This window comes from Erinaceus europaeus, chromosome 14, assembly GCF_950295315.1.
Source record: "Erinaceus europaeus chromosome 14, mEriEur2.1, whole genome shotgun sequence".
NCBI lineage: Eukaryota > Metazoa > Chordata > Mammalia > Eulipotyphla > Erinaceidae > Erinaceus > Erinaceus europaeus.
The window spans coordinates 41,867,903-42,137,857 of NC_080175.1; the positions used below are offsets into that span (position 1 = coordinate 41,867,903).

General features: G+C 46.3%; 6 protein-coding genes, 3 long non-coding RNA genes, 1 other non-coding gene and 1 pseudogene across 30 annotated transcripts; 8 read left to right on the top strand and 3 right to left on the bottom strand.

Annotated features, from left to right (window-relative positions):
- The first annotated feature begins 16,022 nt into the window (after positions 1-16,022).
- LOC103114740 (interferon regulatory factor 2-binding protein 1-like) lies at positions 16,023-17,274 on the top strand (annotated as a pseudogene).
- A 16,476-nt stretch (positions 17,275-33,750) lies between these two features.
- Positions 33,751-36,183, top strand: LOC107522593 (whey acidic protein-like). Its single transcript, XM_016188770.2, has 4 exons — positions 33,751-33,851; positions 34,753-34,905; positions 35,638-35,796; positions 36,167-36,183. Exons 1-4 carry the CDS (start codon positions 33,770-33,772, stop codon positions 36,181-36,183), a joined length of 411 nt encoding a protein of 136 aa, XP_016044256.2. The 5' UTR covers positions 33,751-33,769.
- A 12,150-nt stretch (positions 36,184-48,333) lies between these two features.
- On the top strand, positions 48,334-61,227 carry TBRG4 (transforming growth factor beta regulator 4). 7 transcript variants are annotated; one of them, XM_007524387.3, is made up of 12 exons: positions 48,334-48,431; positions 49,458-49,513; positions 51,686-52,150; positions 56,193-56,516; positions 56,960-57,131; positions 57,307-57,464; positions 57,928-58,038; positions 58,286-58,430; positions 58,626-58,871; positions 59,061-59,172; positions 59,258-59,372; positions 60,990-61,227. In XM_007524387.3, exons 3-12 carry the CDS (start codon positions 51,737-51,739, stop codon positions 61,089-61,091), a joined length of 1,899 nt encoding a protein of 632 aa, XP_007524449.1. In that variant the 5' UTR covers positions 48,334-48,431; positions 49,458-49,513; positions 51,686-51,736; the 3' UTR covers positions 61,092-61,227. The 7 variants fall into 7 exon arrangements, with proteins under 7 accessions (XP_007524449.1, XP_060027570.1, XP_060027571.1 ...); XM_060171587.1 differs by having other exon boundaries at positions 48,350-48,431; positions 49,458-49,575; XM_060171588.1 differs by having other exon boundaries at positions 48,393-48,456.
- A 133-nt stretch (positions 61,228-61,360) lies between these two features.
- LOC132532783 (uncharacterized) lies at positions 61,361-153,625 on the bottom strand. Its single transcript, XR_009544707.1, has 3 exons — positions 153,605-153,625; positions 62,266-62,773; positions 61,361-61,899 (listed from the first exon to the last, which is right to left on the bottom strand). It is a non-coding gene; the product is annotated as an uncharacterized LOC132532783 (long non-coding RNA).
- Positions 63,443-70,850, top strand: NACAD (NAC alpha domain containing). Of its 4 annotated transcripts, none has more exons than XM_060171576.1 (8): positions 63,443-64,184; positions 65,368-69,354; positions 69,433-69,545; positions 69,627-69,707; positions 69,810-69,956; positions 70,034-70,180; positions 70,261-70,383; positions 70,466-70,850. In XM_060171576.1, exons 1-8 carry the CDS (start codon positions 64,118-64,120, stop codon positions 70,478-70,480), a joined length of 4,680 nt encoding a protein of 1,559 aa, XP_060027559.1. In that variant the 5' UTR covers positions 63,443-64,117; the 3' UTR covers positions 70,481-70,850. The 4 variants fall into 4 exon arrangements, with proteins under 4 accessions (XP_060027559.1, XP_060027557.1, XP_060027558.1 ...); XM_060171574.1 differs by having other exon boundaries at positions 65,368-68,495; positions 68,535-69,354; positions 69,627-69,956; XM_060171575.1 differs by having other exon boundaries at positions 65,368-67,640; positions 67,719-69,354; positions 69,627-69,956.
- CCM2 (CCM2 scaffold protein) lies at positions 72,024-142,159 on the bottom strand. Of its 10 annotated transcripts, none has more exons than XM_060171578.1 (11): positions 141,983-142,159; positions 140,442-140,504; positions 102,092-102,265; positions 86,340-86,423; positions 85,787-85,970; positions 81,264-81,400; positions 80,395-80,530; positions 74,510-74,642; positions 74,198-74,327; positions 73,749-73,887; positions 72,024-72,516 (listed from the first exon to the last, which is right to left on the bottom strand). In XM_060171578.1, exons 1-11 carry the CDS (start codon positions 142,010-142,012, stop codon positions 72,230-72,232), a joined length of 1,497 nt encoding a protein of 498 aa, XP_060027561.1. In that variant the 5' UTR covers positions 142,013-142,159; the 3' UTR covers positions 72,024-72,229. The 10 variants fall into 10 exon arrangements, with proteins under 10 accessions (XP_060027561.1, XP_060027564.1, XP_060027565.1 ...); XM_060171581.1 differs by lacking the exon at positions 140,442-140,504 and adding an exon at positions 110,548-110,701 and having other exon boundaries at positions 141,983-142,135; XM_060171582.1 differs by lacking the exon at positions 141,983-142,159 and adding an exon at positions 110,548-110,701 and having other exon boundaries at positions 140,442-140,489.
- Positions 147,675-148,457, bottom strand: LOC132532784 (uncharacterized). The gene is made up of 2 exons (XR_009544708.1): positions 148,335-148,457; positions 147,675-147,980 (listed from the first exon to the last, which is right to left on the bottom strand). It is a non-coding gene; the product is annotated as an uncharacterized LOC132532784 (long non-coding RNA).
- LOC107522594 (uncharacterized) lies at positions 148,580-153,504 on the top strand. Its single transcript, XR_009544706.1, has 6 exons — positions 148,580-148,707; positions 148,953-149,000; positions 151,801-151,862; positions 151,955-152,062; positions 152,160-152,275; positions 152,900-153,504. It is a non-coding gene; the product is annotated as an uncharacterized LOC107522594 (long non-coding RNA).
- On the top strand, positions 150,393-150,524 carry LOC132532918 (small nucleolar RNA SNORA9). The gene has a single exon (XR_009544831.1). It is a non-coding gene; the product is annotated as a small nucleolar RNA SNORA9 (small nucleolar RNA).
- Positions 153,626-157,339: 3,714 nt separating the features above from the next.
- On the top strand, positions 157,340-203,527 carry MYO1G (myosin IG). Of its 3 annotated transcripts, none has more exons than XM_060171594.1 (22): positions 157,340-158,982; positions 160,195-160,403; positions 160,533-160,626; positions 167,250-167,415; positions 167,561-167,614; positions 168,402-168,497; positions 169,176-169,295; positions 170,081-170,305; positions 170,413-170,558; positions 173,217-173,331; positions 173,425-173,595; positions 173,724-173,794; positions 180,775-180,849; positions 180,999-181,131; positions 183,070-183,236; positions 183,533-183,740; positions 191,029-191,252; positions 191,362-191,506; positions 194,750-194,854; positions 195,021-195,134; positions 201,228-201,382; positions 202,154-203,527. In XM_060171594.1, the coding sequence occupies exons 1-22, from the start codon at positions 158,888-158,890 to the stop codon at positions 202,308-202,310; spliced, it is 3,045 nt and encodes a 1,014-aa protein (XP_060027577.1). In that variant the 5' UTR covers positions 157,340-158,887; the 3' UTR covers positions 202,311-203,527. The 3 variants fall into 3 exon arrangements, with proteins under 3 accessions (XP_060027577.1, XP_060027579.1, XP_060027578.1); XM_060171596.1 differs by having other exon boundaries at positions 160,283-160,403; XM_060171595.1 differs by lacking the exon at positions 194,750-194,854.
- Positions 203,528-237,051: 33,524 nt separating this feature from the next.
- On the top strand, positions 237,052-245,552 carry PURB (purine rich element binding protein B). Its single transcript, XM_060171593.1, has one exon. It carries the CDS (start codon positions 237,353-237,355, stop codon positions 238,265-238,267), a length of 915 nt encoding a protein of 304 aa, XP_060027576.1. The 5' UTR covers positions 237,052-237,352; the 3' UTR covers positions 238,268-245,552.
- Positions 245,553-269,955: the final 24,403 nt, after the last annotated feature.

Genomic DNA, 269,955 nt, shown 5'->3' on the forward strand with positions numbered 1-269,955 from the left:
CTCGATAGATATCTTGCCATTCTCTTCTGGCCTGTAGTGTTTGTATGGAGAAGTCAGCTGCTAATCTTATGGGTTTTCCTTTGTAGGTGACTCTTTATTTTTCTCTCGCAGCCTTCAGGATCCTTTTTTATCCTTATTCCTTTCCATTCTAAGTATGATATGTCTTGGTGTCTTTAGGTCTGGGTTAATTCTGTTTGGGACCCTCAGAAATTACAGGTTTCTTAACGGTCAGCATGCCCCTAAGGTAGGGGGCTGGTATGACAGGAATTTATGAGATACAAGACAGTTATTCTCCATGACACAAACAACTTAATTATCCAAAGGTATTTGAGAGAAGCATAAGGGTTAAACCTGTAGGGTGAGACAGAAAGAAGATGGATATCAAAAAGCCATAGAGTTTGGAATTTCTCTTGTCTGGGGTCTGAGGTGTGTGATGAAGTGTGTGATAAGGTGTGTTCTTCTGTGATCAGAAGGTGACTTTGAATAAGTGAATCTGTGGCCATGTGGCCTGCAGTTAATGGAGGGAAGTACTGGGGTTTCTGTGGGCCTGAGAGTCAAGAAGGAAAGAACCAAGTCTGAGTTTCCCCTCTTATGCTCACCTCAGTTGAGAGAGACTTACCAAGATGTTATCTTCTCAGACCTCCATCCAAAGATGGGGGTGGTTCTCCCTAAGCTCTATTAGGCTTACACATGGTCCCAACAGTGGGAAAGATGTGAAACTTTAGTCCTATCACTATTTAGTCCTACCAATAGTAATATGACATGTGCGGGGTGGGGGGTGGTGGTGGTGGTGGTGAATAGATTTAATATCTCAGTTTCCCAACTTACTAGACTGTAGCCCTAAGCACAATTTCTAGCTCTTGCTAATATTTATCTTAGATTTGCAAAATGATCAAACTATGATAAGGGGATCAATTGTTTATGGATCTCTAAAACTGTGTCTGAAAATATAGCTCTGCAAACATCTGAATCAACTATAGCTTTAGGCCAGACAGGTCAAGACCTTTTGACCATGTAAGTATTTAAAATACAAAGAGGTTCAGATACCACTAAAAGTGTTCAAATCATAGTGAAGTATACTAATATAGATACTAACCCCCCCATCCAACCTGGCTATAATAATTAATTATTGCTATTTTAACTCTAAGACTACAACAAACCCCTTGAATCCTCTTTAAGACCTGCATTTCTCTTAGTCCTGGTACCTCTAGGATATACTAGAGTTATATAGTTTCATGCTTCTTGAAATTCCTTCTCTATGATTCCTTACCGCCATATCAACTTTGTCAGCTTCAACCACATTGCCACCCTGCATTATGCTGCTATTGAAATCCTACTGTCAGGGGTGGGGGTATAACATAATGGTTATGCAAAAAGACTTTCATGACTGGGGCTCTCAAGAAGTCCCCTGCATCAACATAAGCCAGAGCTGAGCAGTGCTCTGGTAAAAAAAAAAAAAAAAGAAAGAAAGAAAGAAAGAAAGAAAGAAAGAAAGAAAGAAAGAAAGAAAGAAATCCTACTGGGGAATGCAACCAGAGATACCAGCTTGAGAAGTCAATCTCACAGTTCTTCAAATCTTGTGAGACTTTTCCTAATACATGGGACTACCGACATCCAAGTTAGATGGCACATCATTTAACTAAGTAACAGATACCAGATTAGGCTAGGGTTTAGGGTACTGGATACAGATATACACATATCCATAAACAAGGGGCAATCATATAACGCAAAGTCAAAGTGCTCAATAATGGTTGAAGTGCCTAAAGAAGGCATCATAAATTCTGTAATTGATTGGATTTAGACCAAATTAACAGGACAGCTGAACAGAAAGGCCCAAAGAAGACAGATCCCCAAAACCTAACTCTGGTTGGGCTCAACAAATGATCCTCAATGCCTAAACAATGAAGAGGAAATCTAAGATAATCAGCTAAAGGACTACAAAAGTTGGATAAGGGCAGAGACTGGCCCACTTGTAATGGCCTGTTCGGTCAATTCCACACCATCTGACCATCTAGAATCCTAGTTAGGGAATCTTTGGATTCCCATACACATAAGATGGGCCTTGACCTCTAAAGCATCCCTTTCTCCACTACCACTGGTTGCCTCCATAAAGAACAGCATCTTGTGGGCCCTCTCAGGACCTTGGCTCTACCATAAAGCAACTGACAATAGGGATAACCCCAGTTTCTGAAGGGAGGCTGGGGGTATCCCACCTTGCCCCTTGAAAAGATCTGGTCCTGAAATGAGTACAGCCTGCAATACTCCTCAGATGTGACCATGAGTTGTAAGCTCAGACCAACAGGGACTTAGAGGTTACACAGGCACTGACACTAAATATAAATATACATTTACATATGGGCCCTGGAGCAAGTGGATGGAGGTAAGTAGTTAATTTTAGCCACACTTTGTTTTTACAAGAATGGGAGTTACTCCCTTCCCTAATCCAACTTTCTGGCCCTTTTCTTCACTCTGACACCATTCTCTCAGACAATATTCCCATCCAACCGCAGGCTAGCTACCAAATTCAGGCAAAAGTACTATAGTTGTATGCTCCCAGGAACATGCCTAAAATGGTTCTCCTAGCTTTCTTTTACCCTAAAATCCCTAATCTCATCTGTTCTGATCCTCATTTCTGGTTCCTGTTCATTAACCATCTTGTCTTAACTTAGATTATGCCATTTTCCAGACACCAGGCTACAGATGCTATCATGACTCTACCCTGAATTTTCTGGGCAGATGACTTCACCAGTATGTCCTGGACCCTCGCATCTCCGGAGCTCTGGTCCACCAGGGAAAGATAAAAACAGGCCGGGGGTATGGATCGACCTGTCAACGCCCATGCTCAGCAGAGAAGCAGCTGCAGAAGCTAGAACTCCTACCTTCTGCCTCCCTTAAACAACCTTGATGCATGCTTCCAGCGGGGGAGAAGTGATAGGATGAAGGTAAGAGGACTCTGCACTCCAGCTCCATCAGCACCCAGAGAGAGAGAAGGAAAAGGGGAGGGACATATGGAGGTAGTTATAATGTCATGAGTGGTTTAGAGGGAAAGAGAGGATTGAATCAGGAAAAGAAGGGGCAACTTTGTATAAATGTGGACAGATAGTTGTAGAGATGATGGCTGGCCCGTGCCTACAACTCTAGGGGAACTGTGGTGGATTGCAGTGGGGAGAGTGAGGATTCAGAACTCTGGAGGTGGAAATGGTTTGGATTCAAACACCTGTCAACATATAATTCTGTAGTATAAAAACTAAAAACTAAAAATTATTCTGTGTTCATGAGTAGGAACATTCCAAGCTGCCCCAATATCGAACCATCTTCCTCAGGTGTAGCATAGAGCATGTTGTCCATCCTCCCTTCAGAGGATGGAACATTCTCTACCGTTGTTGATCCAAGATGAGGGCAAAGTCCTATAGGGGCCCACAGAGAGGTCTATTGTGTTGTTCCTGATAGAGATGACCAGTAACAATGGAGAGAGGGATTTATTTGAGGTCTAGGATTCCCATCATGTCTGTTTGGGAATCTCAGGACTCCCCGACTAGGGCCCTGACTGATGGGGTGGCCTGATATGACTAAAGAGTCATCGTTAAAGCATGCCAGTTTGTTGCCCTTATTCAGCTTTTGCAGTACTTGCTTTGATATGGTTAGCTTTGGAGTGAGTGAGAGAACTGTAATAGGAAATAGGTGAGGAGGGTATCTAAGTATAAATAGACACTATTTCATTATGAACTTTATACTGACTCACTGCGGACTATTGTTTACTTTTGCTTTCAGGTATATATTTTGCCCTCATTTATGGATACATGTGAACATATGCTCTATCTCAGGGGACCTGGTCTATATCTAGGTTTGGGACTTTGTTAGGAAGTGAACCACCTGGAATGGAATTAGAGAATCCTATGAAAGGAAAGGTCTCACCTGAGTAATGAGGCTGAAGGGTTGACAACCCATGCCTGAAGTCTCTGGACACAGTCTGAAGTGAAGCATGCTGAGGTGGTACTCCTTGCGTTGATTAGGTTGGGACTGGCAGATGCAATATCATTTGGTATGAATTGAGAGAACCATGCAGGAAAATGAGCCCCACCCTAGAGGTTCCAGGAATGGGGGAAATATAGAGAAAGTGGGAGGTTCCTGCTGTCTTAGGGTTTAAGGAGACAATAGATAGTTATTTCTATAATCAGATTATTTGGCAATTGGGTTAACTTTGAAACACCCCTTTGTTAGGATTTGCTATATCATACACAACATCTCCATAATTTATGTCCTTTGACATTATTTGTATATAGCTGTGCCACTGGTTGCTTCTGTTCTCCCTGGTCTAAGCTTTGAGCTCAGATGTACAGGGATGCAGAGGTCACATAGGCTTGTAAGCTGAATATGGGCCCCAGATCACAGCATCGATGGGGTTTATAGTCAACAATATTTATACCCCTTTCCCATATTAGGGCACAACTTTCTTCCCTGATCCAGTTTCTGGTCTTTTTTCCAGCCATGACATCATCTTGCCAGACAATAACTTGGATCCACCTGCATATCAGATTTCAGGCTCAGGGAAAAAAAACAACTAGTATAGCCACAGGCCCTTTGGAATATAACTAAAATATGCCTACTAGCTATCTACAAAATGGAGAACCCCCCTAATTCTTCACCTGCACTATTCCAGCCTTAAGGTTTATGATTGGTTAACAATTTGTTTGGTTTTGTATGTTTCAGCCACCAGATGCTTGCATGATGCCGACCAGAATTCTCTGGACAGACAACCCCACCAATGTGTCCTGTAGCTCTGCTTCCCCAGAGCCCCACCCACTAGGGAGAGAGAGAACAGGCTGGGAGTATGGATTGACCTGCCAATGCCCATGTTCAGTGGGGAAACAATTACAGAATCCAGACCTTCCACCTTTTACATCCCTCAATGACCTTGGGTCCATACTCACAGAGGATGAAAGAATAGGAAAGCTATCAGGGGAGGGGATGGGATACAGAGTTCTGATGGTGGCAACTGTGTGGAGTTGTACCGCTTTTATCCTATGTTTTGTCAATGTTTCCTTTTTTTTAATTTTTTTTATATTTATTTTATTTATTTATTCCCCTTTGTTGCCCTTGTTTTATTGTTGTAGTTATTATTGTTGTTGTTGTTGTTGTTGGATAGGACAGAGAGAAATGTAGAGAGGAGGGGAAGACAGAGAGGAGGAGAGAAAGATAGACACCTGCAGACCTGCTTCACTGCCTGTGAAGCAACTCCCCTGCAGGTGGGGAGCCGGGGTTCGAACCAGGATCCTTATGCCGGTCCTTGTGCTTTGCGCCACCTGCGCTTAACCTGCTGCGCTACAGCCCGACTCCCCAATGTTTCCTTTTTATAAACAAAAAAACTAAGAGTTAAAAAAAAGTTCTAACCACTAGGGTTTCAAGACTGCACACTGGATTCTCCTTTATATTTTAGAGTCAGGGGAGGGGGAAGGGCAGAGATAAAGAGGAAAGACGTCATAGCTCTGCTCCACCACTCATGAACCCTCCCTGTGTTCTGTCCATGGTCCTCACTTGGGATGCGGGGGGCTCAGACTGTTCCTGGTGCGGGGGCAAGTGTGCACTCTACCGGGTGAGCCACCCCAATAGGCTACTGTCACCCCATTCCCATTTCCTCCACCGTCTCCTGCTGCTGTCCTCTCACTGCCCCTGGTCCTTGGCCACCTGTCCCCTGAGAGCATCCAGAGTGAGGACAAGGACCTATGCTTCACATAAGTATTTGCCAGTGGGAAGGGACCATCCTGACTTTAGGAGGTTCAGGAAAGCCTGTCCCTCCCTCTCTCCCTCCCTCTTTTCCTCCCTCCCTCCCTCCATCTGTTCGTCTCTCCCTTCCCTTCCTTCCTTCCTTCCCTCCTCCCTTCCTTCCACCAATATGTCCTCAGGTTTCTGCTGGGATTGCTGCTGGCTCTGTAATCTGGGCTCATCCTCCACCCCCCTTACAAGCAGGCAGAGTTGCTGAGACAGGCCTCAGTGGAGATAGCAGGGACACTGTCTCCAGGCTGCCAATGTCCCCAGGGGCTCACTGTGCTTTCTGCATCACTCTGAACATCAAACTGGAAGTGATTTGGGCACTCAGGGTGACCTCAGTCTCCATCGAGATGCCTAAACCCCCTCCCCTAGCACCTGGAAGGAGGCAGCTGTTCTAGGGGTCTTTGCAGGTTGGGGAATCTTTTGGGGGTCTCCTGAGAGCCAGAGTGGATTGTGCATCAGGAGACCAATTGTATTGATCTTTATGTATCAACTCTTGTTATACCAACCCCCTACCATAGGGGGCATGCTGACCTTTAAGAAACCTGTAAATTCTGACTTATGTGAAAACTGTTCTTTGTCTAGCCTTCTACATTAACCGAAACCCGGCCCCTAATAAACGAGTATATTCGTACCAGAATCCTCCCCAAGTTTCTTTCTTTTCACGTAGTCTCTTGAACTAGTGATGAAACTCGGTACAGTTTACCTTCCTAGCTGAGAGTCAACCCACGTGAGCTCCAGCACTTTTCAAAATTGTTTTGCCAATTCTAGGTCTTTTCTGGTTCCAGATAGACATTTGTAGCATTGTTCTATTCTAAAAAATGTGGTTGGGATCTTGATGGGGATAGCATTAAATTTGTAGATGGCCCTGGGTAGTATATTCATTTTGATGAGGTTAATTCTTCCAACCCATGAACATGGAATATCTTTCCACTTCTTTGTGTCTTTTTCAATTTCCTTGAGTTCAATTTCCTCATAGTTTTCAGTATAAAAGTCTTTCACTTCTCTGGTTAGATTTATTCCTAGATATTTTATTGTTTTAGTTGCTATAGTAAAAGGAATTGATTTCTGGATTTCAACTTCTTCTAACTTAGTGTTTGCATAAAGGAATGTTACTGACATTTGCGTGTTAATTTTGTAGCCTGACACCTTCCTGTATTGCCTGATGATTTCCAAAAGCTTCTTGCTGGATTCCTTAGGTTTTTCTATGTATACTATGATATCATCTGCAAATAGGGAGAGTTTGACTTCTTCTCTTCCAATCTGTATGGCTTTAATTCCTTGCTCCTGCTTGATTGCTATGGCAAGAACTTCCAACACTATGTTGAATAGTAACGGTCATAGTGGTTAGCCCTGTCTAATACCTGATCTGAGGGGAAATGCTTCCAGGTTTTCACCATTGAGTATAATGTTGGCTGTAGGTTTGCCATATAGAGACTCCACTATCTTCAGGAATTTTCCATCTTGTTGTTAAAATTCGGAGGCTCGAGCTGGCCGGGCTAGCTTCACGGGCGGGTAACAGAGACGACCAGAGACATACGGCTGGGCAGAGAAGCTGTATTTCTTTATTCAAGAACAATGATTCATAAACTAAACCAAACTAATCACCAAACAGAACTCTGTTGCCTCTTTCCCCCGCAGCGGCGCCAAGCACTCTCGAACTCTGGAACTCTGGTACTCTCTCGGGGTTCCGCGGGGCAGGGACAAGCGGGCCCGCGAAAACTATCAGGACTGAACCAATTTTCTTGGCAAGGGGAGAGCTAGAACAACCCAATGTAAAGCATACAACAATTCCCCCTTTTCTTTTTAACTAAATGACCACAGTATCAGGGGTGTGGGGTGAACAGAAACCTCTATCATACAGGTATTTTTTAAAAAGAAACTGGCACAAACATGGAGAAACATGTAAGCAAGTAACAAGAACCAGTGTGCTGCCAAGGGAAGGCCTGAGGAGGCCATTTTTTTGTCTCTGTGGGCAAAACTTTATCAGCTTAAAAAAAAAACATTTCTTGCCCCTGGGGGACGTACTTGTCTCGACAGACATTTGCATGGGGGCGGGAAACAGCCTAGAGTCCCAAAGGCAGCTGGCTGCAATTTACTTATTATGAAACAAAACTTGTTATTAGCATAACCACAGCACAATTTAAAATTTCTAATAGAGAAGGAATTTGAGACTTTTACATATCAACAACATCTTTTTAACCTTTTGTTACACCCATTTAAGATGGAGACACACCCTAGGTGTGCGCAGGAAAGGAAACCTCAGGCATGAGAATAATTAGCATAGCCACTGTGTAATCTACCATTTCTAATAGAGAAGGTAATGGAGAGTGTTACATATCAACAAGTCTATTTAACCTTTTGTTTTACCCACTTAAGATGGAGACACACCTTAGGTGTACGTAGGTTTTGTTTAGACCAACTTAGTTAAAATATATTGATTGTTAACTAATTTTTATCTCAGACTTTAAATGTAAGTTAATTTTATCTTTATGAGAATTACGTTGAAAACCTTTTTCATTTAACTTTGTCTAGTAAGAATTTAGCCTTAAAGTTACTGTTTACCAAACTTTAAACACACACATAAACATGGTCATTAATACACAAGGAGAGAAACCTTTGTTACGAAGACATGTCATTTTAAACACAAATTTAGATGTGTACTGTCTTAGTTGTTGGGGGGATCACCATCTGGAGGTGGCTTCCTGCGCAGCTCCACTTCAAGGAATTGCAGGTTGCGATCTCTGGATGAATCTCTGCGTATTTTAGCTTGTCTGCCTTCAGACCCAAGCTGGAGATCTCAGCCAGGATGTCCAGTTTCGGCAGGGAGCCCGGGAGGTTCGGGATCTGTCCAGAATTCATAGTACGAGGGCGGGCGGGCCAGCCTTGTAGAAGGCGTGGGCCGAGGTGCCCAGGGGTGGCGGCCATGATAGGCCGCCACGGCCCTGCCCCATGGCCCTGTCATATCTGCTGCCCTGCTCGCAGTGGCTGAGCAGCGAGGAGGGATCACGCGTCCAGTGCCCTGCGCCACGTGGTGGAGAGCCGGCTCCTGTGGGCTGGCCTGTGTGTTGGCATTGGGCTCCTGCGTGGTGGCATCGGGCTCCTGCGTGTTGGCATCGGGCTCCTGTGTGCTGGCATCTGGCTCCTGTGTGCTGGCGTCGGCCTCCTGCAGGCTGCAGGGCTGCGGGTGCGGTGCGCGGGGTTGTCTGGGCGCAGCCAGCTGGCTGGCTGTTTAACCAGGTGGAAACAGCAGCTCCGCGCCTCACCTCCCACCCGCTGGCCCCTCCTGACTCCGCTGGCTGTTCTGAGTGTGCCCGAGCGAGTGGAAACCACAGAGTGGTCCAGAGATAAATGTTCCAGAAACAGCGAAACAGTCTCGTGAAGAAAGGGCAGAGGCCTTTGGAGATCTCTTCACAAGCAGAAGAGAAGGCCATAGTACATAGGTAGCCAAATTGTCTTCACTTATCTGAGAGATGCGCAGGTCAGGTCCACGTGGACGCCGTTTGTTGTTAAAATTCGGAGGCTCCAGCTGGCCGGGCTAGCTTCACGGGTGGGTAACAGAGACGACCAGAGACATACGGCTGGGCAGAGAAGCTGTATTTCTTTATTCAGGAACAACGATTCATAAACTAACCCAAACTAATCACCAAACAGAACTCTGTTGCCTCTTTCCCCCGCGGCAGCGCCAAGCACTCTCAAACTCTGGAACTCTGGAACTCTGGAACTCTCTCGGGGTTCCTCGGGGCGGGGACAAGCGGGCCCGCAAAAACTAGCAGGACTGAACCAATTTTCTTGGCAGGGGGAAAGCTAGAACAACCCAATGTAAAGCATACAACACCATCTATTCCCATTTTGTGTAGTGTTTTGATCATAAAGGGATGTTGGATTTTGTCAAAGGCTTTCTCTGCATCTATTACTATGACCATGTGGGTTTTTGGTCTTGCTTTTATTGATGTGGTGGATCACATTGATTGATTTACGTATATTAAACCAACCTTGCAACCTTGCATGACCACTTGGTCATAATGAGCAATCTTTTTAATATACTGCTGTATCCAGTTGGCTAGAATTTTGTTCAATATTTTAGCATCTATGTTCATCAGAGATATTGGTTTGTAGTAGTTTTCTTTTTTGGTTGTGTCCCTGTCTGCTTTTGGTATCACAATGATATTGGCTTCACAGAAGCTGGCAGGGAGTATTCCAATCTTCTGGAAGACTTTTAAAAGTAGAGGTATTAGTTCTTCTTTGAAGGTTTTTTAGAATTCATTTGTAAAACCATCTGGTCCAGGACTTTTATTTTTGGGAAGGTTTTTGATAACTGTCTTAATTTCATTGGCTGTGATGGGCCTGTTCATATTATCTAGTTCGTTTTGTTTAATGTTGGAAGTTTGTAGGTATCTAGGAAATCGTCCATTTCTCCCAGGTTCTCTAGTTTAGTGGCATATAGTTGTTCATAGAAGCCTTGCACGATATGTTGAATTTCTGCAGTGTCTGTTGTGATATCTCCTCTTTCATTTACAATCCGATTTATTTAGGTGTTTACCCTTTTTTGTTTTGTGAGTCTCGCTAAAGGTTTGTCGATTTTGTTTACTCTTTCAAAGAACCAACATTTACTTTCATTGATCTTTTGGATGGTTTTCTTATTTTCAGTGTTATTGATTTCTACCCTACCTGATTTCTGTCCTTCTGGTTGCTTTAGGGTTCCTTTGTTCTTCTTCTAGGTCTTTAAGATGTGCAATCAGGCTGTTTATTTGTGCTTTTTCTTGTTTCCTAATGTATGCTCGTATGACTATGAACTTACCTCTCAGTACTGCCTTAGCTGTGTCCCAAATATTTTGATAGCTTGTGTCTTCATTTTCACTGAAGTCTCAAAATATTTTGATTTCTTCCTGTATTCCCTCTTTGACCCAATAGTTGTTAAGTAGTGTACTGTTGAGCTTCCATATAACTAATCTTTTGCTGATTGTTAAGTGTTAGTTTAATTCCACTGTGGTCTGAGAAGATGCTTGGGATGATTTCAATGCTCTTGAATTTGCTGATGCTGTCTTTGTAGCCTAACATATGGTCTATCCTTGAGAATGACCCATGTGGATTTGAGTAAAATGTGTATCCCAGTTTCTTGGGGTGTATGACTCTGAAAATGTCCAATAGTTCTAGTTTAACTATCTCCTCATTTAGCTCCCTCATGTCTTTATTGATTTTCTGCCTGGATGATCTGTCAAGTTGAGAGAGTGGGGTGTTGAAGTCCCCTAAGATTACTGTGTTGTTGTTGATATATTTCTGTAGCTCTTTCAGTAGAGGTTTGATGTATTTAGATGGCTTCTCATTGGGTGCATAGACGTCAACAATTGTTAAGTCCTCTTGATTGACTGATCCTCTGAGCATTAAGTAATGTCCATCCTTACCTTTTTTAATTTTATTTATTTTAAAGTCTATTGTGTCAGATATGAGAGTAGCTATTCCTGCGCTTTTTTGTGGACCATTGGTTAATATGGTAGTTCCATCCTTTCACTTTGAGTCTGTGTTTGTCTCGTTAAGTTAGGTGGGTCTCCTGTAGACAGCATATTGTTGGGTTGTGTTTTCTGATCCATCTGCCTACTCTATGCCTTTTAATAGGTGAATTCAGGCATTGACATTTATTGATATCAAAGATTGAAGATATTTTAACGCCATTCTTGTAGAGTTTTAGAGTGTTCTGATATATGGCATTGTTGGGAAATTGTGCAGATGTGGTCACATCCACCATGTTGTCCCCTCAGAGTATTGTCAATTTCTGTGAGAGTTGAAACCCTATTCCCAGAGTGCCTTGTTTCCTATCCAATCCTGTCCCGACTTGTCACTTCTGGAATTTCTCCCATAAAAGCCCTTCTGCCCCCTCTCTTTTTACCCCTTTTCACCTTGGTGATTGGACGCAGAAAAAGGTTGCTGTGCATAGCGGGAGGCGGCCATTTTGCTAGCTCCTCATGGCCTGAACCGCTGTGCTCTCACCCTACTCTGAGGTGTCCGCATGAATAAAGATTTGTGTTCCCTCTCCACTCCGGTCCCTTCTCTCTCCCCTACGACACAGCCCAACATGGCATATTTATGGTGGTCTGAATATTTATAGGAGACCTTTCAGAACTTCTTTCAAGGCAGACTTGGTGATAGTTGATGCTTTCAACTGTTGCTTATCTGAGAAGGTTTTTATGCCTCCATCTAGTCTGAATGACAGTCTAGCAGGATACAGTAGTCTTAGTTGAAAGCCTTTCTCATTGAGCACTCGATATATATCTTCCCATTCTCTTCTGGCCTGTAGTGTTTGTGTGGAAAAGGATGCTGCTAATGTTATGGGTTTTCCTCTGTAGGTGACTCTTTGTTTTTCTCTTGCAGCCTTTGGGATCCTTTCCCTATTTCCCTATCCTTATTTCTTTCCATTCTAAATATTATGTGTCTGGGTGTCTTTAGGTCTGGGTTAATTCTGTTTGGGACCCTCTAGACTTCTTGAACCTTTATGTCTTTTATGTTGTCTAGACTAGAGAAGTTCTCAATTATGTCCTGAAGAATGCTTTCATCCTCTCCCTCTCTTTCTTCCTCTGGGAAGCTAATAATGCGTATAGTGTTTCTTTTGAAGTCATCCCATATGTCTCTGTTGTTTTCAGTATCTCTTCATCTCTTTTTGAGATCTCTTACTTCTTTTTTAGTTGTCTCTAATTCGTCCTCAATCTTGCTAATTCTGTCTTCAGCATCATTCATTCTTTTCTCTCTCCCCGTACTGTTTTCTGTAGTTCATCTATTTTGTCACCCTGTTCTGATATTGTTTTAGCTTGTTCAGCTAGTTGTGTTCTTAGGTCAGCTATTTTAGCTTTAAGCTCTCTAATAACCTTGAGACAATTAGTGTTTTCTTCCAGAGTCTCATTTGTTGTTTCTGCATTTCTGATAACAATTCTTTCAAACTCTTTACTCACTTCTGTGATTATTTCCTTAACTAGTGTTTGGATGTTGACCTCATTATTTTGTGCTTCAGCCTTTGGGGGGCTTTTAGCTGGACTCTTGTCCTGGTTAGTTTCTCCAATATTTCTTCTTGTTGGTTTAACCATTGTATAGAGGATGTTATTGGGTCCCTCTCTCAGTACTTTTCAAATTACTGATCACTCTTGCCTAGATTGACTTGTGTCTAAGTAAGGTAATTAAAGGGTTCATAGTTGTGGAAATTGATAGTTGTTTCAATATTATTTTAATCCCTCAGCTGGAGCACAGTGGCTTAAAAGCCTCTTTTGTTCTTTTTTCTTTCCTGTAGGCTATGGGAGCCTAAGGGCTTTTAAACTGTAAGTAGGCTTCTTAGCTTAATCACTCACTGCTGACCAAGTGATAAAGCAGGGTGGGGCAGAGATAATGTAGTGGTTATGCAAAGAGACTCTCACAGCCCCACCACTAGGCCATGGAGGTATAGATCTTCTCCTGAGTTTCCTTGTTAGTTCTCTGTCCCCTGGTGTCAGCACAGGGCCTCCCCCCATGCCTGCCCCCACTGCTCCAGATTCTGAGGGCAGTAGCAATGGAGACTCACAATTGCATTTGGTGAGTCTTCTCCTCCCTTCAGCCATCTTTTTGTTGGTGAAACAGACTGGAGGTGGTGTCTTAACTGGTAAACTGTGAGACTGTTACCAGCACTTAACCTCTCCCTAGGCTCCTCTCTGTCTACGAGCCACATGTGTTTGCCCTTACTGGTGATTTGGTGGGTTCCTGAAGTTATTCTAGTCCTGCCTTGTTGCAGTCCCAGGTTGTCTCCTTTGGTATTCCTAGTTGATCAAGGAGAGGAGAGGAGAGGAGAGGAGAGGAGAGGAGAGGAGAGGAGAGGAGAGGAGAGGAGAGAAACACAGCTGTTGCTACTCCATAGCCCTGCCTCTGGAAGTCTTATAAAATATTTCTTATCTTCTCATGCTGGTGAATGATAAGAGCAATGCCAGGATGGCGGCACACCTGGTCAAGCACTCTCAATCAAATGGCCTGGGCCTTCATCTGCCTTACTCTGCTTTCTATCTTAACTTTTTTTCAGCCACCAGGTTCCAGATGCTACCATGATGCCAGTTGTACTTCCCAGGGCAGTCAACCCCACCATGTGTCCTGGAGCCCCACCTACCCAGAGCCCTGCCCTACTAGGGAGAGAGAGAGAGAGAGAGAGAGAGACAGGCTGGAAGTATGGATTGACCTGCCAACTCCCATGTTCAGTGATAAAGCAATTACAGAAGCCAGACTTTCCACCTTCTGCACCCCATAATGACCCTGGGTCCATACTCCCAGAGAGTTAAAGAATAGGAATGCTACCAGGGGAGAGGAGGGGATACAGAGTTCTGGTGGTGGGAATTGTATGGAGTTGTACCCCTCTTATACTATCGTCTTGTCAGTGTTTCCATTTTATAAACGTTTTTAAAAGGGGGTGCGGGCAGTAGCGCAGTGGGTTAAGCGCACATGGCACAAAGCACAAGGACTGTTGTAAGGATCCCGGTTCAAGCCACGGGCTCCCCACCTGCAGGTAGGTCACTTCACAAGCAGTGAAGCAAGTCTGCTGGTGTTTTTCTCTCCCTCTCTCTTGTCCCTTTCTCTCTCAATTTCTCTCTGTCCTATCCAACAACAATAATAACAACAACAACAACTATAAACAACAAGGGCAACAAAAGGGAAAAATAGCCTCCAGGAACAGTGGATTCATATTGCAGGCACCGAGGCCAGCAATAAACCTGGAGGCAACAAATACAAAAATTAAAAAATAGAAAGAAAAAAAGAAAGAAAGAAAGAAAGAAAGAGAGTCAGGCGGTAGCTAAGCACATGTGCTGTGAAGCACAAGGACCAGCTAAGGATCCCAGTTCGAGCCCCTGGCTCCCCACCTGCAGGGGAGTAGCTTCACAAGTGGTGAAGCAGGTCTGCAGGTGACTATCTTTCTCTTCTCCTCTCTGCCTTCCCCTCCTCTCTTCATTTCTCTCTGTCCTATCCAACAAAAACAACAATAATAACTCCAACAGTAAAAAAAAAAAAAAAAAAAAACAAGGGCAACAAAAGGGAATAAATAAACAAATAAAAATTTTAAAAAAGAAAAAAAATTTTTTAAAAGAAAGAAAGAAAGAAACTAGGACTGGGGACCAGGTGGTAGTGCAGTGGATAGAGAGCACATGTTACAGTGCTCTCAAGCCCCATCACTACCTTCAAGGGGGAAGTTTCAAGGTCAGTAAAGCAGTGTTTCAGATGTCTGACTTTCTCTTTCTCTCTCTCTCTCTCTCTATCTTGCCCTTCCCCCTTGATTTCTCTGTCTTTGATATATATATATATATGAAGGAATGAAACTAGGCTAGACAAAGAAATAAAAGGACAAAGAAAGAAAAGACATAGAAAACTCTAACTGCCCATCAGTGGTGTGTTTCCAAACCAAAATGTCCAATGGCAAATGAATGATTAAGGAAGGTATAGTCTATATACACAGTGGAATACCCCCCAGCTGTAAAAAGTGGTCAGATATTCTCTTTTACTACATCTTAAATAAAACTTGAAGAGATCATGTTAAGTGAGATAAGCCAAAAGCCATAAGGACATGAATGAGTACCAGATAACTTCATTCATAGGTGGACCTTAAGAAACAAAGGAAGGACTGGGAGGTGGCACACCTGATAGAGTGCACATGTTACAGTGCACAAGGACCCAGGTTCAAGGTCCCAGCTCCCACAGGCAGCAGGGAGGTTTCACATGGTGAAGCAGTGCTGTAGGTGTCTCTCTTTCTCTCTTCTTCTCTGCCTTCCCCTTTCCTCTCAATTTCTCTCTGTCTCTAGCCAAAATAAATAAATAATATATTTTTAAAGAAACATAACGTATAGGGGCCGGGTGGTGAACCAGGTTGATTGCATAAGTTATAGTGCGCAAGGACCTAGGTTCAAGCCCCAGTCCCCACCAGGGGGAAAGCTCCATAAATGGTGAAGCTGGGCTGCAGGTGTTTGTCTCTCTCCCTCTATATCACCCCGCTCCATCTTGATTTCTGGTTATCTCTATCCAATAAATAAATAAAGATAATAATGAAAAGCATTTTTTAAAAAAAGAAACAAACAAACATAAAACATAGGGTAAAGTTTGGCCAAGCTGCAGCTTATTGCAGCAGAGCCGAAGATTCTGAATGGGGATATAGGAGGGTTGCAGAGTGTGTTAGGGACCCCATGCGTGATGGTGGAGGATTTGAGTTGGGAGTGTGAGTGGTGTGCAGACACCTGTCACAAGCAGATAAGAAACTACTCTTCATGCTGGGCTCCCGCCTGGTCAACGGGTTGGGCCGCGACGACATGGTGGCCGACGGGGCGCGCAGGGCGCTGCTGGGCTCCATGTCCGGCCTGGTCCCCACCACCACCACCCCCCCCCCGGGCTGCTGGCGGTGTCGGGGCTGGGCGGCCGGGGCCTGACGCTGGCCCCGGGTCTGAACCCGGCCCGGCTGGTGTTCGGCTCGGATTTCGAGAAGGAGTTCGAGAAGGAGAAGCAGCAGAGGAATGCGGAGCCGGGTGGAGGAGTGGCGCCCCAAAGCGATGCGCTTCAAGAAGGATGACGGGCTGGTGGGGCGCGTCTTCGCCTTCGACGCCGCTGCCCGGTCCCCAGGCTACAGAGTTCGAGCTCAAGCTCTTCACGGAATACCTCTGCGGCTCCGGCAACGTGTACGCCAGCGTCCTGGCCATGGCCCGCCAGATGTTTCACGACGCCCTGCCGGAGCCCGGCAAGACCCTGGCCTCCGCGGGGTTCAAGTACCTCGAATACGAAGGCGGCACGGCTCCGGGAGTGGCGCCAACTGGGGGAGCTGCGTCCGCAGCTTCCAGGAGTCCGCCCCCGAGGCGCTGTGCGGACCGGCTCCCCCAGCTCCCTCCAGCAACCTGGCGCCCACATCCCCGCCGCCGCAATGCGTCCCCGGAGCCCGAAGCGACAGGGAAGATGACCAGCAAGGAGCAGCAGCAGCGCCACCAGGTGGCCCCCGACGGCCCCTACTCGGCCGAGACCCCCGGTGTGCCCTTGCCCATGGCAGCCCTGAAGAACGTGGCTCAGGCCCTGGACCACTCTCCCAAGGACCCAGGCGCCGCTGGGCGATCCGGGGGAACTAGCCCCGCCGCCTCCTCCACCGCTCAGCCCCCTGGCCCAGCATTGCCTGGTGGCCCGCAACGAGGAGGCCGAAGTCAGCCCCACCGCGGGGGCAGAAGCTGTCAGCGGCGCCACCCCGGGAGACACCCCCGCCCCCAGTGCTGTACCCTCTGCCGGGAGCGGCTGGAAAACACCCACTTTGTCCAGTGCCCCTCGGTGCCCGGACACAAGTTCTGCTTCCCCTGTTCTCGCAAGTTCATCAAGGCGCAGGGCCTGGCTGGGGAGGTGTACTGCCCCAGTGGGGACAAATGCCCGCTGGTGGGCTCCTCTGTCCCCTGGGCCTTCATGCAGGGAGAGATCGCCACCATCCTTGCGGGAGACATCAAGGTTAAGAAAGAACGGGACCCCTAAACCACCACTGCCACCAGACTACTGCCCCCTTGCCACCCACCGCTGCTGTGGATAAATTATTCCCTGCCCAGCCCAGTGCCCCCTGCCCACCTGTGTACATACCCCCTTCCTCATCCAAGATGGGTCCCCTGAGGTAGAAGCATTGAGGGTGGTGGAGGGAAAAAGCTTGTGGTTTCTGTCTGAGGGGGTATTTGGGGATCCCTTAGCCCCTCCCGTTTCCCTCACCCCTCCCTCCCTGGCTTGGCTTGGCTGCTGCTTGTAGTTGGGGGAGAAGCGCCCCCCACTCTTCCTCAAGCAGGGGTCTTCTGGAATCGCTCTTTATAAATGAAGCAAAAGCATTTTATTGTTCCGCCCCTCCCCTTGTCCTTCAATAAACGGAAAGATGGGTTCAAAAAAAAAAAAGAAATAAACTCATTATTTTAAATAATGAGTTTATTTTAAATAAATTCATTATTTTCCCCTAAGAAAGTGGCTTGAGGATTTTTTTTTTTTAATGTATTTTCCCCAAAGAGTATGGGCTAGAAATTCTAAAGCTGTCTGAGAGGCTATGGAATGGATAGACTAAAAATATTCTAGAACATATCAGCTGGGCTTCTTGCTGTTGGGGAAAAGGCACAAACAAGGAAGGGGGAAATGAGCCCTGTGGGGATGGACAGGAATTGGAGGCACCTGTATAGGCACGTGATTCTATGTACATTCAGACTAACCATGAATGGGAAGGGGTGAGGAGGACAGACATATCTGTAGTTCCCAGAAGTGAGGCTGAGGGGGCAGGCTCAGCAGGGAGATGTAAGCGAGCCCTTGCATGTTCACCCTGCATCTGCATGCTGCTCTCTGAGAGAGAACAAGAGTGAGCAAGCAAGACAGCTCATTGGGTAGTGCACTTACTTTGTCCTGCACACGACTGGAGTTCAATCCCAGCCCACCACTCCGGGGGAAACTTCAATGCTGTGGGTCTGTCTGTCTCTCTATCTCTATCTCTCTATCTGAAAAAGTCATCTTGGAGAAGGGAAGCCCCAGTGATAAACAATAAGAAGTAGGAGAAGGGGAAGGGGAAGGAGTAGAAGTAGAAAGAATAAGGATTTCTTAGAGAAATGACTCAGCCCAGGGAGATGCAAAGATAATACTAAATGAACCCAAAGCAACTTGTGTCCGAATATAAGGATAAGCTACAAAGGGGGGTAGGGGTATGTGCTTGTCAAAAGAGCACAGGAATCTATGGCCTGAGCTGGAGCAACTTGGTTGTTAATCTGGTGACAGGAAGAGACAGCTGTCCCTTACAGAAGCATTCAGATGACAAGGAAATGAAAACACACCTCAGGTGAACACAGCAGTGACAAATGGTGTAGATGAGATCCACCAGCACATCTAAAATTAAATAAATTAAAACTCATGGGCAACTGACCTGGGAGGTAGCACATTGGAGAGAGCATCAGAATTGCATGAAATAAGATTCAATCCTTGGTACCTCATGTGCCAGAGAGATACTCTGGTTGGCCCTTGTTCTGACAGAAGATAGATAGATAGATACATAGATATAAATAGATACTCTTTGAAAATTAGTGAGCAAAATAAAAATCTATTTTAAAAGGGGAGACTAGGAACACACCACAGTGGCTCTGCAAAAAGACTTTCATGCCTGAGGCTCTGAGGTCAATCCCCAGCACCACTATCAGCCAGAGCAAAGGAGAGTTCTGGCTTCTCTCTCTCTCTCTCTCTCCTTTCTCTCTCTCACTAAAATAAAATAAATAATCAAATATTTTTGGTATTATCTTTATTTATTTATTGGATAGAGACAGCCAGAAATCAAGAGGGAAGGTGATGATAGAAAGGGAGAGAGACACTTGCTACACTGCTTCACCATTCACAAAGCTTTCTCCCTGCAGGAAATGACCAAGGCTTGGACCTAGGTCCTTGCACTTTATAACATGTATGCTTAACCAGGTGCACCACCACCTGGCCCCAATAAACAAAAAAATTTTAATAATGAGAATAGCTACAGGTATTAGCTACAGCCTAGGGACTAGGATACTTAGGTACATGTGTACATGTATCCACAAGCAAAGGGCAATTATATACCTCAAAGTAAAAGTGCTTAATAGTCCTCCAAGATCATATAGACTTAGACCTAATAAGCCTGCCATTTGAGTAGAATGGCCTAAATAAATTTAGTAGAAGGCATCATAAAATCTCTAACCATATATTCACTACTTAGGCCTAAACAGTCTCCTTTCCTGCCCCCTACTTCACTTCCCTCAATCACTCTATCTACTCAATTAACTATACAAAAGGAAGGAAGAAATATTCTTCAATCTTTTTCAATCTCTTCTGACAGAATATCAGCATTATTGATAAGCTTCAGAAGAAACACTATACAACTGAGTTATACTGGCTAAAGCGATGTATTTAGTAAAGGACAATTATTATCCCTATGACAGTCTTTATTAGAATCATCAAAACAAGTAAATGCAGAAAAACTTGAGGCTAAGACCCCACTAAAATCCTAGGTCTGTTTCTTCCCTAACTGGAGGCCAGATCCCATAAATCTAATACTGGTTTGGATACAACAAAGGACATTCACCACATAACAACTGGGAGAAAATCTACAAAGTGACTACAAAGGCTGGATATGGGCAAGAGACCAGCTCACTTAATGATGGCCTCTTTGGCCACTATACCCAGGGTCCTAGACAGGGAATCCTTGGATTCCCCCATAGATAAGTTGGGCATATACCTCTGATAGATCTGTGACTCTGAATTGCTGATCACACCAAGTGGGTATGTCATTGTAAGCCTTCTGTAGACTTCTTCAGGACCTTACCCTCATTATGAAATAGCAATGGTAGGGACTATCCTACTCTGCCACTCAAGGAAGAATAGCTCTAAAATAAGCACAACCGAGACTGTTCCCAGCTGTGACTATGGACTGTATGTGAGTTGTCTGACAGGGACTCAGAGGTTATGCATGCACCTGTGCTAAATATGGATGGGTCTGGGCCAGGGGTTAGATCATTGTGATAGACAGTTAATTGCATTTATATATCTTCTTCAAGTTTGCAAGCAACTCTCTGACTTAATCCTTACTAGTTCTACCCTCACCTCTGACACCATCTTTCCAGACAATATTTCTGGGGCACCCTAATCTATTAAGATCAAGCAAAGACTATTAAGACATAGGTTTCTAGGAACATTCCTAAAATAAACTTCCTTCTACCCTAAGGTCCCTACTTTTATCTGTTCTATTCCTACTTTGTGGCTCCTGTTTATTAAACATTTTATCCTGGTTTCCATCTTACTTCATTTCAGCCACCAAGTTGCAGATGCTACTATGATTTCATCCTGATTTCCCTGGGCAGATGACCTCACCAATGTGACCTGGAACCTCATCTCTCCAGAGTCCTACCCCACTAAGGAAAAATAGAAACAGGCTGGGGGTATGGATTGACCTGCCAATACCCATATCCAGTGGAGAAGCAATTACAGAAGCCAGACCTTCCATCTTTTGCACCCCAAAAAGAATTTTGGTCCATACTCCCAGAGGAATAAACAATAGAGAAGCTTCCAATGGAGGAGATGGGACATCGAACTCTCATGGTGGGAACTGTATGGAATCACACAATTACAATTATACTCCCTACAGTCATGTAAATCAATATTAAATCACTAATAAAAAATAGTGAACAAAAGTTTGAGAATAAGGATACTTGTATCATCTTGCATCCCAAAACCAAGAGGTATATTAAGCAGAAAGGAGCAAAATTATTTCACAATGCCAAGGCCTTCCAAGTGAAGCCCACCAGTACACACACACAGCTAGGATCTGAACTTGACAGGGAACCCTGGGATCTTAGTGAGAGCAACAAGGCCTATATGACCTCAGTCTGGAATGGGTGGTGGGGGGAGGCATGAAAACAGGACTTGTTCTGTGTTGGGGCCATCAGGAAGTAGGGGTGATTCTGTGGCTGAATTTTTTTTTTTTTTAGAAATAGAGAAGTAGAAAGGCAGGAAAAAATGAAAACCAGGCCTGGACAGTGGCTTACCTGGTTGAACACATATGTCACAAAGTGCAAGGACCCTGATTCAAGCCCCTGGTCCCCACCTGCAGTTGTGTGTGTGTGTGTGTGTGTGTGTGTGTCCCTCTATATCTCTGCCTTCCCTCTCAATTTCTATCTGTCTCTATCCAAAATAAATAAATAATGGAAGGAGAGGTAGGGAGGATATGAAAGGGACCACAGCACCAAAGCTTCCTGCAACACAATCAAGTCATACTCAAACTTGGATCCCTCACATGGCAAAGCAGGACACTATCCAAGTAAGCTAGTTCACCAGCCCAGTGCCTAGGAATCTTAATAAAACCTAGGTTGAAAGAGAGCAGACCAGAGAGAGGCCATTTCATTCTCTCACAGCATCAATCACTCACATAACCTATGAGATGGGGAGTGAGGAGATAGCTCAGTGCATTAGAGTGAAGGATTAGCAAGCCTGAGGTCACAGAGGTCCTAAATTCAATCCCTGTCCTCACCATAAGCCAGAGCTTACTAGTGCCCTGGCTTAAAATAATAATCATAGTGATTTTAAAAGAAAAGTTATTTTCACTATTAAAATGAGTTTATTTGAAAACAGCAACAAGAATTTATAAGTGCAGTTTCACAGACATTCATGCACTTCTATCAGAATAAAAGCTAGTCCCCACTTACAGCTTTTAGGAGACCCTGTACTGGGCAGGAACTCCCTCTTCTTTCTTCACTATTGCCTCCTGCTGAAACTGAGACCTATGGAGCCCTGTGTTACCTGACACAGTACATGGAACTCTGTCCTGGCCTCGCCTCATCAAACCCAGCTTTTGTGTGCTCACTGGCACCTTCCAAATTGTCTAGCCAACATCACAAGCCATGAAAGGTCTGCTTTCTATTTTCAAAATAAGCTCACTGAGTTTGAACACAGAAGCAAATAATGGCTGGGCCAGAAATAAAAATCCAGCTGCAGGCGGGGAGACAGCAAAATGGTTCTGCAAAAGGCTTTCATGCCTGAGGCTCTGAGATCCAAGGTTCAATCCGTAGCACTGTCAGAAGCCAGAGTTGGGCAGGGCTCTGGTGTCTTTCTGTGTATCTCTCACTCTATACTTCTCTTATTAAATAAATAAATAAATAAATAAATAAATAAATAACAGAGCATACCAGCCATTCTACCCTCTCTGAGTTTTCTTTGGCTCAGCCCAGGGGCCTCCCAGATCTCTCCCTCTAAAGACCCTATGACTCTGTGCTGGGCAGCACACAGGGTCACCCTACCTTTCTCAGACCAGACCCTGGGGAGGACAGCTGGAGCTCAGGGCCTCCCAAGGACAGACCGCCTTAGACACCATATAGCAAGTGAAGGTACCTTCCTCATCTCCAGTAGCTCTATAGTTCCCCTTCACCCTAGTATCCAACAACCCAAGGGGACATCCAGGAGGGGTCAGGGCACCCTGCTAGTGCAGGAGAAGAAGTGAGGGGTCCATGAATCCCCACTCCTTGGACCTTGACCAGCAGGTACTAGCAGAGCATTGGGAGGTGTTGGGAGGAAAGAACATTATAGAGAGGAACAGAATACAGGAGCTGTGGCCACTGTGCAGCTAGATGCCCAGGAGCTGAGGACAGGGATGGAGCCCAGGACTGAACCCCCGCCCTAGAGGGGGGTGCTGCCCAAAGGCTGTGATATACCCTACAGAGCTGGCTGAGCACATGAACAGTTTGGCCTCTCTCATCTGCTTTTGGGGAACCCCAGCCTGTCCACCGCCCCCAGAAGCAGGGAGGTTCTGTGCACTTAGGCAACCACGTCCTGATGGGCCTCAGTTTCCCCACTGATCCTAGCTGGGCAGCCACCCAGAGTATAAAGGCCTGCAGGGCCTGTCAGAAGAGTGACTAGAGCCAGGTGAGGCAGGTTGGGGGTGGGGGACAGCCACACCTGGCCAGGAACTCCACGTCCTACCTGGAGCTCACTGGCAACTCCAAGGAAACATCTCTTTTCCTGGAAGCTTCTGGGTTCTTTGTTCAGCTGGAAAAGCTGTGACACCAGCAACCTACTGCCTCCCCCAGGAGCATAAGTCCCTTCCAGGCCCCAGGCAGTGAGGGCCAGCCTCCACCCCCTGGGAGTGATGATGGACAATGGCTGTAGTGTCAAGGCTCCCCCAGACACAGAACATTGCAGGGAGAGGTCATACCACGAGCACTGAGCATGATGCTGCCTGAGGACATGGTGGGGAGGGTGGTCAGAGCACAGGACTAGGCATCCATGGGGCAGGGCAGTGACACAAATGCAGGGAAGAACTGATAAGTAGATAGGTAATAGATAGATAGAAAATTTAAATATATACTGAATAGATATGGGAGTGTGGTATATATAGATGGTAGATTATATAGATGTGAGAGTATGATAGAGATGACAGATAGATAATAGGTAATATATCCACATAAATATGAAGATGGGGGGTTGGGTGGTAGCACAGCAGGTTAAGCGCATGTGGTACAAAGCACAGGGACCTAAGTAAGGATCCCGGTTGGAGCCCAGGCTCCCCACCTGCAGAGGAGTCGCTTCACAGGCAGTGGAGCAGGTCTGCAGGTGTCTATCTTTCTCTCCCCCTCTCTGTCTTCCCCTCCTCTCTCCATTTCTCTCTGTCCTATCCAACAATGAATGACATCAACAACAATAATAACCACAACAAGGCTAAAACAGCAAGGGCAACAAAGGGGGTGGCCTCCAAGAAGCAGTGGATTCATGGTGTAGGCGCTGAGAACCAGCAATAACCCTGGAGGCATAAATAAATAAATAAATAAATAAATAAATATGAAAGTGGTCTCAATGAGGATAGGTAAATAACATTCATAAGGAAAAGCTGGGTGAAGGTGAACAAAGATATGTGTGGCCCAACATGCCAGACTCACAAGCATAAGGTCCCCAGTTCAATCCCTGGCACTATGTACACCAAAGTGATGCTCTGGTTCTGACATCATATTTCTCTCTCATTAATAAATAAATACCCCATAGACATATGAAAAAATTATTCCACATCACATCATTAGAAATGTGAATTAAGGGTGACAGCATAATGGTCCTGTAAAAAGACTCTCATGCCTGAGGCTTCCGGGTCCCAAGTTCAATCCCCTGCACTATCAGAAGCCAGACCTATGCAGTATTTTGATTTAAAAGAAAAGAAAGAAAGTTAAAAAACATATTGAAATTTCACCTCATACCTGTAAGAACAGTCTTCAATAAAACAAGAAATGACAAGTGTTTACAAGGACGTGGAGATTTAAAAAAAAAAAAAAAAAAAAAGGACTCTGTTAGATTTTGGGAGAAATGCAACCTGTTGCAGCCCTTTGAAAAACTCTATGGAAAGTCTTTAAGTAAACATGGGGCAGGGGAGATAGCATAATGGTTATGTCAAAAGACTTTCATACCTGGTGCTCCAAAGTCCCAGGTTCAGTCCCCAGCACAACCATAAGCCAGAGCTGAACAGTGTTCTGGTCTCTCTATCCCTCTCATTCATAAAAAATATTCTTGAGGCAGTGGGGGCGGGGAAAAAAATATTCTTGAAAAATTAATTAAAAAGTAAACAGGAAAATCCCTATGGTCTAGCAATACTATTCTTAGGCAGTTACCCAAAAGACAGGAAAACATTCATTTGAAAGGATATATACACATGTATATAACCCTTCGTTTTTGCTATTTGTTTATTCACGGCCTGCATATAAGAGAGAAAGAGAGGGATGGAGAGAGAGAACAGCATTGCTTCACTACTCATTAAGCTCTCCTCACCCCCACAGGCACTCCTGTGTAGTGACCCTGGGCTCAAACCAGGGCCCTTGTGCATAATAACATATACTCTAATGACTGAGTCACTGTCAGGACACCCAAAGTCCATATGTTCACAACTGCACAAGTCACAATACCCAAGGAGTAGAAGCATTCAAATGTTCATTGATAAATGACTAAATCAAGTAATGGGATACTGAGCAGTGGAGACAGAATTATGGTTCTGCAAAAGAGTGCCTGAAGCTCTGAGGTCTCAGAGTAAATCCTGAGCACCACCATATGCCAGAGCTGAGCAGTGCTCTGGTCTCTCTCTCTCGCTTTCTTTCATTAAAATAAAGCAAATATTTTTTAAATAAAGTAATGGGATACATACATACACATATTCTGCAATGAAAAAGATGGGACTGCATCAATTGGGATAAAATTAATACAACTGGAGGTGACTGCATTAAGTAAAATAAGTAATAATAATAATGATAACCACCAGATGGTTTCATTCATATGTGAAGTACAGATGAGTAAAGTAAATAAACTTGCTAAAAATATAAAACAAAATAAAGGTAACCCAATTATCTCTCAAGTTTTGTGAGAACTAAGATGTTTATCAGAGGATGGGGTCACAGGACTCTGGTGGAGGATGCAGAAACTTATAAATTCCATATGTGGGTCTGAAATTATAGCCCTGAGATCTTAGTATTTTCTTAAAAAAAAAAAAAAAAAAAAAAAAAGACTGCTCAATCACTGATTAAAAAGTGAATAATAAATGTTTTCTAGGGGCCTGGGAGATGGCTCACCTGGTTGAGTGCACATGTTACAATTTGCAAGGACCAGGGTTCAAGCCCCCAGTCCCCACTTGCAGGGGGAAAGCTGCATGAGTGGTGAAGCAGGGCTGCAGGTGTCTGTCTCTCTCCCTCTCTACCACCCCCTTCCCTCTCAATTTCTGGCTGTCTCTATCCAATAAATAAATAGATAATACCAGACAAATAAAAAAATTTTTAAAAGAACTTTAAAAAAATAAATAAATGTTGGGAGTCGGGCGGTAGCACAGCGGGTTAAGCGCAGGTGGCGCAAAGCACCAGGACCTGCGTAAGGATCCCGGTTTGAGCTCCCGCTCCCCACCTGCAGGGGAGTCACTTCACAAACAGTGAAGCAGGTCTGCAGGTGTCTATCTTTCTCTCCCACTTTCTGTCTTCCCTCCTCACTATTGCTCTCTGTCCTATCCAACAACGACGATATCGATATCAATAACAACAACAATAATAACTACAACAATGCAACAACAAGGGCAACAAAAGGAAATAAATAAATATTAAAAAAAGAAATAAAAATAAATAAATAAATAAATGTTTTCTAGAAAGACATCACCAAGGTATTGGTTTTTAAAAAGTGATTTGGGGGCAGGCAAAATAGATCACTAGGATGGTGAGCAGCTTCACCATATGTGCAAACCAGGCTTGAGCATAGGCCCCACCTCATTAGAGGAAACTCCAGTGCTGTAGTGTTTTCCTCTCCTCCTCTCCTCTTCTCTTTTTTTTTTATATTTATTTTATTTATTTATTCCCTTTTGTTGCCCTTGTTGTTTTTTTTTTTATTGTTGTAGTTATTATTGTTGTTGTCGTTGTTGGATAGGACAGAGAGAAATGGAGAGAGGAGGGGAAGACAGAGAGGAGGAGAGAAAGATAGACACCTGCAGACCTGCTTCACCGCCTGTGAAGCGACTCCCCTGCAGGTGGAGAGCCGGGGTTCAAACCAGGATCCTTATGCCGGTCCTTGTGCTTTGCGCCACCTGCGCTTAACCCACTGAGCTACAGCCCGACTCCCTCCTCTTCTCTTTATATCTATCTATCTATCTATCTATCTATCTATCTATCTATCTATCTCTCTTTCTATCTCTGAAACATCAACCCAGAGCAGTGAAACCCCAGCAGCAACAACAACAAAATGTAATGTTGATTTCCTTCCTTATTTTCTGAAATGTTCTGCTATGTAGTATTGTTATTTTTCTCATTGGAAAAGTATAAAAAGTCTTTCCTAAATGTTCTCCCAGAGCAGTGGGAGAGGATAAAGGGGCGAGGTTGAGGGCACTGGGGCTACACACAGAAGGAAAGAGGACAGAGGTGAGGCTGAGGGACACACTCAAAGGAAGCACTTGCTTCAACAATGGTGCCCACATGAGACCAGGAGAGAGAAGAGTGTCCACCCTGCCTGCATGCCCACCCAGGTGCACAAGGCATTCCCAACAGCCCCAGAGGCCCTGTACACAGAGAGAAGTCTGCTCAGTTCTAAGAAACTCAAGGGCCCATGGATGCCAGCCTGGCCCTTTCTCAATAGCCTTCCTCCCCGTAAGAGACAGCTGGCTCCCAAGAAAAAGACAATATACAAGGGCTGTGTGCAGGTGTCAAGAGGGTAAACAGCAAATAGTTATGGTGAGGTAATTCACACAAGCCCAGTGTCCAAAGGCAGGTGATCAGGGAGCAGGATGTACAAGGCCACAGCAGTTGGCCACAGAGAGGAAGGGGACTATGACCAGACTCAGAGTGCATGAACTTGAAGACAGCTAGCTCACTGGAAGAAGCCAGTAATGAAAGGCTGTGGCATGAAGGATGCAAAATCTGTAACACAGGCAGATCTAGAGACACAGAAAGTCACTTGATAATTGCTGGGAAGGAAAGGAAGAGAAGCAGCACTGCTGGTGGGGGTGGGCTTTCTTTGCAGAATGCAACAATGTTCCAGAACTAAATTGTTGCACAATTCTTTGAATATACTAAAAACAGTAACAACACTGAACTCTATGGTGGGGTGGTACAGGGGACTGAGCCTGGGACCTTAGAACCTCAGGCATAAGAGTCTTTTTGCATAATCACCACGTTGTCTCCTCAGCCCTTGAATTCTACACTTTAAGAAGGTGAATTGGGGGTGGGGGGGCAGGCGGTAGCGCACCAAGTAAAGCATACACAGTACAGAGCAAGGACCCGGGTTCAAGCCCCCAGTCCCCACCTGCAAGGGAAAGCTTCACGAGTGGTGAAGCAGGGCTGCAGCTGCCTGTCTTTCCCGCTCTGTCTCCTTCTCTTTTCTGAATTTCTCTGTCTCTAACAAATAATAATAAAAAAATAAGGTGAATTTGATTGCATATAAACTGCGTCTCATAAAAAAATTAAAGTAGGGTCGGGCGGTAGCTCAGCAGGTTAAGCGCATGTGGCGCAAAGCACGAGGATCCCGGTTCGAGCCCCAACTCCCCACCTGCAGGGGAGTCGCTTCACAAGTGAAGCAGGTCTACAGGTCTCTATCTTTCTCTCCCCCTCTCTGTCTTCCTTTCCTCTCTCCATTTCTCTCTGTCCTATCCAACAACGAACGACATCAACAACAACAATAATAACCAAAGCAGGGCTACAACAACAAGGGCAACAAAGGGGGGGGGGGATGGCCTCCAGGAGCAGTGGATTCATGGTGCAGGCACTGAGCCCCAGCAATAACCCTGGGGGCAAAAAAAATAAAATAAAATAAATGTTTTTTTTAAAGAATGCAGTGATCCAGAAGGTTGGCACAGTTAGACTGCAAGCATGAGGTTCTGAGTGTTACTTGCAGCTTCACGTGTGCCAGAATGATGTTCTGCCCTTCTCTCTTCTCCTTTCTTTCACAAATAAATAAATGAATCTTAAGAAAAAAAATAATACCCACAATGACCCTGGGTCCATGCTCCCAGAGGGATAGAGAATGGGAAAGCTATCAGGGGAGGGGATGGGATATGGAGATTGGGTGGTGGGAACTGTGTGGAGTTGTACCCCTCCTACCCTATGGATTTGTTAATTTATCCTTTCTTAAATAAAAAATAAATTTTAAAAAAAAGTAAAAAAAAAAAAAAGACACTGGGAACAGGCGAGTTTGGGACAGGGGTATTGATGCCTTTACATTGTGCAATGCCTGTTTTCTACTTTCATTATTTTAATAAAGCATTTTACCTAAAACAAAAAAAAGAAAGAAAAAAATAATTCAATTGCCTATCCTTATTTCTTAAGATTTATTTACTTTTTTTTGTAAGAAAAAGAGAACCAGGACATCACTCTGGCACATCAAACACTGTAGATCAAACACAGGACCTCATACTTGAGAATCCAATGCTTTATCTACTGTGTCACCTCCCAGACAGTTATCTTTACTTTATTAAGATTTATTTACTTGTTTGTTTATGAGAAAGCAAGAGCGAGAGCAAGAGAGAGAGAGAGAGACAAAGAGGGAATATACCTAGGTATTACTCTAGCACATGCAATGATGGAGATTAAAGTCAAGACTTCAGGCTTGAGAAGCCAATATTTTATCCACTATGCCACCCCCTGCCCCACCACCACCCGTCCTTATGGATCAACAGTTATGTCTGATCAGGAATGGCTAAATAGCCTCAGCAGCAAACCTGCCCCCCAGGCAGTGCCAGGCATGCTGGGATCTACTGTGGGTTGTGGTAGTTTTGCTTAAGAGGCTGGAGAGAGCAGTCTGACAAAATCAGCCAATTGGTTCATCAGGTCAGGAGTAAAACAAAAACACTTATGTGGAGTCTGATTCCTCACATGAGATGAATCTAAAACCAAAAGAAAAAAAGAGTAGAGAGAGCCACCAGGAACGTGGCTTTGGGGAAGAAGGGACTGGGTTTGACCCTCAACATCACATGTGACAGAGTGGTACTCTGATCTCGCTCATAAAATGCATAAATAATTTTTAATAAAAGATGGGGGCAGTGGGGCTGGGTGGTGGTGCACCCAGTTGAACACATATGTTACCATGCACAAGGATCCAGGTTTGAACCCCTACTCCTCACCCACATGGGAATGCTTTACAAACAGTGAAGCAAGTCTGCATGTGTCTATCTTTCTCTCTCCCGCTCTATCTCCTTCTCCCCTTTCAATTTCTCTCTGTCTTATTAAATAAAATAGAAAGAAATTTAAAAAAAAAAAAGGAAAAGGAAAATGGCTGCTGGGAGTGGTGGATTCATAGTGCTGGCGTCGATTCCCCAGAGCTAACCCTGGTGGCAATAAATGGGAGGGGCAGGGACATAATTCACCCATGAGAACACACACTTCGCCATGCAAAAGGATCTGGATCTGAGCCCCTGGCACCACAGGGGAGCACCAAATGGGAGCACCATTAATAGCATAAGAGGAAGCTTTGTGAATTGCAGGGCAGAGCTGTCGTGTCTCTCTTTCTCTACATATATATTAATATATTATTTCAATCAATCTATCTCTATCTAAAATGAAAAGGAGGAAAATAGTCCTCCATGAGCAATGGAGCTGAATATATACAGACCAGCAGACCCCACTACCCCAAACCCTGCAGTGACCACCTAGAATGGCCCAGGTCCCAGAATTCTGGCAAGGAGGTGCAGGGAAATATGGGGGACCCCCAGGAAGTAGAAGAGTCTCCTAGGATGAAACATCCAGAAATATACACAGTGCAGGCTGGGGTCCCTGGGGTCCCCTGTGCAAAGCCACAGGCTACAGAGTGACAGAGAAAGACATTGGCAAGAAGATAGAAGGGACCTCTCTGCTCAGTCCCCTAGGGCAGAAGGATCAAGGAAATTGCCTCAGTGACAAAGGGACACACTGCCTGAGCACCCCCACCCCCGACCTGGCCCTTCTGGGAAAAGGTTTTCTTAGAGGCCCCCTGTGTAGAAATGGCCCTGACTCAAAACCCCCTTTTCAGATGCCCTGAATTCTTCACAAGGAGAGAGCAGTTCACAAACACAGGATAGCTCCTTATAGAAAATGCCAGAAAAGACAAGAGACAAGAAACACCCTCCAAGGTCAACACACACACACACACACACACACACACACACACACACCTTACTCCCCACCCCAGGCACCAAGCAACTTCTTCCTCTTCCCTGAGTACAGAATTGGCACTATCATTCCCTGTCTATGAGAGTCCCAGTTCCAGGGCCATGGAGAACCAGCATTGTGCTATTCCTGTGAATCCTATGTCTTCTTTCCTCTTTTTTTATTTATTTTTTATTTGTGATTAATAGTAGGTTAGAAGACTGTGAGATTACAGTGTAGAGTTCCGTACCACACCCACCTTATTTATTTATTTATTTATTTTTATTTATAGAAAGGAAACATTGACAAAAACCATAGGATAAGAGGGGTACAACTCCACACAGTTCCCACCACCAGAACTCCATATCCCATACCCTCCCAATAGCTTTCGTATTCTTTATCCCTCTGAGAGTATGGACCCAGGGTCATTATGGGGTGCAGAAGGTGGAAGGTCTGACTTCTGTCATTACTTCCCCGCTAAACATGGGCATTTACAGGTTGATCCATACTCCCAGCCTGTCTCTCTTTTTCCCTAGTGGGGCAGGGCTCTGGGTAAGTGGGGATCTTGGGAAGCGGGGCTCCAGGACACATTGGTGGCGTCATCTGCCCAGGGAAGTCCGGCTGGCATCATATTAGCATCTGGAACCTGGTGGCTAAAAAAAGAGTTAACATGTAAACCCAAACAAATTGTTGACTAATCATGAACCTAAAGGCTAAAATAGTTCAGATGAAGAGTTGGGGGATCTCCGTTTTGTAGATAGTTAGTAGGCCTATTTTAGTTATATTCCAAAGGGCCCATGACTATACTAGTTTTTTTATTTTTATTTATAAAAAGGAAACACTGACAAAAACCATAGGATAAGGGGGATACAACTCCACATAATTCCCACCACCAGAACTCTACATCCCATTCTACCCATCCCCTGACAGCTTTCCTAGTCTTTTTTTAAATTTTTATATTTATTTATTTTTCCCTTTTGTTGCCCTTGTCTTTATTTTGTAATTATTATTGTTGTTGTTACTGATGTCATTGTTGCTGGACAGGACAGAGAGAAATGGAGAGAAGAGGGGAAGACAGAGAGGGAGAAAGACACCTGCAGACCTGCTTCACGGCTTGTGAAGCAACTTCCCTGCAGGTGGGGAGCCGGGGACTCAAACTGGGATACTTATGCCAGTCCTTGTGCTTTGAGCCACATGCACTTAACCCACTGCACTACTGCCCGACTCCCACTTTCCTATTCTTTATCCCTCTGGAGTATGGACCTAGGGTCACTATGAGGTGCACAAGGTGGAAGGTCTGGCTCTGTAATTACTTCCCCATTGAACATGGGTGTTGACAGGTGGATCCATACTCCCAGCCTGTTTCTCTCTTTCCCTAGTGGGGCAGGGCTCTGGGGAACTGGGGCTCCAGGACATATTGGTGGGGTCATCTGCCCAGGAAAGTTCTGTTGGCATCATGTTAGCATCTGGAACCTGGTGGCTGAAAAAGTGTTAAGATCTAGAGCCAAACAATATTTATTTATTTTTAACCAGAGAACTGCTCAGCTATGGCTTCTGTGGTGCCAGGGATTGAATGTGGGATTTTAGAGACTCGGGCATGAATCTTTTGCATGACCACTATACTATCTTTAATTTTCATAACTCTCATGATGAATATGCTTTTTTTTTCAAGATGGGGGTGTGAATGGCTTGCTTTGTTACATTTTAAAGTTGAAAAGCATGACTCCAGGCTGGGGAGACAGCAAAGTGGTTCTGCAAAAGACTTGTATCTGAGGCTCTTGAGCTCCCAGGTTCAATCCCCAGTACAACCATAAACCAGAGTTGAGTAGTGCTCTGGATTTAAAAAGAGAGAAAGAAAGAGGGCTGCAGGGGGGTCGGGCGGTGGCGCAGTGGGTTAAGCGCATGTGGCGCAAAGCGCAGGGACCAGCGTAAGGATCCCGGTTCGAGCCCCCGGCTCCCCACCTGCAGGGGAGTCACTTCACAGGTGGTGAAGCAGGTCTGCAGGTGTCCATCTTTCTCTCCCCTTCTCTGTCTTCCCCTCCTCTCTCCATTTCTCTCTGTCCTATCCAACAACGAATTGCGTCAACAAGGGCAATAATAATAGCCACAACGAAGCTACAACAAGGGCAACAAAAGGGGGGAAAAAATGGCCTCCAGGAGCGGTGGATTCATGGTGCAGGCACCGAGCCCAGCAATAACCCTGGAGGAGGAAAAAAAAAAAAAAAAAGAGAGGGCTGCAGAGAGAGCATAATGGTTATGCTTTCATGCCTGAGGCTCCACAGTCCCAGGTTTAGTCCCTCAAACTACCAAAAGCCAGAGTTGAGCAGTGCTCTTCTCCTCCTTCTCCTTCTCCTTCTCCTCCTTCTCCTTCTCCTTCTCTTCTCCTCCTTCTCCTCCTCCTCCTTCTCCTTCTTCTCTCTCTCTCTCTCTCTCTCTCATTAAAATATATGTTTGGAAAGAAAGGGAGTGAGGAAGGAAGGATGGAAGAAAGGAAGGAAGGAAGGAAGGAAGGAAGGAAGGAAGGAAGGAAGGAAAGAAGGAAGGGGCCAGGTGGTGGCACACCTGGTTGAAAGCACATGCTACCATGCACAAGGACCTGGGTTCAAGCCCCCAGCCCTCACCTGCAGGAAAGCTTCACAAGCACTGAAGCAGTGATGCAGGTGTCTTTCTTTTTCACCCTTTCTCAGTTTCTCTGTCTCCATCCAATCAATAAATAAATTTTTAAAAGAAAGAAGAAAAACATGACTCCAGCACAGCAGCTGCCCAGCCTGGGCACAGCCCCAGACAGAAGGAGCTCTGCCCAGCTGGGGTGTTGCCAGCTGGCTCCCATCCTCCAGTGTTCTTCCTCCCACTGCCTCCTTTAAAAGCTCCCCACAACCAGAGGCCACCACCTGTCACCAGCTGCCACCGCCACCATGCGCTGTCTCACCAGCCTTGCTCTCACCCTGCTCGCCCTGAAGGCCACCTTTGCTCTGGCCCCTGCCAGCAATCTGCCAGGTATGCTGGGCTGCCCGTGGAGCCCAGGAAGGTCCTTCATGCCTCCCTCCACTGGATGCACCCAAAATATTAGCCGCACTGGAAGTCTGAATAAAAGGTCCCCCTGTAGGGACAGGGGGTAGAGGTGGGCAGAGCTCAGAGATTCCCACAGATAGGAGGCTCAGCTGCAGAACCAAGCTGGTCCTGCCCTGCTATCATCCACAGCCAGGGCAGAAGTAACCAGGCTTGTGTACCTTAGGGTTGGGGAGCACACCCAAGCCTATGACACTGCACCCTGATTCCCCCCCCCTCTCTTCTCCCTCTCCCTCTCTCTCTCTCTGTCTGTCTCTCCAGAGCACTACTCAGTTCTGGTGGTGCTGGGGACTGAGCTGGGACATTGGAGCCTCAAGCATGAGAGTTTATTTACATACCACTATGCTATCTACCCCCGCCCCACCCAGATTTTCTTTAAAGATGTATTTATTTACCTGAGGCTCCGAAGTCCTAGGTTCAATCCCCTGAACCACCATAAGCCAGAGCTGATGGGTAAGTGCTTTGATTAAAAAGTATAATAAAATATATAATTATTAGAGTGAGAAAAAGAATATATATATATTTGATACCAAGGGTCCAACTCAAGACCTCATGCCTGAAGATCTAAGCCTCCATCCATGATACCCTCTCCTAGACAGTGCTCCCAGTTTTCATAGCTGCCCCATATTTTGACAGCCAAGTCCTATTTCTGGTGGTTCTTTACAAACAACATACTGAGGTATGGGTGTCAAACTCCCAGCAACTCCCAGGCTTGCCTCTTCTTGCTCTTTCCCTGATGTCGCTCAGGTGGAGTGGTAAGGGGGGAGGGGGTGGTTCTGACCCAGCCTCCACATCCACCCTCATACCTGCCCACCTCTCCCGTGTGCAGGGCAGGTGGCTGTGTGCCCGGCCTTCAGCAGCGAGCTCAGCTCTTCTGAGGAGAAGCCCTGTGCCAAGCCTTGCCAGAGTGATGAGAACTGTACACAAGGAGCCAAGTGCTGTGCCCGTGCCTGCGGCCTGACCTGTGTCGCCCCTCTGATAGGTAACGGGGTCCTCCCTGTGCCCCCACACCACACCCTGGGGGGGGAGGAGCCAGTCTGCCTCAAGGTGTACCCCAAAGAGCCCAGCAGTGACACACCCAGTTGAGGGCACACCTTACCATGCTCAAGGACCCAGATTCAAGCTCCCCCCCACCTGTCGGGAGGAAGCTTCACAAGCAGGTCTACAGGCAGGTGTCTATCTATCTATCTATCTGTCTCCTCCCCTCTCAATTTCTCTGCCCTATCAAATAAAAATAGAAAGAAAAAAATGGGAAAATGGCCTCGAGGAGCAGTAGACTGGAGCCCTAACAATAACCATAGTAGTCTAGTATTAGAAAGAAAAGATGTCATGCAGTGGTGCACCTGATTAAGCACACCTTAACATGTGCAAGGACCCAAGTTCAAGTCCTCACTCCCCACTTGCAGGGGGAAAATCTTCACAAGCAGTGAAGCAGGTCTGTAGGTGTCTGTCTTTCTCCTTCTCTATCTCCCCCTCCCCTCCCAATTTCTCTCTGTCTTATCAAATAAAAAAGGAATTAAACATTTTTTCAAGCTTAAAGGCTGCACCCTAAGTCAGCACAGCCTGCTGCTCTCAGGGAGACCCCCCAGCACCCAGGTGAACCTGCCCCTCCCCCACCTGTTCACTGTGGGGGAGAGGGTCGCCCTGCCAGGAGACCTTGCAGCAGGGTGGCCAGGCTAGGCCAGTAGGTGAAACTGAGCTGGGTCTCCCCTAGTTCCAGCACCCAAGGCCGGCCACTGCCCAGCAGTGCAGGCTGCCCAACCCACCCAGCCCTGCCTGGAGAGCACTGAGTGCACCCGGGATGAGCACTGTAAGAACCACAAGAAGTGCTGCTTCAGCCACTGTGCCATGAGGTGTCTGGATCCCACAGCAGGTATGGCCAAGGCCCCTCTCCCCCAGGAAGCACCTTGAAGATGGGAGTGTTCTCCTCGGCCTGCCCTGACTATGGCCACCCCCTCATAGCCTAAGGGGTAGCGAAATGCAAGAGGAGGGAGGGGCCTCGGGATGGCTCTGTGGGGCCTCTCTGGGCACCTGGTGGTGGCTTCTGGGGTTCATCGGGTGTCAGGTGACTGAGGGTCGAGATTTACTGGGCCAGGCACAAGGCCTGTGTGGGAGTCACTTCCCCTTTGAAAGCAGCTGGGCTCCCAGGTCTGTGAAAAGGGAGTCTGGTCATGGGTGATGCTGAGTGCCGGAAAGATGGGTGTGAGGGCTCACCAACTCTGACCCCTCCATGTTCCCTTCAGAGGAGCCCCTTCAGTGAATGGTCTTCCCAGGGAACCCCAGCTGTCTGGAGAGGCCCTCAAGTCTCCAATTTCAAGAGCAGAAGATGCCTCCTACCTGCTACTAATAAAGAAAAAAAAATCATTTTACATCTGTCTGTCCATCTGTATGTCCTGGGACTGTGCAGGGAAGGACAAACCCAGATGTCCTGGGCAAACTATGAAAATGGGTTCTGGGGCCAGGTGGTGGCACACCTGGTTGCACACACACATTACAGTATGCAAGACTAGGGTTCAAACCCTAGCTCCCTACCTGCAGGGGGGAAGATTCATCAGTGGTGAAGCAGAGCTGCTGGTGCGTCTCTTTCTCCCTCTCCTTCTACCTCTTTACTTCCCCTCCCCTCTCAAATACTCTCTGTCACTATCCAAAATAATTTTTTAAATATTTGAAAAAATAGGAGGGCAAACAGGCAGTGGAGCAACTGGTTAAGCGTACATAGTAGTTAGCATAAGGACTTGTGTAAGGATCTAGGTTTGAACTCCAGCTCCCCATTTGCAAGGGGATGCTTCACAAGTGAAGGAGGTCTGCAGAGGTCTTTCTCTCTCCCTCTCTATCTCCCCCTCCACTCTCAATTTCTCTCTGTCTAGTCTAATAAAATGGGGGGGGGGGGGGTGGCCACTAGGAGCAGTGGATTCATAGTGCCAGCACAGAGGCCCAGCAATAATCCTGGAGGAGAAAAAAAGAAAGAAAGGGAAAAAACAGGAGATTTCATCTTGTGACAAGTGCTTGGTTAGGAAGGCAGGCTCAAGGAGTAGGAGAGCCAACAATATAGCTCATCTCAATAATGTGTCTTCTTTTCCCTATGTTGGACCCAGGTTCAAGTCAGGTTCCCACTGCACTGAAAAAAAAAAATTCCCACCATCATCTCTGTCTCTCATTTTCTGTTTTTAAATGTTTATTTATTTATTTATTTTATAGGACAAAGAGAAACTGAGAGAGGTGTAGGGGATAGAAAGAGAGATATACACCTGCAGCCCTGCTTTATCACTCATGAAGCTTCCTCCCACGGAAGGGAATCGGGGTCTGAAACCAGGTCCTTGAACATGGTAACATGTGCACTCAACTGCATGCACCACCATCTGCTCCCCTCCCACCCCACCCCCCTTTCTGTCAGAAAAAGTCAGCCTAGAATGGTGAAGCCCCAGTAACAACAACAAAACAAAATAAAATAAAACAGAACTAGAGGTCATAGTCATGTCTCTGGCCTGGACAGAGCTCATAGAGCCCTGTGCCCAGAACGAGGACAAAGTCTTGTGCCACAGCATGTGGCTCAGTTTCCATCACCCACAGTTTATGTGGCCTCATTCTGTCACAGACTTTGCATAGTTAAGTCATTGAGCACTTCAGACCCTCAGCACAGGCCAATGTGCCACCTCAGGTGCCTGGAAGGGTAGCCAAATGTGGGGGGTCCCCAAAGTGTGTTTGCCTCCCCGGTGGGGGCAGCATCACCCAAGGGCAAATTCTCCTGCCAATAGACCTGCAGTTAAAAAGGTAGAGTGGGAGTTGGAGAGATAGCATAATGGTTATGCAAAAAGACTCTCATGCCTGAAGCACCAAAGGTCTCAGGTTCAATCCTCAAAACCACCATAATAAGTCTGTACTTAGCAGTGCTCTGTACTTTGCTCACCAACCCTCCAGCAGCAAGTCCTGAGCCAGGAGCCATGGTACAGAGTCCCCAGATCTCTGGTGTTGTAAATGTCCAGGGAAGTTTGTCAAAGTGAATGCAGACTCCAGAAGTTTTCTAGCAGATCCTAAGTAAGGGTTAGAGGCACTGGGCCTGGTGAAGTGTCAGACACTGAAGCTAGGTAGGATCATGCCCTGGCAAGGTACCCAAGGCCCACCTACAGCAGAGCTGGGGACTGGCTATGCCCACCAGAGATGCAGGCCAGGAGTCATGGCACCGGGGTAGGACTGGGCTGCTCTCAGAAGCACCTGGCTACAGATGGCTGGGTCTGCAAGGTGGCTGGTGCCTCACACCCAGGTCCCAGTACCAGTAACCTGTCCACTGCAGCACAGGGCCAGTGTCTGTTCCCAGAAGCCTCTGAGGTATGTGCCCTCTGCCACTTGTCCTCATCCTGATCTCTGTGACACTCAGTAAAAAGTGCCTTGGAAACAGGCCAATGTGGAGGGTGACACCTCTCACTAAGATGCCCTAGGAGACCAGCCTAGGGACTGCGAAGGCACTGCAGGTGGTGGGGAGAAATATCCCTGAAAATTAGCAAATAAAGAAAGCAGATGGGTTTCACCTGCTAGCATAGATGCCCAAAGTCCACCCCCAACATACCCAGGCAGTGTGAACAGAACAGATGCCCCTCCTGCAGCCCCTCCTTGAGCTGAGCAGGCACAAGTCCTGCCTCTGTGTGCCCAGCCAGCCTGCGTTTGTGTGCAGAGAAATGGGACACAGGCCTTTGGTGACAACCCCTCTGTCTCCCAGTGCTTGACTCATTCATGGGCCATGGAGAGCAGGTGGGCCCATGGCCCTGGGGCTGCAAAGACTATAAATGATATAAATGATATAACTAGGACTTTCCAGGAACAGTATGATCTCAAATATCCAACCTATTATCTCTGTAAACCTGTCATTATTAATGCTGGTATATATATATTTATGGTACCAGGAATGGAACCTGGGAACCCACCTATACCAGGCATGTACTTTAATGCTAAGGTGTTTTTAAAAGGAGGGCGATCAAAAAGGAGCTTGTCGTAATTGAAATAATAGAGTCATGGGGGGGGGCGATGGTGGCACACCTGATTGAGCACACATGCTACAATGCACAAGGACCCAGGTTCAAGCCCCCGGTCCCCACCTGCAAGGGGAAAGCTTCACAAGTAGTGAAGCAGGGCTGCAGGTGTCTTTCTCCCACTCTACCTCTCTCTCCCTTTTCTCGATTTCTCTCTCTATCCAATAAATGAAACATTTTAATAATAAAAATAGTCAAAGAGGGAACTTCCGGAGGTGGGGCTACGAGCAGCAGCAGATCTGTCTCTCTCCTCTCCTCTCCTTTCCCGGATCAACTAGGAATACCAAAGGACACCACCTGGGACCACAACAAGACAGGACTAAAACGACTACAGGAAACCACCAAATCACTGGTGAGTGCAACACACATTGCTGGTGACAGAGAGGAGCCTAGGGAGAGACTTCTTCTTCTTCTAGCGTTTGCCCTTCTTCCGTAGCCAGTCAACAGCATCAGGTTGAGCCTGATGTAAAGTTTCGAGACCTCCTTTGAATCTGGAGAGGTGGCAGTCGTTGACTATGTGGGTCATAGTCTGTCTGTAGCCGCAGGGGCAGTTCGGGTCGTCTCTGGCTCCCCAGCGATGGAACATAGCGGCGCACTGGCCATGGCCTGTTCGATAGCGATTGAGGAGGGCCCAATCATAACGTGCTAGGTCAAAGCCGGGTTGACGCTTGCAGGGGTCTGTGATGAGGTGTTTGTTCTTTACCTCAGCTGACTGTCAGGTCTGTTTCCAAGAGACTGGAACAGAGAAGTTCAGTGTAGGCGTAGGGGACCAGATTGGGTGACAAGACGTCAAGCGTTGAACAGGGTGGGCGAAGATATCCGCATATACTGGCAGGTCCAGTCGAGCGTAGATGTGGGAAATGAACTTAGATGATGCCACATCCCGACGAATATCTGGCGGGGCGATGTTGCTAAGAACTGGCAGCCATGGAACCGGGGTGGAACGGATGGTTATCCTCATGGAGGAATATAATTTGGAATCGACCAAGTGGACATGGGGGCTACGGAACCATACTGGGGCACAGTATTCTGCAGTGGAATAGCATAATGCCAGAGATGATGATCGTAGTGTGGAAGCGCTCGCACCCCATGAGGAGCTGGCCAGTCTCGCAATGATGTTATTCCTCGCGCCCACCTTTGCTGCAGTTTTTATGAGATGTTTGTGAAATGACAGAGTGCGATCGAGAGTAACGCCAAGATAGACTGGCTGGGCTTCATGCCGGATTCTCGTATCGCCAAGCTGCACATTAAGCTCACATGAGGCCGAGGCATGGTGTAGATGGAAAACAGATGATACCGTTTTTTCAGTGCTAGGGATTAGTCGCCATTTTTTTACAGTAATCAGATATCAGAGACATGTCTTTCGTGAGTGTTTCCTCAAGGATGTCGAACTTTGATGCCTGAGTTGCACAGCAGATGTCATCAGCATAGATGAACTTCCTTGAAGAAGTTTCTGGGAGGTCATTGATGTAAATATTAAATAGCGTAGGAGCCAGAACAGAGCCCTGGGGTAGGCCACTTGAGACAAGTCTCCATCTGCTAGACTTGTCACCCAGATGTACCCAGAAACTTCTGTTTTGGAGAAGAAACGATATAGTGTTGGCCACCCATGAAGGCAGGCATCTTGAGATCTTGACTAGGAGACCACGGTGCCAGACCGTGTCATAGGCTGCTGTGAGATCAACAAAGACAGCACCCGTCTTTAAATTCCAGAAGGGAGAGACTAAGTGGCTGGTAACAGTCCGGCGGTTTATCAGTTGAGACACCACCTCCAGTCTGTTCCACCAACAAGGGGACAGCTGAAGGGAGAAGAGGACTCCCCAGAGACTCACCAAGTGCAACTCTGAGTCTCCACTGCTGCTGCCCTCAGAATCTGGAGCAGCAGCAGGGAGGGACACCGGGGGACAGAGATCTAACCAGGAAACTCAGGAGAAGACCTATACCTCAGTGGCATAGCTGTGGGGCTGTGAAAGTCTCTTTGCATAACCACTGGACTATCTCTGCCACACCCTGCCTTATCTCTTGGTCAGGAGTCAGTGATTAAGCTAAGAAGCCTACTTATAGTATAGAAAGCCCTCAGGCTACCATAGCCTACAGAGAAGAAAAAAAAAAAAAAGAGGCTTTTAAATCACTGAGCTCCAACTCAGGGATTAAAATACTATTGAAACAACTGTTAACTTCCACCACTGTGAACCCTTTAATTACCTTACTTAGACACAAGTCAATCCAGGAAATACTGATCAGTAATTTGAAAAGTACTAAGAGAGGGAACTCATGACATAATATATAAAATGGGTAAACCAACAAGAAGAAATATTGGAGAAACTAACCAGGACAACAGTCCAGCTAAAAGCCCCCCAAAGGGTGAAGCACAAAATAACGAGTTCAACATCCAAACATTAGCTAAGGAAATAATCACAGGAGTGAGTAAAGAGTTTAAAAGAATTGTCATCAGAAATACAGGAACAACAAATGAGACCCTGGAAGAAAAAACTATCTCAAGGTTATTAGAGAGCTGAAAGCTGAAATAGCTGACCTAAGAACACAAAGAGCTGAACAAGCTAAAACAGTATCAGAACAGGGAAACAAAATAGGTGAACTCCAGAAAACAGTAGAGGGCAGAGAATAGAATCAATGAGGCTGAAAACAGAATTAGCAAGATCGAGGACGAATTAGAGACAACTAAAAAAGAAGTAAGAGATCTCAAAAAGAGATTAAGAGATGCTGAAAACAACAACAGAGACTTATGTGGTGACTTCAAAAGAAACAATATACACATTACTGGCTTACTGGAGGAAGAAAGAGAGGGAGAGGAAGAAAGCATTCTTCAGGCCATAATAGCTGAAAACTTCTCTAGTCTAGACAACATCAAAGACATAAAGATTCAAGAAGCCCAGAGGGTCCCAAACAGAATTAACCCAGACTTAAAGACACCAAGACACATCATATTTAGAATGGAAAGGAATAAGGATAAAGAAAGGATCCTGAAGGCTGCAAGAGAAAAACAAAGAGTCGCCTACAAAGGAAAACCCATAAGATTAGCAGCTGACTTCTCCACACAAACACTACAGGCCAGAAGAGAATGGCAAGATATCTATAGAGTGCTCAATGAGAAAGGCTTTCAGCCAAGAATACTATATCCTGCTAGACTGTCATTCAGACTAGATGGAGTCATCAAAACCTTCTCAGACAAGCAACAGTTGAAGGAAGCAACTATCACCAAGCCTGCCCTGAAAGAAGTTCTGAAAGGTCTCCTATAAACAATCAGGCCACCATAAATAGGACATATATCAGAACACTCTAAAACTCTACAAGAATGGCGTTAAAATATCTTCAATCTTTGATATCAATAAATGTCAATGGCCTGAATTCACCTATTAAAAGACACACAGTAGGAAGATGGATTAGAAAATACAACCCAACAATATGCTGTCTACAGGAAACCCACCTAACTCAACAAGATAAGCACAGACTTAAAGTGAAAGGATGGAAAACTGTCATACAAGCCAATGGCCCACAAAAAAGGGCAGGAACAGCTATTCTCATATCTGACATGATAGACTTTAAAATAGATAAGATTAAAAAAGATAGGAATGGACACGACTTAATGCTCAGAGGATCAGTCAATCAAGAGGACTAAACATCCTGGAGCTCAGCTTCCCCAGAGACCCACCCTACTAGGGAAAGAGAGAGGCAGACTGGGAGTATGGAACAACCAGTCAACGCCCATGTTCAGCGAGGAAGCAATTACAGAAGCCAGACCTTCTACCTTCTGCAACCCTCAATGACCCTGGGTCCATGCTCCCAGAGGGATAGAGAATGGGAAAGCTACTGGGGAGGGGGTGGGATATGGAGATTGGGTGGTGGGAATTGTGTGGAATTGTACCCCTCCTACCCTATGGTTTTGTTAATCCTTTCTTAAATAAAAAAAATAAATAAAAAACAAGAAAATAAAAAAAATTAAAAAAGAGGACTAAACAATTATTAACATCTATGCATCAATGAAAAGCCATCTAAATACATCAAAATTTTACTGAAAGAGCTACAGCAATATATTAACAGCAACACAATCATAGTGGGGGGCTTCAACACCCCACTCTCTCAACTTGACAGATCATCCAGGAAGAAAATCAATAAAGACATGAGGGAGCTAAATGAAGAGCTAGATAAACTAGAACTATTGGACATTTTCAGAGTCATCCATCCCAGAAACTGGAATACACATTTTACTCAAATCGACATGGGTCATTCTCAAGGATAGACCATATGTTAGGCCACAAAGACAGCATCAGCCAAATCAAGAGCACTGAAATCATCCCAAGCATCTTCTCAGACCACAGTGGAATTAAACTAGCACTTAACAATCAACAAAAGATTAGTAATAGTCCCAAAGTGTGGAAGCTCAACAGTGCACTTCTTTACAAACTCTGGGTCAAAGAGGAAATAAAGGAAGAAATCAAAATGTTTTGATAATTCAATGAAAATGAAGACACAAGCTATCAAAATATTTGGGACACAGCTAAGGCAGTACTGAGAGGGAAGTTCATAGCTATACAAGCACACATTCGGAAACAAGAAAAGGCACAAATAAACAGCCTGATTGCACATCTTAAAGACCTAGAAGAAGAACAACAAAGGAACCCTAAAGCAACCAGAAGGACAGAAATCACTAAAGTTAGGGCAGAAATAAATAACACTGAGAATAAGAAAACCATACAAAACATCACTGAAAGTAAATGTTGATTCTTCAAAAGAGTGAACAAAGTCGACAAACCTTTAGCCAGACTCACAAAACAAAAAAGGGAGAAGACCCAAATAAATCGGATAGTGAATGAAAGAGGAGATATCACAACAGACACCGCAGAAATTCAACATATCATGTGAGGCTTCTATGAACAACTATATGCCACCAAGCTAGAGAACCTGGAAGAAATGGATGATTTCCTAGATACCTACCAACTTCCAAAACTAAGTAAAGAGGAAGTAGATAACATGAACAGGCCCATCACAGCTAATGAAATTGAAACAGTTATCAAAAACCTGCCCAAAAATAAAAGTCCTGGACCAGACGGTTTTACAAATGAATTCTACAAAACCTTCAAAGAAGAACTAATACCTCTACTTTTAAAAGTCTTCCAGAAGATTGAAGACACTGGAATACTCCCTGCCAGCTTCTGTGAAGCCAACATCACTCTGATACCAAAAGCAGACAGGGACACAACCAAAAAAGAAAATTACAGACCAATATCTCTGATGAACATAGATGCGAAAATACTGAACAAAATACTAGCCAACCGGATACAGCATTATATTAAAAATATTGTTCATCATGACCAAGTGGGGTTTATCCCAAACATGCAAGGTTGGTTTAATATACGTAAATCAATCCATGTGATCCACCACATCAACAAAAGCAAGACCAAAACCCACATGGTCATAGCAATAGATGCAGAGAAAGACTTTGACAAAATACAACATCCCTTTATGATCAAAACACTACACAAAATCGGAATAGATGGAAAATTCCTGAAGATAGTGGAGTCTATATATAGCAAACCTACAGCCAACATCATACTCAGTGGTGAAAAACTGGAAGCATTTCCCCTCAGATCAGGTACTAGACAGGGCTGCCCACTATCACCATTACTATTCAACATAGTGTTGGAAGTTCTTGCCATAGCAATCAGGCAGGAGCAAGGAATTAAAGGGATACAGATTGGAAGAGAAGAAGTCAAATTCTCCCTATTTGCAGATGACATGATAGTATACACAGAAAAACCTAAGGAATCCAGCAAGAAGTTTTTGGAAATCATCAGGCAATACAGTAAGGTGTCAGGCTATAAAATTAACATGCAAAAGTCAGTGGCATTCCTCTATGCAAACACTAAGATAGAAGAAGTTGAAATCCAGAAATCAATTCCTTTTACTATAGCAACAAAAACAATAAAATATCTAGGAGTAAACCTAACCAAAGAAGTGAAAGACTTGTAGACTGAAAATTATGAGTCATTACTCAAGGAAATTGAAAAAGACACAAAGAAGTGGAAAGATATTCCATGTTCATGGGTTGGAAGAATTAACATCATCAAAATGAATATACTACCCAGAGCCATCTACAAATTTAATGCTATCCCCATCAAGATCCCAACCACATTTTTTAGGAGAATAGAACAAATGCTACAAATGTTTATCTGGAACCAGAAAAGACCTAGAATTGCCAAAACAATCTTGAGAAAAAAGAACAGAACTGGAGGCATCACACTCCCAGATCTCAAATTGTATTCTAGGGCCATTGTCATCAAAATTGCTTGGTACTGGAACATGAATAGACACACTGACCAGTGGGATAGAATTGAGAGCCCAGAAGTGAGCCCCCACACGTATGGACATCTTGTAATCTTTGACAAAGGGGCTCAACTATTTTTTTTTTAAATATTTTATTTATTTATTTATTTATTCCCTTTTGTTGCCCTTGTTGTTTTATTGTTGTAGTTATTATTGTTGTTGTCGTTGTTGGATAGGACAGAGAGAAATGGAGAGAGGAGGGGAAGACAGAGAGGAGGAGAGAAAGACAGACACCTGCAGACCTGCTTCACCGCCTGTGAAGCGACTCTCCTGCAGGTGGGGAGCCGGGGTTCGAACCGGGATCCTTATGCCGGTCCTTGCACTTTGCGCCACCTGCGCTTAACCTGCTGCGCTACAGCCCGACTCCCGGGGCTCAACTATTAAATGGGGAAAGCAGAGTCTCTTCAACAAATGGTGTTGGAAACAATGGGTTGAAACATGCAGAAGAATGAAACTGAACCACTGTATTTCACCAAATACAAAAGTATATTCCAAGTGGATCAAGGATTTGGATGTTAGACCACAAACTATCAGATACTTAGAAGAAAATATTGGCAGAACTCTTTTCTGCATAAACTTCAAAGACATCTTCAATGAAACGAATCCAATTACAAAGAAGACCAAGGCAAGCATAAGCCTATGGGACTACATCAAATTAAAAAGCTTCTGCACAGCAAAAGAAACCACTACCCAAACCAAGAAACCCCTCACAGAATGGGAGAAGATCTTTACATTCCCTACATCAGACAAGAGTTTAATAACCAACACATACAAAGAGCTTGCCAAACTCAACATCAGAACAACAAATAACCCCATCCAAAAATGGTGGGAGGACATGGACAGAATATTCACCTCAGAAGAGATGCAAAAGGCTGAGAAACACATGAAAAAATGCTCCAACTTCGGCCTGAGAGTGAGATCAAGATTAGAAAAGAAAACACAAGTCGAACCTGAAATGGAATTGGAGTATTACACCAAAGTAAAAGACTCTGGGGTGGGTGCGTGGGTGGGTGGGGAGAATACAGGTCCATGAAAAATGATGAATGAAATAGTGGGTATGTATTGTTAAATGGGAATCTGGGGAATGTTATGCATGTAAAAAAAACAAAAAAAAAAAGAAGTAGAAACGCAAAGCAGAAATTGACTAAGTTTGGAGTATGGCACCAAAGTAAGAAAGCAGAAGTACACTAGAGTTTGCAGTGAGAGTACCTCCCTAATACTTCCTCTCCACTTTTCCAAGCTTTGGGTCCATGATTGCTCAACAATTTGTTTGGCTTTGTATGTTAACTCTCTTTTCAGTCACCAGGTTCCAGGTGTCATCAGGATGCCGGCCAGACTTCCCTGGATTGAAGACCCCACCAATATGTCCTGGAGCTCAGCTTCCCCAGAGACCCACCCTACTAGGGAAAGAGAGAGGCAGACTGGGAGTATGGACCGACCAGTCAACGCCCATGTTCAGCGGGGAAGCAATTACAGAAGCCAGACCTTCTACCTTCTGCAACCCACAATGACCCTGGGTCCATGTTCCCAGAGGGATAGAGAATGGGAAAGCTATCGGGGGAGGGGGTGGGATATGGAGACTGGGCGGTGGGAATTGTGTGGAGTTGTACCCCTCCTACCCTATGGTTTTGTTAATTAATCCTTTCTTAAATAAAAAATAAAAAATAAAATAAAAAAAAAGAAAAAAGAAAAAATGCTCCAAATCTCTGATTGTCAGAGAAATGCAAATAAAGACAACAACGAGATACCACTTCACTCCTGTGAGAATGTCATACATCAGAAAAGGTAACAGCAGCAAATGCTGGAGAGGCTGTGGGGTCAAAGGAACCCTCCTACACTGCTGGTGGGAATGCCAATTGGTCCAGCCTCTGTGGAGAACAGTCTGGAGAACTCTCAGAAGGCTAGAAATGGACCTACCCTTTCATCCTGCAATTCCTCTCCTGGGGATATATCCTAAGGAACCCAACATATCCATCCAAAAAGATCTGTGTACACATATGTTCTTGGCAGCACAATTTGTAATAGCCAAAACCTGGAAGCAACCCAACAACAGATGAGTGGCTGAGCAAGTTGTCGTGTATATATACCCAATGGAATACTACTCAGCTGTTAAAAATGGTGACTTCACCGTTTTCCGCTGATCTTGGATGGACCTTGAAAAAATCATGTTGAGTGAAATAAGTCAGAAACAGAAGGATGAATATGGGGTGATCTCACTCTCAGGCAGAAGTTGAAAAACAAGATCAGTAAAGAAAACAGAAGTAGAACCTGAAATGGAATTGGCATATCTCACCAAAGTAAAAGACTCTGGGGTGGGTGTGGGCGGGGAGAATACAGATCCAAGAAGGATTCAGAGGACCTAGTGGGGGTTGTATTGTTATATGGGAATCTGGGGAATGTTATGCATGTACAAACTATTGTACTTACTGTTGAATGTAAAACATTAAGTCCCCAATTTAAAAAAAAATAGTACTAAAAAAATAGTCAAAGAGGAAGGAAAATTAATCAAAGCCATAAATGAGCCTCCGATAGGTTGCACACATATTTTTCAGATTTCGTTTTCTTCTTATAATTGGAAGATCTAGGAAAATTAAGCCTGCATTTTAGATATTTTTGCAGGCTCTCCAATCTACACCCTAAGGAGTGGCACAGCCTACTGGCCGATTATGCCCCAAAGTCTAAACCCAGAGCTGTCTACACTGGAGATTCTCTAGAGAATATGAGGCTGGCAACATTAGGGGGCAGCGCCAGGGGAAAATAAAGGGTCTCCTGTATTCTCCGAATAAGGAACTGACTACTAGTTGGCGGGCGCCCAGTCAATCAAGCCTTCGTTTTCATCATCTTTCCTCTTTTTCCTTCCCATTTTTATCCTTACTCACCGATCCCTTTAATCCCATTTCTATAGCGTAGGCTGCGCCTTCAACAAAGATGGCATCCTATTGGAAAGAAATAGCGGGTGAAGCTTCCGGCCGTGTGCCCTCAGAAAAGATGGCGCCTAACCGGAACGAAACAGCAGAAATAAATTTCCTATCCGACGGTAAACTCCTAGCCTCGCTTCCGGCGGCGCTCAGAGTGACGTAACGAGCGGGGCGCGCGCGGCGGCGCGTTGTGGCTCAGGACGGTGTTGGGACACATGGAGGTCAGCAACAGCAGCACTTGGTCTTGTAGGTGTAGGCAAGGGGGTACTAAGCGGGAATCTTGAGGGCCCGAGAGTGTGGCAGGGAGGAAAGAGCAGGCGGGCGGTGGGAGCCTTAGGTCAGCCCCGGCGGGCCAGGAGGCCGGAGTCAGACCGGACCGGGGAGGCAGCCGAGGGTCAGCCAGGGACCGGCGGGAGCTGCGCACCCGCCACCAGGCCACCTTGATGCTTCCGCGCGGGCGGTTCTTTGCCTGCCTCTTAGGCCCGAGCTTCCGAGTTGGTATCTGTCAAAAGCCATGTGGACTTTGGGCACCTCAGCTTCTCCCCCCGTTTAGAGAGCTGTCTCCAAGCGGAGACGTCCCCGCTTCCCAGTGCCGGCTCGACGACTGGTTTGAGTGATTCCTAAGCCAGTGCCCCTGCTCTCCGAGCCTCGTTAGACTTAGATCTTGACAGCAGGAATAACCTGCTCATGTTTAAAAAAAAATGAAATGTGCTGGCCACATTCCAACTTCCGGTCACTCTCAGACCAAACTCTCCGCTTTGGCAGGAGGGAGACTCCAGTTAACGTTTTAATACGCGCCTGTTGTGCGCTTTGCCTGCGTCCTATAGTCGCCCAGGTGAGCAATTTTTTAAAAGCGTCGTTTATTGGGGTATGTGGCAAATTTTCTGAGAAGGTAACATTCTGTTGGGCCTAGGGGGTGATGAAAAAGCAACCAGGCCTTGGTTCTGTGGAACAGGGAAGATGGTTTGGACCATTTGTGAAGTGACTTATGATTTGTTCATTTTTGGTCATAAGTTTTTTCTTGTAAAAAAAAAAAATTTTTTTTTGGAGCCAGACTTTCCACCTCTGCACCCCATAATGACCCTGGGTCCATGCTCCCAGAGGGTTAAAGAATAGGAAAGCTATCAAGGGAGGGGATGGGATAGAGAGCTCTGGTGGTGGGAATTGTGTGGAGTCGTACTCCTCTTATCTTATGGTTTTGTCAGTGTTTCCGTTTTATAAATAAAAACTTTAAAAATTTTTTTCAGGGGTCGGTGGTAGCGCAGAGGGATAAGCGCACGTGGCACAAAGCACAAGGACTGGGGTAAGGATCCTGGTTCGAGTCCCTAGCTCCTCACCTGCACAGGCGGTGAAGCAGGTCTGCAGGTGTCTGTCTTTCTCTCCCCCTCCTCTCTCCATTTCTCTCTGTCCTATCCAACAGTGAACGGCATCAACAACAACAAAAATAACCACAACAAGGCTACAATAACAAGGGCAACAAAGGCGGGGAAAAAAATGGTCTCCAGGAGCAGTGGATTCCTGGTGCAGTTACTGAGCCCCAGCAATAACCCTGGAGGCAAAAAAAAAAAAAATTAATAGAGATGGATAAATTTGAGAGGGAAGGGGAAGATGAGAGAGACCTGCAGCAATGTTTCACTGCTTGTGAAGCTTCCCCCCTCACCCCCTATAAGTGAGGACCTGGGCACTTGAACCCAGGTCCTTGTACACTGACATCACTATATGCTCTATCTAGTGTGCCTCCTTTCAGCCCCTCTTGTAAATTTTTCATGTGATTTGTGTTGGCTTGGGGGTGCTCATTCTCATGTCTGTATTTAAAATCTCCAGGGTCTGTAGGACATAAATGATATGTGTAGATTTCCCATAAGCAGTGTGATCTCAGATATCCTGACCATAGTCTCTGTAAACCCATCTGTCATTCTTAATCCTGGTTACTTTTTTCAAAACTCAGGGACCCACCTACGCCAGGCATGTGCTTTACAGCTGAGCCACCTCCTGGATTCAGTTTTTTTATATACTTAGACCTAAGCACCACTTCACCATCCATGGAGATGCCTTTGTGGTACTGATTGAACTCAGAGCCTCACCTGTGGTGAGATGTGTACTCTGCCTGCTAAGCTGTGACTTTGTTTTTACTTCGTTCCTTGGTTGATTTATTTTTTTAAAAAAATTAATTTTGGGGACCTTTAATTTGACATGTGAAGTTTTATTTAATTCTTATTTTACTTATGGTGATGTGTGGGGTTGAACCTGGAACTTTGGGGCTTCAGACTGGAGAGTCTCTTTGCATAACCATTATGTTATCTACCCCCACCTTTTTTTTTTTTTTTGTAGTTATTGATGTAGTTGTTGGATAGGACAGAGAGAAATGGAGAGAGGAGGGGAAGACAGAGATGGGGAGAGAAAGATAGACACCTGCAGACCTGCTTCACCACTTGTGAAGTGACTCCCCTGCAGGTGGGGAGCCGGAGGCACGAACCGAGATCCTTCCACCAGTCCTTGAGCTTTGTTCCACGTGTGCTTAACCCACTGTGCTACCGCCTGACCCCCCCTTTTTTTTTTAGAGAGACTAAAGCACACAAAATTGTCTTTGTTGCTCATGGAGTGCTGGAATTGAGCAAGGGTTTTTTTTGGGGGGGGAGGGGTGGGTAGCACACTGAGTTAAATGCACATAATATGAAGAGCAAAGACCTGCACAAGTATGCTAGTTCAAGCCCCCAGCTCCCCACCTGCAGGGGGTCACTTTATAAACAGTGAAACAGATCTCCCAATATCTATCTTTTATCTTCCCCTTCCCTCTCAATTTCTCTCAGTCCTATTCAATAAAATGGAAAAAATGGCCTCCAGAAGCAGTGGATTCATAGTGCTGGCACCAAGCCCCAGCAATAACCCTAGAAGAAAAAAAAAAAGTTTTTTTCCTCTTCCCCTCCCCACCTGCAGAAGGGAAGCTTCACAAGCAGTGAAGCAGGTATGTAGGTGTCTCCCCTTTCAGTTGCTTTCTCTGTCCTATCAAAAAAATAGAAAAAAAAAGAGGGGGTCGGGTGGTAGTGCGGTGGGTTATGCACACCTGGCACAAAGCACAATGACCAGCATGAGGATCCCAGTTCGAGCCCCCGGCTCCCCACCTGCAGAGGAGTTGCTTCACAAGCAGTGAAGCAGGTCTGCAGGTGTCTGTCTTTCTCTCCTTCTCTCTGTTTTCCCCTTCCTCTCTCCATTTCTCACTGTCCTGTCCAACAACAACTACATCAGTGGCAACAATAACGACAACAAGAAGGGTAACAAGATGGGAAAAAAACAAAGAAATAAAACATTTTTTTAAAAAATTAGATTTTTGCATCAGAAAATACTATTTGGGCGGTCAGTCACAAAAGATGTTTGGACTAGTTGATAAAGCTCAAAATGATGATTCATCTCATTTTCATTCATGTTTGTTGAGTCAGGACCTGCCCCTCACACCACCCTCCTCTTTTCTCTTCAGGGCTTCAGAATCACTTGTTAGGAGTCACTTCTCCCTTCCACCCAGATCAGCATGGCAGCTCACCTGGTGAAGCGATGCACATGCCTCCTGAGAGAAGCTGTTCGTCTCTCCCCTGCCTTGTCTCCAGCCGGCCAACTGAGACTTGCTGGGGTAGCCCGTAAAACTCTGACTCTCTCAGCTACCTCACCTAATTCCCAGTCCCCAGGTCCCTTGTCACAGCTTGTGGAGAAGGAACGAGTGTTTACGCCCTACCCCGAGCGCCAGGAGGTGGACCAGCTCATTGAGAATGCCACCCAGCCAGAGGAGGTCCTGGAGCTGCTGGGTGGGGGTCACTGCCTGCACCAGAACCACTCAGCCCTCATGATCATCCAGATCGCACGCCTCCTGTCTAAGAAGCCTGAAGACAAAGCCCTGCTCTTCCAGGATGCCCGTTTCCAGCAGCTTCTGCACCTAGCCAGCAGTCAGGTGGGTCCTGCAGTGGAAACCAGCAACGGCATTAGAGTCCAGAGAAACTATCCGTTTCCAGGTGAAGACAGGAATCCAGCCCTGTGCTTTGGAATCCCTCAACGTCTTGTGTTTTTCTCTCTCTAGTTTTCATAGTACTTCCATTCGCCTTCTCTGTCACTCCTTGCCACAGGTGACTTTCATGCTCATCTTTTGAGAGCAGATAGGATAAGGTAACTGGAGGCCTGAAAGGCAGTGTGTCCCGTTAGACACACAGTCCTAACTGTAGTCTCCCTAGCTCCCCCCAAATCTGGAGGGTGAGTGAAAGGCTTCTGGCAGCACAAGCTGAGTGAGGCATTATCTAGACAGATCTTTAAAGGGACAACCCAAAGAGAGAACATGTATAAGGGGTGAGGGGACTGGGTGGCAGTACTCAGGCTGGTCCATGTGAAGTGCACCCCCTCCCCGTGGGATCTTCCACAGGTGTAGTGAGATGCTGCTCTGCCGCACTGGCCTTCATGCTCTGGTCTGCCCTAGAAGAGCAAGATGATGTTATGTCCACTTGTCAGGGAGGAGGAGGAGATTAACTGTAAGGCAAGGGTTAGTTAGGCTGTAAGTGTGACTCAACTGTGGATATGAAAGCAGCTTAATGGGTATGACCATCTGATGACTTTTGTTTGTATTTCGTTAACTCAGGAGGGACACAGCATCACATTATCTGTGCAGTACCTTGGGTGCCACTTGAGGCTCCATGCATGCAAGTCCTTTATCCAACCACTGCATCACTTCCCTGGTTACCCATCTGGTTTTTAACGAGTTGGAGTAATAGAAAATACTAGGATCCAGGCGCACCTGACTGAATGCACATATTGCTATGTGGGATGGTACTGGTTCTGATGCCAGGGCCCCAGCTGCAGTTGGGGAATTTCATGAATGATGAAGCAGTGCTGCAGTTTTAAATGGAAGAGAGGGAGAGAAAAGAAAAACCACCAGAATTTATGCACAGTAAGGGACATATTGTGGGTTTTGTTGTTGTTTGTTTGTTTTATTTTTTTTTTTTTTTGCCTCCAGGGTTATCACTGGGGCTTGGTGCCTATACTATGAATGTTCTTGGAGCCCATTTTTTCCCATTTTTTGCTTTTGTTGTTGTTATTTTTGTCATTGCTATTGTTGTTGGGTAGGATGGAGAGAGATGGGGAAGATAGAGGGGGAGAGAAAGACACCTGCAGACCTGCTTCGCCGCTTGTGAGGCAACCCCCCTGCAGTTGGGGAGCCGGAGGCTCAAACTGGGATTCTTGTGCTTCACGCCATGTGCGCTTACCCCACTGCTCTACCACCCGGTCCCTGGAAGTATTGTTTTGTGGCACTTTGTGTTTTGGTTATGTGACATGTGTATCACTGGACAGATTTTTCTTCTTTCATAAAAATCACTTTCAGTAGGTCTTTTGTGCTGAGGTGAGAGCTGTATTTGCTATTAATCAAACAGTCTCTGTACAAACTGCAGCCAATTGTTACGTTGTTGCTGGGACCTTACTGCTTTGGGCTGACTTTTGCAGAGAAGGACCAGGAGAAGAAAACACACCACCAAAGCTCCTTCTAGTATGGTGGGACCTACAAAGTGGGTGCCTTCCCAGATGAGCTGTCTAACCAGCCCCTGAAGCAAATTTTATGAAACGAGCCTAATGGTAACGCAATGATGAGCCGGTAACTGGGAGGAAAGTGTTTGCAATGGAATAGTTACCAGGCTTTCTTTCATAAAGTCTTCCAACTGACAGAAAGACCCAGAGCCCAAGCAGACAAGGTGGGGATGGGGGTGGTCTGAGCCAGAGGGCTCTGAGATGATGACCTGACCTAGAAGTAGCCTCTACAGGGGGCAGTGGGGTCACCCCACTTCAGAAACTGGGTGTGGAGTGTAGCAGTATAAAAGCATAACATGGACTTCAGCCTGTCTGGTTCTGCTACTCGTACTGGCACTTTGGGGGTTGGGGTGTGGAGTGAGGTGTTGAGCAGCATCACAGGGCATTGGGCCTGGGAGTATGAGGGGAGGCCAGGCTCAACCCCGAGTTGTTTGTGCATCTTCGCATGCCAGGGGTGACAGGCTGGCTTCACTTTGGGGAGGCTTGGTACTCAGACATGGTTGGCAGGCTGTACCTTCTGCTTTTAATATATTCCTATAAAGCTCCACGACCCCAGAGTCAGTGTGGCATTGTGCTAGAGAAAAGAAAAGGGACTTCAGGGGATGGAACTTCTCAGCTCAGAGTCAACAGAACTCTTCTCCTGAGGGGAAGAAAAGCATATCTTTTCAATTTTATTTATTTATTTATTTATTGGATAGAGACAGAGAAATCGAAAGAGGACAGGTAGATAGAGAGGGAGAGAAGAGGGACACCTTCAGCCCTGTTTCAGCAGTCATGAAGCTTCCCCCTGCAAGTGGGGACTGGGAGCTTGAATGTGGGTCCTTGCACATGGTAATGTGTGCATTCAAACAGGTGTTCCACCACCCAGCTCCCCAAAGCATGTTTTTAATCATTAAACATTGTGATTGCGGGGCCAGCAAAATAGCTCACTTGGGTTGTGGGTGACCCAGGTTCAAGCCTAGCCCCCACGTTGAAGGCAGCTTCAGCACTGTGGTGTCTTTCACAGGCCTCACTATCACTTTGGTGTGTACTCAACAGTGTTCCTCACAGCTGGGGTCTGTGTATGCCCAGTGCCACCACAGAGTGTGGCCAGATCGCCACTGGTCACTAGATCAGCCATGCTAGTCAGATCTATGCTGGGGAAAGTTTCTTACAAAAGTGATAGCTAAGTGGAGCCAACTGTACTGGAGGCTGGAGAAGCAGGCTCACAACACAGGCATAGTCAGACATGACCAAATAATGGGGGGAGGGTGGCTCAGCTGGTAGTGTACAGAGCTTAACGTGCTCGAGACCCCAGGTTTGATCACTGGCATCATGTGTGCCTGAATAGAGTGCTCTTCTGGCTTAACTCTCCTTTCATAAAATAAATCTTTCACTAAAAAAAAAAAAAAAAAAAAAGAATACTCCCAGAGAGGGAGAAATGTTAAGGGAAAATGACTAGAGGGCTCTGAAACCCAATTCTGTCAGGACCCAGAAAGAGGAGGAAGAAAAGGAAAGACATTCAGAAGTAGTATCAGATGTAGGTCTTACTTAGGGAAAGAAGGCAGGACCTTACCTTAGAATAAGAAATAAAACACAGCTAAGAGTCAGGTGATAGCACAGCAGGTTAAACGCAGGTGGCACAAGGCAAGGACCGGCCTAAGGATCCTGGTTCAAGCTCCTGGCTCCCCACCTGCAGGGGAGTCGCTTCACAGGTGGTGAAGCAGGTCTGTAGGTGTCTATCTTTCCTCTCCCCCTCTCTGTTTTCCCCTCCTCTCTCCATTTCTCATTGTCTAACAACGAAGACAACACTAATAACTACAACATAAAACAACAAGATCAACAAAAGGGAATAAATATTTTTTTAAAAAATAATAAATGGGGAAATAGATATAAAAATAATAGTCGAGGGGAGCGGGGATAAAAAAAAAAAAATAAAAAAAAAAATAATAGTCGAACCATATCTGTGACCTGGGGAGACCATCACAGTTTCCAATGGAGGGAATGGGAACACACAACTCTGGTGGTGGGAACCGTGTCAAATTGCACCCCTGTTGTTTTGTAATTTAAAAAAAGAAATTATTATCTTTATTTATTGGATAGAGACTGCCAGAAATCAAGAGGGAGGAGGGTGATAGAGAGACAGAGGCACCTGCAGCTCTGCTTCACCACTCATAAAGCTTTCCCCCTGCAGGTGGGGACCGGGGCCTCAAACTCGGTTCCTTGTGCATTGTACTACATGTGCTTAACCAGGTGCGCCACCACCCGACCCCTGTTTTGTAATTTTTTAAATCACTAATAAAAATTTAAAAATCAAAAAGAAGGAAAGAAAGACAAGGAGCCAATTCTCAGGAGGCAGCACCCAGCTCAGACCCACAGCCCCCTCTCTACTGTGGCACCCCCGGGGTCCCAAGTGTAATCTCAGGCTGTGTCTCTCCCCCACCCAGATCACCACTATCTGGAATGTAAACCTGGTGAAGCTGCTCCAGAGCCTGTACACACTGGGGCTACCCGTGGACTCCAAGGAGTTGCAGTCGGTAGAGCAAGAAGTCCGCTGGCGCACGCGCAGGCTCAAGTACAAGCACCTGGCCTTCCTGGCCGAGTCCTGCGTCTTGCACACACAGGAGGAGAGTCCCCGGGAGCTGCTGGCTGATCTGCTGCTGCAACTGGAGCGACGTTGGGCTGAGATTGAGGACACCCGCACACTGGTCACCATCCTAACAAAGACGGGCCACCTCTCCAAGCCGCTGATGAACCGCCTGGAGGACAAGGTAGCGAGGCTGAGAGCAGGCTCCCCATGCCTGGAGCAAGGGGGCCTCTGGAGAAGGGGTGCAGGGGAGCTGGAGTCCAGGCTTAGCATTCAGCACCACTCTGCTGCTATGGTGATGAGTGATCCTGATTCCTCAGGCATCAAGCAGAGCCTGGGCTTCTCTCCTTTATCCTGCAGAATAGCCCTGTTCCCATCACTGAGAGGCAGCTAGGCCAGTTTCTGGCTATTACTTCCTAGAGACGCCGTACACACCTTACCCCCAACCCCACCCCACTTGGCCCACATCTGCTGTTCCTGGGCCTGGGCTGGATGCAGGCAGGACCTGCACAGACAGCACTCAGGTCGAGGGAGCTCAGGCCTGGTTGCTGTCTCACAGGGGCCACAATACATGAGACCACTGGCCCCTGGGCTGCCAAGCTGACCTCTGCTGGCTGTGGTTGACAGTGCCTGGAGCTGGTGGAGCAGTTTGGCCCTGAAGAGCTGCGGAAGGTGCTGGTAACCCTGGCGACTCAGAACCGACGCTCGGTGCCCCTGCTGCGGGCCATCTCTTACCACCTGGTCCAGAAACCCTTCAGCTTAACCAAAAGTGTACTTCTGGACCTGGCCTTTGCCTACGGTAAGTCCTGGGAACAGGGACAGGGGAGGCTTTCTGGCCCAGAAGGCTATCACAGCCACACTGAGTCGTGCACCTCCAGGAAACATTTGAGACAGGGAGTGGGGGGTCACTGGGGGCCAGCCTGCTGCCCCCCCCCCCCCCCCCCGTAAGCCCCGGGCTCTGCTCTTTCTCGAAGGCAAACTCAACTTCCACCAGACCCAGGTGTTCCAGCGCCTGGCTGCTGACCTACTGCCCCACGTACCCAACATGATGCCCAGCGAGGTCGTCCGCTGTGCCAAGTCATTCTCCCTCCTTAAGTGGCTCAACCTACCCCTGTTCGAGGCCTTTGCCCAGGTGAGCTCAGGTGGGCACCAAACCCCTAGTTCAGGAAGCCAGATCCCGGTGACCTCATTATTGGAGCGAGGAGCCTGCGTGCTCCTCTGGCCTTCGAGGGTAGAAGCTGAAGTTGCCCTCCCAAAAATGAGCTGTGGTTGCTGTGCAGAGCTGAGCTACTGCTTCCCAGAGAGTTTTGTTTGTTTGTTTTTAAGATATTATTTTATTTATTAGAAAGATGAGAGGAGAGAGAAAGAATGAAACAATACTCTGGTACACGTGCTGCCAGGAGTTGAACTGAGGACTTCAGGCTTGAGAGTCCAATGCCTTACCCACTGCACCATCTCCTGGACCACTGAGGGCAGGGTCCTATGGTCCAACTCCTCTGTGAGTGACCACTGTCAGGCAGATGGCATCTGGGTACAGTACCTGGTCCTGGTGGGATGCCTGCCCAAACACTGGACTCTTCTCATCTGCCACCCAGCACATGCTCAACAGAGCCCCGAGCCTAACCCTGCCACACCTGTGCAACATACTCCTGTCTTTTGCCCGTCTCAACTTCCATCCCGAACAAGAGGACCAGTTCTTCAGCCTGGTAATGGCCACCATGTCCCCAGTCCCTGTCCTCTACCCTGTGGACTGTTGTCCTACTTTCTGGGCACCAGCTCAGGACTTGGGTGGGAGAGGGAGGGCAAGGTTTGAGCCCCTAGAGATTGTCTCTGCTGGCTCCCTCAGTGCCCTGCTGGGCTCAGGCCTCAGTGCCTTGGGAGTTGCTCCCCAACTTCAGCTGGGGACACGTGCAGCCACTGATCAGGGTTGCTTCCCCCTCCCACCCCTACCAGGTACACAAGGAGCTGGAGGTGGGGCTGGCAGACCTGAGCCCAGCCCTGCAGGTAGATGTGGTATGGTCCCTGTGCATCCTACAGCAGGTGCGTGAGGCTGAGCTGCAAGCCGTGCTCTGCCCGGAGCTTCATGGCCAGTTTCTAGGTGAGGGGTACAGACTGGCCTTCCCCCCTGCTGCAGCTGGGGCAGGCTTACCCCAACATGTGCTTCTTCTCCGCCCTCCCACAGCGGCTCTCCCGCAGACCCTCTGCTGCTTCCTGACCCAAGGGTGAGGGAGCACACCTCTGCACAGTCTCCAGTGTCCCTGCGTCCTGTTCCCCCCACCCTCTTCTCCCCTAGACAACAAGTCGCCACAGGATCAGAGTACATTCCAGAAGCTGCTCCACATCAACGCCACTGCCTGGCTGGAGCACCCCGAGTACACGGGCCCCCTTTTGCCAACCGTAGCCTTGGCTTCCAGCACTGTGGCGTCTGACAGGAAGGTTACCCCCTTGGAGAGGGAGCTGCAGGACACACTGAAGGAGCTCATGGGTAACACCCGAAATGGTGACTTCACGGTGGCCACGCAGTACGGCTGGGTCCTGGGTGAGTACCCTCACCCACCCGCCCTCCTTCCTCCCTCGGTGGCTGGATACCAGGCTCTCCCATGGGCAGCAGTGTGGCTGTAGCTCTTCACACTCTAGGTCTCTGTCCCCATCCCCAGGGCCTTTCTGCCCACTTGGTCTCTGGGGATTTACCCTAGTATATTTCTACCCCCTCACCCCCACCCCACAGATGCCGAGGTGCTGCTGGACGCAGACGGTCATTTCCTGCCCTTGAGAGACTTTATGGCCCCTCACCTCACCCAGCCATCTGGGAGCCAGCCACTGCCCCCTGGGGCTAAGAGGTAGGAGCACAAAGCTGGCCTCCCTGGATGTCCCTCCCACCCAAGGCCGGTGAACCGTCTGCCCACAGCCCATTTTCCCCTACAGGCTGGCCTTCCTTCGCTGGGAGTTCCCCAACTTCAACAGCCGCAGCAAAAACCTGCTGGGACGCTTCGTGCTAGCCCGGCGCCACTTGCTGGCCGCTGGCTTCCTGGTGGTGGACGTGAGTACCTGCCAGACACTCAAGGCAGGGGCCAGGCCTCTTATGTGACCCTCATATGCTCTGCAGGGGCCTGGCTCCCCACTCCCACTTTGCCGGGGCCTCTGCTATGTCTCTGCGCCCCTCCAGAGGCCACAGCCCATCCCATTCAGGCCCAGAGCTGCAGAGAGGCTCTCTAGACTGCTTAAGAGTGCCTTCACACAGGGCTGGGAAGACAGCACAGTGGTTCTGCAAACAGACTCTCATGCCTGATGCTCCAAGGTTCTAGGTTCAATCCAATCCCTTGCACCACCATAAGCCAGAGCTAAACCATGGTCTGATAAAACAAAACATATAAAACACAACAAGGACAACAAAAGGGAATAAATAAGTAAATAAAAATTTAAAGAAATATATACCTAAAAAACATATAAAACAAACAGAAAGGTTCCATCACACTGTCTTTGGGTGGTGTTCATTTTTTTGTTTTTACAAGACTGTAAGGTTACAGTGTATAGTACCACACCCACCACCAAAGTTTTATGTTTGCACCCTCCCACCTCCCCAAGATAACCACCATAGTTCTCACAAATCTTAGAAACAATTTGCTTGCTTCTGAATTTGTTTTTTATTTTGATGTGTATTTGATTTCTGGATTCCACATGAGTGAAACCATCTAGTAGTAATTGTCTTTGATCTCTTTACTTATTTTGCTAAGCATCATCACCTCCAGTTCTATTTTGTCCCAAAGGACACAGTATCATCTTTTTGATTGCAGAGTAGTATTCCATGGAATATATATCCCATAACTTCTTTAGCCAGTCATCTGTTGATGAGCATTTAGGCTGCTTCCACTCTTTGGCTATTGTGAATAATGCAGCTGTGAACATAGGGGTGCATATGTCCCTTTGAATTAGTGTCTCAGTGTTGTTTGGATAAATGCTTAAGAGTATTATTTCTGAGTCATAACGTAATTCCATTTATTCTTAAGAACTGTCCATACAGTCTTCCAAAGGGGCTGCACCGGTTTGAATTCTGTGTGGTTCTTTCCTTTTTCTTGTCACTCATTACTGTTGCCACCTAGTCTTTACTGTTTTTTCAGCTAGAAAGAAACATGTCAGGCAGTGGCATACCTAGTTCAGCACACATATCGCCATGCAAAAGGACCTGGGTTCAAGCTCTCCCTTCCCCAGCTGCAGGGTAAAAGCTTCACAAGTTTTCCCTATCTCCCCCTTCCCTCTGTTTTTCTCTGCTCTGTCCAAAATAAATATAGGGGGGCAGGGACTGAGAAGGACACCATAGCACTGAAGGCTATGTACACTGAGGGCCAGGCTCAAACCTGTGTTTTTCTTTTGACAACTCTAAATTTCAAAAGCCACAGCAATAGAGAGCTCAGGCTTGCCACATATGCCAGAGTGACGCTCTGGATATCTCTCTCCCCGCATCTCTCCAGCCCCAAGTGGCTGTGAACCCTGGCCCAGTGCCTCAGGCCCATCTCGTACCAATAGAGCCAGTCTCCCTACCTACAGTCCAGCCAGTGCAGAGGCCTCTTCCCTCAGGGCTGGGAGGAGGCAGATGTGTGGTATTTATAGTGGGTAAACAAGCAGTCCACCCCCCTGACCTGTCTCCATTACCTCCCAGGTCCCGTTCTACGAATGGGTGGAACTCAAGTCTGAGTGGCAGAAAGGTGCCTACCTCAAGGACAAGATGCGCAAAACCATGGCACAAGAGCTGGCCAAGTGACCTGCCTGCAGTGTGTGTGCCAGAGGCCCCACAAGCAGTGGTTTGCTCCAGGCCTTAGTGCTGAACCTTGGCCAGATGGGGATGTAGCTCCAGTAGCAGGTGGCCCTCTCAGGGGGAATAAATCTCTCATTTGGTTGTCCTGGCTCCCCTCCTTATAGCGTCCTTCCCATGTGTCAGCCTGGCACAGTCCCTGAGCCATGGGACACAGCTCATGTGTGGCCACTGACCCCCATATCCTCCTGGGAACTGCCCCAGCCTTGGTCTTGGGAAACTGGAGGTATCCCTACAGTCTGTGCTGGCAGGTAGCACAAGAACGGGTCGCTGGGGCAGAAGCCGGTACCACTGGGCTGATATGCTGGAGACCTCTCCCAGACCATCCTGCCCATCCCACAGGAACACTGGTCAGCCTCCAGCCACTCCTGACTTCTGTTGTCCAAACAGCTTCAGGACTTCCTCTACCATGCTGGGGGTGGGGGTGGGGTGGGGGTTCCTCACACATGGAGGAGAAAGGCAGAGACAGCTTCTGAAACAGTCCTGTGAGCCCAGGCAGGATGATGCAGCTAGAGCCCTTGTGCCCTCCTCCCAGGTTCTCAACCACAGCATCATGGCACAATGTTGTGTTAGGACACTGGCACAGTGCTTGGTGTACCATGCAGGTCATTTCTCCACTCGTTCCTTGTTAAATTTGTGGTTAAACTCACAGCTTAGCCCAGTATACAGGTTTTTGTGGGGACCTTTTCATTTCCTCTGGATAAATGTCCAACAGTGAGCACTGAGCAGTGAACGGTAGCTGGATCATAAGAAGTCTCTGCTGGAGTTTCTTTTTTTTTTTTTTTTCCTCCTCCAGGGTTATTGCTGGGCTCGGTGCCTGCACCATGAATCCACCGCTCCAGGAGGCCATTTTTTCCCCCCTTTTGTTGCCCTTGTTGTAGCTTCATTGTGGTTATTATTATTGCCGTTGTTGACGCAATTCGTTGTTGGATAGGACAGAGAGAAATGGAGAGAGGAGGGGAAGACAGAGAAGGGGAGAGAAAGATAGACACCTGCAGACCTGCTTCACCGCCTGTGAAGCGACTCCCCTGTAGGTGGGGAGCCAGGGGCTTGAACCGGGATCCCTACGCTGGTCCCTGCGCTTTGCGCCACATGCGCTTAACCCACTGCGCCACCGCCCAACCCCCTGGAGTTTCTTAAACTGCTGAATGTTTCCAGAGCCCCTTTTTCATCCTCACTCCTCCACTCCCTGCCCAGATCCTGTCCATACCCATCATGACCAGTCTGCTCCCTAATGCCTGCCACCTCCCTAATGGCTAATGGTTCTTAGTGTCAGAGTTTTATGTTTCCATCTCCAATCCACTGAGGGCTCTAATTTCCTCCTCTAATTGCATTGCTTTGCCCTGTGAATGTGAGAGCAAATTTATGTCCACAGAAAAACAAACTGGGATTACTATAATAGGAATTTCATTAAACTTGTAGATTGGTTCAGAGAGAACCAACACCTTTACTACCCAGACATTGAATCTGCAGCGAACAGTATCTAGTTGCTTACATTGTTGATCTCTTTTGCTAACCTCTTGTGGATTTCAAGTAAGTCCTACTTGTTTCTTTGGGACTTTTACCCCCACCACCACAACCACCTCAGTCATGCATGAGGTCCTGAGTTCATTCCCCAGCAGCACATGTACCTGGTTCTTTCCCTTCTATCTTTCTCATTAATAAATTTTTTTTTAATTAATGAAATAAAAAAGACCCAGGTTCAAGTCTCTGGTCCTGCAGGTATATCCCTCTCCCCCTTCCCTCAACTTTTCTGTCACTATCCAAAATAAATAAAATGCTAAAAAAGGAAAGAAATACCTTTTTTCTGTATCGGTCATTCTGTGCCAGCTTTTCCAGACTGGAAGCCCCTTGGGTTCCACTGAGAAACTTAGTTTCTGGAACTGCTTGTGTTGCCCAGGTGGGCATCAGCTGGAAAAGCAGTAGGAGTTGAATTCAGACAAGTTGGCAGGAGCAGGGCCACAGGAGGAAGTACTGAGAAATGGTTGGGAGATGAGGATGGAGGCAGATGTTAAGGGGAAAAGTGTCCCCCACCAAGCTAAGGGAGGCAGAGAATGCAGGGCACGGGTCTGAGTGTGGTGGGTTGGTGCCTGTGTAGAGAGACGCCCAGTAGGCAGGAGCTGAACCCTGAACTAGAGAGGTGGCTTGGATCCAAAAAGTCACCTCCCCCGCCATCCGCCAACAATGGCTACTCTGATGCCCTGTCTGATTCTGGAATGGTGACAATGCTTCTTTGATCTGTATCCTGGTGCCTGGCACAGGGTAATGCAGAAGGGCTAGAGTAGGGGCAAGAGAGAGGTCCCAATCCCGGTGGTGATCGGACACAAAGCTTGCACCCTTCCCCAGTACTGCCCGGCCTCAGGGTTGGGGCAGAGCACCAAGCAGCTAGGATACCTTCCCTGCTGAGCTCAGGCCGCTCCATCCTCAGTTGCCAGGGAGATGGGAGGCGGTTGCCACGGAGACGGGAGTGCACAGATCAGCCAATCAGAGCGGAGCTGCGGCTCCATTGGCCTCTGGGATGGAGGCCTGGGCCCAAAACCGGCTGGGCTGGCCAGGGCGGGGAAGTGTAAAGCCACCCTGGTACCCCCCACCACCAACTCCTGACCCTGCACCTCTAGCTCTGGCAACGCCCCCCGTCTCTCGCTGGCTTGCCTTTAGGGGGCAGCGTGCCAGTGGGTTTGCCGCGGCTTCTTTCTTTAATGGGAGGCCTGCGGCAGGCAAAGTGGGGAGGGCGCCAGCCACGCGGGCTTTGGTGGGGACAAGGTCGCCGCCCTCTTCCCTTAGCTGCGGTGCTGGTGGCGCCTGCGCACGCTCACTGGGGGCGCCTGGCAGGCGGGGCGTGACGTCACCGCTGACCCCACCCCGCCCCCCGCCCCTCCCCCTCCCAGCCCCGGCCGAGGGGCGGTGGCCACGCAGGCTCTAGTGGACAGACGTGCGGACAGGCGGAGAGCGAGGCACAGACGCACGGCTAGGCCATGCCCGGGGAAGCTGCCCGCGCAGAGCTGCTGCTGCCGGAGGCGGGAGGTCCGGGGCCCCGCACAGGTGAGGCCGCCCCCCGCGCCCCTTATGTCCCCTGCACCCCGTTCCGTGAGTTCCCAGGTCCCCGCGGCACTCCGCTCTTCCTGCTCCTGAACCCCGGCCCCACAGCGGAGAAGCCGGGCGGGGCGCTTGCAGGGCCGAGAGGGAGCTTGCGCGGCCTGTGCCGCATCCCCGCGTCCATTGTCTGTGCACGCGCTGCCCCCGCCGGGCGTGCCGGCTCTGCTGCGGCCGATCCGGGCGGGAGCGGGAGGAGGGTGTAAGGGGCGCCTGACCGGCCGCTCTGGGGAGCAGCGGCCGAGTTGGGTCAGCAGGTGCCAGCTGGGGTTTGGGCTCTGCCCTGCCGGGGAGAATTCGCCCAGCTGGCTCCTGCAGGCCCAAGGGCACCTTGCTATGCTGAGGAGTCCTGGGCGGTGACCCGGGATGTGCCCGGAGGTGGCCTTCCTCTGAGGTCCAGTAACAGGGTCTCAGGCCAGTGGGTGACCTTGAGCAAGTCCGGGAGACCTGTGTAACCTTCAGCTGAGCTCCACCCCATCCTCCTCAGTGCCCACCTACTGAGGCCGCTTGCCCCTGTGGACCCAGGAGAACCCCTTTCTTGGAACCTTCTGGCTCCCCTCAGCACCCCAGCCATGTGCCCCAGACTGTTTTGGGCCAATGCAAGTCCTGCCTTGAACCCCACCAGCCCCAGAGGACACTTACCTGCTGCTTCCATAGCACCCAGAGGCACAGGGTGTCCCCTGGGGCAGGACAGCACCACCACATGCTTCCTGGCCGGCTGACCCTGCCTAGCCTAGAGGTGCTCCTCCTGCTTGCAACTCACTGTGGCCGCCAGGTTCCCTCCAGAGAGGGGTGCTGTGCCAGCCTGGGAGGCAGCAAGGGAGATTCTTGGAGGAGAGTGTGAGCTGCAGCCCCAGCCCTCCTGGCCCCTGGAGTCATGCAGGGTGCCTCCTGCCAAGCCCAGCACTCCAAAGACCCCGATGGTGGACCCACGGCAGTCGTGAGCTCCAACTGGACCAACTAGCTGCACCCAGAACCCTTGCCCTGCTGCTCCCAGCTGCCAGCATAGGAACTTCCTCAGACCCATCACTCCCTCCCCAGCCACTCCGGGCACCCCCAACCTTGTGTGCAGTGCCTGAGGCAGAGGGGCAGGGCTGGCCAAGGGTCCACCTCATCCCTTCTCTCTCTGCAGACATGTCCTGCGATGCAGCTGCAGCCACGACCCTAAGAGGAGACCCACTGGAGCACTGCATCCTGGCCCCCAGGCCCAGCCCCCTGGCTCTTGCCTTCCTCCCCAGCAAGCCAGGCACCCGGCCTCCTCCTGAGGGAGCCAGCTGGGACACAGGGCCGGGCAGCACTCCCCTGGCCTGGGCAGGCCCTGCAGAGGCTGTGCCCAGCCCAAGGGCCCCTCAGATCCTGCCTGCTGAGGGTCTTCTGGCGGCCACCCTGGAGCCCCGGATTGTGATGGGCGAGGAGACGCACTGGGTCTCCAGACCAGCCAAGGCAGCCCTGGCCGAGCTCAGGGACCAGGAGGGGGGCCCCTCTAACCTGAGCTTGCCCCCTGAGTTATATTCTCAGGGTGCCTCTCCTGTGCCTTTCCCAGCCCTGGAGCCGGACTCCTATTTTACACCTCCCTCCACGCCCTCTGAGGCCCAGCCCACCCCACTCCCAGGCCCCCATGGGGAGGCCCAGGATTCCCCTCCTACTTCACCCTCCGGCTCCTACTTCACAGCAGATGGGGACAGCTGGACCTCCTCCCCATCCTGCTCGCTGAGCCTGCTGGCCCCAGCTGAAGGGCTGGACATGCCCTCAGGGTGGGGCTTCTCACCCACAGGGTCCGTGGCAGAGGAGTGGGAGCTGTCTGCCGATGGGCCTCGGAGCACTCCCTCCCCTGACTCTAGCCTCTCAGCCGACAGCAGCTCCTCCTGGAGCCAGGAGGGCCACTTCTTTGACCTGGACTTCTTGGCTAATGACCCCATGATCCCCGCTGCCCTCCTGCCCTTCCAGGGCAGCCTTATCTTCCAAGTGGACACTGTAGAGGTGACTCCACGGCACCCAGAGCAGGAGGAAGAAGAGGAGGAGGAGGAAGAAGAGGAGGAGGAGGAAGAAGAGGAGGGGGAGGAAGAAGAGGAGGGGGAGGGTGGGCAGGAGGACAGCCGCCCTGTTGGAGGAGACCTAGCTGGGGAGGGCGAGGACGATAGCACCTTTGCCTCTTCCCTGCAGTCGCTATCAGACCTGTCCATCACTGAGGGCATGGACGAGGCCTTCGCCTTCCGGGATGATGCCTCGGCTGCCTCCTCAGACCCTGACTCTGCCTCTGCCTCCTACACAGGCGCAGATGATGAGAGGCTGTACAGTGGGGAGCCCCACGCCCAGCCAACCAGCCTACTTCCCAACAGCTGCGGGGAGGCCTCAGCCTGGGGCCTGGGCCTGGGTCAGGGGGCACCCAGCTGCACCCCTGAGAGTCCTGAGCCCAGTGCAAAGGTAACCAAGGTGGACCCCACTGCTGCTGAGGCCCCCGAGAGCTCCCAGGAAGCCCCAAGCCTCCCTGAAGTGATCCCTCAGGCCTGGAAGGAAGAGACAGGTCCAGCTGGGGGACCCAAGCCTGAAGCCACAGCTGTACTTCAGACCCTATTAGGCCAGGGGTCTCGGACAAAACTGGAAGAAGTGTGCTTCAAGCCAGACCTGGATTTTCCAGAGGACCCGAAGGCAGAAGCATGCACAGGGCCTGAGCCCCTGCTGGGAAAGATAGACCTCATGGGACTCCAGGCTGCCAGGGCCACACCCCTAGAGGAACCTTCCACTGCAGCCTCACAGAGAGACACAGGCTGCACCTCAGGGTCCCAGCTTGCAGCCCCTCTGGTCGCACAAGAAGAAGCAGGGGCTGAGGATCCCAGAGGAGAACCCATAGAGCGGGCTGAAGTCTGTGCCGGAGGAGGCTTGCAGTCTCTGGCGCTGGACCAGGCTCAACCAGGTGACCCAGAGTTGGCTGCAGAGGCAAACAAACCAGGGGCCTCAGGGGGAGCTGAAGGGCCCCCCGAGCCTGCCTCTGGTGAGCAGGAAGTAGCCTGGGGTCTGCTGGCGCCCAAGCAGGAAGCCTGCCCTACCATCCAGGTACCCGGAGGTGATGGCAATGGAGCTGAGCCCCACTCAAAGCAGGCCCCAGGAGCCGAGAGCCAGGGCTGGGCAATCCTACAGCCCCTGACCCAGAGTGCCAGGGATGAGCCCCAGAGCTGCAGCCCAAAGGCACATCCTACCCCCCACCCTGAGGTCAGCAACCCAGATGTGACCCCTATCCCCCACCCTGAGGTCAGCAGCCTAGAGGAGACCCCTACTCCCCACCCTAAGGTCAGCAGCCTAGAGGAAACCCCTACTCCTCACTCTGATGTCAGCATCCCAGAGGAGACCCCTACCCCTCACCCTGAGGTCAGCAGCCCAGAGGAGACCCCAACCCCCCGCCCTAACGTCAGCAGCCTAGAGAACCCCCCAGCCCCCCACCCTGAGATCAGCAGCCTAGAAGAAACCCCTACCCCTCGCCCTGAGGTCAGCAGCCCAGAGGAGACCCCTACCCCTCACCCTGAGGTCAGTAGCCCAGAGGAAACCCCTACCCCTCTCTCTGATGTCAGCAACCCAGAGGAGACCCCTACCGCCCACCCTGAGGTCAGCAGCCCAGAGACCCCTATCCCCCGCCCTAACGTCAGCAGCCTAGAGAAACCCCCAGCCCCCCACCCTGAGGTCAGCAGCCTAGAAGAAACCCCTACCCCTCACCCTGAGGTCAGCAGCCCAGAGGAGAACCCTACCCCTCACCCTGAGGTCAGCAGCCCAGAGGAAACCCCTACCCCTCACTCTGATGTCAGCAACCCAGAGGAGACCCCTACCCCCCACCCTAACGTCAGCAGCCTAGAGAAACCCCCAGCCCCCCACCCTGAGGTCAGCAGCCTAGAAGAAACCCCTACCCCTCACCCTGAGGTCAGCAGCCCAGAGGAGAACCCTACCCCTCACCCTGAGGTCAGCAGCCCAGAGGAGACCCCTACCCTCTGCCCTAAGGTCAGCAGCCTAGAGAACCCCGCAGCCCCCTATGCTGGGGTCAGCAACCTAGAGGAGACCCCTACCCCCAACCCTGAGGTCAGCAGCCTAGAGAACCCCCCAGCCCCCCACCCTGAGGTCAGCAACCCAGAGGAAACCCCTACCCCTCACTCTGAGGTCTGCAGCCCAGAGGAAACCCCTACCCCTCACCCTGAGGTCAGCAGCCCAGAGGAGACCCCTACCCCCCACCCAGAGATCAGCAGCCTAGAGAACCCCCCAGCCCCCCACCCTGAGGTCAGCAACCCAGAGGAAACCCCTACCCCTCACTCTGAGGTCTGCAGCCCAGAGGAAACCCCTACCCCTCACCCTGAAGTCAGCAGCCCAGAGGAGACCCCTACCCCCCACCCAGAGATCAGCAGCCTAGAAAACCCCCCAGCCCCCCAGCCCGAGGTCAGCAGCCCAAAAGAACCCCCTGACCCTCAACCAGAGGGCCCCCATGCAGTCAGGCAGGCACAGCACCCCAGCCCAGCAAAGGACAAGGCCACCCTGGGGCCCAGGCTTCCTGAAGCAGCCACCTCTGAGACTTGCCCATATCCCTCCCCAGAGCCACTCAGGGCTATTCCCACATTAAGCAAGGGCTGCCCAAGTGAGACTGCCCCCCCATCTCCACTGCCCACCCAGAATCCGGGGCCTTTGCTAGACCCAGGCTGCACAAAGGGGGCCCAGGATGCACCCAAGCGCCTCAGCCTCTCCCCACCACTGCCCCCAGATAGCCCACAGCTCTCTGCTCCTGGGGTCCCCACAGGAGCAGCCCTGCCCCCCAAAATGCCCCCTGCACCCCCAGTTTGCCAGAGCCCCCAGGAAGACTTGGAGGGTGAGGAGCCCCAGGGCTCACTTGGGGCAGGGGCCCAGCAGACTAAAGCCGCCTCCTCAGGAACCTCGAGGTCCCCCAGGGCCAGGCCACAGGGCAACATCCCCCCTACCCCCCCGCTCCTCAGCCTCAAGACGGCCTCCCTGGGGGACCCCCATGCCAAAGACTCAGCCCCTCGCATCTCAGCCCGTCAAGTGCCTCCTGGCTCTGGGCCCCAGAGCCCAGCCAGCCCTTGCAGGCCCTCTGCCACGCAGCAACTGGATGAGGACAGCCTGGAGGAAGGTGAGGGCTTGTGGGGACATGGGTGGGGGGGTTAGGGGGACAGGGAGGGCATGCTCCCACTCATACCCCCATGCCCAGACTCCCCACAGGCCCCAGCCTCAGGCCAGCACTCAGACAGCCATGGGGACTCATCAGCAGAGCTGGAGGAGCAGGATCTATCGGGCTCACAGACGGCACGGTGCCCATCCCAGGTGCCCAGTCCAGAGGGTAGGTGTGGTTCTGGGGCCCTCACTCCACCCACCCTGGGGTGCTAAGTCACCACCCTTCCCCAGGCCCCAGCAGGCAGCAGTGGCATCAGCGAGGAGACCATGGCCAAAGCAAAGCAGAGCCGCAGTGAGAAGAAGGCCCGCAAGGTAGGCAGGAGGGCTGGGTGGCAGCTGAGGGCTCCTGTGGCACCCGAAACAAGTGGGCAGGTGGAGGGTTCCCATGGGCCTACTGACGCTCCATGCCCCCAGGCCATGTCCAAGCTGGGCCTGCGGCAGATCCAAGGCGTAACCAGAATCACCATCCAGAAGTCCAAGAACATCCTGTTTGTCATCAGCAAGCCTGATGTCTTCAAGAGCCCAGCCTCAGACACCTATGTAGTGTTTGGGGAGGCCAAGGTACAGCCAGGTGGGTAGGTAGGGCTGGGGGACTGGGGCCGCAGAGGCCCTGCTGACCGCTGCGCTTGGGGCTGCAGATCGAGGACCTGTCCCAGCAAGCACACCGAGCTGCAGCTGAGAAATTCAAGGTGCCTGCAGAGCCCTCAAGCCTGGTCCCTGAGTCCACGCCAGGGCCCTGGGTAGGGCATGAGTGTGAGGAGGAGGAAGATGAGGAGGAGGAGAAGGTAAGGCCTGGCAGGGTAGTGGGTGGCGGGGCCCCAGGCAGGGGGGATGGCTGGATGCCCCCTCTGAGCTCTGTCTGCAGGTGGATGAGGCCGGGCTGGAGCTGCGTGACATTGAGCTAGTGATGGCACAGGCCAGTGTGTCTCGGGCCAAGGCCGTGCGGGCCCTGAGAGATAACCAGAGTGACATCGTCAATGCCATCATGGTGAGTGGGTGCCCGCCCCCCAGGTCTGGCTGACCCCCATTCCTGGTCCCACCCCCTGACCTGCAGGTCTGTGTCCCCACAGGAGCTGACCATGTAGCCTCAGGTGGGCGCTGCCCCTCACCCTGGCCCTGCTGCTCAGTGAAAGGTGTCAGCCAGCTGCCTGCCTGCCTGCCCTGCTGTTTCTGCAGGCTATCCACAAGACAAGACAGGATGTGGAAGCGACCCAAGCCCCCAGGGATAGGGTGGGCCCTCCCTATGTCCCTGAGGGCAGCCATCTTTGAGCCCCGTCGAGCTGTGGTATCTGAATCCAGGACAAGGGATCCATCCTGTGGATGCAGTTGCTTGGCCACTTGTGGGCCCAGGAGTGGGCTCAGGATAACTAGGGCTGGAGAAGCCACCTGCTTAGGAGGACATGCAGACAGTACCCCAAACTACTTATTATAATAATAACTATTATTGTTATCATGGCTATGTGGGTTGTCACTGGGACTTGGTGCCTGCACAAGTCCTTCCTCCCTCCCTCCTTTTTTCCTTTTCACTAAGAGGGTAAAAGAGAGGGAGGAGGGAGGAGAGACGCCTGCAGCACTGTTCCACTACTACGATGCAGGTGGGGACTAGGACTTGAAGCCCTGTCCTCTTGCCTAATGTGCCACGCACAACCCCCTCACAGCACCTAGCTCTGCTGTGACCAACCCCACCCTCCATCTCTCTTCTCCAAAGTTCAGGGACCAGCAGAGCAGGACCAGTCCCAGGACGAAGTCTGGGCATGTGAGGTGGGGGGACACATGGGTAAGGCCCTGGAGCAGTTCTGACAGCCCACAGGACACCCAGCCTCACTTGGACAGGCAGTGGCCCCATGGCAACTCAGGATAGGTAGCTCCAAGTCCATGGCTGACCGGGCCCTTCCAGGTGTCCCCTAGAGAACACCAGGGTGGGCTCCCTCAGACACCTTCATCTCAGATTGCAGCTACCAGGTGGTTCCCAAGGCTGGGACCCTCCACCTCATGGGACCAAGTGCGGGGGGAGTGTGGGGCACAGAAGGCCCTGCTTGGCCCAGCACTCTCCCCACTTGCCCCACTCCAGCCAGTGGCTTCTTACAGGTAGTACCAAGGATCTCCTAGAAGGACAGAGACCACATTAGGATAATGGGGGTCCTGAAGCTAAGCTGTCTTGCTGCAAAGCAGCAGTCTCCAGACCACCAAGCTGCCAGCCTCACCCTGGGGACCAAGGACCAAAGGGCAGGGGTGGGTGGGGTACGGAAGGATCCTGATGTCCCCACCAGCCTCCCCAAGACCAGAACCCCAAGTTTGATAGCACCATAGTGCAGGGGGCTGGGGCCCAGGGTCAGCTCTGACACCACCCAAGTTGGGATAGGACCTGGGAACGGGGCCTGGGGTAGAGGGCAGCCCACACACTTCAAGGCCAGGGGTGGCCAAGCCCCCACACCTGAGACACTGCTACTGTCACAACCTCCACCCCTACCCCCCAGGGCCCTACAAGCTAAGTAAGCAAAAGCCCAGAGCAGGCTGTCACTATGGCCACTACTAAAGCCACCCAGCCCGTCACCCCCACCCCAGCATTCTGGCTGCTCCCACACACACTCACTGCGTCGGAAACACATGTGGCAGCCAGAGAGTAAATGAATTCACATTGCAGCAAACTTCTTGGAAAGTCTGAGTCTGAGTCAGAACGTGTGCAAAACCGACCTCAGGCCGGAGCCCCTGGCAGAGAGGGGCATATGTGGGCGAGGTGTGCCCCCCCCCCAAGCTCCTTCACAGTGGGTGTCCCTGCATCCGCAGCTCCTGACCAGTAGGCCAAAAGGGGGTGGGGGGAGGGCAAGTCCCCGTCAGGCTGAGTCCTGGTCCATGCTGCAGCCCAGTGCCTCAATGTCATTGCTGATGTCTGAGATCATGCGGTCCCACTCGTCCCCCTCCGAGGGTGCTGACTGGTCGTCGGAGCTGCTCGCCGCCCGGTTCCCATTGGAGGTGGAGGTGGAGGTGGAGGTGGAGCTCATGGCCCGCCGGTACCTGCCGAAGCTGTCAGTGATGATGCCTCGGCCATCCTTCACCCCGATGGTCTCCAGGAAGTTCTCGAAGTGCTGGCTGTCCTTTTCAGGGATGAAGGGCCGCAGGCCTGTGGACACAGCATGCCTGAACTGCTTGCCCAGAGCTCAGGGACCCCACCCAGCTGTGCCCAGCACTGCCGCAGTAACCAACCCCCACACCACTGCACAGGTGGGACACTCAGTAGCCCTCACACCTGGGTCTCCAGCCAACGCCCCCAGCTCCTGGATAGGGTCTATTCCATGGGCCGTCCCCACCCCCACCAACACACACCAGACTCAGCCATGGTCACTTCCCTCAGGGGTCCGGGACACTGAGGACACCCCACTGCAGTTTCCAAGTGGGAGGACAGGCTGGGCTCCCAATGATGAGCCCCCAGGACTTAGTTGTCTTCCCATCCCTTGGGGGGGGGGGGGTTCATTATGTGGAAAGAGAAGCCCCTCTGTCTGAGAGCAACACAAAAGGAATGTCTGAGTGGAGGGTCTGGGTTTTTGGACTTAAGACTGGGGGGGAAGGGGTATCAGCATGTCTGGCTCCCCCTGTGAGTGGGAGGAGGGTGGCAGTTGAGGCTAGGCACCCTCCTCGAGCTGTGAACAGCAGATGTGAGGCCCAGCATCTCCCACAAGCTTGCTGTCCTGAGCCCCAGGGCCTCGGCAGCTGTTCCTTCTATTCTACAGTCAGCATACCCCTACTCAGTCAGATCACCCTGGAAAGGCACCCATTCTAAAGAACACCCCTGCACACACCAGTGACCGGTGGCTTCTCGGTCCTGACCCCCATGTGGTGAGTGGGAATAACCAACCAGAATGGGCTGAGCCCTGTGCTGATGGTGCATCTGTCTAGAGCCCCTTTCCTTTTTCTTTTAGAGACAAGCAGAGAAGAAGAGTGTGGGCACAATGTGAGCAAGTTCCCTACATTGCCCTGGCGCTTAGGCTCCAATCTGGGTTTTGCATACAAAAGGCACACTATTCAAATGAGCTGTTTACTGCCTTCCCCCATTCCTTTTATATTTATTTATTTATTTATTTCCCTTATGTTTTTTGCTGCTGGGACTTTGCACCTGCAAGATTCCACTACTTTAGATAGACTTCCTTTAGTTTTTTTCTAGATAGAGGATGAGAGGATAGGAGACAGAGAGCCAGCACAATTTGTGAAGGTTCCCCTGTGCGTGGTACTCCTATGTGGAGCCAGGGTCTCAAATCCGAGTCTGTAGAGCACTGTACAGTGAGCACTCTACCAGGTGAGCTCCCTACCCCCTCAGGCCCTAAGACCAGTCCTGGCCGCACCCGCAGCAGGACTCACCCAGCAGCAGGAACTTGCGGCTGTCCCCGTAGAGCTGCCGCAGATTGATGCAGAACTCATGCACTGACGCCCCATCGCGGTACTCATGCAGCAGCGCTGCGAACTGCTGGATCTCTAGCGACGACAGCTTGGTGCGCAGCTGTGGGAGAGCACATGGGTAGGTCCAGGAGGGAGGGGCATGGCCCAGCAAACCGGGTGCAACCCAGGGACAGAAGAGTGAGGGGCAGCAAACATTGTCACCACCCACCTGTGGCCCAGCCCTGGAGGCCAGAGCATCCCGTGAGACCGTGAGAGGTCAGAGAGCCTCTATACAAGCCCCAGGTGGTCAGAGCACCCCATAAGAGCCCAGGCAGTTAGAGCGCCCCCATAAGATCCCCAGATGGCCAGAGCGCCCCATCAGTGCCCCCATAAGAAAGTGGGCAGCCAGAGCGCCCCGCAAGCACCCGTACCGTCAGCATGTAGTCCTGAAGCAGCTCGGCGGCCGTGGCGCTCAGCTCGCTCTCGCTAGCTGCCTTGGTGTGCGGCAGGCAGAAGGGGAGAGGTGACACGCCACCTGCACGCGCGCACTCAGGGAAGGCGCTGTGGGGACAGGGGCAGTGAACTGGGGCAGAGTTAGGACAAGAGGAGGGGCTGCCATAGAAAGAGCCAGGGCACGGGGCCCAGCAAGGGTCCAGCAGCAGGGTCTAGGCCTATATAGCCTCAGGGAAGCCGCTGGCTGGACTGGACAGGGAGGGGACTGCAGTGCTCCCCAGGATACTCACAAAGGGCCGACCTCCGTCTCATAGGGCTCCTTCACGTCCACCTTGGAGGAAGAGTCATCTGGGGGTGTAGAGAGCAGGGAGAGACCTGAGCTGGGCTGGGGAGGACATCTCAGTGGCCAGGAAACTAAAGTAGCTGGAGGGGGGACAGCCAGGGCTAATCAAGGACATTTTGCCAGTGTCTAAGAGGACCTAGCTATGGCTGGGCTCACCCCCATTCAGAGGTGGTGCTGGGGGACAGCCCGTGCAGCTGACTCCATGTCACATGCTGTGAAACGCAGGCATCATGAGAGGGAACAGGCACCTTTAGCCCCAGCTGGGCACAAAAGGTGGCAGCAAGAGCTTGGGGCAGCAGAGGGTGGCGATAAGTAGTGACTCAGGAGACTCTGAGCAAATGTATAAGCTCCATGTGACACAAACCACAGAGGAACAGAGAGGGGAAGAGGGAAGGATGTCCTGGAGCCAGCAAATGAGACAGAGTAGGCATGGAGAGACAGCAGTTCAGATGGTATTAAGTTTGCAGGGAAGAGTTCCAACTTCTAAACTCCCGAATCTGTGACTACGCAGAAGGGGGGTGGGGGTGGAGGTGGCTCCTAGCTAACCTTAAAATTAAGGGAAACTGGGGGTCGGGCAGTAGCGCAGTGGTTTAAGCACACGAGGCACAAAGCGCAAGGACCAGAGCAAGGATCCCTGTTTGAGCCCCCAGCTCCCCTCCTGCAGGGGAGACGCTTCACAGGCAGTGAAACAGGTCTACAGGTGTCTATCTTTCTCTCCCCCTGTCTTCCCCCTCCTCTCTCCATTTCTCTCTGTCCTATCCAACACAAATGGCATCAACAACAACAATAATAACCACAAGGGCAACAAAAGGGGGAAAAAATGGCCTCCAGGAGCAGTAGATTCATGGTACAGGCCCTGAGCCCCAGCAATAACCCTGGAGGCCAAAAAAAAAAAAAATTAAGGGAAAGTGGGGCCCAGGAGGAAGCTGAGCAACAGTGTGCACACTCACAGCCATGAGTTTGAGTCCAGGCACTACATATGATGACAGCAGTGTGCATGTGTCTCTCTGTGTGTATCAACAAAACAGGGAGCCCAATGACCACAGGTCTTTTAAAGTAAATGGGAGTCAGGGGGCCAAGGGAGCTATGGGGGAGATGCTGGGGGTAGCAGTGGAGGTGGAGGAAGGGTCCCCAGCACCCGGAAGGAAGAGGGAATGGCTGTACCCTAGAGTTCCCAGAAGCACAGGCCTTGCCAGATCTTGGACACAGAACTTGAGGCCCATGTACACACTGACTGAGGGCCCCTGGGAGGTGACAGGTGTGCAACTGACGCTGCAGGGTTCTGGCCACCTGCAGCAGAGCACTGAAAGCTAGTCCTAGGCAGGAAGTTCAGTGTGTGTGCCAGAGTTGTGTGAGCAAGTACGTGCATGCATGTTTGAGTATGTGTGCACAGGCCCCAAGAAAGCCCGAGTGGCAAGGAGTACATGGTGGGGTGGGGGCAGGAAGAACCCTACCCCATAAGGTTTCCATCACATGCAGGGTGTGTTCACTCTTTTAAGACTTGGGGTAGGGTAGATGGCGTAATGCTGATGCAGAGACTTGGGGTAGGGTAGATGGCGTAATGCTGATGCAGAGACTAGGGGTAGGGTAGATGGCGTAATGCTGATGCAGAGACTTGGGGTAGGGTAGATGGCGTAATGCTGATGCAGAGACTTGGGGTAGGGTAGATGGCGTAATGCTGATGCAGAGACTTGGGGTAGGGTAGATGGCGTAATGCTGATGCAGAGACTTGGGGTAGGGTAGATGGCGTAATGCTGATGCAGAGACTAGGGGTAGGGTAGATGGTGTAATGCTGATGCAGAGACTTGGGGTAGGGTAGATGGCGTAATGCTGATGCAGAGACTTGGGGTAGGGTAGATGGCGTAATGCTGATGCAGAGACTTGGGGTAGGGTAGATGGCGTAATGCTGATGCAGAGACTTGGGGTAGGGTAGATGGCGTAATGCTGATGCAGAGACTTGGGGTAGGGTAGATGGCGTAATGCTGATGCAGAGACTTGGGGTAGGGTAGATGGCGTAATGCTGATGCAGAGACTTGGGGTAGGGTAGATGGCGTAATGCTGATGCAGAGACTAGGGGTAGGGTAGATGGCGTAATGCTGATGCAGAGACTAGGGGTAGGGTAGATGGCGTAATGCTGATGCAGAGACTAGGGGTAGGGTAGATGGCGTAATGCTGATGCAGAGACTAGGGGTAGGGTAGATGGCGTAATGCTGATGCAGAGACTTGGGGTAGGGTAGATGGCGTAATGCTGATGCAGAGACTAGGGGTAGGGTAGATGGTGTAATGCTGATGCAGAGACTTGGGGTAGGGTAGATGGTGTAATGCTGATGCAGAGACTTGGGGTAGGGTAGATGGCGTAATGCTGATGCAGAGACTTGGGGTAGGGTAGATGGCGTAATGCTGATGCAGAGACTTGGGGTAGGGTAGATGGCGTAATGCTGATGCAGAGACTCGGATGTCTGAGGTTCTGGGGTCCCAGGCTCAATACCCTGTACCAGCATAAGTCAGAGCTAAGCAGTGAGTGCTCTGGTAAAGAACAATAAAAGTAATAAAAATGAATAAATATTAATTTAAAAGACTCATTCAGGAGGAGCCCTGGCAGTGTGCACTGGTTAAGTACATATATTACTAAGTGCAAGGACCCAGGTTCAAGGCCCTACTCCCCACATGCAGGGGAGAAGCTTTCCAAGTGGTGAAGCAAGTACTGCAGGTCTATCTATCTTTTTTAAAGTATTTATTTATTTATTCCCTTTTGTTGCTCTTGTTGTTTTATTGTTGTAGTTATCATTATTGTTATTGATGTCATCGCTGTTGGATAGGACAGAGAGAAAATGGAGAGAGGAAGGGAAGGCAGAGAGGGAGAGAGAAAGACACCTACAGACCTGCTTCACCGCCTGTGAAGTGACTCCCCTGCAGGTGGGGAGCCAGGGGCTCAAACTGGGATCCTTCCACTGGTCCTTGTGCTTTGCACCATCACCTGCGCTTAACCCGCTGCACTACTGCCTGACTCTCCTATCTATCTATCTTATCTATCTATCTATCTATCTATCTTCCTGCCCCTCTGAATTTTTCTCTGTCCTATCAATGGCTGTTAGGAATGATAGACTCAACTTGCAAGCACCAGGTTCCAGCAATAATCCTGGTGGCAATTAAGAAAAAATATTTTTAATTAAAAAAAAAAACTCAAAGATGCCCTTTGAAATGTGGACATTTGCTAAGAAGACAGCATAATGGTTATGTAAAAGACTTTCATGCTTGAGGCTCTAAGCTCCCAGGTTCAATCCCCAGCACCACCATCAGCCAGAGCTGAGCTAGGCTCTGGTGTTTATCTCTGTCTTTCTCTGTATCTCTCATTAAAATAAAATAGTGAAGAGGAAAAAAAAAACACTACTGAGAATTTTAGTGCAAGGGCCAAAGCACTCACACCACAACGAAGTATTTTGTTTTTGCTTTTTATGTGGTACTAGGAAACCCCTCATGTGTAACATTGCTGAGCTGTCTCCCTACCCTGAATTTTTTTTTTAATTCTGTAGTTCTAGTTCTCTAGTTCTAGGCTGGGAAATAGTGCCCCACCATCCACGGAGCACCCTTCGTGCTGTCCGTGGTGCTGAAATGTGGAGCCAGAGACTGAATGCCTGGGATTTTCACTGAACTGGTCTCCCAGGCCCTAGAGTCCAGTGTTTTTAGGATGTATGTACTTTATCTATCTATCTATCTGTTACCAAAGTGCTGCTCAGCATATGGTGGTGCTGGGGATTGAACCTCAGTCCTTTGGTGCCTCAGGCATGAAAGGCTTTTGGCACAACCATTAGTCTATCTTCCCAGCCTTCCAGTGTTTAATTATAACTGTATCGGGGTGGGCAGGCAGGGGTGAACAGCTTAATGGGCTCTGAGGTCCCAGATTCAAAACATAGCACCACCAGAAGTTAAAGCTGAGCAGTGCTCTGGGTTAAATAAATAAATAAATAAATAACTGGTGAACCACATGCTACCCACTGTAGCACAGTGGGTTTGGCGCACATAGTGCAAAGCACATGGACCGGGGTAAGGATCCCTGTTCAAGCCCTGGCTCCCCACCTACAGGGGGGAGGAGGCGCTTCACAAGCAGTGAAGCAGGTCTGCAGGTGTCTATCTTTCTCTCCCCGTTTTCCCATCCTCTCTCGATTTCTCTATCCTATCCAATAACAATGACAACGATAACAACAACAATAATAACAACAATGATGGGCAACAAAAGGGAAAAAATAGCCTCCAGGAGCAGTGGATTCACAGTGCAGACACCGAGCCCCAGAGATAACCCTGGAGACAAAAATAAAATAAAATAAAATAAAATAAAATAAAATAAAATATAAAAAAAAGTGCCTCTGGCCCCCAGCCCCAGGCCTGGCTCCAAAACCCCAGCACTCACTTCTGCTGACACAGCCAGGAGTGCAGGCCCTGTCTGGCACACACCCCAGCTTCGCCTGTCCCTGGCTGTGGGAGCTCTAGGGAGGGGCCACAGGTTGGGGCCCAGCTCTAGACAAGGAGGGGGGCACTGGCAGCCATGGCCATGCCCGGAATCCTTCTCTGCATCTGACTTGCAGAGGCAAGAATCCTCAATGAAGTAGGGGTTTTTGTTTAAATATTTTATTTACTTTTTGATAGAGACAGATAAATTGAGATCGTATGGGGAAATAAGAGAGGTAGAGAGGAAAAGAGACATCTGCAGCACTGCTTCACTTGTGAAGTTTCCCTCCTACAGGTGTACCACCACCTGGCCTCAGGATTTTTTTTCTTCTTGGTATTTATTTTGGATAGAGACAGACAAACTGAGAGGGAAGGGAGAAAGAGAGATGGAGGGAGACACCTGCAGCTCTGCTTCACCACTAGAAGCGTCCCCCATGCAGATGGGGACTGGGGGCTGGGGGCTTCAAGCAGAGTCCTTGCACATGATGATGTGTGCACTCTACTGGATGTACCACCACTCAGCCCCCTGAACTAGGGATTTTAAAAGGAGTTGCTATGGCCAAGAGGTGGAGCACTTGGTAGAACACACATGTTACCATGAGCAAGGATCTAAGTTCAAGAACCTGGTCCTCACTGGCAGGGGAAAGCTTCACAAACGGTGAGGCAGTTCTACAAGTGTCTCTCTCCCTAGCTCCCCCTCCCCTCTCAGTTTATCTGTCTCTATCCAGAAAGTGAACAAAAACTAATATTTTTTTTAATTAAAAGAGATGCTAGGGCCAAAGAACTAGCTGAGTCTGGTGAGTGCCCAGTTTGAGCCCTGGCACAACGGTGGCAGATGTAGCACCAGAAGCAGCTCTGGAGCTGTGGCATCTCTACCCTCTGTCTCTCCATCTGAATGGACAAGTGCCCAGAGCAGTGAAATCACATGTTTAGGTGATACACACACACACACACACACACCCCAATTCTATGTCTGGAAGAGTCAGTAATTGTGGGCTCTGTGCAGAAGTGGGGTGGAACATGCCAGGGCAGGAGGCAGGGGTGTCAGGCTGTATGGCCAATGAGGTGCCTTTGCTCCCCCCACAGCCAGCTTCTCTACCCTAGAAGGGGCTCTCACACAGAGCAGGAGGCATCTGGGTTCTGAATGGGAGGTCCCCACACCCACTCTCGGCCCCCAGACTCACCAGATGCCCAAGGACCAAACTCCCTGTTCACCTGAGGAGACTTCAGCTCCAAGAGGCGATTTAGTCCACTACTTCCCGCGGCTGCAGGAAGTACTCACAGCCCCCAGCTACGCAGGCCATTAGGCCTCTGTGCTCATGAATGCCTCCTACAGGAGGGAGCCAGCCCCCATGCCCTTACAGCCCACCCTCCAGCTCCACCTACCACTGTGAAGGGACAGCTGGTGGGTGGGTGTGGAGGCCCCGTCGAATATGGCTCTGTCCAGGAAGTCGATGGTGGACTCTGTATAGACGATCTGGAAGACTTGCCCAAGCAGAGAGCACAACTCTTCTGCAGCAACCTGCCCAGAGGACAAAGCTGTGCCTTCCTCAGTAGCACCTGGGGCCTCCCGTGTGAACAAACACCAGGACCAAGTGTCCTCTGCCACCCACTGCCCCTGGGGGGCCATAAGGTGGCCAGCCTTCAGCCAGGAGCCCTTCCAGATATCAGGGAAGCCCAGGTGTGACCTCTACTTTCCATAGGCCTGGCCTGAGTATCCAGAAAAGGGGCAGGAAAGAGACAGCACCTATACAGTCAGCCGACATGGACAGCTCACTAACACCTGCAGGTGACTTTGTACATGCGCTGCATACAGAACAATTCTGGGATACTCTGTCCGCAGGGGCATGGAGCACTGTCTGGTGGGGGCTCCAGCATGGTCAGATGGGGGGGAGGGGGTTGAGCCAACTAAGAGGATGCGCCCTGCTCAGCAGAAGGTACCAAGGGCCTTGCCCAAGGGCTGAATACACCCAAGGTTTGGGTGACTGAGGAGAGCTTAAGCCCTCACTTATGGGCCCCAGGAATCTGCAAGCGTGTCCCCTTTCCTGTGGGACACAGTTGGGGTGCAGCTCACAGCCCTCTTGCCAAGCAGGCAAGCCATGGGAGACCCCAGACTCAGAGGGGGCTCGGTGCTGGGGCAGGCAAGCCTGGGGCAGACTACAGCAGTCGGGTTAAGCTGTGGGCAGGGCTGGGGCCTCAAGGTGGTGTGGGTGGTACTGAGTTGTCTAGGGGTGGACCAACCCCCCACTCCTCACCTTGGTCTCCGTGGCCAGGATCACCAGGCAGCACGCCTCCACAGGCCCCACTCCGCTCTCTGACAGGGAGCCTGAGGTGAGGCCTCTGGAACTTTCTGCACACAGGCTCTGGCTGGGGGAGATACCAGGGTCCTGGGCTGAGGAGTCAGAGGCAGCAGGTTAGGGAAGGTGTGGGAGGTCCTCACCTGGCTAAGGTGGAGAGCAGGTGCACCCCTCCCCCACACTCTCTATGCAACAACACCTGACCTGGCCTACTGGCATCTTTGCCAAAGGTACTGACACACTAAACTTGCCAATATTCAATAACTTCTTCCTTGTTTATTTATTATTTATTTATTATTGGACAGAGATGGAGAGAAATTGAGAGGGGAAGGGAAAAGAGAAAGAAAGAAACAAAGAGATACCTACAGCCCTACTTCACCACTCATGAAGCTTTTCCCCTACAGGTGGGGTCAGGGGCTTAAACCCAGAGCCTTGTGTTCTGTAATCTGTGTGCTAAACTAGGAGCACCACTGCCTGGCCCGCCCCCTTATTTTCTTTTTTTTCTTTTTCTCCTAGACTTACTTTTTTTAAAAAAAAATTTATTTATTCCCTTTTGTTGCCCTTATTGTTTTTATTGTTGTAGTTATTGTTGTTATTGATGTCGTCGTTGTTGGATAGGACAGAGAGAAATGGAGAGAGGAGGGGAAGACAGAGAGGGAGAAAGATAAGACACCTGCAGACCTGCTTCACCACCTGTGAAGCGACCCTCTGCAGGTGGGGAGCTGGGGGCCACCTTTGAACCGGGATCCTTACGCAGGTCCTTGGGCTTTGCACCACGGGCACTTAACCCGCTGTGCTACCACCCAACTCCCGACTTACTTATTTTTAACCAGAGCACTGCTCAGCTCTAATTTATGGTGATGCTAGCAACTGAACCTGGGACCTTGAAGCCCTGGGCATGAGAGTCTTGCAGAAACACTGTGCTGACCCTTCAGTAACTCCTGACCCAACACAAAAACACTGTTCATACGCAATGGACTGTGAATACAATGCTGAAAGGAGACAGGGAAACTGAAACAGAGGGTTCTAGACTATGAGAGGCCCTGGCCCTCTACCCACCAGCTTCTTGGACACAACAAGACTCATGGGGACCCAGGGGAGGAAGCATGGCCCCACCTCAGGGCAGTTTCTGAAGGAGCAGGGACCCAGCACAAAGCACTGGGTGGGTGGTCCCAGCATGGGGACTGAGCACCAAGAAGCCACAGTGAGCCCATGGGGCTGCACTGTCCCAGTGTGACCCAGGCATGGATGGGCCAGAGTGGTGCGCATTCTCTCTCTCCCTCTCTCTCCCTCTCCTCTCTCTCTCTCTCTCTCTCTCATAAATAAATCTTTAGTGGTCCAGTAGGTGGCGCAGTGACATGGCTTTGGACTTTCAAGTATGGGGTCCTGAGTTCGATCTCCGGCAGCACATGTGCCAGAGTGATGTCCGGTTCTTTCTCTTTCCTCCTCTCTTTCTCACTAATAAATAACTAATAAATAAATAAAGCCTTTAAAATATATATATTTAAATAAATAAATAAATCTTTTTGAAAAATGATGAAGGCAAGGATTCACTTTAGTCCTTTAAATCAAATTCTAGGCTTCCCCCACCACCAGCATCCTTTTTTTTTTTCCAGAGCTTATGCTAATGCTGGGGATTGAACCTGGGACCTCAGATGACTACTATGCTATCTCCCCAACCTGGCTCCTGGTTTTCATCTGATTTTGCAAAGATTCTCCTATGGGGCTCATTCTTTAACATTTTTTTTTCTTTTTCTTTTTCTTTTTCTTTTTTTTTTTTTGCCACCAAGGCTATCATTGGGGCTCAGTGCCTGCTTAACTCTACCACTCCCAGGAGTCTTTTTTTTTTTTCCTTTCCTCTTTCTATTTTGATAGAGGGTGAAAAACAGAGAGACACAGAAAGCAAACAGAGCTAGAGAACAGAGACACCTGAAGCACTGCTCCACTGCTCATGAAGCTCCCCCCTGGAAGTTGGGGACCAGGGAGTTTGAACCCAGATCCTTGTGCATGATACTGTGTATGCTCTACTGGCTAAAACACCACATAGGTCCCATTATCTCACAGTTTGAAAAAAATAAATGTTACCTCAGATGGTATCCAAGAATTCTTAATAATGTCCCTGCTTTTCAGAAATATGTGCTGAAATATTGAAGATGTCATGATGTCTCTTTCAAAATAATCCATCAAAAAAATTTATAAAGCAAAGATATACATTTTGAAACAAGACATCTGTTGCATATTTTTATTCTAACACTGAGAAAAATCCTGCATCACAAGAAAGTAAGGGGTCCACCCCCTTCCTCAGCTTAAAAGACCTGCACTACCCAGTAAAAACTCATTCTTGGGAGTCGGACGGTAGCACAGCGAGTTAAGTGCAGGTTGTGGAAAGCCAAGGACCAGCATAAGGATCCTGGTTCGAGCCCTCAGTTCCCCACCTGCAGTGGGTTCGTTTCACAGGCGGTGAAGCAGGTCTGCAGGTGTCTCTCTTCCTCTTCCCCTCTCTGTCTCTCCCTCCTCTCTCCATTTCTCTCTGTCATACCCAACAACAGCGACAGCAATTATAACTACGACAATAAAACAACAAGGGCAACAAAAGGGAATATATAAATAAATATTTTTTAAAAACTCATTCTCCTCCATACTATTTTGCCCCTAAAGATGCCCAGCACTTCAGGCTTCTTTTGGGAAGTTCCCCACCACTTAGCAGGGGCAAAGGTGTCACCAATGTTCTAGGCAGCAGTGGAGGGAAGTGGCAATGAAGCTAAGTCCCAAAGTATGACAGTCATGCCACCTACCAGCTGGGGACTTTCAGGGCCACTTAACCTCTCTGCTCCCAGCTAATCCATCTATAGAAGGAGAAAACAGCCCTCTTGCTCCATTTACTGAAAGTAACATGAATAAAGTCATAAAGGGGTAAGATGGTGCAGACTTGGTAGAATACACACATTACCATGCACAAGGCCAACGGTTCAAGCCCCCATCCCCACCTGCGGGGGAAAGCATCATGAGTGGTGGTGCAGTATTTCAAGTGTTTCTTCTTCTCTCTGTCTTTCCCTATCTGTCTCTCTCACCCTCTATCCAAAATAAAAAAAGCCACCAGAAGCAATGGAGTTATGTAGTCACTGAGCCCCAGCAATAGCCCTGGTGGAAGGATGGGGGAAGAGGGAGAAGCCCCCAGATCAAGGGCCAGGTGGTGGTGCACCTAAGTGAGTGCACATTTATAATGTGCAAAGCCCTGGGTTCAAGCCAGCAATCCCCACCTGCAGGGGGAAAAGCTTTGCAGTGAAGCAGGTCTACAGGGATCCAGGGATGTCCCTCCCCCCTCCCTCTCTTTCTCTCTCTTCCCCTTTTCTCTCAATTTCTGTCTCCATCCAATAAATAAATAAAGCAAGCCCCCAGATCGGCCGTGAACTGCCAGCTTCTTGCAGAAAAACCTCTCTCCCTCCTCCCAGCACTACCTGGTCCAGGAGGCTCTCTCTGCCTGCTTACACCCAACCACTGGCCCTGGATGATGGGCTCAGGGGGCAACCGAGTTCTACCGCTGTGGAGCGCAAGGGAGCCAGAGTCAGCCAGCACAGCAGCTCTCCCCCACGGGAGGTGGGAGGTTGTTTGGGCCTAGAGGTGCCTGTCTGGGTGGTCCGGCACTGTCACCACCAGGTGAGAGCAGTGGGTAGGGGGACAGCTGATGACAGGTTTCCCCCGAGTCCTGATCAGTTCTGGCTTCTAATTGTGACAGGGATTGAACCTGGGACTGCAGAGCCTCAGTAACAAGAATCTCTTGTTCTCTCCCCCACCCTGTTTTGTCGTTTTGTTTTTTTAATTGCCACCAGCGTCACTGCTGGGGCTCGGTACCCGAACAAGAAATTCACTACTCCCAGTGGCCAATTATTCCTTTTCTTTTTTCCCCTGACAAGAGACAGAAATTGAGAGGGGGGGAGAGAGAGAGAGAGAGAGAGAGAGAAGGGAAAGAGAGAGAGACACAGAGAGAGAGAGAGAGAGACCTGCAGTACTGCTTCGCCATTTGTGAAGCTTCCCCCCCCCCCCCACACCCCATTGGAGAAGAATGAGAGCTTGAACCCTCTCAGCACCCCGCCCATCTGGTCTCCAGTGTGTGTGGGCAAGACCAGGCAGCCAACGGCAGAGCTGAACCACTGACACACCCTCCCTATCCACAGCATCTGTCCTCAGCTACCTGCTGGACCACTGCCCCCTCTGGCCAAGACCAGTGACCTCAGAGCACCAGGGGCAGCTCAGCAGGCCCATGGATGCCTATACCATCCACACACTGTCGAGAATTCCACACCTCAAGACAGAGGCACAGTGTGCCCAGAGCTGGTATCTCTGGACCCTCAAGCATAAGGGCCCAAGTTCAACTCCTGGCATTAAGTGTGCCAGAGTATTGCTCTGGTATGCTCTCTCCCCCTCTCATTAATAAAATCCCTAAAGAGAAGCAGAAAAAGACCAAGTTGTGGCCCACTCACCTGTCTTCAGGACCACCAGGTGGGAGCCGTCGTCACGCACATAGGACACGGCAGCGATGTCGTGGATGGGGACCCTGAGGATGGTGTCCTCCCCATCCCTCCAGGCCAGCTTGATGTTGTAGGCAGACAGGCTGATGACAGCGTCATGCTCCTGGGTCAAGTGTGCAGGGAGCTGGTGGGCTCTCTGCAAGGAGCCAGGATGTCAGAGGCACAGGACCGTAGCTGGGGGAACCCTGGGGACCTGGGAGCATCCCCCTGCTGTGAGGGCCAACCCCAGTCACTCTATGGACAAAACTGTGTCCACATCACGTGGCAGGCAGGGTGTCTCCTCAAACCACTTAGGGACTCAGACCTCCAGCAGGTGGTCTGGAATAGCTCTGAAAGTGTGACTTTCGGAAACAACCCCAAATGACAAGGTGCAAATCCAGAGACTGAGGTCAGTTTTAGAGAGAGCTGAGCATGTCCTTCACTAAAGAGAGCTGGACAGCCCAGGGGCAGAACCCACAGGTCAGAGGTGGGGCTGGGGAGGTGCGGGGCAGGGCAGGAGGGTTACCTTGGCATTGTCTATGAAGTGCAGGATTTCTGTCCTACTGGAGGGATTCAGGTATCCGGGGATGGACGTTAACTGACCTAAGTACTGAAAGAGAGGGAGGAGGAGCTGTGAGGAAGAGGAGGCCTGCAGCCACTACTGGGACCTGTACAGAGCAAAGTCTAGCACAGTCCCATCACCAGGCCCGACGGCCTCACTCTGGCCACAGCACAGCCTCCTCCAAGTGAATTCAGGGTTGGCAGAGCAATCTCTGTGTGCTGGGGGCCCCTACACGCTCTGCTGTATGACAGTAACCTCAAAACAGGAGATGGAGGGTCGGGCAGTAATGCAGCGGGTTGGGCGCAAGTGGCGCAAAGTGCAAGAACCGGCGTTAAGAATTCCGGTTCGAGCCCCTGGCTCCCCACCTGCAGGGGAGTCACTTCACAGGCGGTGAAGCAGGTCTGCAGGTGTCTCTCTTTCTCTCCCCCTCTGTCTTCCCCTCCTCTCTCTATTTCTCTCTGTCCTGTCCAACAACATCAACAACAACAACAATAACCACAACAAGGCTATAACAACAAGGGCAACAAAAGGGGAAAAAAATGGCCTCCAGGAGCAGTGGATTCATGGTGCAGGCACTGAGACCCAGCAATAACACTAGAGGCAAAAAAAAAAAAAAAAAACAGATGACAGGGGTTGGCAAGTATGTGGAGAAAAATGGGCTCTGCTGCATGGCTAGTTGGAATGCAAACTGGTGCAACCTCTTTGGAGGACTGTATGCACAGCCCTTAAATAAAAAGGAGAAGGGCATGGTCCGGGAGGTGATGCAGTGGCCAAGGCACTAGACTCTCAAGCATGAGGTCTTGAGTTCAATCCCTGGCAGCACATGTACCAGAGTGATGTCTGGTTCTTTCTCTCTCTCTCTCTCTTATCTTTCTCATTAATAAGTAAATAAAAATCTTTTAAAAAAAAAAAAAGAGGAGGGGGTAGATAACATAATGGGTATGCAAAGAGACTCATGCCTGAGGCTCCAAAGTCCCAAGTTCAATCCCCAACACCACCATTAAGCCAGAGCTGAGCAGTGCTCTGGTAAAATAACTAAATAAATAAAAAATAAAAATGAAATTACCTTATGATCCAGTGATACCACTCTTAGTTCTTTATCCAAAGGCCACCCAAACACGAATTCAAAGAGACATATGCAACCCTGTGTTCATAGCTGCATTTTTCACAATAGCCACAGTAGAAGCAGCCTAGATGCTCATTGACAGATGACTGGATAAAGAAGTTATGGGATATATACTCCATGGAATATTATTCTACCCTCAAAAAGGTGATCTTTGTCCTTTGGGACAAAAATGGATGGAACTGGAACTGATATATGCCTAGCAAAATAAGTAAATAGATTAAAGAGAACTCCCAGATAGCTTTGCTAATTTGTGGAGGCTAGAGACTTGAAGCAGATGAATGTAGACCTGAAGAAAAAGAAGGGAAAAGCCACTGATAAGAACCATGGAGACTATGTGGGGGAGGGGAGCAGAACTTTGATGGTGAGTGCTGTACTATGCCCTTGTGGGCATAGTAATCTTGTAAACCCTTCTTACATCACTAATAAGAGGTAGGAACCACCTTAAAAAACAAACAAAAACACCAGTCCAGTAAAGTTTAGGTAGAATCTGAGCCCAACAAGAACAGACAAGAACCCAGTGAGGAGACTGTGAACTTGGAAGTAGTACCATTACTTGTGAGTGACGGCACCTCAACCAACACATACAGCTTAGAGACAGGAAAAGAGAAAGACACACTCCATTCAGCTCCTGAGCTAAGGAGGCCAGAGCTACACTGTAGCACATGTGATGCCAGGGATCACAGTCAAGACCTTGTGCTTGAAAGTCCAGTGCCTTAGTCACTGTGCCACCTCTCAGTCATGAGAACATTTAAAACTATCCGTAACAAAGGCTGGTGAGCTAGTGCAACTGGGAAGTTGCCTGCTTTGCCATGCATGAACCCCAAGTTCGAACCCCCAGTACAATGCATGGGAATGAATACCACTGCGCTGGAGGAAAGCTTCTCATTTGTGGTGTCTCTCTACATATGTAAATGAAAAAGTGGTCTGGGGCCACATACATGCACAAGCCCCACCACTACCAAAAAAATTGGAAGGAAGGGAAGGAGGGAGGGAGGAGCCGGTGAAATAGCTCACTTGAACAGTGCACGCTGCTTTGTCCTGTGCACAACCCAGGTTTGAGCCCAGTCCCCACCACATCGAAGGAAGCTCTGGTGCTGTGGTCTGTCACTAACTCTCTGCTTCTTTCTTTCTTTCTTCTCTATTTTTAATGAAAGATGCACAGAGAGAAACCAGAGGATTGCTCAGCTCTGGCTTCTGATAGTGCTGGGGACTGAACCTGGGACCTCGGAGCCTCCAGTATAAAAGACTTTTGCAGAACCATTATGCTGTCTCCCCAGCCCTCTATGCCTCTTTCTATCTGCCCTCCTTCTCTTTTTCTGAAAAAGGCTATCTTAGAGCAGTGAAGTCTTGGTGAAGAGACAGAGAGAGGAAGAAAGAAAGAAAGAAAGAAAGAAAGAAAGAAAGAAAGAAAGAAAGAAAGAAAGAAAGGAAGAAAGGGAGGGAGGGAGGGAGGGAGGGAGGGAGGGAGGGAGGAAGGAAGGGAGGAAGGAAAGGATGGAGGGAGAAAAAGAGAGAGAGAGAAAGGAAATAAAGGAGGGTGAGGAAGGGAAAGGAAGAATAAGGGGAGGGGAGGGGAGGGAAAGGGAGTCCAGTCATCCTTAACAACAAAATAGTTTTGCCAGAGCCTGGCCCACCCTGAGGAAGGGAACTACTCATTCTGAGCTCCTAGGCTCTGTCACTCTTGAATGGGAAAGACAAAGTCAAGCACAGTCTCACCAGAGAACACAAACCCGCCAATCTCTGGACCAGAAAGCACCCCTCCCCATGCCCTGCCCCCACCTGTATGACAGGAGCCACCAAGCCTCAAACCCTACGCGGTCCGTGGCACCACAGCTGCAGCCGTCCCCTGGCCAGACCCCTCGTGTGGGGACTGCCAGCCAAAGTTCCTTACCCCTTGCATGGCACGTCCAGCTGTCAACAGATATTAGCAGGAGTGCTGAGATGCAGAGCACAGGTGGACGGGCGGCAGGGGCAGGCTTCAGAACCAGGGGCGTGGGGGGCAATCAGATCAGAAATGTAAAGCGACTGCAATGCACCTGCCAGGACTCTAGAAGAGCAAGCAGGTAAGCACAGCTGGGCAGTGTCCACAGGGAAATGGACATTCTATGCACCAGGAAGTGAAGAGAATCAAGGACACCATGAAAGAAATGAAGGCACCTCTGACAGGCCCACCACCAGCACAAGGGAAAAGTAGGGTTGGGGGAGGGGGGACATGTCAACAAACTTCCAAAGCTGAAAAGGGAATGGGACAAAATATCTAAAAACTGGGAGTCGGGCGGTAGCGCAGCAGGTTAAACACACATGGCTCAAAGCGCAAGGACCAGCATAAGGATTCCAGTTCAAGCCCCCAGCTCCCCACCTGCAGGGGAGTCGCTTCACAGGCAGGCGGTGAAGCAGTTCCTCAGGTGTCTATCTTTCTCTCCCCCTCTCTGTCTTCCCTTCCTCTCTCCATTTCTCTCTGTCCTATCCAACAACAACAACAATAATAATAACTACAACAATAAAAAAACAACAAGGGCAACAAAAGGGAATAAACAAAACAAAAAAGAAGTGAGGAAACTTGGGCGTGGGGGGGGTGATAGCGTAATGGTTATGCAAAGAGAGTCTTACACCTGGGCTTCAAAGTCCCAGGTTCAACCTCCCTCCCCCATACCACCAGAAACCAGAGTGGAACAGTGCCCTAGTTCCTGAGGAAGAGAGGCTGGGTGGTGAAGTACCCAATGAGCATGCACATTAATATACGTAAGGACCTGGGTTCAAGCCCCACCCCCACCTGGAAAGGGGAAGCTTCATGAGTGGTAAAGCAGTGTTGTAGATCCCTCTCTCCTCCTCTCTCCCCCCTCTCCATTTCTCTCTGTCCTATCAAATAAAAGGGGAAAAAAATCAATTAATAAAAAAAAAAGAAAAAGAAAACTAGGGCAGGGTGGACAGCACAATGGTTATGCAAAGAGACCTCATGCCTGAGGCTCCGAAGTCCCAGGTTCTGTCAACCTTTATCTCAGTCTTTCAATCTGAAAAAGTTGGCTTGAAGTGGTGATGTTCCATAGATGGCAGAAAAAAACCAAAAGCACTTGGGTAGACATTTCTTTAAAGAATATGCACGAATGGACACATGAAAAGACCACAACTTGGGCCGGGATAGGTAGCATAATGAAAAGAGACCTCATGCCTGAGGCTCCAAAGTCCCACATTCAATCCCCTGCATCACCATAATCCAGAGTTTAGCAGTACTCTAGTTAAAAACAAATAAACAAACAAACAAAAAAAAAACAACCTCAACTTCACTAGTGAGTGACTAGGGAATGCAGACCAGAACTGCAGTGACTGACCACCTCACACACATCAGGATGGCTACCACTGGCCTATCGGAACGGTCATGATATGTTTTTCTGGTTTTTTTTTTAATGCAAAAATGTGTCGTGACATTTCTGGCAACCCACTAGACACATAGATGATAGATAGGTAGATACATACAGACAGAAAGAACCACAAAATGTTGGCAAGGATATAGAGAAACCAGAATGCACTACTGGTAAGAATATCAAATGGGGGGGGGGGGGGAGTCAGGCGGTAGCGCAGTGGGTTAAGCACACATGGCGCAAAGTGCAAGGACCAACATAAGGATCCTGGTTCAAACCCCCGGCTCCCCACCTGCAGGGGATTCACTTCACAGGTGGTGAAGCAGGTCTGCAGGTGTCTGTCTTTCTCTCCCCCCTCTGTCTTCCCCTCTTCTCTGTCCTATCCAATGACGACGACATCAATTACAACAATAAAACAACAAGGGCAACAAAAAGGGGTAAATAAATAAACATTTTTAAAAAAGAATATAAAACGGCACAACCACGGAAGAAAAATGATACAAAATTTTTTTTCTCTAAAAATTAAAAATTGAATTTCCATATGACCTGCTAAAACCACTTCTGGACATATACCCCAAGAAATGAATGCAGGGTCCCAGACCAAACAGCCCCAGTGTCCACTGACCACTGAATTCAATCCCAGGTACAAGTGTCATCACTTGTCCACTGGCCCTGAGTTCAACTCCAGGTTTAAGTGTCAGGGTAACATTTTGGTCCTCCCAACCCTACTCCTTAAGTAATAAATACATTTTGAAAAACTCTTAAATCATAATCACTATTATACTGCATCTTAACTGTCACTCCACACTTTGCATCTTTTAAACTAGTTTTGCAACCTGGGAAGTATCCCAGTGGCTAGAACCTCTGGCACAAGGTCCCAAGTTTAATCCCCTTCATCACATGTGCCAGAGTGATGTTCTGTTAGCTCTCTCTCATTCATATTTTTAGTATTTATTTATTTACTTACTGGATAGAGACAGGGAAATTGTAAGTTAAGGGCTGGAGATAGCACTGCCTCACCACTAGTGAGGCTCTCCCCTGCCAGTGGGACCTGGGGCTCGAACCCATGTCCTTACACATTATAGCATCTATGCTACCACCTAGCTCCAATAATAAATTTTCAAAGTAGAATAAAATGACTGCTTTTTTGTTTGCTTCTTTTCATTCAAATGGTAATGTGGGGTCAGTGAGATAAAAAATACCAACTGGATAGGAACTGTCCTCCCTATGTGGCCTAGGGAACATAATATCAACACTGCTTTTTTTTTTTTTGCTTTTATTTTATATATATTATGGGAGAGGACTGCATAACCATTGTGCTATTTCTCCCACCCCACCCCACCCACACCTTTTTCTTTTTTTTTTTTTTACCAGAGCACTACTTGGCTCCCATTTACAGGTGCACTGAGGATTGAACCTGGGGATTTTGAGCCCCAGGCATGAAGCCCTTTTTGCAATAACTACTACGCTATCCCCCCACCCTATCCTGTCTTTCTTTCAGGTCCCTACAAAACCTGGTCACTACCAAGCTTCCAAAGCAGGCTCAGGCTCACAAATCTCCAATGACTCACAGAGGTGCCTCAGCTAAGTGAAGTTTTGATTTTATTGTAAAACATTTATTATTAAAACAACGTATTGTGGTCCAGGAAGTGGCACAGTGGATAAAGTATTGGACTCTCAAGCATGAGGTCCTGAGTTCAATCCCCAGCAGCACATGTACCAGAGTGGTATCTGATTCTTTCACTCTTTTCTCCTATCTTTCTCATGAATAAATAAATAAAAACTGAAAAAAAGAAAAACAATGTATCTACACAATGGACTCTCATGCCTCAGCTTGCTCAGCCCCACTATCAGTAGGTGAGGCAGCCAGGCTCAGGCACCCAATGGGCACAGCAGTTGGTGATTCAAGACTTTGGCTGCGAGGCACAGAAAGTGTTTCCAAGACTACATGACAAGCTTGGCCTGTCACCCCCAACTATCAGCAAGTCTCTCAGCAGAACCCCCACCTGTCTGGACAAGGAAGGCCCCAACACAGGGAGAGAGACAGCTCCTGAGATGCAGAGACACTCGACCGCAGATTCTTCTGAACACTTGGGAGGAGTGTACACACACACACACACACACACACACACACACACACACACACACACACACACACACACACCCTCCAGCAGCATGGGGCCGTTCACAAGGCCTGCTCCCCTCCAACTCTCCCCCACTCCTGGCTCTGATACCTGTGCCTTTGGCTGAGTATCAACAACACACTGGGGAATACTTGTATTATGACAGGAGGTAGGGACTGAGCCCAGCAGAGCAGTAGGACTGATCTGCTAAGTGCTGGGTGCTGGGTGGAAGGGTGGGTCACTGGCTAGAAAAGCACCTCTCCCAGCACAACTGTGAGCTTCGGCTTGCCCTTCAGGGCTTCAAGTGCAGCTTCTGTAGTGCAGACACTGAGCAAAATGTTGCCTCACATTAATCAAGGACTATGCAAAGCCAGGCATGAAGGTCCCCAATGGCCATTCGCCTGCGCAAGGCACTCCCAGCAGGCTCCACGGCTTCCCACAAGCTCCTGGAGACACTGGGAAGCCCACCCCCACCCCACCCCCCACACACAGACGGGCTGCAACAGGCTGAGAGACACTGGCATCACGAGAACTATTCTCTGAAGGTGCAGCTAACAGGAGATGCTTACAGAATTGAGGCCCATTGAGGGCTGGATTAGCTCACTCCAATGCACTGTACTATGCATGAGGATGCAGGTTCAAGCCCCTGGCCACTGTATCAGAGCACCATGTACTTGGGAAGCTTTACAAGCGGTGGAGCAGTGCTCTCTATCTGGAAAAAAGGTGAAGAGGAAGGGAGAACAAAGACAAGTCCACTAGAAAGTAGTGGAATCATGCAGGCATGAAGCCCCAGCACCCAACCACAAACACACAGTCCAGTAGTGGACAGTGACTGAGCAGCCAGGTATGCCCACTTTGTGACTGCCTCTGCCAAGGTGGAGCTCCTCGGGTATAAGTATATAGACACAGAGAGCCCCAAAGGGCAGTTTGTTCTGTATACAAACCAGCAGAAGAAAACCAAGCAAGCTCCACCCAGGAACAGGCTCCTCACCCAGTGGGAGGGGTCCGACACCAGGAGCATGCACTGCACTCATGCTGCAGCTGGGACATGTCAGACGTCTGGGAATGGAAGGACCTCCGCCAGGCCAACACTGGGGGCCCTCACTTCGGGTGGCAGACGTGGGGTGGGGTGATGAATGGAATCCAGATGGGCACAGCTGAGCGAGTGCTACGGGACAGTTCTGACTAGGGGTCACTCACCTACTTCGTGAAGGTACACTAGGGACAGGCCCTGCATAATAAATGAATGAATGGTGGGAGTCGGGTGGTAGCACAGTGGTTTAAGTGCACGTGGTGCAAAGCGCAAGGACCAGCATAAGGATCCAGCATAAGTTCAAGCCCCCAGCTCCCCACCTGTAGGGGAGTCACTTCACAAACAGTGAAGCAAGTCTGCAGATGTCTATCTTTCTCTCCCCCTCTGTCTTCCCCATCTCTCTCCATTTCTCTCTGTCCTATCCAACAATGACATCAATAACAATAATAATAACTACAACAATAAAACAAGGGCAACAAAAGGGAATAAAGAAGGAAAGAAAGATAGAAATGAAGGAGAAATGAATGAACGAATGAATGAATGAATGAGAAAAATAGCTGTCAGGAGTGGTGGATTTGAAGTGCAGGCACCAAGCCCTAGCTACAATCCTGGTGGCGATAAACAAACAAACAAAAAAAATCTTGGGGCCGAATGGTGGCGCACCTGGTTGAGCACACATGTTACAATGCACAAGGACCCGAGTTCAAGCCCCTGGTCCCCAGCTGCAGGGAGAAAGCTTTGCAAGTGGTGAAGCAGGGCTGATATCTCTCTGTCTCTCACCTTCTCTATCACCCCCTTCCCTCTCAATTTCTGGCTGTCTCTATCCAATAAATAAATACAGATAATTTTTAAAAGTTAAAAACAAAAATCTTAGGGGCCAGAGTGGCACACCTGGCAAAGTGCTGACAATACACATTTCAGTGAGCAAGGACCCAGGTTCAAGCCCTGGTTCCCAATTGCAGGAGGAAAGCTTCACAGGTGGTGAAGCAGTGCTGCAGGTATCTCTCAGTCTCTCTCCCTCTCTATCTACTGCCTATGGTTGATAGCACTTCAATAGCACTATTTAAATAGCACTTCTGCCTATGGTGAGCATTCAAATATCAGAATCTATGGCGAAACTTCTATTTTATTAATGTTCATTATAAAGCCAAACTCGCAACCTGGGAAGTAGCACAGTGGATAAAGTATTGGACTCTCAAGCATGAGGTCTCGAGTTCTGTCCCAGGCATCACATGTGCCAGAGTGATGCTCTAGTTCTCTCTCTCGCCGCTTATCTCATTAATTAAAAAAATAAATAAATAATAGGTGTTGGTAGATAGCATAATGGTTTCACAAAGAGACTTCCATGCTTGATACTCTGAGGTTCCTGGTTCAATCCCCGCCCCACCATAAGCCAGAGCTGAACAGTATACTGCTTTAAACAAAAATTTTTTTTTAATCTTTTTAAAATATTTTGGGGGAGGTAGAGAAAAGAAAAACTGGGGCTAGGTGGTGGCGTACCTGGTTAAGGGTGCACATTACAGTGCACAAAGACCCTAGTTCAAGCCCCTGGTACCCACCTGCAGGGAGTAAAACTTCACGAGCGGTGAAGCAGGGTTGCAGGTGTGTCTCTCCATCTCTATCTTCCCTCAATCTCAATTTCTCTGCCTCTATCCAAGAATAAGTAAATATACTCAGAAGAAGGAAAAAAGGGAGAAATTAAAGGGAAGAAATAGGGAGAGGGAAGATACCTGCAGCATTATTTCACCACTCATGAAGCTTCCCCCTACATATAGAAACGGGGGGGGGGGGGGGGGGCTTGAACCTGACTCCTAGAGTACCATAATGTGTGCCAAACAGGTGTGCCACCACTCAGATCCATTTTTTTTTCTTAAGAAAGATAAAGACAAAGGAATTTTCACTGAAACCACACTCATGTCTGGGAAGCAAATATTTCCCCATCACTAATGGATTTTGTTATCGCTGTTTATATTCTGTCCTAGTAACGTGTATTCGGCGCGTGTATGCGGTGTAGAAAAAGCAAACAGTTCCCTGAAGCATATAACAAAAAAACAAAAAAGCTTCTAACCCAAACCTTTAGGGAGAAGCCTGTAACCCACTTCCCAGACGTGTCACGATGGGCCAAGAGTTTCTTCTGGCATCTGAGCCAGCTTTCTTTTTTTGTTTTTTAATATTTATTTATTTATTCTCCTTTGTTGCCCTTGTTGTTTTATTGTTGTAGTTATTCTTGTTGTCATTGTTGTTGGATAGGACAGAGAGAAATGGAGACAGGAGGGGAAGACAGAGGGGGGAGAGAAAGACACCTGCAGACCTGCTTCACTGCCTATAAAGCGACTCCCCTACAGGTGGGGAGCCGGGGGCTCAAACTGGGATCCTTATGCTGGTCCTTGCGCTTTGCACCACGTGCACTAACCCGCTGCACTACCATCCGACTCCCCTGAGCCAGCTTTCTAAGCAGCTGTTTTACATGGTGCCTGCAGGACTCATCAGCTGAAGCCACTGCCATGTTGGCAGATGCAGTCAGGGATCCTACAGCACCACACTCACCTACCTCCTCTGCATCTCCTCTTACAATCTGGCTAACAGATCACCTAATCACCACTTGGTGCCTGCATCATTGCTTTGTTACCCGTCTTCTATTTCACTCTGTGCCATCAAGTCATGAAATCACAACTATGTCCCCACATGATCTCTTATGTCCTCGGTACTCAACTTTGTATCTTAGGAAACTTAAGAGAATTCACATTTAACCAAGTTCCTGCCTGCCCTCTGCCCTGATGCCACCCATTGTGAGATCCTGTGATAGCTCTGTGTCCCAACCGGGAGGCTGCTGCACAGTCAAGTCACAGAACATTCCACCCCAAATCTGTGCCAGGCACACCCGCCTCTTGCTCAACCCCACTCTTCAACTGTGACCCTTAGCAAACTCTGACTGGCATGCTCTTCGTGGCAATGACTTTGTAATTTCAAGAATGGCAGGTGGGCTGGGGAGACAACATAATGATTCTAATAAAAGACTTTCGTGCTTTGAAGAACCAAGGTCCCAGGTTCAATCCCCAGCAACACTATAAGGCAGAGCTGAGCAGGGCTCTGGGTTTCCTCTTTATCTTTTTCTCTCCTATTAAAGTAAAATATACTTCTGAAATGGCAGTCAAAGAGAACCAGGTGATATGTAGGCATTCAAGATCAACTTTTTTTCACATTAGTATGTTTTCAAGACTCTCGAAGAATGCTGAACACAGGTCATTCCTTTTCACCACAGTACTCAAACCTCCTTTATTTTATTTTTAATTTTTATTATCTTTATTTATTGGATAGAAACAGCCAGAAATCAAGAGGATGGGAGAGAAAAAGAGGGAGAGAGACAGAGAGACACCTGCAGCACTGCTTCACCATTCGTAAAGCTTTTCCCCTGCAGGTGAGGACCAGGGCTCGAACCTGGGTCTTTGCATATTGGAATGTGAGCACTTCACTAGATGCGCCACAACCCGGCCCCTCAAGCCTCCTTTAGTTTAAACATTTACCCACTGAAAGACATTTGTGTGAGGCCTAGGAGGTAGCATAGTGGCTAGAGCTTTGGATTTAAAAACCTGAGGTGCTGAGTTCAGTCCCTGGCATAGCATGTACCAGAGCGAAGCTCTTGTTCTTTCCTCCTCTCACATTAGTTAAAAAAAAAAAAAAAAAAATCTTAAAAAAAAGAAACATGGAGCCGGGTGGTGGCTCACCTGGTTGAGCATACATGTCAAAATGCTCAAGGACCCGGGTTCAAGTCCCCCAGTCCCCACCTGTAAGGGGAAAGCTTTGCAAGTGGTGAAGCAGGGCTACAGGTGTGTCTCTGTCTCTCTCCCTATGTCTAACCATTCTCTCCACTTCTGGTTGTCTCTATGAAATAAATAGATAATTTTTTTTAAATGTAAAAAAGAAAGAAATGTGTATATTTGTTAATTTGGGGCTCTTATTCATGCATTAATACACATTTTCATTTATCTAGGATCAAATGTCCAGGACTGCAGCTGACGATCATACAGTAGTTTTAAGGAAATGCCAGATTATTTTTTAATCTGTTTAAAGATTACTTATTAGGGAGTCGGGTGGTAGAGCAGCGGGTTAAGCGCACATGGTGCCAAGAGCAAGGACTGGCATAAGGATCCCAGTTCTAGCCCCCGGCTCCCCACCTGCAGGGGAGTCACTTCACAGGCGGTGAAGCAGGTCAGCAGGTGTCTTTCTCTCCCCCTACTCTCTCCATTTCTCTCTGTCCTACCCAACAACGACATCAATAACAACAACAATAATAATTACAACAATAAAACAACAAGGGCAACAAAAGGGAATAAATATTTTTTAAAAGATTACTTATTGTTATTATTATTATTATTTTAACCAGAGCATTGCTCAGCTCTGGCTGATGGTAGTGTTATGGACTGAAGCTGGGACTTTGGAGCCTCAGGCATGAGGGTCTCTTTACATGACCATTATACAGTCTGCCACACAGAAAGGCACATTTATTACTAAGAAAGATAAAGAGGGGGAAGAGAGAGAAACAAAAGCATCACTCTGCCATATGCGGCACTGGGGATCAAAGCTGGGTCCTCATGCATGCAGGTCTGGCACTCCTACCAGGCCATTGCCAAGTTGGTTCTCACAGTGGTTGGTCCAGTTTACATGAGCAACCTAGTGCCTCCTCACCAAGGTCTGGCTTCCCCATTAGCATATCACATTAGTTTGAATGTGTATTCCCCTAACGGCTACTGAGAATTTCTTCTTCTTCTCCTCTTTTTTTTTTTTTTTTTTTTTTTTTGCCACTAGGGTTGTTGCAGATTTTGATGCCCACATGATGACTCCACCATTACTGGTGGCTTTTTTCCCCCCTTCTGACAGAAACAGAGAGAAACAGAGACACCTACAGCACTACATCACCAACCCCTGCAGAAAACTGGGGATCTGAACGCATGCATGTACCCAACCAGGTGCACCATCACCTGGCCCCAGTAAGGCATTTCCATACACTCATTTACTATCTGTCTGTCTGTCTTCAAGGAGCTGTCTACTCACATCTTTTGCTAATACTCTAATTGTAGTCTGATTTTTAACTATTGGATTTTGAGAGCTCTCTTTTTATTCTAGATAAAATAACTTCAGCAGTTGTGTGGATTAGACACCTTCCCTAAATTTGCAGCTTGTCTTTTCATCTTCTTAAAAATTGACTTATTCATTAATGAGGTGGAGGAGAAATGAGGAAAGAAGGGGCAAAGAAGAAGGGAGAGGGACTGAGAACCAGAACTCACTGCTACATGTGATGCCAGAGACTGACTCAGATGCTCATGTTTAAAAGCCCAACACTTGTGGTCAAGGAGGTGGCACAGCAGATAAGATTTTGGATTCTCAAGCATGAGGTCCTGAGTTCAGTCCCCGGCAGCACATGTACCAGAGTGATGTCTGGTTCTCTCTCTCTCTCCTATCATTTCTCATGAATAAATAAATAAAATCTTAAAAAAAAAAAAAAAAAAAAAAAAGCCCAACACTTGATCCCTGCACCACCTCCCAGGTAGCCCTTTTCATCCTCTTCACAGGGGTTCTGCAGAGCAGTATTTTACATTTTATAAAATTGGTTGTGGGGAGGGGATTGAACCTGGGATTTTGGAGCCTCAGGCATGAGCATCTCTTTGTATAACCATTATGCCATCTATCCCCACTCCCCATTAGCCTTTGATTCTTCAGAGCCTCAGAACATCTGAGAAATGACATGCTACTTCCTTCTGGCCTCCAGTTTCCTGATGAGAAACTGGCTTTTACTGTTTTCCTATAGAAGAAGGATTCTCCCAGAGTTCACTGTGATGTGTCTTGGTACCCACTGCTCTGGATTTATGTAGTTTGCGGTATGCTTAGCTTCTCAAATCTCTGAAGTTTGTCTTTTGCCAAATCAGAAGTTTCAACCTTGATTCCTTGGAGCAGCTTCAGCCCCAACTCTCAAAATGCCACTGACACAGTTGTCAGAAGTCCACACTGGGGGGGTCAGGTGATAGCACAGCAGGTTAAGCGCACATTGCGCAAAGCACAAGGACTGGTATAAGGACCCCCGTTCAAATCCCCGGCTCCCCATCTGCAGGGGAGTCGCTTTACAAGCAATGAAGCAGGTCTGCAGGTGTCTGTCTTTCTCTCCCCCTGTCTTCCCCTCCTCTCTCCATTTCTCTCTGTCCTATCCAACAATGACATCAACAACAATAACTACAACAATAAAACAACAAGGGAAAATAAATTTTAAAAAATTTAAAAAAAGAAAGTCCACACTGGTCCACGAGGGGAGGGTCCCTCACCATACTGCTGTGTGGCTTGGGGGGGTGGGGGTGGGGTGGGCGTTCCCTCAATGACCTCTGCTTCCACCTCAGTGAAGAGCTCCTCCTATGTTGGGTTCTCCAGTCCCCAACCTGGTCTCCACTGACACCTCAGTCCCATGGAGGGCCATGGGTCTTTCTGTCATGTTTAGCTGGAGCTGAGCAGATACTGTCAGATGGTTCCTGTCCTGCTACATTGTTTCTAGCCCTCTGGCCAGAGTGTGAGCTTCTGTCAGGACCTGCTTCTGTCAGGACACTTCTGGGTTAGCAGTGGCTTCTCATCCAAGCCTGAGGCATAAGAGGCAGAACGAGAAATGGGGACATTCCACTGGGTCATTCATGGGGCCAAGATCCCTGGCTGGTCAGCCATCTGCCTACTTTGCAGTCTTCTTGATGGATACTTTATGTGTAAACTTTATATAGATGCTAACTTAAATCTTAACAGACATTCCATTTTTTAACTGCTCTTTAATTTTATTTTTAATGAGAGGAGAGAAAGAGAAGGAGAGGGAGGGAAAGAAGGACCAGAGTCCTACTCAGTTCAGGCTGCTAACAGCTTGAGAGTCTCATGTTTTATCCACTATGCCACCTCCCGGACCACTGCAACCTCCTTTTTCTCACTCATCTTCTGTGTACTCATTTTAATTTTTTTCAATCTCTGCCTTTGGCTATTCTTTCTGGGTGATTTTCTTGATTTTACTTTCTCATCCACTAAAGCCAGCTGCTGGCCTAGCTGGCTCCAATGCCCCTTCCTCACCAGAGCCTTCTCCAAACTCACAGGCCTTGCTCACCACTCACTGCAGCCTCTTGTCCCCTCTCCTCTATCGTCCTCACTGACTCATCTACTCTGCAGCATGCTTGGGAGACAGGTGAAAATACACCGCTGCACATCAGCTTGTCCCGCAGTGCTTTAGCCACAGGCTGTGGCTGGAGACCCCTGATTTCATACAGCCACCGATTTTCCTTTTGTCTGATACTTGTTGGCACATACTTGCACTGCTGGCCAAGCCACCCAGCGTAAGTCCAGCTCCTCAAGTTCTCCTTTGGTACAGCTCCCACTGGCGTGAGGGGTCAGGTGAAAGTCCAAAGTAATGAATAACTATGGTCAGCAGACACACACCACCAACAGTGTGGACTCAAGAAGCTGATGACGGAATCCAGTACCTCTCTCAGAATCTAGGAAAAGTACAAAAGCGACCAGAGGCTAAACTCAGTGTTTGATACGACATAAAGGAGTCTGTATGATGTATGGCCTTTAAAGCTATGTGTGTGTAACCTGACATTACCCTGACCAATGTATTCTGACATTTAACTACCTTGATGTACATATACTTAAAAACACCCTCAATGTTCCTCTTTGATGTAATGCTTGCTCTCATCAGTTAAGTACTCTTTTGGAGTTCAGGTTGCTGTCACACACTTGACACTGTCCCATCCCATGATGTCTTATGTGTGGACCATCTCCAGGTTCTCCAGACACCAAGGAGTTGTCTGTAGTTAAGCTCTTTCAACCCTGGGTCTCAGTGGAGCCCCAGATCCCAGCTTCTGGTGCCTAGAGACTGTAACAGGTCACACTACTCTCTGAACAAGGAGGGGAATCATGGGGTTGCCTTCCAGAGGAGTAGGAGACCTTCGAGGGCCAGTGGGCGGGACTGTGTGCATGCAACCTGGGGTGGAAAGCCCAGCATCACATGCACACCGGCGGAGGGCAACATGTGGCATCCTGTGGCCATGGGCACTTACCTTCACCTCCTTCTCGATGTAGTCACTCAGCAGCCGGTCGGGCTCGACGCGCTCGGGCAGGGACAGCACCACCGTGTGCAGGGGGCGCCTCTCTGTCACCTTCTCATGGGCTTTCTTATCTCTACTTTTTTCACCTTTTAGGAATACGCGTTTAAACGGCGACACAATTCCGGGCTGCAGGCAGAAATGGCAAGGGTTTGAGTTCGTTACTGACTGAGGCTTTGCACTAGTGCTGGGGCGAGCAAACAGGTGCAGCCAGGCCGCCTCTGTGGCCCCCATGCAGGTGGTGCTGGCCTCGCAGGCCTGGGGGCAGGGCACCAAGGTCACACAGGCTGCAGCCAGCGGGGGGGGGGGGGAATGGGACTGGCCCTGGTGCCACCTGGGAACCCCGAGGCCAGTCCCACCTACTCACAGATGCTGAGAAGGTCAAGGGCCAGTTCTCAAGGTCAAGAACCTCCAAGGGTTGGAGAGAACAGAAATGAGGAAATGTGGCACTGCTCCCCACCTTCCTGACTCTGTGGGGTGACTGCACAATAGAGACCTCTGAGGTAGCAAGGAGATGAACCCGGGGCTGAGCCCTCAACAGCCAGAGCCCAATGTCATACCTGTCCCCTTTCCTAGACAGCTGCCCCTTCCATGGCATGACCTGCCTTCTTCACAGGTTAGCTGGCACCTGGGCAACCTCACAGCCCAGCCAGAGTCAGGAGGGTTCTAGAAGTCAATCCTGGAATCAACCTACAGAGCACATGCAGTGGTGGATCAAAGGATCCCCCAGGGCCAGTGAGACATCTCACCTGGGAAGGTGTCTGCTTTGCCTTGCACATGACCAGATTTAACACCACCTCCCACTACACTGGGGAACGTTTCAGTGCTGTACTGTCTCTGCCTCCCTCCCTCTCTATCTCCTCTTTTTTAAAAAAACTTTATTTATTTATTCATGAGAAAGATAGAAGGAGAGAAAGAACAAGACATCACTCTGGTACATGTTTTGCTGGGGATTAGACTTAGAACCTCACACATGAGAGTCTAATGCTTTATCCACTGTGTCACCTCCCAGGTCACTCTATCTCCTCTTTTCATTTATCTTTTTTTTTAACTTTTTTATTTGATGGAACAGAGAGAATTTGAGAGGGAGGGAGAGATAGAAAGGAAGAGAGACAGAGACACCCATAGCACTGTTTCATCACTTGTGAAGCTCCCACACACACAGGTGGGAATTAGAAGCTTGAACCCCACCCAATTCTTGTGCCTGGTAATACATGCACCCAGCACCCTATCTCCCTCTTTCTACTGGAAAAAGTTGACTCGAAGCAATGAACCCCTAGTGACATGTTAAAAAAAAATGTAGGGGCCAAGAGATGGCTCATCTGGTACAATGTACATTTTCCCATGTTGGAGGACCTGGGCTTGAGCCCTGAGCCACCACATAGGACACCTACACGGGATAAACTTCACAAGTAGAGGAGAAATGCCACAGTGTCTCTCTGGGTCTCCCTCTCTCTCACGGAAAAAGGGGGGGAGTCAGCCCAGAGCAGTGGGGCAGTAGGGCAGTGGGATCACACAGGGATGGAAGCCAAGAAATAGCCCTGAATTAACCCTGGCAACAACAACAACAACAACAACAAAAAAAACATTAAGGGAGTCAGGCAGTAGGGCAGTGGTTTAAGCGCAGGTGGAGCAAAGCACAAGGACCAGCATAAGGATCCCGGTTCGAGCCCCCGGCTCCCCACCCGCAGGGGAGTCGCTTCACAAGTGGTGAAGCAGGTCTGTAGGTGTCTATCTTTCTCTCCCCCTCTCTGTCTTCCCCTCCTCTCTCCATTTCTCTCTGTCCTATCCAACAATGACATCAATAACAACAACAATAAAAAAACAAGGGCAACAAAAGGGAATAAATATTACTTTAAAAAAAAATGTGTTAAGTATCCTTCTGGCAGTTCTGTATTTCTTTGTGGCTGGAAGAAAGTCCAAAGACCCAGCTTCAAACCCCTGCTCCCCATTTGAATGGGGGAAGTTTCACAAGAGGTGAAGCAGGGCTCCAGGTGTCTCTCTGGCTCTCTCCCTAGCTTCCCCTCTCAATTTCTGTCTCTATCCAAAATGAATAAATAAATATTAAATGAAAAAGAAGAAAAAAAGAAAGTCTTCACATTCTTTGTAGCACTGCCACAGTCACCAGGTCACTCACCCACAGTCACCAAGGGTCACCATTTCCCGTCAAGGAACAGAAAAACAAATGTCCAGGTGCAGCCTCATCAGGGAAGCAGCAACAGGCCCAGCTGCAAGCTGAGACATCGCCTATTGTCACTCTTCTGTGGCCATCTGACCAGTGGCTGTACACCCACAACAGCCCAGGCCCAGGAAAGGCCTAGCTTCCGGCAGTATAGTCACAGCCATTGGGACAAACATGTCACCCGATGGTACTCCAGGCCCTCGTTTCTGGCTCCACCACCTCCTCCTCACCCCTCCAGCCCCCCCCCCCCACCCCAACCCCACATACACACCTTCAGGAGACCCAGCCATGTGTTGAACCCCACACACCAGCCTGACAAAACCCACAATCCTAGGGGGTCGGGCAGTGGCGCAGTGGGTTAAGCGCACGTGGCACAAAGCACAGGGACCGGCGTAAGGATCCCGGTTCGAGCCCCCGGCTCCCCACCTGCAGGGGAGTCGCTTCACAGGCGGTGAAGCAGGTCTGCAGTTGTCTATCTTTCTCTCCCCCTCTCTGTATTCCCCTCCTCTCTCCATTTCTCTCTGTCCTGTCCAACAACGAACGACATCAACGATGGTAATAATAATAACCACAACGAGGCTACAAGGGCAACAAAAGGGGGAAAAAATAGCCTCCAGGAGCGGTGGATTCAAGGTGCAGGCACCGAGCCTAGCAATAACCCTGGAGGGGGAGAAAAAAAAAAAAAAAACCACAATCCCATGAGACACTTCCTCTGTCACCCTGCCTCATGCTCAGGAGAGGAAGAGGGGCCTAACTGTACCCCACAAAGGCCTGGGTGTCTCTAGCAAACCCCACACCCTGCAGCCTGACTGACAGCAGCACTGGAAAAGGTCAGTCGGCAAGTAAAGGCCACCCCAGACCATGCACAGCCTCCCTCCCAGAAGGCCACACTTCTCCTGGCCACATTCATCTCCTCCTGTCCAGAGGCTGTGCTTTCTCCTCTGTTCCTGGGTTTGCTTCCTTCCCTCTGGAATCTGGCTTCTATTCCTCTGGCCCACTTAAATGGGTACTGCATCAGGGGAATCCAAAAAGCAAAATAAGAGACCCAGGAGGTGGCACAATGGATGAAGAATTGGACTCCCCAGCAGTGTGTGTGTGACGCTCTGGTTCTCTCATTAATAAGTAAAACTTTTGGGGAAAACGACAAGCTGTGCAAACAGAGACCTTCTGAAATTGGTCAGAGGCAAATAACTGTCCTTAGACCAGCTGGACCTAGCAATACCACACACAGCTCAGTCCTACAGCTGGGTAGTTCCTGGCTGGTTCTGAATCCAGCAGCCCCCACAGCTCAGGTCAATCTGTCACTGCCTCCCAAGGTGGCCGTCCCAGTATCCTAACTCCTGTCCCTCTAAATTTATGTGCACAGGAGCCTCAGGATGAGACAATGGTTGAGGCCAGCCTCTCTTCGAGAAACCCCAGTTCACCTTCCCAAGCCTACGGCCCATGCGCAACTCCTGGGTTTTTGTTTGTTTTTGTTACCAGAGTTGATGCTGGGGCTCAGCGTCAGCACTGAATCCACTACTCTCAGTGGCAAGTTTTTCTTCCTTTCTCTCTTCCTTTCTTTTTTTTCCTATTTTTTTTATTTGATAGAACAGAGAGAAATTGAGAGAAGAAGAGAAATAGGGAGAAAGAGGCATCTGAGGGCTGCTTCACTACTCATGAAGCTTCCCCCCCCTTCAGGTGGGAAACAGGGGCTTGAAACTAGGTCCTTGTGTGTAGAAAAATGTGCACTTAACCAGGTGCACCAACACCCACCCCGACTTATTTCTCACACTTGAGAAGGGGACACTGGCATGAGGAGTGACAGCGAGAGCACCTTTCTGGTATACTCAGAGCTGAGGATCAAACCAAGAAGCTCAGACACGTAAACCCAGCTGAGCCATGTCCCCAGCCACTTGTGCTGTTATTTTACATTAAGACAAAGTCACAAATCATAGTGAAGAGCCCTGAGACCACATCTGACAGCCAGAACAGAGGAACAGGCATGAGAGTCTCTTTGCATAACATTATGCTATCTACCTCTGCCTGGACCTCATACTTGTTAAGTTCATTGCTACAATCACATCACCACCTCATGGGCCACTGCAAGGGGTTTTGCTTGTTTAAGGAGGTGCCAGTTATCAAACCTAGGGCCTCCTACATACAAACACAAGTGAATTACATCGAATGTTACTTTTTGTGTATGAGATAGAGAGACCCCAAAGTACCGCTCTACCATGTATGATGTTCTATTTGTCTTTCTTCTAATGCAGCAGCAGGAATGGGACCTGGGGCCTCCCCACACAAGCAAAGTGAGCCACTTCCCCAGCCCCTGATGGAGCTTCTGAACAGGAAAATGTAAGGAAAGTCCTTTTTGAAAACCATACCCTGAGAGATAACAAAGACTGTATTAGCACACAGAACAGGGGTTCTGGTAAACCATCATGGATTTTTTTTATTCACTGGAAAATTCTCCAGAGCAACACACAGTAGTTATAAGAGTGGCTTTGGCCTGTACAATCAACCCGCTTCTCTTGAGAACAACCTTTATCGAGCACTCGTGTTCTTTTTCGCCAAAGGGGTCTTATGATCTTGAACCCCCCAAAAGAACACAGAAACAATTTAGCCCCTAGAAGGAGCACAGGTTAAGTGCAGTTTCTCTTCTTGAGTAGAGTCCTGGCATAAGATACAGCTTGGGGTCCAGTCTGCCAGGAAGAAACTGGAATCCCTGGGGTTGAAGGAACCAGCCAAGGATCCCAGGAACGGACCGGAGAGGAAGTAAAGGGCTTCTATGGCCGCAACCAGCCCTGAGTGGAGTCACTCCCACAGCCATGCAGAACCCTCCGGAGAGCCTCAGAAACCCTGTCAGAGCCTGACAGTCTCCCTGCAGTATTTTCTATCCTACACTTGAAACAGCTAAAACACAGCACTGAGTTAAACACACACTAAATTTGATGCACTTCTCGCTTTCAAAGTGGAGGCCTCTCAGAGGCTAGCCAAGCTGCCCGTGAGGATGGCAGGTCCTGGGTTTATTAGTCTGAAGCTCAGTTGCTTTGCCATGTTGCATGACCCAGGTCTGAGTCCAGCCCCTACAGCACTACAGGAAGTTTCAGTGCCTTTACACACTCTCTCTCTAAAATAAGAAAAGGACAGTGGGGTGGGGTGGGGTGTGGTGGGGTGGGGTGGGGTGGGGTGGAGTGGGGTGACATTAGACTAAAGCTTACTTTAGACAGGTCCCTGGGTTAAGATTCACAGGGAGTGCTTCCACCAAACCTTCAGGTAGTTGCTTCTACATCACAGCATTTTCTTAATTTAGAGTAAAGAAAAGTAAAAAATGGGGCTGAGAGACAGCAAAGGTTCTGTAAAAAGATCTTCATGCCTGGGGCTCTGAGATCCCAGGTTCAATCCCCAGCCCCACCATAAACCAGAGTTGAGTAGTGCTTTGGCCTTTCTGTATCTCTCACTCAATAAAATAAAGTAAAATATCTTAAAAAAAAAAAAAAAAAAGAAAGAAAGAAAGAAATAAAGAAAGAAAGAAAGGAGAAAAATGTGCCTCATTTGTGAAGCAGTGGGCTCTACCCATGGAGATAAGTCAATAAGGTGACACTTACCAACTGACCCTATGAGGACACTGCCAAACTCAGGAAAAAATACCTAGCTTTAGGGGGTATGCAATGATGTAGTGGGTAGAGCGCACATATTACCAGTCACAAGGTCCCAGGTTCAATCCCCAGGTCCCCACCTGCAGGGGGAAGCTCCGTGAGCAATCAAGCAGAGCTGCAGGTGACTATCTCTCTCCCTCTCCTGTTTCAATCTCAGTTTCTTTTTTTTTTTTCCACCAGGGTTATTGCTGGGGTTCGGTGCCTACACCACAAATCCACTGCTCCTGGAGGCTAATTTTTTCCTTTTTGTTGCCCTTATTGTTTTATTGTTGTTATGGTTATTATTAATGTTGTTACTGATGTCGTTGCTGTTGGATAGGACAAAGAGAAATGGAGAGAGAAAGATAGACACCTACAGACCTGCTTCACCACTTGTAAAGCAACCCCCCTGCAGGTGAAGAGCCAGGGGTTTAAACCAGGATTCTTATACCAGTCTTTGCACTTTGCGTCACGTGCGCTTAACCCACTGTGCTACTGCCCGACCCCTCAATCTTAATTTCTATCTCTATCCATCTTAAAGAAAGAAGAAAGTGGTCCAGGAGGGGGCACAGTGGATAAAGCACTGGTCTCTCAAACATGAGGTCCTGAGTTCAATCTCTGGCCACACATGTACCAAAGTAATATCTGGTTCTTTCTTTCTCTCCTCCTGTCTTCCTCATGAATAAATAAATCTTAAAAATAAAAAAATAAGGAAGAGAAAAAATAGTCACAGAAGAATGGTGCAGGCACTGAGTCCCAGCAATAACCCTAGTAGCAATAAAAATATAAACAGGACTGGGGAGAAAGCATAATGATTATGCAAAAAGACTCTCATGCCTGAGGCACCAAAGGTCCCGGGTTCAATCGCAGCACTACCATAAACCAGAGCTGAGCAGCCCTCTGGTGAAAAATAGATTGATGATGATGATGATGATACTTAGTCTCTAAGAAGGAAGGAAATAAGGGTGGCACCCAGTGGGCCCCAGAAGGAGGGTTCAAGCATCCTCTGTGTGTTGTCATTTGACCTCCAGCCTGAACAGACACCCTGCTCACCAGCAGGTGTGTAGCCAATGTACTGTAACTGAATGTACTGACCCTCTACCAGGAGTGGGGAGTTGGGGGTGACAGTGAAGGCAGAGCAGCATCAACCTGGTCTCCCCCATCCCCAGATGTGGAGGGAAACTGGAGCTAGCAAAAAAAAGTCAGAGTAGGGGCTGTGCCATCAGCTCGAAGGCCCATCCCAGGGAAGCTGAGAGTACAGTTCTGTCAGCATGACAGCCAGGTGGCAGCCACCATCCTGCAGTGAGGACGGACCCCTCCTGGAACCTCTAGAGCAAAGAGGCCTGAACACTCCTACATGGCAACCCTGCCTGTCTTCATTTCAGCCTACCTCCAGCACTCGTCAAAATGCTAACCGTTAGTTTTCTTAAAATATTAAGGGGCCCAGGACAGGAAGTGGTGCAGTGGATAAAGCACTGGACTCTCAAGCATGAGTTTGATCCCTGGTTCTGCACATGCCAGAGAAATGCTCCGGATAGTTGTCTCTCTGTTTCTCCCATTAGTAAATAAATTTTTTTTTAATTTTTTTTATTTATTTATTCCCTTTTGTTGCCCTTGTTGTTTTATTGTTGTGGTTATTATTGTTGTTGTCGTTGTTGGATAGGACAGAGAGAAACGGAGAGAGGGAGGGGAAGACAGAGAGGAGGAGAGAAAAATAGACACCTGAAGCGACTCCCCTGCAGGTGGGGAGCCGGGGTTCGAACCGGATCCTTATGCCGGTCCTTGTGCTTTGCGCCACCTGCGCTTAGCCCGCTGCACTACAGCCCGACTCCCAGTAAATAAATTTTAACTTAACTACTAAATAGCATAATGGTTATACAAGAAGACTTTCATGCCTAAGCCCCAAAATCTCAGATTCAATTCCCTACAGAGCTAAGCAGTGCTCTGGCAAACCAACAAATGACCAAAGTGCTGCCAAAAGGGAGAGAACCTTCCCCGGACACCCCAAAGGCCCAAGCATAAGCGCACAGTCAAACTCTGAAACCGTCTGCAAACCACATGTTCTCCATCTCTAGGCCTGGCAGGAAGCAGATGTCTTCTCCAGTGACAAACACGAGACACCCTACCCAGGGATGGGCGGAGGACCTTTGTAGCTGGGCCTCCAACAGTGCCAGTCAGCCAGGTATGGGTAAACAGAGAGGGGCCAGAGGCCTGCTCAGCTGTGGCTGATGGTGGTGCCAAGGATTGAACCCGGGACCTGAGGGCCCCAGGACTTTAGAGTCTCTTGTAGAACCATTACTGTCTCCCCAGCCTGAGCTTTCCTTCTTAACCTTTTCTCTAAATTGTCATCCAACTCAGATCTCCAAATGCACAGGCTTCCCCCAGCACATATGCATCCTCTGAGTCCTCACTCACCTAAAGGTGAACAGAGCCAGTAGCCTACAAATGACCCCTCACCTTCTGCAGGGAGTCCCGCAACTAGCAGACTCAGAGGCTTGTGCTGAACTCCACCCACCTCCCCAAGGTAAACACCCAGAGGCCGGCTCACTCCAGCTCAGCAACCCAATGATTATTCTACAAGATTCTTTCCACACTGAGTTTTCACCTACCTCGTTCTCCATGGAATGCCCTGCTGGAAAGTCTGTCTGACAGAGTTTCACTGGAAGGATTCTGGTTCCTTCCCCTCTGCCGACAGTTACTGTGCATTCTCCCCTATTCACTTCTGATCTTGTTGAAAAATATGGTCAGATGTTAACCCTCCCTCTGAAAAAAAAACATGTGAATGAACAGGAAGGCCAGAAACCACAGCTTCCTTCTGCAAACCCCACTGAAACCATGTATGGTCTTTTAGAAGCTTTATGGGGCAGTGCCATGAGATAGCTCACCCAGTAGAGCACACACTTTACCAGTGCTGCCCTCAGGACATAGGTTCAAGGCCCTGGCCACCATGTGGAAACACTGCATGAAGGAAACTTCTTGAATAGTGAAGCAGTGCTGCTGTGTCTCCTCTTCTCTGTCTCTCCCTCTGCCTTTCATCCTCTCTTTGATAAAGGAAACAGACTACAAGGAACAATGAGATTATACAGGCAGGAAGTCCCAGCAAAGCCTGGGTGGGGGAAAAAAACTTTAAGGGACAGACATCCTGAAACTGCAGGCGAATGGCTCTGGAGGTTGGTGCAGTGGATTAAATGTTGGGACTTTCAAGCATGAGGTCCCGAGTTCGATCCCTGGCATCACATGTATTGGAGTAAGGCTCTGGTTCTCTCTCATGAATAAGTAAGTAAATCCTTCAAATAAAAGAAGTGTTGACAAACCCCAATCAGAATGCATGCATAGAGCTATAAAGGAAGGAGCCTGAGAGCTGGCTCAACACATAAGGCAGATATCTTATGCATTGTGTGGGGCCCAGGTTCAAGATCTGGCACCACATGGGAGCTGTAGTGGCCCTGAAGGATGTGGCTTCACTAGCTGAATGAAAAAAAAGAAGTAACCTAGGGTAGTCTGGGAGGTGGCACAGTGGACTGAGCACGGATCTCTCAAACATGAGGTCCCGAGTTTGATCTCCACATTTCACATCTTGATGCTCTCGTGGTCTCATCTTCTTGTTCTCTCCTTCTCCTCTCTCATAAATAAAAATGGATTTATTTTTTTTTAATTTATGTTTATTATTTGATAGTACAGAAAGAAATTGAGAGGGAAGGTGGAGGTAGAGATGGAGAGAGACAGAAGACACCTGCAGTTCTACTTCACTGCTCATGAAGCTTCCCCTCTGCAGGTGGAGACCAAGGGGCTTGAACCTGGGTCCTTGAGCATGGCAATGTGAGTGCTCAATGGGTGTGCCACGACCCAGCCTGGATTTATTATTTATTTATTTATTTTTAACAAAAGCAGCCTAGGAACAGTGAAGAAGGTTCTCATGTATCACGAGACCCAAACTTCAGCGAAAGGAAAAAGATACTGAGAGAAGGAGCACATCTGCTCACTAACCTGCACAGCTTCCCCACTTACAGAACATATTCCTCATCACCCCAGAACAAGCCTCAACATCAGTCCAGTCAGGCTGCAGAGCCAGCTGGAGGTTCCGCCATTGCGCAAATCCAAATGTCAAAGCTATAAACAGCAACCAAGCTGCCCAAGAGGATGTCTAAGGCCATGGCCCCTCTGCACCAACACTTTGTCTTGTGCAGGGGCTGGGACAGAGAGCACTCCTGCTAAGACCTTCGGCCTACGAGACCTCTAACCACCTCCAGGTCCCTGAGTTTTGAGCCTCAGTTCAGACCAAGAAGCACGTGTCCCTGCATCCTCTAGAAACACTACGGCAACAGGGAAGCTTCACAGACAGTGGAGTGGTGCCTCTCTGTCTCTATCTGAATAAAAAGAAAGAAATGGACCTGGGAGGTAGCTTGCAGTGAGCAGGGTGTTGAACTAGGAAGCGAGAGGCCCCAGGTCTGATCCCTGGTATCCTATGTTCAAGAGTGATGCTCTGATTCTCTATGTGTGTGTGTCTTGTGTTAATAAATAAATAAAGTCAAGGAGAAGGAAGAGAAGTAGAAGTAGTAGAATTAATAGCAGTAACTGTAGTCACAGTAGTAGTCACCCTAGAACAGTGAAACCATGCATGGACAAGACCCTGGCACTACAAAAAACAAATGATAATAACAATAATTAAAAAATGGAAATGTGGGAGTAGGACGGTGACGGTAGCGGTAGCGCAACAGGTTAAACTCACATGGCGCAAAGCGCAAGGACCAGCATAAGGATCCCCGTTGGAGCCCCCAGCAGGGAGTCACTTCACAAGTGGTGAAGCAGGTCTGCAGGTGTCTATCTCTCCCCCTGTCTTCCCCTCCTCTCTCCATTTCTCTTCTCTATGTCCTATCCAACAATGATGACATCAGTAACAATAATAATAACTACAACAATAAAACAAGGGCAACAAAAGGGAATAAATAAATATTTTTTTAAAAATGGAAATGTATATAGTCAAACTAACAGGTAGTGGAAGCATCTTAGTGGTACAGCAAAAGACTTTCATGCTTGAAGCTCCAAGGTCTTGGTTTCAATACCCAGCACCATGATAAGCCAGAGCTGAGCAGTGCTCTGGGGAAAAATAATAATAAATTTAATAAATAAATAAAGGGAGTCAAGCTGTAGCACAGTGGGTTGTGCAGCAGATTAAGCACACATGGCGCGAAACTAGAGGACTGGCCTAAGGATCCAGGTTCAAGACTCTGGCTCCCCACCTGCAGAGGGGGTCACTTTACAAGCGATGAAGCAGGTCTGCAAGTATCTATCTTTCTCTCCCCACCTCTGTCTTCCCCTCCTCTCTCCATTTCTCTTTGTCCTATCCGGCAATAACAACAATAATAATAACCACAACAATGGCAACAAAAAAGGAAAATTAATTAATTAAAATAAATAAATAAATAAATAAATAAAGTCAAACTATCTGCCAGGGGAAACAGGTGAAAGGGCCATAACCTAGTCAGTCACTCGCTCAGTGTTCAGAACCACTGTTGGGATGTACCTATAATGAAACATTCTAGCCAGCTGGGAGACAGAGGACACTAACACTGAGCCCTAATTAAGCAATATGTTAACCAAAACAGAATTTGATTCTCATTAGTAAGACATCACAATAATTATTATATATGCCATGGGAATATGTTTTCTCTTTTTATTATTATACCTACTCAGTAACCTCAATTTTGCCTCTTGGTCCACAAAATCTAAAACATTTATTCTCTTATGCAAATGATTTTCATGTAAAATATGTATATATTTTTTCATACCCCTTGTCCCAGGTTCAAGTCCCAATAGCACCATAAGCCAGAACTGCACAGTGCTCTGGTTAGAAAGCACATATATTGAGGGAGTCAGGCAGTAGCACAGCGGGTTAAGCGCACATGGCACCAAGCTCAAGGACCAGCATAAGGATCTCGGTTAAAGCCCTCTGCTCCTCACCTGCAGGGTAGTTGCTTCACAAGCGGTGAAGCAGGTCTGCAGGTGTCTGTCTTTCTCTCCCCCCCTCTGTCTCCCTTCCTTTCTTGATTTCTCTCTGTCCTATCCAACAACAAACAGCAATGACAACAATAACAATGATGACAACAAGGGTAAAAAGGGCAACAAACTAGGGAAAAAATGGCCTCTAGAAGCAGTGGATTCGTGGTGCAGGGACCGAGCCCCAGCAGTAGCCCTGAAGGCAAAAAATAAATAAAGAAGAACAGAATCTAATGTACTCTGGGAGGTGGCACAAGATAAAGCACTGGTCTCTGAAGTGTGAGGTCCTGAGTTCAATCCCCAGCAGCAGGTGTACCAGAGTGATGTCTGGTTCTTTCTCTCTTTCCTATCTTCTTCATGAATAAATAAAATCTTTTTTTAAAAAAGGAATCTAAGAATGCAATAAAAATAAATCCCAAAATGACAACTGTACAACAATTAAAGTAAGGTGGCACACTCAATTGAGCACACACATTAAAGTGAGCAAGGACCCGGGTTCAAGCCCCCTATCTTCATGGGGGAAGCTTCCCTAGAGGTGAGGCAGGGCTGCAGGTGTCTCTCAGTCTCTATTTCCCTCTTTCTACTCAGTTTCTCTCTGTCTCTATCCAAAATAAATAAGTACATAAAAATAATTTAGGGGCCAGACGCAGCCTATTGAGCACACACATTATAGTGTGCAAGGACCCAGGTTCAAGTCCCCGGTCCCTACCTGCAGGGGGAAAGCTTCACAAATGGAGAAGTAAGGCTGCAGGTGTCTCTCTGTCTCTCTCCCTCTCTAACTCCCCTTCCCCTCTCAATTTCTCTCTCCAATAAATAAATAAATATTCAAAAAAGGCGAGTCTGGAGGTTGAGCAACGGGTTAAGTGCACACAGCACCAAGCGCAAGGACCAGCGTAAAGATCCTGGTTCGAGCCCCCGGCTCCCCACTTGCAGGGGGGGTCGCTTCACAGGCAGTGAAGCAGGTCTGCAGGTGGCTATCTTTCTCTCCCCGTCTCCCTTCCTCTCTGTCCTATCCAACAACAACGACACCAATAACAACTACACAACAATTTAAAAAAGGGCAACAAAAGGGAAAATAAATATTAAATCAAAACAGACAAGATAACAGACGTGTAGCTCAGTGGGCAGAGTGCATGCTTTGCATGAGAGAGGCCCTAGGCTGGATCCCAGGCTCCATAAATGGGCAAAAGCTTTGCTCTCTTGACATAAAGGAATGAATATTCAGACTGACCAGTAGAGGGCCCCAAGAGAAAACAGTGAGAGAAAATTTTATTAAGTAAAGTACAGGAGTAAGATTCTATGTAGAAATCCCAGAACGTTCCAACTAGGGCCCCAGGGTGGCCTGATAGTGACTAAAGAGTCTTCATTAAAGTATGCCAGTCTCTTGCCCTTATTCAGCTTTTGTAGTCCTTACTTTGAGATGGTTAGCTTTGGAGTGATTGAGGGATTCTAGAGTTCTTTAAAAGCAGATACAAAGGGGGTCAGGTGGTAGCACAGCGGGTTAAGCACACATGGCACAAAGCACAAGAACCGTGTAAGGATCCCCGTTAGAGCCCCGGCTCCCCACCTGCAGGGGTGTCACTTCACAGGCGATGAAGCAGGTCTGCAGGTGTCTATCTTTCTCTCCCCGTCTTCCCCTCCTCTCTCCATTTCTCTCTGTCCTATCCAACAACAACATTAATAACAAAAATGGTAACAACCACAACAACAATAAAACAACAAGGACAACAAAAGAAAAAATAAATAGCCTCCAGGAGCAGGAGCAGTGGATTTGTGGTGCAGGCACTGAGCCCCAGCAATAACCCTGGAGGCGCAAAAAAAAAAAAAGCAGATACAGACAGATGGAAAGGAACACACACATATATGGACATTTACTTCATGAAAAAGAACTAAGACCACACAACGGAGAAGAAAACACCTTCTTAACAAAAGTGGGAAGTCATATGCAAGAAATTGAAACTAGAACACTATACACAGAGAAACTAACTCAAATGTGGCTCAAGAGCATAGATATAAGACCTAAAACCACAAAAGTTATAGAAGAAAACATAAAGATATTCTTTCTGCTGGACTAAGAGATGAATTTGGAGGCTCTCATCTCCAATATCAAAGAAAGCAAATAAACAAATGAGCCTACATCAAATTAAAAAGCTTTTACACACATTACCATGCACAAGGGTCTGGGTTCAAGCCCCCAGTCCTCACCTACAGGGAGAAAGCCTTACAAGTGGTGGAGCAGTGCTGCAGCTGTCTCTTTCTACCTCCCCATGGCCCCAGTCCTTCTCAATACTTTCTATCGTAAATAGTTTCTACACAGCAAAAGAAAGTACAACAAGAACAAAAAGGTAGCCTGGCAATTTGGAGAAGACATTTGCACATCACATAGTGAACAAGTAGCTAATATCCAAAGTATATAAAGAACTCATACAACCCAACAACAACAACAAAAAAAACCCAATTTAAAAAGAGGTATATGCAACGTATCTGGATACTCCAAAGAAGACAGACATACAGATGGAACGAGATAAATGGGGGTGGGGGGAACCACTCACTTATAGGGAAATGCAAATAAAAACAAAAGTGAGATATCACTCCATGCCCACAGAATGTCCTACATCAAGACTAGCATCAGGGCTGAGGGGACAGCATAATGGTTATACAAAGACTTTCATGTCTGATGTTATAAGGCCCCGAACACCATAAGCCACCATAAGCACCACCATAAGCCAGAGCTGAGCAATGCTGAGAAAAAAAAATAATAAATAAAAAAGCCTGGCAATAAATGTTGGAAAGAGTATGGCATAAAAAGGAACTCTGGCATACTACTGGTGACAATGTAATGGAAAATGATATAGAGATACCTTAAAAAACAAAAAATGGAAATGCCTTATGACCCTGCAATACCATTCCCAGGCATTTGTCCAAAGGGCATAAAAAAAATACTAATTCAAGGGAGTCGGGTGGTAGCACGGCGGGTTAAGCACAAGTGGTACAAAGTGCAAGGACCCACATAAGGATCCTGGTTCGAGCCCCCAGGTCCACCTGCAGGGGTGTCACTTCACAGGCAGTGAAGCAGGTCTGCAGGTGTCTGTCTTTCTCTCCCCCTAGCTGTCTTCTCCTCCCTCCCCTCCTCCATTTCTCTCTGTCCTATCTATCAATGATGACAATAATAATAACTACAACAATAAAACAACAAGGACAACAAAAGGGAATGAATGAATAAATAAATATTTAAAAATAAAATAAATAAATTTTTTTAAATACTTATTCAGAAGGATATCTGACAGCCCAGGAGCTGGCTCAGTGGACAGAAGGTTAGACTCTCAGACATGAGGTTCTGAATTCAATCCCTGACATCACGTATGCCATAGTGATGCCCTGGTTCTCTTGCTCTCTCTCCCTCTTTCTCATTAATAAATAATCTTTTTCTTTTTCAAAAGAACATTTGCATTCCTACGTTCATAAATGCACTATTATTCACAATGTTACAGGGCACAAGGGCCCAGGTTCAAGTTACTCAGTCTCCACCTGGTGAAGCAGTGCTGTAGATGTCTCTCTCCCTCTCTATCTCCTTCCTCTTCCCTCTCAATTTCTCTCCATCTCTAGCCAATAAATAATAAATAAATAAATAAAATAAATAAAATAAATAAAAATGAAATCATACCCTTTGGAATAAAACAAATAAAGCTTGAGGTGATTAAGTAAATTAAGTCAAAAGTGAAAGTTTTACTCAAAAGTGACATCTAAATAATTAAAGCAGGGAGCCAGGCAGTGGTGCACCTGGTTAAGCGCTCACATTACAGTGCACAAGGTCCGAGGTTCAAGCCCCTGGTCCCCACCTGCAGGGTAGAAAGCTTCAAGAGTACAGTTGTCTCTTCAATGAAACGAATCCAATTACAAAGAGGACTAAGGCAAGTATAAACCTATGGGACTACATCAAATTAAAAAGCTTCTTCACAGCAAAAGAAACCACTACCCAAACCAAGAGACCCCTCGCAGAATGGGAGAAGACCTTTACATGCCATACATCAGATAAGAGTTTAATAACCAACATATATAAAGAGCTTGCCAGACTCAACAACAAGACAACAAATAACCCCATCCAAAAATGGGGGGAGGACTTGGACAGAATATTCACCACAGAAGAGATCCAAAAGGCTGAGAAACACATGAAAAAATGCTCCAAGTCTCTGATTGTCAGAGAAATGCAAATCAAGACAACAATAAGATACCACTTCACTCCTGTGAGAATGGCATACATCAGAAAAGGTAACAGCAGCAAATGCTGGAGAGGGTGTGGGGTCAAAGGAACCCTCCTGCACTGCTGGTGGGAATGTCAATTGGTCCAACCTCTGTGGAGAACAGTCTGGAGAACTACTGGAAGGCTAGAAATGGACCTACCCTATGACCCTGCAATTCCTCTCCTGGGGATATATTCTAAGTAACCCACACACCCATCCAAAAAGATCTGTGTACACATATGTTTTTGTTTGTTTGTTTTGTTTTGTTTTTACCAGAGCAATCTAGTTTACAGTGGTGCAGGGGATTGAACCTGGGACTTTGAAGCCTCAGGCATGACAGTCTCTTTGCATAACCATTATGCTATCTACCCCTGCTCTCTCTTTCCCTCTCTATTTCCCCCTCTACTCTCAATTTCTCTCTGTCTCTATCCAATAATATATAAACAATACTTTAAAAAGGGGTGGGTGGGCAGTGGTGTACTCAGTTAAATGCAAATATCCAAGTTTGAGCCCCTCGGCTACCCACCACATGGAGGATGCTTCATGAGTGGTAAATCAGATCTGCTAGTGTCTATCCTTCTCTCTCCCCTCTCAATTTCTCTGTCCTGTCAAATAAAAATAAAGATTAAAAAAAGAAGAAAAGTTTTAGAGAACAAAAAGCCAGTGGTCTGGGAGGCAGCATAATGGATAAAGTGTTGGACTCTCAAGTCAAGTTCAATCACTGGCAACACATTTACCAGAGTGATGTCTGGTTCTCCCTCTCTCTCTCTCTCTCTCTCTCCTCCTCCTCCTCCACCTCCTCCTCTCCTCCTTCTATCCTCTCATCAACAAATACAATAAATATTTTTTTAAAGAATTTAGGGAAAAAAAGAGAGAGAGAGAGAGAGAGAACAAAAAAGCCATTCAAGAAAAACAAAGTGAACAAAGCCTTGATGCAATGTGAACACTCAAATGTGACCTGATTCTGAAGAGGAATAGACACTCCATTTGACCTTGAACTTGACACATTCTCCCTGAGGAGTGTGGCTACCAAGCAAAGTGTTACATTGCCCAGATCAGCCTGACCACACCATCTGGACCACAACTGGGAGTAAACTGAGGTTCAAGTCATGCTTGTTGTGATGTGTTTTCAGTTTTCTCTCTTCTTTTTTTCCTTTTAAGTGATCAACTCTGGCTTATGGTGAAGGTGGGGGGGTGGTGGGAGAAACAGGACTGAACCTGGGACTCTGGAAACTCAGTCATGAGAGTTTCTTTGTAGAACCATTATGCCATTAATCCCCACCTCCATCCCCACCCCCGCATGGTTTTCAGAAAGAATCAAATTCAAGGGAGTAGTACAGTGGGTTAAGCATACCTGGCACAAAGCGCAAGGAAGGACATAAAGATCCCGGTTCGAGTCTCCAGCTCCCCACCTGCAGGGGGGTCGCTTCACAAGCTGTGAAGCAGGTCTGCATATGTCTGTCTTTCCCTCCCCCCCCCATCTTCCCCTCCTCTCCGTCCTATCCAACAATGACTACAACAATAAAACAACAAGGGCAACAAAAGGGAATGAATGAATGAATGAATGAATGAATATTTTTTTTAAAAAGAATCAAATTCAAAGTGACAGCTAAGAGCTCAGCAAAGGCTCTTCTACCCTGGGTTTTGGATGGTTCGAGCCCACAGCGCCATCCCAAATGCAGAGTATATGGGTAACGTGGGAGAAATGCCTCCTAGCTCTGTGTGTTCATGGAGGCTCTAATCCACTTTGCTTCTTAAATATTTTATTAATTTTTTTTGTATAGTGATAGAAAGAAATTGAGAGGAGAGAAGGGGGGAGGAGAGAGACCTGCTGCACTGCTTTATCACTTCCAAAGCTTTCCCCCTGCAGATGGAGCCGGGGGCTTGAACCTGGGTCCTTGAGCCCCTCTAATCCACTGTAAACGCACATTCATGGCACAGTGGACTAAGTGCTCAACCCTCAGGCATGAAGTCCCAAATTCAATCCCCAGCATCCCATGACCACAGTGATGCTCTGACCATAGTGATGTTCTGGTTCTCTCCTTCTCTTCTGCTCTCTCTCATGAATAAATCTTTTATGGGTGGGGGTGGGGGGATGTAGAAATAGTTATGCAAACAGACTTTCATGCCTGGCTCTTTCAAGTCCCAGGTTCGTTAATCCCTCGTACCACCATAAGCCAGAGCTGAGCAGTGCTCTGGTAAAAAAATAAATAAGTGGTCCGGGAAGTGGCGCAGTGGATAAAGCATTGGACTCTCAAGCATGATGTCCTGAGTTCAATCCCCAGCAGCACATGTACCAGAGTGATGTCTGGCTCTTTCTCTCTCCTATGTTTCTCATTAATAAATAAAATATTTTTAAAAAATAATAAATAAATCTTTTACTTTATTTACTTATTTTACTTGACAAGACAGAGAAATTGACAGGGAAGGGAAAGACAGAGAGACTAGCACTGCTTCACTGATCATGAAGCTTTCCCCCTACAGGTAGGAACTAGGGAACACAATCTCTATGCATGGGAACTTATGCACTTAACCAGTTGCACCACTGCCCGGCTCTATAAATAAATCTTAAAGAGGGGGTCGAGCAGTAGTACAGTGGGTTAAGCGCACATGGACTGGCATAAGGATCCCAGTTCGAGCTCCCAGCTTCCCACTTGCAGGGGAGTCACTTCACAGGCAGTGAAGCAGGTCTTCAGGTGTCTATCTTTCTCACTCCCCCTCTCTGTCTCCCCTCCTCTCTCCATCTCTCTGTCCTATCCAACAACAATGGCATCAACAGGAGCTCCAGTGGCGCAATCGGTTACCGCGCGGTACTTATATAACAATGACATCAATAACAACAATGATAATAACTACAACAACAATAAAACAACAAGGGCAACAAAAGGAAAAAAAATAACCTCCAGGAGCAGTGGATTTGTGGTACAGGCACCGAACCCCAGCAATAATCCTGGAGGCAAAAAAATAAAAATAAATCTTAAAGAAAAATAAACATACACTTGTAATTAGGAAGCTGACAGAGAAATAGTTTCTAGGATTAGGTTGTGGCACACCCAGCTGAGCACACATTACCATGCACAGAACCTGGGTTCAAGCCGCTGACCCCACCTGCTGGGGGTCAATTTCAAGAGTGAAACGGTGCCACAGGTGTCACCTTCTCCCCCCAACATCTTCTCAATTCGTCTCTATCCAATAAATAAATAAAATGTTTTTATTATCTTTATTTATTGGTTTGAAGAGTCAAAAATCGAGAGGAGAGGGTGAGATAGACAGGAAGACAGAGAGACGTCTGCAACATGGCTTCACCACTTGCAAAGCTTTCCCTCTGCAGGTAGGGTCTGGGGGCTCGAACTCTGGTCCTTGTGCATTGTCACATGTGTACTCAACCAGGTATGTCACCACCCAGCCCAATAAAATGTTTTTAAGAACATGCTCCGCTGAGCAGATGGCGGGCTGCAGAGAGCTCACAGGCAGGGGTGTGCCCTGCTGCGCATGAGGCCCAGGTTCAAATCCAAGGAGGTGCTAGAGCAACAAAGGCCACTTTGGTGCTATAGTCGCCTTCTCCATCTCTCTCTCTCTTCCTCTCTCTCTCCCTCCCTCCCTCTCCCTGATGAAAACATAGCCCAATGCAGAGAAATCAAGCACACACCACTTGATAAAAAAGGCAAGTGCCAAATGCAAAACACAACTTCTGACCCCAAGGAGAGTTTTTGTCAAGAAAATTAACTGAAGAGCCATTTCCCAAAGCAGGACAGGTGGAAGACTGAGGGGAGGTAGCAGGTGCCCCAGTGGCCTCATTTCCCGCCACTCAGGAGGAGTGCTCCAGAAAGGCTGGCTGCCTCCAATACAATCACCCCAAAAAACAAGCCTCTCCTCTCATTACTATGTAAACCAGCCTTCAGAAAAGCACAGTTAAGTGCCTGTGTTGAGGTCCACCAGTGGCCAGGAGGCAACACAGCAGCTAGCACGCTGGGCGGCTTGGGAGTAAGAGGTCCCGGGTTTGTGCTCCTCTCCCCCATTTAATTTGTCTGAGTGGTGCTCTGTTTCTCCCTCTGATACATAAAGTTTGGCACAAAAAAAAAAATGTTTAAGTCCCCCAAGAAATCATTTCAAACCTTTTTTCATTTTTAAGATTTAGATTATTTATTTTTCCCAGAGCACTGCTCAGCTCTGGTTTATGGTGATGCTGGGGAGTGAACTTGGGACTTTAGAGCCTCAGGTATGAGAGTCTTTTTGCATAACCATTATGCTATCTACCCTGCTCAAGATTGTGTTTCTTTCTTATCTATTTTTTAATATTCTTTTTTTATATATTATTAAATAGAGAAACTGAGAAGGAGAGGGAAAAGGAGAGAAGAGAGTCGAGCACAGCAGGTTAAGCGCACAGGCACTAAGTGCAAGGACCGGCATAAGGATCCAGTTCGAGCCCCCGGCTCCCCACCTGCAGGGGAGTCACTTCACAGGCGGTGAAGCAGGTCTGCAGGTGTCTATCTTTCTCTCCCCCTCTCTGTCTTCCCCTCCTCTCTCCATTTCTCTCTGTCCTATCCAATAATGACATCAACAACAACAATAACTACGACAATAAAAAAAAAACAAGGGCAACAAAAGGGAATAAATAAATATTTTAAAAGATATATTTAAAAAAAGAAGAGAGAGACAGACACTTGCAGCACTGCTTCACCACTTGTGACGCTTCACCCTACAGGTAGCAACCAGGGGCTTAAACCTGGGTACACTACTACCCGACCAAGATTATATTTTTCTTTTTTTTTTAATCTGTATTTATTTATTGGATAGAGACAGCCAGAAATCAAGAAGGATGAAGGTGATAGAGAGAGAGAGAGACAGAGGGACACCTGCATCCCTGCTTCACCACTCGTGAAGCTTTCCCCCTGCAGGTGGGGACTGAGGACTTGAACCTGGATCCCTGCACAATGTAAGTTGTGCTCTCAACCAGGTGCACCAATGCCCGACCCCAAGATTGTATTTTTCTTTTTTAATAATTTTTTATATTTATTTATTTTCCCTTTTGTTGCCCTTGTTTTTTGTTGTTGTAGTTATTAGTTGTTACTGATATTATCACTGTTGCCAAAAATCTGAGTCACCTTTCTCATTTATGTCAAAAACCTAAGTCACACTTTCATTCAAAAGTTATCCGTGTTTTTTTTTAATTTATGCAAAAAAGGGCAGGGGTATATAGCATAATGGTTATGCAAAGAGACTCTCATGCCTGAGGCTCCAAAGTCCCAGGTTCAATCCCCTGTACCACCATAAGCCAGAACTGAGCAGCAGTACTCTGGTAAAATAAATAAATAAATAATTTTTTTAAAAAAGATTTATGAAAAGGCATTCCTGCCTGAGGCTTCATAGTCCCAGGTTCAATCCTCAGCACCACCATAAGGCACAGCTGAGCAGTCCTCTGGTCTGTCTCCCCTCTCTAACTCTTATTAATATAAATAAAATAGTAAAGGGAAAAATATATATATGTATCTTAAATTTAGATGACATGCCACACTTGTGAAAGAGCAAAGTGATAACCTAAAGATGCAGGTTACTGTTCTAGTTAACCTTGGAACTGGGGTGGCACATCAGGTTACCATGAACAAGGACCCAGGTTCAAGCCCCTGGTCCCCAACTGCAGAGAAGCTTCACAAGAGTGAAGGAGTGCTGCAGGTCTCTCCCTCTCCCTCTCCCTCTCCCTCTCCCTCTCCCTCTCCCTCTCCTTCTCTCTCTCTCTCTGGGTCCCCCTCCTGTCTCCCAGTAGAGCACACATCTTACTATACACAAGGACCTAGGTTCAAGCCCCTGGCTACCACATGGGAGCACCAGCAAAGGGGAAGCTACATGAGCAGAGAAGCAGTGTATGGCTTCTCTCTCGCTCTCTGACTTCACTGTCCATCTGGATAAAATAAAATAGTCTGCCAGGAGCAGTAGAACCCTGTAATAGCCATTGGGTACACAAAGACGGAGGAGGTCTTAGGCAGGGTGGAGGCGGGGTTTTGAGTGACTATTGACTGTAAACCATTAATCCCCCCAAGAAAAATAAATAAATAAATAAATAAATAAATAAATAAATAAATAAATAAGAAGAATCGTGGGGAGTCAGGCAGTAGTGTAGCAGGTTAAGTGCACGTGGCATAAGGATCCTGGTTCGAGCCCCCGGCTCCCCACCTGCAGGGGAGTCACTTCACAGGTGGTGAAGCAGGTCTGCAGGTGTCTTTCTCTCCCCCTCTGTCTTCCCCCTCCTCCATTTCTCAGTCCTATCCAACAATGACATCATCAATAACAACAATAACTACAACAACAATAAAAAACAAGGGTAGGGAGACAGCTGTAGCGCGGCGGGTTAAGCGCACATGACAACAAGCGCAAGGACTGACTAAGGATCCCGGTTCAAGCTCCCAACTCCCCACCTACAGGGGAGTCGCTTCACAGGCAGTGAAGCAGGTCTGCAGGTGTCTGTCTTTCTCTCCCCCACTGTGTCCCCCCTTTTCTCTATTTCTCTCTGTCCTATCCAACAATGATGACATCAACAACAATGAAAAACAACAAGGGCAACAAAAGAGAAAGTAAATAATATTAAAAAATAATAAATAAATAAATAAAAAGTAAAAGAAAAACAAGGGCAACAAAAGGGAAAATAAATAAATATTTAAAAAGAAGAAGAAGGAGAGGAAGAAGAAGAAGAAGAAGAGGAGGAGGAAGAAGGAGAAGGAGAAGGAGAAGGAGAAGGAGAAGGAGAAGGAGAAGGAGAAGGAGAAGGAGAAGGAGAGGAATCGTGTAAGAGCAAAGTCCCAATGAAGCTTTGACAACAAGGGGGGAAACATGACAGACTTGAAATGTGCAGGTGGTGTTGGAAAAGTGGCATCAACAGACTGCTCTCACAGGGACACTACAGCCTTCAACATTTTTTTTCCTTGGGGGGATGGACGGTATCTGTAGAGCAATGAAAAGTACATCAGAAAGTGCTATGCAGGCACGGGTATATAACATAATGGTTATACAAAGAGATTCTGATGCCTGAGGGTCCAAAATCCCAGGGTTCAATCCCCTGCACCACCATAAAGCAGAGCTGATCAGCTTTGGTTAATAAAAAAACAAAGACCGGCAACAATGACAACAATAATAGTAACCACAACAATGATAAAAACAAGGGCAACAAAAAAGGAAAATAAATAAATATGGATGAAAGAAAATGTTAATGCTGGTGTTGGGTGGTGGTGCACCTAGTTAAGCAAACGTTACAATGTGCAAGGACCCGGGTTCGAGACCCTGGTCCCCATCTGCAGGGAAAAAGCTTTGTGAATAGTGAAGCAGGTGTTTCTCTCCCTCTCTGTCACCCCCTTTCCTCTCGATTTCTGGCTACTATTAGCTAACAAATAAAGATAGTAAATAAATTAATTAAATAAATAAAAAGAAAGTGGTATGCTATGACATTTATCCAAAGAATATGCAAACACTAATCCAAAGGGACATATGAACCTGTGTTCATAGCTGCACTGGCTTTTTGTTTGTTTGTCTGTTTTTGTTTTTTTCCTTTTTCTGGGGCTGCATTTTTTTTTCTTCCTTTATCACTGGGGCTTGGTGCCAGAACTACGAATCCACTGCTCCTGGCAGCCATTTTCTCCTTTTTTTTTTTTTATGGTTTTTAGTTACTTTATTAGTACTACGGAACAAAAAATTCAATCCCTCAAGTCATTTGTAGTAATACTTAGTAACTATCAGTATTACAATGTTAAGGTAGTAACTCTTCTGATGTCATTTGTTAGTCAATTAAATCGACCTTCTATCTTTAAAAGTTTGTATATTCTTGTAATTAAACACCTAAATTAGTTTTAGATTTTATGTAATCAAAATTTTTTTTCTTTTCCTTTCTTGGATAGAACAGGAAGAAACTGACAGAAGAGGGGGAAGACAGGGAGAGAGAAATATAGACACCTGCAGGCCTGCTTCACCACCGAGAAGCCCAATGCAGGTAGGGAGCAAGGAACTCAAACCCAGATCCTTGTGCGGTTCCTTGTGCTTAGCACTATGTGCACTTAATACTATGTGTGCTGAACCTGGTGTGCCGCCACCTATCTCCCCTCAACATTTTTTTTATGATTTTTATTTATAAAAAGGAAACACTGACAAGAACCATAGGATAAGAAGGGTACAACTCCACACAGTTCCCACCACCAGCATTGCATATCCCATCCCCTCCCGATAGCTTTGCTATTTATCCCTCTGGGAGTATGGACCCAGGGTCATTATGGGATGCAGGTGGAAGGTCTGGCTTCTGTAATTGCTTCCCCACTGAACATGGATGTTGACAGGTCGGTCCATAATTGCAGCCTGTCTCTTTCTTTCCCTAGTGGAGCAGGGCTCAGGGGGAGCGGGGCTCCAGGACACATTGATGGGGTCATCTGCCCAGGGAAGTCTGGTTGGCATCACAGTAGCATCTGGAACCTGGTGGCTAAAAGAAGTTAATATATAAAGCCAAACAAACTGTTGACTAATCATGAACCTAAAGGCTGGAATAGTGCAGATGAAGATTTGGGGGTCTCCATTTTGTAGATAGTTAGTAAGCCTATTTTAGTTATATTCTAAAGGTCCCATGACTATCCTAGTGTTTTGTTTGTTTGTTTTTTAATATTTATTTTATTTATTTATTCCCTTTTGTTGCCCTTGTTGTTTTATTGTTGTAGTTATTATTGTTGTTGTCGTCGTTGGAAAGGACAGAGAGAAATGGAGAGAGGAGGGGAAGACAGAGAGGAGGAGAGAAAGATAGACACCTGCAGACCTGCTTCACCGCCTGTGAAGCAACTCCCCTGCAGGTGGGGTGTTTTGTTTTTTGAAGCCTGACATCTGATATACAGATGGGTCCAAGTTATTGTCTGGGGAGATGACGTCATGGTTGGAAAAAGGACCAGAAAGCTGGATCAGGGAAGAAAGAAGCTCCCAAATATGGGAAAGGTGTATAAATATTACTGACTGTAAATCCAATCAATCTGATGTGATCTGGGGCACATATTCAGCTTAGGAGCCTATGTGACCTCTGCATTCCTGTAGATCTGACCTCACATTCTGTGGTCATGAGTAAGAACATTCCAAGCTGCCCCAATTTCAGAACCCATCTTCCTCAGGTGGAAGACAGAGTCTGTTGTCCAGCCTCCCTTCAGAGGATGAAACATTCTCTACCGTGGTTGATCCATGTTGAGGGCTCCCGTTTTTGTTTTTTTTTAATTGAGCAGGACAGAGAGAAATTGAGAGAGATGGGGGGATAGAGAAGGACAGAGAAAGAAAGACACCTACAGACTTGCTTTACCACTTGTAAAGCATCTCCCCCTGCAGGTGGGGAAGTAGGGGGTCAAATCCAGATCCTTGCATGGGTCCTTGTGCTTAGTACTATGTGCACTTAACCGGGTGCACCACCTCCCAGCCCCCGCTGCATTGTTCACAATACCCTACCGCTGCATTGTTCACAATACCCTAAGAGTGGAAGCAGCCTAAATGCTCATTAACAGATGACTGGATAACGAGTTATGAAGTGGTTCAGGAGGTGGTGCAGTGGATGAAGTGTTGGATTCTCAAGCATGAGACCCTGAGTTGGATCCCTGGCATCACATATATCAGTTATGTTTGGTTCTTTCTCTTTATCTCTCTCTATCTCTCTACCTCTCTCTTTTTCTCTCTCCCCTATATTCTTGAAAAATAAATAAAATCTTTAAAAAGAAAAAGAAGTTGGGAGTCACGCAGTAGCACAGTGGGTTAAGTGCACGTGGCACAAAGCACAAGGACCCACATAAGGATCCTGGTTCGAGCCCCCAGCTCCCCACCTGCAGGGGAGTCGCTTCACAGGCAGTGAAACAGGTCTGTAGGTGTCTATCTTTCTCTCCCCCTCTGTCTTTCCTTCCTCTCTCCATTTCTCTGTCCTATCTAACAACAACATCAGTAACAACAACAATAATAACTACAACAAAAAAACAACAAGCGCAACAAAAGGGAAAAAATAAATAAATATTTAAAAAGAAGTTATGGAACAGGGGGTCAGGTGGTGGTGCATCTGCTTAAGCACACACATTACCATGAACATGTATCTAGGTTCAAGCCCCGTTCCCCACCTGTATGGAGGAAGCTTCAGAAGTGGTCAAACAGGTCTGCAGGTATCTCTCTTTCCCTCTCTCTCTTTCACTTTCTCCATCTCTCTCTCTCTCCCTCTCTCTCTCCTCCTCCTCTCCCCATCTCAATATATATTTGTGTCTGAAAGAAATACAGAAAGAGAGAAGAAGGGAGGGAGGGGAGGGAGGGGAAAATGGCCAGTAGGAGCACTGGATTCGTAATACAGACACAAAGCCCTAGTGATAGCCTTGGTGGCAATAAAAACTAAAAGCAGAAGTTATGAAACATATGGATTACTCAATGGAGTACTACTCAGCAATTAAAAGTAATATTAAGCTAGATAAGGGCAAGAAACTGGCATACTTGAATGATGGCTCTTTTGGTTACTACCAGACCAACTCATCTCCTAATCAGGGAATCCTGGAATTCCCACATAGACATGATAGGCCTAGACCTCTAACAGATCCCTTTCTCCACTGTCATTGGTCATCTCCACCAGGAACATAGTGGACCCCTTTGTAGGCCCCTATAGGACCTTGCCCTCAGTGTGGATCAACAATGGTAGGGGCGGCCCCATTCTCTGTAAGGAGGTTAGGCCAAAATCCTCTACCACTCGAGGAAGATGGGTCTGGCAATGGGTGCAGACTAGAATGTTCCTAGCTATGACACAGAATGCAAGCTCAGATCTACAGAGATGCAGAGGTTACACAGGCTCCTGAACTGAATATAGGCCCCAGATCAAATCAATGGGGTTTATAGTTAACGATATTTATATACTTTTCCCATATTTCCCATTATTTTTCCCATAGAGAGTACTACTCTCTGCCCTGATCCAGCTTTCTAGTCCTATTTCCAACCCTGACACCATCTCCCCAGATAATACCTTTGGTCCACCTGCATGTTAGCTGCAGGGCTCACACAAAAAAATTAGTAAAGTCGTGGTCCGGGAGGTGGCGCAATGGATAAAGCACTGGATTCTCAAGCATGAGGTCCCAAGTTCAATCCCCGGCAGCACATGTACCAGAGTGATAACAAGTTCTTTCTCTCTCTCCTCCTATCTTTCTCATTAATAAATAAACAAAATCCTTAAAAAAAATCAATAAAGTCATGGGCTCCTTGAAATATACCTAAAACCACTATAGAGAACTGAAATACAAGAACTTTTAAAAAGAAAGGGGGAGTGGTCCGGGAGATGGCGCAGTGATAAGGCTTTGGACTCTCAAGCATGAGGTCCCAAGTTCGATCCCCAGCAGCACATGTGCCAGAGTGATGTCTGGTTCTTTCTCTCTCTTCCTATCTTTCTCATAAATAAATAAATTTTTTTAAAAAAAAAAAAAAAGAAAGGGGGAAAAGCGCAGGGACCAGCGTAAGGATCCTGGTTCCAGCCCCCGGCTCCCCACCTGCAGGGGAGTCACTTCACAAGTGGTGAAGCAGGTCTGCAGGTGTCTATCTTTCTCTCCTCCTCTCTGTCTTCCCCTCCTCTCTCCATTTCTCTCTGTCCTATCCAACTACAATGACATCAATAACAACAATAATAACTACAACAATAAAACAACAAAGGCAACAAAAGGGAAAATAAATAAATTTTTTAAAAAATAGGAAAGCTTTCAAGGGAGAGGATGGGACACGGAATTCTGGTGGTGGGAACTGTACCCCTCTTGTCTTATGGTCTTGTCAATATTTCCATTTTATAAATGAAAAAGAAGACCAAATAAACATAAATATAGACAGATAGTTCTATAAATAACAGTTAACCCAAATCTGCAACCTTGGGAGAACTTCTGTAGTTTACAATGGTGGGACTGGGGCTCTAGAATCCTGGCGGTGGGAATGGGGCGGAGTTGTACCCTTTATCTTGTGATTTTGTAAATCAATATTAAATAACTAATAAAAAATTTTAAGTGGTATGGGGAGTAGATAGCATAAAGGTTATGCAAATAGACTCTCATGCCTGAGGCTCTTAAGTCCCAGGTTCAATCCCCCGCATCACTATATAGAGCTGAGCAGTTCTCTGATTAAAAAAAAAAAAGTGGTATGCTGAGATTCTGTACCTCATTTGATTGCAGAGTTAATGACACCAACACACAGGGAGCAGATTAAACATATGCAGTGACTAGCATGGGATCTGGAACTATGACACAAGGGAGACCTAAACAAAAGGCATCTGGTCTTTTCTTCTCAGAGTCACAGGCGATCAGTTAAACAGTGGCCACCCCTTTTCCTCGAGGACAGTGATACTGGGCCAGGCAGGCCACTTTTCTCATGCCTTCAGAATTCTACTCTTCTCTTTCCTCCGCCCAGATTACTAGACCTCCGGTATAGTCAGCAGGCTAAGCCTCAAACAAAAGCCCAAATTCCCGCTTTCTACTGAACCTATTAAATAGGATTATTTTCAGGATATGCCTCTAATACCTGTGATCAGATGTCCTCATTCTTGACACAATCCAGAAAGGAAAGGAAAAGTTACAACTCAGGTACACTTAGCAGGTAAAAGCTGTTAACAGCTTGGCACTGACACATAGCTAAAGGGGGGGGCTTGTTGATTTCTTTTTTGTTTGTTTGTTTTAATTTTCTTTATTGAGGGATTAAAAGTCAACAGTAAGATACAATAGTTTGTGCATGCAAAACATTTTCACATAACAATACAACCCCCACTAGGTATTCCTCTGCTATCATGTTCCAGGACCAGAATGCTCACCCCCACCCCAGTCTTTTACTTTGGTGCAGGATACCAACCGTCTCTTGATTTCTTTTCTTTTTTTTAAATATTTTATTTATTTAATATTGAGAGGGACAGGAGAGAGAGAAAGAACCAGACATCACTCTGGTACATGTGCTGCCAGGGATTGAACTTAGGACCTCATGCCTGAGAGACCAACGCTTTATCCACTGTGCCACCTGCCGGACCACGTCTCTTGATTTCTAATGCTAATTTGATACATCCAGATCTAGACTCCCTCACAACTGTGGGAGAATTCAAACTGAGGAGCACATTAGAATAGCAGCTGGCCTAGGTCAAGGGATGAGGCAGGGCAGAGCAGTGGCAAATCCTGACACACAGCCAAGAGTTCAGATAAGGACACGGGAGCCACATACAGTGCCCCAGACGACCCAAGTCCACATAGCACAGCAGGCTCATCCTGAGTCCTGTGGCTGAGGCGAAGGTGAAGAGCATGTCCTCAGATCATGTGGGCAAAACTAAGGCCAATTTTCACCTTCCTGGTCCCAGAGTAGAGTGATAACTCTTCACATCACCTTGACATCCAGGGTCTGCTTCAGAATAACCTACTGAGTGGTCCAGGGGGTGGCACATGTGGGTGAGTGCTGGGCCCTCAAGTGTAAGGTCCAGAGTTCAATCCCTGACAGTGCCAATGTGTATGCAGCACTCATGCTGATTAGAGAGTGGGCATTCCATCTCCTCTATCCTCAACTCAACGGCTCGGAAACAACTCAAGCATCAAATCACTTTTCCTAATGGAGCAAGTGAAAAGTCCCAATGCAAGACTCGCCCTCTGGGTGTTGTGGGGTGTTGGCCTACACCTCTACGCTCTGGACAAGACCCACTTGAGCTGTGGAAACAGCTCAAGTCTCTCAAATCACTTTTCCTAATGGAGCAAATGAAAAGTCCCAACGCAAGACTCGCCCTCTGGGTGTTGTGGGGTGTTGGCCTACATCTCTACGCTCTGGACAAGACCCACTTGAGCTGTGGAAGCAGCTCAAGTCTCCTGTGTCTGCTCTGGCTCGCTCGCACTGGTCCTCTCGCACTCTAATACTGCACAAGCAGCTTACTATCAAGCTGAAATGTGATGTCCTCAGCCCTTCTCACTGTATTGAGCCTGCAACAGACACAAAAACCAGTCTAGAGTGGTCTGAGAGGTAGTGCAGAGTGCTTATGTTGCAACCATGAAGTCACAAGTTTGATTTCCAGTGTCACATATGCCAAAATAATACTTTGGTGTCTATGTGTGTCTCTCTCTCCCTCTTTAAGTAAATAAATCTTACCAAAAAAATAACGAACCTCAGGAGAGGGCTAGGGAGATAGCACAGCAGTTAATGCAACAGACTTTCATACCTGAGGCTCAGAGGTCCCAGGTTCAATCCCCAATACTACAATAAGCCAGGGCTGAGCAGCCCTTTGCCCAAAATAAAAAACAAATTACCTGTGGAAAATTTCATGCTGGTCAACTAAAATTACAGTCTAGTGCTGTTAGCTCACACCACTAGGAGATAATGAGGGATGAGGCAGGTATGGAGTTATTGTTGACAAGACTAAAGATTCATGGGGGGTAGGGATTGCTGGGAGATGGCTCACCTAGAGGAGCACATACTTTACCATGAACTAGAAGCCAGGTTCAAGGCCTTGGCCACATGGGAGCATCATGCAAAGGGGAAGCATCACTAATGGTGGAGAGGTGCTGTCTGCTCTTTCTTTCTCCAACCCTTTATTTTTTACCAGAGTACTGCTCAGCTCTGGCTTACAGTAGTGCAAGGGACTGAAGCTGGGACTTTGGAGCCTCAGGTATAAAAGTCTCTTTGTACAATCATTGTGCTGTTTACACCCATCCTCACCCTTTATCTTTAAAAAAAAAAAAGTCCAGGGGAGTCGGGCTGTAGCACAGCGGGTTAAGCGCAGGTGGCGCAAAGCACAAGGACCGGCATAAGGATCCCTGCTCGAACCCCGGCTCCCCACCTGCAGGGGAGTCGCTTCACAGGCGGTGAAGCAGGTCTGCAGGTGTCTATCTTTCTCTCCCCCTCTCTGTCTTCCCCTCCTCTCTCCGTTTCTCTCTGTCCTATCCAACAACGACGACAACAACAATAACTACAACAATAAAACAACAAGGGCAACAAAAGGGAATAAATAAAATAAAATATTAAAAAAAAAAAATTAAAAAAAAAAAAAAAGTCCACAGGGAACAGTGGAATCATGCAGGTGTGAAGCACCATCGCGAAAGCCTTGGCAGGGGGAGGCGGAGAAAAAAAAAAAAAAAAAAGAAAGCCTTGGCAGCCAAAACAAGGGGGGGGCAGGGCTGGGAAACAGCATAATGGTTATGTAAAAGACTTTTATGCCTGAGGTGACAAGGTCCCATGTTCAATCCCCAGCACCACCATAAGCCAGAGTTGTGAAGTGCTCTCTGGTCTTTCTGTATCTCTCTCATTAAAATAATAAAATAAATTGTTTTTTTTTAAGAGAAAGAAGTGAAGAAACTTAAGTAATTGCAGTGACCAAACCTACTAAACACAGAAAGTTATAAAGTCAATTTAGTTATAAAAGCAATTTAGTGGTCTGGGAGGTGGTGCAGTGGATAGGGCATTGGACGCTCAAGCATGAGGTCCAGAGTTCAATCCCCAGCAGCACATGTACCAGAGTGATGTCTGGTTCTTTCTCTCTCTCCTCCTATCTTTCTCATTAATGAATAAACAAAATCTTAAAAAAAAAAAAAAAAAAAGCAATTTAGTAGGTGAAGACCAGAAAAAATTTAATGGAGGAAAAAATAAAACAAAATGTTGCTTACAGCAAGAACTGTTTCTTTAATCCTTTCAGATATACAAATATTTACACACACACACACACACACACACACACACACACACACACACACACGGCCTACTGGCTACCTAATGGTTGAACTTGTAAAACTAAAAGGCACTGCCTGGCCCAAGCTCCCATTTGCCACAGACACCATCTGAAGGCTGATTCAGCAGGAGCACAAGCTGATAACCCAAGATGGTAACCTAGAGGATCTTTCTTTTCTTTCTTTTTAACACTTATTTAATTCTTCAAAAGATTCACTGATTTAGGAGAGAAAAAGAGCCAGAACCAGAGCATCACTGGCACATAGGATGCTGAGGCTCAAACTCAAGCCCCCATACTTGAAAGTCCAACATTTTTTCCACTGCACTACCTCCTCAGTTCCCTACCACCACCATCTCTTATACGGAAACTCTCAAAAATTCACGAAAGAATAACGAACAGTAATTACCCAGTGCTTGGGGCCAGACGGTGGCGCACTTGGTTAAGCGCGTACATTACAGTGCACAAGGATCCAGGTTCAAGCCCCTGGTCCCCACCTGCAGAGGGAAAGCTTCATGAGTGGTAAAGCAGGGCTACAGGTGTCTGTCTCCCTGTCTCTCTCCTTCTCTATCTTCTCCTCTCAATTTCTCTGTCTCTGTACAATAATAAATAACTAAAACATTTAAAAAATAATTACCCAGTGCTGAAGCATGTAACTATTGTAAATTGTTTTTTAAATATTTATTTATTGAGAGTCAGGCAGTAGCACAGCAGGTTAAGCGCACATGGTGCGAATCGCAAGGACCAGCTCAAGGATCTCGGTTCTAGCCCCCGGCTCCCCACCTGCAGGGGTGTCACTTCACAAGCAGTGAAGCAGGTCTGCAGGTGTCTGTCTTTCTCTCCCCCTGTCTGTCTTCCCCTCCTCTCTCCATTTCTCTGTCCTATCCAAGGACAGCAACAACAACAACAATAATAATAGCCACAACAATGATAAAACAACAAGGGCAAAAAAAGAGGAAAAAATGGCCTCCAGAAGCAGTGGATTCGTGGTGCAGGCACCGAGCCCCAGCAATAACCCTGGGGGCAAAAATATATTTATTTATGTATTTATTTATTTCCTTTTGTTGCCCTTGTTGTTTTATTGTAGTTACTGATGTCGTTGTTGTTGAATAGGACAATGAGAAATGGAGAGAGGAGGGGAAGACAGAGAGGGGGAGAAAAAGATAGACACCTGCAGACCTGCTTCACCGCCTGCGAAGCGACTCCCCTCCAGGTGGGGAGCCAGGGGCTGGAACCGGATTCCTTACACCGCGGGCCCTTGCACTTTGCATCATCTATACTTAACCCACTGCACTACCGCCCGACTCCCTTGCCACTCTTTTGAAGTAAAATAAATCTCAGAATAATATTTCTCCTGTAAGTATGTCTTATTAGATCAGAATTTGACCAAACACAATAGATGCTATATTTCATAAAATTAATAATTTTTGCACAGACACTTAGTATCTAATTCTACATTCCTATTCCCCTCCTCTTTCTTTCCACCTCTCTCTCCTCTCTCTCCTCTCTCTCTCTCTCTCTCTCTCTCTCTTCTTTTTTATGAAAGCCTACTCAGCTCTGGCTTATGGTGGTGGTAGGGATTGAATCTGGGACCTCAGAGCCTCAGGCATCAAAGTGTTTTTGCAGAACCATATACATTACCTCCCCAGTCCTAGTCCTTATTTCTAGGGTACCTTATAATTTTTTTTCTTTATTTAAAGAATGCAAATTCAGGGGGTGGGTAGTGGTACACCTGGTTGAGTGGACACATGACCATACTCAAGAACCTGGGTTCAAGGCTCCAGTCCCCACCTGCAGGAGAGAAGTTTCATGAGTGGTGAAACAGTGCTGCAGGTATCTCTTTCCTTCTCTGTCTCCCTCTTCCCTCCAGTTTCTCTATCCAAAATAAATAAATAAGGGAGTCAGGCAGTAGCGCCGTGGGTTAAGCGCACGTGGCGCAAAGCGCAAGGTCCAGCATAAGGATCCCCCACCTGCAGGGGAGTCACTTCACAAGCAGTGAAGCAGGCCTGCAGGTGTCTCTCTTTCTCTACCCCTCTGTCTTCCCCTCCTCTCTCCATTTCTCTCTGTCCTATCCAACACAACTATATCAATAACAACAACAACAATAACTACAACAATAAAACAAGGGCAACAAAAGGGAATAAATAAGTAAATATTTAAAAAATAAGTAAACAAAAGCATAAAAAATTTTAATGCAAATAAAGTAGATAATATAAAAACTGTGGCCAAGGAGTTAGCTCAGCAGAGGAGAGCAGCAACTTACATGCCTAAGGCCCCAGTTTCTCCCTACTCTACCTGGTGTCAGAACTAAACAGTGTTCTGGTTCTTTCTCGATAAATAATTTTTTTAAAGCTAAAAATATCTAGCCTTGTTCAGATTTCAATCATGGCCTGCAGAAGCACCACATATGCCAAGGTAGCCTGCGGAGAACAGGGCCACCCTCCGTGAAATCCACCCTGGTCTACGGTCCCTGGCAGTCTGCTGACTCCTGTTGTGAGGAAGTGGGTCATGGCTAGAATAGCCTAAATAAGCATTTTCCAAACATGAAAACAAGCCTCTGAAGACTTGAAAATGTTGGGGATAGATAGTATAATGGTTCTGCAAAGAGACTCTCATGCCTGAGGCTCCAATGTCCCAAGTTCAATCCCCCACACCACCTTAAGCCAAACTTAAGTTTCAGTGCTCTGAAAATGCCTATTGGGCCACATGTTGAAACACTGAGGCCTGCATTTTTCAGGGAGGTTACACAGAGTTTTTACACGTCCAAAACGAACTTTCCAGACTGGGCAGTGGCACACCTGGGTGAGCATACAAGTTACAACATCCAAGGACCCGGGTTCAAGTCCCTGGTCCCCACCTGCAGAGGGACAGCTTTGCGAGTGGTACAGCAGGTCTGCAGGTATCTGTCTCTCTCTATCACTCCCATCCCTCTTGATTTCTGGCTGTCTCTATCCAATAAAGAAAGAAAGATAATTCTGTGGTCTGGGAGGCGGCACAGTAATGAAGCTTTGGACTCTCAAGCATGAGATCCCAAGTTCGATCCCGGCAGCACATGTGCCAGAGTGATGTCTGGTTCTTTCTCTCTCCTCCTATCTTTCTCATAAATAAATAAATAAATAAATAAATAAATAAATAAATAAATAAAATCTACTACAACAATAAAACTACAAGGGCAACAAAAAGGGAATAAATAAATATTTTAAAATATTTTTAGGGGGTCGGGCTGTCACAAGGACGGGCGGAAGGATCCCAGTTAGAGCCCCTGGCTCCCCATCTGCAGGGGTGTCATTTCACAGGCGGTGAAACAGGTCTGCAGGTGTCTGTCTTTCTCTCCCCCTCTGTCTTCCCCTCCTCTCTCCATTTCTCTCTGTCCTATCCAACAACGATAATAATAACCACAACAATAGTAAAACAGAAGTGAAAAATGGCCTCCAGGAGCAGTGGATTCGTGGTGCAGGCACTGAGCCCTGGCAATAACCCTGGAGGCAAATTATATATATATATATATATATATTTATTTTAAATCTAAAAAAAAGATAACCTTTTAAAAATTGGAACCTCGGGAGTAAGGATCCCGGTTCGAGCCCCCGGCTCCCCACCTGCAGGGGAGTCACTTCATAGACAGTGAAGCAGGTCTGCAGGTGTCTATCTTTCTCTCCCCCTCTCTGTCTTCCCCTCCTCTCTCCATTTCTCTCTGTCCTATGCAACAATGGTGACATCAATAGCAACAATAATAACTACAACAAAACAACAGGGGCAACAAAAGGGAGTAAATAATTAATAATTTTTTTTAATTTAAAAAAAAAGGGGGCCGGGTGGTGGTGCACATGTCACAGTGCACAAGGACCCAGGTTCAAGCCCCCAGTTCCCACCTGCAGGGGGAAAGCTTCATGGGTGGTAAGGCAGGGCTGCAGGTGCCTGTCTCTTTCCCTCTCTATCACCCCCTTCCCTCTCAATTTCTGGCTGTTTGTATCCAATAAATAAAGATAATTTAAAAAATTTAATTAAAAAATAACTGCATCATTATTTCTGCAGTTTAAGCTTAAATCTGTGCATAAGCTTTATTTATTAAAAAAAAAACTTTATGGGGCTGGGTGGTGACGCACCAGGTTAAGCGCACACGTTACAATGCGCAAGGACGCAGGTTCGAGCCCCCAGTCCCCACCTGCAGGGGGAAAGCTTCACAAGTGGTGAAGCAGGGCTGCAGGTGTCTCTCTATCTCTCACCCTCTCTATCCCTCCCTTCCCTCTTGATTTCTGACTGTCTATCCAATAAATAAAGATAATAAAAAAAAAAAAAAAGAAAGAAAGAAAGAAAGATAGATGTTATGCATTTCCATTTCAAGGTTTCAGGATATCTTTGCTTCTCTGGGATCATGATGATAAGACTCAAGAGATAAGAGCTAACACTTATTCTCAAAAAAAAAAAAAAAAAAAAAAAACTTTATTTATTATAGAGATGAAGAGAAACTAAGAGGGAAAGGGAGATGGGAAAAAGACACCTGCAGCACTGTTTCACCACGCATAAAGCTACCTTCCCCTTGCAGATGGGGAGCAGGTATTTGAACTTTGGATCCTTGTACATTGTAACATGTACACTCTACTGAGTGTGCCACCACCCAGCCCGTGTATAAGCTTTAAAATAGGGCTCTCCGGTTAATTGGCAGCAGTGAAAATAACTTCAGCACCCAATTGCATTAGCTGGAGGCACCCTCACCAAATTGGGGCACAGGGCTGGAAGGTCCACCAGATATCATAGGCACAGTCCTAGCTAGGCCCAGTAGGAGCCCCCATTTCTCTGCTGTCTGGCCAACCCGGAGGACAGGGAGCCATGACATGAGGTAGAAGGTAGAGTAGACACTTAACTATCTGCTCATGTAGTGATGTCACAACTGGTTATCTCCTTTATCTCAACAGAGGCAAGGAAGCGAATCACACATTAACCTTTGCTATGCCTGAGTCTTTCCACTGGGCCTAACTCTAGAATTCTTTTTTTTTTTTAATTTATTTATTTATTCCCTTTTTATTGCCCTTGTTGTAGTTATTATTGTCGTTATTGATGTCACTGTTGTTGGATAGGACAGAGAGAAATGGGGATGGAGATGAAAATAGAGAGGGAGAGAAAGACAGACACCTGCAGACCTGCTTCACCGCTTGTGAAGTGACTCCCCTGCAGGTGGGGAGCCAGGGGCTCGAACTGGGATTCTTAGGTCAGTCCTTGAGCTTTGCGCCACCTGCACTTAACCCGCTGTGCTACCGTCCGACTCCCTCTTTTTTTTTTTTTTGATCATAAAGGGATGTTGTATTTTGTCAAAGGCTTTCTCTGCATCTATTGATATGACCATGTGGTTTTTGGTCTTGCTTTTGTTGATGTGGTGGATCACATTGATTGATTTACGTATATTAAACCAACCTTGCATGCCTGGGATAAACCCCACTTGGTCATGATGAACAATCTTTTTGATATACTGCTGTATCCGGTTGGCTAGAATTTTGTTCAATATTTTCGCATCTATGTTCATCAGAGATATTGGTCTGTAGTTTTCTTTTTTGGTTGTGTCCCTGTCTGCTTTTGGTATCAGGGTGATGTTGGCTTCATAGAAGCTGGCAGGGACCGACTCCCTCTTTTTATTTTTTTAAGTTTTATTATCTTTATTTACAGGATAGAGATAATCAGAAATCAAGAGGGAAGGGGTAGATAGAGAGGAAGAAAGACAAAGAGTGGTCTGGGAGGTGATGCAATGGATAACGCATTGTATTCTCAAGCATGAGGTCCTGAGTTCAATCCCCCGCAGCACATGTACCAGAGTGATATCTGGTTCTTTCCCTCTCTCCTCCTATCTTTCTCACTAATAAATAAAGGAGAGAAAGAAAGAGATACCTACTTTACCACTCACAAAGCTTTCCTCCTGCAGGTAAGGACCAGGGGACTGAACCTGGGTCCTTGTGCATTATAGTATGTGTGCTCAACAAGGTGCACCACCACATGGTCCCAACTTTAGAATTCTTGAGGTTTACTGGGCTTTCACCTCTACTCCAAAAGCTAATGAGTATTCTACTGCTCTCCTCTCTCTCCCCTATACTGTGTGTGTGTGTATATATATATATATATATATATATATATATATATATATGCATATTTCTCCCAAAGCAGGTAAAATGGCTTCCAAAGACATTCACCCAATGCCATCCTTCCTTGTCACACAGACAGGGAGCACCCACTCAAAAAGAGTGGGTGCTGAGCTGGGACTCCTTCGCATGCACCTTGGATCTGATGGTGCCCCACCCAGTGCCCGCCTGGCCAGAGCAGACTATTGTCTGGCATGTGGGCAGCAGGGAGTCCTTGCCATATCCCACACAGGCCCAAGCTCACCTGTCCGCCAGTGACAGGACAGGTAGGAACTGACTTCAGGACTAGGAAGGTAGCTCAACAGGTATAGCAGAGGATCTGCATGTGAGAAGTCCCAGTTTCCATCCTAGTACTGATTCCCAGTACTGCATATGCCAGAGACCAGCCAAGCTCTGGTCCTATCTCTGGCTCATAAAACAAATACGTAGGCCAGGGAAATAGCATACACAACAGACTTTCATACCTGAGGTTCTGAGGTCCCAGGTTCAATCCCCAGCACCAACATAAACCACAGCTGAGTAACACTCTGGTAAAGACAAACGTTAATAAAATACATAGCCTAGAAGGTAGCACAATGAACAGAGCATTAGACTCTCAAGCATAAGGTCCAGAGTTTGGCACCCGGCATTATATGTACCAGGGTAATGCTCTGGTTCCCTCTCTCTCCCATAAATAAATATTTTTAAATTAATAAAATAAACATAGAGGAAAGGGAATGAGAGAAATACCACAAGATCACCTGAAGACCACCTACATTAGACTTCGAATACAGCCATTTTTAAATGGGGTACTTTATAAAACAAGCCAACTGGGAGGTGTTAGACTCTCAGACATGAGGTCTTAAGTTCCATCCCCTACATCGCATGTACCAGAAAGATGTTATGATTCTCTCTTTATATCTATCCATACCTCTCATTAGTGGATAATTAAATTTCTTTTAAAAGTAAGGAATAAGCATCAACTGAAGGTCTCAGATGTCTCTGGAGATCAGAGAGACTACCAACATCTGTTTTAGCTTCGTGCATAAAAATGCACACACAGACTCATTAAAACGAAATGAGGGGTAAGACACACGCAGACTACAAAGTCTGTATTCGAAAAGATGTAGTTTGGTGAAACCTGTTTTCCCCTTTAATGGTAGCTTATCCCACAACGATATTTCAGTCTCCTTAAAATGCTGAGCTGATTAACGGCTGCAGCCTGCTGTCCCAGACACGTTTCTAACACTACAGGAGCTAAGTAACCTCTTGTACTGTGTCCTAAATCCAGCTGCTAAATGTAACACCACTGGTCACTCAGCTGGTAGTGGGTAAAGCACAGGTCCACCAGGGAGCCCGCTGTGACCCCGCAGCACAGCTTTTGCTCTTTCAGCGGGTCCAGGACACTGCAGTTGAGCAAGGAGCACCCATTGTCTTGTCTCTTAGTCGCCAACCCTGGAAAACTTTCCAGCCCCTAGGGCGGCCCGGTTCCTCTGCAGCCTCTGGCCACCCACCCGCGGGGAAGGCCATGTGCAGAGTCTGGGTTTGGGGGAGTCACTGACCGGAAGGGGCGGAAAGGCGTGGCTCCTTCCTCCCCAGCAGCGGCAGCTCGGCTGAGGACCACCTAACCCCATTGTCCGGGGGTCTCGCCCCGGAGCCCGGCCGCTACCCCGGCGGGCGCCCGGCCGGCCCGCCTCGCTCACCTGCAGCCTCGCGCGCCGCGGACCTCGCGGCCCGGACCTGCCCAGGCTGGGCCTCCTCCCGCAGGACCTCCCCACTCGGGGCTCCCCACACGGGACCTCCAGCCCCGGACCTCCCCACGCCTGGCTCCCCGAGTCGGGTCTCCCAGCGCTGGACATCCCGCCCGGGTCCTGCCCTCGTCCGGGCGCCGCGGAGCCAAAGGCAGCCCCGGGGGACCCTCCCGGTCCGCCCGGACCCCTGGCCCCGCGGCCCTCCGCCCACCCCGCTGCGGGGTCCAGCCCTTCCTGGGTCCAGCCCCGGGGAGGACGCGCCCGCGCACGCTCACCTTCTTGCCCTTTTTCCCCTCCTCCTCCATGTCGCCGCGAGCGGCCCGGCCCGGCCAGCCCCGGGAGCCCCGCGCTTCCCGCGGCCGCTACATGCTCGCCCGGGCCCCGCGGGCGCCGCGGCCGCCGCTCTGCCTTCAGCGCCGCCCGCCTGGCCGCAGTCCCCGCCCCCAGCCGCTAGGGGCCGTCCGCACCCCGCACCCCGCACTTCCGGACCGCGCGCGCGCCCCGCCCCGGACCGCCTACGCCCCGCCCACTGCCAGCCCCTGGGCGACGCGGGGACGCGTCGGCCCTGCCCTCATCGACCCCACCCCTCCGAGCCCTCGGGAGCTCGCCTGCCTCGCCCCGCCCACCGCCGTTCTAGAGAGGCGGGACTACATCCGCCCCGCCCACAGCCCGCTCGTGGCTCTCCCGGCCATCCGCCGAGCGGGTCCAGAAGTTCAATTCTGCCGCCATCTTTAGAGTAGCCGACTTCCCAGCCGGCCTCGCGCTCCGGGGCCCAGCCCGGGAGGACCGCCTCTGAGTGCAGGGGCGGGGCCTGGGGGGCGGGGTCTGAGGTGGGCGGGGCTGGGGAAGTGGAGCACCCGGGCTGCTGGAAGGTGAAGGCACAGGGGTGGAGGTCGGGTAGAAGGGGCGGGGCCACTTCCTTTTCTAGTTTTGCGATGTTGCTGCTGCATTGAAGCCCATTTGTGAGACTTCCTCTTTCCCTATACCTGCCTTGGACAGATAGTATACCAGGAAAACAGAAACTCTACAACAACCAGACCTTCCTGATGAGAGTGGAAGCCCAAAATTGAGAGACTGTAAAAGTCTGGAGACAAAGTTTGGAAAGAAGCAAAGGGCTATTTGTGGGAAACACGCTAACACAAGAGGCAGCGGGAAAAAGGCAGAGAGAAGCCAACTGTCCCAAGAACAAAGAATCTCAGAGTTTCTATAATGAGTCTTATTTTTAAAAATATTTATTTATTTTCCCTTTGTTGCCCTTGTTTTATTGTTGTAGCTATTATTGTTGTTGTTATTAATGTCGTCATTGTTGGCTAGGACAGAGAAATGGAGAGAGGAGGGGAAGACAGACAGAGGGAGAGAAAGATAGACACCTGCAGACCTGCTTCACCGCCTGTGAAGCGACTTCCCTGCAGGTGGGAAGCCAAGCTGGGGGCTCGAACCAGCATCCTTACACCCGTCCTTGCTCTTTGCGCCACCTGCGCTTAACCCACTGTGCTACTACCCAACTCCCAAGTCTTATTTTTTTAAGAAAATTTATGGGGAGTTGGGCTGTAGTGCAGCGGGCTAAGCGCAGGTGGCCCAAAGCACAAGGACCGGCATAAGGATCCCGGTTCAAACCCCGGCTCCCTACCTGCAGGGGAGTCGTTTCACAGACGGTGAAGCAGGTCTGCAGGTGTCTATCTTTCTCTCCTCCTCTCTGTCTTCCCCTCCCTCTCTCCATTTCTCTCTGTCCTATCCAACAACGACAACAACAATAATAACTACAACAATAAAACAACAAGGGCAACAAAAGGGAATAAATAAATAAAATAAATATTTTTTTAAAAATCTGTTAAAAAAAAGAAAATTTATAAACTATGGTTGTTATCTTTGGGAGGTGAGAGGGTGGGGACACAGAACTTTGATGGTGAGTGTGGTGAATCTTACAATCCGGTAACCCACTATCAATCACAAATACAAAGTGAAATAAAAGGAAAATTTATAGCAAGTTAACGATGCACTTTTCCTTGTGTTTGTTCTCTGCTGGTTTCTTGTGCAAAAAACCGTTGTCTTGGGAGTCGGGCGGTAGCACAGCGGGTTAAGCGCAGGTGACATAAACCACAAGGACCGCTTAAGGAACCCGGTTCGAGCCTCAGGCTCCCCACCTGCAGGGGAGTCGCATCACAGGCGGTGAAGCAGGTCTGCAGTTGTCTGTCTTTCTCTCCTCCTCTCTGTATTCCCCTCCTCTCTCCATTTCTCTCTGTCCTATCCAACAACGACGACAGCAATAATAATAACCACAGCAATGTTAAAATAACAAGGGCAACAAAAAGAAAATAAGTAAATAGATATAAAAAACTTTAAATATAAAAACTTTAAATATATATATATGTGACAAAAATATGGGGCAGGCAGTGACACACCTGGTTAAACAGAAACATCACAGTGCACAAGGACCCAGGTTCAAGCCACTGGTCCTCACCTGCTGGGGGAAAGCTTCACAAGTGGTAAAGCAGGGTTACAGGTATCTCTCCCTCTCTCCTCAGTCTCCCCCTCCCCTCTCAATTTCTCTCTGTCTCTATCCAGTAATACATAAAAATATTAAATAAATATAGATAGACAGATAGTTATAGAAATAAGTCAACCTATATCTATTACCTTGGGAGAACCACTGCAGTTTCCAGTGGAGGGAATAGGGACACATAACTATGGTGGTGGGAATGGTGTGGAAGTGTACCCCAGTTGTTTTGTAATTTTGTAAATCACTAATAAAACATAATTTAAAAAAAACAACTGTTTTGTCATGCATGTGGCCCATTTTCAAGCCAGACCCCCCCACCTCACCAAAATAAGCTTAGGTGTTGTGGTCTCTTTTTCTCTCTCTACCTCTCTTTCTACCTCTCTGCCTCTAATAAATTTAACTCCAGCACATAAGCACATATAAGAAGAGAGCACCAAACCTTTTATGGAAACGAACCAGGGCCGATCTGTTGAGAACAAGCAAATGCTATTTATTCAGAACTAGTTATAGTGATGGAGTTGGCCAGCCACAGAATGAACCAAAGGGAGGTAAGGAAGCTTCGTGGTGGTGGAGGAAAGAAGGGGTTCAGTACCCTGCCAAGGTGTTGAAAGATGGTCATCTCACGTGATTGGTTATAGAAGCATGTTGATTGGTTGGTCCTCAGTTGGAAATGGGTACAAAACTCCAGGACAGTCAGCTATTGGACAAGTTCTGACCACTTGGCTTGTTTGGATTGTGGCAGGGTTTATTTGGCTTCCTGGACTGTCTGCTACTGGCTACTAGAGGTAGTAGCCTGTCTGCCACCAAAACTGACTCACAATAGTCAATTTCTTGGGCTGACTACTGCAAAGGGGTGGGGAGAATTCGATTTTCTGAGTTAGCTACTGTAGGCTTTGGGTCAAACTTAAAAAAAAAAAAAAAAGGATTTTGGGATGGTCCAGGAGGTGGCGCAGTGGATAAGGCATAGGACTCTCAAGCATGAGGTTCTAATTTCAAATCCTGGCAGCACATGTACCAGAGTGATGTCTGGTTCTTTCTCTCTCTCCTATCATTTCTCATAAATCAATAAATAAAATCTTTTTATTTTATTTTTTCTTTTTAATTTTTTTAAATTTATTTTCCTTTTTGTTGCCCTTGCTGTAGTTATTATTGTTGTTACCATCATTGTTGAATAGGACAGAGAGAAATGGAGAGAGGAGGGGAAGCTAGAGAAGAGGAGAGAAAGATAAACACCTGCAGACCTGCTTCACCACCGACTGTGAAGGGACTCCCCTGCAGGTGGGGAGGCGGGGTCCTTGCGCTTCATACCACGTGAGCTTAACCCGCTGTGCTACTGCCCAACTCCCAAATAAAATCTTTTTTTAAATAAAAGTATTTGGGGGGGCTGGGCAGTGGCTCACCTGGTTAAGCACACACATTACCATGTGCAAGGACCTGAGTTCAAGTCCTCAACCCCCACCAGAAGGGAGAAGCTTCAGGAGTGGTGAAGTAGTGTTGCTTGTATCTATCTTTCTCTCTTCCTTTCTACCTCCCCTCTCCTTATTCCCCTCTCTCTACCCAATAAAATAAAGAGAATAAAATCAATGGAAGCATTTTCTCTGGGGGTCGGGCGGTAGTGCAGTGGGTTAAGCCCATGTGCTGCCAAGAGCAAGGACGGAAGTAAGGATCCCAGTATGAGCCCCCAGCTCCCCACCTGCAGGGGAGTCCCTTCACAGACTGTGAAGCAGGTCTGCAGGTGTCTATCTTTCTCTCCCCCTCTCTGTCTTCCCCTCCTCTCTCCATTTCTCTCTGTCCTATCCAACAATGAACGACATCATCAACAGCAATAATAACCACAACAAGGCTACAACAACAAGGGCAAAAAAGGGGGGGGGGCCTCCAAGAGCAGTGGATTCATGGTGCCCCAGCAATAACCCTGGACTGGGGTAGAGTATTTTCTCTGTACTTGGGAAGTAGCTTAACTGTTAGAATACAGGACATGCACACCTGAGGTAGTATTTGAATACTTGAGGTTCCAGGCTCAATCTTCAGCACTGAATGTAGGAGAGTAGTGTTCTGGCTTCTCTCTCTCTCCTTTATGCAAAATTCTAGCTCATTTGAAATAAATACAAAGTTGGGAGTCGGGCAGGGTAAGCATGCCTGGCATGAAGTTCAAGAACTGGTGTAAGGATCCCAGTTCGAGACCCGGCTCCCTACCTGCAGGGAAGTTGCTTCACAGGCAGTGAAGCAGGTTTGCAGGTGCCTGTCTTTCTCTCCCCCTCTGTCTTCCCCTCCTCTCTCCATTTCTCTCTGTCCTAATAACTATGGTATCAATAACAACAATTTTAAAAAGTGGTCCAGGAGGTGGAGCAGTGATAGAGCTCTGGACTCTCAAGCATGAGGTCGAGAGTTCGATCCCTGGCAGCACATGTGCTAGAGTGATATCTGGTTCTTTCTCTCTCCTCTTGTCTTTCTCATAAATAAATAAAATCTTTAAAAAAGGGCATCAAAAGGGAATATAAATATAATTTTTTAAAAAAAGTTAAAAATTATTTTCTGGGCCATGGAATAGCATAATGACTATGCAAAAAGTTCATGTCTGAGGTTTGAGGTCCCACATTATGGAGGTGCTGGGAATTGAACCTGGAACCTTGAAAATTTTTTTGCATAGCTATTATGCTTTCTCCCTAGTTCTATTTCTATATATGTCTTTGTTATTGTCCTCTAGTGTATTCAGTCTCTTATAACACCAAAGAAGTCAGCCACAATGTAAAGTTTCTTAATAGCCTCATTATTTTGGTTGGTCATTGCTTTTTGTTTTCTTTTTTAAATTATTTTTTAACTTTTAATTTAACATTTATTTATTTATTTATGTATTCCCTTTTGTTGCCCTTGTCGTCGTTGTTGGATAAAACAGAGAGAAATGGAGAGAGGGAGAGAAAGAGAGACACCTGCAGACCTGCTTCACCACCTGTGAAGCGACACCCCTGCAGGTGGGGAGCCTGGAGCTCTAACCGGGATCCTTACTCAGGTCCTTGCACTTTGCACCACGTGGCTGCACTACCAGCCCACTCCCTCTTTTTTTTTTTTTTAAAGAATTTATTTATTCATGAGAAAGATAGGAGGAGAGAAAGAACCAGACATCACTCTGGTACATGTGCTGCCGGGTATGAAACTCAGGATCTCATGGTTGAGAATCCAACGCTTTATCCACTGTGCCACCTCCCAGACCACAAGGTCATTGCTTTTTCTATGAAATGAACCCAGGGCCTCACACATGCACAAAACCATTTGACTCCCAACCCTTACCCAATTTTTATTCCATATTTTTAGAGGGAGGAGAGATATCAAATCACCGCTCCAGCATTCATCGACTTTTATGCTGTTGTAATATTGTATTGGGGAGAAAGGGGACCGTCGCTTGTTTCTCCAATATTTAAAAAGTTCATCACACATTATCGCAACAAAAAATTGACGGAAGAAGATAATTTTCAGGAACTTTAAATTTTATTCAGAAAAATTGAGAACATTCACATGTTAGGCCGAGAGAGAAAGTGAGAGATGGAGGAGAGAAGAAGGAGAAAGTAGAGCAGAGATCATACTCACATGATGACTGACCAAGAGAGGGAGAGAAGCACACAGGTTTAGCTTTTAGCACTCAAGCCCTGCCTGCCTCCACCTTTCTAAGCCGCACCTGTCACCACTCCCGTTTTCTGGGCATACCTCCTAGTACCTCCTGTCCCTCAACAATATAGCGTGACAAATCAAACCCAGGGTCTGAGCAGCATTGAGCTCTCAAGTATGAGGTGATTTTTTTTCCCTTTTAACCAGAGCGTTGTTCATCTGTGGATTACAGTGGTCCTGGGGACTGAATCTGGGAGCATCCTCATAACAACTTAATGAGTGGGGTGTGGAACTATATACCTGGGTCAAATTATCTTGTAAACTATTATTAAATCAGCCAAAGCTGAGCAGGGCTCTGTGTACCTCTCATTAAAAATAAACAAATAAATAAAATAAAATTTAAAAATCTATACACTTGTAAGGGGCAGAGGATGGAACTCTGGAAGCCCTGGGGCGAAGAGCATGTCTTCTAGTTGCTGCCCAGGGTACAAGGTTCTGTTTTCCCTGGGGCCAATCGCCACGACCTCCCGTTCAGCTAGAAGGCTTGCCTCATCGGCCCTCCAGGCCTCCCATTGCAGCGAGGAGTCTCCACTGCCGAGCAACAGTGCACCGGCAGCTTCCGAGCTTTTGCTGGCCCCTAAGTCCAGCGCCCACCACAGAGCACCGACCGGGTAATGAGCGCGCCAGTCCAGAGCGTCCCTTGACGTCATCTCCCCGGGACATGCAGTGACGTGATCACGTGACACAGACCGCTGCGATTTAAGCGCGCTGCGCACTCACTAGCGATCTCTGCAGACGACTGTGGCACTGCCATGTTGCTGCTGCATCCTTCTTTGTCTCTACGTCATCCGGGCCCATCTACGGTTCTAGGCGATGCCCGCCTTCTGCCAAAGCCGCGTAAGAGTCGCGGGGACGGAGCTGCAGGCGACACTGGTAGGGCTAGGGTGGTGGTCGCTAGCGCCCAGGCGCACGTGCCAGCCTGCGTTTGAGTGGTGAGAGTGGGCCCTAGCGGACCCACTGGGGGTCTCGTTCGCAGAGTGATTCGTGGTTTGGAGGGCCAGCGCTGGGCAGAATAGAGTGGGATCTGTCCCTAGCGGGACACTTGAGAACTAACCCGAGTGACCATGCTTGTTCCCTTGCAGGCGACCCGGTTTCTGGACGCTTCGGAGCACAGCTGGAAGGAGGCGTGGGTAAGTAAAGCTTAACCTTCGTAACTCCCGTCGCCGCAGCTGTGGGACTCCTTTTTTTTTTTTTTTTTTTTTTGTAATTGGAGGCTTTTTAGAGACAAATTGAGAGGAGATAGAGACACAGCGCTGCTTCCCCACTGCAGGTGGGAGCCCAGGGGCTTTAGCCTGAATCCGTGCACACTATAGTGTGTGCACTAACAAGGTGCACCACCGCCTGGCCTGTGACCTGGTGTTTTTTCATTACCATGTGGTGCCGGATGTCGAACTTGTGCTATCTTTCCGGGCCCCTGGGTGAAGTTCCCTTAGTAGTTTCTGAGCTGTAAGATACCTGGAAGTAAAAGACTATTTTTAAAAATTTATTTATTTATTCCCTTTTGTTGCCCTTGTTTTTATTGTAGTTACTAATGCTGTTGTTGGATAGGAAAAAGAGGGGAAGACAGAGTGAGAGAGAAAGACACCTGCAGACCTGCTTCACCGCTTGTGAAGCAACTCCCCCTGTAGGTGGGGAGCGGGGGGGGGGGGGGGGGGCCTCGAACCGGGATCCTTATGCTGGTCCTTGCGCGTCGAGCCACGTGCACTTAACCCACTGGGCCACCGACCAAATCCCAAAGACTGCCTATTTTTTGTGTAGAGTCAGAGTGGTTTTAGACTAGATTTAAGTTTATGTTGGTTACTTCTTCAGATAAGGATACTGGCTTTGTAAGATTACTGTCAAAATGAGCTGTACTAACTGGAAGTAAACCCAATCAGGCCTGCTTCAACTGCAGGATAATCTTGTTGGATTTTTTAGTTTTTTTTCTTCCTGTTTGTTTTTTACTAGAGCACTACTCAGCTCTGGTTTATGGTGGTGTGGGGGATTGAACCTGGGATAAAGTATTGCTCTAGTAACAACACTTTTTCCAATTTATTAATGAGAAAGATAGAAAGAACCAGACATCACTCTGGTACATGTGCTGCCCGAGATTGAACTTGGAACCTCATGCTTTAGAATCCAATGCTTTATCCACTGCACCACCTCCCGGACCACGAAGTTAATATATATATATTTTTTTAGATTTTTGTTTATTAATGAAAAAATAGGATAAAAAACCAGATATCACCCTCATACATGTGTTGCTGGGCTTGAATTCAGGACCTCATGCTTGAGATTGAGAGTCAGTGCTTTATCCACTGAGTCATCTCCCAGGCCACAACATTGTTTTTTGACAAGAGCACTGGTCAGCTCTGGCTAATAGGTGTGTGTGTGGGGGGGGGGGGGGGCTGAACCAGGGATTTTGGATCCTTGAGCACAAGAGTCTGTTTACATAATCATTATGCTATCTATCTCCACCCTTCTTAGCTTCTGGGTCTGCTACTGGATCTAGATAACTAGTTCAGCTCTCTCAGCCATGTGAGCTGCAAGCCTCCAGCGTGCCTGGGCCTGTGGTGACCCAGTGCATTCCTATAGTGCTTGCTAGAACAATTTGGAACGGTTTGAGGCCTTGCTCTGCTCCACCTGGAACAAGGTTATAGAAATTTCAGACAGTCCTTTGTTCTTTTGCACAGCTTATGTGCTGGGGATTGTCACAGTCTGCTTTCTGGGGTGATAACTGCTTAGCACATGTGGTTAGGTTTAAGTTAAATAAGTTGTTTTTTTTTTTTTTTTACCAGAACATTGCTCAACATTGTTTCTGTTGATGCTAGGGATTGAACCTGGGAGCTTGTAGCTTCAGGCATAAGTTTTTTTTAATACTCATTTATTTATTCTCTTCTGTTGCCCTTGTTTTATTGTTGTAGTTATTTTTGTCATCGGTGTTGGACAAGACAGAAATGGAGAGAGGAGGGGAAGACCGAGGTGGGAGACAAAGATAGAGACACCTGCAGACCTGCTTCACCACTTGTGAAGCGACTCCCCTGCAGGTGGGTAGCCGAGGCTTGAACCAGAATTCTTGAGCCGGTTTTTGCACTTTGTGCCACCTGCACTTAACCCGCTACACTGCTGCCCGACTCCCCATAGGTTTTTTTCTTATGTTTTGAATTTATTATTGGATAGAGACAGAATTTGGAAGAGGTGAGGGAGATAGTGAAACTCACCCCCTACAGGTTGAGACCAGGGCCTTGAATCCAGGTTCTTGTGCACTGTAATGTATGTGCTTAACCAGATGTGCCGTAGCTTGGCCTCTAACCGATTTAGTTTTGTGTTTGTCTTTTGCAGAATGTTGGACTTCCAAGCAAGTTCTCAGTTTAATCCCTGGCATCATATGTGGTGCTTTGTCTTTTGCTCTCATAAATGAATAGATCTCTTTATCTTTTTGATTTAATTTTAATTTATTATTGGATAGAGACAAATTGAGAGGAGAATTAATGAGATCACTCTGGCACATTGGTGTTAGGGATTAATCATGGGAACTCATAATTGAGGGATCCAACACTTATCTACTGTGCCACATCTTATGTAGGCCACAGTGTCACTGCCATGAATGAATACATGCAGATTTTTCACCCAGTTTAAATCTTTAAAACACCTTGTGGGGAGTCTGGCAGTAGTGTAGTGGTTGAGTGCACGTGGCGCAAAGCGCAACGACTGGCTCAAGGATCCTGGTTTGAGCCCCTGGCTCCCCACCTACAAGGGAGTCACTTCACATGCACTGAAGCAGGTCTGCAGGTGTCTATCAACAATAAATAACAAGGGCAACAAAAGGGGAAACAAATAAATATAAAATTAAAAAATAAAACAACTTGTCATCTTGGGTTGAATAAAGATGAGGGAACTATTTTATACTCCCAGGGTTGGGCACTGTAACCTTCCTCCCTGCTTTTCTAGGAGGCCAGGAGGGGGAGGATACTTTCCCCCTGTGCAGCAGAGATGGTCCAGGATGCAGAGTGGTGAGCATGGTTTTTGGACATCTAGTGCCCCTCTGAGTGTTGGGCTCAAAGACTGAGATTTCCAGGGGACTAAACTATCACTTCAAATCCAGACCACTGCCAGTACTGACCTCCAGAGCTGCTGTCAGGAGATTGCTTCATGAGACTTGTGCTTCTGCAGTTCCTGGTGGGACTGGGACCCACACTGTCCAGTGTCCAAGGTGGGTCAGCTGCCCACTGGTAAAAGAACTGGGCTTTTCTGCACTGGGATGCTTTGGCTGCCATTGTGTCTAATTGTGGAATCTTGTGTCCTACCAGCATCCGTGTTCCTTGTCTGCTGTGGGAGCAGGAATTGTCTCAGACCTTGCACAGTTCATGAAAACCACCTCATTCCAAGCAGAAGCCCATTTCAGCAAACCCTGGGGGCTCAAAAGGTGATCTTTTTGGGGAATGTTACGATTACTTCAGGAATCCATTTATAAGTCACTTCACTTGTGTTGACCTTCCTCTGTTGTAGGTTAGATGGTTAAGTCCCAGAGCTAATTATCCTTCAAATTATGGGCACAGTTTAGTATCTGAACATTTAAAGAACTGAGGTCTGTAGGGGGTGCATGTGAGTCAGCACTTAATCTGCTGTGTTACCACCTGAGCCACAGTGCAACAGGACAGCAACCCATAGATATGCACTTTGGTTTTCTAGGCTGGTTAAAAAGGTTTTTTTGCTTACATAAGGGGTGCTGGAGACCAGGGCAAGGGTGAGGGTATAGCATAATGGTTATATCGAACAGGCCATGGCCGGTGCGCCGCTATGTTCCATCGCTGGGGAGCCAGAGACGACCCGAACTGCCCCTGCAGCTACAGACTATGACCCACATAGTCAACGACTGCCACCTCTCCAGATTCAAAGGAGGTCTCGAAACTTTACATCAGGCTCAACCTGACGCTGTTGACTGGCTACGGAAGAAGGGCAAACGCTAGAAGAAGAAATGGTTAAAACAGGGCACTTTTCTGGCTTGTGGTGTTGGGACCTCTGATGGCCTCATGTTCTCTGCCTCCAGGTTTTAGCACCGTGCTGCTTTCGGGACAAGAACCTTGCTGTGCATCAGGACCTGCCCCCTTTGAAATCTGAATGAAAAACAGAAAAATAAAATGGGATCTGGATAGTGGCGCGCCGCCTGGTTGAGTACAGATGTTATAATGCACAAGGACCCGGTTCAAGCCCCCCAGTCCCCACCTGCAGGGGGAAAGCTTTATGAGTGGTGAAGTAGGGTTACAGGTGTCTCTCCCTCTATCTCCCCCTTCTCTCAATTTCTGGCTGTCTCTATCCAGTAAAGAAACGATAATAAGGGGTTGGGTGGTAGCACAGCAGCACATGGCGCACAGTGCAACAAGGACCAGCATAATCATCCTGGTTCGAGCCCCTGGCTCCCTACCTTCACAAGCAGGTCTGCAGGTGTCTATCTCTTTCCCTTTCTGTCTTCCCTTCCTCTCTATTTTCTCTCTGTCCTATCCAACAACGATGACATCAGTAATAATAACCACAGCAATAAAAAAAAAGGGACAACAAAAGGGAAAAATGGCTTCCAGGAACAGTGGGTTCATGGTGTCAACACCGAGCCCCAGCAATAACCCTGGAGGCAAATAATGTTAATAAAAAATTTAAACGAAATGAATGGCTTTAAATATGATTCTGGTGGTGTAGTGGAGAAAACATTGACTCTCGATCATGAAGTCCCAAGTTCAATGCCCAGGACTGTATATACCAGAGTGATACCTGGTTCTTTTTTTTCCTCCTATCTTATTAATCTTTCCTTCCCCCTTTTTTGCCCTTTATTGTTATTGCTGTTGTTGGATAGGACAGAGAGGAGGGGGAAAGAAAAATAAACACCTGCGGACCTGCTTCACCACTTGGGAAGCAACCCCTCTGCAAGGAGGGAACCAGGAGCTCAAACCAGAATCCTTGCTCCCGGCCTTGTGCTCTTTTGTTTTTCTTTTTTTTTTTTAAACCACTTTCCTAGTTTTTTTTTTTTTAAGATTTTATTTATTTATGAGAAAGATAGGAGAGAGAAAGAACCAGACATCACTGGCACATGTGCTGCTGGGGATCAAACTCAGGACCTCATGGTGATGTGCTATAGAACTATATATTGTAATCTTACAATCTTATAAAAGGAAAAATAAAAATAAAACAAATAAAATATAAAAATAAAGCAAATAGGAAAAAAAACTTGGGCCATCCATCCAGTGTTGGGATGAAGGGACACTGGCCTGGGCCTCAACAGAGGTGCCACGCTGGGGGCAAATTGGGGTCCAGTCTCATACTCACAAGCTCTAGATCCCTCCCCTTCAGCACTCCAGCTGAGAAAAGGTTTTAGTGTAGCAGATCAGGAAGGGTTGCCACTGGATTTAAAATAGGTTCCATATCTGATTTTCCAGCATGTCAGAAACTGAATGTGGTGAAACAGGTCTGCAGGTGTCATCTCCCCTCTAAATTTCTCTGTCCTATCAATAATGGAGAAGAAGGAACTAAAAAAAGGCCAAGCCTTGCTATAGTGGTATACCTGATTAAGTGCACACCTTGCAGTGCACAAGGACTCAGGTTCAGGCCCCTTGCCCTCACCTGCCAGGGGAAAAGCAATAAAGGATTAAACAACTAGAAAATAGAGTTAGACTGGAAAAGGAGGGTTTGGAGATTAGGGGTCTACTTGATGCAAAAATGAAGGGGCCCTGAGGGCCATGCCATGAAATTGCTGTAGATCAGATTTACAACTGGGAGTGTCTAGCAGGCCTTCTCACCCACCATGGCTCCCTCCCCAGAAGGGATGGAGCTCAACACCACTAAGCTCAGAATCCAGCTAGGGTGTGTTCAGGAGAAGCTGCAGTCTGGGCCAGAGGTCCTGCCAGACAGACAAGCCAAGGACTTGTTATGATGTCATCTCTGGCCTCAAGAGACAGTGGGTGGCAAACCCTTTGTGTAAGTGGTCAGGGTGGAGAAACCAGTCATGACTAGTTCAGCTCAGTCACAGGGCAGCTCCACCCATGGTCAAATATTAACATTTGTGGAAGGGAAAAAAATTCCTCAAGAATATGATTTATGACAAATGGAAATTCACCTTCAGCTTTCTACATCCCTAAAGATTTGAGAATAGCCAAATCTATAACCACCTCCCCTCCAGAGTTTGGGGAAGTGAAACTGGGAAGGGATGCTGTGAGGACTCCCTGCATTCTTGAGCTCTGGTTTGGAAAGCCCTTCAAAAGCACCAACCCTGGAAGCTGGAGTGCTGAAGGCGAGGGACTCCAAAGCTTGGGAGTATGAGACGACCCCAGTTTGCCCCCAGGAGTCCCCAGGGTGGCACCTCTGTTCTGATGAGAGGCCCAGGCCAGTGTCCCTTCATCTCAACACTGGATGGATGGCCCAGGTTTTTTTTTTTTTCTATTTGTTACTAATAGTTTTGTTTTTCCTTTTACAAGATTGTAAGATTACAATATATAGTTCTATAGCACATCTCCAAAGTTCTGTTTCCCCACCCTCTGACCTCCCAAAGATAACCACCAGAGACAGTTTACTTGCTTTTTTTGTTGTTAGGTTCACGTAAATCAGATCTCTATCACATATGTGTGAAACCATCTGGTAGTTGTCTTTCATCTCTTTAACATAACCTCCAGTTCCTGGATGGCCCAGTCTTAACCCGTACAGTTGAAGAAGCACTTCCAGTGGGTATGTGTTTCAACCACTAGGGGTGAAGGAGCACCTAATTTGTGTATCAGTATTTATTTGTTATCACCAGAGTTCTTGCTCTGGGACTCAGTGCTGCTCTAAAAATACACCATTCCTCTCCTGCTACCCCACAGAAATAGGGTGGAGAAGTGGTAGGGGGCCAAGAGAGATAGAGATGAGGGGTCGAGTGGTGGTGCACTCAGTTGAATGCACATATCACAAAGCACAAGGACCACTTTTAAGTCAGAACTGAGCAGTGCTCTGGTTAAAACTACTGTTATTCGCAAAGTGCAAGGACGGGCATAAGGATCCCGGTTCGAGTCCCTGGCTCCCCACCTGCAGGGGAGTCGCTTCACAGGTGGTGAAGCAGGTCTGCCAGTGTCAAAAAAAAACACTGACAAAACCATAGGATAAGAGGGGTACAACTACACAATTCCTATCCTATCCCCTCCTCTGATAGGAGTATGGATCTAGGGTCATTATGGGGTGCAGAAGGTGGAAGGTCTGGCTTCTGTAATTGCTTCCCCACTGAACATGGGTGTTGACAGGTAAATCCATACTCCCAGCCTGTCTCTCTTTCCCTAGTGGGGTGGGGCTCTGTAAAAGTGGAGCTCCAGGACACTGGCGGGATCGTCAGCCCAAGGAAGTCCGGTTGGCATCATGGTAGCATCTGGAAACTGGTGGCTTCTCCGAGAATCCCAGGTTGAAGCAGTTTCCTTGCAGAGCTCATACCAGGTGTTGTCTCTAGGCCACCATCTTGGCTCTGCCCCATGATGCATACTTTTTTAAATGTTAACTGGGACCTCAGAGCCTCGGGCATGAAAATCATTTGCAAAACCATTATGCTGGGGAGTCAGGTGGTAGCGCAGCAGGTTAAGCGCATGTGGCGCAAAGCCCAAGGACCGGCTTAAAGATCCTGGTTCGAGCCCCTGGCTCCCCACCTGCAGGGGAGTCCTCACAAGAGGTGAAGCGGGTCTGCAGGTGTCTATTTTTCTCTCCCTCTCTCTGTCTTTCCCTCCTCTCCCCATTTCTCTCTGTCCTATCCAAGAACAATGACATCAATAACAACAGCAATAATAACTACAACAATAAACCAACAAGGGCAACAAAAGGGAATAAATATTTTTTTAAAAAACCATTATGCTATCTTTTCAGTTTAATAAATATTTTTTCTAAATATCTGTTTATTAGACTGAAGAGATATTACTATCAGTACAACAACCTGGGGTGCCAGAGGTCCTGTGTTTATTCCCTGACATGAGCACAACCCAGAGCTAAACAGTTCTCTGGTAAAAGAAAAAGAAAAGAAGATTTATTTACTATAGAAAGAACTAGAATACTATGCTAGTAGAAGACAGGTCTCATGCTTCTAAATCCAACAGTCTAGGCACTGAACCACATCCTGGGCCACAAATATACATATATATATATATATATATTTTTTTTTTTTTTTAAATGCATTGATTGATCCTGTTTCGAGCCCCTGGCTCCTCATCTATAGGAGAGTTGCTTCACAAGTCTGCAGGTGTCTCTCTCTCCCCCTCTCTTATCTTCCCCTCTCCATTTCTCTGTCCTACCCAACAACAATGACATCAATAACAATATAATAACAATGACAAGGGCAACAAAGGGAAAAAAATGCACTGATTTAAAAATTTTTTAAAAAGCCCCCCCCCATAGTGACAGAAGCAGAGTAAAGAGACCACAGCTGTAACTTGGCTCAAGCATGTGGCAAAGCAGCCCATTATCCATTATTCAAGTGAGTTATTTCACTCACTTTTTTTCTTCTCCTTCTTCTCCTTCTCCTTTTACTTGAGAGAGCTCAAGTAAATTGCTCTGCCATTGTGGTGCAGCGACCCAAACCCAAGATTTCGTGCACACAAGGCCTGTGGCCTACCACTCAGCCACCTTCTCTACCCTGAATTAAAACCATTTTTTGTAGCAGGCCTCAATCGTTTGCAATTCTACTACTACCAGAATATATATGTGTTGTGTGTGTGTATATATATATAATTATTATTATTATTTTAATTCAGATAGAGTGAGGAGGAGAGACACCACAACTTCCTCTGGGTGTATTCTCCCACGTGATGGCCAGGGGCTGGAACCCAGGGTACAATATGTACTGGATGAGCCACCTCCCAGTCCCTGAAACACAACAATTAGACAGCATTTACAAATTTATTTATTTATTGGCTAGAGACAGAAATTAATAGGAAAGGGAGAGAGTGACACCTACAGCACTGCTCCACCACTCATGAAGCTTCCATCCAGTAGGTGGGACTTAGACTTAGGTCCTTGTGCACTATAACATGTTCGTTCTGCCAGGTGCATCACCACTTGGCCCTAGACCAGCATTGTTTTTTAATTATTTATTTTCCCTTTTGTTGCCCTTTTTTTAATTGTTGTTGTAGTTATTATTGTAGTTATTGATGTCATCGTTGTTGTTGGATAGGACAGAGAGAAATGGAGAGAAGAGGGGAAGACAGAGGAGGAGAGAAAGAAAGACAGCTGCAGACCAGCTTCACTGCCTGTGAAGCTACTCCTCTGCAGGTGGGGAGCCCAGGCTCGAACCGGGATCCTACCACCCAACTCCCTAGGCCAGCATTTTTGAGTACAGATCCCAAAGGTTTGTACCATGGGTGACTCAGGCTTGAGAAACCCAGGGGAAGGGGCACACAGAATGTAGTGTGGAGGCAAACCTGGCCAGACAGAGCCAGGTGACAGTCACACCTCTGAGAACTGAGGACCCAGGTGGGACAGCAGGATCCCTGGAAGACACTATCTGCTTAACAGAATGGCAGCAGGAGGGGCCAGGCAACAGACCAAAGGCTTGGCTAGGGTGACCACAGTGCTGGAGTGCCTGCTGGAGTTTGACCTCTGACAACACACACACACATCTCCCCAAATCCTGGCCCAGGCCACTTGCCCTGGGTGAATGTCCCTTCCTTAGCATCTTGTCACTCAGTCATTCAGGGTGGTGGAATCTCCCTGGTTTCCAGGCTGAGGGACATACAGCTCCACAGGGGTCTGCATGGGGCAGGGCTGGCAAAGTCTATCCACAGCTGGGATGAGGGTGGCCTTTGCAACCACAGAAGAATGAAGCTTCCTAAGGCCAGAGCATCCGGATGCCCCAACCAACCAACCAATTAACCGTTGGGCCCAACCAGGAAGCGTGGGTCAGAACCCCTGGGAGGGAGTGGTGACTGCAGAGGGTAGCCCCTCCCGGGGCAGAACCCACTTCCTACTTCACCACACAGGGTAGGCGGGAGAGCTGAGCACCAGCACAGGAAGGTTGGGGGGCCTGCCCTACACTGCTCACCCTACCATGGAAGATGAGGAGGGTCCCTCATGCGGCAAAGCTGACTTTGTGCTCCTGGACCAAGTGACCATGGAAGCCTTCATGGAGAACTTGAAGCTCAGGTAGCCCCAGGCAACTGCCCCTCCACCCTGTGCCACCCCTATCCCCTGCCAGGTGGGGTATATGCCACATTCTGGGTCATAGCAGGGGGATGTGTTGTTCAGGAGGGATGGTCCCCTCAGAACAAGGGTGAACCCCAGTTCTGAAGTAGCTGCTTCAGGTCCTGGCAGGCACAGACAGGCTCCTGGAAGGAGTGGGTGCCCCAGCTTTCTGTGGGACTGTGCTGAACCCTAAGGGTGCTGAGGGAAGGGCAGGCCCACCTGGGGTGCAGGCAGGTGACTCAGGAGGTCCCTCTCAGAGGACCCAACTATTAGAAGTGACCTGGGGCCAGATTTGCCATGGAGGAGGCCAGGGAGGAGTGCAGGGAGGAGTCAGGGCTGAGCAGAGAGATAGGGGAGGTGCTGGGGGGAGCAGGGGGCAGCCTGCTGGTGATGAGCTTGGGGATGGGGGACCTACTGAGCCCGGTTTCGGGGGTGGCTTTCGGCTTTCACGATGGAGGGGAGGGTTGGTTAAGAAATTAAGTGTTTCTGCTTTGTGGGACACAGTAAGAAGCATGGTTCCGCTTAGCTCCTGGAGACCCTGGAGACGGGCTTTGCCACCTGGGTCTCTTCAGGACCACGCAGCTTTGGGGGAGTATGTCCTGGGAGGGCATGGAGGGGAGAAGTGAAGTGGGGGGAGTCCCAAGTGAGTGGGGGGAGAGGAACTCAGACAGTGGCCTGGGGAAGTGCAGTCTGGACATTGGAGGTCACAGAGAGGTCAAGAGAGGGACAGCCCAGGTACCCCATGGATGATGGGATTGGGGGAGAACAGCAGTGGCCACGGCCCCAGGCTCCCCTCCCTGCACCCCTCCAGACTCTGACTTCTGGGTGGGGCCAGGCGGGTCCCTCTTCTGCTTCTGGAGCCCCACCCAAGTTTGAGGCCGGAAACAGCCCAAGGCCCTGCCTCCCTCCACCTGCCAGCCCCTCCCTCCTGGGGTTCCTAGCCTTCTGACTCTACCTCACCCAGGCAGGGTGACTGTCCACAAAGTGAGTGCATCTGATTCCCATGACATCAGCACCTTGCTGCACTAGGGTGGGCTCAGAGCACCTCAGCTCACCCAGATGGGCAGCACCCCCCTATAAGACTCCCCATCCTCTTCTCAGTTCTCAGCCCTGGGTGTGACCCCCGGGGGTCTCCCTGCCCCCAAGAGCTGAAGCCTGGTCCACCTGTGTCAGGTTTGAGAAAGGCCACATCTATACCTATATTGGCGAGGTGCTGGTGTCGGTGAACCCCTACCAAGAGCTTCCCCTGTATGGCCCTGAGGCCATCGCCAGGTACCAGGGTCGTGAGCTGTATGAGCGGCCTCCTCACCTCTATGCCGTGGCCAACGCTGCCTACCGAGCCATGAAGCGCCGCTCCCAGGACACCTGCATCGTCATCTCAGGTAGCTGCCCAGTGCTGGGCCTCCTTGTGTCCCTGTTTGCAAATTCGGGAGTCGAGGGGGTCAGAGCACTAGGGGTAGAGGCTGGGCACAGGGTGAAAGTCAAGGTGCTGATTCTGTCCTGTCCTGCAGGGGAGAGCGGGGCCGGGAAGACAGAAGCCAGCAAGCACATCATGCAGTACATTGCTGCTGTCACCAACCCCAGCCAGAGGGCCGAGGTGGAGAGGTGAGGACAGGGCTGGCCGGGAGCCAGCCTAGCAGCTGGAGAGGTGGCTGAGCCTAGAGCAGGCTACACACAGCAGGGACTTTGCCAGGAAGCTCCAGGTGACTCCCCCCATATACAGAGGCAAAATCAAGTTGATCACAGCACAGTGGATAAAGTCTTGGACTCTCAAACATCAGGTTCTGAGTTTAATCCCCAGCACTGCATGTACCACAGTGATGCTCTGGTTCTCCCTTCTCCCTCATAAATTAGTCAAGGAAGAGAAGAAGAAAGAAAGAAAGAAAGAAAGAAAGAAAGAAAGAAAGAAAGAAAGAAAGAAAGAGGGAAAGAAAGATGAAAGAAAGAGAGGAAAAAAGAAAGGAAGGTCCGGGAGGTGGCGTAGTGGGTAAAGCATTGAACTCTCAAGCATGAGGTCTTGAATTCAATCCCCGGAAGCACGTGTACCAGAGTAATGTCTGGTTCTTTTTCTCTCTCCTCCTATCTTTCTCACTAATAAATAGATAAAATATTTTTTAAAAAAAGGAAGGAAGGAAGGAAGGAAAGAAGAGAGGAAGGAAGAAAGAAAGGAAGAAAGGAGAAAGAAGAAAGGAAGGAGGGTCTGAGTAGTGACACACCCAGTTGAGCTCACATGCTACGTGGGTTCAAGCCCCTGGTCTCCACCTGCAGGAAGGAAGAAGCATCACAAGGGATGAAGCAGTGCTGCAGGTGTCTGTCTCTCTGACTCCCCTCACTATCTCAATTTCTCTCTGTCCTATCAAATGAGTAAATATGGGAGTTGGGCAGTAGCGCAAGCGCAAGGACTGGCGTAAGGATCCCAGTTCGAGCCCCCGGCTCCCCACGTGCAGGGGAGTGGCTCCACAAGTGGTGAAGCAGGTCTGCAGGTGTCTGTCTTTCTCTCCCTCTCTGTCTTCCCCTCCTCTCTCCATTTCTCTCTGTCCTATCCAACAACGACAATAATAATAACTACAACAATAAAACAACAAGGGCAACAAAAGGAAATAAATAAATATTTTACAAAAGAATAAATATTTACAAATACTTATCTAATAAATAAATAAATAAGAGGCTCAGAGACCTGAAAGGTGTATAAAGTTTTGGACTCAAGCATGAGCTCCCAGCATTGCATATGCCAGAGTGATGATCTGGTACTCTCTCTCTCATAAATAAAAATTATCTTAAAAGAAATAAGAAGTGGGGGCCAGGTGGTGGTGCACCTGGTTGAGCGCACATGTTACAGTGCCTAAGGACCCGGGTTCGAGCCCCCAGTCCCCACCTGCAGGGGGAAAGCTTTATAAGTGGTGAAGCAGGACTGTAGGTGTCTCTTTATCTCTCTCCCCTTTCCATTTATGACTATTCTAGCCAATAAATAAATTAAGATAATTAAAAAAATAATTAAAGAAATAAGAAGTGGTCTGGGAAGTGGTGCAGTGGACTCTCAAGCATGAGGTCCCAAGTTCAATTTCTGGAAGCACATGTACCAGAGTGATATATGGTTCTTTCTCTCTCATTTTCCTCATGAATAGATAAAATATTTAACTAAATAAATAAAATAAGAAAGAGCAAAGTGCCAGGTGGTGGCACACCTGGTTGAGCATACACATTACAGTGCATAAGGACCCAGGTAAAAGCCCCTGGTCCCCACCTGCGTGGGGGGTGTGGTGGTTTCATAAGTGGTGAGTCAGGGCTGCAGATGTCTCTTCTTCTCCATCTCCCCCTTCCTTCTTCTTACCCTCCCAATTTCTCTCTATCCAAAAAAAAAAAAAAGAGCCAGGCAGTGACACACCTAGTTAAGTGTTAAGTGTATATATTACAGTGTGAAAGGACCTGGGTTCAAGCCCCTGGTCCTCACCTGCAGAGGGGAAAGTTTCATGAGTGGTGAAGGAGGGTGCAGGTATTTTCTCTTTCCCTTTCTAACTCCTCCCTCAATTTCTCTCTGTCTCTATCCAATAATAAATAAAAAATAAATAAAAATAAGTTTAAAGTTATTCATAAAAAATAAAGAAAGAATAAGGGACCTAGGTAATAGCTTACCTGGTAGAGCACATGTGTTACTATGTACAAGGACAGGGTTCAAATCCCCCAGTCCCCACCTGCAGCACGGAAGCTTCAGGAGTAGAGAGGCAGTACAGCAGGTATCTCTCCTTCTCTCTTTCTCTCCTCTCTCTGCCCCCTACCCTCTAGAGAAAAAAAAAACAGAAAGGGGAGTCGGGCTGTAGCGCAGCAGGTTAAGCGCAGGTGGCGCAAAGCACAAGGACTGGCATAAGGATCCTGGTTCGAACCCCGGCTCCCCACCTGCAGGGGAGTCGCTTCACAGGTGGTGAAGCAGGTCTGCAGGTGTCTATCTTTCTCTCCTCCTCTCTGTCTTCCCCTCCTCTCTCCATTTCTCTCTGTCCTATCCAACAACGACAACAACAATAATAGCTACAACAATAAAACAACAAGGGCAACAAAAGGGAATAAATAAATAAAATAAATATTAAAAAAACTTTTAAAAAAACAGAAAGAAAAAAATAGGCCACCAGGGAATTACGGGAAGGGGTGGTAGAGTCATGCAGGAACTCAGCTCTAGTAACCCTGGTGGCAAAATTATTAACAATAATGTAAGATGTGAAGCCCAGAAGGTGACACAGTGGCTAGAGTGTTAGACATAAGAACATGAGGCTCAGGAGTTGGGCAGTAGCACATCAGGTTAAGCGCAGGTGGCGAAAAGCTCAAGGACCAGCGTAAGGATCCCATTTCGAGCCCCCGGCTCCCCACCTGCAGGGGAGTCGCTTCACAGGCGGTGAAGCAGGTCTGCAGGTGTCTATCTTTCTCTCCCCCTCTCTGTCTTCCCCTCCTCTCTCCATTTCTCTCTGTCCTATCTAACAACAATGACATCAATAACTACAATAATAAAAAAGAAAAACAACAAGGGCAACAAAAGGAAATAAATATTAAAAAAAAAAAAAGAACATGAGTCTCCAGTTTAATACCCAGCATCACATGTACCAGAGTGATGTTCTGGGTCTCTTGCATTCTCTCTCTCATTAACACATTTTTAAAGGGGTGGGGAGATACCATAATGGTTATAATAAGCAAAGAGACTTTAAAGCTCAAGGCTCTAAATCTCAGGTTCAATCTCTGCATCACCATAAGCCAGAATTTAGCAGTGCTATGGTTTAAAAAATATTAATAAGGGTGTAGGCAACACCACATCCTGTAGGTCACACATGTGACCATGTACAAGGACCTTGAACCCAGGTTCAAGAACCTGTTTCCCACGTGCAGAAAGGAAGCTTAACCTGTGGTAGAGCACTATTTCAGGAGTCTCTCTCTTTCTCTCTCTGTATCTCCTCCTCCCCTCTCAATTTCTATCTGTCTCTATGCAATACATAATTAATTTTTAAAATTATTTACTTTCCCTTTTGTTGCTCTTGTTTTTTTTTTTTATTGTGGCAGTTATTATTGTTGTTGTTGTTGATGTCATCGTTGTTGGATAGGACAGCAGAGGGAAATGGAGAGTGGAGGGGAGAACAGGGAGGGTGAGAGAAAGAGAAATATCTGCAGACCTGCTTCATCGCCTGTGAAGCGACTCCCTGCAGGTGGGGAGCCAGGGACTCTAAATGGGATACTTATGCAGGTTCTTGTGCTTCGCTCCACATGTGCTTAACCTGCTGTGCCTACCGCCCAACCTCCAAAATGTTTTTTTTAGATTTTTAAAATTTCTTTACTGGGGGATTAATGTTTTACAGTAGACAGTAAATACAATAGTTTGTACATGCATAACATTTCTGTTTTCCACATAACAATACAACCCCCACTAGGTCCTCTGTCATCAATTTTTTTTTTAGTTTTATTTTTTTTCTCTTTTCTTTATTTCCTTTTGTTGCCCTTGTTTTATTGTTGTAGTTATTATTGATGTTGTTGTTGTTGGATAGGACAGAGAGAAATGGAGAGAGGAAGGGAAGACAGAGAAGGGGAGAGAAAGACAGACACCTGCAGACCTGCTTCACCACTTGTGACACGACTCCCCTGCAGGAGGGGAGCCGGGGGCTTGAACCGGGATCCTTATGCCGGTCCTTGCGCTTAGCACCTCTGCGCTTAACCTGCTGCACTACTGCCCAACTCCCTTTTTTTTTTTTTTTTTTTACTTATCTTTATTTATTTATTGGATGGAGACAGCTAGAAATCAAAAAGGAAGGGGGTGATAGGGAGAGAGACAGAGAGACACCTGCAACACTGCTTCACCATTTGCGAAGCTGGGATCGAACCTGAGTTCTTGTGATTAAAATATTTTTTATTTTAAAATGTTTAATTTATTATTTTTAAATTTTTATTTATTATTGGATAGAGACAGAAATTGAGAAGGGAGGGAAAGAGAGATACCTACAGCTCTGCTTCACCACTTGTGAAGCTTTCCCCCTGCAGGTGAGGATGAGGGGCTTAAACACAGTCTTTGCACATGGTACTATGTGGGCTTAACCAGGTGTGCCACCACCTGGCCCCTAGGCAGACACAGAGAGAAAATCCAGATAGCTGCTCAGCTCTGACTTATGGTGGTGCTGGGGACTGAAATTGGTACCTCAGAGCCTCAGGCAAGAAAGTCTTTTGTAGAATCATTATGCTGTTTCCCTAGGCCCTTTTTTTTTGTTGTTGTTATTTTAAAAATATTTTTTTTATTTATTGGATAGAGACAGAGAAATCAAGAGAAGGGGGAGATAGGGAAAAAGACAGAGAGACTCCTGCAGCATTGCTTCATTGCTAGAGAAGCTTCCCCTCTGCAGGTGTGCATTGAGGGGCTTGAACCCGGGTCCTTGGACATTGTAACATGTGTGCTCAACCAGGTGCACTAACACTCACCCACCCAATAATTTTTTTTTTTGCCTCCAGGGTTATCTCAGGGGCTTGGTTCTCCTGAGGCCATTTTTTTTTTCATTTTATTGAATAGTACAGAGAGAAATTGAGATAGGAGGAGGAGGGAGAGGGGGAGAAATAAACACCTGCAGACTTGCTTCACTGCTTGTGAAGCCCCCCCCCCAATAGGTGGGGAACTGGGACTCCAACCAGAATCCTTGTGTGGGTCCTTGCACTTAGTATTATGTACACTTAATAGGGTGTGCCACCACCAGACATGTGTGTGTGTGTGTGTGTGTGTGTGTGTGTGTGTGTGTGTGTATTTCACTTTTTATTTTATTTTTTTTAACCAGAGCACTGCTCAGCGCTGGCTTATGATGGTGTGGGGGATTGAAGCTGGGACAGGGAGTCAGGGCAGTAGCGGAGCGGGTTAGGCGCACGTGGAACAAAGCTCAAGGACTGGTTAGGATCCTGGTTCAAGCCACGGGCTCTCCACCTGCAGGGAAGTCACTTCACAGGCGGTGAAGCAGGTCTGCAGGTGTCTCTCTGTCTCTCTTCCTCTCTATCTCCTCTTTCTCTCTCAATTTCTCTCTGTCTCTATCCAATAACAAATAAATAAATAAATAAATAAATAAGTAAATAAAAGAAGGCACTAAACCTGGGACTTTGGAGCCTCAGGTACGAGAGTCTGTTTGCATAGCCATTGTGCTATCTACCCCCCACTCATAATTTTTTTCTTTTTTCTTCTTTACCAGAGCACTTCTCAGCTCTAGTTTATTGTGGTGTGGGGGATTGAACCTGGGGCTTTTGTTTATTATTATTATTTTAATAATTTTATTTTTTTAAATCTCTAGTTATTTATTTATTCCCTTGCCCTTGTTGTTTTATTGTTGTAGTTATTATTGATGTTGTTGTTGGATAGGACAGAGAGAAATGGAGAGAGGATGGGAAGACAAAGAGGCGGAGAGAAAGACACCTGCAGACCTGCTTCACTGCTTGTGAAGTGACTCCCCTGCAGGTGGGGAGCCGGGGCCAAACCCGGATCCTTACGCCAGTTCCTGAGCTTTTGTGTATTTACTATTGTATTGCATTGTATTGTATTTGCCTCCAGGGTTATTGCTGTGGCTTGGTGCCTGCACTATGAATCCACTGCTCCTGGAGGCTATATTTTCCCCTATTTTTGTCCTTGTTGCTTATGGTTGTTACTATTATTGTTGTTATTATTGCTGTTGTTGTTGGATAGAACAGAGAGAAATTGAGAGAGGAGAGAAAGACAGAGGGGGACAGAAAGATGCCTGCAGAACTGCCTCACTGCTTGTGAAGCGATCCTCCTGCAGGTGGGAAGCTGGGGGCTTGAACCCGGGATGCTTATGCCAGTCCTTGCGCTTTGCACCATATGCGTTTAATTTGCTGCGCTGCCGCCCGGCACCCCAATTTTTTTTTAATTAAAAAGTAAAAATAACAAGATGCATGGTCCTTTCGATCAAGGACCAAGGGCCAGCCTGCTATAGGTGACAGCGAAGACACACACCTGCAGATGCCACACCCACACGCAGGCCCTGCATAGACTCCACCAACACGGAGGAATTGGCCGCTGTCGGGAAGGCCCAGGGTGGCAGGCAGGGTGTCCAGGGTTGGCCCAGGCAGCACAGTCCACTGAGTAGCCTCACTGCGGCCTGCAAGGATTGCTTGGGGCCAAACTAGATGTCTGGCCTCCCCTCGCTGGCCTGGGGTGCAACTCCAGGGGTCAGGGTTTTTGCCTTGGAGGGCCCGTGCTCATGCCCCGCCCACAGGGTCAAGAACGTGCTGCTCAAGTCCACCTGCGTGCTGGAGTCTTTCGGCAACGCCCGCACCAACCGCAACCACAACTCCAGCCGCTTTGGCAAGTACATGGACATCAACTTCGACTTCAAAGGGGACCCTGTCGGGGGCCACATCCACAGCTACCTGCTGGAAAAGGTGGGCCCACAGACTGGCCAGGCCACCCTGGAGGGCTTCTCGGTGACTATTGTCCCAGATGCACAACCCAGCGGAACTTGGGGTGTGGGGGTGGCGTGGAGGGGCTGTAATGCAAACACCAGTACAGCTGCTGCTCTCTCCATAGTCTCGGGTGCTCAAGCAGCACGTGGGTGAAAGGAACTTCCACGCCTTCTACCAGGTAGGTGGGTGACACAAACATGTGTGGGTTGCAGGCAGGCACGCCCTTCTGGTTGCCCCCACCATGTCCCCAGCCTGGTCCCCTCTGCCCCCAGTGTCACCTCTGCCTACCTACCCTCAGGTGTGTCTGCACAGTGACCCTCACACTAAGGTGGGGACCCTGTGGGTACTGGTGAAGGTCAACATCACTGGGAATGGACCTCAGTGGGCAGGAGAGATAACATAATAGTTATGCAAATAGACTCATGCCTGAGGCTCCAACATCCCAGATTCAATCTCCTGCACCACCATAAACAGAACTGAGCAGTGCTCTGATAAAAATAAATTAATTAAATAAAATACAGAAGCTGGACCTTCTTGGTCCTGGTGTCTCTACATTGTGTATAGCCCACTGAAATGGGTTCTTTCCAAGTCTTGGCAGTGTCTACACCATGTCTAACCCACTAGCAGGAAGCAGCCTGGACAGTGGTTATCTACACTGCATTATAGACATCAAGACTAGATCACTGTGCTTCTGGCAGTGTCCACATTGTGTCTAAGCCGTGGAAGTGGGTTCTGCCTAGACCCAAGCAGTAGCAGTGTCTACACTGTGTTTGACTACTGCAATGGGCTCTCAGTGGATGGGTTTTCTGATCACTGATGCATTTGTCCCCTGGCATCAGGCCCTGTTAGAGGTGCCCATGTATTGGACCAACCCTGACTGAGCCATGCTCCTACTTGTCATTCTGCATGTGTGGGAGTTGTCCTTGGAGCTCAGGGCCTAATCAAGGGGTGTCTCTATTCTCCAGATGCTGAGGGGCTCAGAAGAGGAGGAACTTCAAGAGCTGCACCTGCAGAGGAACCCTGCTCTGTATAATTTCACCCGCCAGGGGGCAGGGCTCAGCGTGAGTGGAGCCCGAGGCTCTATATTTTCTTTTTATAGAGACAGAAAGAAACTGAGAGGGAAGGGGGAGAGAGACAGGGAAAAAGACAGAAAGAGAGAGAGAGAAAGGTGCAGGCAGTGCTGCTTCTGCTTCAGCTCACATATTATAGTGCACATGGACCCAAGTTCAAGCCCCTTGTCTCCACCTGCAGGGGAAGAACTTCATGAGAGGTGAAGCAGGGATACAGGTGTCTGTCTCTTTCCCTCTTTATGCCCCCCTCCCCTCTAATTTTGTTTGCCTCTATCCAATAATAAATAAATAAATAATTTTTTAAAATTCTTAAGAGAGAGAGAGAAATACCTGCAGCAATGCTGCACCTCTCAGAAAGCCTTCCTCCTACAAGTGGGGATGAAGGGCTTGAACCTGGGTCCTTGAGCATGGTAATGTGTGCACTCTACCACCGCCTGGCCCCCTGAGCCCAGGGTTCTGTGTGTGGTCCCCAGGTGGCCATTGGTGATAAGCTGCACCCCAAGTAGTGTGCATGGCCCAGTGGGGTCTGCCAGAGGTTCTGATCTGCCCTCATGAGGAGGAGGAATGGGGTTCAGCATAGGGAAGAGGTCCAGTGGGTCAGCCTGCTCTCAGGGAAAAAGGAACCAAGGCTCAGTTTGGCAACAGAGTGCTGACCCCTTTCTCCTCCAGCCCCTGGACAGTGACGAGAAGAGCCACCACCAGGCAGTGACAGAAGCCATGCGGGTAATCGGGTTCAGTGTGGAGGAGGTGGGCTCAGTGCATCGGATCCTAGCAGCCATCCTACACCTGGTGAGCCTGCCTGCAGGTGGCAGCTGCCCCTGGAGGCAACCTGTCTTACAGCAAAGCCAGACAGCTCAGCTGACTGACCCCTCTCCTTGCTGGAGCTGAAATGAGCTGGCTCCCTGGAGGCTGGCAGTGAGCTCTGCCTGCTCCAAACACAGCATATCAGGCCTGGGGTGTGCTTGGCCCATGTCTAAGAGATGGGTCTGCCCCTTAGGCCATTTCAGAGCTGTGCTGTTTGGGGTGGTTACACACTGTCTCTGGTGTGTGTGTGTGTGTGTGTGTGTGTGTGTGTGTATTATGCTATTTCCCCTACCCTATTTTGTGGCATCATGGAAGATAGGTAGTTCACAGCTCTGGTTGCAGGAGGATAAGGTGGGGCCATTCAGGTGACATCTGAGCCTGGAAGTCTTGAAGATGGCTCTGACCTGTTTTATTTATTTATTTATTTATTCCCTTTTTGTTGCCCTTGTTGTTTAATTGTTGTAGTTATTATTGTTACTGATGGTGTCATTGTTGGATAGGACAGAGAGTAATGGAGAGAGGAGGGGAAGACAGAGAGGAGGAAAGATAAGACACCTGCAGACCTGCTTCACTGTTCATTAAGCTCCCCCCCCCGCAGGTGAGGAGTGGGGGCTTGAACCTGGGTCCACATGCATGGCAATGTGTGTGATTAACTGGATGTACCACCACTCAGCCCTCTCCTGCTTCTCTGACTGTGTCTGTGACAGTCACAGGGCCCCTCTGTCCCCTGGGATGTGGAGCCTGGACTCTTCCTGCTTTCCTCTCCCCAGGGAAACATAGAGTTTGTGGAGCTGGAGGAGGGTGGGCCAGAGCAGGGGCACCTGGCAGTGGCTGCAGAGGAGCTGGTGGACCATGTGGCTGAGCTGACTGCCACACCACGGGAGCTGCTGCTGCGCTGCTTACTGGCTCGCACTGTGGCCTCCGGAGGCAGGGACCTCATTGAGAAGGGGCACACTGTGGCAGAGGCCAGCTACGCCCGCGACGCCTGTGCCAAGGTATGTAGGGGCAGGTGAGGGGATGAGGGAAGCCCAGGAGGCCTGCTTGGAAGAAGCGAGGCCAGAAATGGCCAGCAACAGCCAGCAGCCAGCTGCCTGTCCCCTAGGCAGTGTACCAGCGTCTCTTTGAATGGGTGGTAGACCGTATCAATAAGGTCATGGAGACCCAGGACCGGGACCCACGGCGTGATGGCAAGGACACGGTCATCGGCGTCCTGGACATCTATGGCTTCGAGGTGTTTCCTATCAACAGGTGGGCAGGCAATTACACTCCTCTGTCCCCCACCACCGACATTCATTCATTCATTTTTTTTTAGTATTTTTTAAAGGATTTTATTTATTTATTAATGAGAAACATAGGAGAGAGAAAGGGCCATACATCACTCTGGTACATGTGCTGCTGGGGAGTGAACTCAGGACCACATGCTTGAGAGTCCTATGCTTTATCCACTGCACCACCTCCCGGACCACCATTCATTCATTTTTATTCATTCATTTTTAAAAATTTAAATATAAATTTGGAGGAGGGACAGAGGAAATAGCATAATAGTTATGCCAACACACTCTTATGCCTGAGGCTTCAAGTCCCCGGGTTCAATCCCCAACAAGTCAGGGCTCTGCTCTGTCTCTGTATCTTTTTTTTTTTTTTTTTTTTTTGGGCAGAGGTGGAGAGAACTTGAGATGGAAGGAAGAGGTAGAGAGGAAGTGAGGGGTTGAATGGTGGTGCACCTGGTTGAGCACATATGTTACAGTGTGAAAGGACCCAGGTTCAAGCCCCCTGGTCCGTACCTGTAAAGGAAAAACTTTAAAGATCTAAAAATAAATAAATAAATAGTTTAAAAAATTATTATTATTATTATTTTTTTCCTTCTCCAGGGTTATTGCTGGGCTCGGTGCCTGCACCATGAATCCACTGCTCCTGGAGGCCATTTTTTCCCCCTTTTGTTGCCCTTGTTGTAGCTTCGTTGTGGTTATTATTATTGCCCTTGTTGACGCAATTCGTTGTTGGATAGGACAGAGAGAAATGGAGAGAGGAGGGGAAGACAGAGAAGGGGAGAGAAAGATAGACACCTGCAGACCTGCTTCACCGCCTGTGAAGCGACTCCCCTGCGGGTGGGGAGCCGGGGCTCGAACCGGGATTCTTACGCCGGTCCCTGCGCTTTGCGCCACATGCGCTTAACCCACTGCGCCACCGCCCGACCCCCAAAAAATTATTTATTTATTCCCTTTTGTTGCCTTTGTTGTTGTATTGTTGTAGTTATTATTGTTGTTATTGATGTCATTGTTGGATAGGACAGAGAGTAATGGAGAGAGGAGGGGAAGACAGAAAGTGAGAGAGAAAGATAGACACCTGCAGACCTGCTTCACTGCTTGTGAAGCTACTCCCCTGCAGGTGGGGAGCCAGGGCCTGGAACCAGGATCCTTTCACTCGGCCTTGTGCTTCACGCCAGATGCGTTTAACCTGCTGCGCTACTGCCCGACTCCCTGTTTTTTTTTTTTCTTTTTTAAAAATATGTTATTTATTTTTAGGGGACTGGGTGGTGGCAAACCTGGTTGAACACTCATATTATAAAAATATGTTATTTGGGAGCCAGGTGGTGGCACAGCAGGTTAAGCACACGTGGCGCAAAGTGCAGGACTGGCATAAGGATCCCGGTTCGAGCCCCTGGCTCCCCACCTGCAGGGGAGTCGCTTCACAGGTAGTGAAGCAGGTCTGCAGGTGTCTATCTTTCTCTCCTCTCTATATCCCCTCCTCTCTCTATTTCTCTCTGTCCTAAGAACAACAACAATGATAAAAAAAACAAGGGCAACAAAAAGGAAAAAATAAAATTAATTAATTAAAAAATATATATGTTATTTATTTTGGTTAAAGATAAAAGAGAAATTGAGGGAGACGGGCGGTAGCGCAGCGGGTTAAGCGTACGAGGTGCAAAGCTCAAGGACCGGCATAAGGATTCTGGTTGGAGCCACCGACTCCCCACCTGCAGGGGAGTCGCTTCACAGGCAGTAAAGCAGGTCTACAGGTGTCTGTCTTTCTCTCCTCCTCTCTATATCCCCTCCTCTCTCTATTTCTCTCTGTCCTATCCAACAACAATGACATTAATAACAACAATGATAACTACAACAATAATAAAAACAAGGGAAGCAAAAAGGAAATAAATATTTTTTAAAAAGAGAAATTGAGAGGGGGAGAGAGAGACAGAGAGTGAGATACAGAGAGAGACAGAGAAACACCAACAGCACTGCTTCAATGCACAAAGCTTTCTCCTTGTAGGTGGGATGGGGGCTTGAACCCAGGTCCATACACATTGTAATGTGCCCTCAACCAGGCGCGCCACTGACAGGGCCCTGCTTTTATTTTATATCTATTTTTGTTATAGCCATTACTCCCTGCTCTGAGCTGACTTTTTCAGAGAAAGGAAAGAGAGGTGGGGGAGGGAGAGAGAGAGCGACCCTCTCCCCTGAGACTGAGCACTGAAGCTTTCCCCAAGGCCATGGCACTTCCACATGGTATATGGGGGCTTGAACCTGGGTTCCAGGTGTGACAAAGTGGACCCCTCCTAGACAACCTAGCTTGACAGCCCTAGGAAGCCCAAGGCAGGTGGCTTGGCTGGGGAAGGAAGCAGACTCTGGAGCTGGTTCTGGCAGGGCCCTGGCCTCAGGTTCCTGCACTTATTTATACCATCCAGCCACTCACCATCAGGAAGGTAGGGTCTCACCCACTCACTCCCCATCATCCTCAGAGAATGAGAGCGGGGGGGGGGGGGGAAGAGGGGTTCCCAGAGCAGGAGACACACACCTGACAGTGAGCTTCAGAGCCCTGGGTGAACTTTGGGGTGCTGATGGGGGGGCCCTGCCCCCTAGGAGGGGGCTGGTGGGTGGGCAGTGACAAGAAGGCCGCCGTGTACAGCTTCGAGCAGCTCTGCATCAACTACTGCAACGAGAAATTGCAGCAGCTCTTCATCCAGCTCATCCTGAAGCAGGAGCAGGAGGAGTATGAGCGAGAGGGCATCACCTGGCAGACCGTGAGTGCTGGGCAGGAGGTGAGGGTTAGGCGGGCATCCTGAGGAGGGTGGGTGGCAGGCAAGCCCAGCCCTATGCTCATCTGCTTGACGCAGGTGGAGTACTTCAGCAATGCCTCCATCGTGGAGCTGGTGGAGCGGCCGCACCGGGGCATCCTGGCCGTGCTGGACGAGGCCTGTAGCTCTGCGGGTACCATCACCGACCGAATCTTCCTGCAGAGCCTGGACACACACCACCGCCACCATCAGCACTATAGCAGTCGTCAGGTGCCTGCCCCACACCCCTCCCCAACAGCTCTGAGCCAGCTGGCAACTGGCAGGGCTCCTCCAAGAGGCCTCCTGCACATTCTCCTGGACCTCACCACCAGCCCCTCCACCCCATTCTTGTCCCCCAGCTCTGCCCCACAGACAAGACTATGGAATTTGGCCGGGACTTTCGCATCAAGCACTATGCTGGGGATGTCACGTGAGTGTCCGTCACATATACAGAGACAACACACACATACACACTTAGTGTATTTCTCCCTCTCTCTCATGTTTATAAATAGGGGACTGGGCTATAGCGCAGCGGGTTAAGTGCACAAGGCTTGAAGTGCAAGGACCAGGTAAGCATCCAGGTTTGAGCCCTGGCTCCCCACCTGCAGGGGGGGGGTCGCTTCACAAGCGGTGAAGCAGGTCTGCAGGTGACTATCTTTCTCTTCTCCTCTCTGTCTTCCCCTCCTCTCTTGATTTCTCTCTGTCCTATACAACAATAACGACGGCAATAACAACAACAATAAACAACAAGGGCAACAAAAAGATAAAACAATGTTTATAAATAAATCTATAAAATAGCCTCTAGGAGCAGTGGATTCATAGTGCAGGCACCCATCCCTGGAGGCAAATAAATAAATAAAATGAAATGAAATAAAAAGAAAGAAGAGGGAGTCAGGTAGTAGAGCAGCAGGTTAAGCGCATGTGGCATGAAGCACAAAGACGAGCATAAGGATCCCGGTTCAAGCCCCTGTCTCCCCACCTGCAGGAGAGTCGCTTCACAGGTGGTGAAGCAGGTCTGCAGGTGTCTATCTTTCTTTACCCCTCTCTGTCTTCCCCTTCTCTCCCCATTTCTCTCCGCCCTATACAACAACGATGACATCAATAGCAACAACAATGATAACTACAACAATAATAAAAAAGGGCGACAAAAGGGAAAATAAATTTTAAAAAATCAAAAAAGAAAGAAAGAATAAGGGAGTCGGTCAGTAGTGCAGTGGGTTAAGCACACGTGGTGCAAAGCGCAAGGACCTGTGTAAGGATCCTGGTTCGAGCCCCCGGCTCCCCACCTGCAGAGGAGTCGCTTCACAGGTGGGGAAGTAGGTCTGCAGGTGTCTGTCTTTCTCTCCCCCTCTCTGTCTTCCCCTCCTCTCTCCATTTCTCCCTGTCCTATCCAACAATGACAACAACAATAATAACTATAACAATAAAACAACAAGGGCAACAAAAGGGAATAAATAAATATTTAAAAAAAAACAAAACATTGGACTCAAGCATGAAGTCCCTAGTTCCTTCCCCAGCATCACAAATGCCACAGTGTTGCTCTGGCTTCTCTCTCCAGATCTCTAATTCATGAAATTAATAAAATTAACCTTTTAAAAAATTTCTTTATTGGGGAATTAATATTTTACATTCAACAGTAAATACAATAGTTTGTACATGTATAACATTCCCCAGTTTCCCATATAACAATACAACCCCCACTAGGTCCTCTGTCATCCTTCATGGACCTGTATTCTCCCCACCCACCCACCCCAGAGTCTTTTATTTTGGTGCGATATGCCAATTCCAGTTCAGGTTCTACTTGTGTTTTCTTTTCTGATCTTGTTTTTCAACTTCGGCCTGAGAGTGAGATCATCCCATATTCATCCTTCTGTTTCTGACTTATTTCACTCAACATGATTTTTTCAAGGTCCATCCAAGATCGGCTGAAAACGGTGAAGTCACCATTTATTTTTTACAGCTGAGTAGTATTCCATTGTGTATATAGACCACAACTTGCTCAGCCACTCATCTGTTGTTGGACACCTGGGTTGCTTCCAGGTTTTGGCTATTACAAATTGTGCTGCCAAGAACATATGTGTACACAGATCTTTTTGGATGGATGTGTTGGGTTCCTTAGGATATATCCCCAGGAGAGGAATTGCAGGGTCATAGGGTAGGTCCATTTCTAGCCTCTGAGAGTTCTCCAGACTGTTCTCCACAGGGACTGTACCAATTGACATTCCCACCAGCAGTGTAGGAGGGTTCCTTTGACCCCACACCCTCTCCAACATTTGCTGCTGTTACCTTTTCTGATGTATGACATTCTCATAGGAGTGAAGTGGTATCTCATTGTTGTCTTTATTTGCATTTCTCTGACAATCAGAGACTTGGAGCATTTTTTCATGTGTTTCTTGGCCTTTTGGATCTCTTCTGTGGTGAATATTCTGTCCAAGTCCTCCCCCCATTTTTGGATGGGGTTATTTGTTGTCTTGTTGTTGAGTCTGGCAAGCTCTTTATATATGTTGGTTATTAAACTCTTATCTGATGTATGGCATGTAAAGGTCTTCTCCCATTCTGTGAGGGGTCTCTTGGTTTGGGTAGTAGTTTCTTTTGATGTACAGAACCTTTTTAATTTGATGTAGTCCCATAGGTTTATACTTGCCTTAGTCTTCTTTGTAATTGGATTCGTTTCATTGAAAATGTCTTTGAAATGTATGTGGAAAAGAGTTCTGCCAATATTTTCCTCTAAGTATTTGATAGTTTGTGGTCTAACATCCAAGTCCTTGATCCACTTGGAATTTACTTTTGTATTTGGTGAAACACAGTGATTTAGTTTCATTCTTTTGCATGTTTCAACCCATTGTTTCCAACACCATTTCTTGAAGAGACTCTACCTTCCCCATGTAATAGTCTGGGCACCTTTGTCAAAGATTAGATGTCCATAGGTGTGGGGCCTCACTTCTGGGCTCTCAATTCTATTCCACTGGTCAGTGTGTCTATTCATGTTCCAGTACCAAGCAGTTTTGATGACAATGGCCCTATAATACAGTTTGAGATCTGGGAGTGTGATGCCTCCAGTTCTGTTCTTTTTTCTCAAGATTGTTTTGGCAATTCTAGGTCTTTTCTGGTTCCAGATAAACATTTGTAGCATTTGTTCTATTCTCCTAAAAAATGTGCTTGGGATCTTGATGGGAATACCATTAAATTTGTAGATGGCTCTGGGTAGTATATTCATTTTGATGATGTTAATTCTTCCAACCCATGAACATGGAATATCTTTCCACTTCTTTGTGTCTTTTTCAATTTCTTTGAGTAGTGACTCATAATTTTCAGTATACAAGTCTTTCACTTCTTTGGTTTACTCCTAGATATTTTATTGTGTTTTTTTTTTTTTTTTTGCTATAGTAAAAGGAATTGATTTCTGGATTTCAGTTTCTTCTAACTTAGTGTTTGCATAGAGGAATGCCACTGACTTTTGAATGTTAATTTTGTAGCCTGACACCTTACTGTATTGCCTGATGATTTCCAAAAGCTTCTTGCTGGATTCCTTAGGTTTTTTCATGTATACTATCATGTCATCTGCAAATAGGGAGAGTTTGACTTCTTCTCTTTCAATCTGTATCCCTTTAATTCCTTGCTCCTGCCTGATTGCTATGGCAAGAGCTTCCAACACTATGTTGAATAGTAATGGTGATAGTGGGCAGCCCTGTCTAGTACCTGATCTGAGGGGAAATGCTTCCAGTTTTTCACCATTGAGTATGATGTTAGCTGTAGGTTTGCTATATATAGACTCCACTATCTTCAGGAATTTTTCATCTATTCCCATTTTGTGTAGTGTTTTGATCATAAAGGGATGTTGGATTTTGTCAAAGGCTTTCTCTGCATCTATTGATATGACCATGTGGTTTTTGGTCTTGCTTTTGTTGATGTGGTGGATCACATTGATTGATTTACGTATATTAAGCCAACCTTGTATGCCTGGGATAAACCCCACGTGGTCATGATGAACAATCTTTTTGATATACTGCTGTATCCGGTTGGCTAGAATTTTGTTCAATATTTTCGCATCTATGTTCATCAGAGATACTGGTCTGTAGTTTTCTTTTTTGGTTGTGTCCCTGTCTGCTTTTGGTATCAGGGTGATGTTGGCTTCATAGAAGCTGGCAGGGAGTATTCCAGTGTCTTCAATCTTCTGCAAGACTTTTAAAAGTAGAGGTATTAGTTCTTCTTTGAAGGTTTTGTAGAATTCATTTGTAAAACCATCTGGTCCAGGACTTTTATTTTTGGGGAGATTTTTGATAACTGTTTCAATTTCATTAGCTGTGATGGGCCTGTTCATGTTATCCACTTCCTCTTTACTTAGTTTTGGAAGTTGGTAGGTATCTAGGAAATCATCCATTTCTTCCAGGTTCTCTAGCTTGGTGGCATATAGTTGTTCATAGAAGCCTCGCATTATATGTTGAATTTCTGCGGTGTCTGTTGTGATAAGTCCTTTTTCATTTAGTATCCAATTTATTTGGGTCTTCTCCATTTTTGTTTTGTGAGTCTGGCTAAAGGTTTGTTGATTTTGTTCATTCTTTCAAAGAACCAACATTCACTTTCGTTGATCTTTTGTATGGTTTTCTTATTCTCAATGTTATTTATTTCTGCCCTATCTTTAGTGATTTCTGTCCTTCTGGTTGCTTTAGGGTTCCTTTGTTCTTCTTTTTCTAGGTCTTTAAGATGTGCAATCAGGCTGTTTATTTGTGCTTTTTCTTGTTTCCTAATGTGTGCTTATATAGCTATGAACTTCCCTCTTAGGACTGCCTTAGCTGTGTCCCAAATATTTTGATAGCTAGTATCTTCATTTTCATTGAATTCTCAAAACATTTTGATTTCTTCCTTGATTTCCTCCATGATTGTGTTACTGTTAATATATTGCTGTAGCTCTTTCAGTAGAAGTTTGATGTATTTAGATGGCTTTTCATTGGGTGCATAGATGTTAATAATTGTTTAGTCCTCTTGATTGACTGATCCTCTGAGCATTAAGTCGTATCCATTCCTATCTTTTTTAATCTTATCTATTTTAAAGTCTATCATGTCAGATATGAGAATAGCTGTTCCTGCCCTTTTTTGTGGGCCACTGGCTTGTATGATAGTTTTCCATCCTTTCACTTTAAGTCTGTGCTTATCTTGTTGAGTTAGGTGGTTTTCCTGTAGACAGCATATTGTTGGGTTGTATTTTCTGATCCATCTTCCTACTGTGTGTCTTTTAATAGGTGAATTCAGGCCATTGACATTTATTGATATCAAAGACTGAAGATATTTTAACACCATTCTTGTAGAGTTTTAGAGTGTTCTGATACATGTCCTATTTATGGTGGCCTGATTGTTTATAGGAGACCTTTCAGAACTTCTTTCAGGGCAGGCTTGGTGATAGTTGCTTCCTTCAACTGTTGCTTGTCTGAGAAGGTTTTGATGCCTCCATCTAGTCTGAATGACAGTCTAGCAGGATATAGTATTCTTGGTTGAAAGCCTTTCTCATTGAGCACTCGATAGATATCTTGCCATTCTCTTCTGGCCTGTAGTGTTTGTATGGAGAAGTCAGCTGCTAATCTTATGGGTTTTCCTTTGTAGGTGACTCTTTGTTTTTCTCTTGTAGCCTTCAGGATCCTTTCTTTATCTTTATTCCTTTCCATTCTAAGTATGACTTGTCTTGGTGTCTTTAGGTCTGGGTTAATTCTGTTTGGGACCCTCTGGGCTTCTTGAATCTTTATGTCTTTGGTGTTGTCTAGACTAGAGAAGTTTTCAGCTATTATGGCCTGGAAAATGCTTTCTTCCTCTCCTTCTCTTTCTTCCTCTGGTATGCCAATAATGTGTATATTGTTTCTTTTGAAGTCATCCCATATGACTCTGTTGTTTTCAGCATCTCTTAATCTCTTTTTGAGATCTCTTACTTCTTTTTTAGTTGTCTCTAATTCGTCCTTGATCTTGCTAATTCTGTCTTTAGCCTCATTGATTCTATTCTCTCTGCCCTCTACTGTTTTTTGGAGTTCATCTATTTTGTTTCCCTGTTCTGATACTGTTTTAGCTTGTTCAACTAGTTGCGTTCTTAGCTCAGTGATTTCAGCTTTCAGCTCTCTAATAACCCTGAGATAGTTAGTATTTTTTTTTCATAGTCTCATTTGTTGTTCCTGTATTTCTGATTACAATTTTTCAAATTCTTTACTCACTCCTGTGATTATTTCCTTAGCTAGTGTTTGGATGTTGAACTCGTTATTTTGTGCTTCACCCTCTGGGGAACTTTTAGCTGGACTCTTGTCCTGGTTCGATTCTCCAATATTTCTTCTTGTTGTTTTAACCATTTTATATATTATGTTATGAGTTCCCTCTCTCAGTACTTTCCAAATTACTGATCACTATTGCCTGGATTGACTTGTGTCTAAGTAAGTTAATTAAAGGGTTCACAATGGTGGAAGTCAACGACTGCCACCTCTCCAGATTCAAAGGAGGTCTCGAAACTTTACATCAGGCTCAACCTGACACTGTTGACTGGCTACGGAAGAAGGGCAAACGCTAGAAGAAGAAGTGGTGGAAGTTAACAGTTGTTTCAATAGTATTTTAATCCCTGAGTTGGAGCTCAGTGGTTTAAAAGCCTCTTTTTTTTTTTTCTTCCCTGTAGGCTATGGGAGCCTCAGGGCTTTGAAACTATCAATACGCTTCTTAGCTTAATCACTGACTCCTGACCAAGAGATAAAGCAGGGTGTGGCAGAGATAATCCAGTGGTTATGCAAAGAGACTTTCACAGCCCCACAGCTATGCCACCGAGGTATAGGTCTTCTACTGAGTTTCCTGGTTAGATCTCTTTCTCCCTGTCCCTGCTCCAGATTCTGAGGGCAGTAGCCGTGGAGTCTCAGAGCTGCACTTAGTGAGTCTCTGGGGAGTCCTCTCCTCCCTTCAGCTGTCCCCTTGTTGGTGGAGCAGACTGCAGGTGGTGTCTCAACTGATAAACTGTTGGACTGTTAGCAGTCACTTAATCTCTCCCTACGCTCCTCTCTGTCACCAGCCACACATGTTTATACTCACCAGTGATTTAGTGGGTTCCTGTGGTCATTCTAGTCCTGTCTTGTTTCGGTCCCTTTGGTATTCCCAACTCGCGGCTGTACCTGGAGGACTGAGGCAGGACTCAACCTCCAACACTCAATAAACCTTTTTTAAAAATGCCCCTACTTGCAGCAGGGAAGCTTCACAAGTGGTGAAGCCAGTGCAACAGGTGTCTCTCTTTCTCTCCCCTGCTCTAGCTCCCTCTTCCTTCTTGATTTTTTTCTGTCTCTACCCAAAATGTATATTCATATATATTTATATAAGACTGATCTATGAGCACAGACAGAGTGGAGGAGGCAAAGGGCTGCTGGGGTGGTCTGAGGTCGCCCTCACCTGCCTCCCCAGGTACTCTGTGGAGGGCTTCATTGACAAGAACCGAGACTCTCTGTTCCAGGACTTCAAGCGGCTGTGGTACAACAGGTGAGGGACTCTGGACAAGTGTGTGGGCTGTAAGGTTGAGGGCTGGGGGGAATCACATAGCCCTGGCTATAGGAGTCTTCTGATGCTTGAGGGTGAAGGGGGACGGGCTACTCACAAGAGAGCAGCAGGTGTGTGGCTTGTGTGCACAGCAAGGACCCTACCCTGCGGGCCATGTGGCCAGATGGACAGCAGGACATCACCGAGGTGACCAAGCGCCCCCTGACTGCTGGCACAATCTTCAAGAACTCTATGGTGGCCCTGGTGGACAACCTAGCCTCCAAGGTAACCACAGCCTGCTGCTCTCTTCCTTCCCACTCCTTCTGTGCTCTGTTGTGGAACTGGCACTCCAGGTCACTGCCCCTCACAGTGGGGGGGGGGGCTCTGTTTCCTTGTCTGCTGCCAGCCACACTCCCCTTTCAGGGGGAAGAAAGGGGCCATCCCCCTCTCCTCAGGTTAGCTGGTCCTGAGGCCTGGATGAGGCTTACTTAGCAAATACCAGATTTAACTCTGGTGTCTCCTGGGTGAGCAGAGGATCAGAGGCCAGGTAGGCATGACCCCGGTCTCTACTGGCCAAACTGGGATTAGGGGGACAGGAGGCCAGTGCTGGATTACCTGGGGAGCCTGGAGCCCAGATGTGAGTGGGATTCCAGTCCTGTTCTCTCTGCCACTGGGCACTGCCTCCTGCCTGTGCTTGGCCTCTTAGCATTCCATTCTTGCCTCTGTTATCTTTTTTTTTCTCTTTAAAAACAACTTTTTAGGGAGTATGGCGGTAGCGCAGCAGGTTAAGCACAGGTGGCTCAAAGCACAAGGACTGACATAAGGATCCCGGTTTGAGCCCCCGACTCCCCACCTGCAGGGGGGTCGCTTCACAGGCAGTGAAGCAGGTCTGCAGGTGTCCCTCTTTCTCCCTCTCTGTCTTCCCCTCCTCTCTCCATTTCTCTCTATCCTATCCAACAGTGATGACGACAATAATAACTACAACAAGGGCAACAAAAAGGGAATAAATACATTAATAAATATTAAAAAAACAATTTAACAAAAAAAACCTTTTGGATTTATTTATTTTTTTAACCATAGCACTGCCCAACTGATTTATAGTGGTGCTGGGAACTGAATCTGGAGACTTTGGTGCTTCAGGCAAAGAAAAGTCTTTTTTTGTTTAAGATTTTTTAAAAATTCATATTTATTTACTTGATTTTATTTCTTTATTTTTTATATTTATTTTTCCCTTTTGTTGCCGTTGTTGTTTTTTCACTGTTGTTGATGTTGTTGTTGTTGGATAGGACAGAGAAAAATGGAGAGAGGTCTCCTCTCCTCTCCTCTAAAAAAAAAAAAAAAAAAAAATGGAGAGAGGAGGGGAAGACATGGGGAGAGAAAGACAGACACCTGCAGCCCTGCTTCACTGCCTGTGAAGTGACTCTCCTGCAGGTGGGGATCCAGGGACCCACACTGGGATCCTTATGCTAGTCCTTGCTTTGCGCCACGTGCGCTTAACCCGCTGTGCTACCGTCTGACTCCCAATTTTATTTATTTTTTTCCCTTTTTTTGCCTCCAGGATTATCACTAAGGTTTGGTGCCAGCACTACAAATCTACTGCTCCCGACAGCCATTCTTTCCTCTTTTTTTAAATTTTCTTTTTGTTTTTCCTATTTGTTTCCCTTGTTTTATTATTGTTGTAGCTATTATTGTTGTTATTGATGTCATTGTCATTGGATAGGACAGAGAGAAATGGAGAAGAGGAAAGAGAAAGAAAGAAGAGAGAAAGAGAAAAGGGGAAGGCAGAGAGGGAGAGAGAAAGATAGATACCTGCAGACCCACTTCACCTCTTGTGAAGCGACTCCCCTGCAGGTGGGGAGCTGGGGGCTGGAACCAGAATCCTCATGCCAGTCCTTGCGCTTCATGCCATGTGCATGTACCAGCTGCACTACCACCTGACCCCCTATTTATTTATTTTTTTATGAGAAAGATAGTCAGAGACCAAAGCACTGATCAGCTCTGCCTTGTGGTGGTGCTGACCAGGAACTGAACTTGGGCCCTTCAGGGTCTCAGGTATACAAATCCTGTGCTCTACTGTCTTGAGCCACCTCACTGCCTGGGGAGCATCTTTCCCTTGTGGGCCTGAGTGGGAGGGGCAAGTAGTGGCCACCTGAGCTTGGCTGCCAACCTGTGCCCTGTGCCCTGTACTTGCCCCTTCCTGACCATGTGTCCCCTTTCTGGCAGGAGCCTTTCTATGTCCGCTGCATCAAGCCCAATGAGGACAAGATGGCTGGCAAGCTGAACGAAAGCCACTGCCGCCACCAGGTCTCCTACCTGGGGCTGCTGGAGAACGTGCGGGTCCGCAGGGCTGGCTTCGCATCCCGCCAGCCTTACCCTCGCTTCCTGCTCAGGTGGGAGCCCCAGGGCCCAAGAGCCTGGGACTGTCCCCTGGTGGAGTACTGAGAGTGGGCGGGAGGTCCTGGAAGCAGCCTGTCAGATGTCCACGCACAGGAGGTGGTAAAAGACCCTTGAGTGATAGTCAGGGCAAGGTGGCAAGGGGGTCTTGGGGTTGGATGTGGGCAGAGAGGTACGGTGGCATTGGTTCAAATGGGGGAAGAGAGCCCGGAGTGGTCCCTACATGTGAGTGTGGGGGAGCAATGTAGCCCCCCCCCCCGGGAGCCTCACACCCCCTGTCTGTCTACAACAGGTACAAGATGACGTGTGAATACACATGGCCCAACCACCTGCTGGGGTCAGATCGGGCAGCAGTGAGCGCACTTCTGGAGCAGCACGGGCTGCAGGAGGACGTGGCCTTCGGGCACAGCAAGCTCTTCATTCGCTCCCCACGCACCCTGGTTGCACTGGAGCAGAGCAGGGCACGCCTCATCCCTATAATCGTGCTGCTGCTGCAGAAGGTGGGCAGGACCCAGATACATGGGCTTGGGTGCTGACATGTAAAAAGGGACTTCCTGAGGGGCAGAGCAACCATGGTAGGCACCTTCAGTATCAGGCCCAGGTGAATCCAGGTGTTCAAATCAGGCTTGGTGGGGCAGGAAGGGAGGCTGGCACAATAGCACACCTGGATAGTGCACCGCTTTGCTATGTGATCCACCTGGGTCCAGATTCAAGCCCAGCCTGGACTGCATTGAAGGATTTAGTGCTGTGGTGTCTCTCTCTCTTCTCTCTCTCTGCTTGAAAAAGTCAGCCCAGAGTGGTGAAACCCCAGAGACAACTAAGGAAAAATAAATTTTGGGAGAAACTGACTTTCTTATTTTCCTCTTCTATTTATTCTGAAAGATCTTATTTCATATATATGTAAATTATATACAAATATTTTATGCATATATATAAATAATATATATAATGTGAAAGATTTTATTTCATATACATATATACTTTTTTTCTTATGACAGGGAGAGAGAGATAAGAGAGAAAAGGAGGGGGCCGAGCAGTAGCACAACAGGTTAAGCACACATGGTGCAAAGCGCACGGACCAGTGTAAGGAGCCAGTTCGAGCTTCCGGCTCCCCATCAGCAGGGGGGTCACTTCAAAGGCAGTGAAGCAGGTCTGCAGGTGTCTATCTTTCTCTCCCCCTCTGTGTCTTCCCCTCCTCTCTCGATTTCTCTGTCCTATCCAGCAACAGTGACAGCAATAACAATTATAATAACAACGATAAACAATGAGAGCAACAAAAGGGAAAGAATAGAAAAAAAGAGAGAGAGAGGATCCAAGCAATGGTGTACATGGCAAAGCACACACATTATCATGTGTAAGGCCCCCGGATTCAAGCCCCTGGTCCCGACTCCAGGTAGGGGAAGCTTCATGAACAGTGGAGCAGTAATGCAGGTATCTTTCTCCCTCTTTTTAAAAAATATTTTTATTTATTTACTTATTCCCTTTTGTTGCCCTCGTTGTTTTATTGTTGTTAGTGATGTCCTTGTTGTTGGATAGGACAGAGAGAAATGGAGAGAGGAGGGGAAGACAGAGAGGGGGAGAGAAAGATAGACACCTGCAGACCTGCTTCACCGCTTGTTAAGCGACTCCCCTGCAGGTGGGGAGCCAGGGGCTCGAACCAGGATCCTTACGCCGGTCCTTGCGCTTTGCACCACATGCGCTTAACCCACTGTACCACCGCCCGACCCCCTAGAGCATTTTTTAAGACTTTATTCATATATTAATAAGAAAGATAGAAGAGAGGCATGGGGGACAGGCAGTAGTGCAGTGGATTAAGCGCACATGGCACAAAGCGCAAGGACTGGCATAAGGATCCTGGTTCGAGCCCCTGGCTCCCCACCTGCATGGAAGTTGCTTCACAGGTGGTGAAGCAGGTCTGCAGGTGTCTTTCTCTCCCCCTCTCTGTCTTCCCCTCCTCTCTCAATTTCTTTATGTCCTATCCAACAATAACAACAGCAATAATAATAACCACAACAAGGATAAAACAACAGGGGCAACAAAAAGAAAAAAAAAAGCCTCCAGGAGCAGTGGATTCGTGGTGAAGGCATGGAGCCCCAGCAATAACCCGGGAGGCAAAAAAAAAAAAAAAAGGAGAAGGAGGAAGAGAAGAAAGAAGGAGAAGGAGGAGAAGGAAGGAGAAGGAGAAGGAGAAGGAGAAGGAGAAGGAGAAGGAGAAGGAGAAGGAGAAGGAGAAGGAGAAGAAGAAGAAGAAGAAGAAGAAGAAGAGAAGGGCCGGGTGGTGTCGCAACTGGTTAAGCACACACATTACAATTCGAAAAGACCCAGGTTCAAGCCCCCAGTTCCGACCTGCAGGGGAAAAGTTTTGCAAGTGGTAAAGCAGTGCTCAAGGTGTCTCTCTGTCTCTCCCTCTCTATCACCCCCTTCACTCTTGATTTCTTTTTTTTTCAATATTCTTTTTTTTAAATTTATTTCTTTGTTGGGGAATTAATGTTTTACATTCAACAGTAAATACAATAGTTTGTACATGCATAACATTTCCCAGATTCCCATTTAACAGTACAACCCCCACTATGTCATTTATCATCCTTCTTGGACCTGTATTCTCCCCACCCACCCACCCACCCCAGAGTCTTTTACTTTGGTGCAATATGCCAATTCCATTTCAGGTTCTACTTGTGTTTTCTTTTCTGATCTTGTTTTTCAACTAATGCCTGAGAGTGAGATCATCCCATATTCATCCTTCTGTTTCTGACTTATTTCACTCAACATGATTTTTTCAAGGTCCATCCAAGATCGGCTGAAAACGGTGAAGTCACCATTTTTTACAGCTGAGTAGTATTCCATTGTGTATATAGACCACAACTTGCTCAGCCACTCATCTGTTGTTGGACACCTGGGTTGCTTCCAGGTTTTGGCTATTACAAATTGTGCTGCCAAGAACATATGTGTACACAGATCTTTTTGGATGGATGTGTTGGGTTCCTTAGGATATATCCCCAGGAGAGGAATTGCAGGGTCATAGGGTAGGTCCATTTCTAGCCTCTGAGAGTTCTCCAGACTGTTCTCCACAGGGACTGTACCAATTGACATTCCCACCAGCAGTGTAGGAGGGTTCCTTTGACCCTACACCCTCTCCAGCATTTGCTGCTGTTACCTTTTCTGATGTATGACATTCTCACAGGAGTGAAGTGATATCTCATTGTTGTCTTTATTTGCATTTCTCTGACAATCAGAGATTTGGAGCATTTTTTCATGTGTTTCTCAGCCTTTTGGATCACTTCTGTGGTAAATATTCTAAGTCCTCCCCCCATTTTTGGATGGGGTTATTTGTTGTCTTGTTGTTGAGTCTGGCAAGCTCTTTATATATGTTGGTTATTAAACTCTTATCTGATGTATGACATGTAAAGATCTTCTCCCATTCTGTGAGGAGTCTCTTGGTTTGGGTAGTGGTTTCTTTTGCTGTACAGACAGAAGCTTTTTAATTTGATGTAGTCCCATAGGTTTATATTTGCCTTAGTCTTCTTTGTAATTGGATTTGTTTCATTGAAAATGTCTTTAAAATTTATGTGGAAAAGAGTTCTGCCAATATTTTCCTCTAAGTATTTGATAGTTTCTGGTATAACATCCAAGTCCTTGATCTACTTGGAATTTACTTTTGTATTTGGTGAAATACAGTGATTCAGTTTCATTCTTCTGCATGTTTCAACCCATTGTTTCCAACACCATTTCTTGAAGAGATTCTGCTTTCCCCATGTAATAGTCTGGGCACCTTTGTCAAAGATTAGATGTCCATAGGTGTGGGGCCTCATTTCTGGGCTCTCAATTCAGTGTGTCTATTCATGTTCCAGTACCAAGCAGTTTTGATGACAATGGCCCTATAATACAGTTTGAGATCTGGGAGTGTGATGCCTCCAGTTCTGTTCTTTTTTCTCAAGATTGTTTTGGCAATTCTAGGTCTTTTCTGGTTCCAGATAAACATTTGTAGCATTTTTTCTATTCTCCTAAAAAATGTGCTTGGGATCTTGATGGGAATACCATTAAATTTGTAGATGGCTCTGGGTAGTATATTCATTTTGATGATGTTAATTCTTCCAACCCATGAACATGGAATATCTTTCCACTTCTTTGTGTCTTTTTCAATTTCTTTGAGTAGTGACTCATAATTTTCAGTATACAAGTCTTTCACTTCTTTGGTTAGGTTTACTCCTAGATATTTTATTGTTTTTGTTTTTGTTTTTTTTGCTATAGTAAAAGGAATTGATTTCTGGATTTCAGTTTCTTCTAACTTAGTGTTTGCATAGAGGAATGCCACTGACTTTTGAATGTTAATTTTGTAGCCTGACACCTTACTGTATTGCCCGATGATTTCCAAAAGCTTCTTGCTGGATTCCTTAGGTTTTTCCATATATACTATCATGTCATCTGCAAATAGGGAGAGTTTGACTTCTTCTCTTCCAATCTGTATCCCTTTAATTCCTTGCTCCTGCCTGATTGCTATGGCAAGAACTTCCAACACTATGTTGAATAGTAATGGTGATAGTGGGCAGTCCTGTCCAGTACCTGATCTGAGGGGAAATGCTTCCAGTTTTTCACCATTGAGTATGATGTTGGCTGTAGGTTTGCTATATATAGACTCCACTATCTTCAGGAATTTTCCATCTATTCCCATTTTGTGTAGTGTTTTGATCATAAAGAGATGTTGTATTTTGTCAAAAGCTTTCTTTGCATCTATTGATATGACCATGTGGTTTTTGGTCTTGCTTTTGGAGATGTGGTGGATCACATTGATTGATTTACGTATATTAAACCAACCTTGTATGCCTGGGATAAACCCCACGTGGTCATGATGAACAATCTTTTTGATATACTGCTGTATCCGGTTGGCTAGAATTTTGTTCAATATTTTTGCATCTATGTTCATCAGAGATATTGGTCTGTAGTTTTCTTTTTTGGTTGTGTCCCTGTCTGCTTTTGGTATCAGGGTGATGTTGGCTTCATAGAAGCTGGCAGGGAGTATTCCAGTGTCTTCAATCTTCTGGAAGACTTTTAAAAGTAGAGATATTAGTTCTTCTTTGAAGGTTTTGTAGAATTCATTTGTAAAACCATCTGGTCCAGAGCCCCCGGCTCCCCACCTGCAGGCAGGTCCCTTCACAGGCGGTGAAGCAGGTCTGCAGGTGTCTGTCTTTCTCTCCCCCTCTCTGTCTTCCCCTCCTCTCTCCATTTCTCTCTGTCCTGTCCAACAACAATGACATCAATAATAACTACAACAATAAAACAACAAGGTTAACAAAAGGGAATAAAAAAAAACCACCTGGTCCAGGACTCTTATTTTTGGGGAGATTTTTGATAACTTTCAATTTCATTAGCTGTGATGGGCCTGTTCATGTTATCCACTTCCTCTTTACTTAGTTTTGGAAGTTGGTAGGTATCTAGGAAATCATCCATTTCTTCCAGGTTCTCTAGCTTGGTGGCATATAGTTGTTCATAGAAGCCTCGCATTATATGTTGAATTTCTGCAGTGTCTGTTGTGATATCTCCTCTTTCATTTACTATCCGATTTATTTGGGTCTTCTCCCTTTTTTGTTTTGTGAGTCTGGCTAAAGGTTTGTCGATTTTGTTTACTCTTTCGAAGAACCAACATTTACTTTCGTTGATCTTTTGTATGGTTTTCCTATTCTCAATGTTATTTATTTCTGCCCTATCTTTAGTGATTTCTGACCTTCTCGTTGCTTTAGGATTCCTTTGTTGTTCTTCTTCTAGGTCTTTAAGATGTGCAATCAGGCTGTTTATTTGTGCTTTTTCTTGTTTCCTAATGTGTGCTTGTATAGCTATGAACTTCCCTCTTAGGACTGCTTTAGCTGTGTCCCAAATATTTTGATAGCTTGTGTCTTCATTTTCATTGAACTCTCGAAACATTTTGATTTCTTCCTTGATTTCCTCTTTGACCCAGAAGTTGTTAAGAAGTGTACTGTTGAGCTTCCACATTTTGGCACTGTTACTAATCTTTTGTTGATTGTTAAGTGTTAGTTTAATTCCACTGTGGTCTGAGAAGATGCTTGGGATGATTTCAATGCTCTTGAATTGGCTGATGCTGTCTTTGTGGCCTAACATATGGTCTATCCTTGAGAATGACCCATGTGGATTTGAGCAAAATGTGTATTCCAGTTTCTTGGGATGAATGACTCTGAAAATGTCCAGTTTTTCTAGTTTATTTATCTCTTCATTTAGCTTCCTTATGTCTTTATTGATTTTCTGCCTGGATGTTCTGTCAAGTTGAGAGAGTGGGGTGTTGAAGTCCCCTACTATGATTGTGTTACTGTTAATATATTGCTGTAGCTCTTTCAGCAGAAGTTTGATGTATATAGATGGCTGCTCCAGATTCGGTGATTTACTGGGTTCCTGTGGTCATTCTAGTCCTGTCTTGTTTCGGTCCCAGGTGGAGAGGAGAGGAGAGGAGAGGAGAGGAGAGGAGAGGAGAGGAGAGGAGAGGAGAGGAGAGGAGAGGAGAGGAGAAGAGAGAAAGCGATCTGCTGCTCATAGCTCCACCTCCAGAAGTCGAATCCCCCTCTTGATTTCTGGCTGTTTCTATCCAATAAATAAAAGATAATAAAAAATTAAGAAAAAGAAAGGAGAGAAAGAGAAAGAACAAGACATCACTCTGGTACTTGAACTGCTGGGGAGTGGACTCATACTTGAGAGTCCACTGCTTTATCCACTTGCCATCTCCTAGACCATGGGGTATTTTTTGTTTGTTTGTTTATTAGATAGGACAGAGAGAAATTGAGAGGGAGATAGACAGAGTTCTGCTTCACTGCTTGTGAAGCATCCCAGTGCAGGTGGGGATCAGGGGCTTTAACCCTGGTCCTAGAGTGTGATAATTTGTGCACTAAACCAGTGCATCACCATCTGGCCTAAGAAGGTCATTTTTAAAAGATTTATTTATTTAGTTAGTTATGAGAAAGAGAGAGAGGGAGGAATCAGTTGGTAGCGCATCGGGTTAAGCGCATGTGGCACAAGGACCCAAATAACGATCCCTATTCAAGCCCTAGGGTCCCCACCTGCAGGGGAGTTGCTTTACAGGCGGTGAAGCAGGTCTGCAGGTGTCTATTTTTCTCTCTCCCTCTCTGTCTTCCCCGTCTCTCTCCATTTCTCTCTGTCCTATCCAACAACAATGACATCAATAACAACAACAATAATAATTACAACAATAAAAGCAAGGGCAACAAAAAGGGAATAAATAAACAAATATATTTTTTTTAAAAAGAAAGATTGAGAGAGAGAGAGAGGAGGAAGAAAGAGAACCAGAGCATCAGTCACATTTGAGGCCAGGGATGGAATTCAAGACCTCATGTTTGAGAGTCCAATGTTTTATCCACTGAGCCACCTCCCGGACCACCTGCCTCTCTCTCTCTCTCTCTACTTTCTACCTCCTTATCTCTCACTCATTAAACAGATGTAAATAAAATATTTTTAAATTCTGTATTTACTCACGAGAGAGAGATAAGAGGAGCCAAAGTACCATCTCTCCCCACCACTCCACCTCCCAGACTGTTGCTGTTCATCTTTCTCTCCGGGTCCCAGGCAGCATGGGTCTCAAAGGCAGAGAGTGGGAAAGCAATTCCTTCCCAGAATCCAGGGCCACACCTGTCAGTAACCTCTAGCCAGGTGGAGGTGGGTCCTGGGAGCTGACGTCTGCAGAGAGATGCAGCGTGTCCCCGCGGGCCCAGCCCTGACCCCTTGGCTCCCTAGCCCTCTGGCCCCATGACCCCCTGACCCGTGTCTCCGTAGGCGTGGCGGGGCACGCTGGCGAGGCAGCGCTGCCGGCGACTGAGGGCAGTCTACACCATCATGCGCTGGTTCAGGAGGCACAAGGTGCGTGCTCACCTGGCCGAACTGCAGCGGCGCTTCCAGGCCGCTAGAGGGCCCCCGCTGTACGGGCGGGACCTGGTGTGGCCTGAGCCCCCCGCAGTCCTGCAGCCCTTCCAGGACACCTGCCACGCGCTCTTCTGCAGGTACCCGCCCTGGGGCACGCTGGTGGGGACGAGGCCCGGGGCGGGGAGGGTGCACCAGAGACTTCTGACACTCCCATCGTCACCCCCACCTTCCGCTGACCCTCTGCAGGTGGCGGGCCTGGCAGCTGGTGAAGAACATCCCCCCTTCAGACATGGCCCAGATCAAGGCCAAGGTGGCTGCAATGGGGGCCCTGCAGGAGCTGCGCCAGGATTGGGGCTGCCAGCGCGCCTGGACCCGAGACTACTTATCCTCTGTGAGTGTCAGCCTGGGAGCTGGGCTCCTCCTGCCCTTCCTAACTGTCCTGTCCCAGGCCTGACTGCCCACCCTGGCCGTGACCCACACCCCTCTGCTTTTGCCCCGTTCCTTGGAGGTCCAAGCTGCACTGTCTCCCCTTCAAGTTCTTTTTCCAGCCGCCACGTATTCTCTCCCTCTTTTTCCTTCCTTACCACCAGGACTTCACTGGAGCTTTGTGCCTACACCATTTCACCACTCCTGGCAGTTTTCTTTTGTTTTTCTTTTCATATAGAGGATGAAAGGCAGGGAGGAGGGGGTTGGGTGGTGGCTCACTTGGTTGAGCACATATGATACCATTCACAAGGACCTAGGTTCAAGCCCCTGGTCTCCACCAACACCAGGGCAGCTTCATGAGTAGGGAAACAGTACTGTAGGTGTCTTTCCTTCTCTATCTCTCTCATTTTCCCCGGCCCCTCTTTCTCTCTATCCCCTCTCAATTTTTCTCTGTCCTATCAAACAAACAAACAAACAAACAATAAATAAATAAATAAATAAATAAATAGGGAGGGGGAAAGCCACTGGGAGTGGTGGATTTGTCATGCAGGCACCGAGCTTCAGCATTAACACTGATAGCAATTTAAAAAAGGTGTATGTGGGGGAGGCTAGGTGGTGGCACACCTGGTTGAGCGCACATGCTACAATGCACATGGAACCAGATTGTCCCTGGTCCCCACCTGTAAGAGAAAAGCTTTACGAGTGGTAAAGCAGTGTTGCACTTGACTGTCTCTGTACCTTTCACCCTGCTCTCTCTACTCTTTCTCTCTCTCTCTCTTAACCAGAGCACTGTTCAGCTTTGGCTTATGGTGATTCAGGGGCTTGAACTTGTGACTTTGGAGCCTCAGGCATGAAAGTCTGTTTGCACAACCATTATACTATCTCCCTCCTCCCTCTTTCCCTATCATCCCCTTCTCCCTCAATTTCTGGCTGTCTATCCAATAAACAATAAAGATAATACAAAAAAAGATGGGGGCAAAGGTCAGTGGCACACATATTACCATGTGCAAGGACTGGGTTCAAACCACCGCTCCCCACCTGCAGAGGGGACCCTTCACAAGAATTGAAGCAAGTCTACAGGTCTCTATCTTGATCTTTTCCTCTCTATCTCCCTCCCCCTCTCAATTTCTCTGTCCTATCTAATAAAAATAGAGGAAAAAGGGGCCAGGTGGTGGCACAGCTGCTTGAGCACACATGTTACAATGCGTAAGGACCCAGGTTCAAGCCCCCAGTCCCCACCTGCAGGGGGAAAGCTGCACAAGTGGTGAAGCAGAGCTGCAGGTGTGCCTCTGTCTCTGTCTCTCTGTCTCTCTCTCTATCACCTCCTTCCCTCTGAATTTCTAGCTGTCTCTATCTGATAAATAAAGATTTAAAAAAATTAGAGAGGATGGGGGAGTCGGGTTGTAGCGCAGCGGGTTAAGCGCAGGTGGCGCAAAGCACAAGGACCGGCATAAGGATCCCGGTTCGAACCCCGGCTCCCCACCTGCGGGGGAGTCGCTTCACAGGCGGTGAAGCAGGTCTGCAGGTGTCTATCTTTCTCTCCTCCTCTCTGTCTTCCCCTCCTCTCTCCATTTCTCTCTGTCCTATCCAACAATGACAACAACAATAATAACTACAACAATAAAACAAGGGCAACAAAAGGGAATAAATAAATAAAATAAATATTTTAAAAAATGAAAAACAAAAAAAAATTAGAGAGGAAAAAAGGGAAAACGGCTGCCGGGAACAGTGGATTCATAGTGCTGGCACTGAGTCTCAGCAGTACTTGGTGGCAATAAAAAACAATAATAATAAAATTTTTTAATAAAGGAAATGATGATGGTAGTGCAGTGGGTTAAGCGCATGTGGTGCAAAGCGCAAGGTCTGGCTAAGGATCCTGGTTCGAGTCCCAGCTCCCCACCTGCAGGGGAGACGCTTCCCAGGCAGTGAAGCAGGTCTGCAGGTGTCTGTCTTTCTCTCCCCCTCTCTGTCTCCCCTCCTCTCTACATTTCTCTCTGTCCTATCTAACAACAACAACATCAATAACAACAATAATAACTACAACAACAATAAAAAAGGGCAAAAAAAGGGAAAATAAATGTAAAATTTTTAAAAAAGGAAATGATAATAGACAGAAATAAGAGATTCATACTCTGACCACTCAGGAAGCTTTCCCATTGGGTGGTGCCCAAATATGGTGGTCAAGGACTCAGACTCGGGTTTACTTGCACACAGTAAAGTGTATGCTCTACCAGCTGCACCTCCTCCAGCTGCACCCCCTCATGTTTTCATGCCGAGCCCCACCCCCATGTTCTCAGGGATAGTCCTCCCATTCTTTTTTTTTTTTTTTTTTTGCCTCCAGGGTTATCGCTGGGGCTCAGTGCCTGCACTATGAATCCACTACTGGAGGCCATTTTTCCCATTTTGTTGCCCTTGTTGTTGGTATTGTTATTGTTGTTATTGCTGTTGTTGTTGGATAGGAAAGAGAGAAATGGAGAGAGGAGGGAAGACAAAGAGGGGGAGAGGAAGATAAACACCTGTAGACCTGTTCATCACCCTTGAATCGACCTCCAGGCAGGTGGAGGAGTTGGGGGCTGGAACTGGGATCCTTACGCCGTTCCTTGCATTTCATGCCATGTGCATTTAATTTGCTGCGCTACCGCCAGGTCCTGGTTTCCCCCATTCTTTGTGCCAACATCCCACTAACAGGCACAACCACCTTAAGTAGAGTCTCCTGTCATAGCACCCCCATCCCTAAGCACAGCCCCATAGCCTGTTTCTAGAGAATGGCTCCCATCTGACACCCATGCCCTGACGCTGCCTGCCCCTCCTTAGGGTGCTGCCAGTGGCATCCCAGCCCAGTTAGTTCTCCAGGAGACACAGGCTGACAGGGCCTGGAGGTGTGGCCAGGACAGCAGCTTGGTGTGGTGGGGCCCTGTTTCATTGGGACCCTGCTGTCTCCACCTCTGTCCAGCCAGAACAGTCCCCGGCTGAAGAAGGCCACGGGAGAGGTTGTTATGGTGGGCACAAACATGTGTGTCCAGAGCTCTGTCCTGTAAAGAGTGTGGTCACTGGGCCCCCAGAGATCCCAGAATGTCAGGCTGGCTCAGCGCAATAGTGTGCACATTGCCTGATTCGGTTTACTGAGGTGAAGGAGAGCTGTGTCCTAGTGAGCATGATCCCAGCATCCCATCCCAAGCCACCGCCCACTCCACTCCCCTGTCCCCAGGCCACTGACAACCCCTCAGCCTCAAGCTTATTCACCCAGCGACTGAAGACACTCCGTGACAAGGATGGTTTTGGGGCGGTGCTCTTTTCCAGCCATGTCCGCAAGGTGAGAGGGGTTGGGGGCTTCCCCATCCAGGCCTGGCTCAGCTGTTTCAGTAGGAGAGAGCTACTGTGGAGGCAGGTGAGAGCAAGCTGGTGGGTGAGGAAACCTGCCCAAAGGGAACCCCACCTGCAGACCTGTGCCAGTGACTCCAGAAGGGCCTGTCCCACAGGTAAACCGCTTCAACAAGAGGAGAGACCGGGCTCTGCTGCTCACTGACCGGCACCTCTACAAGCTGGAGCCGGGCCGCCAGTACCGAGTGATGCGGGCGCTGCCTCTGGACACTGTGAGTCAGGAGGGCAAGTGGCTCTGCCTTTCTGCATTGTGTTGCAAGAGTGTTGGGTGCGAGTGCACTCTATGGGGTGTGAGAGAGTTCTAACTGGCCCGGTGATCCAATGGGCACTGCCTCCCTCCCACCTAGCCATGGTGGCCAAGAACTTTCAGCACTAGCTCAGAGGAGTGCCCCTCGCCCTCCCTTCTTACTTCCGCTGTGGCTTTCTGTTGCCCACAGAAGTCTAATTCAAACCCATGTATACAGTCCCCTACCCCCTCCTGCTCCTCTCTCTTTAATATTTTTATTTATTTATTTATTTTTTAAAAAAATATTTTATTTGTTTATTCATGAGAGGGATAGGAGAGAGAGAAAGAACCAGACATCACTCTGGTACATGTGCTGCCAGGGATTGAACTCAGGACCTCATGCTTGAGAGAGCAACATTTTATCCACTGAGCCACCTCCTGGACCACTATTTATTAATATTTTAAAAAATATTTTAAAAAGTTATTTATTGAGGTTGGGGGTATAGCATAATGGTTATGCAAAGAGACTTTCATGCCTGAGGCTCTCAAGTCCCAGGTTCAATCCCCCAGACCGCCACCATAAGCCAGAGCTGAGCAGTGCTCTGGTAAAAAAAAAATATAAATATATATATACATATTTATTTATTTATTTATTGCACACCCAGTTAAGCAAATATTAACAAGGTCAAAGACCAGGGTTTGAGCCCCACACCCCACCTACAGGGGGCTCACTTCACAAGTGGTGAAGCAGGTCTGCAGATGTCTTTCTCTCCCTCTCAAAGCTTGAACTGGAATCCTTGTGGGAGTCCTTGAACTCTGTACTATGTGGGCTTTTTTTTTTTAATTAATTAATTTATTTATTTTCCCTTTTGATGACCTTGTTTTTTTTATTATTGCTGTAGTTGTTTTATTGTTGTAGTTATTATTGTTGTTGTCGTTGTTGGATAGGACAGAGAGAAATGGAGAGAGGAGGGGAAGACAGAGATGGGGAGACAAAGATAGACACCTGCAGCCCTGCTTTACCGCCTGTGAAGCGACCTCCCCTGCAGGTGGGGAGCTGGTGGTTCAAACCAGTATGTGGGCTTAACCCTGTACACCACCACTCGGCTCCCTCTTCTCTCAATTTCTCTCTGTCCTATATAATAATAATAATAATAATAATAAGAAGAAGAAGAAGAAGAAGAAGAAGAAGAAGAAGAAATAATAAAGAAAGAAAGAAAGAAAGAAAGAAAGAAAGAAAGAAAGAAAGAAAGAAGAAAAAAATGGGGCTGGGTGATGGTGCACCTGGTTGAGCGCACATATTACAGTGTGCAAGGGCCCAAGTTCAAGACCCTAGTCCCCACCTGTAGGGGAAAAGCTTCACGAGTAATGAAGCAGGGCTGCAGGTGTCTCTCTGTCTCTCTCCCTATCTCCCACTTCCCTCTCAATTTCTGTCTGTCTCTATTCAATAAACAAATAAGGATAATAAGATGAAAGTGTCTAAAATATTTTTTAAAAAAGGAAAAAATGGCCACCAGGAGCAGTGGATTCATAGTGCCGGCACTGAGCCCTGGTGATAACTCTGGTGGCAATAAAAAAAGAAAGTGGGGAAGTCAGGTAGTAACACAGCAGCTTAAGTGCATATGGCGCAAAGTGCAAAGACCGGCATAAGGATCCCGGTTTGAGCTCCTGGCTCCCCACATCCAGTGGGGTCACTTCACAAGCGGTGAAGCAGGTCTGCAGGTTTCTATCTTTCTCTCCCCCTCTCTTTCTTCCCCTTCTTTCTCAATTTCTCTCTGTCCTATCCAACAACACGAAATCAATAATAACAACAACAATAATAATCACAACAATGATAAAAGAACAAGGGCAACAAAAGTAGCCTCCAGGAGCAGTGGGTTCGTGGTGCAGGCACCAAGCCCCAGCAATGACCCTGGAGGCAAAAAATAAAAAATAAAAAAAGAGGGAGCTAGGCGGTAGTGCATCTGGTTAAGCACACACATTACAATGCACAAGGACCTGGGTTTGGGTCCCCCGTCCCTAGCTGCAGGGGAAAAGCTTCACTAGTGACAAAACAGGGCTGCAGGTATCTCTCTCCCTCTCTATCTCCCCTCACCTCTCAAATTCTCTCTGTCTCTATACAATAACGAATGAGTAAAACATAAAAATTTTAAAAATATATTTATTGATAGAGACAGACAGGGAGAAATCAATGGGGAAGGGGAGATAGGAAAGGAGTAGGGCCTGGTAGTGATGTACCTAATTGCGTGCACAAGTTACAATGTGCAAGGACCCAAGTTGAAACCCCTGATTCCCACCTGCAGGGGGAAAGCTTTGTGAGTGATGAAGCAGAGCTACAGGTGTTTCTCTGTCTCTCTCCTTCTCTTTTTTTATATTTATTTATTTATTTAGTATTGGGTAGAGACAGAGAGAAATTGAGAGGGGGTGAGGGAGACAGAGATAGATAGATAGATAGATAGATAGATAGATAGATAGATAGATAGATAATAGGGACCTGCAACACTGTTTCACCACTTGTGAAACTTTTCCCCTGCAGGTGGGGACCAGGGGCTTGAACCTGTGTTCTTATGCACTGTAATATGTGTGCTTACTCAGGTAGGCCACTGCCTGGCTCCAGTCTCTCTCCCTCTCTATCACCACCTTCTCTCTTGATTTCTGGATGTCTGTATCCAATAAATAAATAAAGATAATAACAATAAGAGAGAGAGGAAAAAAGAAAAAGGGACACCTGCAGCACTGCTTTGTCACTCGTGAAGCCTTTCCCCACCAGGTGTGGATGGGAGAATGCTTGAACCCTGGTCCTTCTATACTGCACTCTGATCAGATGCAACATGGTTTGACCCCATGAAAGTCTTTTTTTTTTTTTTTTTTAGCAGAACATTATTCATCTCTGGTTTATGGTTTTATAGTGGTGCAGGGGATTGAACCTAGGACTTCAGAGCTTCAGGTGTGAGAGTCTGTTTGCATAACTATTATGCTATCTTCCCCTGCCCATTAGCTTTTTTAAAATTAATTTAATGAAAGTTGTACAAAGGGAAAGAGAGAGAGAAAGTACTGGAATCTCAGCACCTCAGGCATGAAAGTCTAGCAGAACCATTCTTTTTTAAAATTATTTATTTATTCCCTTTCATTGCCCTTGTTGTTTTATTGTTGTAGTTATTGTTGTTGTTCTTGATGTCATCATTGTTGGACAGGACAGAGAGAAACAAAGAGAGGAGGGGAAGACAGAAAGGGAGAGAGAAAGACAGACACCTGCAGACTTGCTTCACCACTTGTGAAGCGACTCCCCTGCAGGTGGGGAGCTGGGGGCTCAAACCGGGATCCTTATGCCGGTTCTTGCACATTTCACCACCTGCGCTTAACCCACTGTGCTACCGCCCTTCTCCCTAGCAGAACCATTCTGTTGTCTCCCCAACCTATTGCTACACTTTCTCTTTTGTCAGTTCTGTCCCACTGCTCCTGGTAGGCATTTTATCCTTTTCGTCCCAGAGAGAGACAGACAGAGAAAAGGGGGAGGGGAGGCACACCACAGCACCATTCTACCATTCATGAAGCCTCCCCTGTGCTGTGCATGTTGCTCCCATGTACCAAGCCAAGAGCTGGAATAAATTCATGTCCTTGAATATGGTAAAATGTTCACTCTATCAGGACAGCCATCCCCCTGCCCTGTGATTTCTGACCCAAATGGCCTGACTCCCCCACACTTGTGTAGCTGACTGCTCCCCCATTCCATCCCCAGACCTGTCCCCAGTGCCCCCTTGGTATCCCATGCAATTGGGTTCCCATAGGCAAGGAGCCACAGGGTGGGGGCAAGGCAGTTGTTGGGGTGGGAGGTGATCCAGCTTGGGATCCCTATAGCTGTCAGAATTTTGGGGTTCCTCTAGTCCATGGCTGTCACCAATGTGGTTCTTTTAATGTAATAAATGGAAGGATCAGCTTTTTTTTTTTTCTGTCCTATCTAACAACAACGACATCAATAACAACAATAACTACAACAATAATAAAAAGGGCAACAAAAAGGAAAATAAATAAATACAAAATGTTTTTTAAAGTTATATATTTCCCCCTGACTTATGGATACATATGTCTGCCTCTTGGGCCCTGGTTCATATCTAGGTGTTAGCAGAGTGTTTTCTATACCTTGAAGCTTTGACTTCATCCCCTGAACATTAAGAAATATAACTAAGTAAACCCTAGTCATTTGAGTGAATAATTCAGTAGATCGTGGTCTCTTCTGACTTGCACTTATCAAATACTGAATGTATGTCAGGACTGTATATTAATCATTTTAATTCTCATAATGACTTTCTCTCACAGTTCAGGTAAGGTTTTTGTGACATAGAGCAGTGTGATGACTATGTGTCTGGCCCTTAAAAATCAGGCTACCTGCTCTACCACTTGTTAGCTGTGTGACCTGGCCATGGGCAAGTCACTTCAGCCTATGTGTCCAGTTTCCTCATTTGCCGAATGAGGATCTTCATAGGAGAGTTGTAACGTGTGCACTTTACCTGCTGACTTGATCGATACTATATGTAGAGTACTTGTGACAGTGCCTAGCATTAGAGTAAGTATTAGTTACTCCAGGACTAGTTAACAGATAAGAGTGTTTGGAAGGTGAAATAGCTTGCCCAGCTAAACTGTGAGCACTGACATTTTAATCCAATTAGTCTAATTCCAGGACTCATGCTTTAACCACGAATGCCTCTTAGGATTCTCCAGTTCCTTTAGTTTTAAAAATGATTTATTCAAAAACATTATTCTGGCATATTCGATACAGAGGATTGAACTTGGGTCCTCAGGTATTTAAGTCACTCAGTCTAACCGCATTGCACCACCTCCTGGGCTGCTCTTTAACTTTTTTTAAATTTTTTTTAAACAATTTATTTCTTTATTGGGGAATTAATGTTTTACATTCAACAGTAAATACAATAGTTTGTACATGCATAACATTCCCCAGATTCCCATTTAACAATACAACCCCCACTATGTCATTCATCATCTTTCATGGGGAAAATACAGGTCCATGAAAGGGTCAGCTTTTACTGTAATAAAAAAAAAAAAGAAAAAAAAAAAAAGGGTCAGCTTTTTAAAATATTTCCTTATTGAGGGATTAATGGTTTACAGTCTACAGTAGAATAAACAGTTTGTACATGTGTAACATTTCTCAGTTTTCTACATTTTCATTCAACCCCCACTAGATCCTCCTCTGCCATCACGTTCCAGGACCTGGACCCCCACCCCATCCCAGAATCTTATACTTTGGTGCAATACACTAACTCCTGTCCAAGTTTTGCTTTGTGTTGTTCCCTTCTGTTCTTATTTATTTATTATTTTTACCAGAGCACTGCTCAGCTCTGGCTTATGGCAGTGTGGGGGATTGAACCTGGGACTTAAGAGCCTCAGGTCTGTTCTTATTTTTTAACTTCTGTCTATGAGTGAGATCATCCCATATTCTTCCTTCTCTTTCTGGCTGATCTCACATCCATTTATTTATTTATTTTCCTCCAGAGCACTGCTCAGCTCTGGCTTATGATGGTGCTGGGGACTAAACCTGGACCTCAGAGCCTCAGGCATGAAAGTCTTTCTGGATAATCACTGTGCTGTCTCCCCAGCTCTTCTTTCTCTCCTCCTCCTCCTCCTCCTCCTCCTCCTCCCCCTCCTCCTCCTCCTTCTCCTTCTCCTTCTTCTTTTCTTTTTTACCAGAGGAACGCCTCAATCATGAGTCATTTTTTAGGTAACCATGTATACTATCTCCTCTGCCCTAGCTCCTCATTCTTACCAGCCCTGTGTTTGAACATGTCATCCTCCCCCTTTATTTATTAATATGACAGCGGAGAGGGAACCAGCATCACTCTCTGGTGCATGAGAGCTGGGGATGGAATTCACAACCTGGAGCTTTTAAATCCAAAACTCCAGCCACTGCGCCCCCTCCCGGAACTGACACCTTCCCCTTTACGGGTGGGTACAGGAGAGGATCTGAAGGGAAGCTGGATTGTGCAGTCTGTGCAGGACTGGCTCCTGGAGAGGCCCACAGGAGGGTCACACCCTTGACCTTGCTCCCATCCCCCGCCGCCCCCAGGTGACGGGACTGAGTGTGACAAGCGGGCGGGACCAGCTGGTGGTGCTGCACGCGCGGGGCCAGGACGACCTGGTGGTGTGTCTGCACCGCTCGCAGCCGCCGCTGGACAACCGCGTGGGGGAGCTAGTGGGCGTGCTGGCGGCGCACTGCCAAGGGTGAGTCCCGGGGCGCGGGGACTTGGAGGGCGTCTGGGGATGTGGGGAAGCTGGGAAAGCTGGGGGGCGGGGACAACTCTCGAGCTCTGCCAGGATTGAGTCCCTGGGCACTGGGGGGGGGGGGGGGGGGGCGGGAGTAGGGCTAAAGGCTGGGGGGGGCGGGGAAACTAGGGGTGCTGAGGAGGTAGGGGAGTGGGGACAACCGCATAGGGGAGTTAGTGGTCACTTCCAGGGGTGAGTCAGTTTTGCAGGGACTGGGGGGGTTGTCTGGGGATCCGGGGAAGCTGGGAAAGCTGGGGGGGCTAAGGGCGGGAACAACCGCGTGGGGGAGCTAGTGAGCGTGCTGGCCGGGCACTGCCAGGGGTGAGTCTAGGGCCGCGGGATGGGGTGGGGGATGGCTCAGGGCTGGAGGAGAGGCGAGGGAGGCTGGGGGAGGGGCGGCAGAAGCTGGCGGGTGGCTGAGGAGGTTAAGTAGGCTCGGGGTGGCGGGGGACTAGAGGAAGTTGGAGGGGCTGAGGAGGCTGGAGGAAGCTGGGGGACGCGGACAGCTGCGTGGGGGAGCTGGTGGGCACTGGCAGGGGTGAGTCTGGGGGAGCTGGGGGCTCGGGATTGGGGGAGGTGGAAGTTGGAAGGAGCTGGAGAGACTGGGGGAGGCTAGGGGAGGATCAGAGGGCTGAGACAACCGCGAGGGGGAGCTGGTGGACTTGCTGGCCACGCACTGCCAGGTGTGAGTCGGGGCGCTGCCCCCCTGACGCCCGCCCCGCATTGCAGGGAGGGTCGCCCCCTGGAGGTGCGCGTATCCGACTGCATCCAGCTGAGCCAGCGCGGGGCGCGCCGTCTGGTGTCTGTAGAGCCGCGGCCCGAGCAGCCCGAGCCGGACTTCCGCTGCAGCCGAGGCGCCTTCACTCTGCTTTGGCCCAGCCTCTGATTCGGCCCGTTCCATACCGGGGCTCCCCGGGGATCCTCCGTCCAAGCCCCGACTCGAGACCAGTGGACATCCGCACGGCCAATCGGCCCAGCATGCCAACCGGGGCCCCTGCAGGAGGTCTGGAGGCCGGCGGGGTGGAGCAGCAAGAGGGGCCCCCTCCAGGCACTATGATGATGTCACCCCAGTGCCTCCCAGCCACCCCCCCAGCCCTGAGCCCTCCCAGCACTCCCTCCGCACCCCACCCCCACCCCCCGCTGTCTCATCTGCTCCTTCCCTCTGTGGGTCTCTGAGTTCATGGGGCTCATTGTTGGCCTGTGGCCCCGTTAGTGGGAAGGGAGTAGGCATCTTTCTGCTTGGCAGGGTTATCCTCATTTTGCAGGTCTCTGTCAAGCTGCTCTGCACCCACCTCGCTGATGTCAACTCCCTCCCCGGCTCCCTGGCCGAGCCAACAGGTTAAGGAGGTGCGGGGGGAGGGGGGTTACTCGCAGTCCTGAGTACTCTGAGAAAAGTTAGGTGGGCCCTCACCTTTGCCTGCTTCCTCCCAGAGTTCCACGCGGGGACTCTCTTACACACCCCTATTTGGGGGTCTAGCCTGTGGGGTCTCCTTACCCAGCACAATTTCCTCCAGCCCGCAGGGAGAAAGGTCATGACTGCCAGATGACCTGGGATCCCGGGGTTGAGACTTCAACCCTGCTCACCCCACCCCCACCCCGCAGAGGTGGAGGTTGTGACATGCTAGGAAACGACTGAGCTCCAGCCCCATCTCAGGCCCACCACACCCTTATGTGGGTGCCCTGTCGCTCCATGCTCCCAGCTGCTGTCATGCCGTCCCCGCCCCCACCCCCACTGCTAAACTCTGGTTTATGGTGGTGGGGGTGGGGGGGGACTGAGCCTGGGACTTTGGGACCTCAGGCATGAAAACCTTTTTACATAACTATTGTGTTATCTCCCTCACTCCCACCAGCCTGTCTGTCTATTTTTTAATTAAAAAGAAAGGGCTGGTGGAGTAGCTCACTTGGATAGTGTGCTGCTTTGCCATGTGCTTGACCCAGGTTTGAGTCCTGACGCCACCACGCTGAAGGGAGTGTCGATACTGTGGTCTTTTTCACTGTCTTTCTCTGTTTCTAAGGATGGGAGAGAGGGTCTGCCAAGAGCTGTGGAGTACATAGGCACAAAGCCCCAGTGTGGCAAGAATAAAAGAAATTTTACAATCCCTACCCTGGAATTGAAAGTTTTCCCTCTTGTACTCTTAAGACAAAGAGTGTTCAGTTTGGAAATAAGGGGATATAGAAGACTCCCCAGGATGGGGAGATAGCACAATAGTCATGCACAGACTTTTGTGCCGAAGGCCCTAAAGACACCAACATAAGTCAGGGCTGAGCAATGCTTTCATCTTTCTCTCTCATTAAAATAAATAAATAAATAGTGGTCCCAGAGGTGGCACAGTGCCTATCAAGCAGGAGGACCCAAGTTCAATCCCCAGCCACACATGTACCAGTAATGTATGGTTCTTTTTTTTGTTTTGCCTCCAGGATTATCACTGGGCTTGGTGCCTGCACTACGAACCCACTGCTCCTGGAGATCATTTCTTTCCCTTTTATTGCCCCTGTTGTTTATTGTTGTAGTTGTTATTGATGTCATCATTGTTGGATAGGACAGAGAGAAATGGAGAGAGATGGGGCCCTGGATCATTACACCCGTCATTGCGTTTCCCGCCACATGCTCCCGCCATATGCACTTAACCTGTTGTGCTACCACCCAACTCCCCATTTTTCCCATTTTATTGCCCTTCTGGTTATTGTTATTGTCATAGCTGTCATTGTTGTTGGATAGGACAGAGAGAAATGGAAAGAGGAGGGGAAGACAGAGGAGGAGAAAAAGACAGATACCTGCAGACCTGCTTCACCACTTGCTAATCTACCCCCTGCAGGTGGGGAGCCAGGGGCTTGAACTGGAATCCTTTAGCCAGTCCTTGCACTTTGTGCTATGTGCGCTTAACTCTCTGTGCTACCACCCAGCTCCCTGATGTATGGTTCTCTCTCTCTCTCTCCTCCTATCTTTCTTATTAATAAATTTAAATATATATTTTAATTTTTTTGAATAAATAAAAACAGTTTAAATTGATTTAAAAATATTTTATTGAAAGGGATATAGAGGGAGTCCGGTGGGTTAAGCGCACGTGATCCAAAGCGTAAGGACCGGCATAAGGATCCCGGTTTGAGCCCCCAGCTTCCCACCTGCAGGGGAGTCTTAACAGGCAGTTAAGCAAGTCTGCAGATGTCTGTCTTTCTCTCCCTCTCTCTGTCTTCCCCTCCTCTCTCCATTTCTCTCTGTCCTATCTAACAACGATGACATCAATAACAACAATAACTACAACAACAATAAAAAAGGGGAAACAAAAGGAAAATAAATATAAAAAAATTATAGGGAGCCGGGCGGTAGCGCAGCGGGTTAAGCACACGTGGCGCAAAGCTCAAGGACTGGCTAAAGGATCCTGGTTCGAGCCCCCGGCTCCCCACCTGCAGGGGAGTCGCTTCACAAGAGGTGAAGCAGGTCTGCAGGTGTCTGTCTTTCTCTCCACCTCTCTGTCTTCTCCTCCTCTCTCCATTTCTCTCTGTCCTATCCAACAACAACCACATCAATAACCACAATAATGTTAAACAACAAGGGCAACAAAAGGGAAAATAAATAAAATGTTTTTAAAAATTATAAAAGAAGGGGATATAGAAAGATCAGAGCACAGCTCAGCTCTGGCTTTGAGTGGTACTGGGGATTGAACCTGGGAGCCTCAGGAATGAAAGCCTTTTACAGAACCATTAAGCTGTTTCCCCAGCTCAATAAAAGTATTCTTAGAGGACTTTTTTTTAAAAGATTTTATTTATTTATTCATGAAGATAGGAGAGAGAAACAACCAGACATCACTCTGGTACATGTGCTGCCGGGGATTGAGCTCAGGACCTCATGCTTGAAAATCCAATGCTTTATCCACTGCACCACCTCCCAGACCACAAGAATTATTTGTTAAGAAATTGCACCCATATGTCAATTCAAACCATTAACACACACACACACACACACAATAAAAATGGAAGGGAAAAAAAGAGAGAGAGAGACTTGTTTAAAAACACTGCAGTGCAGAGTTCAGACCCTCTGTGTCAAGCTCTAATCTGGAGTGAGTTTAGCTGCATTCTGTGACTCAGAAGCAGATGGCTTGGCTAGCCCTTCAAAGACAGGGACAGCCAGGCTGGGGCTGGGGGCTACAGGGCTTGGTCTCGGCCATATGGAGTCAGGACAGCACACTGGAGCCAGCCCAGAGTAAGTCAGGCGACCCAACAGTGACAGAAAGACCAGGGGAGTAGCTCAGTCTGTCAGGATGCCAGCTTGTCTTCCTGAGGCCCCAGAAGCCACAGGGTCAACCCCCTGGTACTATCTTTTGCCAGAGCTAAGCAATGCGCTCTCTCTCGCTCCCTCTCTCTCTCTCTCTCTCTCTCTCTCCTGTCTCATAACAAATGGATCGATAGATTATAGATATTTGAAGAAAGACCAGGGTGTCAGTGGGAAGTGAGCAGGCAGAGGTACAAGACACAGGGACAACTCAGAACTGAGACAGCACACATGGAGGTCACTCAGCAGGGATGGAGTCCAGGAACTGCCCAGGTGTGACGTGTAGGAAGGGCAGCCCCAGGGGACACCTCCCCCCCCCCCAAGAATGACTTCCCTGTGCTCCCAGGGTTGCTCCAGCAGCACTTATTCTGCCTGACGCTTTCCCAGTAAGACAAGAGCATCTGGGGGCCAGGTGGTGATGCACTCAGTTGAGTGCACACATTACCATGAGCAAAGACCTGCAGGTGGGGGAAGCTTCACAAGTGGACACAGACAAATTGGTTCCAGGTGGAAGCATTTAAGCAATGCAATGGATAAGAAAATATGAACTGGGCAGGGGTAGATAGCATAATGGTTATGCAAAGAGACTCTCATGCCTAAAGCTCCAAAGTCCCGGGTTCAATCCCCCACCCCACCATAAACCAGACAGAGCTGAGTAGTGCTCCAGTTATTTAAAAAAAAAAAAAAAAAATGGCGGAAGGAAAAAAATGAACAAAGAATATATGAACAAGGAGCCTATGTATCATGCTAGAAAAGGGAGTACATTTTTTATTATTTATTCCCTTTTGTTGCTCTTGTTGTTTTATTGTTGTAGTTATTGTTGTTGTTGATGTTGTTGGGTAAGACAGAAATGGAGAGAGATGGGGAAGACAGAGGGGGAGAGAAAGAATGACACCTGCAGACCTGCTTCACTGCCTGTTCTTCTTCTTCTAGGGTTTGCCCTTCTTCCGTAGCCAGTCAACAGCGTCAGGTTGAGCCTGATGCAGAGTTTCGAGACCTCCTTTGAATCTGGAGAGGTGGCAGTCATTGACTATGTGGGTCATAGTCTGTGAAGCAAAGGGAGTACATTTTAAGGGTCACAGGGAAGGCTGGCTCCATAAGGGAGACTGGGTAGGGAGTCTGACGAAAGCACAGTGGGTTAAGCACATGTGGAGCAAAGTGCAAGGTCCAGCATAAAGATCCTGGTTCAAGCCCTGGCTCCCCACCTGCAGGGGAGTTGTTTCACAGGCAGTGAGGCAGGTCTGCAAGTGTCTATCTTTCTCTCCCCCTCTCTGTCTTCCCCTCCTCTCTCAATTTCTCTCTGTCCTAACAATGACGACATCAATAACTACAACAACAAAACAACAAGGGCAACAAAAGGGAAAATAAATATTTAAAAAAAAAGGGGGGGAAACTAGGTGGACTTGACTATATCACAATTGCAGTCCTTTCTCTGAAAAAATCAGAACGAAATTCAAGTCACCTGAGAGGATGGGCTGTGGAACAGAAAGGTGACACCCTCACTGTGCCCTACACACCTGGAGCTCAGCTCAGGCTCTGTGAGCTGTAGACCTGTGCTGCTCACATCTCACCTAGTGACATGTTGAGTTTCTCACACTCAGGGCTGGGTGGTGGCGCACCTGGCTGAGAGCACATTGCAATGTGAAAGGACCCAGGTTAGAGCCCCTGGACCCCATCTGCCAGGGAAGCTGTGTGAGTGGTAAAGCATGCTGGAGGTGTCTGTCTCTCATCCTCTCTATCACTCTCTTCCCTCTTGATTTCTGGCTGTCTCTATCCAATAAATAAATAAAGATTGGAAAAAAAATTTTTTCACGATCAACTACCAGGTGCAATTATTGTCTAAGGCACAAGTATGCAAGTATTAACTTCCCAGCTAAACAAGCAGTAAATGACGCCCCTCCCCCACTTTATTTTGCTCTCAAGGCTTTGCTGGGGCTTCATGCCAGCATGGCTCTACCACTTCTGGTAGGCTATTTTCTTTCTTTCTTAAAAAAAAAAAAAGAAAACTTTATTATTTATTGAATAGAGAAAAAGAAAATTGAGAGGGAAGGTGGAGGTTGGGGGGAGAGGGAGAGAGAGATACCTGCAGCACTGCTTCATCAAATGCGAAGCTTCCCTCCGGCAGGGGCCTTGAACCTGGGTCCCTGCACATAGTAATGTGTGCACTCAACCAAGTGTGTCACCACTCTAGACTATTTTATTTTCTTCAGATAGAGGGTGAAAGATAGGGAGAAAGAGTGAGGCGGGGTAGATAGCATAATGGTTATGCAAAGAGACTCTCATGCCTGAGGCTCCAAGTTCTCAGGTTCAATCCCCTGTACCATCAGCCAGAGCACAGTGCTCTGGGAAAAAAAAAGTGAAGAGGGGAGACAGCACAGTACTATTTCACCATTCTTAAAGTTTCCCCTCTGTGTGGTGCTCACACACGGTGGCCAAGGGCTCAAACTCTGGTCCCTGTATACGGCAAAGTGCCCACTCCACTGGGCGAGCCATCTCCAAATGGCCCGTCCATCCTTCCTTTCTCTCTTTCTTTCTATTTATTTTTATGTTTTTAAAAAATATTTATTTATTCATTTTCCCTTTTTGTTGCCCTTGTTTTATTGTTGTACATATTGTTGTTGTTATTGATGTCGTCGTTGTTGGATAGGACAGAGAGAAATGGAGAGAGGAGGGGGAGACAGAGAATGGGGGAGAAAGACACCTGCAGACCTGCTTCACCACCTGTGAAGCAATTTCCCTGCAGGTGGGGAGCCAGGGGCTTGAACCAGGATCCTTATGCCGGTCCCTGTGCTTTGTGCCACCTGCACTTAACCACTGTACTACTGCCCGACTCCCTATTTTTATGTTTTTTATAAACACAGAGAGACATTGAGGGGGAAGGGAAATTGAGAAAGAGAGACACCTGTAGCACTGTAGTCAGCCATGTGTGATACTCAAACAAGCCAACAGCCTGGGAGGTAGTGCAGTGGATAAAGCAAGAAGTCCTAAGTTTGATCCTCAGCTTCGCATGTAGTAGAGTGATGCTCTGGTTCTCTCCCTCTCTTATTAATTAGTAAATAAAATAGGAGCTGAGAGATAGCATAATAGTTATGCAAAAAGACTTTAGTGTCTGAGACTCCAGTGTCCCAAATTCAGTTCCAGCACCACTATTTGCTAGAACAGAGTAGTGCTCTGGTAAAAATAATAATAATAATAATTTATAATTTAAAGTGTGTTACTCCAGCCAGCAGAAAAAAAACCTCACTTGAGGGAGTCGGGCGGTAACACAACAGGTTAAGCGCAGGTGTTGCGAAGCGCAAGAACCTGCGTAAGAATCCGGGTTTGAGGGAGTCAGGCAGTAGCACAGTGGGTTAAGCACATGTGGCGCAAAGCGCAAGAACCGGTATAAAGACCCCGGTTCGAGTCCCGGCCTCCCCACCTGCAGGGGAGTCTCTTCAAAGGCAGTGAAGCAGGTCTGCAGGTGTCTGTCTTTCCCCCTCTCTGTCTTCCCCTCCTCTCTCCATTTCTCTCTGTCCTATCAACAACTACAACAATTTTTTTTAAAAAAAAGGGCAACAAAAGGGAAAATAAATAAATATATATAAAAAATAATAAAATAATGGGGCCGGGTGGTGGCGCACTTGGTTGAGCACACATGTTACGATGCTCAAGGACCCAGGTTCAAGCCCCCGGTACCCGCCTGTAGGGCGAAAGCTTTGCAAGTGGTGAAGCAGTGCTGTAGGTGTCTCTCTCTCTCCCTCTCTATCTCCCCTACCCGCTCAATTTCTGGCTGTCTCTATGTGCATGTGTATGTGTTTGTCTGTGTTCCCTACCAGGGTTATCTCTGGGAGTCAATGACTTGAGCCTGGGTCCTCCAGCAATATATGTGTGCTTTACCAAGTATGCTGCCACCCACCAACTCCTTTTTAAAAAATATTTTTATTTATAACATGAGAGAAGGTAACAAAGGAAAGCAGAGCATCATTCTGACAAAGAGGCAATGTCTGGGATAGAACTTTGGATCTCTAGTGCAGTAGATAATGCACTGGATTTAAAAACAACAAGGGAAACAAAAGGGAATACATAAATATTAAAAAAAAAAAAAGCACTGGATTCTCAATAAGGTTTCAAGCTAAATCCCTGGCAGAGTGCTGTTTCTCTTTCTGTTTCTTTCTCCTCCTACTTTGTATTAGTCAATAAATAATATATCTAAAATATTTATTATTTTTTATTTATAAAAAGGAAACATTGACTAAACCATAGGATAAGAGAGGTACAACTCCACACAATTCCCACCACCAGAACTCTGTATCCCATCCTCTCCCCTGATAGCTTTCCTATTTTTTTTTTATTTAAGAAAGGATAAATTAACAAAACCATAGGGTAGGAGGGGTACAACTCCACACAGTTCCCACCACCCAATCTCCATATCCCACCCCCTCCCGATAGCTTTCCCGCTCTCTATCCCTCTGGGAGCATGGACCCAGGGTCATTGTGGGTTGTAGAAGGTGAAAGGTCTGGCTTCTGTAAGCTTTCCTATTTTAAAAATATTTATTTATTTATTCCCTTTTGTTGCCTTGTTGTTTTATTTTTTTATGAGTCTTTTTAAATTTTATTTATTTTCTCTTTTGTTGACCTAGTTGTTTTCATTGTTGTTGTAGTTATTGATGTCATTGTTGTTGGCTAGGACAGAGAGAAATGGAGAGAGGAGGGAAGACAGACGGGGAGAGAAAGACGGACACCTGCAGACCTGCTTCACCGCCTGTGAAGCGACTCCCCTGCAGGTGGGGAGCCACGGGCTCTAACCAGGATCCTTATACCGGTCCTTGCGCTTTGGGTCACATGCGATTAACCTGCTCCACTACCGTCCGACTCTCCCTTTTCTTTTTTTTGCCTCTAGTATTATTGCTGGGACTTGCTGCCAGCACTACGAATCCACTGCTCCTGGTGGTCATTTTGTCTATTTCATTGGATAGAACAGAGAGAAATTGAGAAGGGAGGGGGAGACAAAAGAGGGAGAGAGAAAGATAGACACTTGCAGACCTGTTTCACTGCTTGTGATGTGTCCCTCTGCAGGTGGGGAGCTGTGGGCTCAAACCTGGATCTTTTTTTTGTTTTTGTTTTTTAATATTTTATTTATTTATGAGAAAGACAGGAAGAGAGAGAAAGAAGCAGACATAATTCTGACACATGTGCTGCTGGGGATCCAACTCAGGACCTCATGCTTGAGAGTCCAAAGCTTTAGCTTTATTACTACGCCACCTCCTGGACCACAAACCTGGATCCTTGTGTGGGTCTTTGCACTTAATATTTGCACTTAACTAGTTGCACCAATGTCAAGCCCCATTCTCTTTCTTTCTTTCTTTTTTACCAGAGCACTGGTAAACATTTACTACTTATTTATTTATTCAGGGAGGGTGGGGAGAGGCCAGAGCACAGCTCATTTGTGGTTTATGGTGGTGCCAAGGATTGAACCTGGGGCTTCTGAGGATTAGGGCCATGGGGGAGAAGGCCATACCTAGGGTCACTAGTAATTTGGACACATTAATTTCTATCCTATCCAGCAGGGAGCAGCATCTGCCCCTGAGAGTACTACTCCCCCAGGCAGGGTTCAAGAAGCCTCAGGTCAGCTGCTCCCTGGGTTCAGCCAGAGTCAGCTGTGCCCACAAATCCCCAGTTAGGGCCTTCCCCCAACAGCTGGGGCAGGCAGGTTTGCCCTTTCCTGATACCCTTCAGGTCACTTGTGTTCTTTGCAAGGAGGCAGACAACAGCCATCTGTTCTGGCTTTGCATTTCATCTAGAAAAAATCCCAGTGCTGCATGTGCCCCACCCCCATGCCCCCACTTCCTGGGGATTCAGCTTCTGCCTCCCTTGAACCTTCCAGACAGGCCTGCTGGCTCAGAAGCAGTCAGTGTGAGAGCGGATTAGAATCCAAGCTGCTAAAAAAAAAAAAAAAAAAAAAGAATCCAAGCGGCTGGCTTCATCTCTCCCTCTCCCTCTCCCTCTCCCTCTCTCTTTCAAACACACACACACACACACACACACACACACACACACACACACACACACACACACACCTGAACATACTCTAGAAAGACACAGGCACAGATAAAGAAACACAAATCAAAACATACAGAGGCACAGAAATACACTCACCAGGGTCAGGCAGTAGCGCAGTGGGTTAAGCGCATGTGGTGCAAAGCACAAGGACTGGCATAAGGATCCCAGTTCGAGCCCCAGCTCCACACCTGCAGGGGAGTCGCTTGGCAAGTGATGAAGCAGGTCTTCTCCCAGTCTCTGTCTCCCCTTCCTCTCTTCATTTCTCTCTGTCCTACCCAACAACCATGACATCAATAACAACAACAATAACTACAAAAAAAAGGGCCACAAAAGGGGAAATAAATATATATATATAAAAGAAATATACTCACATATATACAGAGACACAGAGATAAATATGAAGACAGATAAACAGACTGACATACACAAAGACATGGGCTGGTGAAATAGCTCATTTGGATAGTGTGCTGTTTTGCATGTGTTTAACCCAGGTTCAAGCTTCGGTGCTGTGGTCTTTCTTTCCCTCTGCCTTACTGCCTCTATCTAGATAAGAGCTGAGCAGTGCTCTGATGAAAAATAAATGAGAATGAGGTCACTCTTTCAAAAATGAACTTTACCCCTCTGGAAAAGGACAGGAAAGGCCAAATGACTGAGGGAGAGATGGACCAAGCCAGAGAGGAAGGTCACAGGCCTCCATGACACAAGAGGATTTTTCTTCTGCAGCAAAGAACTAGGATAATTAGGATGCTTGGCGAAATCTGAATTGAGCCTGCCAGTTAAAATGATAATATCAGATGTGTCCCAATTCCTGGACTTTGATTACTGTGCTTTGGTTAGAAAAAAGAATGCTCTTGATTTAGAAAAGAGATGTGGAAGATTTTATCATTATACTTCTATGTACAAGTATACATTATATTTGTATGTACAACAGAGAATCAGAGAGAGAGAGTGAAAGAGACCATAACACCGAAGCTTCCTCCATTGTGGTGAGGAGGGAGGGGTGCACTATCCAAGTGAGTTATTTTGCTGGCCCAATACTTAAAATTTTTAAAGGTAGAGGGTCATTGTGTGTACAATATAGTCTCAGTTCAGAAGAAAGATAAAATCTGTGGAGAGAGAAGGTGAGGCCACACTCCCCTAACATTTGAAGGGAACCCGGTGAGAACTACTATTCTACAACACTTATATGAATTTCAACTCTGAGTTTAATAAGAAAAAAAATGGTGATGTGGGTGTGTGGGTGTGGGTGTCCCGTCCAATCATCTGGAGCCAGGAGAAGGGACTGGTCTTCTGAGGCCACCACGCCAAGGAGGAGCTCCTCCTAGCATCACCATTTTTTTTCTTATTAAACTCAGTCCTAGAAAGACCAGCTCTTGTCTGCTACCTCAAGCCATGGGCCACATTGCCCACCATGGCTGGGCCCCCCTTGGCCAGAGTCCCAAGCCCCTCAATCCTCCCAGCCCTTCAGTGTGTGGCCATGCTCTCACGCCTGGAGGAGCAGATGCAGCATTTGGCTTAGGAATAGCTCCAGCTTCTCTCCACTTCCATCAGAATCCTTCTCTCCTCTCTTCCTACTCTCACAAGAAAAGCAATGCCTTCCCACCTGTTGGGAGCAGGAGCCCTTACCAGGGCCCCTCACTGAGGACCAGGCCTCTCCACACTGTCTGGCCAGGGCACTTTTGGTCTCCTAGCCACCGACTGTGTCCATCCTGGTCACTCCCATGCCTTTCAACGTAGGGATGTCCGGTAACTAGCTCTTCCAAAAGTGACAGTGTGAATGACCCTGGGGTTAGGGAGACAACATAATGGTTATGCAAAAAGCCTTTCATGCCTGAGGCTTTAAGTTCCCAGATTCAGTCCCTGGCATTGCATAAATGAGAGTTGAGCAGTGCTCTGGTAAACATTTTAAAAAATAAGGACAGGGGTAGATAGCATAATGGTTATGCAAACAGAATTTCATGCCTGCGGCTCCAAAATCCCCTGTTTAATCCCCTGCACCACCATCAACCAGATCTGCTTAGTGTTCTGGATAATAATAATAATATGGACAGCAACCCCACCAATGTGTCTTGGACCCCGCTTCCCCAGAATCCCGCCCCACTAGGGAAAGAGAGACAGGCTAGGAGTATAGATCGACCTGCCAATGTCTATGTTCAGCGGGGAAACAATTATAGAAGCCAGACCTTCCACCTTCTGCACCCCATAATGACCCTGGGTCTATACTCCCAGAGGGATAAAGAATAGGAAAGCTGGGAGTAGGTAACGCAGCAGGTTAAGCGCACATGGCACAAAGCAATGACCAGTGTAAGGATCTCGGTTCGAGTCCCTGGCTCCCCACCAGCAGGGGTGTCACTTCACAAGTGGTGAAGCAGGTCTGCAAGTGTCTTTCTCTCCTCTCTCTGTCTTCCCTCATCTCTCCATTTCTCTGTCCTATCCAACAACAACGACACCAATAACAACAACAATAACTACCACAATAAAACAACAAGGGTAACAAAAGGGAATAAATACAATTTTTTTTTAATCTGGGAGCCGGGCAGTGGTGCAGCAAGTTAAGCACACGTAGCGCAAAGCGCAAGGACCAACTTAAGGATCCTGGTTCGAGCCCCCATCTCCTCACCTGCAGGGGAGTTGCTTCACAGGCGGTGAAGCAGGTCTGCAGGTGTCTATCTTTCTCTCCCCCTCTCTGTCTTCGCATCCTCTCTCCATTTCTCTCTAGCCTATCCAACAACAACAACATCAATAACAACAACAACAATAACTACAACTATAAAACAACAAGGGCAACAAAGGGGAAAATAAATAAATAAAAATTTTTAAAAATTTTTAAATCTTAAAAAAAAAAAACGAATAGGAAAGCTATCAGGGGAGGGGATGGGATACGGAGTTCAGGTAGTGGGAATCCTGTGAAGTTGTACCCCCTCTTATCCCATGTTTTAAATAAAATTAATAGTAATAATAAGTAAAACAAATACAGAGTGTAGCATGGAAAGGTCTTCTCCCCCTCATGGGGTAATTTCACTCATGGGCAAATTTAAGAAATAAGAACAGAAAAGAAACAAAGTAAAACTTGAAAACTGCTTTGGTGTATTGCACCAAAGCAAGGACTCTGGGGCTCTGGGGAGGGGCAGAAAGAAGGTAGGGGAGAGGTGATTTTTCAGGTCCTGGTCCACAAGGATGGGCCTAATTTGGGAGTGAGAGTGTTCTGCAGACATCTATCATGGTAAGATGAGAAATTGTATCCCTGTGCCAACAACTGTGCTGTAAACCATTAACCTCCCAATCAGAAAAATTATAATAACACAAGGATCGGCCTAAGGATCCCAGTTAAGAGTCTCTAGTTCCCCACCTGCAGGGGAGTTGCTTCACAGGCAGTGAAGCAGGTCTGCAGGTGTCTATCTTTCTCTCGCTCTTGTTGTATGCTTTACATTGGTTTTGGTCTCACACCCCCACACCTCTGGGAGATTGTGGTATAGCCCCTGCTAGTTTCTTGGGAGCAAAAAAGGGAAAATAAATAAATATAAAAAAAATTTTTAATTACCCCCACACCTATGGACATCTAATCTTTGACAAAGGTGCCCAGACTATTAAATGGGGAAAGCAGAGTCTCTTCAACGAATGGTGTTGGAAACAATGGGTTGAAACATGCAGAAGAATGAAACTGAATCACTGTATTTCACCAAATACAAAAGTAAATTCCAAGTGGATCAAGGACTTGGATGTTAGACCACAAACTATCAGATAACTTAGAAGAAAATATTGGCAGAACTCTTTTCCACATAAATTTTAAAGACATCTTCAGTGAAATGAATCCAATTACAAAGAAGACTAAGGCAAGCATAAACCTATGGGACTACATCAAATTAAAAATCTTCTTCACGGGGGTCAGGCGGTGGCGCAGTGGGTTAAGTGCATGTGGTGCAAAGCGCAGGGACCGGAGTAAGGATCCCGGTTCGAGCCCCCGGCTCCCCACCTGCAGGGGAGTCGCTTCACAGGCGGTGAAGCAGGTCTGCAGGTGTCTATCTTTCTCTCCCCTTCTCTGTCTTCCCCTCCTCTCTCCATTTCTCTCTGTCCTATCCAACAACGAATTGCATCAACAAGGGCAATAATAATAACCACAACGAAGCTACAACCAGGGCAACAAAAGGGGGAAAAAAATGGCCTCCAGGAGCGATGGATTCATGGTGCAGGCACCGAGCCCAGCAATAACCCTGGAGGAGGAAAAAGAAAAAAAAGAAAAAAAAAAACCTTCTTCACAGCAAAAGAAACCACTACCCAAACCAAGAGACCCCTCACAGAATGGTAGAAGATCTTTACATGCCATACATCAGACAAGAGTTTAATAACCAACATATATAAAAAGCTGGCCAGACTTAACAACAAGACAACAAATAACCTCATCCAAAAATGGGGGAAGGACATGGACAGAATATTCACCACAGAAGAGATCCAAAAGGCCAAGAAACACATGAAAAAATGCTCCAAGTCTCTGATTGTCAGAGAAATGCAAATAAAGACAATAATGAGATATCACTTCACTCCATGAGAATGTCATACATCAGAAAAGGTAACAGCTGCAAATGCTGGAGAGGCTGTGGGGTCAAAGGAACCCTCCTACACTGCTGGTGGGAATGTCAATTGGTCCAACCTCTGTGGAGAACAGTCTGGAGAACTCTCTAGAAGGCTAGAAATGGACCTACCCTATGATCCTCTCCTGGAAATATTTCCTAAGGAACCCAACACATCCATCCAAAAAGATCTGTGTACACATATGTTCTTGGTGTACTATTTTTTTTTATAATTTATTTCTTTATTGGGGAATTAATGTTTTACATTCAACAGTAAATACAATAGTTTGTACATGTATAACATTCCCCAGATTCCCATTTAACAATACAACCCCCACTATGTCATTCATCATATTTCATGGTCCTGTATTCTCCCCACCCACCAACTTACCCCAGAGTCTTTTACTTTGGTGTAATACTCCAATTCCATTTCAGGTTCGACTTGTGTTTTCTTTTCTAATCTTGTTTTTCAACTTCGGTCTGAGAGTGAGATCATCCCATATTCATCCTTCTGTTTCTGACTTATTTCACTCAACATTTTTTCATGGTACGTCCAAGATCTGCTGAAAACAGTGAAGTCACCATTTTTACAGCTGAGTAGTATTCCATTGTGTATATATACCACAACTTGCTCAGCCACTCATCTGTTGTTGGACACCTGGGTTGCTTCCAGGTTTTGGCTATTACAAATTGTGCTGCCAAGAACATATGTGTACACAGATCTTTTTGGATGGGTGTGTTGGGTTCCTTAGGATATATCCCCAGGAGAGGAATTGCAGGATCATAGGGTAGGTCCATTTCTAGCCTTCTGAGAGTTCTCCAGACTGTCCTCCACAGAGGTTGGACCAATTGACATTCCCACCAGCAGTGCAGTAGGGTTCCTTTGACCCCACACCCTCTCCAGCATTTGCTGCTGTTACCTTTTCTGATGTATGACATTCTCACAGGAGTGAAGTGATATCTCATTGTTGTCTTGATTTGCATTTCTCTGACAATCAGAGACTTGGAACATTTTTTCATGTGTTTCTCGGCCTTCTGGATCTCTTCTGTGGTAAATATTCTGTCCAAGTCCTCTCCCCAATTTTGGATGGGGTTATTTGTTGTCTTGTTGAGTCTGGCAACCTCTTTATATATGTTGGTTATTAAACTCTTATCTGATGTATGGCATGTAAAGATCTCCCATTCTGTGAGTGGTCTCTTGGTTTGGGTAGTGGTTTCTTTTGCTGTGAAGAAGCTTTTTAATTTGATGTAGTCCCATAGGTTTATACTTGCCTTAGTCATCTTTGTAATTGGATTCATTTAATTGAAAATGTCTTTAAAATTTATGCGGAAAAAAGTTCTTCCAATATTTTCCTCTAAGTATTTGATAGTTTGTGGTCTAACATCCAAGTCCTTGATCCACTTGGAATTTACTTTTGTATTTGGTGAAATACAGTGATTCAGTTTCATTCTTCTGCATGTTTCAACCCATTGTTTCCAACACCATTTGTTGAAGAGACTCTGCTTTCCCCATGTAATAGTCTGGGCACTTTTGTCAAAGATTAGATGTCCATAGGTGTGGGGCCTCATTTCTGGGCTCTCAATTCTATTCCACTGGTCAGTGTGTCTGTTCATGTTCCAGTACCAAGCAGTTTTGATGACAATGGCCCTATAATACAATTTGAGATCTGGGAGTGTGATGCCTCCGGTTCTGTTCTTTTTTCTCAAGATTGTTTTGGCAATTCTAGGTCTTTTCTGGTTCCAGATAAACATTTGTAGCATTTTTTCTATTCTAAAAAATGTGGTTGGGATCTTGATGGGGATAGCATTACATTTGTAGATGGCTCTGGGTAATATATTCATTTTGATGATGTTAATTCTTCCAACCCATGAACATGGAATATCTTTCCACTTCTTTGTGTCTTTTTCAATTTCTTTGAGTAGTGACTCATAATTTTCAGTATACAAGTCTTTCACTTCTTTGGCTAGGTTTACTCCTAGATATTTTATTGTTTTTGTTGCTATAGTAAAAGGAACTGATTTCTGGATTTCAATTTCTTCTTAGTGTTTGCATAGAGGAATGCCACTGACTTTTGAATGTTAATTTTGTAGCCTGACACCTTACTGTATTGCCTGATGATTTCCAAAAGCTTCTTGCTGGAGTCCTTAGGTTTTTTTTTTTTTTAATATTTATTTTATTTATTTATTCCCGTTTGTTGCCCTTGTTGTTTTATTGTTGTAGTTATTATTGTTGTTGTCCTTGTTGGATAGGACAGAGAGAAATGGAGACAGGGAGGGGAAGACAGAGAGGAGGAGAGAAAGACAGACACCTGCAGACCTGCTTCACCACCTGTGAAGCAACTCCCCTGCAGGTGGGGAGCCGGGGTTCGAACAGGGATCCTTATGCTGGTCCTTGTGCTTTGCGCCACCTGCGCTTAGCCTGCTGCGCTACCGCTCGACTCCCAGTCCTTAGGTTTTTCCATGTATACTATCATGTCATCTACAAATAAGGAGAGTTTGACTTCTTCTCTTCTAATCTGTATGCCTTTAATTCCTTGCTCCTGCCTGATTGCTATGGCAAGAACTTCCAACACTATGTTGAATAGTAATGGTGATAGTGGGCAGCCCTGTCTAGTACCTGATCTGAGGGGAAATGCTTCCAGTTTTTCACCATTGAGTATGATGTTGACTGTAGGTTTGCTATATATAGACTCCACTATCTTCAGGAATTTTCCATCTATTCCCATTTTGTGTAGTGTTTTGATCATAAAGGGATGTTGGATTTTGTCAAAGGCTTTCTCTGCATCTATTGATATGACCATGTGGTTTTTGGTCTTGCTTTTGTTGATGTGGTGGATCACATTGATTGATTTACGTATATTAAACCAACTTTGCATGCCTGGGATAAACCCCACTTGGTCATGATGAACAATCTTTTTGATACACTGCTGTATCCGTTGGCTAGAATTTTGTTCAATATTTTCGCATCTATGTTCATCAGAGATATTGGTCTGTAGTTTTCTTTTTTGGTTGTGTCCCTGTCTGCTTTTGGTATCAGGGTGATGTTGGCTTCATAGAAGCTGGCAGGGAGTATTCCAGTGTCTTCAATCTTCTGCAAGACTTTTAAAAGTAGAGGTATTAGTTCTTCTTTGAAGGTTTTGTAGAATTCATTTGTAAAACCATCTGGTCCAGGACTTTTATTTTTGGGGAGATTTTTGATAACTGTTTCAATTTCATTAGCTGTGATGGGCCTGTTCATGTTATCCACTTCCTCTTTACTTAGTTTTGGAAGTTGGTAGGTATCTTGGAAATCGTCCATTTCTTCCAGGGTCTCTAGCTTGGTGGCATATAGTTGTTCATAGAAGCCTCGCATGATATGTTGAATTCGTGCAGTGTCTGTTGTGATATCTCCTCTTTCATTTACTATCCGATTTATTTGGGTCTTTCTTTTTTGTTTTGTGATTCTGGCTAAAGGTTTGTCGATTTTGTTTACTCTTTCGAAGAACCAACATTTACTTTCATTGATCTTTTGTATGGTTTTCCTATTCTCAATGTTATTTATTTCTGCCCTAACTTTAGTGATTTCTGTCCTTCTGGTTGCTTTAGGATTCCTTTGTTGTTCTTATTCTAGGTCTTTAAGATGGGCAATCAGGCTGTTTATTTGTGCTTTTTCTTGTTTCCTAATGTGTGCTTGTATAGCTATGAACTTCCCTCTTAGGACTGCTTTAGCTGTGTCCCAAATATTTTGATAGCTTGTGTCTTCATTTTCATTGAACTCTCAAAACATTTTGATTTCTTCCTTGATTTCCTCTTTGACCCAGAAGTTGTTAAGAAGTGTACTGTTGAGCTTCCACATTTTGGGACTGTTACTAATCTTTTGTTGATTAAGTGTTAGTTTAATTCCACTGTGGTCTGAGAAGATGCTTGGGATGATTTCAGTGCTCTTGAATTGGCTGATGCTGTCTTTGTGGCCTTGCATATGGTCTATCCTTAAGAATGACCCATGTGGATTTGAGTAAAATGTGTATTCCAGTTTCTTGGGATGAATGACTCTGAAAATGTCCAATAGTTCTAGTTTATCTATCTCTTCATTTAGCTCCCTTATGTCTTTACTGATTTTCTTCCTGGATGATCTGTCAAGTTGAGAGAGTGGGGTGTTGAAGTCCCCTCTTATGATTGTGTTACTGTTAATATATTGCTGTAGCTCTTTCAGTAGAAGTTTGATGTATTTAGACGGCTTTTCATTGGGTGCATAGATGTTAATAATTGTTAAGTCCTCTTGAATGACTGATCCTCTGAGCATTAAGTAGTGTCCATTCCTATCTTTTTCAATTTTATCTATTTTAAAGTCTATCATGTCAGATATGAGAATAGCTGTTCCTGCCCTTTTTTGTGGGTCATTGGCTTGTATGATAGTTTTCCATCCTTTCACTTTAAGTCTGTGTTTGTCTTGTTGCGTTAGGTGGGTTTCCTGTAGACAACATATTGTTGGGTTGTGTTTTCTGATCCATCTTCCTACTGTGTGTCTTTTATTAGGTGAATTCAGGCCATTGACATTTATTGATATCAAAGATTGAAGATATTTTAACGCCATTCTTGTAGAGTTTTAGAGTGTTTTGATATATGTCCTATTTGTGGTGGTCTGGTTGTTTATAGGAGACCTTTCAGAACTTCTTTCAGGGCAGGCTTGGTGATGATTGCTTCCTTCAACTGTTGCTTGTCTGAGAAGGTTTTGATGCTTCCATCTAGTCTGAATGACAGTCTAGCAGGATATAGTATTCTTGGCTGACAGCCTTTCTCATTGAGCACTCGATAGATATCTTGCCATTCTCTTCTGGCCTGTAGTGTTTGTATGGAGAAGTCAGCGGCTAATCTTATGGGTTTTCCTTTGTAGGTGACTCTTTGTTTTTCTCGTGCAGCCTTAAGGATCCTTTCTTTATCCTTATTCTTTTCCATTCTAAGTATGACATGTCTTGGTGTCTTTAGGTCTGGGTTAATTCTGTTTGGGACCTTCTGGGATTCTTGAATCTTTATGTCTTTGATGTTGTCTAGACTAGAGAAATTTTCAGCTATTATGGTCTGGAGAATGCTTTCTTCCTCTCCTTCTCTTTCTTCCTCTGGTAAGCCAATAATGTGTATATTGTTTCTTTTGAAGTCATCCCATAGGACTCTGTTGTTGTTTTCAGCATCTCTTAATCTCTTTTTGAGATCTCTTACTTCTTTTTTAGTTGTCTCTAATTCATCCTCAATCTTGCTAATTCTGTCTTCAGCCTCATAGATTCTATTCTCTCTGCCCTCTACTGCTTTCTGGAGTTCATTTATTTTGTTGCCCTGCTCTGATACTGTTTTAGGTTGTTCAGCTAGTTGCATTCTTAGCTCAGAGATTTCAGCTTTCAGCTCTCTAATAACCATGAGATAATTAGAATTTTCTTCTATATTCTCTTTTGTTGTTCCTGCATTTCTGATTACATTTTTTCAAATTCTTTACTCACTCCTGTTATTATTTCCTCAGTTAATGTTTGGATGTTGAACTCGTTGTTTTGTGTTTCACCCTCTGGAGGACTTTTAGCTGGACTCTTGTCCTGGTTCGATTCTCCAATATTTTTTCTTGTTGTTTTAACCATTTTATATATTATGTTATGAGTTCCCTTTATCAGTACTTTTCAAATTATTGATCACTATTGCCTGGATTGACTTGTGTCTAAGTAAGTTAATTAAAGGGTTTACAGTGGTGGAAGTTAACAGTTTTTTCAATCCCTGAGTTGGAGCTCAGTGGTGTAAAAGCCTCTTTCTTTTTTTTTTTTTCCTTCCCTGTAGGCTATGGGAGCCTGAGGGCTTTTAAACTATCAATAAGCTTCAGCTTAATCACTGACTCCTGACCAAGAGATAAAGCAGGGTGTGGCAGAGATAATCCAGTGGTTATGCAAAGAGACTTTCACAGCCCCTCAGCTATGACACTGAGGTATAGGTCTTCTCCTGAGTTTTCAGGTTAGATTTCTGTCCCCTGGTGTCCCTCCCTGCCACTGCTCCAGATTCTGAGGGTAGTAGCAATGGAGACTCAGAGTTGCACTTGGTGAGTCTCTGGGGAGTCCTCTCCTCCTTTAAGCTGTCCCCTTGTTGGTGGTGCAGACTGGAGGTGGTGTCTCTACTGATAAACTGCTGAACTGTTAGCAGTCACTTAATCTCTCCTTAGGCTCCTCTCTCCTCTCTGTCACCAGCCACATGTGTTTGTACTCACCAGTGATTTACTGGGTTCCTGTGGTCATTCTAGTCCTGTCTTGTTTCGGTCCCAGGTGGTCTCCCCTTTGGTATTCCTAGTTGATACGGGAGAGGAGATGGTGTACAATTTGTAATAGCCAAAACCTGGAAGCAACCCAGGTGTCCAACAACAGATGAGTGGCTGAGCAAGTTGTGGTATATATACACAATGGAATACTACTCAGCTGTAAAAAAATGGTGACTTCACTGTTTTCAGCTGATCTTGGATGGACCTTGAAAAAATCATGTTGAGTGAAATAAGTCAGAAACAGAAGGATGAATATGGGATGATCTCACTCTCAGGAAGAAGTTGAAAAACAAGATCAGAAAAGAAAGCACAAGTAGAACCTGTAATGGAATTGGCATTTCACACCAAAGTAAAAGACCCTGGGGTGGGGGGGTGGGTGGGAAGAATACAGGTCCAAGAAGGATTCAGAGGACCTAGGGGGGGTTGTATTGTTATATGGGAAACTGGGGAATGTTATACATGTACAAACTATTGTACTTACTGTTGAGTGTAAAACATTAATTCCCCAATAAAAAAAATTTTTTTAATTTAAAAAAATATAATAAAAGGGGGAGGGAGAGTGATGTGACCCTCAACACACTTCTAGGACCAATAGGAAGTGTGCGTGGCAGACTCCATAGGAGCTAGACATCCACTTCTAGTCATTTCTCCTGCCATCTTGCTTGAGTGTTGCTGATTTCTCGACACAGCCTCTTGGGAACTGATGCCCATTCACCTGGCCTGCTTCTGGCCTTTCTTGTCCGGCTCGCACTTCGCACAGCTGCTTGGACATCTGCCCCAAGCATGCAGCCAGCTCCTCACATGTATCACAATGACCCTCAGGCCCATTCAAATTCGGGTGCTGGATTTGCCATCAGGCAGTCCCAGCAGGTGCTTCAAGTCACGAGGCAGGACAAATGTCTGGGTGAAGAATTTGATATTCCAAGCCACAGGCAAGCAGCTCATCCTAGACTACTCTTTGCTGATTACTTGGGGGGAGGAATGTCAAACATTTGCAGCATCCAGGCCTCTGTGGGTCTCCATTCAATGCTCAGTGTCATCTTCAAGGACATTTGATGTTTTTAACCAAAATACTAAGCTCTGTTCATGGTGCTGGGGATTGGACCTGAGACCTCAGAGTCTCAGGCATGAGAGTCATTTAGCAGAACCATTATGCTGTGTCCCTGCCAGCTAGGTGTCATTTTCAATAAGAGCTTAGCTGGACTGGTGAAATAGCTCACATGTATAGTGTGTTGCTTTGCCATGTGCATGACCCAGGATCAGGCCTGACCCCCATGCATGAAAGGAAGCTTCAGTGCTGTGGTCTCTTTCACTATCTTTCTGCCTCTCTACCTCTCTCTCTATCTAAAAATATATTAATTAATAAAAAAAAAGTTTAATTTTCCTCCATAGCCTTGGGCTTTAATCTCCCAGAGCACCTTCTAAAACCATCTTTCAGGGGTTGGGGTCTGAGGGCTCAGTGGGTAGAGTGCATGCGAGGCCCCAAGTTTAAACCCTGCTACTGCATGTGATGGATTGGTGCTCTGGAATCTAAGTAATAAGTGTGAAAATAGATCTTTTTAAGAAAAAAATGTATGTGTGGTCCAGGAGATGGAGTAGTGGATAAAGCATTGGACTCTCAAGCATGAGGTCCTGAGTTCCATCCCTGGCAGCACATGTATCAGAGTGATGTCTGGTTCTTTCTCTCTCCTATCTTTCTCATTAATAAATAAATAAAATCTTTTTAAAAATATTTATTAGTGAGAAAGATAGGAGGAGAAAGAGAACCAGACATCACTCTGGTACATGTGCTGCCAGGGATGGAACTCAGGACCTCATGCTTGAGAGTCCAGTGCTTTATCCACTGTGCTACCTCCCAGACTAAAGAAAATAGATTTAAAAAAAAATTTATTTATAAGGGCAGGGGTAGATAGCATAATGGTTATGCAAAGAGATTCTCATGCCTGAGGCTCCAAAGTCCCAGGTTCAATCCCCTCCACCACCATAAGCCAAAGCTGAGCAGTGCTCTGGTAAAAAAAAAAAAAAAAAAAAAAAAATTGGAAAAAAAATATTTATTTTGGGAGTTGGGTGGTAGCGCACCGGGTTAAGTGCAGGTGGCGCCAAGCACAAGGACCGGCATAAGGATCCTGGTTCTAGCCCCCGGCTCCCCACCTGCAGGGAAGTCGTTTCACAAGTGGTGAAGCAGGTCTGAAGGTGTCTATCTTTCTCTCCCCTCTCTGTCTTCCCCTCCTCTCTCCGTTTTTCTCTGTCCTATCCAAAAACAACGACATCAATAACAACAACAATAATAACTACAACAATAAAACAAGGGCAACAAAAATAAATATATATATTTTTTAATTTTATTTATTTTTCCTTTTGTTGCCCTTGTTTTTTATTGTTGTTGTAATTATTGTTGTGGTTATTGATGTCATCATTGTTAGATAAGACAGAAATGGAGGCGGGGAAGAGAAAGATAGACACCTGCAGACCTGCTTCACCGCCTGTGAAGCGACTCCCCTGCAGGTGAGCGGCTGGGGGCTCGATCCGGGATCCTTACTCAGGTCCTTGAGCTTTGTGCCACTTGCGCTTAACCCACTGCACTACCGCCCAACTCCCGTGTCTCTCTTCTTTATCTCCTCTCCTCTCTCTGTGACTGTCTCTACCCAATAAATAAAGATAATAAATTTTTTAAAAATCCCCGCAATATAAAAGAAAAAAAAATCCCCGCAATAAAGGAAGGTTCCACACCACCACCACCAACCAACCATTCTCAGTCCCTGTTAGCTTGTCTTTAGTCATGGTGGCTACATCCTTACCCAAGCCCACCCATGCCAGTCCCCAGATCACCCCTGGAAAGCACTAAGCAGAGCTGTCACACTTTTGTGTGACAAGGGCTCCCCCTTGATTCAAGTCCAAGTTCCTGCCCACAAGGCCAGGCCTGCCTGGTGGCCTCCAGTCTATCCACCCTTGCCCCATCCCCACCTCTGTTATCCTCCACCCCCTCCTCACAGACCCCAGGCTCAAACCAGACAAGACTTTTTGTCATCTGGGAGCACATGTTGCCTCTGCCTAAAATAACCTACATCTTTCTCCACCTGTTAAGGTCTGTCCTTGAGGGCCATTCAATAAATAGCATGGGAACAATTGGTCATTGGAAGGAAATTCTTTCAATTCTCTCCTTAAATACTTTACCCCAAGATACATTCCAGGCAAACTAGAAGTAAACATACAATCTATAATTTCCCATAATGGGGTAGGGGTAGATAACATGATGGTTATGCAAGGAGTCTCTCATGCCTGAGGCTCCAAAGTCCCAGGTTTAGTCCCCCACACCACCATAAAGAGCTGAGCAGTGCTCCAGTAAACAAAATTAAAAAAAAAAAAAAGTAGGGGTCAGGCGGTGGGTTACCTGACTAAGTTCACATAATCACATGCCGTTAGATCTATAATTTTAACACAGTAATCATATTAGAATCAAACTATCACACCATGAAGACTGAGACCCCCCACAAACAACCTCCGGGGGAGGGGGTAGAATAGCATAAGAGCATAAAGAGGATGCAAAGAGACTCTGGTGCCTGAAGTTCCAAAATATCAGGGTTTTGTTTTTTTTAAAGAAATCTTTTATATATATATTTATTTATTCTCCCTTTTGTTACCCTTGTTGTTTTTCATTGCTGTTGTAGTTATTGATGTCGTCCTTGTTAGGACAGAGAGAAATGGAGAGGAGGGAAAGACAGAGGGGGAGAGAAAGACAGACACCTGCAGACCTGCTTCACCGCCTGTTAAGGGACTCCCCTCAGGTGGGGAGCTGGGGACTCAAACTGGAGGCTCGAACCAGGATCCTTACGCAGGTCCTTGCGCTTTGTGCTCTTAACCCGCTGCGCTACCGCCCGACTCCCAATCCCAGGTTTAGTCCCCCGCACCACCATAAACCAGAGTTGAGCAGTGCTCTGGTTAAAAAAAAAAAAAAACACCTCCTCTTCGTGCTCCCCCTCTCTTCTACTGCAATATATAACAATCTATTGAGGGGCCACCCTGCATTGTCCTTTGATTTGTTTCGTAGAGCTCACAAAGTTGAAAACATAAGACCAAAATCAAACTGTAAAAAAATCTGAGGGCCACTTGGACTGTGTGCTACTTTGCCAAATTATTGAACTAGGTTCCAGAGTGGCCCCCACGGAATTGAATTAAACTTCTCTAAAAAACACACATAAACGGAGTCTGGTGGTTGCGCAGCAGGTTATGTGCACTAGCGCAAAGTGCAAGTACCAGCCTAACGATCCGGTTCCAGCCCCGACCCCACCTCCCCCGCCGCCCCCACCCTGGGCTCCCCACCTGCAGGGGAGTTGCTTTACAGGCAGTGAAGCAGGTCTGTAGGTGTCTCTTTCCCTCCCCCTCTCTGTCTTCCCCTCCTCTCTCCATTTCTCTCTGTTCTATCCAACAACGACAACAATAATAATAACTACAACAAAACAAAGGCAACAAAAGGGAATAAATATTTTTTAAAAAACACATATAAACGGATCAACTAGGAATACCAAAGGAGACCACCCGGACCGAAACAAGACAGGACTAGAATGACCACAGAAACCCAGTAAATCACCCGTGAGTACAAACACGCGTGGCTGGTGACAGAGAGGAGAGAGGGGCCTAAGGAGAGATTAAGTGACTGCTAACAGTTCGACAGTTTGTCAGTGGAGACACCACCTCCAGTCTGCTCCACCAACAAGGGGACAGCTGAAGGGAGGAAAGGACTCCCCAGAGACTCACCAAGTACAACTCTGAGTCTCCATTGCTACTACCCTCAGAATCTGGAGCAGCAACAGGGAGGGACACCAGGGCACAGAGATCTAACCAGGAAACTCAGGAGAAGACCTATACCTCGGTGGCATAGCTGAAGGGCTGTGAAAGTCTCTTTGCATAACCACTGGATTATCTCTGCCACACCCTGCTTTATCTCTTGGTCAGGAGTCATTGATTAAGCCAAGAATTCTATTGATAGTTTAAAAGCCCTCAGGCTCCCATAGCCTACAGGGGAAAAAAAAAAGGCTTTTACACCACTGAACTCCAACTCAGGGATTGAAAAAACTGTTAACTTATATAAAATGGTTAAAACAACAAGAAAAAATAATGGAGACTCGAACCAGAACAAGAGTCCAGCTAAAAGTCCTCCAGAGGGCGAAGCACAAAACAACGAGTTCAACATCCAAACATTAGCTAAGGAAATAATAACAGGAGTGAGTAAAGAATTTGAAAAAATTGTAATCAGAACTGCAGGAACAACAAATGAGAATATGGAAGAAAATTCTAATAATCTCATGGTTATTAGAGAGCTGAAAGCTGAAATTGCTGAGCTAAGAAGGCAACTAGCTGAACAAGCTAAAACAGTATCAGAGCAGGGCAACAAAATAGATGAACTCCAGAAAGCAGTAGAGGGCAGAGAGAATAGAATCAATGAGGCTGAAGACAGAATTAGCAAGATTGAGGATGAATTAGAGACAACTAAAGAAGAAGTAAGAGATCTCAAAAAGAGATTAAGAGATGCTGAAAACAACAACAGAGTCCTATGGGATGACTTCAAAAGAAACAATATACGCATTATTGGCTTACCAGAGGAAGAAAGAGAAGGGGAGGAAGAAAGCGTTCTCCAGGCCATAATAGCTGAAAATTTCTCTAGTCTAGACAACACCAAAGACATAAAGATTCAAGAAGCCCAGAGGGTCCCAAACAGAATTAACTCAGACCTAAAGACACCAAGACATGTCATACTTAGATTGGAAAGGAATAAGGATAAAGAAAGGATCCTCAAGGCTGCAAGAGAAAAACAAAGAGTCACCTACAAAGGAAAACCCATAAGATTAGCAGCAGACTTCTCCATACAAACATTACAGGACAGAAGAGAATGGCAAGATATCTATCGAGTGCTCAATGAGAAAGGCTTTCAGCCAAGAATACTATATCCTGCTAGATTGTCATTCAGACTAGATGGAAGCATCAAAACCTTCTCAGACAAGCAACAGTTGAAGGAAGCAACCATCACCAAGCCTGCCTTGAAACAAGTTCTGAAAGGTTTCCTATAAACAACCAGACCACCACAAATAGAACATATATCAAAACACTCTAAAACTCTACAAGAATGGCATTAAAATATCTTCAATCTTTGATATCAATAAATGTGAATGGCCTGAATTCACCTATTAAAAGACACAGAGTAGGAAGATGGATCAGAAAACACAACCCAACAATATGTTGTCTACAGGAAACTCACCTAACGCAACAAGACAAACACAGACTTAAAGTGAAAGGATGGAAAACTATCATTCAAGCCAATGGCCCACAAAAAAGGGCAGGAACAGCTATTCTCATATCTGACATGATAGACTTTAAAATAGATAAGATTAAAAAAGATAGGAATGGACACTACTTAATGCTCAGAGGATCAGTCAATCAAGAGGACTTAACAATTATTAATATCTATGCACCCAATGAGAAGCCATCTAAATACATCAAACTTCTACTGAAAGAGCTACAGCAATATATTAACAGTAACACAATCATAGTAGGGGACTTCAACACCTCACTATCTCAACTTGACAGATCATCCAAGAAGAAAATCAGTAAAGACATAAGGGAGCTAAATGAAGAGATAGATAAACTAGAACTATTGGACATTTTCAGAGTCATTCATCCCAAGAAACTGGAATACACATTTTACTCAAATCCACATGGATCATTCTCAAGGATAGACCATATGTTAGGCCACAAAGACAGCATCAGCCTATTCAAGAGCACTGAAATCATCCCAAGCATCTTCTCAGACCACAATGGAATTAAACTAACACTTAACAATCAACAAAAGATTAGTAACAGTGCCAAAATGTGGAAGCTCAACAGTACACTTCTTAACAACTTCTGGGTCAAAGAGGAAATCAAGGAAGAAATCAAAATGTTTCGAGAGTTCAATGAAAATGAAGACACAAGCTATCAAAATATTTAGGACACAGCTAAAGCAGTCCTAAGAGGGAAGTTCATAGCTATACAAGCACACATTAGGAAACAAGAAAAGGCACAAATAAACAGCCTGATTGCACATCTTAAAGACCTAGAAGAAGAACAACAAAGGAACCCTAAAGCAACCAGAAGGACAGAAATCACTAAAGTTAGGGCAGAAATAAATAGCATTGAGAATAGGAAAACCATACAAAAGATCAATGAAAGTAAATGTTGGTTCTTCGAAAGAGTAAACAAAATCGACAAACCTTTAGCCAGACTCACAAAACAAAAAAGGGAGAAGACCCAAATAAATCGGATAGTAAATGAAAGAGGAGATATCACAACAGACACTGCAGAAATTCAACATATCATGCGAGGCTTCTATGAACAACTATATGCCACCAAGTTCGAGAACCTGGAAGAAATGAATGATTTCCTAGATACCTACCAACTTCCAAAACTAAGTAAAGAGGAAGTGGATAACATGAACAGGCCCATCACAGCTAATGAAATTGAAACAGTTATCAAAAATCTTCCCAAAAATAAAAGTCCTGGACCAGATGGTTTTACAAATGAATTCTACAAAACTTTCAAAGAAGAACTAATACCTCTACTTTTAAAAGTCTTCCAGAAGATTGAAGACACTGGAATACTCCCTGCCAGCTTCTATGAAGCCAATATCACCCTGATACCAAAAGCAGACAGGGACACAACCAAAAAAGAAAACTACAGACCAATATCTCTGATGAACATAGATGCGAAAATATTGAACAAAATTCTAGCCAACCGGATACAGCAATATATCAAAAAGATTGTTCATCATGACCAAGTGGGGTTTATCCCAGGCATGCAAGGTTGGTTTAATATACGTAAATCAATCAATGTGATCCACCACATCAACAAAAGCAAGACCAAAAACCACATGGTCATATCAATAGATGCAGAGAAAGCCTTTGACAAAATACAACATCCCTTTATGATCAAAACACTACAAAAAATAGGAATAGATGGAAAATTCCTGAAGATAGTGGAGTCTATATATAGCAAACCTACAGCCAACATCATACTCAATGGTGAAAAACTGGAAGCATTTCCCCTCAGATCAGGTACTAGACAGGGCTGCCCACTATCACCATTACTATTCAACATAGTGTTGGAAGTTCTTGCCATAGCAATCAGGCAGGAGCAAGGAATTAAAGGAATACAGATTGGAAGAGAAGAAGTCAAACTCTCCTTATTTGCAGATGACATGATAGTATACATGGAAAAACCTAAGGAATCTAGCAAGAAGCTTTTGGAAATCATCAGGCAATACAGTAATGTGTCAGGCTATAAAATTAACATTCAAAAGTCAGTGGCATTCCTCTATGCAAAAACTAAGTTAGAAGAAATTGAAATCCAGAAATCAGTTCCTTTTTCTATAGCAACAAAAACAATAAAATATCTAGGAATAAACCTAACCAAAGAAGTGAAAGACTTGTATACTGAAAATTATGAGTCACTACTCAAAGAAATTGAAAAAGACACAAAGAAGTGGAAAGATATTCCATGCTCATGGGTTGGAAGAATTAACATCATCAAAATGAATATATTACCCAGAGCCATCTACAAATTTAATGCTATCCCCATCAAGATCCCAAGCACATTTTTTAGGAGAATAGAACAAATGCTACAAATGTTTATCTGGAACCAGAAAAGACCTAGAATTGCCAAAACAATCTTGAGAAAAAAGAACAGAACCGGAGGCATCACACTGCCAGATCTCAAACTATATTATAGGGCCATTGTCATCAAAACTGCTTGGTACTGGAACATGAACAGACACACTGACCAGTGGAATAGAATTGAGAGCCCAGAAATGAGGCCCCACACCTATGGACATCTAATCTTTGACAAAGGGGCCCAGACTATTACATGGGGAAAGCAGAGTCTCTTCAACAAATGGTGTTGGAAACAATGGGTTGAAACATGCAGAAGAATGAAGCTGAATCACTGTATTTCACCAAATACAAAAGTAAATTCCAAGTGGATCAAGGACTTGGATGTTAGACCAGAAACTATGAGATACTTAGAGGAAAATATTGGAAGAACTTTTTTCCGCATAAATTTTAAAGACATTTTCAATGAAACGAATCCAATTACAAGGAAGACTAACGCAAGTATAAACCTATGGGACTACATCAAATTAAAAAGCTTCTTCACAGCAAAAGAAACCACTACCCAAATCAAGAGACCCCTCACAGAATGGGAGAAGATCTTTACATGCTATACATCAGATAAGAGTTTAATAACCAACATATATAAAGAGCTTACCAGACTCAACAACAAGACAACAAATAACCCCATCCAAAAATGGGGGGAGGAATTGGACAGAATATTCACCACAGAAGAGATCCAAAAGGCCGAGAAACACATGAAAAAATGCTCCAAGTCTCTGATTGTCAGAGAAATGCAAATCAAGACAACAATGAGATATCACTTCACTCCTGTGAGAATGTCACACATCAGAAAAGGTAACAGCAGCAAATGCTGGAGAGGGTGTGGGGTCAAAGGAACCCTCCTGCACTGCTGGTGGGAATGTCAATTGGTCCAACCTCTGTGGAGAACAGTCTGGAGAACTCTCAGAAGGCTAGAAATGGACCTACCCTATGACCCTGCAATTCCCCTCCTGGGGATATATCCTAAGGAACCCAACACATCCATCCAAAAAGATCTGTGTACACATATGTTCTTGGCAGCACAATTTGTAATAGCCAAAACCTGGAAGCAACCTAGGTGTCCAACAACAGATGAGTGGCTGCCAAGTTGTGGTATATATACACAATGGAATACTACTCAGCTGTAAAAAATGGTGACTTCACCGTTTTCAGCCGATCTTGGATGGACCTTGAAAAAATCATGTTGAGTGAAATAAGTCAGAAACAGAAGGATGAATATGGGATGATCTCACTCTCAGGCCGAAGTTGAAAAACAAGATTAGAAAAGAAAACACAAGTCGAACCTGAAATGGAATTGGAGTATTACACCAAAGTAAAAGACTCTGGGGTGGGTGGGTGGGTGGGGAGAATACAGGTCCATGAAAAATGATGAATGAAATAGTGGGGGTTGTATTGCTAAATGGGAATCTGGGGAATGTTATGCATGTAAAAAAAAAAAAAAAAGAAAAGAAAAGAAGTAGAAACGCAAAGCAGAAATTGACTGAGTTTGGAGTATGGCACCAAAGTAAGAAAGCAGAAGTATACTAGAGTTTGCAGTGAGTACCTCCCTAATACTTCCTCTCCACTTTTCCAAGCTTTGGGTCCATGATTGCTCAACAATTTGTTTGGTTTTGTATGTTAACTCTCTTTTCAGTCACCAGGTTCCAGGTGTCATCAGGATGCCGGCCAGACTTCCCTGGATTGAAGACACCACCAATGTGTCCTGGAGCTCAGCTTCCCCAAAGACCCATCCTACTAGGGAAAGAGAGAGGCAGACTGGGAGTATGGACCGACCAGTCAACGCCCATGTTCAGCGAGGAAGCAATTACAGAAGCCAGACCTTCTACCTTCTGCAACCCTCAATGACCCTGGGTCCATGCTCCCAGAGGGATAGAGAATGGGAAAGCTATCGGGGGAGGGGGTGGGATATGGAGATTGGGAGGTGGGAATTGTGTGGAGTTGTACCCCTCCTACCCTATGGTTTTGTTAATTAATCCTTTCTTAAATAAAAAAAAAAAAAAAAAACACATATAAAGGGGCCGGGAGGTTTTTTAGTGGATAAAGCATTGGATTCTCAAGCATGAGGTCCCATGTTCAATCCCCAGCAGTACATGTGCCAGAATGATCTCTGGTTCTTTCTCTTTCCTCCTATCTTTCTCATGAATAAGTTAATATTTTTAATATTTATTTATTCCCTTTTGTTGCCTTTGTTGTTTTATTGTTGTACTTATTATTGATGTCGTTGTTGTTGGGTAGGACAGAGAGAAATGGAGAGAGGAGGGGAAGACAGAGAGGGGGAGAGAAAGATAGACACCTGCAGACCTGCTTCACCGCTTGTGACATGACTCCCCTGCAGATGGGGAGCCGGGGGCTTGAACTGGGATCCTTACACTGGTCTTTGTGCTTTGCGCTATGTGTGCTTAACCAGCTGTGCTGGTTAAGTCCCAATAATATATATATATTTTTTTTTCTCATTTTTATTAGATTTAATACTGACTTACAAAATTACAAGATAACAGGGTACAATTCCATATTGTTCTCACCACCAGAGTCCTGTGTACCTCCATTGTGAGTTACTGCAGTTGTCCTAAGGTTGCAGATACAGGCTATTACTTCTACAACTGTCTGTCTATATTTGTATATAATTGTCCCCGACTCCCTTTTTTAAATTTTTATTTATAAAAAGAAAACACTGACAAAACCATAGGATAAGAGGGGTACAACTCCACACAATTCCCACCACCAGAACTCTGTATCCCATCCCCTGCCCTGATAGCTTTCCAATCTTTAACCCTCTGGGAGTATGGACCCAAGGGCATTGTGGGCTGCAGAAGATGGAAAGTCTGGCTTCTGTAATTGCTTCCCCGCTGAACATGGACATTGACAGGTCGATCCATATTTCCAGTCTGCCTCTCCAATAAAATATTTTCTGAAAAATATAGTCATGGGGAGTCTGGAGGTAGCGCAGCAGGTTAAGTGTAGGTGGCACAAAGCACAAGGACCAGCATAAGGATCCCGGTTCGAGCCCCCGGCTCCCCACCTGCAGGGGAGTCGCTTCACAAGCAGTGAAGCAGGTCTGCAGGTGTCTACCTCTCTCTCCCCTCTCTGTCTCCCCCTCCTCTCTCCATTTCTCTCTGTCCTATCCAACAACGATGATATCAATAACTACAACAATAAAACAAGGGCAACAAAAGGAAATAAATATTTAAATATATATAGTCATTTAAAACACATAAACACACACAAAGCACAAAATAAATAAATAAGAAAAATATATACATGGATGCCAGGTGGTGGCACACCTGGTTGAGCACACATGTTACAGTGATAACCCTGGTGGAATCACCTTTATAGCATTCCCTTAACTGAAGCTAAGAATCTATACTGATTACTCAATTTAACTATCCAAACAAGCTATTTATTTTTATTTTATTTTATTTTATTGCCTCTAGGATTATTGCTGGGGCTCAGTGCCTGTGCTATGAATCTACTACTTCTGGAGGCCATTTTTTTTCTTTTTTGTTGCCCTCGTTGTTCTTGTTGCCATTGATGTTGTTGAATAGGACAGAGAGAAATCGAGAGGGGAGGGGAGACAGAAGGTGAGAGAAAGACAGAAACCTGCCAACCACTTCACCGCTTGCTAAGCGACCCACCGCCAGGAGCTCTAACTGGGATCCTTGTGCTTCATGCCATATTGGCCTAATCCTCTGCACTACCGCAGACCCTTCCCCCCCCCCCCCCAACAAGCTATTTCATCGGCCCTTCTCTGTAACTTTTTACTGCGACATTAGGCTAGGATAAGGTCAGCAAGGCTTCTCCATGGGTTCTCCAGACCCCTTAGCCCACTTCACCTGCAACAGGGAGATGGCTTCTTGGATAGAACACAGATCTTGCAAAGTTAGACCCCTGCTCCTTTTCTTTTCTTTTTTTAAATATTTCATTTATTTATTCCCTTTTGTTGCCCTTATTGTTTTATTATTGTTGTTGATGTTGCTGTTGTTGGATAGGACAGAGAGAAATGGAGAGGAGGGGGAAGACAGAGGGGGAGAGAAAGATAAGACACCTGCAGACCTGCTTCACCGCCTGTGAAGCGGCTCCCCTATAGGTGGGGAGCTTGGGGCTCGAACTCAGATCCTTATTCGGGTCCTTGCGCTTTGTACCACCTGCGTTTAACCCACTGCGCTACCACCTGACTCCCAACCCCTGGTTCTATCCCTGGCATCATCACATATGCTGGTGGAATGCTGATACCTCTCTCGCGCTCATAAATAAATTCTAATAATAAATAAATAAATATCTTATTTTTTAAAATTTATTAGACAGAGACAGCCAGAAATTGAGAGGGAAGGGGAAGATAGGGAAAGAGAGCACTGCAGCACTGCTTCACCACTCGCAGAGCTTTCCCCCTGTAGGTGGGAACTGGAAGCTAGAACCAGGGTCCTTGAGCACTGTAACATGTGTAACATGTGCACTCAAGTAGGTGCACCACCACCCGGCCCCAATAAATGTACCTCATTTATTTATTTAATAAATTTTATTTCAGTTCATTTTACTTTTTGTTTATTTTTACCAGAGCACTGTTCAGCTCTGGCTCATGGTGGTACGGGGGATTGAACCTGCAACTTTGCAGCCTCATACATGAGAGTATCTTTGCATAACCATAATGCTATCTACCCCTGGCCCAAACATTTTTGTTTGGTTTTTTGCCTCCAGGGTTATTACTGGGGGCTCAGTGCCTGCATTACAAATCCACTGCTCCTGAAGGCTATTTTTTCCCTTTTGTTGCCCTTATTGTTTATCCTTGCTGTGGTTATTTGTTGTTGTTGGATAGGACAGAGAGAAATCGAGAGAGGAGGGGAAGACGGACAGGGGGAGATAAAGATAGATACCTGCAGACCTGCTTCACCGCCTGTGAAGCAACTCCCCTGCAGGTGGGGAGCCTGGGGCTCGAACTGGAATCCTTATGCCCGGTCCTTGAGCTTTGTGCCATGTGCGCTTAAGCCACTGCGCTACAGCCCGCCCCCTCCCAAACGTATCTTTTAAAAATTAAAAAAATGGGGGTCGGGCATAAGGATTCCGGTTTGAGCCTCTGGCTCCCCACCTGCAGAAGAAGTCGCTTCAGGAGCGGTGAAGCAGGTCTGCAGGTGTCTACCTTTCTCTACCCCTCTGTCTTCCCCTCCTCTCTCGATTTCCCTCTGTCCTATCAAACAGCAACGACGACGGCAATAACAAGAATAACCACAACAACGACTTAAAAAAAATTTTTTTAAGTGGTCCGGGAGGTGGTGCAGTGGATAAAGCATTGGACTCTCAACCATGAGGTCCCAAGTTCAATCCCCGGCAGCATATATACTAGAGTGATGTCTGGTTCTTTCTCCTCCTATTTCTCATGAATAAATAAAATCTTTTTAAAATTAAAAAATATATAATAATAGCTCGGGAGCTGGTTCAACTGGTCGAGCTCAGGACTTTCAATCTTGCGAGCCCAGGCTCAATCCGGCAATGCAAGGGCCTACCTCTCACTATCTCATAAAATGAAGAAAACAGACCTGGGCCCACCAGAAGAATTCCCATTTTACTGATAAACCAGAGATAGCCAAAACCGCCTTACACAACCCGCCTGAGTGCGAACCGGGAGTGGTCTCCGAGACGGACTCTCATTCAGGTCTGTCCCAAACACCCCACAACACAGGCAACCGCGCTCCGCCGGCCCGGAAAGATGCCCCAGGCGGCGCGCACAGCTAGGCCCAAGGCAGCCAAAAGCAGCTTACACACCCCAAGCCTGCAGCCAAGAAAAGGCTGGGTAGGGACCGTGACGTCACTTCCCCGCGCCTAGTCCAGCGGCGCTCCGAGCCGCGAACGTGGGTGGACTAAGCGGGTTGCGTCACGGATGCGCACACCGGAAGCGGGGCCGGGGCCGGCGGAAGTGGAGGGGCGGAGCGCGGAGGCGATGGGGGGCGGCAGCGGCTGGCGATGAGCAGCGGTAGCGCGTGAGCGAGTCAGCGGGTGAGGCTGGGGGGCCCCGGAGAGCGAGCCGCAGGGCGGAGGGCAGGGGCGCGAGCGCAGCGGGCGGCGGGCAGCAGCCAGGGCGCGGCGGCGGCGGCCGAGAAGATGGCGGACGGCGACAGCGGCAGCGAGCGCGGCGGCGGCGGGCCCGGTGGCTTCCAGTCCGCGTCCCGCGGCGGCGGCGAGCAGGAGACGCAGGAGCTGGCCTCGAAGCGACTGGACATCCAGAACAAGCGCTTCTACCTGGACGTGAAGCAGAACGCCAAAGGCCGCTTCCTCAAGATCGCAGAGGTGGGCGCAGGCGGCTCCAAGAGCCGCCTCACACTGTCCATGGCGGTGGCCGCCGAGTTCCGCGACGCGCTGGGCGACTTTATCGAGCACTATGCGCAGCTGGGCCCCAGCAGCCCGGAGCAGCTGGCGGCGGGCGCCGAGGAGGGCGGCGGGCCGCGGCGCGCGCTCAAGAGCGAGTTCCTGGTGCGCGAGAACCGCAAGTACTACCTGGACCTCAAGGAAAACCAGCGCGGCCGCTTCCTGCGCATCCGCCAGACCGTGCACCGTGGCGGCGGAGGCGGCTTCGGGGGTCCCGGGCCGGGTGGCCTTCAGAGCGGCCAGACCATCGCGCTGCCTGCGCAGGGCCTCATCGAGTTCCGCGATGCGCTGGCCAAGCTCATCGACGACTACGGAGGCGAGGACGACGAGCTGGGCGCGGGCGGCGGCGCCGGGAGCCCTGGGGCCGGCCTGTACGGGGAGCTTCCGGAGGGCACCTCCATCACGGTGGACTCCAAACGCTTCTTCTTCGACGTGGGCTGCAACAAGTACGGAGTGTTCCTACGCGTGAGCGAGGTGAAGCCGTCCTACCGCAACGCTATCACTGTTCCCTTCAAGGCCTGGGGCAAATTCGGAGGCGCCTTTTGCCGGTACGTGGATGAGATGAAAGAGATCCAAGAACGGCAGAGGGATAAGCTCTACGAACGACGTGGCGGGGACGAGTCCGAAGGCGAAGAGGTGGATGAAGATTGAACCCGCTACTGCCCCTGCAGGCCTCCACCCTTCACCACTATCCCCTTCCTGCCCAACCCCAGTGAGCTAGTATGGGGGAATAAGGGAGGCCCCAGAGGGAGAAAGCAAAAACTTAAATAATAGTTAATTAAGAGAAATAGCCGCAAGAGAACAGTTGCAAACGATTGGAGAAAAGCAGTAAAGTTCCTAGGAACAGACAGCAACCTGCAGAGAGTACAACGACATCTCATAAGCTTCTGTTGTTTTCCACGTGAGGTTCCAAAACCCATCAGGACAGCTGTGGCAGGAATAGGTCCTTGCCTGAGTTGGCCAAGGAACACTTCTGAGTCCCCCGGATACATGGATGACTGCTCCAGTTGTGCTGTACCTGGGTGATGTATTCTAAAGATCTCTCCAGACCTCACTGTTGCAGTGTCTTAACCCTTCACTTCCGTTGAAATCAGCATTTTGAATCTAGATCTTCATGGAATTCTCGAGAGTGGCATTTGCAATTAGCCAGTTTGGAAGGTAATGGCTTCATGAAAAGGAATGCAACTTTAAATAATCGTGGATAGAGCAAAGTAAGAATTCCAGAAGCCATCGGAGAACACAAACAGTTGAATCCATTTTACTTAAAATGGTTTTGCATGGAACTTGGACCAAGGCCTATGTCTTTTCTTTGCAGAACTGTTTTCCGGGATGCAGATGGATTCAGATGTCAGTCCTTGAACCAGAGTCCATTACTAAAATATTTTAAAAGTTGGCTTTTTTTTTTTTTTTAATAAAAGAGCAGTTTTACATTGGGGGTTGCTGAGGTAGGCACAAGAAGATATCAGGCATAAAGCACAAGGAAAACTGTTTGAGTGGATTGGTTGCTGCTCACTAAAGTTCTTCCCCTGATCTCCATATATGGAGGTCATTACCAAGAATGGTTTAGGTATGAAGGAGGACCAGATCCCTGTGGCTCCACCTTGTGAGCCCATGAATTATGGCTAATTTGGCTGTTCAGCCACTGGTTGGCTGGATTTTTAAACCTTAAAACTTGAAGATAATCTGCAAAAGGAACAGTGTAGCTAAAAGGTTGAGCTTTAATGGAGTGTGTGTCTTCGCAGAAAAAGTTGGAAATAACCAAAACTGAAGTCTTCATCTACCTTCAGTTTAATCTGTGGATTTTTTTCAAATACTAAAGATCCTCAGGTCCAGAATTCCAGCATCATTTATTCTTTTAATATGAATTTTTAAGAACTTGATCCATTGTATCAGTACCTCACAATCCAAGTTGGCACATGATGGATGGATGATTCAAGCAGCATGTCCTCTGGAAGCTGAAATCCACCTGAACGGAGCTGAAGTGAACAGTGAACATACTGACTATACTGGAAGCATTTTTATACCATCTTGAAATTTCAAACTGGCCTTTGCCAGTTTAGCCAGCTGTCTTTCAAGAATTAAAGTGGGGGTTTTCAAGGATCACCTCTTCTATGTTTTAAATAGATTTTCAGTAGAAATCATTTTTACTAATCAAGTTAATCCCACCCCATCAAAAGGTATTCCTAGAAATGTCAGAGACCTGGGTAACTTTGAATGGAACAGAAGCTAATGTTCTTTCCAAAGTTTTCAGGTAATCTTTGTGCGACACCTTCTTGACCAGGAGGCAAGTAACCCCACCTCTACGATCTTAGTATTTTTTTTCCACTTGCATGCCTCCCTTTATTTGAGCTGCCTTTTAATTTATTGCGTACCCTTTTATTATCTTATTTTTGGTATTCAATACGTACAATCTTTTTGTATTTCTTGGGAAGTAGATAATACACAAAAAGGTATTGTGGCTGAGAGGGAGGGAAATAATCATTTATGTACAATTAAGTTTTTTTTTAATTAGGCCATTCAGGATATTGTTCATCTTAATATTAAAAAAAAAAAGTGGAAAAGCCACAGATACTGGTGCCCTTTTCAGACTATTTCTCTACTCTCATCACAGACTTTTAGATTTTTTTTTTTTTTGCCTTTTCTTTTTTTAAAAATTTTTCTCCGTTGCAAAGAATGTTTCCTAAATTGTATGGGAGCAATAGTATTTTTGATGTTTTAATGACATCCGTATACTTGTACTGTATTTTGTACTACAAGGCAGCTGTTTTCAATAATGTCCTGCTGTATTTACCTATGTGTTTTGAGTGTTTTCTTTGCTGCGGAGAACAAATCCCTAAATAGTTATAGTAAAAGCTGAGAAGCTAGCATTAGGCTTGCAGAAACTTTAGTTTCAAACTGAGGCAGCAATGAAAATCGAGGTTGCAGCTAAGTTGACAGTTGTAACTTTCTCATTTTCAAACCATGTACAATTCCTGTATAGACCAACTTGTTTTTTGCTTCAGTGATGGTTCTGTTGCTCAGCTGCAGTGAGCCAGTTCAGTTTTGCAAAGGTGCAGTACCTCTCCTTTTTAAGGGGTTGGTTTTTTTTCTTTTTTTTTTTTTTTCCTTTTTGTTTGGCTGAATTGCAGTAACTAGCCTTGCCTTTCTATTCTGTAGAAATGACAGGGTCTTCACAATCCTTCACCAGTGGCTACTAAGCTATAATTAGCTGAATAGAAAGAATGTGGAAGTGGTCTGAGGCATATAGAGTATATGCCAAGAACACTACCATATATGGCATCAGCTTTGGTTACCAGAGAAATTTTCTTAGTCATTAGACCATATAACAGTAATATATCATATGTAAATCTTTAGATATCAATTTGAGAATTCTCCCCAAAAAGGAGCAAAGAATGCATAAGCTATGTGTTGGAAAAAGTAATTTATATTAAAATTTTGACCTGCCTATGTAAGATTAAGTGGTAGATGTCATAGTGGTGGGTTTTTAAGTCTTAACCAATCTCAAAGGTTTGTTTCTCCTGCCAGGGGTGGTTTGCAGCCTCTCTTGCCACTGCAGGAACTTCACAGAAGGGTGTGGGATGATTCTCATTCCAGTCCCCAGGGACAGTAGAAACCTACAAACCTCTTAAGGCAGTAATATTATTGGGCCATCTTTCAGAACTTCTTCATAATTACTTCTTATCCAAGAAAGTTATTAGATCCAGTCAGCGCCATTGTTAAGACAATGGGAAACAACCAGTTATTTTTGCTTTTCAGCCACTACTGTAAACAGTGACTTAGAGCTTGTTTTTCACTTTGGCAAGCATACCAGCTTTTCACATGCTCAAAAAAGTCCTAGTCCAGAGACATGGGCAACTTATAGGATGTTTGTTTCTCTAGTCACTGCTGTTGCAGAGGTGAGAAGTCAAGTGGTTTCTATCGTCCCTTCAAGTAGAACGGCAGTTCTCATCAGCAGAGAAAGTTTTCCGTGCATGTGCTGCACGGAACAAAATGTATATCTCTATGGCACCAAAAAACCAAGTCAAACCAAACCAAACCAAAAACCCAGACACCCTATGTTACTATGGGAGGCGTGTAGATGGTAGAAATGACTGTAGCTGTGATACAAACATGGCTGCTTGTCAAGTCACTTTCCATAATTATTTACTGCAAAATGATTGAGAGACTTTTGGTGCAGGCAGCCATTAACCTGCTTCCTTTGTTACCTCTGGGTCACTTTGCAATAAATTGCAGGTCTTTTAAGAGTATCAAACTTCAGTTTTCTCAAAACAAAACAATTATCCTGTCTTATCTGAAAATGCAGGGTTGTGGGCAAAAGAGGCTGGTTATAATAATGCCCTCATATTGAGTGGTCTGTAAACGGCTGCACACTTCAGGCACTATAGTTGCTGACGATGCTTTGTTAAATGTAACCTTGACTGGCTTTACAGAGGGGTAGAATGTGATCTACACAAGGTATTAAAAGGTGACTATATTCTTTTGCATCCATCTTGCTCTTGAGGTGGGTGAAATTCAGAAGAAGCTTGAGTGTGTAAGTCATGCACAGAAGTATTCTTCACTGTAAATTTAGTTTTCATTTTTAACCTGATTATGGTACTTTGTCCAATGCACAAATGATCTCTCAGTAGATATTCATTTGAAAATAGTGTGGCCTTGATCAGTGAGAAGGGGAAGGAGAGAAGTGACTTTCTGCTTATATAGAAATGATTCACTGAGAGTCATCAGCCTGCAGCACTCATTCATATCTATGTGTTTGTGATTGGTCGGTCTCCTTTTTCATTGGGGAAAGTTAATGTTTTTGACCCTGGAGTTAGTTCAGTTGAGTTGTCTTCTAATTTTAGGAAGTATCAGAATTACTCTGATAAATAGTGAAGTTGACTGCTGTGATGTCGTCCAATCTCAGGTTTTAGAATATTTACAGTGGTGTGAAACCTCCACTGACTTTTAAAACAATTTTAATTTAGTATGCCCTAAAGTCACATGTGTAAAGCCTGTTCAGAGAACAGGGCCTCCATCTTTTTGCTCCTTTTCCACATTGTACGTCACTTGAGAAAGTGTCAATTGATTTATATTGTATATTTCCATTTTAACCCAAACGTATTTCTCAAAGACTAAGCACTTTTTGATCATGAAATATATGGAATCGTTGTGTGATGTGGATCATGGTTTCTCAGGCTCCTCTAAATAATCTGCTTATGGACATTGTTCTAACTCTGTATGAGAATAATAGAAATCTTTGCTAATGTTAGAAAGTTTTTATCATTGATCCTGAATGCATTTTTGCTAGCTTCCAGTGGATGGGAGAGTAAACAAATGCTGCATTCACAATTCAATAGGTTACTTTCCCTTGAGCCTTAAGGTAACTTCTTTTTTTGGGGGGAGGGGGGTCAACAACAGCACTGAAGTTATAGTAAATGAATGAGATTATCAGTTTTCAGGGTTGATTTTAGAGTACTGTAAACCAATTAGCTGTCTTCCTAAAGAGATAGTAAGATAGTATTCCTATTGAATAAACTAGATAATGGGGGTGGGCAAGGTTAGGGGGCTAGTTTGTAGAAAGAAAAAAAAAAAAAGAAAAAACATTTACCTTAAGAAAAATAACATACAAGAAAAATGTGTGTTGGTGCCCCATTTGAAATTCCAAATAATAGGGTGCAATTGGCAGGTTGAGACTTAATTCCTTCTGATTTTAACATAGCAAAATAACATTAATTTTCAGTTATTAGTTCCCAGAAGTTTCAAGAGAGCAGACTCCTTTCTTCTGCAGTTCAACTAAAATTACTACTCCCAGACCACAGACTTAAAATCTAGTTAACAAACATTTCAACAAATGTCAGTATGAAACTAAATCTGGAAAATAATTAAATTACATTACAAAGACAAATTATCCTAGACATTTCCAGCTGATATTTGTATCCCTTATCTGAGTAGGTTTTTTATAACTGTATGTATATTTCCTAAAGGAAATTGTCAGTATAATCACCTCTATTCACAATCTTACTTTTTGAAAATTTGGCTCTTACCTCTTGAGTTAGACATTACAACTGGGATAGGTAAAAACCAAGTTAAAATAGCAATAAGTACCCTATTTGTCATTTCACTGCTCAGTGGGACTTCTAATAAAGGGAGGGCAGCTTGTTTTGAAGCTAAAATGTCAATCACTTTTTCCCAGTGTGAGTTTAACAAATGGTCTGATTAAAGAATATAGCTATACTTTTTTTTTTTTTTTTTACCAGAGCACTGCTCAGCTCTGGCTTATGGGGGTATGGGGGATTGAACCTGGGACTTGAGAGCCTCAGGCATGAAAGTCTCTTTGCATAACCATTATGCTATACCCCCACCCAAGAATATGGCTATACTTTTAACATGAGGTTTTGAGGATAGAAGCAATTTTTATTTTCCCTCTGCTATATCTAAAATATTCATTGAGGGATGAGTGGGTCAAATATAGCTTTCGTCTGATGAAACATGGGCCCAGATCATTGGAGGGGATTTATAGACCTACACAGTTGTGCATTAAAACAGTGCAGAAGCTTGGGGTTTGTTGTTTTCCTTCCTTCAAAGGTAAACTCAAGACAGTTTACTTAGACCAGAAACAACTGCAGGGAGAGGCCTAAGAAAATGGAGAAACAGGATTATATACCTAATCACATTTATGATGATGACAAAAACTTTGGGTTTTCATTTCAAATGTAAAATACAAGGTGTAAACCCTGTTGTGGCCCATCTCTATACAGAAGCTCTCTGCATTCCTTAGAAGTGAATAAATTGGATCAAAGTCTAGAAGCTGATCAGTACAGGGCATACTTACAAAGAGTCTATAGTTTTGCATGTTGTGGTAAGCAGGCGAGTATGTTTGACTTTTAGAAAGTAACTTATCAGTAGGGTTACCAGTATAGTATATGCAGTTTTGACTTCTATGGTATTAAGTCCTAGAATAATTAGGAATTTATTTTGTACTTTCATGCAAATGTCTCTCCAAGATCATTTTCAGAGTCTGTTCATATTTGGATCCATTTCCAGATAACACACTTTCCATTCTGTAGGAACCTTCACTGCCAGTCATCTGCCAGGGGCTACCTTAGACTACATTTTTCATTCCAAAGTTGGGACTGATGTCCTATCAGAAGAGAATCTACAAAAATAATTTGACTTAAAAACCAAATCTTGATAGCTGGAGACAGCATCCTGATCTAGGTGTACAACTAGGATTTAGATTGGACGTCACTTTAAGAGGATGTCATCAGTCTGTGTAAATATCACATGCTTGTGCACTGTAAACCAAGTATGTATTCCTATGTATGAATTTGTAGGACTGATTTCTGCTTCAAGAGAAGCTGCACCTTTAACTTTTTAAAGTCCCCTTCACCTGTAACCCTATAAATACTTGTAAATACAACACTAAAATTTGTAGTGATAGGATCAATTTGGGAATATCTGCTGAGAGACCAAAAAAGTCCATTTTTTTAAGTACCTTGGTTAAAGAGTAAAGATTATGCCTCTTATTTTTTAAAAGAATGCACTTTAACAAACAGCTGCATGGGCAATTCAGACAAATCCATGAAACGCAGTACCCATTCAGAAATCACACTTCCTGGAAACTGTTTAAAAGCAGAGTCTAGACGGGCTGTTGATCTCACTGCCTGGAGGTTGAAGCTCAGATTCTTGTCAATTTTGAGATGAGCAGGGCTGCTTCAGAAGAGCAATGTGAATACAGCCAGAAACTTCAGACAGGTCTGTAAAATGGCGGGTCCCGTATTTACCACTAACAAGCAAAACTGACAGAAAAACTCATAGAGGAAAAAATGTTTAAGAATCCTTACTGCTGGTGTGCACTCCTTACAATAGCAGACTTTTGCAAATGGAGTTTTACAGTCTATATTTAAAAAATTGTATGTTTGTAACAAATAAAGTATGCGGAAAAGTGAATGACAAATTTGTGTCTATTGTCTCTTTATTTAAAGAACTGGAAACGGAACACACCACCACCTGTCCAAGTCCATAAATTGGTCTGGAACTGGACAAGTTCCCACTACTATGAAGTACAGTAAATCAAAATTGCAAGTCTTGTGGTCTGGGAGGTGGCACAGTGATAAAGCTTTGGTCTCTCAAGCATGAGGTCCCAGGTTCAATCCCTGGCAGCACATGTGCCAGAGTGATGTCTGGTCTTTCTCCCTCCTCCTATATTTCTCATAAATAAAATTTATTTTTAATTTTTTTTACATTTATTTATTTATTTTCCCTTTTGTTGCCCTTGTTGTTTATCATTGTTGTTATAGCTGTCATCGTTGTTGGATAGGACGGAGAGAAATGGAGAGAGGAGGGGAAGACAGAGATGGGGAGAGAAAGATAGACACCTGCGGACCTGCTTCACTGCCTGTGAAGCTACTCCCCTGCAGGTGGGGAGCCGGGGGCTCGAACTGGGATCCTTATGCCGATCTTTTGTGATTTGCGCCACCTGCGCTTAACCCGCTGAGCTACACCCGACTCCCAATAAATAAAATCTTTAAAAAAAAAATTGCAAGTCTTACACTGCTTAAACTTGGAGCCCTTTACACTATAATGTGTGCCCTTAACCAGGTGTGCCACCACCTGCCCCCTCCCCTTTTTTTTTTTTTATTAAGAAAGGATTAACAAAACCATAGGGTAAGAGGGGTACAACTCCACACAATTCCCACCGCCCAATCTCCATATCCCACCCCCTCCCCCGATAGCTTTCCCATTCTCTATCCCTCTGGGAGCATGGACACAGGGTCATTGAGGGTTGCAGAAGGTAGAAGGTCCTGCTTCTGTAATTGCTTCCTCGCTGAACATGGGCGTTGACTGGTCGGTCCATACTCCCAGTCTGCCTCTCTCTTTCCCTAGTAGGATGGGTCTCTGGGGAAGCTGAGCTCCAGGACACATTGGTGGTGTCTTCAATCCAGGGAAGTCTGGCCGGCATCCTGATGACACCTGGAACCTGGTGACTGAAAAGAGAGTTAACATACAAAGCCAAACAAATTGTTGAGCAATCATGGACCCAAAGCTTGGAAAAGTGGAGAGGAAGTATTAGGGAGGTACTCACTGCAAACTCTAGTATACTTCTGCTTTCTTACTTTGGTGCCATACTCCAAACTCAGTCAATTTCTGCTTTGCATTTCTACTTTTTTTTTTTTTTTTTTACATGCATAACATTCCCTAGATTCCCATTTAGCAATACAACCCCCACTATTTCATTCATCATTTTTCATGGACCTGTATTCTCCCCACCCACCCAACCACCCACCCCAGAGTCTTTTACTTTGGTGTAATACTCCAATTCCATTTCAGGTTCGACTTGTGTTTTCTTTTCTAATCTTGTTTTTCAACTTCGGCCTGAGAGTGAGATCATCCCATATTCATCCCTCTGTTTCTGACTTATTTCACTCAACATGATTTTTTCAAGGTCCATCCAAGATCGGCTGAAAACGGTGAAGTCACCATTTTTTACAGCTGAGTAGTATTCCATTGTGTATATATACCACAACTTGCTCAGCCACTCATCTGTTGTTGGACACCTAGGTTGCTTCCAGGTTTTGGCTATTACAAATTGTGCTGCCAAGAACATATGTGTACACAGATCTTTTTGGATGGATGTGTTGGGTTCCTTAGGATATATCCCCAGGAGAGGAATTGCAGGGTCATAGGGTAGGTCCATTTCTAGCCTTCTGAGAGTTCTCCAGACTGTTCTCCACAGAGGTTGGACCAATTGACATTCCCACCAGCAGTGCAGGAGGGTTCCTTTGACCCCACACCCTCTCCAGCATTTGCTGCTGTTACCTTTTCTGATGTGTGACATTCTCACAGGAGTGAAGTGATATCTCATTGTTGTCTTGATTTGCATTTCTCTGACAATCAGAGACTTGGAGCATTTTTTCATGTGTTTCTCAGCCTTTTGGATCTCTTCTGTGGTGAATATTCTGTCCAATTCCTCCCCCCATTTTTGGATGGGGTTATTTGTTGTCTTGTTGTTGAGTCTGGTAAGCTCTTTATATATGTTGGTTATTAAACTCTTATCTGATGTATGGCATGTAAAGATCTTCTCCCATTCTGTGAGGGGTCTCTTGATTTGGGTAGTGGTTTCTTTTGCTGTGAAGAAGCTTTTTAATTTGATGTAGTCCCATAGGTTTATACTTGCCTTAGTCTTCCTTGTAATTGGATTTGTTTCATTGAAAATGTCTTTAAAATTTATGCGGAAAAAAGTTCTTCCAATATTTTCCTCTAAATATCTGATAGTTTCTGGTCTAACATCCAAGTCCTTGATCCACTTGGAATTTACTTTTGTATTTGGTGAAATACAGTGATTCAGCTTCATTCTTCTGCATGTTTCAACCCATTGTTTCCAACACCATTTGTTGAAGAGACTCTGCTTTCCCCATGTAATAGTCTGGGCCCCTTTGTCAAAGATTAGATGTCCATAGGTGTGGGGCCTCATTTCTGGGCTCTCAATTCTATTCCACTGGTCAGTGTGTCTGTTCATGTTCCAGTACCAAGCAGTTTTGATGACAATGGCCCTATAATATAGTTTGAGATCTGGCAGTGTGATGCCTCCGGTTCTGTTCTTTTTTCTCAAGATTGTTTGGCAATTCTAGGTCTTTTCTGGTTCCAGATAAACATTTGTAGCATTTGTTCTATTCTCCTAAAAAATGTGCTTGGGATCTTGATGGGGATAGCATTAAATTTGTAGATGGCTCTGGGTAATATATTCATTTTGATGATGTTAATTCTTCCAACCCATGAGCATGGAATATCTTTCCACTTCTTTGTGTCTTTTTCAATTTCTTTGAGTAGTGACTCATAATTTTCAGTATACAAGTCTTTCACTTCTTTGGTTAGGTTTATTCCTAGATATTTTATTGTTTTTGTTGCTATAGAAAAAGGAACTGATTTCTGGATTTCAATTTCTTCTAACTTAGTTTTTGCATAGAGGAATGCCACTGACTTTTGAATGTTAATTTTATAGCCTGACACATTACTGTATTGCCTGATGATTTCCAAAAGCTTCTTGCTAGATTCCTTAGGTTTTTCCATGTATACTATCATGTCATCTGCAAATAAGGAGAGTTTGACTTCTTCTCTTCCAATCTGTATTCCTTTAATTCCTTGCTCCTGCCTGATTGCTATGGCAAGAACTTCCAACACTATGTTGAATAGTAATGGTGATAGTGGGCAGCCCTGTCTAGTACCTGATCTGAGGGGAAATGCTTCCAGTTTTTCACCATTGAGTATGATGTTGGCTGTAGGTTTGCTATATATAGACTCCACTATCTTCAGGAATTTTCCATCTATTCCTATTTTTTGTAGTGTTTTGATCATAAAGGGATGTTGTATTTTGTCAAAGGCTTTCTCTGCATCTATTGATATGACCATGTGGTTTTTGGTCTTGCTTTTGTTGATGTGGTGGATCACATTGATTGATTTACGTATATTAAGCCAACCTTGCATGCCTGGGATAAACCCCACTTGGTCATGATGAACAATCTTTTTGATATACTGCTGTATCCGGTTGGCTAGAATTTTGTTCAATATTTTCGCATCTATGTTCATCAGAGATATTGGTCTGTAGTTTTCTTTTTTGGTTGTGTCCCTGTCTGCTTTTGGTATCAGGGTGATGTTGGCTTCATAGAAGCTGGCAGGGAGTATTCCAGTGTCTTCAATCTTCTGGAAGACTTTTACAAGTAGAGGTATTAGTTCTTCTTTGAAAGTTTTGTAGAATTCATTTGTAAAACCATCTGGTCCAGGACTTTTATTTTTGGGAAGATTTTTGATAACTGTTTCAATTTCATTAGCTGTGTTGGGCCTGTTCATGTTATCCACTTCCTCTTTACTTAGTTTTGGAAGTTGGTAGGTATCTAGGAAATCATTCATTTCTTCCAGGTTCTCTAACTTGGTGGCATATAGTTGTTCATAGAAGCCTCGCATGATATGTTGAATTTCTGCAGTGTCTGTTGTGATATCTCCTCTTTCATTTACTATCCAATTTATTTGGGTCTTCTCCGTATTTTGTTTTGTGAGTCTGGCTAACGGTTTGTTGATTTTGTTTACTCTTTCGAAGAACCAACATTTACTTTCATTGATCTTTTGTATGGTTTTCCTATTCTCAATGTTATTTATTTCTGCCCTAACTTTAGTAATTTCTGTCCTTCTGGTTGCTTTAGGGTTCCTTTGTTGTTCTTCTTCTAGGTCTTTAAGATGTGCAATCAGGCTGTTTATTTGTGCTTTTTCTTGTTTCCTAATGTGTGCTTGTATAGCTATGAACTTCCCTCTTAGGACTGCTTTAGCTGTGTCCCAAATATTTTGATAGCTTGTGTCTTCATTTTCATTGAACTCTCGAAACATTTTGATTTCTTCCAGATTTCCTCTTTGACCCAGAAGTTTTTAAGAAGTGTACTGTTGAGCTTCCACATTTTGGCACTGTTACTAATCTTTTATTGATTGGTAAGTGTTAGTTTAATTCCACTGTGGTCTGAGAAGATGCTTGGGATGATTTCAGTGCTCTTGAATAGGCTGATGCTGTCTTTGTGGCCTAACATATGGTCTGTCCTTGAGAATGATCCATGTGGATTTGAGTAAAATGTGTATTCCAGTTTCTTGGGATGAATGACTCTGAAAATGTCCAATAGTTCTAGTTTATCTATCTCTTCATTTAGCTCCCTTATGTCTTTACTGATTTTCTTCCTGGATGATCTGTCAAGTTGAGATAGTGGGGTGTTGAAGTCCCCTACTATGATTGTGTTACTGTTAATATATTGCTGTAGCTCTTTCAGTAGAAGTTTGATGTATTTAGATGGCTTCTCATTGGGTGCATAGATATTAATAATTGTTAAGTCCTCTTGATTGACTGATCCTCTGAGCATTAAGTAGTGTCCATTCCTATCTTTTTTAATCTTATCTATTTTAAAGTCTATCATGTCAGATATGAGAATAGCTTTTCCTGCCCTTTTTTGTGGGCCATTGGCTTGAATGATAGTTTTCCATCCTTTCACTTTAAGTCTGTGTTTGTCTTGTTGCGTTAGGTGAGTTTCCTGTAGACAACATATTGTTGGGTTGTGTTTTCTGATCCATCTTCCTACTCTGTGTCTTTTAATAGGTGAATTCAGGCCATTCACATTTATTGATATCAAAGATTGAAGATATTTTAACGCCATTCTTGTAGAGTTTTAGAGTGTTTTGATATATGTTCTATTTGTGGTGGTCTGGTTGTTTATAGGAAACCTTTCAGAACTTGTTTCAAGGCAGGCTTGGTGATGGTTGCTTCCTTCAACTGTTGCTTGTCTGAGAAGGTTTTGATGCTTCCATCTAGTCTGAATGACAATCTAGCAGGATATAGTATTCTTGGCTGAAAGCCTTTCTCATTGAGCACTCAATAGATATCTTGCCATTCTCTTCTGTCCTGTAATGTTTGTATGGAGAAGTCTGCTGCTAATCTTATGGGTTTTCCTTTGTAGGTGACTCTTTGTTTTTCTCTTGCAGCCTTGAGGATCCTTTCTTTATCCTTATTCCTTTCCAATCTAAGTATGACATGTCTTGGTGTCTTTAGGTCTGAGTTAATTCTGTTTGGGACCCTCTGGGCTTCTTGAATCTTTATGTCTTTGGTGTTGTCTAGACTAGAGAAATTTTCAGCTATTATGGCCTGGAGAACGCTTTCTTCCTCCCCTTCTCTTTCTTCCTCTGGTAAGCCAATAATGCGTATATTGTTTCTTTTGAAGTCATCCCATAGGACTCTGTTGTTGTTTTCAGCATCTCTTAATCTCTTTTTGAGATCTCTTACTTCTTCTTTAGTTGTCTCTAATTCATCCTCAATCTTGCTAATTCTGTCTTCAGCCTCATTGATTCTATTCTCTCTGCCCTCTACTGCTTTCTGGAGTTCATCTATTTTGTTGCCCTGCTCTGATACTGTTTTAGCTTGTTCAGCTAGTTGCCTTCTTAGCTCAGCGATTTCAGCTTTCAGCTCTCTAATAACCATGAGATTATTAGAATTTTCTTCCATATTCTCATTTGTTGTTCCTGCAGTTCTGATTACAATTTTTTCAAATTCTTTACTCACTCCTGTTATTATTTCCTTAGCTAATGTTTGAATGTTGAACTCGTTGTTTTGTGCTTCACCCTCTGGAGGACTTTTAGCTGGACTCTTGTCCTGGTTCGAGTCTCCAATATTTTTTCTTGTTTTAACCATTTTATATAAGTTAACAGTTTTTTCAATCCCTGAGTTGGAGTTCAGTGGTGTAAAAGCCTTTTTTTTTTCCCCTCTAGGCTATGGGAGCCTGAGGGCTTTTAAACTATCAATAGGCTTCTTGGCTTAATCAATGACTCCTGACCAAGAGATAAAGCAGGGTGTGGCAGAGATAATCCAGTGGTTATGCAAAGAGACTTTCACAGCCCTTCAGCTATGCCACCGAGATATAGGTCTTCTCCTGAGTTTCTCGGTTAGATCTCTGTGCCCTGGTGTCCCTCCCTGTTGCTGCTCCAGATTCTGAGGGTAGTAGCAATGGAGACTCAGAGTTGTACTTGGTGAGTCTCTGGGGAGTCCTTTCCTCCCTTCAGCTGTCCCCTTGTTGGTGGAGCAGACTGGAGGTGGTGTCTCCACTGACAAACTGTCGAACTGTTAGCAGTCACTTAATCTCTCCTTAGGCCCCTCTCTCCTCTCTGTCACCAGCCACGCGTGTTTGTACTCACGGGTGATTTACTGGGTTTCTGTGGTCATTCTAGTCCTGTCTTGTTTCGGTCCGGGTGGTCTCCTTTGGTATTTCTAGTTGATCCGGGAGAGGAGAGGAGAGGAGAGGAGAGGAGAGGAGAGGAGAGGAGAGGAGAGGAGAGAAAGTGATCTGCTGCTCGTAGCGACCCCCTCCCTTTTTTTGTCTCCAGGGTTATCACTGGGGTTTGGTGCCAGCAGTATGAATCCACTGTTCCTGGTGGCTATTTTTTCCATTGTGTTGGACAGGACAGAGAAACAGGAGGAGGAGATGGGAAAAGAGTGAGGCCAGGCAGGAGTGCACCGGGTTAGGTTTAAGCGCACAGTACAAAGAGCAAGGACCTGCTAAAAGGACAGAGGGACTTGAACTTGGAGCGTGTCCTTGAAACATGGTAATATGTGCTGTACCTGATGAGCCGTACCGCCCGAACCTCTTCCTTGCTCTTGGTTTTAAATATTTATTTTTTCTTTTGTTGCCCTTGTTTGTTGTAGTTATTGATGTTGTTGGATAGGACAGAGAGAAATGGAGAGAGGAAAGGTAGACGGGGAAAGATAGGCACCTGTAGACCTGCTTAACTGCTTGTGAAGCCACTCCCTTGCAGGTGGGGAGCCAGGGGCTTGAACTAGGATACTTATGCTGATCCTTGCACTTCGCGCCATGTGCACTTAACCCGCTGCTCTACCACCCGACTCCTGAGAACCAGTGTTTAATGATCACATTTGCAAACTTTTTTCAAAATTAGGTTTTTTTAAATTTACTACTGAGACAAATTGAGAGGGGTGGAGTGTTGTTAAAATTTCGGAAGGCTCTTGCCGGGCTGGCTTGCTTCATGGGCAGGTAACAGAGACGCGGAGACAACAGCTGGGCAGGGAAGCTGTATTTCTTTATTCAGGAACCACGATTCATAAACTAAGACAAACTAATCACCAAACAGAACTCTGCTGTCTCTGCGGCGGCACAAGCACTCTCTCTCTTACTCTGGAACTCAGGAACTCTCCAACTCTGGCACTCTGGAACTCTCGTACTTGAGAGCCCTCTGAAACTCTGCCACACTGGAACTCTCTCTTACTCTGTAACCCTGAAACTCTCGAACTCAGGAACTCTCGGACTCAGGAACCCTCTCCCGGGGTTCCTTGGGGCGGGGCCAAGCAGGCCCGCGAAATTAATAGGACTGATCCAATTCTCTTGGCGGGGGAGGGCTAGAACCAACCAATGTAAAGCATACGACAGTGGAGGGAACAGGGAGAGACACCTGCAGCCCTGCAGGTGGGGGCCAAGGGCTTGAACCTGGGTCCTTGCACACTAATGTGAGCACTTAACCAGGTACACCACCATCTGGTCCCAAAATTAGTTACTTCTTTCAGGCATTTAGCAGACCACAAAGTTCTTCCTGGGGGAAATCAAGAAGTATTACCCAAAGTGATATCTTTAGTGCACAGCAGAATCACCTGATTGATTTTTACCAGAGGACAGCTCAGCTGATGTGGTTCTGGGGATTAAACCTAGGGCCCAGGAGCCTCAGGCATGAGTCTGCATGACCATTATGCTGTCCAGATTTCTCTAGTCTTGACACCCCCATAAGGTTGTGATGCTGCAGACCTGGGTGGAACTTGTGAGACGAAACCATAGCAGCTTTTGGGGGAGGGGGGTGTCAACTTATCTGTGACCAGTGGTATGAGTGTCAGGGAGCAATTATTCTCAATTGGTTCTAACAGACCTTTTGTTTGTTTATATTTTTTCCCTTTTGTTGCCCTTGTTTTTGTTGTAGTTATTGTTATTGATGTTGTCATTGTTGGATAGGATGGAGAGAGGAGGGGAAGATGGGGAGAAAAACATAGACATCTGCAGATCTGCTTCACTGCCTGTGAAGCGACACTTCTGCAGGTGGGGAGCCAGGGGCTCAAAACAGGATTCTTTTTTTTTCCTCCAGGGTTATTGCTGGGCTCAGTGCCTGCCCCATGAATCCACCGCTCCTGGAGGCCATTTTTCCCCCTTTTGTTGCCCTTGTTGTAGCCTCCTTGTGGTTATTATTATTGCCATTGTTGATGTTCGTTGTTAGAGAGGAATGGAGAGAGGAGGGAAAGACAGAGAGGGGGAGAGAAAGATAGACACCCGCAGACCTGCTTCACCGCCTGTGAAGCGACTCCCCTGCAGGTAGGGAGCCGGTGGCTCGAACCGGGATCCTTACGACGGTCCCTGCGCTTTGAGCCACATGTGCTTAACCTGCTGCGCTACCACTCGACTCCCCCTTTTGTTTGTTTTCCACCAGGGATATCGCTGGGGCTAGGTACTGGCATGAATTCACTGCTCCTGGCAGTTCTCCTCCTCCCCCCCGATTTGATTTGAGAAAAGAACTTGAAGAGGGGAGGGAACAATAGAAAGGAAGAGAGAAATATACCTGCAAACCTGTTTACAGTTGATGAAGTATCCTCCCTGCAGATGGTGATCAGGAGTTTAAACCCAAGTCCTGGTATAAACTACAAATTAACACTGCAGGAGGTGAAGGGGTAGGTGCAGATTCATCTGAAGACCTCTACTGAAGCCAGGAATAGGGGCATTACTTTATAGTCTTGGCTAAATCCTCTGGCTCTCATAGACTAATAATATGACTACGCAAATGTCTTTTTTTTAATTTTTTTTATTTAAGAAAGGATTAATTAACAAAACCATAGGGTAGGAGGGGTACAACTCCACACAATTCCCACCGCCCAATCTCCATATCCCACCCCCTCCCCATACGCAAATGTCTTTAACACAGAAAAACCCTTTGAGATCCTTCAGTGTCTGGGTTTCTGGACTAGTCTTGTATTTAGGACAGTGAGAGCCACCTGGTGGTCAGAAACTTTTCTGTTTTGGTGGGGAGAGGGCAGCACTGGGGCCTTGCCCGTATAATCCATTGCTACTGGCCAACTTAAAAAAATTTTTTTTAATTATCTTTATTTATTTATTGAATAGAAGTAGCCAGATGGGAGTATGGATCGATCTGTCAGTGCCCATGTTCAGCAGGGAAGCAATTACAGAAACCATCCCAATTACAATTACAGAAGCAATTACAGAAACCATCCCACAAGGACCTTGGGTCCATACTCCCAGAGGGTTAAAGAATAGGAAAGCTATCAGGGGAGGGGATGGGATGCAGAGTTCTGGTGGTGGGCATTGTGTGTACCCCTCTTATCCTATGGTTTAGTCAATGTTTCCTTTTTATAAATAAAAACATTTTTTAAAAAAGAAGTAGCCAGAAATTGAGAAGGTAAGGGGAGATAGAGAAGAAGAGAGACACCTGCAACACTGCTTCACCACTCGCAAAGCTTTCCCCCTGTAGGTGGGGATGGGGGACTCAAATCCGGGTCCTTGTGTAATGTAGCATGTGTGCCCAACCAAGTGCACCACCACCTGGCCCCCACCTTTTCCATTTTTAACTCAAATAGGCAGAGAGAGGAGGAGACAACATAGCATCTCTTTACTGCTGTGGAGCTTCCCTGATACACTGTCTATGACCTTCCTATGTGGTGCTAGGGTCCTAGGTCTCCATGCATGGTAATGTGTGCACTCTATGCGGTAGGCTGTCTTCTGACCCCAGGACCAGAGTCAACCTTCCTTTCTTCCTTCCATTCTGTGTGTGTGTGTGTGTGTGTGTGTGTGTGTGTGTGTGTGTGTGTGTGTGTGTGTGTGTGTTATTGTAATGAAAGACAGACCACAGCACTGCTCAGCTCTGGCTGATAGTGGTGCTGGAGATTGAATGTGGGACCTCAGAATCTCAGGCATCAAAGCCTTTTCTGCAGAACAATTATGCTGTCTCCCTAGCCCCCTTTTCTTCCTTCCTTTATTATTATTTTTTTTTCTTTTCCCTTTTCTTTTACTAGAGCACTGCCCAGCTCTGGCTTATGGTAGTATGGGGGATTGAACCTGAAACTTGGGAGACTCATTCATGAGTCTTTTTGCATAACTATTATGCCATCTCCCCAGCCCCCTAATTTTTTTAATAACCATTCTGAATTCAGACCACTTGGAAATTCATTATTGGGTAGATGTTGTACAAAGTATAGAAGGTATGGTTTGGGGTTGGGCAATGGCACATTTGGTTGAGTGGACACATTACAGTATAAAAGGATTTGGGTTCAAGCTCTTGCTTCCCACCTGCAGCGGGAGAGCTTCACGAGTGTTGAAGTAGTGTTGCAGTTATCTTACTCCCTCTCTATCTCCCCCTTCCCTTTCAATTTTTGTCTCTATCCAAAATAAATAAAATGATTTGAAAAAAAAAATGCTATAGAACTAAGGTACGCTCTAGTGCTATAGACTCTCACACTCTCTCCCTGCCAATCTCTCTCAGACTGAAAACATGGTCGAGCAGGGAGTTGGGTGGTAGCGCAGCGGGTTAAGCGCAGGTGGCGCAAAGCACAAGGACGGGTGTAAGGATCCCGGTTTGAAGCCCAGCTCCCCACCTGCAGGGGAGTCGCTTCACAGGTGGTGAAGCAGGTCTGCAGGTGTCTATCTTTCTCTCCTCCTCTCTGTCTTCCCCTCCTCTCTCCATTTCTCTCTGTCCTATCCAACAACGACAACAACAATAATAACTACAACAATAAAACAACAAGGGCAAGAAAAGGGAATAAATAAATAAAATAAATATAAAAAAAAAAAAAGAAAACATGGTCGAGGACCAGTACAGTGGCAGGAGATAAGGCACAGGATCTGCAATAAGCAAACACACAGATTCCTGACCCTGCCTATATCCTGCCACTGAATCCTGGGCTTAGAATTCAGGAAGCCTTAATGTTCACTTTTTTTTTTTATTGTCACCTTTAAAGCAAAATTCAGAAAATAAAGGCAGAGGAAATACGGCGGTATCGCAGCAGGTTAAGCACATGTGGTGTAAAGCCCAAGGACGGGTGTAAGGATCCCGGTTCGAGCCCCCGGCTCCCCACCCGCAGGGAGTCGCTTCATAAGCAGTGCAGCAAGTCTGCAGATAAGCAAGTCTTATCTTTCTCTCCCCCTCTCTGTCTTCCCCTCCTCTCTCCACTTATTTCTGTACTATCCAACAACAACAACTACAACAATAAAACAAGGGCAACAAAAGAGAATGAATAATTAAATGTTAAAAAAAAAGAAAAGAGGGAGTCGGGCTGTAGCGCAGCGGGTTAAGCGCAGGTGGCGCAAAGCACAAGGACCGGCATAAGGATCCCGGTTCGAACCCCGGCTCCCCACCTGCAGGGGAGTCGCTTCACAGGCGGTGAAGCAGGTCTGCAGGTGTCTGTCTTTCTCTCCTCCTCTCTGTCTTCCCCTCCTCTCTCCATTTCTCTCTGTCCTATCCAACAACGACAACAACAATAATAACTACAACAATAAAAAAACAACAAGGGCAACAAAAGGGAATAAATAAATAAAATAAATATTAAAAAAAAAGAAAGGCAGATTCCCCACCCTGTGTTTTTTTTCATATTTATTTTCCCTTTTGTTGCCCTTGTTTTTCATTGTTGTTGTAGTTATTATTGTTGTTGTTATTGCTGTCATCGTTGTTGGATAGGACAGAGAGAAATGGAGAGAGGAGGGGAAGACAGAGAGGGGGAGAGAAAGACAGACACCTGCAGACCTGCTTCACCACCTGTGAAGCGACTCCCCTGCAGGTGGGAAGCCGGGGTTCAACCAGAAACCTTATGCCAGTCCTTGCGCTTTGCGCAACGTGCGCTTAACATGCTGCGCTACCACCCGACTTCCCCCACCCTGTTATACAAAAATAAAAAGGTGGTCGGGCAGTGGCACACGTGGTTAAGTGCACATACTGCCATGTACAAGGACCCCGGATCCCCCTCCATCTGTAGGGGAAAGCTTCACAAGCAGGGTTGCAGGTGTGTTTCTCTTTCCTATATCCCCACTCCCTCTCAATTTCTCTCTGTCCTATCAAATTAAATATTTTTTCTTTCTTATTATTATATTTATCTATTTATTAGATAAATAAAAACAGATAGAGACAGTCAGAAATCAAGAGGGGAGGGAGGGATAGAGAAGGTAAGAGAGAGAGACACCTGCAGCACTGCTTCACCACTTGTGAAGCTTTCCCCCTGCAGGTCAAGACTGGGGGCTTGAACCTTGGTCCTTGCACATTGTAACATGTATACTCAACCAGGTGCCCCCAAATAAAGTTTTTTTTTTATATTCTTATATTTATTTTTCCTTTTGTTGCCCTTGCTGTTTTTCATTGTTGTTGTAGTTACTGTTGTTATTGTTATTATTGTAGTTGTTGTTAGGACAGAGAGAAATGGAGAGAGGAGGGGAAGACAAGAGGGGGGGAGAAAAATAGACACCTGCAGACCTGCTTCACTACCTGTGAGGCAACTCCTCTGCAGGTGGGGAACTGGGGTCTTTTTTTTTTTTTTTAAACCAGAGCACTGCTCAGCTCTGGTTTATGGTGGTGCAGAAATTTGGAGCCTCAGGTGTGAGTCTCTTTTTTTTTATTTTTTTATTTTTTATATTTAAGAAAGGATTAATTAACAAAACCATAGGGTAGGAGGGGTACAACTCCACACAATTCCCACCGCCCAATCTCCATATCCCACCCCCTCCCCAGATAGCTTTCCCATTCTCTATCCCTCTGGGAGCATGGACACAGGGTCATTGTGGGTTGCAGAAGGTAGAAGGTCTGGTTTCTGTAATTGCTTCCCCGCTGAACATGGGCGTTGACTGGTCGGTCCATACTCCCAGTCTGCCTCTCTCTTTCCCTAGTAGGATGGGTCTCTGGGGAAGCTGAGCTCCAGGACATATTGGTGGGGTCTTCAATCCAGGGAAGTCTGGCCGGCATCCTGATGACACCTGGAACCTGGTGACTGAAAAGAGAGTTAACATACAAAGCCAAACAAATTGTTGAGCAATCATGGACCCAAAGCTTGGAAAAGTGGAGAGGAAGTATTAGGGAGGTACTCACTGCAAACTCTAGTGTACTTCTGCTTTCTTACTTTGGTGCCATACTCCAAACTCAGTCAATTTCTGCTTTGCGTTTCTACTTCTTTTTTTTTTTTTTTTCACATGCATAACATTCCCCAGATTCCCATTTAACAATACATACCCACTATTTCATTCATCATTTTTCATGGACCTGTATTCTCCCCACCCACCCACCCACCCCAGAGTCTTTTACTTTGGTGTAATACTCCAATTCCATTTCAGGTTCGACTTGTGTTTTCTTTTCTAATCTTGTTTTTCAACTTCGGCCTGAGAGTGAGATCATCCCATATTCATCCTTCTGTTTCTGACTTATTTCACTCAACATGATTTTTTCAAGGTCCATCCAAGATCGGCTGAAAACGGTGAAGTCACCATTTTTTACAGCTGAGTAGTATTCCATTGTGTATATATACCACAACTTGCTCAGCCACTCATCTGTTGTTGGACACCTGGGTTGCTTCCAGGTTTTGGCTATTACAAATTGTGCTGCCAAGAACATATGTGTACACAGATCTTTTTGGATGGATGTGTTGGGTTCCTTAGGATATATCCCCAGGAGAGGAATTGCAGGGTCATAGGGTAGGTCCATTTCTAGCCTTCTGAGAGTTCTCCAGACTGTTCTCCACAGAGGTTGGACCAATTGACATTCCCACCAGCAGTGCAGGAGGGTTCCTTTGACCCCACACCCTCTCCAGCATTTGCTGCTGTTACCTTTTCTGATGTGTGACATTCTCACAGAAGTGAAGTGATATCTCATTGTTGTCTTGATTTGCATTTCTCTGACAATCAGAGACTTGGAGCATTTTTTCATGTGTTTCTCGGCCTTCTCTTCTGTGGTGAATATTCTGTCCAAGTCCTCCCCCCATTTCTGGATGGGGCTATTTGTTGTCTTGTTGTTGAGTCTGGCAAGCTCTTTATATATGTTGGTTATTAAACTCTTATCTGATGTATGGCATGTAAAGATCTTCTCCCATTCTGTGAGGGGTCTCTTGATTTGGGTAGTGGTTTCTTTTGCTGTGAAGAAGCTTTTTAATTTGATGTAGTCCCATAGGTTTATACTTGCCTTAGTCTTCCTTGTAATTGGATTCGTTTCATTGAAAATGTCTTTAAAATTTATGCGGAAAAAAGTTCTGCCAATATTTTCCTCTAAGTATCTGATAGTTTCTGGTCTAACATCCAAGTCCTTGATCCACTTGGAATTTACTTTTGTATTTGGTGAAATACAGTGATTCAGTTTCATTCTTCTGCATGTTTCAACACATTGTTTCCAACACCATTTGTTGAAGAGACTCTGCTTTCCCCATATAATAGTCTGAGCCCCTTTGTCAAAGATTAGATGTCCATAGGTGTGGGGCCTCATTTCTGGGCTCTCAATTCTATTCCACTGGTCAGTGTGTCTGTTCATGTTCCAGTACCAAGCAGTTTTGATGACAATGGCCCTATAATACAGTTTGAGATCTGGCAGTGTGATGCCTCCGGTTCTGTTCTTTTTTCTCAAGATTGTTTTGGCAATTCTAGGTCTTTTCTGGTTCCAGATAAACATTTGTAGCATTTGTTCTATTCTCCTAAAAAATGTGCTTGGGATCTTGATGGGGATAGCATTAAATTTGTAGATGGCTCTGGGTAATATATTCATTTTGATGATGTTAATTCTTCCAACCCATGAACATGGAATATTTTTCCACTTCTTTGTGTCTTTTTCAATTTCTTTGAGTAGTGACTCATAATTTTCAGTATACAAGTCTTTCACTTCTTTGGTTAGGTTTATTCCTAGATATTTTATTGTTTTTGTTGCTATAGAAAAAGGAACTGATTTCTGGATTTCAATTTCTTCTAACTTAGTGTTTGCATAGAGGAATGCCACTGACTTTTGCATGTTAATTTTATAGCCTGACACCTTACTGTATTGCCTGATGATTTCCAAAAGCTTCTTGCTAGATTCCTTAGGTTTTTCCATGTATACTATCATGTCATCTGCAAATAAGGAGAGTTTGACTTTTTCTCTTCCAATCTGTATGCCTTTAATTCCTTGCTCCTGCCTGACTGCTATGGCAAGAACTTCCAACACTATGTTGAATAGTAATGGTGATAGTGGGCAGCCCTGTCTAGTACCTGATCTGAGGGGAAATACTTCCAGTTTTTCACCATTGAGTATGATGTTGGCTGTAGGTTTGCTATATATAGACTCCACTATCTTCAGGAATTTTCCATCTATTCCTATTTTTTGTAGTGTTTTGATCATAAAGGGATGTTGTATTTTGTCAAAGGCTTTCTCTGCATCTATTGATATGACCATGTGGTTTTTGGTCTTGCTTTTGTTGATGTGGTGGATCACATTGATTGATTTATGTATATTAAACCAACCTTGCATGCCTGGGATAAACCCCACTTGGTCATGATAAACAATTTTTTTGATATACTGCGGTATCTGGTTGGCTAGAATTTTGTTCAATATTTTCGCATCTATGTTCATCAGAGATATTGGTCTGTAGTTTTCTTTTTTGGTTGTGTCCCTGTCTGCTTTTGGTATCAGGGTGATATTGGCTTCATAGAAGCTGGCAGGGAGTATTCCAGTGTCTTCAATCTTCTGGAAGACTTTTACAAGTAGAGGTATTAGTTCTTCTTTGAAAGTTTTGTAGAATTCATTTGTAAAACCATCTGTTCCAGGACTTTTATTTTTGGGAAGATTTTTTGATAACTGTTTCAACTTCATTAGCTGTGATGGGCCTGTTCATGTTATCCACTTCCTCTTTACTTAGTTTTGGAAATTGGTAGGTATCTAGGAAATCATTCATTTCTTCCAGGTTCTCTAGCTTGGTGGCATATAGTTGTTCATAGAAGCCTCGCATGATATGTTGAATTTCTGCAGTGTCTGTTGTGATATCTCCTCTTTCATTTACTATCTGATTTATTTGGGTCTTCTCCGTATTTTGTTTTGTGAGTCTGGCTAAAGGTTTGTCGATTTTGTTTACTCTTTCGAAGAACCAACATTTACTTTCATTGATCTTTTGTATGGTTTTCCTATTCTCAATGTTATTTATTTCTGCCCTAACTTTAGTAATTTCTGTCCTTCTGGTTGCTTTAGGATTCCTTTGTTGTTCTTCTTCTAGGTCTTTAAGATGTGCAATCAGGCTGTTTATTTGTGCTTTTTCTTGTTTCCTAATGTGTGCTTGTATAGCTATGAACTTCCCTCTTAGGACTGCTTTAGCTGTGTCCCAAATATTTTGATAGCTTGTGTCTTCATTTTCATTGAACTCTCGAAACATTTTGATTTCTTCCAGATTTCCTCTTTGACCCAGAAGTTTTTAAGAAGTGTACTGTTGAGCTTCCACATTTTGGGACTGTGACTAATCTTTTGTTGATTAAGTGTTAGTTTAATTCCACTGTGGTCTGAGAAGATGCTTGGGATGATTTCAGTGCTCTTGAATTGGCTGATGCTGTCTTTGTGGCCTAACATATGGTCTATCCTTGAGAATGATCCATGTGGATTTGAGTAAAATGTGTATTCCAGTTTCTTGGGATGAATGACTCTGAAAATGTCCAATAGTTCTAGTTTATCTATCTCTTCATTTAGCTCCCTTATGTCTTTACTGATTTTCTTCCTGGATGATCTGTCAAGTTGAGATAGTGGGGTGTTGAAGTCCCCTACTATGATTGTGTTACTGTTAATATATTGCTGTAGCTCTTTCAGTAGAAGTTTGATGTATTTAGATGGCTTCTCATTGGGTGCATAGATGTTAATAATTGTTAAGTCCTCTTGATTGACTGATCCTCTGAGCATTAAGTAGTGTCCATTCCTATCTTTTTCAATTTTATCTATTTTAAAGTCTATCATGTCAGATATGAGAATAGCTGTTCCTGCCCTTTTTTGTGGGCCATTGGCTTGAATGATAGTTTTCCATCCTTTCACTTTAAGTCTGTGTTTGTCTTGTTGTGTTAGGTGAGTTTCCTGTAGACAACATATTGTTGGGTTGTGTTTTCTGATCCATCTTCCTACTCTGTGTCTTTTAATAGGTGAATTCAGGCCATTCACATTTATTGATATCAAAGATTGAAGATATTTTAACGCCATTCTTGTAGAGTTTTAGAGTGTTTTGATATATGTCCTATTTGTGGTGGTCTGGTTGTTTATAGGAGACCTTTCAGAACTTCTTTCAGGGCAGGCTTGGTGATGGTTGCTTCCTTCAATTGTTGCTTGTCTGAGAAGGTTTTGATGCTTCCATCTAGTCTGAATGACAATCTAGCAGGATATAGTATTCTTGACTGAAAGCCTTTCTCATTGAGCTCTCGATAGATATCTTGCCATTCTCTTCTGGCCTGTAGTGTTTGTATGGAGAATTCTGCTGCTAATCTTATGGGTTTTCCTTTGTAGGTGACTCTTTGTTTTTCTCTTGCAGCCTTGAGGATCCTTTCTTTATCCTTATTCCTTTCCAATCTAAGTATGACATGTCTTGGTGTCTTTAGGTCTGGGTTAATTCTGTTTGGGACCTTCTGGGCTTCTTGAATCTTTATGTCTTTGGTGTTGTCTAGACTAGAGAAATTTTCAGCTATTATGGCCTGGAGAATGCTTTCTTCCTCCCCTTCTCTTTCTTCCTCTGGTAAGCCAATAATGTGTATATTGTTTCTTTTGAAGTCATCCCATAGGACTTTGTTGTTGTTTTCAGCATCTCTTAATCTCTTTTTGAGATCTCTTACTTCTTCTTTAGTTGTCTCTAATTCATCCTCAATCTTGCTAATTCTGTCTTCAGCCTCATTGATTCTATTCTCTCTGCCCTCTACTGCTTTCTGGAGTTCATCTATTTTGTTGCCCTGCTCTGATACTGTTTTAGCTTGTTCAGCTAGTTGCCTTCTTAGCTCAGCGATTTCAGCTTTCAGCTCTCTAATAACCATGAGATAATTAGAATTTTCTTCCATATTCTCATTTGTTGTTCCTGCCGTTCTGATTACAATTTTTTCAAATTCTTTACTCACTCCTGTTATTATTTCCTTAGCTAATGTTTGGATGTTGAACTCGTTGTTTTGTGCTTCACCCTCTGGAGGACTTTTAGCTGGACTCTTGTCCTGGTTCGATTCTCCAATATTTTTTCTTGTTGTTTTAACCATTGTATATAAGTTAACAGTTTTTTCAATCCCTGAGTTGGAGTTCAGTGGTGTAAAAGCCTTTTTTTTTTCCCCTCTAGGCTATGGGAGCCTGAGGGCTTTTAAACTATCAATAGGCTTCTTAGCTTAATCACTGACTCCTGACCAAGAGATAAAGCAGGGTGTGGCAGAGATAATCCAGTGGTTATGCAAAGAGACTTTCACAGCCCCTCAGCTATGCCACCGAGGTATAGGTCTTCTCCTCAGTTTCCTGGTTAGATCTCTGTACCCTGGTGTCCCTCCCTGTTGCTGCTCCAGATTCTGAGGGTAGTAGCAATGGAGACTCAGAGTTGCACTTGGTGAGTCTCTGGGGAGTCCTTTCCTCCCTTCAGCTGTCCCCTTGTTGGTAGAGCAGACTGGAGGTGGTGTCTCCACTGACAAACTGTTGAACTGTTAGCAGTCACTTAATCTCTCCTTAGGCCTCTCTCTCCTCTCTGTCACCAGCCACGCGTGTTTGTACTCACAGGTGATTTACTGGGTTTCTGTGGTCATTCTAGTCCTGTCTTGTTTCGGTCCGGGTGGTCTCCTTTGGTATTCCTAGTTGATCCGGGAGAGGAGAGGAGAGGAGAGAAAGCAATCTGCTGCTCGTAGCTCCGCCTCCGGAAGTCCTATTTTCAGGTGTGAGTCTCTTTGCATAAACATTATGCTATTAAACAAGGATTTAAACATTTTTAAAATATGTATGGGTAGAGAGAGAGGGAAGGAAAGAGATGAAGAAAAGCACATGTAAGATTCTCAGGGGGAATGGCAAAAGAGCCTTCAGAGAGGAGGGGAGCTGTTGTCATTGAGGTGGAATGTTTAGTACAACAGATGCAGATTTTCTGCCACTGAAAAGCCAGCCAGTGACATTACTCAGACAAGTGGCCCATGTGGGAATAGACTCCCATTATCAGCCTGCTTCTTTTCTAGACCCTCTTCCAGTGCAGACGACATGCTGTCTTTGGGACACAACTGTTGAATTCTCCCCAACTAGTGGTAGCTCAAGGTTTGTTTTCATGGATAAGACCAAGAAAAGAAACAAATATATAGGGCTGGAGAGATAACACAATGGTTATGCAAAGAGCCTTTCATGCCTGAGGCAACAAAGGTCCCAGGTTCAATCCCCAATAACAATAATTCAGAGCTGAGGAATGCTCTGAGAAAAAGAATAAAGAAAAGAAAAAGAGGGCCAGGTGATGGCACACCTGGTTGAGCACACATGTTACAATGTGCAAGGACCTGGGTTCTAGCCCCTGGTCCCCACCTGCAGGGGGAAAGCTTTGTGAATGGGGAAGCAGGGCTGCAGGTGTCTCTCTGTCTCTCTCCTTCTCTATCACCCCCTTTCCTCTCAATTTCTGGCTGTTGCTATCCAATAAATAAATAAAGATAATAAAACACATTTAAAAAGAAAAGAAATAGTGGTCCAGGAGGTGGCACAGTGGATAAAGCACTGGATTCTCAACCATGAGGTCCGGAGTTCGGTCCCTGGCAGCACATGTACCAGAGTGATGTCTGGTTCTTTCTCTTCTCCTATCTCTCTCATGAATGAATGAATCGATAAATAAAGAAATAAATTCTTTAAAAAGAAAAGAAACAAATGTGCAGTCTTGGAGTTGGTGCAGTGGATAATGAAGTCCTGAGTTCAACATTTCATGTGCTAGAAGGGGCCAGGCTCACCTGATTGAGTGTACATGTCACAATGTGCAGGGACCCAGGTTCGAACCCCTGGTCCCCACCTGCAGGGGGAAAGCTTTGCAAGTAGTGAAGCAGGACTGCAGGTTTTCTCTTTCTCCCTCTCTATATCTCCCCTACCCTCTCAATTTCTGACTGTTTCTTTCCAATAAATAAAGATAATGAGAAAAACTTTTAAAAAGAATACTAAAACTTAAAAAAGAAAAAAGGAGGGGTAAAGAAGAGAACTATATGAGCTGGGTTTTGACATACCTGGTAAAGCACATGGTAAAATTACCAGGCACAGGATTTGCGTTCAAGCCCCAGGACCCCACCTTACAGAGAACTGTCAGAAGCAGTGAAGCAGTGCTGCTAATGTCCTTTCTTTCTCCTGCTCTATCTTCTGCTCCCCTTTCAACTTCTGTCTCTATAAATAAATAAATGAAATTTAAAAATATATATAGTGTGTTTGTGACCATTAAAAAGCTAGCATTGAGGGTGGGGGTAGATGGCAGGATTGCTATGCAAAGAGACTCTCATTCCCATGTTCAATCCCTAGCACCACCGTAAACCAGAGTTGAGCAGTGCTCTGGAAAAACAAATAAACAAACAACAATAACAATAAAAAACTAGCATTTAGGGCTGGGGAAATAATATAATGGTTATGCAAAAAGACCTTCAAGGGGCCCAGTGGTGGCACACCTGGTTGAGTGCTCAGGATACAAAGCTTCAAGCCCCGAGTTCAAGCCCCTGGTCCCCACCTGCAATAGGAAAGCTTTGCGAGTGGTGAAGTAGGTCTGCAGGTGTCTCTCTGTCTCACTCCTTCTCTATCTCTACCTTCCCTCTTGATTTCTGGCTGTCTATATACAATAAAGGTAATAAAAACTTTAAAAAAAAAAAAAAAGGCAGTTGGGCAGTAGCTCAGCGGGTTCAGTGCATGTGGCTCCAAGCGCAAGGACCGGGGTAAGGATCCCGATTTGAGCCCCCAGCTCCCCACCTCCAGGGGAGTTACTTTACAGGCGGTGAAGCAAGTCTATCTTTTTCTTCCCCTCTCTGTCTTCCCCTCCTCTCTCCATTTCTCTCTGTCCTATCCAACAACAATAATAACTAGAATGATAAAACAAGGACAACAAAAGGGAATAAATAAAATATTTTTTAAAAAGTAATAGTGAAAGAGGGGAACCAGTGAGTGAAGCTGTTTTTCTAAGTGTTGAAACAACAGTGGCTGGAGAGATAACCTGATTGTTATGCAAAAGTTTTTTCATGCTTGAGACTGTGAAGTCCTAGGTTCAATTCCCAGCACCACCATAAGGCAGAGTTCAGCAGGTCTGGGGTTAAATGAATAAGGAAAAACTGATTCAGCTGGGGGGTCAGGCGGTGGCGTACCTGGTTAAGTGCATGTAACCATAAGCAACCTCTGGGGTTCAAGCCCCTGGTCCTTACCTGTAGGGAGAAAGCTTCACTAGTGGTGAAGCAGGGCTGCAGGTGTCTCTCTGCTCTTTCCCTCTTTCCTTCTTCCTTCCTTTCCTCCAGAGTTATCGCTGGGGCTCAGTGACTGCACCTCTAATCCACTGCTCCTGAAGTTATTTTTGTTTTCCTTTTGTTGCCCTTGTTATTTTTATTGTTGTTGTGGTTATTATTGTTTTTTTTCTTTTGTTTATTCCCATTTGTTGCCCTTGTTGTTTTATTGTTGTAGTTATTGTTGTTGTTGGATAGGACAGAGAAATGGAAAGAGGAGGGGAGACAGATGGGGAGAGAAAGAGAGACACCTACAGACCTGCTTCACTGCCTATGAAGTGACGCCCCTGTAGGTGGGGAGCTGGGGCCTCGAACCCGGATCCTTACGCCTGTCCTTGTGCTTTGGGCCACCTGAACTTAACCCGCTGTGCTACCGTCTAACTCCTATTATTATTATTATTATTTCCCCCTCCAGGGTTATCGCTGGGGCCTGGTGCCTGCACCACGAATTCACTGCTCCTGGAGGCCATTATTTTTTTCCCTCTTGTTGCCCTTGTTTATCGGTGCTGTTGTTACTATTATTGCTGTTGTCGCTGTTGTACAGAACAGACAGAAATCGAGAGACAACAGGATGACAGAAAGGGGAGAGAAAGACACCTGCAGACCTGCTTCACCGCTTGTGAAGCGACCCCTCTACAGGTGGGGAGCCCGGGTCTCCAACCAGGATCCTTAGTCCTCGAGTTTCACGCCATGATGCTTAACCCACTGCGCTACCGCCCGGCTTTCTTTCTTTCTTTCTTTCCTTTCTTCTTTCTTTCTTCCTTTCTACCTTTATTTCACCAGAGCACTGCTCAGCTCTGGTAGTGTGGAGGATTGAACCTGGGACTTTTTATTTATTTATTTTATTTATTTATGTATTTATTCCCTTTTGTTGTCCTTGTTGTTTTATTGTTGTAGTTATTATTATTGATGTCGTTGAATAGGACAGAGAGAAATGGAGAGAGGAGGGGGACACAGAGAGGGGGAGAGAAAGACAGACACCTGCAGACCTGCTTCACCGCCTGTGAAGTGACTTCCCTGCAAGTGGGGAGCCGGGCCTCGAACCAGGATCCTTAAGCTGAGTGGGGAGCCGGGCCTCGAACCAGGATCCTTAAGCTGAGTGGCGAGCCGGGCCTCGAACCAGAATCCTTAAGCTGGTCCTTGTGCTTGGCGCCACGTGCACTTAACCCGCTGCGCTACCACCCCGACTCTTGGGACTTTTTATTTTAAAAAAATATTTATTTTCCCTTTTCTTGCCCTTGTTTTTCATTGTTGTTGTAGTTATTATTGTTGTTATTGATGTCCTCGTTATTGGATAGGACAGAGGGAAATGGAGAGAGGGAGGAAGACAGAGGAGGGGGAGAGACACCTGCAGACCTGCTTCACCTCCTGTGAAGGGACTCCCCTGTAGGTGGGGAGTCAGGGGCTGGAACTGGGATTTTTATGCCGGTCCTTGTGCTTTGCACCACGTGTGCTTAACTACACAGCTGTACACAGCTGTACTACAACCTCACTCCCGAACCTGGGATTTTGGAGCCTCGGGCATGAGAGTCTGTTTGCAGAACCATTATGCTATCTACCCCATCCTGCTCTTTCCCTATCTCCCCCCCCCCCACCTCAATTTCTCTGTCTCTATCTATTAAAAAAAAAAAAAAAAAAACTGATTCAGCTGTAACTGTTGACCAGAGTAACGAAGCACTGCCTCGGTGCTGGAGATGAGGGGGTCCCTTCTCCCCCTTCCAGGGTGCCTGCAGTGCTCCTGTGAGGAGAGCAGTCCTGGAGCTGCATCCAGCTGCTTTGCTTTCTTTCTCCCTGGGAGACTTCCCATTGGTGGTAGTTGTCCCATACTCCTCTGGGAGAATTTGATTGTCTTTTATCAATGCGGCAAAAAAGTAAGAAGATGCTAAAGGCTTTATACAATTTTGGAGAGGGCTAGAGAGATAGAATGATAGTCATACTCTAAAGTCCAGGTTTAATCCCCAGCACCACCATAAGCCAGCGCTGAGCAGTGCTCTGGTAAAATAATAATAAAAATAATAGGGGGGTCAAAGAGTCCATCCCGAGAACCCTGGTGACATATTGTCCCCGTTGCACAGAGCCCTGTGTCCTGGTCAAGTGGGTTTCCAGCGAACCCCGAGAACAGGAATTGGGAGAGACATCTTTGCAACACCAGCAAGTGGAGAGGGGAGATGCCACCGCAGGGTAAGCTCCATAGAGACCTGTGATCCCCCTGCGCCCCAGATCACAGAGACAAGACGCAGCGAATGGACGAGCCTTGACAGCCTGGGCATTCCGGCGGTGGGACACGGGAGTCGGATACAGACGTGTGAAGCGCGCGCGGTCACACAGCAGCCATTTCCCCCCGGGACGAGCCTCCGGCGATAACAAGCTCCCAGAACGCGCGGG

Coding starts and splice junctions, on each gene's coding strand:
- LOC107522593 (XM_016188770.2), top strand. CDS start 33,770: ATGCGCTGTCTCACCAGCCTTGCTCTCACCCTGCTCGCCCTGAAGGCC. Junction 33,852..34,752: donor CCCTGCCAGCAATCTGCCAG/GTATGCTGGGCT, acceptor TCCCGTGTGCAG/GGCAGGTGGCTGTGTGCCCG. Junction 34,906..35,637: donor CTGTGTCGCCCCTCTGATAG/GTAACGGGGTCC, acceptor GGTCTCCCCTAG/TTCCAGCACCCAAGGCCGGC.
- TBRG4 (XM_007524387.3), top strand. CDS start 51,737: ATGGCAGCTCACCTGGTGAAGCGATGCACATGCCTCCTGAGAGAAGCT. Junction 57,132..57,306: donor GGACCTGGCCTTTGCCTACG/GTAAGTCCTGGG, acceptor TCTTTCTCGAAG/GCAAACTCAACTTCCACCAG. Junction 59,373..60,989: donor CTGGCTTCCTGGTGGTGGAC/GTGAGTACCTGC, acceptor ATTACCTCCCAG/GTCCCGTTCTACGAATGGGT.
- NACAD (XM_060171573.1), top strand. CDS start 64,118: ATGCCCGGGGAAGCTGCCCGCGCAGAGCTGCTGCTGCCGGAGGCGGGA. Junction 64,185..65,367: donor AGGTCCGGGGCCCCGCACAG/GTGAGGCCGCCC, acceptor CTCTCTCTGCAG/ACATGTCCTGCGATGCAGCT. Junction 69,355..69,432: donor TGAGGACAGCCTGGAGGAAG/GTGAGGGCTTGT, acceptor CCCCATGCCCAG/ACTCCCCACAGGCCCCAGCC.
- CCM2 (XM_060171577.1), bottom strand. CDS start 141,815: ATGTCCAGCGCTGGGAGACCCGACTCGGGGAGCCAGGCGTGGGGAGGT. Junction 102,266..141,659: donor CGCGGCGCGCGAGGCTGCAG/GTGAGCGAGGCG, acceptor TTCTGCCTGCAG/CCCGGAATTGTGTCGCCGTT. Junction 80,531..81,263: donor TCCTGGCCACGGAGACCAAG/GTGAGGAGTGGG, acceptor TCCTCTGGGCAG/GTTGCTGCAGAAGAGTTGTG.
- MYO1G (XM_060171594.1), top strand. CDS start 158,888: ATGGAAGATGAGGAGGGTCCCTCATGCGGCAAAGCTGACTTTGTGCTC. Junction 170,306..170,412: donor CCCGCGACGCCTGTGCCAAG/GTATGTAGGGGC, acceptor CCTGTCCCCTAG/GCAGTGTACCAGCGTCTCTT. Junction 173,596..173,723: donor AGCACTATAGCAGTCGTCAG/GTGCCTGCCCCA, acceptor CTTGTCCCCCAG/CTCTGCCCCACAGACAAGAC.
- PURB (XM_060171593.1), top strand. CDS start 237,353: ATGGCGGACGGCGACAGCGGCAGCGAGCGCGGCGGCGGCGGGCCCGGT.